Raw genomic sequence first — 245000 nt, forward strand, 5'->3', positions numbered from 1 at the left:
TGATGAAGCAGCTTGCTCAAATTTAAGAGATGGCACAAGTGACATTTTTCAAAGCAGGAACATCATTTATAAATGTCCAAGATGTGTTGAGACTGCAAATCCCAATGGTTCATGGGTCAGGCAATCATGGGGAAACATGACGGAACTAAGCATCATCATGGAAGAGATGAAGGTAAATGTACAATGACAGATGTCAGGTATTATGGATATGATAACTGCTCAATACACCAATATGTGTCAAGAAATTTTTGAGCTGAAAGAGAAACTTACGGAATACGAACAAGAGAATGTGACCAAGACCACATATGCAAGTAGGTTGAAATTAAAAAAATACTTTGGTCATAAAATCTACGGAGGAAAATACGAAGGCTTCAGAGATCAAGAAAACAATCATGAAGGAGATAACCACGGATGTTGAACAGGTCAAAACCTCTAAACAAGGCCACTTGGTAGTTAATTTTGCGGATAAAGCTGGGTTAGAAAAGGCTAAAAATGACTCGGAAGAGGTCAAGAATGACATTAAGGTAGAAGTGGATAAAAAGGGAATCATGGGAAAAGTGTGGAATTTTGATTATGTTAAATCTTAGTGCTGCTTTCGATACTGTTGTGCACGAGTACTTACTTGACGACTTAAAGTCCATTAGAGTGACTGAGGAAGCACTGGAATTTTTGCGAAGCTAAGGAAGACTATTGTAGAAGTTTCTGGAAACCGATCCAGTGAGAGAATTCTTATGAAAGGTGTACCACAGGGTAGTGTTCTGGGCCCTATCTTGTTCAACATATATACTATCGAGCTATCACACATCTTGAAAAAACAAAAAGTGGGCTTTAAACTATATGCAGATGATACTCAGTTCTACCTTTCAATTTCAACAACACAAGATACAAAGAAGAAAATTGATGAGATAATGACTGAAATAAAAACATGGATGCAGAGGAAAAAGCTTAAATTAAATGATGATAAAACAGAATGTATGTTTTTTGGCACAAAGGTGGCTTTGAAGAATTACCAGTTATTTCAAAGTATAAAAATTGGTGACGCTGATGTTAGGATTGTGCCTGTTGTGAAAATTTGGGTGTACTGATAGATTGTAATTTGTCAATGAGGGATCAAATAGTGAACACAGTGGAAGTGTGTAACTATCACCTGAGAAACATAGCATTTATTAGAAAATATCTAACAGAGGGCAGTACAAAAATTTTAGTGATGAGTCACGTAATATCAAGGCTTGATTATTGCAATTCTCTGTACTATAAATTGCCCAATACACTACTAAGAAAGCTTCAAAATGTACAAAACCGGGCGGCTAGACTGATAAAAGGCATTAAATTTCGGGAGAGAATAACTCCTGCACTGATCGACCTACATTAGTTACCTGTTAAGGCTAGAATTGAATTTAAGATTTGTTTGTTGACTCAAAGCACTTACAAGAGATAAGCCTAAATATCTCCGTGATTGGTTGGTCCCCTACCCTGAAGCTACTAGCGCTGCTGTAAGAGTTAGACATGCTAATGACCCATATAGACTATTCGAAATTAGTGTGAATCATGCAATAGGAGGAAGAACGTTTTGTTATGCTGCACCGAGACTCTTCAACGACCTTCCACTTGATGTCAAGAATAGCAAAAATACGGCAGCTTTCAAGAAAAACCTGAAGACTTATCTCTTTGGAAAGTGTTATAATAGTGATCTGAAAACTATTAAGCCTGAATACAAATGCTAGCGAATAACTGAAAAGATACAGAGCAAAATATTAACTGGAAAGAAATTATTTTTCACACACCAAGGCCCGCCTGAACAGACTCTTAGTGTCTGATGCAGGGCGAGAAATAAACCCCTAAAAGTAACAGTAAAGTAAGTATTAAAGAAAGGCGCCAATGTTACAAGGATGTTAGTCCTCTTACATATGTTTATGCATTGACACGTGTTAATTACGATTGCTGCTTTCCAGATAGTAAAACGTCATTATTTAAACTTAAAATGTCAGTACAGTATTGCCACTTTCTTGTGTGTGCGATAGACAGTTTCAGACATACTAAACGTATAACTCTGTCTGTTTATGCTATTATGAGAAAAAAGACGCATGTTTACTAATTCTACATGTGAATTGTGAAGTGGGGTCAAGGAAGATTAAAATGAGAGATATGGACGATTTATCAGCAGGATACAACAATCTCCAGTTGGAGATCCATTCTCGTCTTCTTTCTATAGCTTTAGAATTGATAAGATATAAGAATTGCGCAAGAGTATGGCGCGATCAATTCATAATATAGTTCAATATTGAATTTGCTAGGACAAAACAAAGCTACAGCCAACGAACAAAAACATGGGGATTTAGTGCATATATGCAGTTTACATTTTCGTTTGTTGTTTAACTTTAGAACAGCTTTTCACTGGAAGTTTCATAATCGAAACATCTTACATCATTGCTTAGATAACACATTGCCCTTTGATAACGTCTATATTGAACCATTGTTACTTCATTGTTTCTTTGTGTTATTCATTTGTTATTCTCGTTGCTAACTTTTGCTGGATGAGAGCCAATGGCCGTTTAAGATTTACTCCATATTCGTATGAGACATTTTGAATTATCCTGAAACATAAAAGAGGACGTCTGTGTAATATACTAGTGGTTAATAGCAGGTTCAATATGAACTGTAAGTAGTCCAGAATTATTCCAATTGAAAAGGGGGTATTTAGTCTGATGTAAATAAAAGACAATGGATTTTTCAAGTCTGCCGTGTAATGTTCTGTGTCACAGATTCGCTCCGAATGAATAGCATGTCTAATAATGTAATTGTGTAATATATCAATATGTTTGATGAAAGTTTAATAAAATTACAGGATTCTGTCGGTATGAAAATAATTGAATTTATATGCCATGTTCAACCATAATACTCTCTCTCTCTCTCTCTCTCTCTCTCTCTCTCTCTCTCTCTCTCTCTCTCTCTCTCTCTCTCTCTCTCTCTCTCAATTCATAAATCATGAAGATTGAAATTTTGACCTTTAATGCAACTACTTTACAAAGTCTGTTGGATTTCGCTAGTCATTGTGAAATTATAAACCCGTGGATCAAATCACAAATAACTTGGTATAGCCGTAGTCTCTCTCTCTCTCTCTCTCTCTCTCTCTCTCTCTCTCTCTCTGTATATATATATATATATATATATATATATATATATATATATATATATATATATATATATATATATATATATATATGTGTGTGTGTGTGTGTGTGTGTGTGTGTGTGTGGTGTGTCTGCCTGTCTGAGAGAGAGAGAGAGAGAGAGAGAGAGAGAGAGAGAGAGAGAGAGAGAGAGAGAGAGAGAGGTAATAATGTTCAAAAGATATGTACAGTACTGAAATATATGGAAGTTTGGAGAATAAATTTAAGCTTTAGCGAGTCATAATTATCTCTTGTAACATTTTTGCGTTTCAAATAAAGAAAAACTCTGTAAGCCTAAGCCTATACAGCTATGATGTAATGAAACCTTACAAGTGACCAGTGGGAAGGAGATAACGAAATTACCTGGCAGACGACACTTCACAGTTGCAAGTATGTAAGAAATATTTGATAGTTGGTCTTATCGCCATCTTTAAAAAGTAAAACGTTTTTTGAGATATTTTGACTTAATCTCTGATATATCGCACTCAAAATTGTGTTAAATTTATAATGTAGTTTTTTTTACTAAATATATATATTAGATTGTGAATAACTAAATATTACTTAATGCAAACATTCTTTCTCTGGTACTCTAGAGACTACAAAGGTCGAACTTCTTGAATTTGAGATCAAGACAAGTGTCATCAACATCAACATCCCTGTCAAAAATCAAAACTCAACCAGCGGACGTTTGATCCAGTTGACGGATTTAACTCAAGATGTCGGAAAATATCTTCTTGTTTGTCCCCAATCTCATTGGTAAATCACATGAATGAAATGCGTAAAAACATTTGATTGTTATTAAAGCTTAGGCTATAGGCCTGGGCAGGTAGTCTTGTCCAAACTTCCTACCTTAGAAGATGATGACTTAGTTTAGGTTACGCTTAGAGCCCATTTCATAATAGTATGATACTTTAATGCCGTGATAAGAACCTGAACCTTATATTTTCCCACTGGTTATCATGTTTATGTATCCCTCAGACAGTTATTTTAGGTTAAAAATCCTGGTTTGTTATATTGCCAAGTTATGTATGTAGAGCACCTGTGGATGATCCCATAAAAAACTTTGTATATTAGTGGCTAGTTCCTCATGCGTTGATTTAAAAGATGGGCATCAACTAACCTAAACTTTCCCCCCTAACCTAACCTACAAGCAGTATGCTTACCTACATACCTTACAGGTTGTTGCAACCCCCGTTCCACAGGCATATTCCAAGATAGACATACTAATACATACAAGTGGCTGCTATCATACATACACCCAAAATATTCCTCTTTGGATGTTTTAACCCAAAAGTGAGGGCTTTACATTGCACACATATTGTAGACCTAACACATATCAAAATTGGTAGCTGACATGTGTTCAGAGGAAGCTTGGTTTATGTGTGGAGATAAATTTTAAAAGTGGTGGAAACAGGGATATATCGTAATCTAACGATACCTACCTAACCTAACGCATGGTGCTGGTTCTCATTTTGGAGCCTTTGTATAACAGTTGCCAGTTCCTTCCGCGTGGATTAAAAATGGACGTCGACTAACCTAAACTTTCCCCCCTAACCTAACCTACAACCCGTGTCCTTACCTTCATACCTAACGGGGTTGCCTACGGCACTGCCGTATTTTAAGTTAGCCATAATAATACATACAGGTGGCTGCTGTCATACATACACCCCCTCATTTTTACATACCTGGTCCACCCAACTACAAGGTACTACTTAGTAAATCCTAAGTAAAATTGTACAGTATGTAATTCACATGAACCCTAAATACTTTCATAAATAGAATGTATGTACCCAAAGCACTGATTAGATACATTGCACCAGTTCAGTAATTGAAGTGAATGTTATGACTATAAATCACCTGAATAGATAAAAATCCCTTTGAATATATTTTGAACACACATGACTGGTATAAATCTAGTACTTGAGAAGACAGTAAAATATTACTGAAGTATGAAAACTTTTGAAACTTTACGTTATAAAATTTTAATTGGTATAAAGCAATAGATATTGATTATGGTGTAGCAAAAACTGAGAAGGTAAAAAAACGCATGCACAGTTATTCAACATTTTCTTCCCAATATTGAAAAATACTGTACAGTAGTTTGAAATACTACAGCACTGTACTGTTCACACTTTTGCCACTTTTCACATGAGTTATTCACTTATTCCTTTTTTTTCAATATTAATCTTACCCGATGATCATGTAGCTGTCAACTCCGTTGCCCGACAGAAATCTACGGTCGGGATACGCCAGCGATCGCTATACAGGTGGGGGTGTACACAACAGCGCCATCTGTGAGTAGGTACTCAAGTACTTCTTGTCAACAAGAACTCAATTTTTCCTCTGTCGTGCCGCCGGCAAGACCTACTTGGATACGCTGTTGATTCTGGAGTTGTTGTTCACGATTTGGTGATGTATTCACTCTAGAGTTTAGCCTTCGCTATTCAGGAAGCTTTATCATTAGCTTAGCAAGCTTTTGGAATTAATTTGGATTAATTGTTAACGAACTTTGCTAGATTTTGGAATTCCCCCTTGACTACTTCTACAATTCAAGATGTCTGACCAGTCTCAAGTCCCTAAGTACAGGAAGTGTAGCGTTAGGGCTTGTTCTAGGCGTCTTCCGAAGGCCTCCATAGATCCCCACACCGTTTGTTCCAATTGTAGGGGTAAATCCTGTCAATTGGAAGATCGATGTGGGGAATGCGCTGGGCTTTCGGAATTCGATTTTAACGAATTCCTTAAAAATGCACGTAGGTTAGATAAGGAGAGAATCAGGAGGAGTTCTTCTCGCTCTGTGGATTTTTCCTCTCCCCATGCCCCTCAACCTTTTCCTTCCCCTGTAGTGGTGACTCCCGAACCTGCTACTAGTGCTCAGCCATCCATGGCGGATATGATGCGTGCCATTCAGGCTCTCGGTGACAGAGTGGAGTCATTGGCTAATGACCGTAATCAGCTTTTGGCAGATGTCAAAGAGCTGAAAGCGAAAAGTGCAGTGGGAAGTGTTATCAGTGCTAGTGATGTGAAAAGTGTCAGTGTCAGTGTTGCGCATGAGGGTACATCTGTGCGTGCCAGTCGTCCTCCCAGTCCGGGACCTCTTGCAAGCTCCCAAGCCCAGGGGAGAAGCAATGTCGAAGGACCAAAGGGTTCGGCAGGCCTTGATCAGCGCACGGATGTATCCTCAGTGGTTGCGGACGTATCTGTCAGAGATCGTCCCATCCACAAACAGACGAATGAGCCCTTCCATTCCTCGTCTGTGGAAGAAGTTTCCAGGAGGAAACGATGGACCAAGGTTTCACGACCGCTCAAGCGTAAGGTCCCTTCCGAGCGAGTCCAACGGCCCAGGTGTAGCCACTGGGTCAGTTCGGACTCGCCGCAGTCTTCCGATGACTGCACACCTCCCAAGAGAGGTAGAGTGGTTCCACAACAGGCTACTGCTCCGTCTGTTGCTGCTCCAACCACGGTAGACCCTAAGTGGTCCATGCTGCAGACTATGCAGTCTCAGCTTGCTGCATTCATGCAGGAGTATCATGCTGAGAAGGTTGACACTGCTCCTGTTAACCTACAACCCTCCGAGGTTGTGCGCTCAGCAGATACTGCGGCTGCCTGCTCCCACACTCCACCTGTGAGAGCTCCACCACCGATGCGCAGTCCACCCTGCCAGACGCATGTTCTTGCCGCACCATCCGTTGACATGCGTGAGCTACCGCATCAGCAGTGGGAAGGTGCTGTAGAGCTGCCGGGTTCTGACACTATGCGGCATGCTCCGCTACCCATGCGGCATGCTCCGCATCCCATACAGCATGCTCCGCAACCCACCGCAACCCCTCCCACGCACCAGCACTCTGCTTTTGTTGTTGCCAGCTCGCAGACTGACCAGCAGCGGCATGATGTTGGATCCGCAGCAGCTACGCATGCACCCGTACTGCCGGATTCAGCCGTTCAGCTTTCTGCTCTGCCTTTGCCACTTCCTACTCAGCTTTCGGATGATGGAGTATCAGATGACGAAGCTGCACATTTGGATGAACCGCACTCCGACTTTGAAGGGCCCAAGTCTACGCCTCCCTCCTAAGACTTTCGTAAAGTCCTTGCCTTGTTCAGGGACTTGTATCCTGAACAGTTTGTGTCTGCAACCCCTCGTTCTCCTCCCTCCGAGTTTGCTCTGGGCATGCAGTCTGCTGCTCCTGCCTTCACCAAGCTTGTTCTCGCACGCTCATCCAAGAGAGCTTTGAGGGTTATGGGAGAGTGGTTGCAGTCCAAGAAGCAACTGGGAAAGACTGCTTTCATCTTTCCTCCTACCAAGCTTGCTTCCAAGTCGAGCGTCTGGTATGCCACGGGAGAGGAACCCGGCTTGGGAGTTCCTGCCTCTGCCCAGGGCGACTTCTCAAGTCTGGTTGACTCTCCCCGCAGGCTGGCTATGAGACGATCGAAGACATCTTTGCTCCTTCTTATCGGCTGGTATCACTCCTTGCCAGAAGTCAGAGTTGTTGTTTGCTCCTCTCTCCAAGTGTCTGTTTCCGGAGGAGCTGATCAAGGGGATGGCTGCCTCCCTTATCCAGAAGGATACCCATGATCTTATGGCATCTTCCGCACGTAAGGCTAAAACCTTACCTTCCGTGCCTAGACCCTTCCGCCCTGCAGCAGTAGACACACCTGCTACTAGGTTCATCCCGCCCTTTCGTGGCAGAACCTCCAGCAGAGGAGGTACCCGTGCCGACAGTCACCGTGGCAAATCCAAGAAGGGTTCCAAGTCCGCAAAAGGCAAGTTCTGACTGCCTTCCTCTCCAGACAGCAGTGGGAGCCAGACTCAAGACCTTCTGGCAAGCTTGGGAGAGCAGAGGTGCAGACGCTCAGTCTGTGAAGTGGCTAAGAGAGGGGTACAGAATTCCGTTCTGCCGCAGTCCCCCTCTAGCTACATCTCCCATCAACCTCTCCCAACTACAAGGAGAAGGACAAGAGGCTAGCGTTGCAACAAGAGGTGTCGCTCTTGCTACAAAAGGAAGCGGTGGTCATAGTCCGGGATCATCAATCCCCAGGCTTCTACAACCGTCTCTTCCTGGTAGCGAAGAAGACAGGAGGTTGGAGACCGGTGCTGGACGTCAGTGCTCTCAATGCTTTTGTCACCAAGCAGACGTTCACGATGGAGACGACGAAGTCGGTCCTAGCAGCGGTCAGGAAGGAGGACTGGATGGTCTCGTTAGACCTGAAAGACGCGTACTTTCACGTCCCCATCCATCCAGACTCCCAACCTTTCCTAAGGTTCGTCTTTGGAAAGGTTGTGTACCAGTTCCAAGCCCTGTGCTTTGGCCTAAGCACGGCACCTCTTGTGTTTACCAGACTGATGAGGAATATTGCCAAATTCCTTCACTTGGCAGACATCAGAGCCTCCCTCTATTAGGACGACTGGCTTTTAAGAGCTCCAACAAGTCGTCGCTGTCTGGAGAATCTCAGATGGACTATGGATCTGACCAAGGAATTGGGCCTCCTGGTCAATATAGAGAAGTCCCAGCTCGTCCCATCCCAGACCATTGTCTATCTAGGTATGGAGATTCAGAGTCGAGCTTTTCGGGCTTTTCCGTCGGCCCCAAGGATCAATCAAGCCCTAGAATGCATCCAGAGCATGCTGAGAAGGAACCGATGTTCGGTCAGGCAGTGGATGAGTCTAACAGGGACACTATCATCGCTGGCCCAGTTCATCGAGTTAGGGAGACTCCACCTCCGCCCCCTTCAGTATCATCTAGCTGCTCACTGGAGAAAGGACATGACGCTAGAGGCGGTCTCAGTGCCTGTTTCCGAAGAGATGAGGTCTATGCTAACGTGGTGGAAGAACAGCATTCTTCTCAAGGAAGGTCTGCCATTAGCTGTTCAGACCCCCGACCACCGTCTCTTCTCGGACGCATCGGACACGGGCTGGGGTGCGACACTGGACGGACAGGAATGCTCGGGCACGTGGAATCAGGAGCAAAGGACACTTCACATCAATTGCAAGGAGTTGTTGGCAGTTCATCTGGCCTTGATAAACTTCAAGTCCCTCCAGCTAAACAAGGTGGTGGAGGTGAACTCCGACAACACCACAGCCTTGGCTTACATCTCCAAGCAAGGAGGGACTCATTCGAGGAAGTTGTTCGAGATCGCAAGGGACCTCCTCATTTGGTCAAAAGATCGAAAGCTTTCGCTGGTAACGAGGTTCATTCAGGGCGATATGAATGTCATGGCAGATCGCCTCAGCCGGAAGGGTCAGGTCATCCCCACAGAGTGGACCCTTCACAAGAATGTTTGCAGCAGACTATGGGCCCTGTGGGGTCAGCCCACCATAGATCTATTCGCTACCTCGATGACCAAGAGGCTCCCGATGTATCGTTCTCCGATTCCAGACCCAGCAGCAGTTCACGTGGATGCCTTTCTGCTGGATTGGTCCCATCTCGACCTGTATGCGTTCCCGCCATTCAAGATTGTCAACAGGGTACTTCAGAAGTTCGCCTCGCACGAAGGGACACGGTTGACGTTGGTTGCTCCCCTCTAGCCCGCGAGAGAATGGTTCACCGAGGTACTGCAATGGCTAGTGGACGTTCCCAGGACTCTTCCTCTAAGAGTGGACCTTCTGCGTCAACCTCACGTAAAGAAGGTACACCCAAACCTCCACGCTCTTCGTCTGACTGCCTTCAGACTATCGAAAGACTCTCAAGAGCTAGAGGCTTTTCGAAGGAGGCAGCCAGAGCGATTGCCAGAGCAAGGAGGACATCCACTCTCAGAGTCTATCAGTCTAAATGGGAAGTCTTCCGAAGCTGGTGCAAGGCAAATGCAGTTTCCTCAACCAGTACCACTGTAACCCAGATTGCTGACTTCCTGTTACATCTAAGGAACGTAAGATCCCTTTCAGCTCCTACGATCAAGGGTTACAGGAGTATGTTGGCAGCGGTCTTCCGCCACAGAGGTTTGGATCTTTCCACCAACAAAGATCTACAGGACCTCCTTAGGTCTTTTGAGACCTCAAAGGAACGTCGGTTGTCCACACCAGGCTGGAACCTAGACGTGGTTTTAAGGTTCCTAATGTCATCAAGATTTGAACCGCTCCAATCAGCCTCTTTTAAGGACCTCACATTAAAAACTCTTTTCCTCGTCTGCTTAGCAACAGCTAAAAGAGTCAGTGAGATCCACGCCTTCAGCAGGAACATAGGTTTTACATCTGAAACGGCTACATGTTCCTTGCAGCTCGGTTTTTTGGCTAAAAACGAGCTTCCTTCCCGTCCTTGGCCTAAGTCGTTCGAGATCCCAAGCCTGTCCAACTTGGTGGGGAACGAACTAGAGAGAGTACTTTGCCCAGTAAGAGCTCTTAAGTACTGTTTAAGACGGTCAAAGCCATTACGAGGACAATCAGAAGCTTTATGGTGTTCTATCAAGAAGCCTTCTCTACCGATGTCTAAGAACGCAGTTTCTTACTACATCAGGCTTCTGATTAGAGAGGCACATTCTCATCTGAAGGAAGAAGACCTTGCTTTGCTGAAGGTAAGGACACATGAAGTTAGAGCTGTCGCTACTTCAGTGGCCTTCAAACAGAACCGTTCTCTGCAGAGTGTTATGGATGCAACCTATTGGAGAAGCAAGTCAGTGTTCGCATCATTCTATCTCAAAGATGTCCAGTCTCTTTACGAGAACTGCTACACCCTGGGACCATTCGTAGCAGCGAGTGCAGTAGTAGGTGAGGGCTCAGCCACTACATTCCCATAATCCCATAACCTTTTTAATCTTTCTCTTGAATACTTTTTATTGTTGTTTTTTGGGTTGTACGGAAGGCTAAGAAGCCTTCCGCATCCTGGTTGATTTGGCGGGTGGTCAAATTCTTTCTTGAGAAGCGCCTAGGTTAGAGGTTGTGATGAGGTCCTTTAGTATGGGTTGCAGCCCTTTATACTTCAGCACCTAGGAGTCGTTCAGCATCCTAAGAGGACCGCTAGGCTCAGTAAGGAAGACGTACTTAAAAAAGGCAGAGTAATAGTTCAAGTCGACTTCCTTACCAGGTACTTATTTATTTTATGTTTGTTATTTTGAATAACTGCTAAAATGAAATACGGGATACTTAGCTTCTTTGTTAACATGTATGCTGGTCTCCACCCACCACCCTGGGTGTGAATCAGCTACATGATCATCGGGTAAGATTAATATTGAAAAATGTTATTTTCAATATTAATCTTACCCGATAATCATGTAGCTGTCAACTCTGTTGCCGACAGAAATCTACGGTCGGGATACGCCAGCGATCGCTATACAGGTGGGGGTGAACACCACAGCGCCATCTGTGGTCAGGTACTCCAGTACTTCTTGTCAACACCACCTCAATTTTTCCTCTGTCGTGCCTCCGGCTAGACCTACATGGATACGCTGTTGATTCTGGAGTTATTGCTCACGATTTGGTGATGTATTTGCTCTAGAGTTTAGCCTTCGCTATTCAGGAAGCTATATCATTAGCTTAGCAAGTTTTTGGAATTAATTTGATTTAATTTTTGATTTAATTTTGGTACGAAGAGAGTATGAACTCTCTTTCACTTTTAAATGGCCGACCCTTCCCTTAGCGGAAGTGTTGGTGTCGAAGAGAGTATAGACTCTTAATTTTGCTTAACAAAGTTATAGATTTATTTTATATCTCTCCGCCTTTTATAGGCCTCTTTGATTAACTTCCTTTTATTATAAACTTATTAAAATTAATTTTTATATTTGTTTATATTCGACCTTTCCTAATAGTAGGCGGTCTTTTCTTGGAACCGAAGTTAATTAACATTGAGCCCGTCATTTAGTTTTTACCTGTTAACATATTATGCTATTTTAATGTTTTTGAAAGAATTTCTTTGATAGTCTTGTACTGTTTTCAAAGTTGAACTAACGTTTTGTTTTGTCTCTGCAGTTGTTGACGTTCAGAACGTTCAACTTGCGCTCTATCGTTACGATAGAGAGAGAGTCTATCACGGTGTCACGTTGCAGTAAGAGTAAACCGATTCTAGCGTTTTGTTCATTCTTTCTTAGCTTAAATGGTTTTAATTCTAATAAAGGAACTTTTTATTTGGGAAATCTTTCAGTTTTTATCCTTTAACAATAATATGTTTTAACGATATATATATTGGGCTCTTCTCTCAGGTGCTAAGTCAAAAGAGAGAGAGAGAGAGATAGAGACGGAGGGAGAGAGAGGAGGATAAACGTTTCGTTCAAGCGGATAACGTTGTTATCGTTTTTGCTCTTCTCCCTAGTCTCTTTAGGGGAAGAAGGTAAACGTTTCTAGAGTTTTATTCTTGTTCTCAGGCTTTATGCGGTGAGAGATTTTAAACGTAGTTTATTTGATCTAGTGTTTAGTCTCTTTTCCAGCCACTGAATTATTTATCTTTCATTATGTTTTTCTGTTACATTGTAATACTGTTTTCGCAATTACTAACTTTTAATGAAGGATAGAATTGCGTGTTTCAGGTACAAACCACTTAAAGTTTCGAGTTCAGTGAAATAAGTGCAAACAGAAAATCAAAAGTGATAAAGTGATAAGCGCAAAGTGTTACAGTGTTGCGTTCGAGGGTTCGTCTGTTCGTGCCAGTTGTTCGCCTAGTCTGGGACCTCTTACAAGCTCCCAAGCCCAGGGGAGAAGTAATGTCGAAGGACTTATGGGTTCAGCAGGCCTTGATCGACGAACAGACGTTTCCCTCCGTGGTTTCGGGTGTTACCAACTCACGTAGCCGACGTGATCACCCCACCCACACAAAGACGAGAGAGCCCTTTTATTCCTCGTCTGCGGAAGAGGTTTCTCGCAGAAACCATGGACCAAATCTTGCAGCTTTTAAGTGCAAGTCGGTCCCTTCCGCGCAAGTCCAACTCCTAGGTGGTGCCATTAGCACTGGGTCAGTTCGGACTTGCTGCAGTACGACAACTGCACACCTCCCAGAGAGGCAAGGTGGTATCGCAACAGACAGTAACTCCGTCTGTTGCCGCACCAGCTGTTTTAGACCCTCAGTTTCAACGGACAGTAGCTCCGTTTGTTGTTGTCTTTCTTAAACTCTAGTGGTCTATGCTGCTGACAATGCAGTCTCAGCTTGCGGTGTTGATGCAGGAGTTTCAGGCAGAGAAGGTTAGCACACCTCCTCCTGCGAGCGCTCATGAGGCAGCCGCCTCAACTCCACCTCTGCGCAGTCCACCCTGCCAGACGTATGATGTTGAGGTTCCTCAACCTACCTCCACGCGTGAGCTGCCGCATTGGGAGTTGCCAGATACCAGCGCTGTGCAGCAACCTCCACTTTCCTTGAGGCAGGAGCCTCTTGCTATGCGGCAACCTCCTCAACACTTGAGGCAGGAGCCTTATGCTTTGCAGCAACCTCCTCTACCCTTGAGGCAGGAGCTTCATGTGTTGCGACAACCTCCTCCATCCTCGAGGCAGCAACCTCTTGCGTTGCGGCAACCTCCACCATCCTTGAGGCAGCAACCTCAACTCTTGCGGCAGCCACCTCCACTCTTGAGGCAAGAACCTCAACTCTTGAGGCAAGAGCCTCAACTCTTGAGGAACCTCATGCTATGAGGCAGCCGCCTCAACGCATGCAGCAACCGCATTCTTCACAGCATGAGCCTCTCTCTGCGCAGCTACCTCCTCAACCCTTGAGGCAGACGCAACTCTTGAGGCAGGAACCTCTCAGGAGCCTCATGCTATGCGGCATCCTCCTCAAACCATGAGGCAGGAGCCTCATGCTATGCGGCATCCTCCTCAACCCATGAGGCAGGAGCCTCATGCTATGCGACATCCTCCTCTACCCATGAGGCAGCCTCATGCTATGCGGCATCCTCCTCAACCCATGAGGCAGGAGTCTCATGCTATGAGGAGCCTCATGCTATGCGGCATCCTCCTCAAACCATGAGGCAGGAGCCTCATGCTATGCGGCAACCGCCTCAACCCATGAGGCAGGAGCCTCATACTATGCGGCATCCTCCTCAACGCATGCGGCATAAGCCTCATCCCTTGCAGCTTGAGCCTCATCCCATGCAGCATGAGTCTCATACCATGCAGCATGAGCCTCATCCCATGCAGCATGAGCCTCATCCCATGCAGCATAAGCCGCACGCCATGCAACATGCTCTGCTTACCTTACAGCATGCTCTACATACAGCATGCTCTGCATACAGCATGCTCTGCATACCTTACCGCATGCTTCTCAGTCACACATCTTTGGTTGTTGCCAACTCACTAGACTGTCAAGCAGTTTCATAACGTTGCCTTCTAGTCTGCTGCTTTTGCACCAGTGAAACCCTCACTGAGAGAACTTAGCTTTTCTCGGATATGGTTCCTGTAGATGAGAAAGTGCTATTCTCCCTCCTTCTGATTTTCCCTTGAGGACTCTGTCATTTGGAGAGGAGCCTTTAGCTGCTTAGCCTCCTATGGACTTTTATTTAAGCATAGCATGCTTCCAGGGAGGGTAATGGTTCCACTTCAGTCGCTAACCCCGTCTGTTACCACACCTGCTCCCATAGACCTTGAGCTGTGTTGCAAGACATGCAGTCCAAGCTTAGTCCTTGTTAGAGGATTTTTTGTTTAAGGAGTCAGTGTGTCACTGGGAAGACGTTCAACAACCAGCAGAAGTGACTTGTTGTGACGCAGTGCGGCAACCTCAGCAACCCGATAAGGAGTTGTCTGTACGACCCAGACAGTCTAGACAGCTTCGGGTTGTCACTGTACTTCCTCGCTTCCCCATGGTTGACAGTTCACAGACTGTGCAGCAGTACCATGATCTTGTGTCCGGCTCCGTCAGACGACTAGCTTTTAAGAGCTCCCACAAGTCGTCGCTGTCTGGAGATTCTCAGATGGACTATGGATCTGACCAAGGAACTGGGCCTCCTGGTCAATTTTGAGGAGTCCCAGCTCGTCCCATCCCAGACCATTGTCTACCTGGGTATGGATCTTCAGAGTCGAGCTTTTCGGGCTTTTCCGTCGGCCCCAAAGATATACTAAGCCCTAGATTGCATCCAGAGCATGCTGAGAAGGAACCGATGCTCAGTCAGGTAGTGGATGAGTCTAACAGGGACACTTTCATCGCTGGCCCTGTTCATCGAGTTAGGGAGACCCCACCTCCCCCCCTTCAGTATCATCTAGCGGCTCACTGGATAAAGGACATGACGCTAGAGACGATCTCAGTTCCTGTTTCCGAAGAGAGGAGGTCTACTCTCACGTGGTGAAAGAACAGCTTTCTTCTCAAGGAAGTCTACCTTTGGCTGTTCAGAAACCCGACCCCCGTCTCTTCTCTGACGCATCAGACACGGGCTGGGGTGCGACTTTGGACGGACAGGAATGCTCGGGAACATGGAATCAGGAGCTAAGGACACTTCACATCTATTGCAAGGAGCTGTTGGCGGTTCATCTGGCCTTGATAAACTTCAAGTCCCTCCAGCTTAACAAGGTGGTGGAGGTGGACTCTGACAACACCACAGCCTTGGCTTACATCTCCAAGCAGGGAGGGACTCATTCGTGGAAGTTGTTCTAGATCGCAAGGGACCTCCTCATCTGGTTAAAAGATCGAAAGCTCACGCTGGTAACGAGGTTCATTCAGGGCGATATGAATGTCATGGCAGATCGCCTTAGCCGGAAGGGTCAGGTCATCCCCACAGAGTGGACCCTTCACAAGAATGTTTGCAGCAGACTTTGGGCCCTGTGGGGTCAGCCAACCATAGATCTGTTCGCTACCTCGATAACCTAGAGGCTCCCGTTGTATTGTTCTCCGATTCCAGACCCAGCAGCAGTTCACGTGGATGCTTTTCTGCTGGATTGGTCCCATCTCGACCTGTATGCATTCCCGCCGTTCAAGATTGTCAACAGGGTACTTCAGAAGTTCGCCTCTCGCAAAGGGACACGGCTGACGTTGGTTGGCTCCGCTCTGGCCCGCGAGAGAATGGTTCATAGAGGTACTGCAATGGCTGGTCGACATTCCCAGGACTCTTCCTCTAGGAGTGGACCTTCTACGTCTACCTCACGTAAAGAAGGTACATCCAAACCTCCACGCTCTTCGTCTGACTGCCTTCAGACTTTCGAAAGACTCTCAAGAGCTAGGGGCTTTTCGAAGGAGGCAGCCAGAGCGATTGCCAGAGCAAGGAGGACATCCACTCTCAGAGTCTATCAGTCTAAAGGGGAAGTCTTCCGAAGCTGGTACAAGGCCAATGCAGTTTCCTCATCCAGTACCACTGTAACCCAGATTGCTGACTTCCTGTTACATCTAAGGAACGTAAGATCCCTTTAAGCTCCTACGATTAAGGGTTACAGAAGTATGTTGGCAGCGGTTTTCCGCCACAGAGGCTTGGATCTTTCCACCAACAAAGATCTACAGGACCTCCTTAGGTCTTTTAAGACCTCAAAGGAACGTCGGTTGTCCACTCCAGGCTGGAATCTAGACGTGGTCCTAAGGTTCCTTATGTCATCAAGATTTGAACCTCTCCAATCAGCCTCTTTTAAGGACCTCACATTAAAAACACTTTTCCTCGTGTGCTTGACAACAGCTAAAAGAGTAAGTGAGATCCACGCCTTCAGCAGGAACATAGTTTTCACATCTGAAACGGCTACATGTTCCTTGCAGCTCGGTTTTTTGCTAAAACGAGCTTCCTTCACGTCCTTGGCCTAAGTCGTTCGAGATCCCAAGCCTGTCCAACTTGGTGGGGGACGAACTGGAGAGAGTACTTTGCCCAGTTAGAGCTCTTAGGTACTATCTAAAAAGGTCATAACCTTTACGAGGACAATCAGAAGCCTTATGGTGTGCTATCAAGAAGCCTTCTCTTCCAAGGTCTAAGAACTCAGTTTCTTACCTATTCAGGCTCCTGATTAGGGAAGCACATTCTCATCTGAAGGAAGAAGACCTTGCTTTGCTGAAGGTAAGGACACATGAAGTGAGAGCTGTGGCTACTTCAGTGGCCCTCAAACAGAACCGTTCTCTGCAGAGTGTTATGGATGCAACCTATTGGAGAAGCAAGTCAGTGTTCGCATCATTCTATCTCAAAGATGTCCAGTCTCTTTACGAGAACTGCTACACCCTGGGACCATTCGTAGCAACGAATGCAGTAGTAGGCGGGGGCTCAGCCACTACATTCCCATAATCCCATAACCTTTTTAACCTTTCTCTTGAATACTTTTTATGGGTTGTACGGTCGGCTAAGAAGCCTTCCACATCCTTGTTGATTTGGCGGGTGGTCAATTCTTTCTTGAGAAGCGCCGAGGTTAAAGGTTGTGATGAGGTCCATTAGTATGGGTTGCAGCCCTTTATACTTCAGCACCTAAGAGTCGTTCAGCATCCTAAGAGGACCGCTACGCTCAGTAAGAAAGACGTACTTAATAAAGGCAGAGTAATGGTTCAAGTCGTCTTCCTTACCAGGTACTTATTTATTTTATGTTATTTTTGAATAACTAATAAAATAAAATACGGGATACTTAGCTTCTTTGTTAACATGTATGCTGGTCTCCACCCACCACCCTGGGTGTGAATCAGCTACATGATTATCGGGTAAGATTAATATTGAAAAATGTTATTTTCATTAGTAAAATAAATTTTTGAATATACTTACCCGATAATCATGATTTAATTGACCCACCCTTCCTCCCCATAGAGAACCAGTGGACCGAGGAAAAAATTGAGGTGGTGTTGACAAGAAGTACTGGAGTACCTGACCACAGATGGCGCTGTGGTGTTCACCCCCACCTGTATAGCGATCGCTGGCGTATCCCGACCGTAGATTTCTGTCGGCAACAGAGTTGACAGCTACATGATTATCGGGTAAGTATATTCAAAAATTTATTTTACTAATGAAAATAACATTTTTCATTAGTAAAATAAATTTTTGAATATACAGTACTTACCCGATGATCATGAATTTAAGGACCCGCCCTTCCTCCCCATAGAGAACCAGTGGACCGAGGAGAAAATTGAGTTCTTGTTGACAAGAAGTACTTGAGTACCTACTCACAGATGGCGCTGTTGTGTACACCCCCACCTGTATAGCGATCGCTGGCGTATCCCGACCGTAGATTTCTGTCGGGCAACGGAGTTGACAGCTACATGATCATCGGGTAAGTATATTCAAAAATTTATTTTACTAATGAAAATAACATAATTCCAAACAAAGCATGCTTAAATGGCTCTCCCTCTATCACCCATTTAGTGAATTTCATGTGGTAAAAAGTTTGATTATTGTACGTATTTGTTCCGTAACTGGAATACAAATCTACGCTATTTATTAGGGGTTATTACTTGCCCCGCTAGTTAGCGGGGTAAGGGGTGGTAGCTTGCTACTGCTCCCGCTCACACACCTGTGATTTAGCCCACTTTGCTTTTGGCTTGGATGGTGAACGGTTATTGCCGTTCTCCATCTTCACCTATTTTGGACTACCATTACTGTAATTTCTTTTGTTTGTGCTTTCTCTTTGTTAGTGTGTGTGTATTGACTCTTGCCTACCATGCGAACCTGCCCTGGACTTGAGGGCCGGCCCTGTGATACCTTCATGTCGACTGTGGACACCAATCATCACAGCCTTTGTCCCGCCTGCAGAGGTCAACGGTGTGATAGAGATAACAATGGTAGGGATTGTCGGGATTGGTCTGTCTCCCAGTGGGAAAAGTTTGGGCGTCGGCGGAAGAAGTCAAAACGGCCTATTTCTCTTTCAAAGATTTCTTTGAAAGGGAAAATACCCAAGGCTTCTTCTTTTGCTTCCTGACCTTCTTCCGAAGCTCCTACTCGATCAGCTTCTTCCGAGAGACTGTCGAGTAGTAGCTTAGGTCCTTTAATTGTTGGTGAACCCCGGTCCTCAAGAGATGGTATTGCTTCCTTTAGCGAAGCAGCCCAACCTCTCCCCCTGGGTGAGGCCATGTGTCTTTCTCCTTTTGTTCTTGTGTGGTCGTCCTTGGGGCTTCCGGGTCCGCCCTCCAAGGACTCCTTGCTGCAGCTCATCATCCATGGGGCTAGTTTGCAGCTTTCGTTGACTTCGTAGGTGGATCCTTTGTCGTTCATCGACGTAGTGGTGTCTGAGGCATCCTCTGTTGCTGCTGCTGCTGACGCCTCTACCTCTTCGGCGTCTTCTGCTGCTGTACACCCCTGCCTCTTCAGACTCTTCAGCTGTTGCTGTTGACTGTGCTTCCCCCATTCCTACTCACCAGCTCTCTCCGGTTTGCCAGAACTCTCCTGCACAGCACTTTCCTGCGCGCTCTTGCGCACTTGTGCAAGAGTCAAAAAGAACTGAAAGGCAAACTTTTGGATCGGTCACCATCACCCTATTCCCCTCCCCGCAAATGCATTACAGTGCGCCCGCCAGGAAAAAGAGTAAGAGGTTCCACAGAAGGGCTCAAGATTCCGAAGATTCCATCTTCAAAGGAGGACCCACCGCAACCATCGGTCGAGACTCCTCACAGGGACTCTTTAATCCCTTTCTCTTCAGGAGCTCTCTCGGACAGTGCCACTGTCAGCAAACAGCCTTGGTTCAGTGCCATGGTCATAGCAGTTGTACAGGCCTTCGGACCTGCATTATCATCTCGCTCTTCAGAGACCTCACAACATCTGACGGCTCCAGCAGATTTCCGGCAAAGAACCTTGGCCGCTTCACCTTTAAAGGGGAAAAGAATAGTCTCGGACGTATTAAATCCCCTAGGGTGAAACTGATTCCTGTTAGGCCTTCGAGGCCTGTCTCTCCTGACTTGCCCTCTGGACGCTCTCCTGCCTTACGTCTGCCAAGGGAATCTCGAGAGGTTCGAATTTCCTCCCTTCCACCTTCGGAGGAAAATTCTCCTTGCACATGGAGTCCTCCACCACCAGCGGAAGTCAAGAAGGCCAACTCCATCCGGCCTTTGAGGTTTGAAACCTATCTCCATCCTGGGAAGGAATCAAAGAACTCCAAGACTCTTCCAAAGTCCTCTTCAAGGACCTCCAGGCCTTCAGGAACTACCAGTCACTCTAGGAATGTTCACGACCCAACTTGAGAGGAGCTGTCTGGGGTAGAAAAAGGAAACTTCGCTGCCAGTCCCACTTCAGAGGGGGAGCAGAAAGAGTCAGGTCATACCTTCTTGCAAGTCCTGACTCTCATCAGGGTACTCAACGGGTTTACCAACCCGTAGATACTACCTCGAGAGGGTAAAGACACGGTCTTAGATCATGTTTTTGGCACTCAGAAGCTCTTTTAAGACCAGTACAACCTTGCATTGGTTTCAAATGCTAAAGAGTACCCTGGCAAAGATCACCCAACAGCTCTCCAAGCACTCCTCCTTTCAACGTTCCGGCTCTACCGCCAAGCTTCTCCACCTCCTCGCGTCCAGCAGAGGAGGTATTTTGAAATTTTGGACGGGCTTCGTCCTGCTCTATCACTCCACTATTCTCTGGAAGAGCTCACCAAGGGAGTCCCTCTTGAGATGCTCTCCAACCATCAGGTCACCTTCTCGGCAGTGAGATCCTCAACCTGGAAAAGGTCACAAAGTATGCCATGCAGGCAACTTCATGGCTTGATCTTTAGTTGGGGACCCTGGAAATCCTGATGCAAACCAAGGATTTCTCCAAGGAATGTACCAGGAAAGCTATGGAAACTAATTCTCTCAGGCACTCGCACCATCGAGTTTCACTCCCATCAAGTCTCGAACTTATGGATGAACACCATCCTGAAACGTCTGGATGCTGTGTCTGAGAGATTCCATCAGCAGGTCCAAAATGCCAAGATCGCTAGGCATAGGAACTCCTCTCTAGAGGGATCCTCTCTTTTTGAGCCAAGGGATGTGGATCATACTGCTGAGAGATGGAGGATGTCCCACCAGGACTCCCTCCTCCATAAGGCTTTGACATCCAAGCCCTATCAATCACCAGCTTCTCAGCAGTCTCGTCTGGCTAAGACCTCAACGAACAAGACCGCAGCGAAGACAGTGGTGTCTAAGAAGCCCTTTCCGACCAAGGACAGGAAAGGCACTAAGTCCTCCAGGTGAGGAAAATTTCCTAGAAGGATCGGCCGAGGCCGCACACGCTAGGAGAGGCATTCTCCTCGCTTGTCCACCAGGCGGGGGGATGCATACAAAGTTACTGGGACAGGTGGAAGCAACTCGGGGCCGAGCCCTAGATAATCTCTGTGATTTGTTCAGGGTATCGTGTCCCGTTCACAACATCTCTCCCTCCCCTGATCAGGAATCCAGTATCAATAGACTCCTTTGTGATGGGATCAGCAAAGGGGCAAGTCTTCCGGGCAGAAATCCAGACCCTGTAGAAGAAGGGTGCTCTCCAAGAGGTCCTCGACGAGTCCCCAGGCTTCTTCAGTTGACTCTTTCTTGTGAAAAAGGCATCTGGAGGATGGAGACCCATCATCGTCCTCTTAGCTCTGAACAAGTTTGTCAAACAAACTCCATTCAGCATAGAGACAGCAGACACAGTCAGACAAGTGGTAAGATCACGGGACTCTATGTGCATACTGGACCTAAAGGACGCTTATTTCCAGATCCCAATCCATCCGTGTTCAAGGAAGTACCTAAGATTTAGCCTAGACAGTAGGAAATACCAGTTCAAGGTGTTATGCTTCTGTCTTTCCACAGCACCTCAGGTCTTCACCAGAGTGTTCCCCTAGGGTCATCTTGGGCACACAGGATTGGCATCCGTCTCCTCCGTTATCTGGATGACTGGCTAATCCTAGCGGACTCGGTATCAACCCTTCTTCAACACTGAGACAAACTTCTGAGGTTTTGCTAAGATCTGGGGATCATGGTAAACCTCGAGAAGTCCTCCCTGCTTCCTACACAGAGACTGATATACCTAGGCATGATATTAGACACCAATCTCCACAAAGCCTTCCCATCAGACGTAGCTACGTCTTCTCTGGCCCTTCTAGTTCCCAACGGTCGCCTCAGAATTTGATCTCTCCAGTGGCGACTCAAGTCCCGGTGAAATCAGGCTTTCGTCTCTCCGGACATCGTGATCCTCATGGGATCAGCTTAAGAGACAGACCTCGAAGGGTGGGTGTCAGACGAGACTACGAAAGGGAGTGAATCTTCTCGTCCTCCCACCCAGATTTGATTCTGTTCTCAGACTCTTCAAAAAAAAAAAAAGAAAAAAAAGGTGGGTCCTCATGTGCTGCACCACACGACCTCAGGCCCCTGGTCAGAGTCAGAAGAGTACCTCCACATAAATCTCTTAGAGATGAAGGCCGTCTTTCTGGCCCTTCAACAGTTCCACCAGTCCCTGGCGGGCCACTCGGTGGTGGTGATGAGCGACAACACCACAGTAGTGGCTTACATCAACAAACAAGGAGGTACCTTTTCGCAGCCCCTATCCCATCTAGCAGTAGAGATATTGAGATGGGCCGATATTCATTCGCTACCACTATCAGCACGCTTCATTCCAGGCAAAAAGAATGTGCTCGCTAACAATCTGAGCAGATAATGAGTACTGAGTGGTCTTTGGATCATCTAGTAGCCAGCAAAGTCCTGACTTTGTGGGGTTCTCCGACTGTGGATCTCTACAACGGCCCTGAACTTCAGGCTCCTGTTGTACTGCTCCCCAGTCCCAGACCACAAGGCTCTCTAGCAAGATGCATTCCAACAACACTAGGACAACATCGACGTTTATGCCTTTCCCTCGTTCTGCCTGATGAGGAGGGTACTCAACAAGGCTAGAGCATCGGTCAACCTCTCAATGACTCATAGCTCCGCTATGGCATCATGCGGAATGGTTTCCGGACCTTCTGCAACTCCTGACGGAGTCTCCAAGAGAACTCCCTCCACGACACGATCTACTCAAACTACCACATGCCAACATTTTCCACAAAGCCGTAGCTTTGCTACAGCTTCAGGCCTGGAGACTATCCAGCATCTCTCAGTCAGAGAGGATTTTCTTAAAGTTGTGAGCAGGATGTCTGGATACCTGCAGAAATCATCAGCAGCAGTCTACCAGGCAAAGTGGAAAGTCTTCTGTGGTTAGTGTTGTGGAAGGGTTATCTCTCCTCTCGATGCCACTATTCCAGTAATAGCGGGGTTCCTTGTGTATTTGCGTTAGAAATTACGCTTTTCAGTCATGGCGGTTAAAGGCTATCGCTCAGCCTTAAGCCTCGCTCTTAGACTCAACAGAATGGACATTACCTCATCGCTAGAACTTTCCTTACTCACACAAAGTTACGAACTTACCTGTCCTCAGTCTGAAGTGAGACCTCCTTCATGGAACGTGGATTGAGTTCTCAGGTCTCTAAAGAGACCTCCCTAGAAACCATTACGCCAGGCAACATATCACCACCTCACTTGGAAGACGATGTTCCTACTAGCTTTGGCTTCGGCCAAGCGAGTCAGTGAACTTCGTGGTTTCTAATACAACAACGTCCATTCAAGGGGATGGGGAGAGGTAACGTTCGGCTTCATCCCGGAGTTTGTAGCCAAGACTCAGAATCCGGGTGTAGCGGATCCCCAATTCTACTCTTTCCTGATTTTGAGTCTCTGCTCTGTAACTGATGACCCTGATCATCTCTTAACTCTGCCCAGTGAGGAGTTTGAAGCTGTATCTCAAGAGAACAGCCATAGACCTTTCCCATGTGCCTGCACTTTTCATCAGCAGAGGGAGGAACAAGAGGAGGGTCACTAGAAACACCATCTCTGCTTGGATTCACAAGGTCATAGAACATGCCCTAAATCCAGACCCTCCTCCTTCATGTCTCCCCAGAGCTCATGATGTCAGGGGCATAGCTATATCCCTGGCATTTAAGAGAAACTACTCAGTGATGCAGGTTCTACTGGCTGGGGTGTGGAAACGTCAGAATATGTTCACAGCCCACTACCTGCAAGACGAGACCCACAGTGGGCTCAATACATTCTCTATCGGCCCTGTGGTGGCTGCACAACAGCTGGTATTCCTCAAGCTCTTTATTGTACAAGTAACAGAAGGTTGAGGTCACTGTTACCCGGTTTTATTATGCGTGAATGAAAAGGTACGACTGGCTCTTATTCTTTTCTTCATCCTCCCCTCTCTTGGGGAAAGCAGCATCCTTGGTTTTCTGCACAAGCTGACATAGAGGTTCTGATCTTCCTGCATGGGTGAGCATTTTTCTCTCCACCCTGCAGAAGTCCCTGGATGTGGTTCCTTCAATGCCACAACCTCCGATTGCTCCAGTTAAGCGACCCCCAAGGATTGCTTTGGAATCCTTGTCGAATTCGTCCATTGGGATTCTAGATCCTAGAAGGAGATCAACGTCGGACAAGGCTCACAGATCACCTCCATCCCAATCACGTGCCGAGGGTCATCAATCATCTGAATCTTGCATGGACAACCTACCCTTTACCTCAGTGAAGGCAAGGGAAACCTTGACTAAGAGGCAGAAGAGAAGGATGAGAGGCATAACCCCACCTCACGCCGACATCATCCACCCTAGGATAAGTAGGGACATAGGCTTGCCCAGGGAGATAACTGTCCATCCCTTCAATCCACAAGAAATTGAGGTATTGCCTCCAGTCCAGCGTCCAATTTCCTTACCTCCTTCAGAGGAAGAGCCTTCAGCTCCTGCTGCCAAAGCTTCGTCGGGTGCCTCGAAAACCTCGCAAGTTCCCCCTTCTAAGACCGCAAAGGAACGTCCTATGTGTAGGGAGTCAAAAGACACCGAGATGAAACCCAAGAACTCTGCGGCAAGGGAAGCTCGTATGGCTGAGGCATAGAGAGGGCCCCCTGTGGTGGGTCCCTCAAATGACACTGTTGACGAACCTGACCTACCCTAGGCTCTGGACAAGAGCTTGGAGTTGGACGACCCTTTGAATACTGATGATAAGAATCTTCCAAAGGCGGCTAGTCCGAACTACCACTCTGAGCAAGAGAGACGTGAGTTGGAGCACACCTTTTGGCAGGTCCTTTCTTGTATGAGGGCCATTAATAGGCTTTCTACCTCATGGTTCCACCACCTAGGAAGGAAAGGACATGGTTCTCAATGAAATATTTGAGACCCAGAAGCCTTCCAGGTCCAGTGCAGCTTTGCCCTGGTCTAAAGGCTTGACAGCCGCCAAAAGGAAAGCTATCGCTCAGATAGCCGGAACTTCTAGTTCCTTGAGGTTAGGTTCCTCCTTCCTGTCACTTTTACCTCCTTTTGTCTTACAAAAGAAGTGCTATGAGATCGAAGGGGAACCTCATTCCACCATGTCCCTCAACCCTTCAGTAGAGTCCTTAACGAAGGGTCTTCCAACTCAAAGCCTCCCTCTCCGCAGTTGGGCTCCTTAGTATAGAGAGAGGCACGAAGTATGCCATGCATGCTGCTTCGTGGCTTGATCTATGGCTAGGATCCTTGGGCTTCATGGTCTGCTTCCACGATCTCTCAAAGGAGTCAGCCAGGAAGACTTGGGAGTCTTTCCTGTTGTTGGGTACCCAAAGTCTTGAGTTCCTGTTGCACCATGTTGTCAACTTGTGGGCAAATGCTTTACTCAAAAGAAGGGATACCGTCATCAGGAAATTCCGCAAACAAGTGCCGAAGGTGGAAGTCTCCCGGTTGAGGAACTCGGCCCTTAAGCGTTCTCTCTTTGTCCCAGAGGAGATAGAGAGGGGTGCTGAACGATGGAGGAAATCATCATACGATTCTCTCCTCCATAGGGTCATGACAACGAGGCCCTATGGTAGACCTTCCTAGTCATCTCATACTCAGCAAGCATCTTCATCTTCTTCCCCTTCAGCTTCTAGATCCTCAGGTCCTGAAAAGGTGTCTAAGCAGCCCTTTCCATCCAAAGGCCAGAAATGGACAAAGTCCTTCAGAGGAAAGAAGGGAAGTGGCCGAGGTGGTCTCACCCACTAGGAATGGCATTCCTCTTCATCTACCACCTGTGGGAGGATACCTACAGCACCTCTGGCAGAGGTGGCAGCTTCACATGGCAGAACCTTGGATGGTCAAAGTGATCGCTCTACGGTATAGTGTCCCGTTCATTCAGTCTCTCCCTCCTATGACTCGGGATCCAATACATCTAAGCTTTTATGCGAAGGGATCCACAAAGAAGTTGGCCCTCAGGGCTGGAGTCCAGACCATGCTGCAGAAGGGCGCTCTCCAAGAGGTTGCGTACGGGTCCCAAGCTTCTACAGTCAAATTTTTCTGGTGGAAAAGGTGACTGGAGGCTCGAGACCAGCCATCGATCTTTCTCCTGTAAACAGATTTGTGCACAGACTCAGTTCAGAATGGAGACGGCAGACACGGTCATTCAAGCGATTCGTCCAAGGGACTTAGTGTGCACATTGGATCTGAAGTATCTAAAGTTCATACTCAAGGAAAAGATATACCAGTTCAAGGTTCTATGCTTCGGTCTTGCGACAGCTCCTCAGGTATTCACCAGAGTGTTTGCCCTAGTGTCATCTCAGGCTCACAGGAACGGTATCCGTCTCCTCAGATATCTGGACGACTGGCTAATCCTGGCAGACTCGGAAACAACCCGTCTTCGTCACCGAGACATGCATCTCGAGTTGTATCAGAATCTGTGGATCCTGATAAATCATGAGAAGTCATTACTGCAACCTTCCCAAAGGCTGGTATACCTCGGTATGATAATCGACACCGTCCAAGAGGAAGTCTTTCCATCAGAGGAAAGAGTACACAGTCTTGAGAGAAGTGGTGGCACCCTTCCTCAGAAAAGAAGTCCTTCCGGCTTCTCGTTGGTTGAGTCTGCTAGGTCATCTAACTTCTCTCATCCGTCTAGTTCCAAACGGCCGCCTCAGGATAAGATCCCTGCAATGGTACCTGAAGTCCGTGTGGAACCAACACTCCGATCCTCCGGACACTTGAGTTCCTATAACTCAGGACCAAGTGACGATTTGAATTGGTGGATGACAGACGAAAACCTTCGACGGGTCCAGAATCATCTCGTCCTTCCTCCGGATTTGATGCTCTTCACAGATGCATCAAAAGAATGGTGGGGGGCTCACCTGCTGCACCATACGATCTCCGGCCTTTGGTCAGAGTCAGAAAGGTATCAGCACACAAATCTTCTAAAGATGAGAGCAGCCTACCTAACTCTTCATTAGTTCCAACCAGTGCTGGCAGGTCACTCTGTGGTGTTGATAAGCAACAACACCACAATAATGGCTTACATAAACAAACTGGGCGGTACCTTTTCGCAGCATCTATGCCATCTTGCAGTAAAGGTCCTCAGATGGTCAGAACATTCGGTGTCTCTTATCAGCTCGCTTCATTCCCGGCAAGAGGAATGTGCTCGCGGACAGTCTTGAGTTGAGCAACTCAGATAGTAGTCTCCAAATGATCTTTGATTCGTCAAATAGCCAACAAAGTCCTGACTTTGTGGGGTTCCGCGACTGTAGATCTGTTCGCAACATCTTTGGAAAGCAAACTTCCACTTTACTGTTCTCCAGTCCCAGACCCTCAGGCTCTATGGCAGGATGCATTCCATCAACGATGGGACAACATCGACGTGTACGCCTTTCCCCCGTTTTGTCTGATGAGAAGACTGCCCAACAAGACAGAGCATCCAAAGATCTAAAGATGACCCTTGTAGCTCTGCTATGGCATCACGCAGAGTGGTTTCCGGACCTCCCGCAACTTCTAGTACATCTACCACGAGAGCTTCCTCCATGACCAGATCTACACAAACAACCACATGCGAACATCTTTCACAGAACCGTGAAGCGAATCTTTCACAGAATCATGCAGTCACTTTGACTTCACGCCTGGAGACTATCCAGCGTGTCCTCTCTCAGAAGGACTTCTCACGACAAGTTGAGGAGAGAATGTTCAGTTACTTGGGTAAGTCCTCAGCCTGAGGACCCTGGGAATCCTGGTACGGAACAAGGATTTTTCCAAAGAAAGTACCAGGAAGGCTATGGAAACCTTCCTCCTCTCAGGCACTCGCACTATCGAGTTTCTTGCCCACCAAGTCTCAAACTTGTGTGTAAATACCATCTTGAACCAAGGACAGGAAAGGCACAAAGTTCTCCAGGGGAGGAATATATCCTAGAGGGAGCGGCCACGGCCGTAAACGCAGGATAGGCCTTCCCCCCGCTTGTCCACCAGTGGGGGATGCCTGCAAAGTTGCTGGAACAGGTGGAAGCAACTCGGGGCCGATCCCTAGACAGTCTCTCTGATTCGTTCAGCGTATCGCGTCCCGTTCACGTCATCTCTCCCTCCCCTGATCAGGAATCCAGTGTTGTTAGACTCCTTTGCAATGGGATCAGCAAAGGGGCTAGCCCTCCTGGCAGAAGTCCAGACCATGTTGAAGAAGGGTGCTCTCCAGAAGGTCCTCAGCAAGTCCCTAGGCTTCTTCTGTTGACTCTTTCTTGTGAAAGAGGCGTCTGGAGGCTGGAGACCAGTCATCGACCTCTCGGCTCTGAATGAGTTTGTCAAGCAAACTTCATTCATCATGTAGACGGCAGACACAGTCAGACAAGCGGTAAGACTACAGGACTTCATGTGCACACTGGATCTAAAGGACGCTTACTTCCAGATCCCAATCCATCCGACTTCAAGGAAGTACTTAAGATTCAGCCTAGACAATAGGAAATACCAGTTGAAGGTACTGTGCTTCGGTCTTTCCACAGCACCCCAAGTATTCACCAGAGTGTTCGCCCTAGTGTCATTTTGGGCACATAGGATTAGCATCTGTCTTCTCCGTTATCTGGACGACTGGCTATTCTTAGCAGACTCTGTGTCAATCCGTCTACAACACCTAGACAAACTTCTCAGGTTTTGCCAAGATCTGGGGATCATGGTAAACCTTGAGAAGTCCTCCCTGCATCCCACACAAAGTTTGGTATACCTAGGCATGATTATAGACACCAATCTCCAAAAAGCCTTCCCATTAGACGACAAGATAATGAGAGTGAGAAAGGTCGCAAGTCCCTTTCTCAGACGAGAAGAACTTCCAGCCCAGATGTGGCTACGTCTCCTCGGGCACCTATCATCTCTGGCCCATTTAGTTCCCAACAACCACCTCAGGATTCAATCTCTCCAGTGGCGACTCAAGTTCCGGTGGAATCAAGCCTTCGACTCCCCTGACACCCTGATCCCCATAGGACCAACGGAAGAGACAGACCTCGAATGGTGGATGTCAGACGAGAATCTGCGAAAGGGCATAGATTTTCTCATCCTTACCCCCAGATTTTATGCTGTTCTTAGACTTCAAAAAAAAAAGGGGGGGGGGGCACATGCTGCACCACACGACCTCAGGCCTATGGTCAGAGTCAGAAAAATACCTCCACATAAATCTCCTAGAGATGAAGGCTGTCTTTCTAGCTCTTCAACCATTCTATCAGTTCCTGGCGGGACACTCGGTGGTGATGAGCGACAACATCATGGAAGTGGCTTACATCAACAAGCAAGGAGGTACTTTTTCACAGCCCCTATCCCATCTAGCAGTAGTGATACTGAGATGGACCGAGATTCACTCGATACCATTATCGGCACACTTCATTCCAGGCAAAAGGAATGTGCTCGCCGACAACCTGAGCAGAGCATCTCAGATAATGTCGACTGAATGGTCTTTGGATCACCTAGTAGCCAACAAAGTCCTGACTTAGTGGGGTTCTCTGACTGTGGATCTCGTCACAATAGCCCTGAACTTCAGGCTCCCGTTGTACTGTTCCCCAGTCCCAGACCCTAAGGCTCTCTGGCAAGCTGTATTCAACAACGGTGGGACAGCATTGACGTCTATGCCTTTCCTCCGCTCTGTCTGATGAGAGGGTGCTTAACAAGGCCAGAACATCGGTCAACCTCTTAATGACTTTCCTAGCTCTGCTCTGGCATCATGCGGAATGGTTCCGGACCTTTTGCAAATCCTGACGGGGTCTCCAAGAGAATTCCCTCCCTGTGAACCTTTACGCCAGGCAACAGATCGCCAGCTGACTTGGAAGACGGTGTTCTTGGTGGCTTTGCCTTCGTCCAAATGCGTCTGTGACCTTTATGGTCTCTCATATGACATCGCCAATTCAAGAGGATGGGGAGAGGTAATGTTCCGCTTCGTCCCTGAGTTTTTTGCTAAGACTCAAAATCCGGGAGTGGCGGATTCCTGATTCAACTCCTAGATTTCGAGTCTCCACTCTGTAACAGACGATCCTGATCATCTCTTACTCTGTCCAGTGATAAGTTTGAGGCTTTACCTCAAAAGAACAGCTGCAGCTCGTCCTTGTGTGCCTTCACTTTTCATCAGCACAGGGAGGAACAAGAGGAGGGTCACCAAGAATACCATCTCTGGTTTTGTAGGGTCATAGACCATGCCCTGAATCCAGACCCTCCTCCTTCACGTTGTCCCGGAGCTCACGATGTCAGGGGCATAGATACGTCCCTGGCCTTCAAAAGAAACTTTTCAGTGACACAGGTTCTACAGGCTGGGGTGTGGAAACATCAAAATTCGTTCACAGCCCACTACCTGCAAGACGTGACCCACAGGAGGCTCGATACATTCTCTATTGGCCCTGTGGTGGCTGCACAGCAGCTCGTATAATACCTCAAGCTCCTTATTAGACAAGTAGCAGAAGGTTGAGGGAACTGTTACCTTGTTATAGTCCGAGTGAATGAAAAGGTACGACTGGCTCTTATTTTTTTCTTCATCCTCCCCTCTCTTGGGGAAAGCAGCAGCCTGAGTTTTCCGCACAGGCTGACCTCAAACCACTTCAGGTAAACTATGCTTCCTTGTGTATTATTACTATTATTATTATTACCTGCCAAGCAACATCCCCAATTGGGAAAGCAGGATGCTACAAGCCCTGGGGCTCCAACAGGGAAAATAGCCCAATTTGGAAAGGAAACAAGGAAAAATAAAATTTTTAAGAAGAGTAACAACAACAACAAAAATATCTCCTTTATAAACTAAAAAACTTTAACAAAACAAGTGGAAGAGAAATAAGATAGAAAAGTGTGCTCGAGTGTACCCTCAAGCAAGAAACTCTAACTCAAGACGATGGAAGACCGTAGTACAGAGGGTATGGCATTACCTAAGACTAGAGAACAATGAGTGGATTTTGGAGTGTCCTTTGCCTAGAAGAACTGCTTACCATAACTAAAGACTCTCTTCTACCCCACCCAAGAGGAAAGTGGCCACTGAACAATTACAGAGAAGAAGAATTGTTTTGTAATCTCGGTGTTGTCAGATGTATGAGGACAGAGGAGAATAATATGTAAAGAATAGGCCAGACTTTTCAGTGTATATTTAGGCAAAGGAAAAATTAACTGTAACCAGAAAGAAGGATCCAATGTAGCACTGTCTGGCCAGTCAAAGGATCCCATAACTCTTTAGCGATAGTATTTCAACGGTGGCTAAGTATTATGTCAATACTGTTGCATCCCCATACCCTGGTGAGGTGGTATTTGGAAAATTCTTGGTTACAACAGTTTTTCTTACAAAGACTCAACATAACTTTTACCTTGACAGTCACACTGCTTATCTCAACACACAACTTGTGTAGCCCGCAGACCTTGCGTAGTAAGGTTTAGTGAAGTGTAGGGACTCCTTATTTTTGGTACCTACCTATTCAAAATAAAGCCAGTTTGGCAGGGATGTCCACTCTCTTAATTGGTGGGTCACCCTTAATAAATAGAGTAGGTTTGTATTCCAGTTACGGAACAAATGAAAAATTTGGAGATAATTTGTAATTTTCCTAACGATACAGACCTTTAGCTATTTATAGAAACATACCCACCTACCCTATCCCCCTTGAAGTCCTACCTCCAAGCAAAGTGAGGTCAATCACAAGTTTGTGAGTGGGAGGGATAGCGAACTACCCCCTCCCCCCCTGCTAAGTAGCGGAATAGGTAGTCAACCCTTGCTAAATTTTAATGGCTCGTCTTTTCAGCTTCACCAAAAGTAATACCCCTAATGAGTAGCTAAAGGTTTGTATTGTTAGGACGAGTACAAAATATCTCCGAATTTGTCATTTGTTCCGTAACCGAAATACAAACCACGCTATTTACAAAGGGTATTACTTTTAGCGTAGCTGAAATGGCGAGCCATTAGAATTTAACGAGGGTGTATTACCCCCGCGCTAGTTAGCGGGGGGGTAGGGGAGTGGTAGCTAGCTACCCCTCCTCCCCCTCACACACAGGTGAATACTCACTTTAACTTTTGGCTCGGACTGTGACAGACGTCTCTGTCTTGGTCCTCGCTTGGCAGCCATTGTTTGTTTTGTCTTTACTTAATCGCTTACTTTTCATTTACTCAATATATATGTAAACATGTTTTCATGTTTGTATATATATTTGAGTATAGAAATAAGTAAGTTTCCTTTTCAGATGTGTGTGTGTAGTGTACGATATCTACGTGGAGGCCTCGGCAGTTAGGCCACCACGGCGTATTTTATGGGTGGCGATCGAGTTTGACTTATGTCTTTCTCTCTCTCTCTCTCTTGAGGTCGTTCACCCTTTTACTACGTGTTACTACGCCCTTGTAGCCTAGCTTCCTTTCCGTGTGGGGGGTTGCTACGCTGTACGTTTGTATCAATTAGTTATGAATCTAATTGTAGTTGTTTTTTGTTTTTCAGCTTGTAGAACGATTCCTTTCGGGGTTTTCGTTCTTTCTTTAGTGTTCATTCATTTTTAAATTACATAATTACATAGTTACATAATTATAATTGTTATAATTCTGTTTTGGTTACAGCTCTCCTTCCGCGAGTGTAAGTGGTTGTGAGGGCACGTGCCTGTTGTGTAATTCTTGTTCCTTTCCCTCGGGATTCCTCTTCGGAGCCTTCCCGGGGGAATGAATGTGTACTAATATTATTTGTTTTATTTTTTTACAGTTACCGATCTAGTTCGTTTCTGTAATATAGCAACGGTGTGAGCTGTCTGGTGGAGACCTGGGGATTTGGCTGTTGCTGCCTCCCCCCTTGTATTTTCGTCAGGGGCGTGTCTCCTTCTACTGGTAGTACTCCCGTGTCGACGGACAGCTCTCCAGTTCATTTTAGAACAGTCAGGAGGCTTGCCTCCTTGGGTGGATAACTTTCCTTCCGAGGGAAGTTTTTCCTGTCCAGGCTTGAGTTTTTCCCCTTTTGGGGGGTTCTTCTCTTGCCTTTTTTTCGTGCGACTATGCTCTTGGTGCTGAGCGGTCGCACCTGCAGTTTCGCTCAAGGGGCTGGGCAACTGCAGGAGCTCCTCTTCGGAGGATTGCTCCTTTTAGGTCACTGGCTGACCAGTCTCTTCCACGAAGTGTTTCTCTTTCGTTCGCGAGAGAGTACACTCATAGAGACTCCTCTTCGGAGGTTTCTTCTGTTGCTGTTGGCCTCCCTCGCCGTAAGGCCCACCGTCCGCCTCGTCGTAAGGGCCTCTCATCTCCCTATAAGGGTGCTTGAGGCGCCTTTTGGATCTCCGTTTGCAGCCTACAACTCCTTTTTCTCGATCTTCCGCCTTGGTGCAGATGGACAGCAGTCTGATCTCGTCTTCCGACGGGCAACGGTCTTCCCGACGGACAACGGTCTGCCCGACAGACAGCGGTCTTCCGACGGACATCAGTCTCCCGGCGGACAACGATCCCTTCGGGGCAAAGGGTTGCCCCCACGGGGGTTCTTCCCTTGCGTGTCAGGGTTTTCCTGCGCGCCCTTCTGCTCATCAGCGCTCTCCTGTTCGTCAGCGCTTTCAAGATGATCTTCCCTGCGGTTCCTGTTGGTTCCTGTTACGCGCCCTGTGCGCCCACGTTCGCCCTCACGATCTAGAACTTCGGTTCAGGTCGGGGTCAAGGACTTCTTCTTTGCGCAGGCTTCCACGCGTAGCCTTCTGCTCGTCAGCGATCATCAGCTCGTCAGCGATCATCAGCTCACCAGCGATCATCAGCTCGTCAGCGATCATCAGCCCGCCAGCGATCTCCGGATCGCCCACGTGTGTTACAGCCGGCACGCCAACGTTCTCCAACACTTCTGAAGGAACATGGTTCGCCAGCTACTAGCTCACCTGCGCATGCTGATCGCCATCGCGCGACCCTCAACTGCGGATGCTGATCGCCATCGCGCGACCCTCAACTGCGGATGCTGAACGCCATCGCGCGACCCTCAACTGCGGATGCTGATCGCCATCGCGCGACCCTCAACTGCGGATGCTGATCGCCATCGCGCGACCCTCAACTGCGGATGCTGATCGCCATCGCGCGACCCTCAACTGCGGATGCTGATCGCCATCGCGCGACCCTCAACTGCGGATGCTGATCGCCATCGCGCGACCCTCAACTGCGGATGCTGATCGCCATCGCGCGACCCTCAACTGCGGATGCTGATCGCCATCGCGCTACCCTCAACTGCGGATGCTGATCGCCATCGCGCGACCCTCAACGGCGGATGCTGATCGCCATCGCGCGACCCTCACCTGCGGATGCTGATCGCCATCGCGCGACCCTCAACTGCGGATGCTGATCGCCATCGCACGACCCTCAACTGCGGATGCTGATCGCCATCGCGCGACCGCACACCTGCGCATGCTGATCACCATCGCTCAACCCTGCGCATGCTGATCACCATCGCGCGACCCTCAACTGCGTATGCTGTTCACCATCACGCGATCGCCCACCTGCAGATGCTGTTCGCCATCGCGCGACCGCCAACCTGCGCATGCTGATCGCCATCGCGCGACCCTGGCATGCTGATCACCATCACGCGACCCTGCGCATACTGATCACCATCGCGCGACCCTGCGCATGCTGATCACTGCTCGCGATCGCTCACCTTCGCATACTGCTCGCCATCGCACGATCGCTCACCTGCGCATACTGCTCGACCATCGCGTCGGCATATCACAACGCGCCATCGCCAACCTGCGCGTTAGCGCTCACCAGCTCACCACCGATCGCTTGTTAATCCATATCGCCAGCAGTCCTCCTCGCCCACGCGGCAGCGCGTTTCCTCGCCATCGCGCTAACGCTTGCGTTCGCCACCTCGGACTCGCTCTCATCCACCTGCCCACCCTCACGACCGCTCGCCTGCGCGCCCGCGCGACCGCTCGCCTGCGCGCCCGCGCGACCGCTCGCCCGCGCGACCGCTCGCCCGCGCGACCGCTCGCCCGCGCGACCGCTCGCCCGCGCGACCGCTCGCCCGCGCGACCGCTCGCCCGCGCGACCGCTCGCCCGCGCGACCGCTCGCCCGCGCGACCGCTCGCCCGCGCGACCGCTCGCCCGCGCGACCGCTCGCCCGCGCGACCGCTCGCCCGCGCGACCGCTCGCCCGCGCGACCGCTCGCCCGCGCGCCCGCTCGCCCGCGCGACCGCGCGACCACTCGCCCACGTGCCTGCACGTCTACGCTCATGCTCTCCAATGTTCGCCCACGCGCGAACCAACGGTTTTTTCCATCGCACAGACGGATGGTGTTCCGTCGCGCGAACCTACAGTGTTTCTTCGCACAAATGTCGGCTTATTTCTTGCAGTATCCATTGCTCGTCTATGGGTTATCGCCCACCGACCACCAGGAATTCCCGTCACGCGAGCTCCAGGGCAATTGCGACCACGATTCCCAATGGGGTTTTCGCAGCATGACCAGCCTGGCGAGTTCTTCTGGAGCGTATTTCCAGAACACTGTCTCACCCCGTAAACACAGAGCATGGCACTTGCAGAATAGGAGAAACTTAAGGGAGATCTGAGCAACACTCCTCTATTCCTGAACCTGGGTTAGCCCTTCCCCGTCATTCCCTGGAAGGATTTTTGGCGGGGGGGGCTTTCCGTTCGAGATTTCTCCATCGGACAAGGGGTGACTGCTTACCTCTTCCTCTGGGAGCTTACCAGGTTCTTTCCCTCCTCGGTTACGGCCCGAGGTTTGGTTCAAGGAAGCTACAGGAAGATCAAGGGTACTTTCCTCCTCTCGAGCTCAGGCACCTTGGCCTTTCGTCGTTAAGTATCTAACTTGCGGACAAGCTCGATGTTATACCATCTGGACGCGCTGACTGAGGGCTTCCTTCGGGTGTCTCATCTGTGGAGGTCGACGACCTCAGACACCCTTCCATCCTTGAGAAGAGTTTGTTTGTGCCCAAGGACAGAGACTTAGACAGCTGCTGTGCGGAGTAAATCGACTTCCGGTTTCACTCCTCCAAGGCGCTTTCTTCCAGACTCTGCAGGGCTCCAGCGCCTTTTCTTTCAACCACGTCGGCCTAAGTTATCGGCTACGACAACTGGGACAAGGTGTCCAATTGCAGTTTTCTCCTGTCAGGAACAGATGGCACGGGAGACTCCCCCGGGGGGGCATAGTCCTAAAAGGAGTTCACGAACTCTAGGATTGCAGGTTTTTCGCTGGGAGGATGCTTAAGGTTACTCATCCGAATGACAGCTTCCCGATGCCCATTCCCGCATATTCTCTGTGAGTAGCCAAGGATATCGCGCCTGCCGTCTCTGTCAGCGAATTCAGTGTCTCTGAACCTCTATGCCATAGCATCAGCAGAGTTGCCCGGTTGGGCAGAATGATCCATACCTTAGGCGAAGGTCTTCCTTAGGATCATCGACGGCTTCACCCCCGGCCCCCTCAGTCGATCCTTTCTTGTAAGGAAGGATCTGAGAGGGGATGTCCATAGTCGACCTCTCAGCCCCGATCAAGTTTGTCGAACAAACTTCGGCCAGCAGAATCGATCAGACTGGTAACGAGGCGACAGGACTCCTTAAAAACCCTGGATCGGAAGGACGGGTACTTTCAGTTTCCATTCCATCCATCTTCCAGGGTGCTCGTCGAATTCAGCCTAGACTGCAAGTATTCCTGCTTATGATGCAGTGTGGCTATCCCGCCGTGGCATAGCAGGTTTGTTTCCCCAGAGAACTCTCCCTGCCTTCCTCTTGGCCGCTCAGGGGCAGGCTTCCGCCTCCTCTGCTGTTTGGAGGGCTGGTCAACTCCTGTAGGCTCGGGTTTCGACCTTCTTCAGCGCCGGGACAAGCTTCCGGATGCTTACCATGAGTGTGGGCTCATGGTATTTTGCTTGGAGCCTTCTCTTCCTCTGCCTCAACATCTGGAGTATCTGGCCATGATATTGAGTCAACCGCCTTACCACATTGGAAACCCCGCTTCTCGTCCATCCAGCGAGGTTAAGCAACGTCGGTACTTGGATGGGTGACCACCTGGGGACGCCAGATTCTGTTACCACATCCTCCGAGCCTTCCTTTCGGTTGACTGTGGCAAGACTGAGGAGAGTCGCAGTACCTGTTCTCAGTCAAGCAGAGCTTTCAGCCCTACCTTGAAACGTTTCCTAGTTCTTCTTTCCTCATTGACCCGTCTATAGTCCGAACGGTCGCCTCAGGATAAGTTCCATGTGGGGCGATCCAAGTTCCGGTGGCTTCAGGCAATGTTTAACCGGACTCCCTGGTCCTATGGGACCAGCGGAACTATTAGACCTGCAATGGGTGTTGACCTATGGAGCCTCTTGATGGTAGTGGATATTCTCGTCCTTTCCCCACATTCTTGATGCGGTTCTCGGACTCGTCAAAGGAAAGGGGGGGGCATGTTCCGGTCCAGGCCTATGGTCAAGACCTGAAGGATACCTCTCCATCATTCAGGCAGGCTTAGGGGCCTTAGTCTGGCCCCTCTTCAGATCCTACAGCTACTGCCGAGTCTCCCCGTTGCGCGTCGACTTCATTCTAACCAGCAGGGGACGCATTTTCACACCTTCACATCTTGCAGTAGAGATACCGGGATGATTGAGATTCTCTCAATACCACCATCGGCTCTCTCATTCCAGGCAGGGGAATGTTTCTCTCAGACTATCCGAGCAGAGCCTCATAGAGAGAGTGTACCTAGGGGTCTTTGACCTTGGGTAACCAGCAAGTGCTGGTCTGGGGGACCTGATCGCGACAGCTTGGAACCTCAAGCTTCCGCTAGTCTTCCCCTCAGTCTCAGACCCCGAGACACTGGCAAGATGCATTCCGGTGATGGTGGGACAACTTCGACGCCTGCGTCTTCCCTCCTTTTTGTCTGCGGACAATGGGCCTCAACAAGACCAGGTTGTCTGTCAACCTTTCAATGGGAGAGCTCCACTGGGACTACGCGCAGAACGGTTTCTGGACCCTCTGCTTCCCCTGACGGATCTCCCGGGAGAGCTTCTCCCACGGCGCAGACTACTCAAGCAACCACACTGCGACATCTCTCCCGAACCGGGACGTCGCTTCGGCTTCATGCCTGGAGACACTACGCTTCCTCCTCTAGAAGAGACAACCCGCTACAGTCGCGGTACGGAGGTCGCGTCATCTGCGATAGTCATCCACAGGGGTCTCCCAGGCAAAGTGAAGAGTCTAAGGTGGTTGGTGCCGTGGGAGATATACCTCTTCCCTTGAGGCCTCTTCTCCAGCAATAACAGTCTTATTGCCTTTCGGCGGGAGGAAACTCCTTTCCGCTCTCGGCAATGAAGCCTGTCGCTCAGCCTTTCCCTGACCTTCAGGCTTAAAGGAATAACTTTTTCCTGCCCGCTGGATCTATCCTCGCTCATGCGAAGCTACGATCGTCCCTGCCCTAGTCGGAGGAAGACCTCCAACTTGGAGCATGGCTCGGACTTTTAGTCCTTTAAGAGATCTTCTCAAGACCCTTTTACGACAGGCCTCGGATTGTATTCCGCCTTGGGTCTTCTGCTCACTCTGGCCACGGCCAGTGTGTAAGCAATCTTCTTGGTCTCTTACTACTCCCCCCTTTCTAAGGAAGAGGGGAAGGCAACATTCAGGCTCGCTCCTGAGTTGTTGGCTAGACTCAGAATCTGAGGGTCCCGGCCCTTCGGTCCGATTCATTCAAGATTTCGAGTCTCCATTCTGTGTCTGATGTCCCAAGACCTTCTCTTTCTTGCCAGTAAGGAATCGAGAGGTTAGCGCTGGGAACAGCTGCAGTTTGTCCTCAGTTGCAGCCGATTCGGGAACACAAGGAGGACATGGGGGGAGAGTCACCAGTATACCTCTTCAGCCCGGACTCAAGGACATTCATCTCGTCCTGTCTTCAGACCCTCCCCCGTCACGTCGCCCTACAGCACGATGTTGGATACATCGCAACGTCCCTCGCCTTCGAGTAATACTACTCTGTGACGCAGGTGCTACAAGCTGGAGTCTGGAAGCGTCTGATGACCTTCGCAGCCCGCTTCCTGCAGGGCGTGACCCACAGGAGTCTCGATACGTTTTCTATCGCTCTGTGGTGGCTACACAACAGCTGGTCTAACCTCAGGCTCCCTTTTGGACAGGTAGCAGAAGGTTGAGGGCATTGTTATCAGGTTTTAGTCTGCATGAACGAAAGAAGTATGTCTGGCCCTTACTTCTTTCTTCATCATCCCCTCTACGGGGAAGCAGCATCCTGGTCTCTGCATAGCTGACCTCGAACCTCTGCAGGTAAACCATGCTTCCTTGTGTTCCGAGTATTGAGTCAATACTGTCGCGTCCCCCATACCCTGACGAGGTGGTATTGGGAACGTCCTAACCCAGAGTTCCTTCTGGAACTCCAGGTCAACTGCCTAGGACGAGTCACACTTCTTCCTTCACACACAAGCTTACGTAGGCCACATGGTTCCTTGCGGAGCAAGGAACTTGTGAGGTGCAGGGACTCCTTTTCTCGAGTGCGACTCACTCGGATTCTGAGTCCCCGGGTAAAGCCAAAGCCAGTATGGCTGGGGACTTTCCACCCTTCCTAAGGGATAAGTCACACTTTGTAAATAGCGTGGTTTGTATTTCGGTTACGGAACAAATGACAAATTCGAAGATAATTTGTATTTTTCCTAACCATACAAACCTTAGCTATTTACACATATTTGCCCGCCAGCCCTGTCCCCCAAGACAAGTCCTACCTCTAAGTGAAAGTGAGTATTCACCTGTGTGTGAGGGGGAGGAGGGGTAGCTAGCTACCACTCCCCTACCCCCCCGCTAACTAGCGCGGGGGTAATACACCCTCGTTAAATTCTAATGGCTCGCCATTTCAGCTACGCTAAAAGTAATACCCTTTGTAAATAGCTAAGGTTTGTATGGTTAGGAAAAATACAAATTATCTTCGAATTTGTCATTTTTAGCTGTTGCTCCTACGTAAAGTGCTACAGGTTTGTATAGCTAGGAAAAACTATAAATTATTTCCAAAATTGTAATATATGAGGTACTGCAAATGACTTATTATAAAATTCCTTGAAAATTTCATTGTTCCGTAACTGAAATACAAACCACGCTATTTACATGGGGTAATTACTTCAGCGTAGCTGAAATGACGAGCCATAAGAATTTTAACGAGGGTTTACTACCCCTCCGCTAGTTAGAGGGGGGGGTAGGGAGGGGTAGCTTGCCGGGCCGCCCTTGTGGTACCTTTATGTCGGCCTTGGACACCGATCCTCACTCCTTATGCCCTCAGTGTAGGGGCCAACGGTGTGATAGGTCTAACGTATGTATCGAGTGTAGGGAGTGGTCTACCTCCCAGTGGGAGAGGTTTGCCCGGCGATGCAAGAAGAAGGCTAAAAGGGATATTTCTCCTTCAGAGGCTCCTTTGAAGAGAGAAAATCCCAAGACTACTTCTTCCATAGCCCTTTCCTCCTCCGAAGCTCCCACTCGAGCGGTCTCTCCCGAGAGACCGGCGAGTGGTAGCGTAGACCGCATTGCTGTTGACCGATCCCGGGGTGCGGGAGAGTTGTTGTAACGGAGGCATCGAGTGGTTCTGCTCAAACTCCTGTGCCTGTTGTTGCTGAGGTAACTGAAGGCTTAGGTTCCCCCTCCGAACATCCTTCGAGGGAGGAACTAAGTCCTACGGTCTCTTCTGCCGGTGATTCTCCCTCCCGGGGGAGTTCACTAACAGAGACTCCTCTGCGGAGGCCCTACGAAGGTCAGAGTTCTGATCCAACGGCCTCTCGTGGGCGTATAAGGCGGAATGCTCGTCCTCCCCTTCGCCGTAGAGGCCTTCCTTCTCCTCACAAGGGAGTTAGGAGGCGCCTCTTCGGCTCGTCATCCCCGCAGTCCTCTGCGGAGGAGACAACTCACCGATCACCGTTCCTGCCAGCTACCACCTTAGACCTCTCTAGGGATCGTTCGCAATCCCCGTCGGAGGATGGTCATCCTTCGGGACTTTGTATCCAGTCACCCTCCAGACATGCTGTCCTGCCATCTCCTTTCAAGGAGGATGCGCGCTACGTGCCATCTAAACCTGTCATTGCGCAGGCACCGGTCCCTTCGGGGCAAAAGGGCAATGAGCGCAAAACTGCGCATCATACCCTTGCGCGCCAGGTTATACCTGCGCGCCCTCCTGCTGTTGCCGCTGATCCTGATTTAGCGCCACGGCGCTCACCTGCGCGCGTGCGCGCAAATATTCCAGTTAAACGCCAGGGTTCCCCTGTGCGCCCACAACCATCGGCGCGCCCACGCCCATCAGCTGTTCCTGAGATAGCGCTCCCGCGCCCACCTGCGCACACGCGCTCGCCTGCGCACACGCGCCCGGCAGTTCCTGACAAACGCGCGGTCCAAGAGGCACCTAAGTTAGCGCACAGGCGCTCACAGGTGTCTCTAGACGACAAACGCGCTGTCCAAGAAGCACCTAAGTTAGCGCACAGGCGCTCACAGGTATCTCTAGACCCCCAACACTCTTATACTACTAAGGGTGATGCGCGCCAACCTCGCGCGGTTCCTGTTATAGCGCAAACGCGCTCGCCAACACACCAGCGCGCTTCTACATCACAGCGCGCAGTTCAGGAGGTTCCCAAGATAGCGCACGGGCGCTCACGGGTTCCCCTGGACTCTCTGCTACCGGCGCTATATAAAAACTGCGCACAATGTTCCAGTAGCACGCGAGGTTCCAGCTGCGCGCTCAGTTCCAGTCGCGCGCGACGCGCGCCCATCCCAACAGCGCACATCTACACTGTCAGTTCCTGCTGCGCGCCCTGCGCGCCCATCGCAACAACGCACACCTGTGCGCCCACATCCTGATGCGCGCCATGCGCGCCCACGATCCCCTGCGCGCCCGGCTATCTCACGATCGCCTAAGGCAGCTGCACAACCTGCACACCTCTCGCCAACATGCGAACTCGCCCTCGCGCTATCGCCAGGCGGCGCAATCGCGCCCACGCCCGGTCATGACAGACACGCGCCAGCATGCTACCGCGCACTCGCGCTCATCAGTAGCCCATCAGCCCACTGCGCGCCCTCGCATCCAGCATTCTACCCCTCCTCATAAGATAGCACCTGTGCGCCAAACGCCCTCGCCATCTACTACGCGCGCCTGCGCCCTCAACCTCGCACACCCACGACCACACTCACGCGCGAGCGTGAATATCCTGCTGCGCATGATTCATTTACGCGCGATCCAGATCAGGGCTTTTCACGCGATCACCAGCGTGATCGGCGCAACGATCGCCAACGCGATCATGCCTGAGTTTCATCAGGGGTACTGGCGGACAGGTCAACATCGCACTCCCCTCCCCGCAAGCGCAGAACAACGTGCTCGCCGGAGGAGGGGAGGTTTCCGGACAGGTCTAAGGATCTTTCTTCTTCCTTCATTGCAGATTCTCAACAGGCGAACCTTCATGAGTCGACTCCTCCAAGGGATCGAACGATCCCCTTCCCTCCAGAGGGAGTATCTGACAGCGCGACTGTCAGCCAGCAGCCCTGGTTTGGTACCATTGTCAGAGCGCTTATGCAGGCAATGAAACCTGTGCTTTCTGACTTGGGTCACAAATCAGTGGCAACTTCCTCCTCCCTGAAGAGGTAGAGAGGAGTCCCAGACGTGGTAACTTCTCCAAGGACTATCCTGTCCCCTCGCAAGTCCTTACGTAAGGCTCCTACCCCACCTCAGACTTTCTCTCCCTCCTCTGCGGATGAGTATTACCCATCCTCAGGAGAGCCGGAGGATCCAGTCCGTTCCCCCATCGCACCAATGGGGGAAACTCCGCTGCTTCCTGAGAAGTCCCCTCGTGTAGAGGTGGTGAAGGCCTTACATCCTTCATTGCTGGAGCCCTGCATCCCTCCTAGGAGGAAGCAGAAGGACTCGAAGACTGTTTCCAAGTCTTCCGCAAGGACCCGACAGGAACTAGATAGACTTTTGGAGAACGTCCGCGAGTCTCCCCAGGAAGAGCCTCCGGGAACGGGAGACTTCGCTGCCAGTCTGTCAGGAGGAGAGTACAGGAGTCAGAACATGCGTTCTGGCAAGTCCTGACCCTCATGAGGAACCTCAATGGGATCCCAGACCCAGAGATTCCTCCTCGTGAAGGGAAGGATACGGTCCTGGACCGAATCTACGGCACCCAGAAACCCTCTAGGGCCAGTGCAGCTTTGCCCTGGTCTCAGGGGATGAAGAGTGCCAGAGACAAGGTCGAGGGCCAGCTCTCTGAGCTTGCCTCCTCCAATAGATCCAGTGCCGGTAACAAGCTCCTCCCTCCTCCTCGAGTACATCAGAGGGGAGGTACTTTGAAATCCTAGAGGAGACTTGTTTGAGTCTTCCAGTACACCATTCGGTGGAAGAACTCACTGGGGGAGTCCCTCTTGAGAGACTCTCCAACTGGCAAGTGTCCTATTCCGCAACTGAGATCCTAAGCCAGGAGAAAGTTGCGAAGTGTGCCATGCAGGCAACTTCGTGGCTTGACATCTGGCTGGGATCTCTGGGCATCCTGGTACGTTCTGAGGACCTGTCCAAAGAAAGTACCAGGAAGGCACTGGAGACATTCTTACTCTCAGGCACGCGAACCATCAAGTTTCTGGCCCATCAAGTCTCGAGCTTGTGGGCCAACACGATTCTCAAGCGTCGGGACGCAGTGGCTGAAAGGTTCCACCAGAAGGTCCCCAGTTCTGATGTTAGCAGGCTCAGACACTCTTCCGTTCTCGGTAAGAGCTTGTTTGAGCCACAGGACGTGGAGCTAGCTTCTGAGAGGTGTAGGAAGTCCAATCAAGATTCCCTCATCCACAAGGCCCTGACATCAAGGCCTTACAAACCTCCAGCAGCTCAGCAACCCCGTCCAGCTAAGGACACTAGGAAGACAACGACAGCGAAGCAGAAGGTGTCTAAGCCCTTTCCTGCCAAGGGCAGAAGGGGCAAGAAGTCCTCCAGGGGAGGAGGCAAGAATCCTAGAGGGAACGGCCGAGGCCGTAAACGCTAGGATTGGCAGTCCCCCTGCATGTCCACCAGTGGGGGGATGCCTACAAAGTTGCGCGACAAGGTGGCAGCAACTCGGGGCAGATACCTGGACGATTTCCGTAATCGGTCAGGGTCATCTCATGTCTACCTCCCCTGACAGCGAATCCAGTGTCATTGAGGTCCCTTACCATAGGATCGGTAAAGGGACAGGCCCTCCGGGCAGAAGTCCAGACCATGTTGAAGAAAGACGCTCTCCAATAGGTTGTGGACGGGTCCCCAGGCTTCTACAGTCGACTCTTTCTTGTGAGAAAGGCGTCTGGAGGCTGGAGACCAGTCATCGACCTCTCGACACTGAACAGGTTTGTCAAACAGACTCCGTTCAGTATGGAGACGGCAGACACGGTCAGGCTTGCAGTGAGACCACAAGACTTCATGTGCACACTGGACCTGAAGGACGCGTACTTCCAGATCCCAGTCCACCCGTCTTCAAGGAAGTACTTAAGATTTTGCCTAGATGACAAGATCTACCAGTTCAAGGTGCTGTGCTTCGGTCTCTCCACAGCACCCCAAGTGTTCACCAAGGTGTTCACCCTGATTTCATCATGGGCTCACAGGACCGGCATCCGTCTCCTCTGTTATCTGGACGACTGGCTAATCCTAGCAGACTCGAAGGCAACCCTTCTTCGCCACCGAGACAAGCTTCTCGAACTTTGCCAAGATCTAGGGATCATGGTAAACCTTGAGAATTCCTCTCTGCAGCCCTCTCAGAAACTGGTATACCTAGGCATGGTCATAGACACCAATCTCCACAAAGCCTTCCCATCAGACGACAGGATAGCAAGGCTGAGGAAGGTCGCGAGACCTTTCCTCACACGAGAAAAACTTCCAGCCCAAACGTGGTTACGTCTCCTCGGCCATTTCTCCTCCCTGGCCCGTCTGGTTCTCAACAGTCGCCTCAGAATGAGATCTCTCCAGTGGCGACTCAAGTCGCGGTGGAATCAAGGACACGATTCCCCGGACACCCTGATCCTTATGGGACAACCGGAACAGACGGATCTCCAGTGGTGGGTGGCAGACGAGAACCTACGAAAGGGAGTGGATCTTTTCGTCCTCCCCCCGGACTTGATGTTGTTTTCGGACGCATCAAAGAAAGGGTGGGGGGCCCACATCCTGAACCACAGGACCTCAGGCCTGTGGTCAGAATCAGAAAAGTACCTTCACATAAACCTGCTAGAAATGAAGGCCGTGTTCCTGGCACTTCAGAAGTTCCACCAAGTCCTGGCGGGCCACTCTGGGGTAGTGATGAGCGACAACACCACAGTGGTGGCTTATATCAACAAACAGGGAGGTACCTTTTCAACCCAGCTATCCCATCTTGCAGTAGAGATACTGAGATGGTCCGAAGTCCACTCGATCACACTAGCAGCTCGCTTCATTCCGGGCAAAAGGAATGTGCTCGCCGACAGTCTGAGCAGAGCGACACAGATAGTGAGTACCAGGTGGTCTTTGGATCCTCATGTAGCCAACAAAGTCCTGACTTTGTGGGGTTCCCCGACTGTGGACCTGTTCGCTACAGCGCTGAACTACAAGCTCCCGCTGTACTGCTCCCGCTGTACTGCTCCCCAGTCCCGGATCCCAAGGCTCTCTGGCAAGATGCCTTCCAACAATGGTGGGACAACATCGATGTGTACGCCTTTCCCCCGTTCTGTCTGATGAGGAGAGTACTCAACAAGACCAGAATATCGGTCAACCTTTCAATGACCCTCATAGCTCTGCTATGGCATCACGCAGAATGGTTTCCGGACCTTCTGCAACTCCTTACGGAGCCTCCAAGGGAACTCCCTCCACGTCATGAGCTACTCAAACAACCACATGCCAACATCTTCCACAAAGCCGTAGCTTCGCTTCGACTTCACGCCTGGAGACTTTCCAGCATCTCCTCAAAGAGAGAGGATTTTTGCAACAAGTTGCGAACAGGATGTCTGGACACCTGCGCAAGTCATCCGCAGGGGTCTATCAGGCGAAGTGGCTTCTGTGGTTGGTGTCATGGAAGGGGTATCTCTCCACTCGATGCCACTATTCCGGCAATAGCGGAGTTCCTCGTGTATTTGCGGGAGGAAATGCGCCTTTCAGTCTCGGCAGTGAAAGGCTATCGCTCAGCCTTAAGTCTTGCCTTCAGGCTCAAAGGAATGGACATTTCTTCCTCGCTGAAACTTTCTCTTCTCATACGAAGCTATGAACTTACCTGCCCTTACCTTAACCCCCCTCCTTGGAACGTGGTTCAAGTTCTCAGGTCTCTAAAGAGACCTCCTTACGAACCACTACGCCAGGCTTCAGATCGCCACCTTACTTGGAAAACGGTGTTCCTGCTAGCTTTGGCCTCGGCCAAGCGAGTCTGCGAACTACATGGTCTCTCATACAACATCGCCCATTCAAGGGGATGGGGGAAGTAACGTTCAGGTTCGTCCCTGAGTTTGTTGCCAAGACTCAGAACCTGGGAGTGCCGGACCCTCGGTTCGACTCTCTCCAGGTTTTGAGTCTCCATTCTGTAACAGATGACCCAGACCATCTCCTACTTTGCCCAGTAAGGAGTCTGAGGTTGTATCTTCAGAGAACAGCTGCAGTTCGTCCCCAGGTTCAAGCCTTGTTTGTGAGCACTGGGAAAACGAAGAGAAGGGTCACCAGGAATACCATCTCAGCCTGGATTCGCAAGGTAATACACCTGGCCTTGAATCCTGACCCTTCTCCGTCACGTCGCCCTAGAGCGCATGATGTCAGGGGCATAGCTACGTCCCTGGCCTTCAAGAAGAATTATTCAGTGACGCAGGTCCTGCAAGCTGGGGTGTGGAAGCGTCAGACCACCTTCACAGCCCACTACCTGCAAGACGTGACCCACAGGAGGCTCGATACGTTTTCTATCGGCCCTGTGGTGGCTGCACAACAGCTGGTCTAAACCTCAGGCTCCTTAATGGACAAGTAGCAGAAGGTTGATGGCATTGTTACCCGGTTTTAGTCTGCATGAATGAAAAGGTATGTCTGGCCCTTATTCTTTTCTTCATCCTCTCCTCCCTTGGAGAGAGCAGCATCCTGGGTTCTCACAGCTGACCTCAAACCCCTGCAGGTAAACCATGCTTCCTTGTGTTCCTAGTATTAAGTGTAATACTGTCATGTCCCCATACCCTGACAATGTGGTATTGGGAGAGTCCTAGCCTAAATTTCCATCTGAGGAACTCCAGGTCAACTTCCTGGGACGAGTCACTTTTTACCTTCGCGCACACCTTACGTAGGCTGCAGCAGTTTCACAGCTGCTAGCAGAGGAGCAGGGATTCCCTATTGTCTGAGTACGTAAACACTCGAATATGGAATCCCCGGGCAAGCCAAAGCCAGTATGGCAGGGACTTACCACCCTTCCTAAGGGTTAAGTCACCCCATGTAAATAGCGTGGTTTGTATTTCAGTTACGGAACAAATGACAAATTCGTAGATAATTTGTATTTTTCCTAACTATACAAACCTTAGCTATTTACACATATTTGCCCGCCAGCCCTGTCCCCCGGGATAAGTCCTACCTCTAAGTAAAGTGAAGCACTCACTGTGTGTGTGAGGGGGGAGGGGTAGCAAGCTACCCCCCCCCCCCCCCGCTAACTAGCGGAGGGGTAGTAAACCCTCGTTAAAATTCTTATAGCTCGTCATTTCAGCTACGCCGAAGTACTTACCCCATGTAAATAGCTAAGGTTTGTATAGTTAGGAAAATACAAATTATCTACGAATTTGTCATTTTTATAAGTTGTCAGAAGTTTTGACTAATGTGCAGTACATACTAGGTTACTAAGAAAGATGATACAGTAATTCAAATTATTGCGTCATGTTGTTTGAGAGTCATGAGAGGTTATGATAATTCAAGCTATGATACAGTCACATTTATTTTAGATGGAACCTTCAAACTAATAAATTTTAATATTGAAATTTGTTTTTTGTAGACATGCTCACTAGTAATCCATTATCCAAGATATATCAAGTATGACTGACTGACTTCATAATTTTCAGGGTATGGTCGAATCATACTGGCAATTATATCCTTCTACTATATGCCTACAAGTCCTGGCTTAGCAGCCGGAAGTTATATTCTCTCAGGGTTTTTAGATGCCTTTGATGGACATGCTGCAAGGATGCTGAATCAAGGTTGGTTAATACTGTACTTCTTTATTACTGCATTTCTCACTGCAAATTAGAGATTATGTATTGAAATATCCAAAGTTTAAAATGTGGTATTCTCTTGAAGCTGAAACTAGATGTAGTGATTTCTTGTGATCTTTCCTATGGTAGTATTTTTTGACCCTTTAGAAAGATGAAGATTGTGGTAATGATTATTGGGATAATGTATTCTCTGACTGTATCCTGTGGTAATGCTATAAATATGTCTTATGAATACTGTTGTTTATGAACCTGGTGTAAAAAGATCAGATTAAAAGAACTGCCATTCACAGCACTAGTGTTGAGACAGTCGAAATAAGGATCAGCAAAGGAAGCCTAGCTGTTGCTCTTTTTCCTTGATGTTTTCTACTGTATTCCTCAAACTATGTTGTTCCTACACAAATACAAACCATTCGCTCTTTACTATGAATATATTGTTCCAGCACAAGTGGAAAGATAGCCATAAACTTTCTACGCAAGGTAAACAACCCATTGCTAGTTAGCAGGTGGTAGACCAACCACACCACTCACACACTCAGCTAGCCTGTTTATCTACTTATGCTTTTGGCTCGGTAGAAAGCAGACATGCCATCTCTCTCCCTTAAAACCATATTTAAAGATTGGCTATAAACTCACTTTGTTTCCATTTTTAGGTGTGATTGGTCTTATTCAGGACCTCTTAAGATGAGGGTTTATCCTGGCATCGAAGGGAGCTCTAGCAGCACCTTCATGTCAGTGGAGGAAATGAATCCTCGCTCCCTTTGCCGTGGGTGAAAACGACACTCATGCACTTAGGCATCTCTTTGCACAGAATTTCAGAAGTGGCCATCCCCCGAGTGGGAGCAGTGCAGTAGGCGAGGGAAAAAGAAGTCTAAAAGGAATTCTTCTCCCTTGGGGTTGTCTTCAAGGTAGAAGTCGCGACTAATTACTCAGGCGTCTCTTCCACCCCTCTCACTCTGCTCTTTTGGTCTCATACGGAGAACGAAGAAGTAAGAGTGATGATCCTTTGACCCATTGACAGCTCCCGGGTATGGAGGACCCTATTGCTTCCCCTAGCAAAGCGCTAGCGCCCATCACTAAAGGAATATCTCTTTCGTTTGGCACTATGCATCAAATTTGCCCTTCCTTGGGGATTTCGAGTTCCCCCTCTTAAGGAACAGCTGTTCGAGGTACATGTACTGAAGTTAAAGGCACAGGAGGAGCGCACATCTGCTTCCACAGGGGTTGTCCACAGCCTTCCGCCCCCAGAGCCTCCAGAATCGTACTTCACAAATTCTCACCCACCTAAGGATGATTTACTGATAGTTTCCTCAAAGTCCCAGCCAGTCTGGTTGATCATAGTCAGCTAGCTGAGCTAGCTTAGCATGCTGGCTGCACATGGCAACCTGAGCTTGCTAAGTGCACGAGTTCCCTCTGTAAGAGAAACACGCTTTTCCTCCACCCTGCAAAAAAAGTTGCCCTTCTTGCCGACCCAATAGGGCTTCCTCTCCTAATAAGCAAGCATTAGACCTGTCTGTAAATGCCCAAATTAATAATGTAATAAAAACTGCTGTTTATCATCTAAGAAATATTGCGTTTATAAAAAAGTACTTGGACAAAAATTCTGTAAAGAAACTTGTGATAAACTGTTTTCTTACCAGGATTGACTACTGCAACTCTGTTGACTACAATTTACCAAAAGTGCAACTTAAGAAATTACAAAACATAATAAACAGAGGAGCAAGACTGATAGAAGGTGTCCCACCTAGAGAAAGGATCACACCTATACTAATCGATTTACACTGGCTGCTGATTAAAGCGAGAATTTAATTTAAAATATGTACAATAATCCACCAAGTTATCAGAACCGGGCATCCAAAATACTTAAAGAGAATTGCTACATATTGCGCAGCCAACAAATCGTGTCGACACGAGAATAGTTACAGATGGATTCAAACTATTGAAACCTAGATGTATGTTTACTGTAGGCTCCAGAGCCTTTAAATATGCGGCCCCAAGACTATATAATAAGCTCCCACGAAACATTCGAGTGATTGAAGACCTTAAGGCTTTCAAGAGGAAACTGAAGACTCTTATTTCATGAGTCTTTTGACTGTGATGATTTAACAGTAAATGAACAATACACGATATGAAACGTTAAATACTAGGAACGAACAAGGGAAAACGACAGTGGAGGTCCTGTAGAGAGTGGGGTTCCCCTGCTGTATGGGACCGGAATAGCAGCCATCAAAGTAAAGTAAAGTACTGTAGACTCGAATATGCCTTACTCCAGCTATTTGAAGCACCCAGTTGGTGATGCCTGCAGTCGTCGCCTCTCGCCATTGTGCCCCCTAGGCACAACGAGCCTCGACGAATCTCGTGAGATGTAACCCTTCAGGGTTCTTACATCAGGCCTCTACTCCCTACGGAATTGAGCCAGCTTGTTCTGACATTCACGAGCGATGACAGCACGCATTCGCAGACAAACCACCTCTACCTTTCTCGTTTCCATCCAAACGTGCGAGGGAGGGTTGGACAATGTTTAGTTTAAGTAAGAGGAGTACTTTATGCTCCAATAACCTTACCTGGTCAAGTCACAGTTCTTAGGTTTTGACTCATTTGCCACAATTGCCAGCCAGTTGAGTTTTAAGACTTTCAACCACCTATCAGTGAGTCTCCATAGTAAAGAGATAGTGGTTTGCATTTGTGTAGGAACAAATGACAAATTTGGAAGAAATATATATTTTTCCTAACTATAAAAACCTGAGCTCTTTACTGATACTTGGCCTGCCATCACTTGTCCCCCTAGAAAGTCCTGCCATCATCAAAATTGGATATTCAGTCTAGTCTAGTGTGCAAGCAGGGTGGTTGGTTTACCCATGCTAACTAGTGGTGGATTGTTTCGTCATCGTCATCGTTATCATCCTCATCCTCATCTCCTCCTATGCCTATTGACGCAAATTGCTTCGGTTTGATTTTGCTAGTCATCTCTATCTTGAAAGCGCCGCTATGGCATCATGCAAAATGATTTCCGGACCTTCTGCAACTCCTGACGGAGTCTCCAAAAGAACTCCCTCCACGACATGATCTACTCAAACAACCACAGGCCAACATTTTCCACAAAGCCGTAGCTTCGCTACAACTTTACGCTTGGAGACCATCTAGCATCTCCTAACTCAGAGAGGATTTTCACAACAAGTTGCGGGCAGGATGTCTGGATACCCGTGGAAATCATCAGCAGCAGTCTACGAGGCAAAGTGAAAAGTCTTCTGTGGTTGGTGTCGTGGAAGGGGTATCTCTCCTCTCGATGCCACTAGTCCAGTAATAGCGGAGTTCCTTGAGTATTTGCGTGAAGAAATGCGCCTTTCAGTCTCGGCGGTTAAAGGTTATCTCCCTCGCCCTTAGACTCAACAGAATGGACATTTCCTCATCGCTAGAACTTTCCTTACTCATACTGAGTTATGAACTTCCTGCCCTCAGTCGGAATTGAGACCTCCCCTATGGAACGTGGTTCGAGAGCTCAGGTCTCTAAAGAGACCTCCCTATGAACCATTACGTCAGGCAATGGATCACGACCTCACTTGGAAGATGGTGTTCCTACAAGCTTTAGCTTCGGCCGAGCGAGTCAGTGAACTTTTTGGTCTCTCGTACGACATCGCCCATTCAATGGGATGGTTAGAGGTAACGTTCGGCTTCGTCCCTGAGTTAGTAGCCAAGACTCAGAATCTGGGAGTGGCGGATCCCCAATTCAACTCCTTCCGGATTTCGAGTCTCCGCCCTATAACTGATGACCCTGATCATCTCTTTCTCTGACCAGTGAGGAGTTTGAGGCTGTTCCTCAAGAGAACAGCCGCAACCCATCTCCGTGTGCCTGTACTTTTCATCAGCACGGGGGAACAAGAGCAGGGTCACTATAAACTCCATCTCTGCTTGGATTTGCAAGGTCATAGACCATGCCCTGAAAATGGACCCTCCTCCTTCACGTCACCCCAGGGCTCACAATGTCTGGGGCATGAGTCGCCCCTAATAAATAACGTAGGTATGTATTCCAGTTAGGGATTTGTAGATAAATTATATTTTTCTTAACAATACAAACCTTTAGCTATTTATACAAACTTACTTGCCAGCCCTATCCCCCTTGAAGTCCTACCCACAAGCAAGGTAAGCTAAATCACAGGTGTGTGAGCGGGAACAGTAGCAAGCTACCCCCCAACCCCCGCTAACTAGCGGAATGGGTAGTTAACCCTCATTAAAATTTTAATGGGTGGTCCTTTCAGTTTTGCTGAAAGTGATACCCGTAATAAATAGCTAAAGGTTTGTTCCGTTAGGAAACATACAAATTATCTACGAATTTCACACATTTTACTTAACCTAGCCATTGCTGGTTTGCTTTCTTCAATCTTTCATTAAACTCCAATTCTAAAGACCCTGTATGAGTAATCATAGTTCCCAAATATTTAAATGACTCCTCCTCATTAATCCTTTCTCCTTCCAATGATTGTTTATGTAGCATAAAAAGTTTATGGGTAGTTTTGCAGCTATGCCTGAACAATATATCCATAGCATAGAGCTCAGGTTTGTATAGTAAGGAAAAATTAAAAATACATTTGTTCCGTAACTGAAATACAAACCGCGCTATTTAATATGGGTAATTACTTTCGGCGTAGCTGAAAGGACGAGCCATTAGAATTTTAACGAGGGTTTACTACCCCACTGCTAGTTAGCGGGGGGTAGGGAGGGTAGCTTGCTACCCTCCCCCCTCACACACCTGTGTGCTAAGTTCACTTTCCTATCGGCTCGGGTGCTAGTCGTATGTGTCCGCTGTCACCCTCGCCTACACGACAGCCATTATTAATCTTTGTTTTTGCTTTTTCTTTTTCTAGAGTGTTGTGAAGTTGGCCTCTACGATGCGGAAGTGTCCTGGGTTGCCTGACCGCCCTTGTGGGACCTTCATGTCGGCAATAGACACCGACCCACACACCTTATGCCCTTATTGTAGGGGGCAATGGTGTGATAGTGGTAATTTATGTATTGAATGTAGGGAGTGGTCTACCTCCCAGTGGGAGAGGTTTTCCCGGCGCCGGAAGAAGAAGTCCAAACGGAATATTTCTCCTTCAAAGGTTTCTTTGAAGAAGGAAAATCCTAAGGACACTTCTTCCGTGGCCCAAACCTCCTCCGAAGCTCCCACTCGATCGGTTTCTCTTGAGAGGCCGTCGAGTGGTAGCGTAGGCCGTATTGTTGTTGACCGATCTCGGGGTTTGGGAGAGGGAGTTGCTTCCCATAGCGAGGCAGCTCCTCCTCCTCCCCCGGGGGAGGATTTAATTGTTTCTCCTAATGTAAATGTGAGTAATAATGATCTTTTACAGCTTTGGGCTTCATTGGGGCTTCAGGGCTCGCCCTCCAAGGAAGCCCTGTTTGACATGATCAGGTTGGGAGCAGCTGTCAAACAGTCACCAACGGTAGCAGAGGTTGACCCTCTGTCTATCGTCGAGGCTGTTGTGGCAGAGGCTTCCAATGAGAGTGTTCAAACCTCTGCTCCTGCTGTAGCTGAAGGCTTAGCTCCCCCCTCCGAACACCCTTCGAGGGAGGAACTAAGTCCAACGGTCTCTCCTGCAGGTGATTCTCCCCCTCGGGGAAGTTCACTGACAGCCTCTTCAGAGGACTGCCGATGGTTTGCCTGCTGCTCCCAGAGGACGTACAAGACGTAAGGCTCGCCTTCCTCTTCGTCACCGAGGTCTACCTTTTCCTCCCAAGGGTGTTAGGAGGCACCTCATCGGGTCTTCATCCTCGCAGTCCGCCGCAGAGGAACCTCGTCCTTCAGCGACCGTTCTTGCTACTTCTTTGGACTTGGACCTCTCCGCAGATCGTTCGCGATCTCCTTCTCCTGCCAGACCTGCTGACCTGCCATCGCCCTTCCTGGCTGCAGATGCGCTGTGGGCGCCCTCCCATCCTGTTATTCAACGGGCACCGGTCCCTTCGGGGCAGAAGGGGCTTTCACACATTATGCGTAAGTCCCTTAAGCGCCAGGTATCCCCTGTGCGCCAACGTTCTCCTGCGCGCAAGCGCTCGCCAGTTGCAGACACGTCTCGCTGTAGCGGGATGTAAACAAACACAACCCCCCCACACCCTTGATCACTCCTCTTTCTCAATATCCCACAATACAAACTTTCCCCTGACTCTACTTCAAACTGGACTCTTGGACAGAAGGAAAATGAAAACAAAACATAACCTTAACACTATATTCTTAAAAGTAAACGCAATCATAAACCAAAAAAAAACACTTATCACGAATCATAAACAATATTAAATATAAAACCGTAACACCATTCAAATAAAAAAACCCTAACAACTTAAAATTACTACACCCAAAACCAATATTTGTTTATGAGTGGAACTCTTTATCCACACACACGTGACACACCAAAACCAATATTTGTTTATGTGTGGACGTCGTTGTCCACACAAGGGCCAACAGTCCTTTTATGGCCCAACCCCACAACTCGGTTACAACGCCACAATATGGCAACACTTGACACTCAGTCAATACAAAAATGTTTTAATTGATTTAGTCCGTGAGCGTAATCATCATCATCATCATCATCCTCATCGGTATCATCATCATCAACAGCAATCAGAAGTAAATTCGGTCCGGGTCGTCAACAAATAAATCAATCTGAGCAGTCCTATCAAGTTCTGTTATAGGCCAAGTCGTCAACAACAAATTTACATTCAAGAAAACCTCTCCAAAGGAGGAATCGCGGCCTGCCAAAAAAAATAAAAAACACTTATGAACACTCCTAACTAACAACTATCGCACTATAATCAAAGATAAACAATAAACTTTCTATCATTCACGAACGCGCCTAACAAAAATGAATAAAAACAGTACTTACTCAGAACATAAAAACACTAATCAGCCGGCTTCCGAAGAACAAAAAAATGCAGAACCGACTCCTTCTATCGTTCGAGATCCAATGCTTTCGCCCAAGACATTCATCACCACCCTATCCTAGCTAAAAAGGTAAACAAACAACCTCAAATATACCAACAATCTTTCCAACTTCAAACAATCATTCGCTAATTACCCTTTTTCTTCGGCGCGCACCGCGGACACACAAAACACGCACACACAAACGCACATACACACATACTCTCTCGCGCACGCGCGATCTAACAAAATTAAAGCAAATGAAATTCTCTCTCTCTCTCTCTCTCTCTGACAAAACTAAAGCAAATAAACACTTTCTTTCTTTCTCTCTCTCTCTCTCTCACAAAACTAAGCAAATAAACACTTTCTTTCTTTCTCTCTCTCTCTCTCTCTCACAAAACTAAGCAAATAAACACTTTCTTTCTCTTGCGGTTTGACAAAACTTAAGTAAATAAACACCCACACTCACTCACTCACTCTCTCTCTCTCTCTCTCTCTCTCTCTCTCTCTCTCTCTCTCTCTCTCTCTCTCTCTCTCTCTCTCTCTAATGACAAAGCTAAAGCAAATAAAATGTCTCGATTTAACAATACTAAAACAACTCTCTCTCTCTCTCTCTCTCTCTCTCTCTCTCTCTCTCTCTCTCTCTCTCTCTCTCTCTCTCTCTCTCTCTCTCTCTCTCTCTCGATTTGGCAAAACAAAAATAAATTAAAATAAAATTAATCCTCCACATCGCCAACGCTCACCTGCACGCCCACGATCTCCTGCTCGCCCGGCGGTTCCAGAGACAACGCGCCAACGCTCACCTGCACGCCCACAATCTCCTCCTCCCCAGCGCACCACTGCGCGCCCTCAGCCTGATGGGCGCCATGCACGCCCACGGTCTCCTGCTCGTCAGCGCTCTCCTGTTCGTCAGCGATCTCCTGTGCGCCAGCGCTCTCCTGCTCGCCAGCGCTCTCCTGCTCGTCAGTGCTCTCCTGCTCGTCAGCGCTTTCCTGCTCGCCAGCGCTCGCCTGCGCTCCATCGTTTGCCTTCTCGCCCACGATCTTCGGATCTGGGCTCCAGAGGGAAGACTTCTCCACCGCACCACCGATCGTCGACGTGCCACCAGATCTCGCCTGCTCGCCATCCCTCGCCTACGCGCCATCACCCGCAGTCTCCATCGCGCGCCCACTGCTAGAACTACGGTTCCAGATGAGCGCCCTCCTGTGCGCCCGCGCGCTAGGGATATTTCCCCTGCGCGCGCACGCCCAACGGCTTCGCCTTTACGGGCCCTTCGGGATCCTGTGGCTACACACCGTCTGAGGTCTCCGGAATGCGCACCTGCGCGCCAACGCGCCCCTTCACCTGTTCGCCAACGCGCCCCTTCACCTGCGCGCCAACGCGCCCCTTCACCTGCGCGTCCACGAGCTCCTTCTCCTGCGCGCCATCGCTCGCCAACGCGCGCCCTCTCCCACGCGTTAACGCATGCCTGCGCGCCAACGCGCACCCTCGCTTGCACGCCATCGCTCGCCTGCGCGCCATCACTCGCCCGCTCGCCATCGCTCGCCCGCGCCATCGCCCCCGCGCGCGTGAGCGATCGCCCGCACCCGATCCAGGCAATAACCTATCGCGCGAACGCCACGTCGATGCCCAGCGCGATTCACAGCGCGTCCCCACACGAGAGGCTGCAGGACAACGCGCGGTCAGGTCATCCTCATCGCGTTCCCCTCCCCCGTAAGCACAGGACAGCGTGCTCAACGGAGGGAGGGAAATCTCCGGACAGGTCCAGGAACGTTTCTTCCACAGCTTCTTTTCAGGCAGACCCTGTTGTAGTTTCCACTCCTAGGGATCTTACGATCCCCTTCCCTCCAGAGGGTGTGTCTGACAGCGCTGATGTCAGTCGGCAGGCCTGGTTTGGGTCCTTGATCAGTGCGGTTACGCAGGCTTTCAAGCCCGCTTTCTCTGAACTAGGCCTCAAATCAGCGGCAATCTCGGCCCCCCTGAAGAGGAAGAGAGGAGTGGACGACGTAGTAACTTCTCCTAGGGCGAAACTGGCTCCTCGGAAATCTTTTAGGGAGGCTCCCTCCCCTGTGGACGAGGATTTCCCGTCCTCAGGGATTCACGTGAAGTGAGGCGTTCTCCCATCGCACCAATGGGAGAAACCCCACCTCGCACTGAGAAGTCTTCCCGGGTGGAGGTGGAGAAGAGCCTCCCACCATCTTTGTTGGAATCCTGTATCTCTCCCAGGAGGGAGTCGAAGGACTCCAAGACAATTCCGAAATCATCTTCGAGGATCAGACCAGAGCCAGCCAAGCCCGCAGAGAACGTCCACGAGTCCCCCCAAGAGGAGCCTTCGGGGACTGGAGACCTTGCTGCTAGTCCATCAGGAGGAGAGCCGCAAGAGTCGGAACATGCCTTCTGGCAAGTTCTGACTCTGATGAGGAGCCTCAACGGATTCGAGGATCCAGAGATTCCTCCTCGAGAGGGCAAGGACACGGTTCTGGACCGAGTCTTTGGTACCCAGAAGCCCCCTAAAGCCAGCGCGGCTTTGCCTTGGTCCCAGGGGGTTAAGAGTGCCAGAGATAAGGTCGAGAGCCAGCTCTCCGAGCTTGCCTCCTCCAGCCGTTCCAGTGCCGGAAACAACCTCCTCCCACCTCCTCGTGTCCACCAGAGGAGGTACTTCGAGATCATGGAGGAGTCTTGTTTAGCTCTTCCCCTTCACCACTCGGTGGAAGAGCTCTCCAGGGGAGTCCCTCTTGAGAGAGACTTCAACCGGCCAGTGTCGTTCTCGGCCTCGGAGATCCTCAGCCAGGAGAAGGTAGCGAAGTGTGCCATGCAGGCAACTTCGTGGCTGGATATCTGGCTAGGGTCTCTTGGCATCCTGATACGATCCGAGGACTTGTCTAAGGAGAGTACCAGGAAGGCCTTGGAGACTTTCCTTCTTTCAGGCACTCGTACCATCGAGTTTCTAGCCCACCAAGTCTCGAACTTGTGGGCTAATTCTATCCTGAAACGCGAGATGCTGTGTCTGAAAGATTTAACACAAAGTTCCCCAGCACCGAGGTCAGTAGGCTCAGACATTCCTCCCTTTTGGGGGGTAGTCGGTTTGAGCCGAAAGATGTAGAGCAGGCGGCTGAGAGGTGGAGGAAGTCCAACCAGGACTCCCTCCTCCATAGGGCTTTAACATCAAAGCCCTATAAACCTCCAGCACCTCAACAACCTCGGCCTACAAAGACGACGAAACCGGCAGTAGCAGCAAAGGCAACAGTGTCGAAGCAGCCCTTTCCTGTCAAAGACAATAAAGGCAAAAAGTCATCCAGGGGAGGGAAAAATCCTAGGGGGAGTGGCCGAGGCCGCTAACGCTAGGATTGGCAGTCCCCCTGCATGTCCACCAGCGGGGGGATGCCTTCAAAGTTGCGCAGACAGGTGGCAGCAACTCGGGGCCGATTCCTGGACGATCTCCGTGATCAGTCAAGGATATCGCGTCCCGTTCATAACATCTCTACCTCCCCTGACAGCGAATCCAGTGTCGTTGAGCTCTCTTGCCATGGGATCGGCAAGGGGGCAAGCCCTTCGGGCAGAAGTCGAGACCATGTTGAAGAAGGGCGCCATCCAAGAGGTCGTCGACGGGTCCCCAGTCTTCTTCAGTCGACTCTCTCTTGTAAAGAAGGCGTCTGGAGGCTGGAGACCAGTCATCGACCTCTCAGCTCTGAACAGGTTTGTCAAGCAGACCCCGTTCAGCATGGAGACCGCAGACACGGTCAGACTCGCAGTGAGACCGCGAGACTTCATGTGTACACTGGATCTGAAGGACGCGTACTTCCAGATCCCAATCCATCCGTCTTCAAGGAAGTACTTAAGATTCAGCCTAGACAACAAAATCTACTAGTTCAAGGTGCTGTGTTTCGGTCTCTCCACAGCACCTCAGGTTTTCACCGGAGTGTTCACCCTGATATCTTCGTGGGCACACAGGATCAGCATCCGTCTCCTCCGTTATCTGGACGACTGGCTGATCCTAGCAGACTCGGAGTCAACCCTTCTTCGACACCGAGACAAAATTCTGGGAATTTGCCAAGATCTAGGGATCATGGTAAATCTCGAGTAGTGTTCTCTGCTTCCTACCCAAAGACTGGTATATCTAGGCATGATATTGGACACCAATCTCCACAAAGCCTTCCCATCAGACGACAGGATAGCAAGGCTGAGGAAGGTCGCAAGTCCTTTCCTCAGATGAGACGAACTCCCAGCCCAATCGTGGTTATGTCTCCTCGGCCATCTCTCATCCTTGGCCCGTCTAGTTCTCAACGGTCGTCTCAGAATGAGATCTCTGCAATGGCGACTCAAGTCTCGGTGGAGTCAAGGACACGAATCCCCGTTCAGTATGGAGACTGCAGACACGGTCAGACTCGCAGTGAGACCGCGAGACTTCATGTGTACACTGGCTCTGAAGGACGCGTACTTCCAGATCCCAATCCATCCGTCTTCAAGGAAGTACTTAAGATTCAGCCTAGACAACAAGATCTACCAGTTCAAGGTGCTGTGTTTCGGTCTCTCCACAGCACCTCAGGTTTTCACCAGAGTGTTCACCCTGATATCTTCGTGGGCACACAGGATCAGCATCCGTCTCCTCCGTTATCTGGACGACTGGCTGATCCTAGCAGACTCGGAGTCAACCCTTCTTCGACACCGAGACAAAATTCTGGGAATTTGCCAAGATCTAGGGATCATGGTAAATCTCGAGTAGTGTTCTCTGCTTCCTACCCAAAGACTGGTATATCTAGGCATGATACTGGACACCAATCTCCACAAACCTTCCCATCAGACGACAGGATAGCAAGGCTGAGGAAGGTCGCAAGTCCTTTCCTCAGATGAGACGAACTCCCAGCCCAATCGTGGTTATGTCTCCTCGGCCATCTCTCATCCTTGGCCCGTCTAGTTCCCAACGGTCGTCTCAGAATGAGATCTCTGCAATGGCGACTCAAGTCTCGGTGGAGTCAAGGACACGATTCCCCGTTCAGTATGGAGACTGCAGACACGGTCAGACTCGCAGTGAGACCGCGAGACTTCATGTGTACACTGGCTCTGAAGGACGCGTACTTCCAGATCCCAATCCATCCGTCTTCAAGGAAGTACTTAAGATTCAGCCTAGACAACAAGATCTACCAGTTCAAGGTGCTGTGTTTCGGTCTCTCCACAGCACCTCAGGTTTTCACCAGAGTGTTCACCCTGATATCTTCGTGGGCACACAGGATCAGCATCCGTCTCCTCCGTTATCTGGACGACTGGCTGATCCTAGCAGACTCGGAGTCAACCCTTCTTCAACACCGAGACAAAATTCTGGGAATTTGCCAAGATCTAGGGATCATGGTAAATCTCGAGTAGTGTTCTCTGCTTCCTACCCAAAGACTGGTATATCTAGGCATGATACTGGACACCAATCTCCACAAACCTTCCCATCAGACGACAGGATAGCAAGGCTGAGGAAGGTCGCAAGTCCTTTCCTCAGATGAGACGAACTCCCAGCCTAATCGTGGTTATGTCTCCTCGGCCATCTCTCATCCTTGGCCCGTCTAGTTCCCAACGGTCGTCTCAGAATGAGATCTCTGCAATGGCGACTCAAGTCTCGGTGGAGTCAAGGACACGATTCCCCGTTCAGTATGGAGACTGCAGACACGGTCAGACTCGCAGTGAGACCGCGAGACTTCATGTGTACACTGGCTCTGAAGGACGCGTACTTCCAGATCCCAATCCATCCGTCTTCAAGGAAGTACTTAAGATTCAGCCTAGACAACAAGATCTACCAGTTCAAGGTGCTGTGTTTCGGTCTCTCCACAGCACCTCAGGTTTTCACCAGAGTGTTCACCCTGATATCTTCGTGGGCACACAGGATCAGCATCCGTCTCCTCCGTTATCTGGACGACTGGCTGATCCTAGCAGACTCGGAGTCAACCCTTCTTCGACACCGAGACAAAATTCTGGGAATTTGCCAAGATCTAGGGATCATGGTAAATCTCGAGTAGTGTTCTCTGCTTCCTACCCAAAGACTGGTATATCTAGGCATGATACTGGACACCAATCTCCACAAACCTTCCCATCAGACGACAGGATAGCAAGGCTGAGGAAGGTCGCAAGTCCTTTCCTCAGATGAGACGAACTCCCAGCCCAATCGTGGTTATGTCTCCTCGGCCATCTCTCATCCTTGGCCCGTCTAGTTCCCAACGGTCGTCTCAGAATGAGATCTCTGCAATGGCGACTCAAGTCTCGGTGGAGTCAAGGACACGATTCCCCGTTCAGTATGGAGACTGCAGACACGGTCAGACTCGCAGTGAGACCGCGAGACTTCATGTGTACACTGGCTCTGAAGGACGCATACTTCCAGATCCCAATCCATCCGTCTTCAAGGAAGTACTTAAGATTCAGCCTAGACAACAAGATCTACCAGTTCAAGGTGCTGTGTTTCGGTCTCTCCACAGCACCTCAGGTTTTCACCAGAGTGTTCACCCTGATATCTTCGTGGGCACACAGGATCAGCATCCGTCTCCTCCGTTATCTGGACGACTGGCTGATCCTAGCAGACTCGGAGTCAACCCTTCTTCGACACCGAGACAAAATTCTGGGAATTTGCCAAGATCTAGGGATCATGGTAAATCTCGAGTAGTGTTCTCTGCTTCCTACCCAAAGACTGGTATATCTAGGCATGATACTGGACACCAATCTCCACAAAGCCTTCCCATCAGACGACAGGATAGCAAGGCTGAGGAAGGTCTCAAGTCCTTTCCTCAGACGAGACGAACTCCCAGCCCTGTCGTGGTTACGTCTCCTCGGCCATCTCTCATCTTTGGCCCGTCTAGTTCCCAACGGTCGTCTCAGAATGAGATCTCTGCAATGGCGACTCAAGTCTCGGTGGAGTCAAGGACACGATTCCCCGGACGTCCTGGTCCCTATGGGTTTCGCGGGACGGACGGACCTTCACTGGTGGGTGGCAGACGAGAACCTACGAAAGGGAGTGGATCTTCTCGTCCTCCCCCAGGATTTGATGCTGTTTTCGGACGCCTCAAAGATAGGGTGGAGGGCCCACGTTCTGAACCACAGGACCTCAGGCCTGTCGTCAGAATCAGAAAAGTGTCTCCATATAAATCTGCTAGAAATGAAGGCCGTATTTCTGGCCCTTCAACAGTTCCAACAGCACCTGGAGGGTCACTCTGTGGTGGTGATGAGCAACAACACCACAGTAGTGGCTTACATCAACAAGTAGGGAGGTACCTTTTCAACCCAGCTATCCCATCTTGCAGTAGAGATACTGAGATGGACCGAAGTCCACTCGATTCCACTATCGGCTCGCTTCATTCCAGGCAAGAGGAATGTGCTCGCCGACAGTCTGAGCAGAGCGTCTCAGATAGTGAGTACCGAGTGGTCTTTGGATCGTCAAGTAGCCAACAAAGTCCTGGCTTTGTGGGGTTCCCCGACTGTGGATCTGTTCGCGACAGCGTTGAACTTCAAACTGCCGCTGTACTGCTCCCCAGTCCCGGATCCCAAGGCTCTCTGGCAAGATGCTTTCCAACAACGGTGGGACAACATCGACGTATACGCCTTTCCCCCGTTCTGTCTGATGAGAAGGGTACTCAACAAGACCAGAATATCGGTCAATCTCTCGATGACCCTCATAGCTCCGCTGTGGCATCACGCGGAATGGTTTCCAGACCTTCTGCAACTCCTTACGGAGCCTCCGAGAGAACTCCCTCCGCGACACGAGCTACTCAAACAACCACACGCCAACATCTTTCACAAAGCCGTAGCTTCGCTTCGGACGCCTGGAGACTATCCAGCATCTCCTCGCAGAGAGAGGATTTTCGCAACAAGTTGCGTAAAGGATGTCTGGATACCTGCGAAAGTCATCCGCAGGGGTCTACCAGGCAAAGTTGAGAGTTTTCTGTGGTTGGTGTTGTGGAAGGGGTATCTCTCCTCTCGATGCCATTATTCCAGCAATAGCGGAGTTCTTTGTGTACTTGCGAGAAGAAATGCGCCTTTCAGTCTCGGCAGTGAAAGGCTATCGCTCAGCCTTAAGTCTAGCCTTCAGGCTCAAAGGAATGGACATTTCTTCTTCGCTGGAACTTTCCCTACTCATACGTAGTTATGAACTTACCTGCCCTCAGTCAGAAGTGAGACCTCCTCCATGGAACGTGGTTTGAGTTCTCAGGTCTCTTAAGAGACCTCCCTACGAACCATTATGCCAGGCTTCAGATCGCCACCTGACTTGGGAGACAGTGTTCCTACTAGCTTTGGTGTTAGCCAAGCGAGTTAGTGAACTTCATGGTCTCTCGTATGACATCGCCCATTCAAGGGGATGGGGGGAGGTAATGTTCAGCTTCGTCCCTGAGTTTATTGCTAAGACTCAGAATCCAGGAGTGCCGGACCCTCGGTTCGACTCCTTCCGGATTTCGAGTCTTTGTTCCGTAACAGATGACCCAGACCATCTCCTACTGTGCCCAGTAAGGAGTCTGAGGCTATATCTGAAAAGAACAGCTGCAGTTCATCCCCAAGTGCAGGCATTGTTTGTTAGCACTGGGAGGTCGAAGAGGAGGGTTACCAAGAACACCATCTCAGCATGGATTCGAAATACAATCCATCTGTCCCTGAATCCTGACCCTCCTCCGTCATTTTGCCCTAGAGCTCATGAGGTCAGGGGTGTAGCTACGTCCCTGGCCTTCTAAAAGAACTCAGTGACGCAGGTTCTACAAGCAGGGGTATGGAAGCGTCAAACGACCTTCACAGCCCACTACCTGCAAGACGTGACCCACAGGAGGCTCGATACGTTCTCTATCGGCCCTGTGGTGGCTGCACGATAGCTGGTTTAGACCTCAGGCTCCTTAATGGACAAGTAGCAGAGGGTTGAGGGCATTGTTACCTGGTTTTGGTCTGCATGAAAGAAAAGGTATGTCTGGCCCTTATTCTTTTCTTCATCCTTCCCTCTCTTGGGAAAAGCAGCATCCTGGGTTCTCTGCACAGCTGACCTCAAACCACTGCAGGTAAACCATGTTCCCTTGTGTTCCTAGTATTAAGTTATTACTGTCACGTTCCCATACCCTGACGAGGTGGTATTGGGAGAGTCCTAGCCTAAAGTTTCCATCTAAAGAACTTCAGGTCAACTTCCTAGGACAAGTCACACATAATCCTTCACACACAGCTTATGTAGGCCGCAGCCCTTGCATAGCAAGGTGCGAGCGAGGTGCAGGGACTCTTTATTGTTGAGTGCTGACACACTCAGATAATGAGTCCCCGGGCAAAAGCCAAAAGCCAGTATGGCTGGGACTTTTACCACCCTTCCTAAGGGTTGAGTCACCTATATTAAATAGCGTGGTTTGTATTTCAGTTACGGAACAAATGACAAATTCGGAGATAATTTGTATTTTTCCTAACTATACAAACCTTAGCTATTTAATCAAACTTGCCCGCCAGCCCTGTCCCCCGTGAAGTCCTACCTCTGAGCAAAGTGAACTTAGCACACAGGTGTGTGAGGGGGGAGGGTAGCAAACTAACTAGCGGTGGGGTAGTAAACCCTCGTTAAAATTCTAATGGCTCGTCCTTTCAGCTACGCCGAAAGTAATTACCCATATTAAATAGCTAAGGTTTGTATAGTTAGGAAAAATACAATTTTAAATATTTAACTTAGCCGGTGAATATATAATAGCTGCTGCTCAGCGGCTCGACAGAAAACACACTCAAAAACTCGCGAGCGATCGCTATGAAGGTTGCGGGTGTGCCCACCAGCGCCAACTATCGGCCAGATACCACTCTTGCATGTAAACAAACCCTTCAATTCTTCTCTGTCGACCTTGACGACAAGACGTATCAATACTCGCTGTATAACCTGGAGTTTTCTCAACATATTTGGTGAAGTACTTCATTTTGGTTTGAGCTTTCGCAGTGCAGGTGTTTTTCCTCAACTTAAACTCTTGAACTCTTTATTGGACAGATTTAATTGTTGATGACTTGGATTGTTTTTTGGACTTTCTTTGACTAATTCAAAATGGCTGACGCTTCACAAGCCCCTAGATTTCGTAAGTGTAATGCTAGGGACTGTAATAGGCGTCTTCCAAAGGCCTCTCTCGATCCACATACTGTGTGTTCCAATTGTCGGGGTAAAACCTGTCAATTGGGAGATCGGTGTGAGGAATGCGTGGGCCTTTCGGAATTCGATTGGCTCGAATACGATAAGTATGCACGTAGGCTAGAGAGAGATAGGGTAAGGAGGAGTTCCTCTAGGTCAGTAGATTTTTCCTCTCCACATGCCCCTGACCCTAATCCTTCCCCTGTAGTGGTTGTACCTAACCCCCCTTCTGGCACTCAGGAACCATCTATGCAAGACATGTTACGTGCTCTTCATGCCTTGGGTGAAAGAGTTGAAGCGTTAGCAACTGATCGTAATCAACTCATGGCTGACGTTAAGGAGCTTAAGTGTCAGAGTGCCACAGCGGAAAATAGTGGGAAAGTGATTAGTGCGCAAAGTGTTGTGAACAGTGTTGCGACCGAGGGTTCGTCTGTTCGTGCCTGTCGTTCACCTAGTCCGAGACCTCTTGCAAGCTCCCAAGCCCAGGGGAGAAGTAATGTCGTACGACTTATGGGTTCGAGAGGCCTTGATCAGCGAACAGACGTTCCCTCTATGGTATCAGGCGTATCTCACCAAGATCGCCCCTACCATAAGACGAGAGAGCCCATTTTCTCCTCGTCATCCGAAGGCTTTTCGCATAAGAAACCGTGGAGCAAGGTTTCTAGGCCCCTTAAGCGAAAGTCGGTCCCTTCAGGACAGGTCCAGCGTCCTGGATGTAGTCATTGGGACAGTTCTGACCCGTTGCAGTCATCGGATGACTGCTCGCCGCCTAAGCAGCAACGTTACACAGGCTCAGAGAGTCTTGGTGTAGGCAAGGTTGTGCCGTCTCAGACGTTAACTCCGTCGTTTACCGCACCCATTCCCGTGGACCCTAAATGGGTTATATTGCAGAACATGCAGACTAAGCTCGCCTCCCTTATGGAAGACTATTCTGCCGATAAGGTTCCCGTTGAGCCTAGCCGTTTATCTCATCGAGATCCTGGCCTTCAGCCACCCAAACGAACCTTTGTGCGTCCTGTTGACGTTGGCGTAGCTAAGTCACGTCAGTCACGATATGTAGAGCCTCACTCGATGCGGTCACGTGTTGATTTTCAGCCGCATTTGGACGTTAGGCCACTTCCTAATGCTCCTGTTGACGTTCAGGACGTTCGCCAACCAGCGGAGTTGACTTGTTTTGACGCTGAGCGTCAACTACCGCAGTCTAGAGTTGTTTTGACTGCTCAGACTAGGCAGTCAAAACAGTCTCGTGTGGACGCCGAGCGTCCTCCCGCACCTGTTGTTGTTGACAGTTCACAGACTGTTAAGCAGTTACATGACGTTGCGTCCTGGTCCGCTACTAATGCACCAGTGCGTGTGGACGCTGCGTGTCAAGCATTGCCAACCCCTTTGCTTGTTTCTCAGCAGTTGTCAGATGAGGATCCTTCAGATGAGGACGTTGCTGACCCTCAGCATGATGATCATCCTTCGGATGTAGACGAACCCAGAACAGTTCCTCCATCAATGGACTTTAAGAAAGTCATGTTAATTTTTAAGGAGTTGTTTCCCGATCACTTCGTCGCTGTTGCTCCTCGTTCGCCGCCGTCTGAGTTTGTTCTAGGCGTTCCTGCTAACATGCCAGCCTTTACAAAACTTGTGCTCTCTCGCTCTTCCAAGAGAGCTTTACGGCTTTTAGGCGACTGGTTGGAAACCAAGAGGAGTTTGGGGAAGACGGCCTTTGCCTTCCCTCCGTCTAAACTCTCGTCTAGATCGAGCGTCTGGTATGCCATGGGAGAAGTTCTCGGCTTGGGAGTCCCTGCCTCTGCCCAGGGCGACTTCTCAAGCCTTGTAGACTCTCCCCGCCGCCTAGCCATGAGACGCTCGAAGATTAGTTGGTCCTCCTCGGATCTTGACCATCTGCTGAAAGGCATTTACAGAGCCTTTGAAGTTTTCAACTTCCTTGACTGGTGTTTGGGAGCCTTAAGTAGGAAAATCTCATCGGCTGATAGAGATGTCTCCTTACTGATTATGTCCTGTATGGATAAAGCCATCCGCGATGGTTCCAATGAGCTCTCCTCCTCTTTTACGTCGGGAGTCCTAAAGAAGCGAGAGTCCCTTTGCTCTTTTCTGTCGGCAGGAGTTACTCCCTGTCAGAGATCTGAACTGCTCTTTGCTCCCTTATCAAAGTTTTTGTTCCCGCAACAATTGGTTAAGGACATAGCTTCTTCACTCGTGCAGAAGGACACCCATGACTTGGTGGCGTCCTCGGCTCGCAAAGGGACTCCTTCGACATCCTTTTCTGATAGACCTAGGATAGACACTCCGGCGTCCAGATTTATTCCGCCCTTTCGTGGCAGAGCTCCCAGCAGGGGAAGTACTCGTGCCGATGGAAAGAGAGGAAAGAAGAGAGGAGCCAAGTCCTCACGTGGCAGAGTCTGACTGCCCGCAGCCTCAGACAGCAGTAGGAGCCAGACTGAAGAACTTCTGGCAAGCCTGGGAGAAGAGGGGCGCAGACCAACAATCTGTGAGGTTGCTCAGAGAGGGGTACAAAATTCCATTTGTACGCAAACCTCCTCTAGCGACTTCCCCCATCGACCTCTCTCCCAGGTACCGAGAGGAGTCAAAGAGACAAGCCCTGAACCTAGAAGTGTCTCTTTTGCTAGAGAAGGGAGCGGTGGTGAAAGTCTCGGACCTTCAATCACCGGGGTTTTACAACCGTCTCTTCCTAGTACCGAAGAAGACAGGAGGTTGGAGACCGGTGCTAGACGTCAGTGCACTCAACGTCTTTGTTACAAAGACAAAGTTCACCATGGAGACCACGAAATCAGTCTTAGCAGCGGTCAGAAAGGGAGACTGGATGGTCTCTCTCGATCTAAGAGACGCATACTTCCACATCCCCATACACCCAGATTCCCAACCGTTTCTGAGGTTTGTTTTCAACAATGTGGTATACCAGTTTCGGGCCCTGTGCTTTGGCCTAAGTCCTGCTCCTCTCGTGTTTACGAGGCTTATGAGGAATGTAGCAAAATTCCTCCATTTATCGGGAATCCGAGCCTCCCTATACTTGGACGACTGGCTTCTCAGAGCCTCGTCCAGTCATCGCTGTCTGCAGGATCTTCATTGGACATTGGATCTGACCAAGGAATTGGGACTTTTGGTCAACATAGAAAAGTCCCAGCTGATTCCATCCCAAACTATACTGTATTTAGGGATGGAGATTCGCAGTCCAGTTTTTCGGGCTTTTCCGTCTGCCCCCCGAATAGAGCAAGCCCTGCTCAAAGTCCAACTGATGTTGAAGAGAGAACGATGCTCAGTCAGGAATTGGATGAGTCTAGTAGGAACTCTATCATCCCTGGAGCAGTTTGTCTCGCTAGGAAGGCTACACCTTCGACCTCTCCAGTTCCATCTAGCCTTTCACTGGAAAAAGGACAAGACGTTAGAGACGGTCTCAATCCCGATCTCCGAACCAGTAAAGGCATGCCTGAATTGGTGGAACGACAATATCAGTCTGAGAGAGGGACTTTCCTTAGCAGTTCAGAACCCAAACCACGTACTATTCTCAGACGCGTCGGATTTGGGTTGGGGTGCGACCCTGGACGGTCGGGAATGCTCAGGTCTGTGGACCTCAAGTCAGAGGAGCATGCACATCAACGGCAAGGGGCTTTTGGCAGTCCACCTGGCCTTGATGAACTTCGAGAGTCTCCTTCGAAACAAAGTGGTAGAGATCAACTCCGACAATACCACAGCCTTGGCATACATTTCCAAGCAAGGAGGCACCCACTCCCTGACACTGTACGAGATCGCAAGGGACCTGCTCATTTGGTCAAGAGATCGAGGCATCTCCCTGTTAACGAGGTTTATCCAGGGCGACTTGAACGTCTTAGCAGACTGCCTCAGTCGGAGGGGTCAAGTAATTCCTACGGAATGGACCCTCCACAAGGACGTGTGCAAGAGTCTTTGGGCGACTTGGGGTCAACCCACCATAGACCTCTTTGCAACCTCGATGACCAAGAGACTTCCAATCTATTGCTCTCCAGTCCCAGACCCAGCAGCAATACACATAGACGCATTTCTTCTAGATTGGTCTCATCTGGACCTTTATGCATTCCCACCATTCAAGATTGTCAACAAGGTACTGCAGAAGTTCGCCTCTCACGAAGGGACAAGGTTGACGTTAGTTGCTCCCCTCTGGCCCGCGAGAGAATGGTTCACCGAGGTACTTCGATGGCTGGTAGACTTTCCAAGGAGTCTTCCTCTAAGAGTAGATCTGTTACGTCAGCCCCACGTAAAGAATGTACACCAAAGCCTCCCCGCTCTTCGTCTGACTGCCTTCAGACTATCGAAAGACTCTCTAGAGCTCGAGGTTTTTCGAAGGAGGCAGCCAGTGCGATTGCAAGAGCGAGGAGAACTTCTACCATTAGAGTATACCAGTCGAAGTGGGAAGTCTTCCGAGACTGGTGCAAGTCAGCATCTGTATCCTCGTCCAGTACCTCTGTAGCCCAAATCGCTGATTTTCTCTTACACCTGAGAAAAGTTCGCTCCCTTTCAGCTACCACGATCAAGGGCTACAGGAGTATGTTGGCTTCGGTCTTTCGGCATAGAGGCTTAGATCTTTCCAACAATAAAGATCTACAAGATCTCCTTAAGTCTTTTGAAACCTCTAAGGAACGTCGTTTGGCTACTCCTGGATGGAACTTAGACGTGGTCCTAAGGTTCCTCATGTCAGACAGGTTTGAGCCATTACATTCAGCCTCCCTGAAGGATCTCACTCTTAAGACTCTTTTCCTGGTGTGCTTGGCCTCGGCTAAAAGAGTCAGTGAACTTCATGCATTCAGTAAGAACATCGGCTTTTCTACAGAAAAAGCCACTTGTTCTCTTCAACTTGGTTTCCTGGCCAAAAATGAACTGCCTTCTCGTCCTTGGCCTAAATCTTTTGATATTCCTTGTTTATCAGAGATCGTAGGCAACGAACTGGAAAGAGTGTTATGTCCTGTTAGAGCTCTTAAGTTCTATTTAGCTCGTACTAAGCCATTACGAGGTAAATCTGAGGCGTTATGGTGTTCAGTTAAGAAACCATCCTTGCCTATGTCAAAGAATGCTTTGTCATATTTTATCAGATTTTTAATACGAGAAGCTCATTCCCACTTGAATGAGGAAGACCGATCTTTGCTTAAGGTTAAGACGCACGAAATTAGAGCTATAGCAACCTCCGTGGCCTTCAAGCAAAATAGATCTCTGCAAAGTATCATGGACGCGACTTTTTGGAGAAGCAAGTCAGTGTTCGCGTCATTTTACTTGAAAGATGTCCAGACTCTTTACGAGGACTGCTACACACTGGGTCCATTCGTTGCAGCGAGTGCAGTAGTGGGTGAGGGTTCTACCACTACACTTCCCTAATTCCAATATCCTTTTTAATCTGTCTCTTGAAATGTTTTTAATATTGTTTTTTTATGGGTTGTACGGAAGGCTAAGAAGCCTTTCGCATCCTGGTTGATTTGGCGGGTGGTCAAAGTCATTTCTTGAGAGCGCCCAGATTAGGGGTTTGATGAGGTCCTGTTAGTATGGGTTGCAACCCTTCATACTTCAGCTCCTGGGAGTCCTTCAGCATCCTAAGAGGATCGCTGGGCTTCGTGAGGAAGACAGACTTACAAGGCAGAGTAATCGTCTAAGTCAACTTCCTTACCAGGTACCTATATATATTTTGGTTTTGTTATATTGATAACTGTCAAAAACTCTTAGCTTATACGCTGTAAACTTAATTAACTCTGGTCTCTACCCACCGCCTTGGGTGTGAATCAGCTATTATATATTCACCGGCTAAGTTAAATATTTAAAAATGATATTTTAATTATAAAATAAATTTTTGAATATACTTACCCGGTGAATATATAAATTAAAGGCCCTCCCTTCCTCCCCAATAGAGACGCAGCGGGACGAGAAGAATTGAAGGGTTTGTTTACATGCAAGAGTGGTATCTGGCCGATAGTTGGCGCTGGTGGGCACACCCGCAACCTTCATAGCGATCACTCGCGAGTTTTTGAGTGTGTTTTCTGTCGAGCCGCTGAGCAGCAGCTATTATATATTCACCGGGTAAGTATATTCAAAAATTTATTTTATAATTAAAATATCATATTATCTCCGAATTTGTCATCTTTTTATTGTTCTACTTGTTAGTATTCCATACAAAATATCTCTTCCTTTGCACTTGGTGTAAGGAATAGCAAGTCTTTCTATCTTTATTCAAACAAGATTCAACAATCAGCTATTGAAGTATGGGAAATTAATATAAAGAGAAACATAGTTAAAATACATTTCATTTTAGCTGTGGTCACTTTTCAATGTTATTCATGTACCCATGACAGTAATAAAAGGAAAATTTGAATTAATAATGGATGGGAACAAACAGGAATGGTTTAAAACATATGTTATGCAAATGATAAGGCTCTCATTAATATGTGCATCTCTACAGTATATATTTATAGCTTCTTAAAGCTCGCTACTCTTTGAAGGTCAGATTTCTTTTCATTTACCGATGGTATATTCAGAGCTGAATGTTGTGCTAAAGATTTTTTTATACGAAACCAAAAAGAAAATATTTTCAGATTCAAGTTTTCATCTGGTTGAAAAAAAACAAATATTCCATAAATTTGAATACTGTTGTTCAATACAGTATTTTGTTATTTGCTAGTTGTACTTTTTATTGACAATAATTTTTTTTTACCTTTTAAAGGTTCAGTTTTTTCTTTAAGATTAAAACTTTTTTTTAAGTAAACAATTAATTTGTCAGGATTTCAGACCAAAAACTTTTAGAACATCTATTTGTTTGATATTTCAGGTGTGAATTTATTTCATAATTTCTATTCCACTCTTAGTGCTTAATTTTTTTATTTTTTGTAGGTACCAAATTTGGTGCTATGTTGGACCAACTGACTGATCGATGTGGAACGATGTGTTTATTAGTAACACTGGGCCATTTTTACCCAAAATACATGTTTCTATTCCAAATGTCAATGGCTATTGACATATCTTGCCACTGGCTGCATCTGCATACGTAAGTATTATCTTAGTTAAATTGCACTGCGTATGAATGCTATTTTTCCATTTCAAAACTTAGTAGGTTAAAATCATATTTTATTCCGACACAAATACAAACCTTCATTCTTTACTAAAATATACACTAGGCTTCAGTACAAGCTGGATTTAGCCTTAAAACTTTAAACGCAAAGTGTCACCCACCCTCCACGAATTAGCGGGGTCTAGACCAACCTCCCCGTTCACACACTCACCCAGTGAGTTCTCTTCACTTTTGTTTTGACTATGGTCGAGTGCAGATGTATGGTCTCTCTCTTTCAGGTACATCATTCCTATTTGACCAGCTGTAATAACTTTTTAAAACTTCCCTTTTCTTTTCAGGAGTGCTTGGTTATTGAGGACTGCTAAAGTGGAGGTTTGTCCTGGCATATCAGGCTGCCCTTACAGTATGTTTATTTCAGTGATGAAGATAGATCCTTACCAGCTTTGCCCTTCATGCAGACAACACTCTAGCACTGATTGTCAGAAGTGGTCATCCTCCCAGTGAACAGTAGATGTGGGAAGAAGTCTGAAAGTGATTCTTCACCTTCAATTTCATCCTCGAAGTCGAAGAAGTCCCAACTTCTCTCTCCTGCGTCTTGTACTCTCTTCCTATTTAGCTTCATCTTGAGGCCCATCAGATAAGCGTGATGATCGTTTGACCCCCAGGACAACCTTCGTGTCTAGAAGACCCCGCTGCTTCCCCTAGTGAAACTGACCCCACCCAGCTGCTGGTGTGGAATTACCTTCCAGTCGGTCTCGTGCCTCCAGTGGATACTCCCTCTGCAATTCCTCATCTATCTGAGGAATTGCAGGCGGGTTTTTTTCTGAGTTCCCTCCTAGTTTGCTCACCCCCCAGAATCCTCTCTGCAAGCTGGTTCTCTTCAGGGTTCCAGCTTGGCACGTTCACCATTACAAACCTCATACCTACGAGGATGGATGATGCTCTTGTCAATGCGAAAGGGCTTCCTCCCTTGAATGGTCTCCCCTTCGAGTGCCTGGTAAGCAGGTGTGATTTGTCACCACCTTGCACTAGCAATCCAGAGCTAGGCTCTTCAGAACATTCTGGTGTTTATTTCCAATGACTTTCACCTTGCCGCTCAGGCATCACAAGTCTGCAAGTCTTGCAAGCGCACTGTCCTCTGGGCCCACGCCTCCGGCATCTTATCTTTAATGGGTAGTGCCAATTTGGTCTGGAGATCATTTGCAGCAATAGCAAACCTTCCCCACCAAACCAACCTTACCTTGCTTGACACCATCCAAGCAGGCACATCCACACCTGGGGATGCGCAAGGCACAGGTGACTTCCAAACCATTGGCAAGTGCTCTTGCTGGGGTTTGCACACCTGCTCTTGGAGCTCAGGATCGGGAGCGAACAGGTCGTGATCTAATCACAGACCACGCTCGTGTCAGGTCTACCCTCGCAAAATGTTGCCAAATGTTTCTGCCACTGATTATAATCAGTTCCTTTTCCTTGGGCGCAGTGGTGCGCACTCTTACTCGTTCGTCAGGAGAAGTGTGGTCTCACAACCAGCGCATACATGAACGTCACTCAATATCACCAGCATTTTCGCCTTTCCCCTTGTTCACGAGGGACACGCCACAATTTCAGGAACTCATTAAGGTCGTCACACAGGCTACGACTGTCGGGCTCTCCAGGGAGCTCTAGTCCCCCTTTAGATCCCAGCGTAAGAGCATGACTACCAGCATTTGTGCTCCAACGCGTCCTCCAGTCTCAGCGGTTTCCTCATCTCCAGGTCATGTGTCAAAGTGTCAAGGTATCAGTGATACCTGTGCTCAAAGGCTGGCCTAATCCCAAAACAAATGGATGTAATGCAGCAAATTTGGTTCCCACAAACTCGGAGGAGCAGCAGTTTTTGGAACCCAAGTCCCTACTGCAGGTAGGGAGTTTTACAAGTCTGAAGTAAAGAGACAATTCATGAAAAAGATTATAATGGTAAATAAGTTAATTATTAATGGCAATACTGAAAAAAATTAATCAATCAAAAATATGCAAAAACAATTTTTTTTAAAGTAATTTGCATTTTCCCCATTGTTTGTTTATATCTACAGCTAGAGTGTGTGTGTCACAGATTGTGTAGCTGCAGCATCTGTTTTATGAACATGAGAGGGGAGGACCCTCTCATGTTCATAAAACAGATGCTGCAGCTACACATATGACCTGGTTAGGATGGGGCAAAACTTTATATAGAAAATAAGCCAAGAATTTTACCTCATTGGTGGTGTAGAACTAAAGTTAAAATAACTTTGGATACAATTTTGGAAATGCACCATTTAATATAAAAACAGACACATAAAGACACAGTGGGTATGGAGGTGGAGCGAGCTTGCAGAAAGAAGGCAAGCCATTAATCTGTGAAGATGAGGCACCAGTCAAGGAATCCATTTAAAACCAGGTTCCCTCTCATATCAATCATTTTTTTCTGTGTTGAGTATAATTAAGATACAAATAGTGAGAATAGATGAAAAATAATAAGTTGAATCCATATAGTTAAGATGAAACCCAGTAGAACATTAATGACATTTGGTATTATTCATTCTAAATTACCAGATTGAAAAATAGTAAATCATTTTATAGATTCCATAGCTACCCCCATGGCCTCTACTACCCATTACCATGGGTGTATTATTTTGAAGAAACTTACAAAATTTGTGAAATTTCTGCATTGTTCATTCTTTGAATGAAAAGTTTTTACTAAAATAAAAATAAGAATTTTATCCATGACATATGTAGAACCCTTTCCTCTTGCTGGAAAGAGTGGTTGTTAAATAGAGCAGTGTAAACGTTCCCTTTCAAGCCCCCCCCCCCCCCAACCATGATTTCTTGTTCATTCTTTCGTTGCAGTCTCGACAACTGTACAGTATTTACTTTGTTGTGAAATTCTTGGTTATGTGATGAAATTTTTGGTTGTTATTTAGCTATCAACAGCTTATGTCAAAACCCCTTTTATTGCCTGAAAATGTAATTGTTAAGCTCTATATGCTATTTGTTCCTTCACAAATAAAAAGCTTAATTTTTACTTAGGATATAAGTTTCAGTGTTGAGCTGGTTTAGCCATAAAAACTTTCACGTAAGGTATCAACGACCCTCCTCCAGTTAGCGGGGCTAATGGTGTTACACCAACCATCTTGCTCACACTAACCCAGTGACTATTCTTCAGTTTTGTTTTGGCTACAGTCAAGTGCAGACATTCTTGTCTCTCTCTCTTCCAGAATTCCTATGTAAATGATTGTACAGTATCAACTTTAAATATTTTTCTTTCTCAAGTATAATTGGTTTTGAGGATTGGAATTATGCGGGTTTGTCCTAGTGTATTGGGCCACTCTTGTGGTACCTTTATATCATCAATGGAGACCGATCCTCACCAACTTTGCTTTTTGTGCAGAGGACAATCCTGCATGCAAGCTTCCCTCTGCGCTAAGTGTAAGCGGGTATGTGACTCATCACCACCTCATACTAGCTTCCTGGAGCTGGGCTCTTCGGAACCTTCTTATGATCCTTCTGGAGTTCTGCCAATTTGGTCAAGAGATGTTTTGTGGCAGCAACAAACGTTTCCTAACAAACTAACCTTACCTTGCTTGTCACTACTCAAGCACGCACCTTATTTTGAGGACATGCGCAAGGTTCAGGTTACTTGTGAACCTTCTGCAAGAGCTCCTGCGAGTGTTAGCATGCCAATTTTCGCAGCTCAGGCTTGCAAACAAACTGTTCTTGATACTGTGGCAGACGTGAACGTGTCAGGTTCGCCCTTACAAAACATTGAAGAACGTTTCTGCCACTGATTATGTTTAGTTCTCTTCCCCTTCGGCACGCTCTGCTTCGGTGGCACGTATATGATCAGCTGTTCGTTCCCCAGAGAAAGCATGGTCTCATAACCAGTGGATGCACTTCACTCGCTGATATGACCTTTGTTGGCAGGGCCCCCATTTGCAAGGGACTTGCTGTGGTTCCAAGAACTTGTGAAACATGTCACAAACACAGGATAAATTGTTAGGGCCCGTAACTATCCCTTTGTCGGGTTCTCCAGGGAGCACTAGTGCCCCTTTAGATCCTAGGCACAGGAGCATGATGACCACCTTGCATGCTCCAACTCTTCCTCAGTCTGTTGTACTTTTAATTGGTCTTAAAGCCACCTATTTCTGGGAAGTCACCTAATCACTTCAAGGTATCAAAGATACCTAGACTCAAAACCTAGCCATTCTAAGCTGGATCCTCTGTGGGAAAAACTGAGAATTATCTCAGTAAAGGTGACTAAGAAACAGAGAGAAACAGAGATAGGGACAGGTTATGCCTTGTCTGGCGGATACCCTTCATCTGAGAACAAACAGGGGGTTCGAATAGTCCACAGTGCATCCATCGCTCCTCCACAGGAGTCCATTGTTGCTCCCGTTGGACCTCCGCAGACTTCACAGTAGCTTGCAGCGGCTCCTCAGAAAGGGGCTCTAGTGTTCTAGCCTCGGAAGCAAAAGGATTTGAACTCTTTTCGGAAGAACTTAGCATGGAAGATTGTTGTTGACCCTGCTCTACAGAAGAAAATTCAGGATGTGGTGGTGGCCTTGTCATTGCTTGCAACTCAATCTCCTGCTAGGGTACATGTTGATGACTGTGACCCAACCCAGGCTCCGAAATTGGATGACTCTTTGGATTTGGAATCTTGACGACTCAGATGGTGTGTTGCCTCTGCCAGCCAGCCCTAAAGCTAGCTACCAACCAAGGGTAGTCAGACTATTCCTTTATGCAGGTTCTGTCCTGCATCAGGAAAATTAATGGACTCAGGGAACCCACATACTCCCCTAAAAGGGACACGGTTTAGTACTTTTTCTGCCATCCCCCATGACTCAGTAAGACCAGGCTATATTATACAGGTCTAAGATGCCATCAGGCTCCATTAAAAAGGTCCTTTCCCAGATAGCAGATAGAAAAGACCTTAAGGGCGAGCAACTCTTCTCATTTACTTCCTCTGCCTTTCGTCAGGCAGAAAAAAATATTAAAACATACTCAACGATGATCCTTCTTTGCCTCTAGATCTGGCAGTGTTAGCCTTGGCTCAGGGCATGACAGCTGAGAAATTGGTGGGACAAAAAATGATGTTTTATATTATTATTAATAGCTAAGCTACAACCCTAGTTGAAAAAGCAGGATGCATTAAAACCAAGAGCTCCAAGAGGGAAAAATAGCCCAGTGATGAAAGGAAATAAATAACTTACAAGAGAAGTAATGAACAATTAAAAGGATACTTGTCAGCTTGTTCAATATAAAATCATATCCTGCAAATTTTAACTTTTGAAGTTCCACCAATTCAACTACCTGATTAGGAAAATCATTCCACAATTTGGTTACAGCTGGAATAAAAGTTCAATAATAATGCTAAGAAATGACTCACCCACTCTCAACTGTTTGAGTTTGAAAACAAGGGCCTCGTGATCAGCACAGTCAAAGGCAGCACTAAAATCAAGGCCAATCATACGAACTTCCCGACCACAATCAAGGGATTTCTGTACAGCATTGGAGATTGTAAGAACAGCATCTCATGCTCCGAGGCCTTTATGAAAACCAAATTGCAAACTAGGGAACAGATGATTACCTTGAGCAAACCTATTAAGACGTTTTGCTAAAAGACGTTCAAAAACTTTAGATAATATAGGAGTTATAGAAATTGGGCAGTAATCAGTTGGACTTGAGCTACCACAAACACATTTACATAGTGGAGTAACATTACCAATTCTCCAACAAGTACTAAAAGCTCCTCTTCTTGCTAACTTGTGTAAAATAACAGATAACTTTGGAGCTAAGAAATCTGCAGTCTTTATAAAAAAACAAAGGAAAAATACCTTTTTGGTCTATACCTCAATAAGCATCAAGGTCCATCAACAGAGCTTTAATTTCACGAGATCGAAAAGCTAAACCAGTTAGTTTAGCATCAGGAAAACAGGAATGACGAAGTTTGAGTTTCTCATTACTGTGCTTGCTGTCCAACACATTGGCCAAAAATGTTGCCTTCTCCTTTGGACAATGAGCGACAGACCCATCTGGTTTACGTAAAAGAGGAACTGTTGCATCTACCCCAAATAGTGTAGATTTAAGGGTAGTCCACCAATTATGTTCCTGAGTTGTACCAGAAAGGGTTTATTTTATGGTTAGATTGTATCCCTTTTCAGTTGAAGCATAAACTCTCTGAGCAAAAGCTCTAAGCTGAGTATAGTTATTCCAGGTCAAATCTGATCTGTTACTCTTCCAAAGATGATAGGCCTCCTGCTTCTCCAAATAAGCACATCTGCAGTCATCAATGAACCATGGTTTGTACTTCACTCGGTACCTTAGCACACAAGAAAGGATACACCTATCAATCATGTTGATTAGATTCTCCTTCAAAGGGACAACAGGATCAACATTTTATACAATTGTGACCAATTCAAGCCCAAAAGATCATGCAAAATCCTATTCCAGTCTGCTTGAGATTTTTAAAAATCTTACATGAGTATGACAGGCTGTTCAGTCTTCACTACTAATGAAATCAAGGCATGATCAAATGTCAACAAGAACTGTTGGCTTTAATCAACAACAACAACAACAACAGATGTCCCTACTGGAGAACCAACCTTACTTGTTATAACGCCAGGGAAGTTAGTGTATACGAGGTCCAGGCAGTTACCAGACCTGTGAGTAGCTTCACTTATTATTTGTACACAGCCTGATTTAGAGGCAAAGTCTAAAGCTCTTAAGCCATGGCGATCAATAGAAGAAACAGAACTTAACCACTCCCTATGGTGAGTATTGAAATCCCCAACAAAGATAAAAGACGCCTTTCTATCATCTTCTTGTATCTTAGCCATAATGTTAAGAAGACAATCGAAGATAGAATCATCCATGTCTGGATTCCGGTAGATCGGACACAAATAGTTGTTATGCCTGCCACAAACTTTTATTACTTGAATCTCATGACATCCACATTCATAGCAGGACTTATGAGAAACAGGGTACTCAGACCTAATATGCACCACCATTCCCCTGGCCCTAGGGATGGCATCACGTTTCAACATATATTGGCTTTTTAAAACCAGTTCTAAGGAGCTCAGATGAGTGCTTCATATTAGAAACCAAAGTTTCTGAGCACAAAAGAATATCATACTGTCTGGACGCAGCTGTAAGGTCTTGAATATTTGCATGAAGACCACAATTATTGCAATACAGTTGACAAGATTGACAAAATCTAGGACGTACTGGTCCCATATTTCGCTCAATGTCTCCAGATAGCATAAGAATTAATGGCATTAAAAAGGAGACATCATACTTAAAAACTAAATTAATAAGAATGATAATAAAACAATATGTACAGAAATATAAATAAAGTGATTGATCAAACCCATATTATAGAAAAAAAAAGTCAGAAAAACTGGTCAACATGGAGGAGCCGATACACCATGCAAGGCTAAAAACCTTCCAGGATAGCCACTTTAACTGAAGGGAGGACAGTAAGGAGGGGTTTGAGAAGAAATAGAATCAGATAAGGAAAAGGCAACCTCTTGATAAACCATCAGTCATCCATGGCCCTTCTAGTAAGCCTGCCCAACACACCATTTCCAAAAAAAATAAAAAGAGGAAGAAAAAATTAAGATAGAATAGTGTGCTCAAGTGTACCCTCAAGCAAGAGAACTCTAACCCAAGACAGTGGAAGACCATGGTACAGAGGCTATGGCACTACTCAAGACTAGAGAACATTGATTTGATTTTGGAGTTCCCTTCTCTTAAAAGAGCTGCTTACCATAGCTAAAGAGTCTCTCCTACCCTTACCAAGAGGAAAGTAGCCACTGAACAATTACAGTATAGTAATTAGCCCCTTGAGCGAAGAAGAAGTGTTTGGTAATTTTAGTGTTGTCAGGTGTATGAGGAAAGACAAGAATGTGTAAAGAATAGGCCAAACTATTCAGTGTATGTTTAGGCAAAGAAAAAATGAGCCGTAACCAGAGAGAGGGGTCCATTGCATTATTGTCTGGCTAGTCAAAGGATCCAATAACTCTCAAGCGGAAGTATCTAAACGGGTGGCTGATGCCTTGGCCAACCTACTACCGGTATCTACTATTAGAATTAACTACATACCTATTATTAAAAACAAGGATGGTAATGTCCAGAAAGATGTGAATGCAAAGGGTGGTCAGAATTATGGAAAATCTTTTGCAACATTCTTAATGAACTAATTAATGACGGGTGCCAGAGATTAATATCTAGATCAGGAATAAGAAATTTAGACAGTAAGTTCCTGTCCAACAAATTAGGATAAGATTCAACAGGTGAACAGTACTCGATACAGGGCAGAATAAAAGAATTAAAACACTTTTTCAGAATAGATTGATTGTTAAAAATCTTGAAAGCCTTTCTCAATAAGCTACAGTCACAGCCAACATAGAGAGAATTGGAAAGGCAACTCTACAAGCCTCTTCATGGATAGACTACTGGTCAGGGTCTGTTGATATTCTGACAGACAATAAGGATTTGTTGGACCCTAATAAGAATGTCCTGCTTTCCCTGGCCTAGAGCCTTGCTCATAACACAGTCAACCAATGGGCTAACTAAATCTTGAAAATGCATGATATTATTTCAAGATTCCAGAGGCGGATGTCAAAGGGAGAGGCTCTTCGCCTTTGCAATTCGTCGGTTGCTTGGTCTTCTCTTTTCATTACAGAGGACATCGACGCAGTCGCGTAGTGATGGAGGAAAGCAAGTCAAGACTCTCATCTCCATATAGCTGTAACATCTTGTCCCTTTCTTCGGTTTCAGCTGCGCCTAAAACATCACCTTTGCATAGACTGCCACATAAGACGATGAATGAGGCTTCTCAGTGATCCAGTGGCATGGTAAGAAGGCATGTGGAAGAGGAAGGAAATCTGGAAAACTAAGAGACATTCCTCCTGCAGCATCACCCTTGGCCGGGAGACCTGAGACACAGGTGGCAGAGATGGGAGTTCCATAGTGCTTATACCTTGGATGGTCAAAATCCTCCAGGCAGGGTATTATGTTCTGTTCACCAGCTCTCACCCTCCTGTGACACATCATCCAATGCGGTCATGATTCCCAGTGATGAGGTATAATTATCCCTAAAATCCCAAACTAACCCCTAGTAAAGTTAATCAGATGATTTCTGGAAATCTATTGCTTACTTTGGTCTCTTCTAACCTAACTGCCGTTCTAGTTTCCAGGTGTCAATTCTCATTCAAGGTCAAGTCCTTTTTATGCCAGTACTGTAGTCTCATTAAGGTACCTTTTGAAAATACTAATTTCATTACTGTATTACAGACTGCAATTAAAACCAAAGCAATCACGTAAAATATTTTGTATTGTGTCATTGTTCTTGTATTTTTTTATAGGTCTGTTATGGCTGGTCAAGCAAGTCACAAGAGTGAAGCGGCCAACTGCAATGCCCTTCTGCGATTTTATTACACATCTCGGCCAATGCTGTTTTTCATGTGTTCAGGGAATGAGCTCTTCTACGCTTCACTTTACCTCCTTCACTTCACTGAAGGCCCCATCATTGCTGGAATGGGATTATGGCGAGCAATGGCCTACGGCCTTCTTCCAGTTGGTATTTTCAAATCTTTCTTAGCTCTCATGCAAGGATATTACGCTGCTCTGAGTCTTGGTGCTATTGATGTTCAAGAACGCAAGGAAGCCGCCGCTAAGAAGGAGTGAACATGCAGTAATTCTCAGATAATTAGTATTTTCTTTTTGGCCTTAATTTTTATAAATTTAAGATGTTTCTTTTCTTTCTAAGATTTATTTTTCAAATTCCTCCTGCTAGTACTTTATGGTTTACATATTAGGGGGTTGACTGAGTAATAAAATAGGTTTACTTGAAACTACATTGTGGGTTTAGAAACTTAATTTTAATCACAATGATTGAATAACAAACTGTAGCATTTTTGTTTTGATCAGATGATTTAATTAACTTAGAGAATAGAAAGTCGGAAACTCATATAATTTACAATAACTGTAATGCATCAAAAGTACACATTAATCATGTGATACAGTGATGTAATAGAAAATACATTATTTTAGGAGTGAGTGCTTTTCCAGTAAATATTACTAGATTAAAGTAATCCAGCTATTGTTATATTTCATTCTTGGTTCTCTAAGAATCATAGTAAATGCTACGCATTACAATCATTGCTGTGTATTTTTGTGGAATATGACTTTGGTAGAACCATCTTCGTATGTCATGTATAGTTAGTGTGGAATTATGACTTTGGTAGAACCATCTTAATATGTATGTATTGCTTGTGTCTTTAACTGTTGAATGAATAAATTACTGTAAAAAGTAAAAAATTATAACGAAGTAAAACCAGCTGGCTTGGAATGAGGGCATTTTATTTGAGAACGATAAGTAAAAGGGTTGTCATATAGTGTTAGCATACTACAGTACAGTAGTCTGTTGAAGGGGTTGTAGTTAGTAATAACCATATGATTTGTAAACTTGTTTTTGGTGTGAACATTTTTAGGTGCATTTTTAAAATACTTAACTTACTGTTTGTTATACTGATAATTTTTTGTACCTTTCATTCCATATTAGATATGTTTGCATGAGTATGGGGTTTAATAATAGAAAGAAGTTGAGAAGTATTGAAAGAAAGTTGAGAAATATTAAAAGAGGGTAGAAAGCACAAGGTTTTGAAAGCTTACAACTAATGGAAATTTAGTATGGAAGTTGATAAGGTATCCTATCTGAAATTGAGTTGCAACAACATAGATTACTGTATGAAAGTCTTTCAATATTTGCCATCTTTGGAGAAGGCATTGACAGCACTTGTTACTGAAGGTTCTTCATATCTCTGAATTAGTGAAACATAATAATCAGTAGCGCAGAACTAAATTGATAGCAATGGATGGAAATGTTTGGTATTAAATGCTGTATTCTAATCTATGCTACTGTACATGGAAAATGGTAATTTGTTTAGTGGCAGCTGAAATTATTTATTGATTGTGGGAGTGAATTTGGAACAGCTTCCTTCTTCGAGACTTTGCAACGTTTCAGCCAAATCCCAGGCACGATGCCAAAAAGGCTGATTTGTACCAATTATGTGCTTTGAGATGAAGCTTGCTTTTGGAATTTTTGTAAAATTAGTCGGTCTAGTTGCATGAGGTTAATGTTTGTAAAAGAAAAGTTTAGTTTCAGATCTTGGCATGGGAATCAAAACCACGTGAATTATTGTCTTATGAGAACAGAAAATCAAATTTCTGGCCAGTCAAAGAGGATCCAAAGATAAATGCCCCCCTGTTATTTATATTAGTTATAATGATTACTATTAAAATAATGAGCTTTACAACCTCTGTTACTTTCTTTTTCATTGAAAGGTTTAAAGGTTGCTCATGAAAGGCAGAGGCAAGGGACAGGACAGTTTCCTAAAGACTGACCATTTACACACATCATCAGCATCCAAGCCCCCCTCTCCATTAGGCTAGGGCTAGACAATGGCTGCTGATGACTTCCCCAAACCCCTATCCTTATGTCACAAGTTAGGTGAAGTAGCAGGCGCTACTAGAAACTATCGAGCTTCAGCAGGTCTCGAACCCCCGTCTAACAGATTTTTAGGCAGGGACGATTTCAGAAGGCTACCACAACATGTTAGAATGCCTAACACAATTAAAGATTTGATAGTTGATATTGAAATGAAAAAAAAAAAAAAAAAAATAATGGTATTACTCTACATTTTATTTTGGTCAAAAGTATATTGTAAATTTGAAAGTACAGTATTGTACATGTAAGGAGGATGAATGTTTTTGGTACTTCTGTTAGCCATTGCTATTACTGTACTACGTTTTATAAATCATTGTGTTAGATTATACAGTACTGGTAACCCAAATTCGTTAAATCATAATTGGTAATGGAAGTAATATACAGTATTTCGTGTTTTCTCATCTTAGGTTTCATAAGTTTTGAGATTTACATTTCATGGAAGATAATTTTATATAATAAATTACGGGCATTTCTGTTATATTCTAAGATCAAAGAAAACAAATATCCTTCTGTATTTATTTTAGTGTTTGTTTATGTATATGGTAATGTATTGTGCATATATTTGTTGTTGAGGACAAAAGAATGGTTTTGTGTGTATACCATGTGAATTTTTTCCAATAACTTACGTTGATGAACAACAAAGTGCTGACCAAATATAATTTGCATACTTATCACACAAAGAATTGTGAGCAACAGTTATAAGTATACTGTTTTCAAATCAGTCTCGTATTCTATTATTTTTCAGTTTAGTCCTTAGTTGAGTGTAGACTGAAGTAGTTATTATATATATGAAGTATCATATTGTAGAGCAAAGAGTCGGAGAACTTTGGCCCTTAATATATTTCTGAAATGATGGTAAGTGTGAAGTAGAAGTCCTTAATTGTAGTTTTAGTTAAACATAGTTGCAGATTAGCTGCTGGCTACATTACTAGGAATTGTTGATGTGACCATCCATTGTTTGGTGCCTATTAGCCATTGGTACCTCACCTTAGAAATAAAGATACAGTAGATTGACCATTAGTTCAGATAATATACAGATCAGCCTAAAGAAAATTTTTCTGTAGCACTGCCAGGTTTTATGATATGATGAAATGGAAAACAAGTTTTGCAAGTTCACTCTAAAGATAGTGTTGGTATGTGAATTAAATTTTCTTATGAAGAGACTTGGCTGAACCACCGTAGATTGGCATTATTGTATTGTACTGTAATTAATATAATTTGTTTAGAAAGTAACATTTACATTAGTATCACTTACATTTTTGGGAGTAATCTATAAAATTAAGAGTGTCTGTATCACTCAGTCTCTGTAGCTTGATTTAGTTTAGTAATGGTTTAGATTAATTTGTTCCATTTTACAATAATTTACACCTGATTTGCTTGGCATCTTTGCCATAGTCTCAGAAGAGCTTGTTATTGCCGTAATAGAAAATTAATTATTTTTCTATGACTAAAATTTCAAGAGAAATACAAATATAGATTTCTCAGTGGCTTAGATATTTTCATATATGGTTGAATTGTGTGCTAAGTAAGGTGCCACTATGATTAAAACTACAACTTCAACAGTTGCTTCTAGTCAAGTAATTTCAATATGTTAGCCTTTGTGCCAAAGAGAATTTCATTGAAATTAATCCTATGGGAACTATCTGAAAACTCATATTGGCTATCGTCACAACAGGGTAAGTGAACCATGTTATTGTATGGGGTCTTCAGCTATCTGGTTTGTTTAAATTAGATGATGATTTATGTTGAATATTTTGGTACAGATTATGTTTGCATTAGGTTTATGAATTGGAATCAAGTAGAAGTGAACCGTATATAACTATTAAACCATCATTGTTTTGTTTGGTTTTATGCAATATGGAGAATGTGAATTTTATGTTTTTCTTAATCTGCCATTCCGTAATATTAATACAGTAGTAATGTACTTACACTTATGCTTTACCTCACTCTTATTGTAATGACCTATGACCCTGTGAATACACATGAACTGAAAGCTATTCTCTTCTTTTTCTTTTACCTGGTGTAATATATCACTTTTGTTTTCTTAGGTTGTTTCGGCTGCTAGCATCTTACAAATTACAGTAATACCTCCCAAATACTGCATCAAATGAATTTGTTTATCCTTGCCATGATTATGAGGATTTTGCAAGAGTTAATTTTGTATTTTGACATTTGGTGAGTATGAATTTCTGTTGTAGTTAGATATCTGGATTAGATTTAATTGGTTTTTAGATAACTGTAAATGAAAGCCAAATATTTTTTAAGGTGCTGTTGACTCCTTGTTTACAGCTTCAAATATTGAATGGTGATATCAAAAGTAATTACCGAATCTAGAAAGACCCATCCTCAGAAGCATTTTCTAACTTTGTTATTCATTTTAAGTGATTTCATTAATATTAATATATTTGAGTTAGAGGTCTCTATATTGTTAATTGTGGTGAGCAATTTCTTACTTCATGTCAGTGAAACAAATGTAAACAAAACACAGTATCAAATTTCATTAGCTGATTCATTCTCTCTCTCTCTCTCTCTCTCTCTCTCTCTCTCTCTGAGGTTCCATACAATACATACCTATAGCAGAGGAAACCAAAGTCTTTGTTTTCCTTAAAAAGTGTTAATTAAATACAACACAAAAAATTATACCCTGCTTACATCCATTTTCAATTGTAGCTTAAATCACAGCATTTGATTTTGTCAGCTGACCATTATTTTTAGGAAACAACAATCACATTTTAGAAAATCATGATTGTTTGAAATAGTTGTACTTTATTAAAAAAAATTGTAAATATATATATATTCTCTCTCTCTCTCTCTCTCTCTCTCTCTCTCTCTCTCTCTCTCTCTCTCTCTCTCTCTCTCTCTCTCTCTCTCTCTGTGTGTGTGTGTTTTCTTAATTTCGTCAGCTGATCTCTAGTTTTGGCCAAAATTATAACGTACTGTAAGATGTCTAAAGTAATCCTGGTTTTCCAATATTAACTGACATTCATTTAATAATTTGTTTACATTTCTATTATCAGTTTAAGGTATATTTTAACAATTGCAATTACCAATTGTTTTAATTTTGGTTTTGTCATCTGATTTCAAGGTGACAATGGTATCTACAGTACAGTATGCTTACAAATAATTTCCTAACTTTGAAGTATTATTAGTTGATATTTAACTCTTGAAATTTCACCGTATGGCTTGTGTTCTTTGGCGATTTTTAATACGGTGATGTGCATTACAAGTCAAAACTGCTTTCTTTAAGCTTGGACGGCATATCATTCATGAAGAAACTGCAGTGCTTAATGTGACTTCCTCCAACCTAGACTGGATTACTGTGGCAGGAACAATACCCAACATGACCCCCCTCTATCCTGCCTTGGACTTCTTTGGCGGCTGTGCCTGAGGGGACCCCCTCCTCTCTAGCCCAGACTACTGGGCCAAAACCAGTGTCTGACATGACCCTTCCACCCTGGCTGGGACTGCTGTGGCAGCAGTGCCTGACATGACCCCCTCCTCTCTAGCCTGTACTACTGTGGCAGAAGCAATGCCTGACATGACCGCTCCACCTTGGTCTGGACTACCGTGCCTGATGTTACACCCTCCTCTTTAGTCTGGACTACTGGCGCAGAAGCAGTGCCTGACATGACCCTTCCACCCTGGCATGGACTACTGTGGCAGCAGTGCCTGATGTTACCCCCTCCTCTCTAGCCCAGACTACTGAGGCAGAAGCAGTTCTTGAAGGCCACTCCACCCTGGCCTGGACTGCTGGGCAGCAGTGTCTGACGTTACCCCCTCCTCTCCAGTCTTAACTACTGTTGCAGAAGCACTACCTTACCCCCGACTATTGTGGCAGTAGTAGTCCCTGACGTGACCCCCTCCTCTCTAGCCCGGACTACTGTGGCAGAAGCAGTGCTAGACATGACCCCCTCTACCCTGCCCCAGAGGCTATAGAGGTTGTACAGCAAGATGAAAGTAGGTAAAAAAGTTAAAAAGTGAATAGAATACAGCTGAAAATTTATAAAAACAAACATTTTATATTTAAAAATCAATGCACCAAATTGAGAAACGAGTATATGTGACTATAGTACTCATTAAATTTGAAGGAATATGAAAGAATTTCTCCCCTGGCAAGATTTATTGAAAAAGTACACATTAGGATGAATGTCAACACTATGAAACTTTCTCTGTATCATATACGCAAGTGATTTCTGCAGTAAAATTCTGTATATCATAAAAGGACAATGTTATACTGTGATGCCTAAAGCTAAACTATAAATATACTGATACAATATTACCACATCCTTAAGCATAATAATTAAGATTTGCTTTTTTCTTGGCTTGAACCTCCATTATAGCATCCATGAAGTCTTCATGCGTCACCGTCGTTGCCTGTCTTCGCAAAGCAATCATACCCTGGAGAAAAGGTTTCTATAATTAGACAATTTGCTTTTAAATTCTGCATATATCCTCTTTCCAATGAATTAAAATGCATAGCACTTTCTAAACAACCTAGAATAATAATCGAGACAAATTTTGACATTCATGTAAATTAAATCTCATAAGATTATAGAAATTATGCTATGAAACTTACGGCTTCAACACACACAGCCTTGCACTGTGCTCCGTTAAAGTCATCTGTAGATCTAGCCAACTCTTCAAAGTTTACACAAGATGAAATGTTCATTTTTCTAGAATGGATTTGCATGATACGTGCACGAGCTTCCTCATTAGGGTGGGGGAACTCAATTTTTCTATCCAATCGACCAGATCGCAACAATGCAGGATCAAGAATATCTACACGATTAGTAGCAGCAATGACCTGCAAATAAAAATTCATAACTATCCATGTACATTGTATGTAACCAATTCCATCATAATACAGTATTTGAAAAGTTTTAATAAAGTTTTCCCACACCCAATAAAGTTTACATTCAATTATTCATTAAATTTTACTTAGAATAGTGATCTTACAAGCACAGTAAAAACAATCTTGACCTATAGCTGGATTAAAAACTTTTATGTGAAAGAAATTCAGTGGAATAGCTAATATAACTGTTGGATAATTGAGACTTAAGATTCAAATTTAGATGGCTCATATTTAAAAACTTCTCGCTCAGGAATTGAGTGTGTTGGTAACCTAAATGAACTTTCAAATTAATAGCCTCTGATGAGAAATAAAAAAAAAGATTAAAAATAACACAAATTTCAAACCTTTATATCAGTTGTTGAAGAAAATCCATCCAACTGGTTCAAGAGCTCTAACATTGTACGTTGTACCTCACGATCTCCAGCTTTTTCACTGTCAAAACGCTTTGTACCTATAAGAAAATATCATTGAAATTATAATCATTACGGCATAAAAAGAAGGAAAGGCACGAGAGCACAAATAGGAAGACATGAATGCATCAAGGGAATTTCCTTTATTTCTAATGGGAAAATTGTTTTAGTTTAAGGGTACATTGGTTTGCGAGCTTGCTCCCAAAACAGATTTAACTCGCAAACCAAAGTACTATCGAACAATGTAAAATCCATGGAGAAACTCCAAGAAATGTATGGTAACCATCGAGCAAAATCCATTTTGGCTACAGTTAGTGTGAAAAATCCGACTCTCAACATAAGACATCCCACACGACAAAACCTGTAAGTAATTTTTCTGGTGATGATGAAGTAACATTTAGAAGGAAAGAAGTACAGAATACTGTATATGAATGGAACATTTACAGAAAACTTCCCACGATTTGCTACAACGTTAATGCACATATTTTAAGTAAATTATTACAGAATTTGTAAAGTGACCAGAGGAGATTCTGATAACAGTGAAAGCTAATTCAAACTGTAAAAGAAGAGGGTACTCAACTTAGACAGCGAAGAGGAAGCCATCATACATGGAAAAACTCCAAAAAAAGCTGAAATAAGCGCATCGAAAAAACTTTGTACAAAGTAGGATCGCTGCGAAGAAAGGAATGACGTCATCAGAGACGTACAGCAACATGAGGGGAGAGGTTATGTAATGGCTCCTCACCTATCCTTCTCCCTAGATTCCTAGACTGGATTAAGTCTGTTAGGGGTACAGATATCTATAGTTATCTACGGATACATCCCTGATTATACACAATATCTTAGGATAGTCGTTCCGGGGGTTAGAACCCTGTGATACCTGACGGTAATTCTCTTGTAATATCACTTGCAGAAATATTATACAGTAGGAAGCTGCCGGGAGGACCTTCTATCAGGACGACATGGCTATCTCGCCCAAAAATAGTTTTTTTCCTACGTCAAAATCCGTTTAAATGAAGCTGGTAAGTAATGTCACCCACAGACTGGTTGGCAATATTAACCAAGAAATGTAGCCTAAAAGACTTGTAACTGATATAGCCAATGTTGCCTATGAGATTGACAGTAAATGAAGTCTGGAATAAGATCTCCAGTTAATTTGTAATTTTTTTATATACTGTATGTAAAATGCTCGGAAAGCACCAAAAATTATGGTTGTCTCGTCTTAGTTACCGTACTGACAGAATCATATAGAAATGTTCTTGTCCATCAATGACCAGTAAGTATACAGTAGATGGCCACCGCTCAACAGTAAGACTGAATGTGTTGTTATGAAAATATCTTTGATCTACAATCATAAAATTTTTTTGATGATAAACATCAGTAGCCTCATAACTCTTTGAGTGTGATACCATATAAGGGGGTCTGAGCTGCCAGTGAGAACTGTAAGCAGCACACTAAGCAAAGTGTCCTTTCAGCCCCTAGCAGCACTCTCCTTATAGGATTTTACTATACTGCCACTTCCTCCTCCTTTTCACCTTGATTATCAAATCTTATAGCTTTTGCAACTATGATGTTTCCCACTAGAAGGTACTATATGGAACTGAGAGAAGTATCAAGGCTGCCACTAATAACAAATCATATAGGATCACAAAGGCTTAGGTGGGCAGGTCACATTGCAAGAATGCCAACAATAGCTTGATTAGAGGACTGGAAATAGGCAGACCAGCGGGGAGAAGACCTGTGGACACTACACATTATATGGTTTGATAATATTAAGACAGACTTAAAGCAACTCGGAGTGGAGAATCCAGCAGAATGGCGTACGTTGGCTCTGGATCATAGGCGGTGGAGTCATCAAAGGATCATGATGATCAGTCAGCAGTGGAGTAAGTGAGTGTGATGTTTCCCACCAGTTGCACATGAGCACTGAATGGCCAACCGTTGGCTCAAATTCATAAATCCAATTCAATCCTAAAGAGTGATAAGTCATTCATGAAATCAGGGCCACATGGAGCCAGAAAAGCCATTCAGCACCAATGTGCAGTGAGAAAAATTTTTTAGTTTCAATAAAAAGTAGAAAACTAAGAGATGTTGGACAGCAAAATGAAAGAGGAGCAGAAGAATGAAGAAACAGTAAAAAGCAAAAATTGGGGTAAGCTAAGGGTAACAAAATGATGCTGCAATGAACCTTCATTATTGTCTGCAGAGCAATCTGTGAGGTGCACAGGCAGGTCTAACCCCTTTAGGGATTGGGTCAAGAGTGATAGGACACTAAATCCCATTCTCATTTAACTCAACAAGAAACCTGACGTCATTATAGAGGTTTGAAAAAGTTGGAGATATCTCTATGTACAGGATCTACAGTACATATTTTATAAAAATTATTAATAACATAATTCAAGTTAAAGTGTTAAAGAGTCAGTGAGCCCTTGCAATTTGCTCACTTATCTAACTGTTAAAATGATTAGAAGGTACAGTGCCTGTAACTCAATAAGGAAGGTAAAGTGTGTAAGTCAATAAGTACTTGCATGTATAATAATTTCAATATCTCACAAAAAAAAAACTACAGTATGAAAAACTAAGTAGAAACAAAAACAGGGTTTAGGATACAATAACAAATTTATAAAGGTATAAACCTAAGAAAGAGTATATGCAAGCATCATGGATAAGATTGCAGCTACACAGTAGACAGCCACAATAAAAAAAAAATGGCAGAGCAAGAATAAGAGCTGGATAACAGTACCAAATAGTCAGTATTATCTGAACGCAGGGCTGTGATTCTTTCATTATTATATGAATTGCTGTGGGGTTTCATTATTATACGAATTGCTGTGGGGTAACTGCATAAGGCAATTAACTTTTCTACAAGGGTAAGAAAACAGTAATATTTCTTGTTTCAATATGCAAAAATACCATTGGAAATAGTCATAAGCAGTTGAGAGAAATGGGAAAGATCTCTAATAATCAACTGAAACAACAAAAATACTACTACGTACCTATAGCATCAAGTTCATCAATGAAAATGATGGCAGGAGCTTTCTCCTTAGCCAAGGCAAAAGCATCTCTCACTAACTTTGCTCCATCACCAATGAACATTTGTACTAATTGTGGACCCGCTAACTTCAAGAAAGTGGATTTTGTCTGTGCTGCACATGCTCTTGCTAAGAGTGTTTTTCCTGTACCAGGAGGTCCATATAAAAGGACTCCCTTAGGAGGCTGAATTCCTGAAAAGAATAGCATAACAATTATTAAAGCAAAATTCACCCTTAACATTTTCACTTTCACTAATGAAAATAATATCACTGCATAAAATCTAGTTTTACCCTTAAAAATATGAAATCTAGGCTAAAGATCATATACCATTACCAAACACAGGATCATATGGGTTCTTAAAGTTTTGAATGTAAAGCTATTTTTATGCAGTATAATGAAAGGTGTGCAAAAAAAAAAAAAAAAAAAAAAAAAGGCTTTAAGAACGATTCAATACCTAAGTTTTCAAAACGTTCCTTGTGAGTCACGGGTAAAACCACAGCTTCTATTAATTCCTGGATCTGCTTGTCCAAGCCACCAATATCACTGTACTGCTCAGTTGGCCTTTCGTCTACTTCCATAGCTTTCACTCTGGAATCATACTCGGCAGGCAGTGTCTCAAGGATCAGGTAAGAATCTTTGTTTACTCCAACAAGATCACCGGGTTTTAAAGTCTCGGCATCCACAAGACCAATGACGGGCAAAAAGTAAGTCTGGCGTGTAGAGGTTTTGATTACAGCACACTTTCCCTTACGCTGAGAATCCAAATCAACATTTGCACCATCTTCCTCTCCATACTCATTTGGATCAACATCCAATATCTGGAAAGAAGGCAAGCCTTAAGCAGAAATAAAAGGCAATGGGTTTTCATAATCCAAGATCCTTCCCATAAATGAAATGTCTGACCAATAAAGATGTGTTGATGTTGCAGATATAAAAACTACTGTGATACATATAATGTACCAAGTCAATACAACATCTCATCCAGGGATGAAGAGTAAAAATTAATTAATTGAGTTTTACTTTAATTTGGATAAAGAAAACACACTAACACACAAAAGTATAGGTAAGGTTCTCAAGGCACTGTAAATGGTCATTCCCCCTGAGCCTTATTATACCAGTACTGTACTTTGAGTTTCAATTCCTTTGTAGACATTCTAATACAAAATAACAAGAAAATTCTACTCTATCAACACTTTACTGAAATTTTCCATGAATCCTCAACATGTACAGTATTAAACACCTAGATGATAATGACACTACTGATAACTGATTTAATTATTTTTCACATAAAGCAAGAGAAACAGGCAGAATTTACCTCAATGACATTGGAAACAAGATATGGCAAAGTCTTATTAACTTTGATCTTTTCTGTGTTTTCCCTTATTTTGTCCCGCTGGTTCTGAATTTCATGGGATATTCTTGTCAGCTCTAGACGCATGATACGAATTTCATTTTCAAGCAGCCTTGTTCTTGAAACAATATCATCTGGGGACATCGCTCCAACTTCCCGCATTGCAGGCTGAGAATAAAGGGGGAAAAAAATACAATAAACAAATTCTTCTATTAATACTACAAGTTTTTAAAACAATTTGTATTTTTCCTAGATACTGTATACAAACCTTAGTCATTTATATGGGTTTAATCCTGTCATTTTCTTACGATCAGAAAAGAAAAAGTGCCTAACTGGCAACCGTATACTGTATGCTTACCAGTCATCTCTCCATGTTCACTTTCTGCGAAGTGGATGAGGCATGACATTTGGATAAATGACTCCGGTTTATATAGCTAGGGAAAATGCAAATTATTTTAAAAGTTTTTACTTTATTTCTACGAAAATACAAACTTCCGAGTCATTTATATGGGGAGTCTTCCTTAGGTAGGAAGAAGTCTACATTGTAGACGAGTATTTATCTGGCTCTTGATTTACGATAGACAATAAGATAAATATGTATGACATTTAAAACCAGCTCGTAAAGAGGAAAGGTCAATATTATGTCAGCCTCAAATTACAAGTTGAATGACCAAACAAGAGTAAGTATTTTGGTATGAACAATTTCTTTGACATAATAAAATGTTTGTACCATAAATATTTTGCCACAAACAAAAGTGTTTGATTATTTTTACCTGCATAAGGGTTACTTTAGCGAAGTTACTCCCAATTGAAGGAAAGATGAAGGAAGTAAGTGAAGAAAAGCATTCATTCTAATTTCACACCCCTTATGCAAGGAATAACTAACAATGTGACAATAGATTAGTTGTCCTGCAAGTTTCTGGTCTAGATTACAGTACCTGTTGCACAGGTCCCATAGAAAAAGTATCCAGTGATCTATGGGTAGAGTCCTCTAAGTAGTGGGCTGTGAAGGTACTAGCCTGTCTCTTCCAAACACCTGCACTAAAACTTGAGCCATTGAGAGGTTCTTGCAGAATACTAAGGTTGCAGCAAGACCGCGGATATCATGATCTCTGCTCTAAGGGCGGGGGGGGGGGGGGGGGGGGCTTGTGGCACTTCCCCTGAGGACTTAATAGGCTCTAAGGATAACTTCACGCAACCAAAAGGAGATCGTGTTCTTTGAGCCCTTCTTTTTGGTGTCTTGTGCGTAAGAACAGATTGGAAATTTTCAGCCGACAAGGAGCAGTTCTGTTGATATCTTTGGACCACTCTTACAGAACAAAGTTACAGATCATCCGGATCATCAGTTACCTAGTTAATAGTAAAGATAGTAAGAGTCAAATCTGGTATCATTAATGGTCGGGTTCCAAGTCTTTGCCAGGAAGTCTGGAACTTAGGAAAAATATAGCATTTTCCACCCTAGGAGCGCGATGTTAGGTAAGATGAGCCATGCAGTTTGCTCACTTTTTGCTGAAGCCAGGGTTAAGAGGAGGACTGTCTTTAAGGACACATCTTGGTCTACAGTGAGATTATAAGACCTTTATCATACTCCAAGATGTGAGTAAGTTCCCGAGGTGGGCAGGTCTGTTCAAAACTTCTGATAAGAGCTGACAATTCCCACAAGGAAAATGGTTAATTCACTTCACCTTAAAGACTTGACTCACACCTGAGCAATAGCCTTTAACTGCTGTGACTAAGAGACACTAAGACACCAACCATAGAAAGTTGACCACTTCACCTGATAGACCGCTGCTAAAACTTCTGGAGTTTTCCTGAAAGCTGCCTCATAGTTGGTCTTGAAAAGCCTCTCTTTTGGAGGAGATGTAGGATAACCGCCAACCATGAAGAGACAGGCAGTGGCTGTGCCGTGGAACTTTTTATGTGGTGGGATAGACTGTCCGTTACATTAAGAGATTTCTGTTTTTTTGCCCTTGAGAGAGGAAGAAGTAGGAGGAGATCTCTCTTAACCTTCTAACATGCACGATACTTTCCCACTGAGTGGGAAGCCATTCCCTACAAATACCACATAGTGAATTAAGAACACTGCTTACCACAGCAGTTCGAGCAATAAGGGTGGGAATCTACCTTGACCCTGCTCATGAAGGTTTTCCATAGGCAACCTATAAGGCCAGGACAAGTCTGCATACTACCTGAAACACCACTCATATTCACAATGCACACTGAAAGAGAGAGAGCACTAAAAAAGGATAGGGCATAGAGTCGTGATTGTACCCTGGGAGAAACGCCTTTGATGGCAACCAGAATAAGAGTGAACATAGTTGGACAGCACTGCTTACAGTGTGGAGAGATGACTGCCAACCATATATGGTTGCCAATTATGTACTTTCTGGGCTCGAACCTGTGCCGCCCAGTGAATAAGCTCCATTTAGCACTTATTCTTAGGTAATTTACTGCTAAATATACCAGAGAAAAAATGTAAAGGAGTGCTAGGTTAACTAGCTCGCTCACCTATTGGTGTCGGTATAAAATTGGGCGTATAATCCAGAGGTCCCGCACTATTTAGATTCATCCACGACAGAAACCCCAATAGAGGAGAGCCGTTCAACCTCACTCGGTACTACTAACAATGCATCCGCTCAGAACCCAACTCCTTTTAGCACGTCTTGTGTGTAACCCGCTTTTTTTTTGTGCTCTCGTTTTTCCACTTATTTTCTTTGGATTATGGCTTCTTCGTCGGTTTCCCTGGAGACACCGTCTAAGTTAAGTACCAAGCTGTGTTTTGCTGTGTTTTGAGCAACCTAGATCGTTTAATATTTGAATTATAGGAGTTTATTCTCTTCGTTCATACCGATCTTGCTTGATTCCATTTACAGTTGGTACTCCTGTTTTGAGAGCTTTTAGTTTCACTCGCGGTGTTACTATATGTATTATTTTTATTATTAAATTTTATTTGTTATTATGGATATTCATTATTTAGCGTTTAGAACCCTCGTGGTTCAATTTTTGGCCCGATATCATTTACGTATCGTTATGGCTGCCGACCTTCGTGCTAGGCGGCAATGTTATTTTTTAAGCCATCAGGTGTGTCTTTTGTGATTTAATTATTATGTTGCATGCCTTGCCCAAAAATTTTTATGTGTTTATTTTATATTATCAGCGCTATTACTATTATAATGAATATTGTGCTATTACTCCGTTTGATCTGTCTGGTTGGGGATCGTCAGTTGGTAGCCCTGCTGCTCCGTATCACGTGATCCTCCCCCATGCTCCCCCTCTCGCTAGGTGGGCGGCTAGGCTTCTCTCCCCCCCTCCCCTAGGGGACCGTTGCCTTCCCTCCTTGTAGAGGGGGTAGTTCAGTGTTTATGAACTTTGTCCTCCGGGTGTCCCGGCGGGTTCGGCTCTGTCTAGTCTGGTTGGCCACCGGTCAACAGAGTTGGATCCCGGTGCACCCTATTTTATATTCACTTATCACACTGGTTTATGTTATATGAAACCCTCTGGGTTCGGTTGGCGGTTCTTATCTACAGTTCCGCCCCCCTATTAATTTATAACAGTTCCTATGATGATTATATGACAGATCACTACCCCGGAGTTCCTATACGAATTGGTTTTGGATACTTTTATTTCCCGGCCCGGGGCTTAGCCTCGCCCCGGGAAATCAGACACCATGTGTCTTAATTTTTTGTTGTTGCATCCTTTTTTATACTCCCGGCTCGACCGGAATGGATGGCTATACTTTAGTCTTAAGCTAGACTTATGTTTAGGCCGGGTCCTCCGGACCCGCCCCTACTTAAGAATATTACAGTTAAGCCCTAATCTTGTGTTAGGCTTATGTTAGGCCCGGGTCCTCCGGACCCGCCCCTACTTAAGAGAATTACAGTTTCTCATATACTATTCTTTTTATAGATGGTGCATTGTCAGACGACGGCCTGTGCAGCGGTTCTACATCAGCCCTGCGGCCATACCGTCTGTCGGTCTCACGCCCTCTGCGGAGTGCAGCTGGAGGATGTCGTGGTATGGCACCCGGCTAACTGTGTGGTCTGTTTTGACCTCGTTACCACCCTTGGATCTGACTCGGTGAGTCCCGTTGGCTATGTTGCCTTCTTATTTATCTTACCTTTTTTGGCATACATACACTATTTAGTAAGATATCTATGGTCTTGAAGGACCACTGGGAGCCTCCCCTTTTTAATTCCCACTATTATTTCAGGCATCCCCGGAGCAAAAGTCTGCGGCTCGGGCCACACTGAAAGTGTGGGTTGGTGGTTTTGCCCGGAACGTGAAGTCCAAGCGGCCGTACGTCCTCTCCGAGGACTACTGTTCCTTGATTTACCCCAACGCCAAGTCTTCAGCCGCTGTGGCTAGGCATGTTGCAGCTCCCATCATTGCCCACATTGATGCCACCATAGCGGGGTTTATTGATCCAGAGCAGGATCCGTCGGACGCCCCCGGAGATCTAGAAGACAATGTTGCCTCCATGAACCTTGACGTGGAACCCATGTTACTGGATGATCCAGATACAGGTAGGGTGGTAAGTGAGGCAGGTGTTTCCGGCGCTGAGATTCCTATCCTCAGCCCCTCTCTTTCTTCTTCATCTGATCGCTCTTCCTTTCATGGTTTTTCTGGGGACCGTGATTCGTCCCAACGATCACACCCGGTTCCCCCCAAGAATAAGTCTAGAACCTTACCTAAAGTTCGTAAGCCTCATAAGGCTTCTCATGGTTCTAAACAGAATACAAACCTGTCATCTAAGGCTTCTGGCTCCTCCTCTAAGTCTCGCGACCCGGGAGTTCATTCCGCCACACCTGCTGCTAGCCCGGGCCTTTCCGAATCAGCCATGCTTCGCATCGTGTCGGAAATGCAGGCTAAGTTGGTATCAGAGATGCAGTCTAAGATGGACACGATGTTCTTTAACATCGGTCAGAGACTTGGGGCATTAGAGCAAGGTGCTCCGGAGCGAGTCCAAAGCTCTCTCATCCCGGATGCCTCTAAGCTCCCGCCGTTTGCCAAAAACAACCCTTGGCGTATGGCTCTTCATTCCCCGTTCTCAGACGGAATGTTAACTTTGGAGGGTCTTGGCACTCGTCCCCTAGAGGACTTTGAATTCTTTCCTCCTGGTCTGGCATTTCCATTTCATGGTTATGCCAGGCTTACCGAGGAAGCTTTGGTTCGGTTAGACAAGGTCCCCAAGGAGACAGTCATCTTCCCAAAAGAGCAAGCCCAATCTGTGTGGGCCAGATTCCTGAATGACATCGGCTGCACCAACACTATGTTGACGCCTTATAAGAGCTCCTTCACAATGTTCCTAATGGACAAAAACACCGTGACTCCATGTGTCAATAAGGTAGCAGAGCTTGCCTTCCAATATGCTCTGGAGGAGAAGCCCTTGCCTCCCATCCGAGAGGTGGATCCAATCTCCCTCCTTCTTCCTTCAGGCATTGAGTGTTGGGACAACGTCCATACCACATTTACCTCTGGAAAGCTAGCAGCAGACTGTGCTTCAGTAATGTTTAGTGAGCGGCTTCCCCGTCTCCCGGAATCCCTCATTAAACAGGAGTATGATTCCCGCCTACGCGTTGGCCGTACTCTGAACCTGGCCACTTCCACGGAGTCGATAGCCTTGACTTACGATACGGAGAGTATTTTTAAATCTCTCAACAAGGCTACGTTGCAGTCATTATACTATGACCTGTATGACTTCGCTACTGCTAAACGCAGGTGTCGCAAACATGTCCTGGCAGAGGCGACTATTAGGCATGAACCTAATAAGCTGATCCGGTCCTCCTGTTGGGGTTCAAACCTCTTCCCTGAGGACCTTGTAGAGGAAGTCTTGGCGGAGGCCACTAGAGTCAACCAGAGCCTTAAAGCCCGTTGGGGTTTGACTCCTAAACGTAAATCTGACCCTGCAAATTACCAAGCCCGGGGTAGGAAGAAGCTCCGTCCATATACCTCCACCCAGTTCAGGCAACAGCAGAGTGGTTCGTCCATTTTCCGGCTGCCTCTTCCCCCATCTCCTGTTGCCCCGGCACAGCCTTCCACCTCTCAGGCTCCTTCGGACGACTATGTCACCGTTCTGCTTCCTAAGAGCCAGCTTTCTGGTGCCTCCGCCACTTCTCCTGCCTTTAACCAGTCGTATGAGGCTCATAGCTCTTCCCAGAGTTATGGTAGAGGTAGAGGCTACCACCGTGGTTCTAACCAGAACAAAGGCAGGGGAAGAGCCTTTCGCAGAGGAAAGAACTTCCGAGGCGGACGTGGAGGCAACTCCTCAAACCAATACTGAGGTGCAGCAGGTAGGGGGGAGGCTCTATGCCTTCCGCAACAAATGGAGATTCAGTCCCTGGGCGTTCAGTATCATCTCCAAGGGACTGGGGTGGAGTTGGATTCAAGGACCTCCTCCTCCGAACAAATTTCGTCAACATTCCACTCCGGACCTGGTCGAATTTGTCCAGGATCTTTTACAAAAGAACGCCATACAAGAAACGAAACACCTGAAGTTTCAAGGTCGGCTGTTCAGTGTCCCGAAGAAGGATTCAGACAAGAGAAGAGTGATTCTAGACCTATCCCTTCTCAACTTGTCCATTCAATGCGACAAGTTTCGAATGCTTACCGTCTCGCAGGTGCGGACCTTACTTCCCCGTGGGGCCGTCACCACCTCTATCGATCTTACAGACGCCTATTATCACGTCCCGATAGCGAGACACTTCCGTCCGTACCTAGGCTTTCGCTTAGGGGACAAAAGTTACTCCTTCAAGGTGATGCCTTTCGGGCTCATCATCGCCCCAAGGATCTTCACAAAGTTAGCAGAAGTCGCTGTTCAGGAACTCAGGAATCAAGGGATTCAAGTAGTAGCCTATCTGGACGACTGGCTCATTTGGTCAGACACCTCCCAAAATTGCCTAAAAGCCACTCACAAAGTCATCCATTATCTTCAATCTCTAGGCTTCCAGATCAACTTCAAGAAGTCCCGTCTTCTTCCAAAATCGAAGTTCCAATGGCTCGGCCTGCAATGGGATCTTATATCTCATACTCTGTGTCTTCCCAGACCCAAGAGGTTAGAGATTGCAAGGAACACCAAACGCTTTCTCAAAGACAAAGTAAGTTCCAGACGACTCCAAGAGAGGATTCTGGGGTCCCTTCAGTTTGCCTCAGTGACGGATCTTCTTCTGAAGGCAAAATTGAAAGATATCAATCGTGTCTGGCGTTCGAGGGCGAACCGGAAGCTCCGGGACAGGAAAGTCCGCCTTCCTCCCATTCTACGGGAAAGACTTCTTCCTTGGACAAGAGCAAACAGTCTGTCAAAGTCAGTTCCCCTTCGATTTCCGCCTCCGAAATTAATCATTCACACGGACGCATCCTTATCAGGTTGGGGCGGCTATTCTCAGCTCAAGAAAGTTCAAGGTCTTTGGACTCCCTTGTTCCGCCAATTTCACATCAATGTGCTAGAGGCCATGGCAGTTCTTCTAACCCTGAAACGTCTCGCTCTTCCCAAGAAACAACACCTTCGTCTGGTCCTCGACAGCGAAGTGGTGGTCCGCTGCCTCAACAGAGGCGGGTCAAAGTCAGGGCCTCTGAACCATGTTCTAGTAGCCATATTCTCCCTAGCAGCCTTGAACCGTTGGCATCTTTCAGCTGTCCACCTGGCGGGAGTCCGGAATGTAGTGGCAGACGCCCTGTCCCGGACCTCCCCTCTAGAATCGGAATGGTCACTCGATCTAAAGTCATTTCGGTGGATTCTCTCTCAGGTTCCCGGTCTCCAAGTGGACCTCTTCGCCACGGAATCCAACCACAAATTGAGAGTATATGTGGCTCCCAATCTAGACCCTCAGGCTTACGCCACAGACGCCATGTCACAGAATTGGGACACCTGGGAAAAGATTTATCTCTTTCCCCCGGTGAATCTTTTGCTGAAAGTTCTAGACAAACTGAGATCCTTCAAGGGACAAGTAGCCTTGGTCGCACCCAACTGGCCCAAGAGCAACTGGTATCCTCTCCTGCGAGAGTTGAGACTATACCCTCACCCGATACCCAATCCGGTTCTGTCTCAGATAGTACAAACACGCGTTGTGTACGCTTTCTCAAACATTCAGAGCGCCCTAACTTTATGGGCTTTATGAAGTTTGCGGCTATGCATGGTGCCAATATTGATCCTCAAAACACCTTGTTCCTAGAATCGGATAAACGGGATTCCACCATCCGCCAGTATGACTCTGCAGTTAAAAAGTTGGCAAAATTTTTAATAGACTCAGACGTGAACTGTATGAACTTGAACCTTACAGTCACTTTCTTTAGATCTTTATTAGAATCAGGTCTGGCAGCCAATACTATCACCACTATTAAATCGGCTCTGAAAAAGATCTTCCTAGTGGGTTTTAACATAGACTTAACCGACTCTTTGTTAGCTTCAATTCCGAAAGCTTGTGCCAGACTGAAACCGGTTACTCGTCCTACCCCGGTGACCTGGTTCCTTAATGACGTACTCAAATTGGCTTCTGATACCATTAACAGTTCTTGTGATTACATTCCCCTTCTCAGGAAAACACTTTTCCTGGTGAGCTTGGCTTCCGGGGCAAGAATTTCTGAATTGGCAGCCTTGTCGAGAGACCCGGGTCATATTGACTTCCTGCCTTCGGGAGAGGTCCTTCTTTCTCCTAACAAATTCTTTTTGGCTAAGAACGAAGACCCTCAAAACAGATGGTCCTCCTGGAAAATTGTTCCCCTCACGCAAGATCCGTCTCTGTGCCCTGTTACTACTCTTAGGTCTTATTTATCCCGGACCTCCTCTAACTCCTCGGGGCCTCGATTCGTTAGAGAACAAGGCGGTACCATTACTATTAAAGGGATCAGGCAACAAATTTTGTATTTTATTAAACAAGCTAACCCTGACTCTTTTCCTCTTGCACATGATATCAGGGCGGTTGCTACCTCGGTGAACTTCTTTCACCACATGAATTTTACAGACCTTTCCAGGTATACAGGGTGGAAATCACCGTCAGTGTTCAAGAAACACTACCTTAAACATTTGGAAGCCCTAAAATTTTCTACAGTAGCCGCAGGGAGCGTAGTTACTCCCAGGTAACTCATAGGTTAATGCCTTGTCTCTTTATCTCTCCCTCTTACCTGCCTCATTTATACCCTATTGTATTCGTTGGTCTCGCACCTGAATACTGTTATTATATTTGTAAATTTTTATTCTCCTGAGTATCTGTATATATTATCACTCACGGCATTATTATACCTACCTTATTGGATTTATGTTCATATTTAAGATACCCTTATAATTGTTTTTTGGTACTCATCTCTGATTAAAAGCATCCTGTATTTCCCTTACGCTTATGTTTTTTCCTTTATTTTGCAAGTTTGGTGACATTTTCTCTTGTATAGATTCACTGGGCGGCACAGGTTCGAGCCCAGAAAAGGGATTTTGACGTAGGAAAAATCTATTTCTGGGCGAAGGACCTGTGCCGCCCAGTGAACCCTCCCAGCTCCTCTCCCTTGGAGTCCCCAAACTTTGGGTGCTAAGGAGTTGGGTTCTGAGCGGATGCATTGTTAGTAGTACCGAGTGAGGTTGAACGGCTCTCCTCTATTGGGGTTTCTGTCGTGGATGAATCTAAATAGTGCGGGACCTCTGGATTATACGCCCAATTTTATACCGACACCAATAGGTGAGCGAGCTAGTTAACCTAGCACTCCTTTACATTTTTTCTCTGGTATATTTAGCAGTAAATTACCTAAGAATAAGTGCTAAATGGAGCTTATTCACTGGGCGGCACAGGTCCTTCGCCCAGAAATAGATTTTTCCTACGTCAAAATCCCTTTTTTCTTTTCTGGTTATAGCAAATAGACTTTGGAGTATACAGTACCTATAAACTGTAGGAATAAACAGATCTTTCAAAGATAAAGCTTATAAATTACAATAAAAATACCCAAAAAGTTTACTTTTAACATAGTGTATACACATTATAGACATGAGTTTTTATCGTTAACTAATATATGCACTGTACATTAAATTACTCATCAACCATACATGTAGTTAAACTCAATACAGGTGTATTGTATACATCTTTACAACATTTCTGGAATTAACTTTCTGTATTTCCCATTTAAATTCATGACATTCTGTTGACTTAATTCTCTCAGTTTTCATTTTTTATTGAACCACAGTATCAAAATACTATTGAAATAAATGCACATTAGTTATGAACAATAGTTGATTTTCTGATTGGCTAGTAACTTTGTTAGGTAACTAGTCCGGTTGTCTGGTAGAAAAAAAAATTATGAATTTCTATGCCTATACAGTATATATTTTAATCATGGGTTTTTAGAGTTTTTCAAGAAATTCGTCAGTAATATGTTATTTTTATTAATAAAATAAATTTTTGAATATACTTACCCGATAATCATGTAGCTGTCAACTCCGTTGCCCGACAGAATTCTATGGAGGGATACGCCAGCTATCACAATACTAGAAGGGGGTGTACTTACCAGCGCCACCTGTGGCCAGGTACTCAATCATTTGTTGTTGACACCTCCTCAATTATTCCTCGGTCCACTGGTTCTCTCTGGGGAGGAAAGGGAGGGTCGATTAAATCATGATTATCGGGTAAGTATATTCAAAAATCTATTTTATTAATAAAAATAACATTTTTCAATATTAAACTTACCCGATAATCATGTAGCTGATTCACACCCAGGGAGGTGGGTGAAAACCAGTGTACATGATTAAAGGATAGCTAAGTATCCCAAATTTCATATAACAGTTATCTCAAATAACAATGAAATAATAAGTACCTGGTAAGGAAGTCGAATAGAACCGTTACTCTGCCTTTTATTTAAAGTTCGTCTTCCTTACTGAGCGCAGCGTTCCTCTTGGAGGCTGAATCAACCCAAAGGTGCCAAAGTACAAGGGGTTGCAACCCTACTAAAGGACCTCTACCAAACCTTTAACCCAGGCGCTTCTCAAGAATGAATAGACCACCCGCCAAATCCAAGGATGCGGAAGGCTTCTTAGCCTACCGTAACAACCATAAAAACAACAATAAAAGTATTCAAGAGAAAGGTTAAAAAGGTTATGGGATTAAGGGAATGTAGTGGCTGAGCCCTCACCTACTACTGCACTCGCTGCCACGAATGGTCCCAGGGTGTAGCAGTTCTCGTAAAGAGACTGGACATCTTTCAGATAAAATGATGCAAACACTGACTTGCTCCTCCAATAGGTTGCATCCATAATGCTCTGCAGAGAACGGTTTTTATTAAAGGCCAACGAAGTAGCTACAGCTCTTACTTCGTGGGTCCTTACCTTCAGCAATGCAAGGTCTTCCTCCTTTAAGTGAGAATGTGCTTCTCTGATCAGAAGCCTTATATAGTACGAAAGCCCATTCTTGGACATGGGTCTCGAGGGTTTCTTGATGGCACACCATAAGGCTTCTGACTGTCCTCGAATAGGTTTAGACCTCTTCAGATAATATTTGAGAGCTCTGACAGGGCAAAGAACTCTCTCTAGTTCGTTACCTACCATGTTGGAGAGGCTAGGTATTTCGAACGATCTAGGCCAAGGACGTGAAGGAAGCTCGTTCTTTGCTAGGAATCCAAGCTGAAAAGAACATGTAGCTGATTCGGTTGTGAAACCAATGTTCTTGCTGAAGGCATGAACCTCACTGACTCTCTTAGCTGTTGCAAGGCAAACGAGAAAAGCAGTCTTGAGGGTAAGATCCTTGAAGGAAGCTGACTGGAGAGGTTCGAACCTAGATGTCATAAGGAACCTTAAGACTACGTCTAGATTCCAGCCTGGAGTGGAAAGACGACGTTCTTTAGACGTCTCAAAAGACTTGAGAATGTCTTGAAGGTCCTTGTTGGAAGACAGGTCCAAACCCCTGTGGCGGAGGACTGAGGCCAACATGCTCCTATACCCTTTAATCGTAGATGTTGAAAGGGATCTCTCATTCCTAAGATGAAGAAGGAAGTCAGCTATTTGGATCACAGAGGTATTGGTAGAGGATATTGAATTGGCTCTACACCAGCTTCGGAAGACCTCCCACTTAGACTGGTAGACTCTACGAGTGGAAATTCTTCTAGCTCTGGCAATCGCACTGGCTGCCTCCTTCGAAAAGCCTCTAGCTCTAGCGAATCTTTCGACAGTCTGAAGGCAGTCAGTCGAAGAGCGTGGAGGTTTGGGTGCAACCTGTCTACGTGTGGTTGACGTAGAAGGTCCACTCTTAGAGGTAGAGTCCTGGGGAAGTCGACTAGCCATTGAAGTACCTCTGTGTACCATTCTCTTGCAGGCCAAAGGGGAGCAACCAGCGTCAGCCGTGTCCCTTCGTGCGAGACGAATTTCTGCAGAACTTTGTTTATAATCTTGAACGGAGGGAATGCGTACAGGTCGAGATGGGACCAGTTCAGAAGAAAAGCATCTACATGAACCGCTGCAGGGTCTGGAACAGGGGAACAATAAAGCGGAAGTCTCTTGGTGATGGAGGTGGCAAACAGGTCTATGGTAGGTTGACCCCACAAGGTCCAAAGTCTGTTGCACACACTCTTGTGGAGGGTCCATTCCGTGGGAATGACCTGATTCCTTCTGCTGAGGCGATCCGCTGAAACATTCATATCGCCCTGGATGAACCTCGTGACCAGTGTGAGGTTTAGACCTCTTGACCAAATGAGGAGGTCCCTTGCGATCTCGTAAAGGCTCCTCGAATGGGTCCCTCCTTGCTTGGAGATGTAAGCCAAGGCTGTGGTGTTGTCTGAATTCACCTCCACCACTTTGCCTAGCAGGAGGGACTTGAAGTTCAACAGGGCAAGATGAACTGCTAACAGTTCCTTGCAGTTGATGTGGAGTAAAGCTTGTTCCTTGTTCCATACTCCTGAGCATTCCCGTCCGTCCAAGGTCGCACCCCAGCCCGAGTCCGATGCATCCGAGAAGAGATGAAGATGGGGGGTCTGGATGGCCAATGATAGACCCTCCTTGAGAAGAAGATTGTGCTTCCACCACCGGAGAGTGGTCTTCATCTCTTGGTTGATAGGGATAGAGACTGCTTCTAGAGTCGAGCCCTTGTCCCAATGAGCTGCAAGATGGAATTGAAGAGGGCGGAGGTGGAGTCTCCCTAGCTCGACAAACAGGGCCAGAGATGAGAGGGTCCCTGTGAGACTCATCCACTGTCTCACTGAGCAATTGCTCCTCTTCAGCATGCTCATGATGCACTCTAGGGCTTGGTTTATCCTGGGGGCCGATGGAAAAGCCCGAAAATCCCGACTCTGAATCTCCATTCCCAGGTACACAATGGATTGGGAGGGAATGAGTTGAGATTTCTCTATATTGACTAATAGACCTAGGTCTCTGATTAGATCTAAAGTCCAAGAGAGGTTCTCCAGACAACGACGACTCGTGGAGGCTCTCAACAGCCAGTCGTCTAGGTAGAGGGAGGCTCTGATGTTCGATAAGTGCAGGAATTTCGCTACATTCCTCATCAGATGAGTAAAGACCATAGGAGCTGTGCTTAGGCCAAAACACAGGGCTTGGAACTGATAGACAACCTTTCCGAAAACGAATCTCAGGAAAGGTTGGGAGTCTGGATGAATAGGAACGTGAAAGTATGCATCTTTCAAGTCCAACGAGACCATCCAGTCCTCCTGTCTGACCGCTGCTAAGACCGACTTGGTCGTCTCCATTGTGAACGTCTGCTTGGTGACATACTCGTTGAGAGAGCTGACGTCCAGCACCGGTCTCCAACCTCCTGTCTTTTTGGCCACAAGAAAGAGACGGTTGTAGAAGCCCGGGGATTGATGGTCCCGGACTATAACCACTGCCTTCTTCTGCACAAGTAGCGACACCTCCTGTTGCAATGCTAGCCTCTTGTCCTCTTCTTTGTAGTTGGGAGAGAGGTTGATGGGCGATGTGGTCAGAGGCGGTTTGAGGCAGAATGGAATCCTGTAACCGTACCTCAGCCAACTGACAGACTGTGCGTCTGCACCTCTCTTCTCCCAGGCTTGCCAGAAGATCTTGAGCCTGGCTCCTACTGTTGTCTGGAGAATCTGAGAGTCAGTGCTTTCCCTTAGATGTCCTGGGTCCTTTCCTAGACTTGCCCCTTTGAGAGTCTGGACGGGAGCTTCCTCGGCTGGGGGCTCTACCACGAAAGGGCGGTATGAACCTAGTGGCCGGGGTATCAGCCACTGGAGAGCGATAAGTCTTGGGGACAGAGGTGGTAACCTTAGACTTACGAGCCGATGAGGCTACAAGATCGTGCGTGTCCTTCTGTATCAGGGCAGCCGACAAGTCCTTAACTAGCTCCTCGGGAAAGAGGAACTTTGAGAGTGGAGCAAAAAGGAGCTGTGACCGCTGGCACGGTGTAATGCTGGCTGAGAGGAAGGTACACAGTTGTTCCCTTTTCTTCAACACCCCTGATACAAATAACGACGCTAGCTCACCCGATCCATCCCTGATAGCCTTATCCATGCAGGACATAATTAGCATGGCAGAGTCTTTGTCCGCAGGAGATGTTTTCTTGCTGAGGGCTCCCAGGCACCAGTCGAGAAAGTTGAACATTTCGAAAGCTCTGAACAACCCTTTCAGAAGATGATCCAGGTCTGAGAAGGTCCAACAAACCTTCGAGCGTCTCATCGCAGTCCTCCTAGGCGAGTCCACCAGACTTGAGAAGTCAGCCTGGGCAGAGGCAGGAACTCCCAAGCCTGGTGCTTCCCCTGTGGCATACCAAACGCAACCTTTCGATGCGAGCTTCGTTGGAGGGAACATGAAGGAAGTCTTGCCCAGGTGTTGTTTAGACTGAAGCCACTCCCCTAAGGTCCTTAAGGCCCTCTTGGAGGATCTAGCTAGGACAAGCTTAGTATAGCTCGACTTAGCTTGTTGTACGCCTAGCGAAAACTCAGATGGAGGAGAGCGGGGAACAGCAGAGACGAAGTGGTCAGGGTAAAGCTCCCTGAGTAGAGCCAAGACCTTTCTAAAATCAACAGACAATGGAGAAAGCTTAGACTCCTCCACGTCTGATGAGGGATCAAGATGTGCCTCCTCATCATCCGACACTTCATCAGCAGAAGGTAGCGAAGCAAAAGGACCAGAATGCTGAACCGCAGAGTCAGAACGGGTAGGAACAACAACAGAGGTTTCCTCAACTTGAGGGAAAACCTGAGGTTCAGACTGCATAGGCTGAACAACAGTCGGAGCAGAAGGCAGGTGCAAGGGTGAAGGAGGTTGACTCCTAGTAAGAGTTGCACCCAAGGATTGCACCAGCTGAGCGGAGGACGGAGGCGGAGTAGTCCGTTCCTGTTCCTGAGAGATGAGTGGAGCATGAGAAGGTTGAGGCTGCGCAGAACAAGGTAAAGTTCTAGCAAGCTGAGGCTCCTGAGGCGCAAGTCCATGGTGTAGATGAGCTTGCCTAGATGAGGGTTGAACTCGGTGCAGCGCTGGTTGAGCAGACAGACTCACGGAGGGGAGAGGTTGTTGTACCCCAACCGAGAGTTGCACCACTGGTGGAGCAGCAAGGGGAGGAGGAGGAAGAGTGTAACTCTCCTGATCCCAAAGCAAGGGTTGCCTTAAAGAAGGCTGAGGCTGAACAACACTGTGAACAGCAAACTCCGAAAGTGGTTCAACATCGTACGCCTGGCAGATGGTGCTGCGACCAGGCGGAGCAGGTGCAGGCTGGGCGAGCACAGGCGGAGCAGGTGCAGGCTGGGCGAGCACAGGTGCAGCGAGAACAGGTGGAGGGAGTGCAGGCGGTGCAACACTCTCAGCCCGACACTCACGCATCAAGTCCGAAAGCTGAACTTGCATGGACTGAAGCAGGGTCCACTTGGGGTCGGCAGAAACGATAACAGACTGAGGTAAAGTCACAGTCGGGGTCTGTATAGGCAGAACCTTACTCCTCTTGGGCGGAGTACAGTCGACCGATGACAGAGGCGAGTCGGAGCTGAGCCAATGACTACAACCTGGCTGAGCACTCGCTGACTGAACTCTACGTTTAAGCGGTCTCGAGACCTGAGACCAACGTTTCTTCCCTGCATGAAGATCAGCGGACGAGAAGACGGGCTCAATCGTCTGCAGGTGGGAGTGACGGTCTAAGGAAGACACGCCCGCAACCACCGAGGATAATTCTGTGCGCCTAACAAGGCCTGTCGAACCCTTAAGCCCTTCGACATTGCTTCTCCCCTGGGCATGGGAGCTTGCAAGAGGTCCCGGACTGGGAGGACGACTGGCTCGCACAGAAAAATCCTCACGCACCACACTGGCACCACTAGCACTTGGCACTGCACAGACACTAGCACTCGTCACAGCACTGGCACTATTTCCACCCACTGCACTCTTGACCTTCAGTTCTTTAACCTCGGCCATCAGAGACTTATGGTCACTTACCACTGATTCTACTTTATCTCCTAAAGCCTGAATAGCACGCAAAACAGTTGACATATCAGGCGGAGGGCACACAGTAGGTTCGGGGGTAGCCACTACAGGGGTAGGAAAAGGTAGGGGATCATGAGGTGAGGAAAACATAGAAGAGTGAGAAGAACTTCTCCTAACTCTAGTTCTCTCTAACTTGGATGAATATTTTAAAAGACGTACAAAATCCAATTCCGAAAGTCCGGCGCACTCCTCACACCGATTTTCTAATAGACAGGGCCTGTCCCTACAGTCAGAACAAGCGGTGTGAGGATCTACCGAGACCTTTGGAATACGCCTATTGCAAGACCTACATCGTCTATGGGAGGGAGCTTGCGAAACGTCAGACATCTTGTTTCAAAGAGTAAGTCAAAGGGTGATCCAAAAACAAGCAAAAATTCATTAACCGTTAATCAAAGTTTATATAAAAGCTAACTAGCTAATATAAAAAGGATTCCAGTATGCGACAGCCGTTAATCTAAGAGAATACTTCACCAAATATCCATGAATAAACTCGAAGACCATGAGCGTATCCCAGAACGTCTAGCCGGAAGCACGACAGAGGAATAATTGAGGAGGTGTCAACAACAAATGATTGAGTACCTGGCCACAGGTGGCGCTGGTAAGTACACCCCCTTCTAGTATTGTGATAGCTGGCGTATCCCTCCATAGAATTCTGTCGGGCAACGGAGTTGACAGCTACATGATTATCGGGTAAGTTTAATATTGAAAAATGCTTTGCCAGTTCGTTTTAAATCTAAAATCCTCCGACCAGTCATGACTGACATACAGTATATACCTGAGGATTGTAAACTGACCGACTATGATGCGAAAACCTTCCTTATACATATTTCAGAAACTTTGAGATTTTAACATAACCAGAGTGTTCGTTCAAGACAAGTGGTGTTCAAAATATTTTAAGGGTATTATTATAGAACTACACTAGAAAAACTTTACTATTGAAAAATTGGTTTATATATAGAAAATCTCCCATTTTCTTCGTAAATAACCTTTATTTCCGTCGCAGTGGGAACCGAGGTTTTGGGAGGGGGAAAATTTACTGGTGAATTGATAAACAATGGTAAAACTACAGTAACCTCTTCCCCTGAAATATTAAATTCACTCTTTTGTTTACATTTCAGAAGTAGGACATTTCTGCTCTCATTTGTGCATAGCTTCTTGAGCGATTACGAGTTTATACCTCTTGCGCACAAGCCCTCCTACTTGTTGTGCGATGACGAGTTTATACTTCCTGCGCACCTACTATACTTCCTTCCCCTACCATATGTCGAAGTTTACCAAATGTATGTATGCGCGAGTGTGACGCAGGCAGTTCTGTAACACAACTCGTTTTCTTGGGACAATGCTTCAGTTCCTTTGTAACTGTTACGTGTCAGGTATGCATTATGGAACCCAACATAAAGTGTAATGGCTGGTCTTTTGGCTATTTCGATGCCATAGCCAAGTTTCACGGTACTCCTGGTGTAGCGAATAATTTTTTATAAGCTCATTCTGTTATCCCTCCAAGGTTAAAGTGTCCCAAGTGCAACTCTAACTTAGCTTTTAGGGAAGACCAGCACATTTTCTACTGCAAAACTTCTGTAAAGATTCCCGAGACAAAAATGATATGTAAGTGTTAATCATAAAGTAAAGAATAATTTGCGATTTACTTTATCATATTGTAAGGCTTTATTTATGATTTACTTTATCATAATATAACGATTTATTTGTGATTTCTTTTAGTTTGTGATCTGGGAAGGGGCGGCTGGAGGCTTGCTAGGTCTGAGCTGAGAAGGGGACAAGGGTCCTTGGGGCTTGCCCCAGCTAAGTCTGTGAGCTGGGCACTACTAGGTTAGGGTAGGTGGGTTTGTTAGGTTCTGTGGCCTTTAACAAATCTCAAAAGTAATAACTAATCATGTTTCGTTCTGTTTTCACACACCCAAAGTCCAAGGTCCCCACCTGCGTCCGTCGGGAAGGGTGGGGTCCATAACGATAGAACGGCTTATTTGCAGTGGAAATAAAAGTAAAATTCATTGAAAGCAAACAATTCACACTAGGAAAAGCTGTTTTTCCTATAAGAAATGTTGTCTTATAGTTTTACTGTTTTAAGACTTAGTTTACAATCATATAGACATTATAGGTAGCAGAAACCATTTGCAGGAGTGATATAAATAATAGATAATTGTGATACTCTATTAGTGACCCACATGGCTCGCGTTAGCAGATTGGGCGATTATTTTGCCGGACAAAACTTTGGTGACCGAACTACCTACACACTATACTTGGTATACTTGGTCGAATTTAGAGGGTCTTCCTCACAGCTGTGGTGGTTCACCGCTGACACCAGTCCGTGAGTCCTTCTTCATGAGGGTGATCTGGTCCGGCACAGAGTTTTTGGCTGCCCTGCAGCACGCTGTGTAGCCTGGCACAGGAGGCTCATCTGGCAGCGTCTGCAGGAAGGTGTAGAGTGCTTTCTTGAATTTGGCGACCGAGCAGCCTATGGTGTGTCTGACATTTCTAGGCAGTGTACTGAACAATCTGGGGCCGTTGTGGGTGAAGCTGGAGGCAAGGAGGGTTTTTATCATCTCTGGTGTCCTGGAGGAGAGGCTTTGTCTTGCACATGAGCGCCCAGAACGCTCATTTTCACGTGCCCTCAGTAAGTAAGGGGTAGGGTCAGGCACCTGCCTCTCCAAGATTTTTCAGGCGCTGCCAATAGTGGAGCTCCCTCATTCCTTTAATTGATCTTGTGAAACTCCTCTGGACTGACTCTAGCTCCTGTATGTCCCCCTGTTTATGGGGAGACCACAGCTGGCTGCAGTAGTCAAGGATTGGCTGTATGAGGGTCTTCCACAGTGTCAGCATGACCTCCTGCTCCCTTGAATGGAAGGTATGCAGAACCCAGCCAACCATGCGCCTGGCCCTAGTGGCGGTGTCCTTGATGTGCTACTGGAAGGTGGCATCATTGTCCATGAGGACGCCAAGGCACTTGACTGCATTGCTGGGTGGGATTGGCTGCTGTGTTTTTGTCAGTAACTCGGAGTGGATGAGTTCAGTATTGGGCCCCAGTCTCATTATTTCAAATTTATCCTCATTGAATTGCATGTTGTTTGTGTCAGCCCAGTGGAAGACCCTCTGGATGTTTGCCTGCAGCTGGACAACATCCTCAGACGCACTGATCCTGTGGCTTAGGGTAGTGTCGTCAGCAAAGGAGGACAGAAAGGAGCCTGTGACTGTCTTTTCAATGTCGGCCATCAGGACCAGGAAGAGTAGGGGGCCAAGAACAGAGCCTTGGGGGACTCCGCTGATGACTTTCTCAGGCTGTCACTTGTGGCCGTCAACAGCTACTGCCTGAGTCCTGTTGGTAAGGAAGCTGTGCAGCCACAAACCCAACTTCCCTGCTATCCCCATGGCCCTCAGCTTGTGGAGAAGGATGCCGTGGTCCACTCGGTCGAAGGCCTTAGCAAAGTCTAAGTAGACCACGTCTACATTTTTGCCTTCAGCAAGGCCCTGGAGCAGCCACTCATAGTGGGCCAAGAAGTTGGAGAGACAAGACCTTCCTTTACGAAAGCCATGCTGAGAGTTACTCATCAAGCTGTTTTCCTCAAGGTGGCTAATGATCTTGTTTCTTAATATTTTCTCAAATACTTTGATGAGGTGGGAGGTGAGGGCCACTGGCCTGTAGTTTTTGTCTTGGCTTCTATCTCCCCCTTTGTGGATTGGGGAGATGATGGCCTATTTTAATATTGATGGTATAATGCCAGTGTCCAGGGAGCAGCACCAGATTTTGTAGAGAGGGAGCACCAGAGCTTCCTTGCATCTTAGTAAAAGGATGGATGGCACACCATCTGGTCCAGCAGCAGAGTTAATTTTTAGTTCACTGATGGCTTCCTGTACATCAGTTATGGTGAAAGGGATGTTCACGAGAGTCAAGGGATGTTCACGAGAGTCAAGTGATGTTGGGTGTGCACCTTAAAGAACTCAGCAGGTTCGAGAACAATCTTGGCAGGTGTAGGTTGCGAGAAGACTCTGGTATACTGCTGGGAGAGAATCTGGCATGTTTCCTCAGGGGTGTTTGACATCATCCCATTTCCTGCCTGAAGTGGTCCAACCTTGACTTGCGTTTTGGAAAATTTCTTGCAGTACTTAAAGAAAAATTTAGGGTTGGTCTTGATGTTTCACACTGCCTGCGTTTCTTCCCAGTCACGTTGCTTCTCGTGTGAATCCTTGAGTTCATTTTCTATATGTGAGATCTTAGCTTGCAGCGAGTTTTTCCGGGTGTCACTCTTTGTTATTTGCATTTGTCTATTTAAGTTCGCCCATCGCCTCATAAGCACTTTTCTGTCCCTTGGTATGTGGCTTCTTCTGGTGGCTGGCAGTTTTCTTGTTGGCACATTACCTTCACAGGCCCTGAGGATGGTTTTTAGAAAGTCATTCAGCATTACCTCAGGGTTGCCAACATGGAGTTCTGACTCCCAGTCAGTGCACTGTAGTTGGGCATTTAGGAGATCCCAATTCACTTGGCTGCTGAAGAAGTGTAGTTTGGAGAAGGGGTTCTTCTCTGTTGGTGTAGCCATTTCTGGGGAATGTGATTTGTTGTAAGTAGTGTGTATCTTGAGGAGATTATGGTCAGAGAAGATGGTCCTTTCAGCTGAGACGTAGTTAATTGCATCATTGTTATTGGTGAAAAACAGGTCAAGTACCCAATTGGTCCAGAAAAGATGAATTGGGGTGTATGTATGATAGCGGCCACCTGTATGTATTACCATGTTTAACTTGGAACACAGCAGTGTAAGGGGGTTAAAGCGCCCCCCCCCCCCCTCCCCCCTTTAAGTAAGTAGGTAAGGACACGACTTGTAGGTTAGGTTAAGGGGGGAGTTTAGATTAGTTGATGTTCCTTTTAAATGAATGGGTGAGGAACTGGCCGCTGATATACAAAGGCTCCGCTAAATTCATTTAAGGTGGTAAAAGATTTTTTTTGTACTACAATAAAGTAAAACCTATTGAATAATAATTACCACCGATACAGGCTAGATGAAGTGATGTTGCTCAGTGCCCCTATATAATAATAATAATAATAATGTTTATTGGACAAAAAATATTTACATACAAAGGTTTACAAAAAGAAAAAAAAGACTCGGTCCAAGCCCATGTGGAGCAGAGCTCTTCGGGCAATGATACAACTAAAATAATATCATCAATTAAGTAAAAATAAAAAATAAATATGGATATAGATATACAAAATGTACACATACATATACATAATCATATGTATACAAATAGATACATATAAATGAGATTCTTAGCCTAAAGACAAATGGAAATGCATATTTATATGATAAAGAAGGATGGTATATGAAAGCTAATGGTATATACAGTACATTGAAAAACTGTAGATATTAAGCAAAAAACTCAGTAAAAGAATTAGTTTTACAAATAAAAATATTCTAAACAATGAAACATGTTATTTTGATAATAAAATAAATTTTTGAATATACTTACCCGGTGATTATATAGCTGCAACTCTGTTGCTCGACAGACAACTCTACGGTAAAAACTCGCCAGCGATCGCTACACAGGTTGCGGGTGTGCCCAACAGCGCCATCTGTCGTCCAGATACCCAGTACTCAATGTAAACAAAGACTCAATTTTCTCCTCGTCCCACTGCGTCTCTATTGGGGAGGAAGGGAGGGTCATTTAATTTATAATCACCGGGTAAGTATATTCAAAAATTTATTTTATTATCAAAATAACATTTTTCAATATTTAACTTAGCCGGTGATTATATAGCTGATTCACACCCAGGGGGGTGGGTAGAGACCAGCAATATATGTTTACACTTTTATGAGCTAAGAGTTTTTATTTCATTTTAGAAGTTATCAAAATAACAAAAACAAAATAAATAGGTACCTGGTAAGGAAGTCGACTTGAACAATTACTCTGCCTTTTAAGTACGTCTTCCTTACGGAGCCTCGCGATCCTCTTAGGATGCTGATCGACCCCTAGGATCTGAAGTATCAAGGGTTGCAACCCATACAACAGGACCTCATCAAAACCCCTAATCTAGGCGCTCTCAAGAAATGACTTTGACCACCCGCCAAATCAACCAGGATGCGAAAGGCTTCTTAGCCTTCCGGACAACCCATAAAAAACAACATTTCAAGAGACAGATTAAAAGGATAAGGAATTAGGGAATTGTAGTGGTTGAGCCCTCACCCACTACTGCACTCGCTGCTACGAATGGTCCCAGTGTGTAGCAGTTCTTGTAAAGAGACTGGACATCTTTCAAGTAAAATGACGCGAACACTGACTTGCTTCTCCAATAGGTTGCGTCCATTATACTTTGCAGAGATATATTTTGCTTAAAGGCCACGGAAGTTGTTACAGCTCTAACTTCGTGCGTCTTCACCTTAAGCAAAGTTCGGTCTTCCTCACTCAGATGTGAATGAGCTTCTCGTATTAACAATCTGATAAAGTCTGACCAAGCATTCTTTGACATAGGCAAGGATGGTTTCTTAACTGAACACCATAAAGCTTCAGATTGGCCTTGTAAAGGTTTAGTACGCTTTAAATAGAACTTAAGAGCTCTAACAGGGCATAAGAATCTTTCTAGTTCATTGCCTACGATCTCCGATAAGCTGGGGATATCGAAAGATTTAGGCCAAGGCCGAGAAGGCAGCTCATTTTTGGCTAGAAAACCAAGTTGTAGCGAACAAGTGGCTTTTTCTGACGAAAATCCGATGTTCTTGCTGAAGGCATAAATCTCACTGACTCTTTTAGCCGAGGCTAAGCATACCAGGAAAAGAGTCTTAAGAGTGAGATCTTTCAGGGAGGCTGATTGTAACGGCTCCAACCTGTCTGACATGAAGAATCTTAGTACCACGTCTAAATTCCATCCAGGGGTAGCCAAACGACGCTCCTTGGTGGTCTCAAAAGACTTAAGGAGGTCTTGCAGATCTTTATGTTTGGAAAGATCTAAGCCTCTATGCCGGAAGACCGATGCCAACATGCTTCTGTAGCCATTGATGTGGGAGCTGAAAGGGATCGTCCTTTTCTCAGGTATAAGAGAAAAACAGCTATTTGAGCTACAGAGGTACTGGTCGAGGATACAGAAACTGACTTGCACCAGTCTCGGAAGACTTCCCACTTCGATTGGTAGACTCTAATGGAAGACGCTCTCCTTGCTCTAGCAATCGCACTGGCTGCTTCCTTCGAAAAGCCTCTAGCTCTCGAGAGTCTTTCGATAGTCTGAAGGCAGTCAGACGAAGAGCGTGGAGGCTTTGGAGTACCTTCTTTACGTGTGGCTGACGTAGAAGGTCTACCCTTAGAGGAAGACTACTGGGAACGTCTACTAACCATCGAAGTATCTCGGTGAACCATTCTCTCGCGGGCCAGAGGGAAGCAACTAACGTCAACCTTGTCCCTTCGTGAGAGGCGAACTTCTGCAGTACCTTGTTGACAATCTTGAACGGTGGGAATGCGTAGAGATCCAGATGTGACCAATCTAGGAGGAAAGCATCTATATGTATTGCTGCTGGGTCCGGGACTGGAGAGCAATAGATTGGAAGCCTCTTGGTCAGCGAGGTTGCAAAGAGATCTATGGATGGTTTTACCCCAAGTGGCCCAAAGTCTCTTGCACACATCCTTGTGGAGGGTCCATTCGGTTGGAATTACTTGCCCTTTCCGACTGAGACAATCTGCTATGACGTTCAAGTCGCCTTGGATGAACCTCGTTACTAGGGAGATGTCTTAACCTTTTGACCAGATGAGCAGGTCCCTGCGATCTCGTACAACGTCAGTGAGTGGGTACCTCCTTGTTTGGAGATGTACGCCAAGGCCGTGGTGATGTCCGAGTTAACTTCCACCACTTTGCCTCGAAGGAGACACTTGAAGCTTTTCAAGGCCAGATGTACTGCCAACAGCTCCTTGCAGTTGATATGCATGCTCCTCTGACTCGAGTTCCACAGTCCTGAGCATTCCCGACCGTCTAGTGTCGCGCCCCAGCCCACGTCCGATGCGTCCGAGAAGAGAACGTGGTTGGGAGTCTGAACAGCCAGGGGAAGACCCTCTCTTAGGTTGATATTGTCCTTCCACCAAGTCAGACAAGACTTTATCTTTTCGGAAACCGGGATCGAGACCGCTTCTAGCGACTTGTCCTTTTTCCAGTGAAAAGCTAGATGGTATTGAAGAGGACGGAGGTGTAGTCTTCCTAGTGACACAAAATGTTCCACGGATGACAGCGTCCCTACCAGACTCATCCACAGCCCGACTGAGCAGCGTTCCTTCTTCAGCATCTTCTGGATGGATAGCAGGGCTTGATCTATTCTGGGGGCTGATCGTCTTGTTGTTCAGCAACGTCCTCATCAGAGGGTTCCTCATCCGAAAACTGATGAGGAAACGGCAACGGAGTGGGCAACGTCTGGCTCGCTGAGTCCGGTCGCACTGGTGCATGCGTGACGGAGCCAGACACAACATCATGGAACTGCTGCACAGTCTGTGAACTGTCAACAACCATGGGTGCGCGAGGAAGCACAGCGTCAACCCGAGACTGTCTAGACCGTCTGGGTTGTGCAGTCAACACCCTACCGGGTTGCTGAGGTTGACGCACTGCGTCAAAACAAGTCACCTCTACTGGTTGTTGAACGTCCTGAACGTCAACAACCACCTCCGAGCGTCGCTTAACGTCAACGTGCGGCTGGCAACCCACACTGGGTCGCATCGGTGGAGGAACCACCTCAACTGGCAGACGCGAGTAGGTTACCTCAGCGTCAACAGGGCGCACAACCGACCGGTTGGAAGGTTGTTGGCCAGAAGGTTCGGTAGCAACCTTCTCCGCATTAAAGTCCTCTATCAAGGACGCAAGCTTGGACTGCATGTCTTGCAGCAAAGCCCATTTAGGGTCTACGGGAGCAGGTGCGGCAACAGACGGGGTTAGCGACTGAGGAGGTACCGCTTACCATCCCTGAAAGCCTTGTTATGCATGACATAATTGTACAGCAAAACTTCAAAGGCTCGAAAACAGCTGTGAGGTTGACCTGTAAAAAACTTGGAGCGTCTCCTGGCCAGGCGCCAGGGAGAGTCTACGAGAATTGAGAAGTCTATCTGGGCAGAGGCATGAACTCCCAAGCCGAGAACTTCTCTCGTGTCATATCAGACTCTCGCTCTATAAACCAGTTTAAAAGAAGGGAAAGCAAAGGCTGTATCCCCCAAACTCCTCCTGGTGAAAAACCAGTCGCCTAGCCAACGTAAAGCTCTCTAGGAGAGCGAGAGAGCACTAGCTTAAAAACAACGGTTTCGAAGTAGCTAGGCCTAGTGTAAGCTCTGACGTTTAGGCGAACGAGGAGCAGCAGTTACAAAAAGATCCGGACAAAGATCCTTAAAAAAATCATCATGATTTAATTAAAGTCCATAGGGGGCTAAGCAGCTTTAGGCTCCTCTCCATCTGACAGAGTCCTCAAGGGAATATCAGTAGGAGGGGGAACAGCAACTTCCTCATCTACAGGAACCTTGTCCGATAAAAACTGAGTCTCAAGCAAGGAAGAGACCTACCGTGGTGGCAATGCTTTACAAGCAGAGTCCACACTCACTGGTGCATTAGTAGCGGACCAGAACGCAACGTCATGTAACTGCTTGACAGTCTGTGAACTGTCAACAACTGAACTGTCAACCACAACAGGTGCGTGAGGACGCACAGCGTCCACTCGAGACTGCTTTGACTGCCTAGACTGAGCAGTCAAAACAACTCTAGAATGCGGAGGTTGACGCACAACGTCAAAACAAGTCAACTCCGATTGTTAGTGAACGTCTTGAACGTCAACAGGAGCATCAGCAAGTGGCCTAACGTCCAAATGCGGCTGAAAAACCACACGAGACCGCATCGAGTGTGGTTCTCAACAACCTGACTGACGTGACTAAGCTACGCCAACGTCAACAGTAAGCACAAAGGAACGTTAGGTTGGCTGAAAGCCAGGATATCGATGAGATAAACGGCTAGACTCAACGGACTAATCGGCAGAATAGTCTTCCATAAGGGAGGCAAGCATATACTGCATGTCTTGCCATACAACCCATTAAGGATCAACACAAATGGTTGTTGTAAGAGACGAGGGTAACGTCTGTGACCGCAACACTTTGCCAACAAAAAAAGACTCTCAAAGTCTGTGTTACGCTTTTGTAAGGCGGCGAGCAGTTATCCGATGACTGCATAGGGTCAGAGCTGTCCTAATGGTTGTAATCAGGACGCTGGACCTGTCCTGAAAGGACTGACTTTCGCTTAAGGGCTACGAAACCTTGTGACAGGTTTCTTATGCGAAAAGCCTTCGGATGACGAGGAGAAACAACGTCTCTCTCGTCTTATGGTAGGGGAGATCTTGGTAAGATACACCCGATACCATAGAGGGAAAACGTCTGTTCGTTGATCAAGGCCTCTCGAACCCATAAGTCGTTTGACATTACTTCTCCCCTGGGCTTGGGAGCATGCAAGAGGTCCCGGATTAGGTGAACGACAGGCACGAACAGACGAACCCTCGGACGCAACACTGTAACACTTTGCGCATATCACTTTATCACTTCGATTTTCTGTTTTGCACTTATTTCACTGAAATCGAAACTTTTACTGATTTCTACCTGAAACACGCAATTCTACCCTTCATTAAAAGGTAGTAATTGCGAAATCAGTCGTATAATGCAAGCTCATTAATACCAGCAAAAAACAGAAAACATATTTTAAGATAAAAAAATCAGTGGCTGGGAAAGAGACTAAACACTAGTTCATATAACTACGTTTTCAATCTCTCACCGCACATAGCCTGGGGACGAGAATAAAAAAAACTAAAAACGTTTCATCCTTCCTCCCCGTACAGCGACTAGGGACGAGAGTAACTCGAGAACAACGTTACCCGCTTGAACGGAACGTTTTCTCTCCTCTCTCTCCCTCCGTCTCTATCTCTCTCTCTCTTTCTCTCTTGATTTCGCACCTAAGAGAAGAGCCCAATTATATTTCGTCAAAAAAAAACATGTTATTTGACTAAAGGAAAAAACTGAAAGGTTTTTCAAATAAAAAGTTCCTTTAAAATAGAATTTAAAACATTTAAGCTAAGAAAGAATGAACAAAACGTCAGAATCGATTTACTCTTACTGCAAAGTGAAACCGTGATACACTCTCTCTCTATCGTAACGATAGAGCGCATGTTGAACGTCCTGAACGTCAACAACTGCGTAGCATAAATAAACTAAACGTTAGTTCATCTTTGAAAACAGTACGAAGACTATCAAAGAAATTCTTTCATAAAATATTACATTTAAAAAGTTTTAAATCCTTAGCTCTTTAAAAGCTAATTACGATATAAAGGGCTCAACGTTGATTAACTTCGGTTTCCAAGTTAGGACCGCCTACTCTCAGGAAAGGTCGCAAATAAACAAAACATTAAAATTTATTTTTATATGTTTATAATAAATGGAAAGTTAATCGAAGAGGCCTAATAAAGGCGGAGAGATATAAAATATATAGAGGAAAATCTATAACGTGATAAGATAATTACTAAAAGCCTAAACACACTTCCGTCTAAGGGAAGGGTCGGCCATTTAAAAGTGAAAGAAAGTCCATACTCTCTTTGTCACCATAATTAAATCTATCCAAAACGAGTTCAAGATTTAAGATGAAGATAAAACACCTGCATAGCGAAAGCTCAAAACTAGAATAAAGTACTTCACCAATTAGTTGTGAAAAAACTCAGCAACAGCGAGTAAGTACGTCTTGTCGATAGCTCGACAGAGAGAAAATTGAGTCTTTGTTTACATTGAGTACTGGGTATCTGGACGACAGATGGCGCTGTTGGGCACACCCGCAACCTGTGTAGCGATCGCTGGCGAGTTTTTACCGTAGAGTTGTCTGTCGAGCAACAGAGTTGCAGCTATATAATCACCGGCTAAGTTAAATATTGAAAAATACTTGCGTTTTGGTTAGGTAGGCAAGTATAAATATTTATTAATAAAGCTTAATACCCAGATAACAGGAGATTTGTATATGATTTCCTAAAAGATCGAACACTAAGCAGTGCCTTTAGATAAGCGGGCAGAGTATTCCAAAGTTTAATACGTTGGTATAGATACGATTGCTCGCATCTATTAATACATATGAAAGGAAGAGTTAAGTTTGAATTTCTTGTTCCATATGGATGAACTGATTGTTCCTGAATTATTTTTCGTCTTAAATCTGGAAATTTGTTCAAAATAAGTGTTTGGAACATCATATTCATTAAGGAGAGCTTATAAGTGTCTTCCAGCTTCAATATCGAGAGAGACCGGAAGAGTAGCGATGTATGAGCTAAGTAATCACTGGAGCTTATGATTCTTACCAGTCTTTTTTGAATTACAATTAATGGTTGCAAGACATTTCTACTACTACTCCCCCACGCCGTATTGCAGTAATTTAGGTGAGGAGATACTAACGAGTGATACAATTGTTTTATAATATATAAGGGGAAATACTCTTTTAATCTATATATGATACCCATTACTTTGGCAATTTTATTAACCGTCATATTTACATGCTCACAGAAAGTTAGTTTATTATCAAGAATTATCCCTAAAAATTTACCACTGGACTTCTGATCCAGAGTGTGATTTCCTATAGCAACCCTTATGTTATCCGGAACTCTACGTAGAGAAAAGATTATGAAGTATGTCTTTCTTTCATTTAAGGTTAACTTATTTGCTAGTAGCCAGTTTTTTACATGAGTTAAATCAGCAGTTAGTGTATCACAGAGGGAGTAGATATTTTTATGTCTAAAATGAAGCTTAGTGTCATCGGCAAAGAGTATGGAGCTTAACCTACCTACTGATCGAGGTAGATTATTGATAAAGGCGAGGACTCTTCCACTAAAATTGACACAAATTACACCAAATCATACACAGCTGCCTCTGCATTTAGCATATTTCCTAGATAAGAAAAGGGAGTAATGTTATCTATACCATAGGAAAACTATTAGTACGTTCTCGGTTCCTAAATCACGAAAGTCGGCTAGGATAAGGAAAGCCAATCTTATGGTGCCGTAAAACAATTAACCTAGAACTATAACCGAAAATGCACGGATTTCCTGGACATTGAGAGCTTACGTCATCGTCTTGGAGCATGGGATCTTCCTCTAAGTTCGACATTTTTCACAGATGGCTTAAGACGAAACACAATAACGAGTGGCCGATGAACTTTCTGATTCAGTGTGACTTGTTTACAACTCAGGTCCGAATTGGGAAGTCGAAGGTCAAACCATCATTCAGACTCAAAGGGGCTACGAAAACAAACATATTGATTTATATATATTCTTATTATGTGAAGGAATTTATCTTTTTTAACATATTTTGATACAAATTTAAACTAAACATAGGAATATATATAAAAGAAATAGAAAAAAAAGTGCACGAGCACCTGAGGTGCCGTTTCAAAGGGAACTTATGAACTAATAAACCCTCGACCTTAAAGAGTCATAAAGAAAAGACTGATTAATTTGGGAAAGGAAAACAATGAGTTCAAGAGAAGAATTAAACTTCAGGAGAGCTTTGTAGTCTCATACATACTGTACGAGAAGAGAAACAAAAAGAGGAAGGTTTAAGAATAATCAAGGGAGTACAGGAGATCAAAGCAAATGGAGGTGTGAACACCACAGCCTTCTGGGAATTCAAGAAGAAAGTTAATAAAAGAAAAAAAAACACCAGCAACAGTACATCCATCAGAGGAAAGGATGGAGAAATAAAGGAAGTTGAAGAAATTGACAGAAATTCATATGACCAATTCTACAGAGATTTATGTAATCTAGATAATCCCCAGAGTGAAAAAGAAGACTTGTCAGAAGAAATGAACATTTTTTCTTTTTAAATGGCTGTCAAAAAGCGACAGAGAGATCCAGCAAATAAGAATAAATAACTTATCAAGAAGAAGAAACCATCGTTAAAAGTCTGATAGACAAGTACACAATGGCAGGCAAGGATTTAACAATGTTATAATTAAAATGATGGAAAAGGAAATAACAGAAAGTCTGACGTTGGTCTTAGCAGAAATAGATGAAAACATGGGTGGGTAGAATATGGATACTCTCTATCCACAAAAAAGGAAATAAAATGGAATTAGAAAATAAGGAAAATATTCATCACAAGCATTATTAGCAAGAGACATGAGAAAATAAGGATGGAAAATGTAAGAACGGATTCAAGGAAGAGATGAGTAGATTCCGGTGTGGAGGCATCCGATCTCCTGCTAACACTGAGTACTGTCATCATAATCATCTCCTCCTATGCCCATTGACGCAAAGGGCCTCGGTTAAATTTCGCCAGTCGTCTCTATTTTGAGCTTTTAATTCAATACCTCTCCATTCATCATCTCCAACTTCGCGCTTCATAGTCCTTAGCCATGTAGGCCTGGGTCTTGCAACTCTTATAGTGCCTTGTGGAGCCCAGCTAAATGTTTGGTGAACTAATATCTCTTGGGAAGTGCGAAGAGCATGTACAAACCATCTCTATCTACCCCTCATCATGATCTCATCCACATATGGCACTCGAGTAATTTCTCCTAGAGTTTCATTTCTAATCCTGTCTTTTCATTCAAGTCCCAATATCCTTCTGAGAGCTTTGTTCTCAAATCAACTAAATCTATTGGAGATTGTTTCATTGTCATACCATGACTCATGTCCATAGAGTAACACCAATCTCACTAAACTGGTATATAGTCTGATTTTTATTTGTAATTTCAGGCGATTTGATTTCCAAATTTTTTTAAACCTAGCCATCGTCTGATTTTCTTTTTTTTTTCAATCTTTCACTAAACTCCAATTCTAAAGACCCTGTATTGGAGATCACATTTCCTAAATACTTAAATGATTTTACCACATTAATCATTTCTCCTTCCAATGACAATCGACTATAATGCCCTTTTGGGAGGATCAACATATGTATGGTTTTGTGATGCATATATAGGGTGACCATACGTCCCCCTTTAAGGGGGACAGTCCCCCATTTTGACTCCTTGTTCCCCTAAAAATCACTCTGTGTGGGACGCCTTAATGTCCCCCTTCCAGCCATATGTCTCACATTTGTCCCCCAATTGCCACTGCATATGTGTTTAGTTATATGAATTGATGATTTCTTTATTTTTTTTTACCAAATTTCTAAGGTTCACTTTTCTGCCTCATACAGTGCAGCAGCATAGCTTATGCTCCGATTTCTTTATACAAACGAAAGAAGAAGGGAACAAAGTTGCAGTTTTTTGACAATCCATTTTCAGAGGTTTGACTTTATTCTATACACGGTCAGAGTACAATTGAGTCCCAAAAATTTGTATGATGGAAGTTTCTTGTATCTTAAAAGACTTGAAAATGAAACTAACAGAACGAAAAAGAGAACTGTTCATCCCAATTATAATCACCAAGATGCTCCGAAATTTGGAGAGGAGTGGGAATAATGTTGAAGATTTTAAAACTGCAGTCCTTTTATGAAACAGTGGAATACTTAGATCAGTGGACTAAGCCATTTGATGAAGTGAAAAATTTTGATTGGGTCCTTCTTCCGAGTAATTCAATATGTTGGTCTTAGGTTCAGGATGCAGTGAACTTTATTCAAGGGATAAGACCTTATTTAGAAATAGATGATAATGAACTTTTTGACGAAATTACATATGTGAAAAATTTCTTGACAGATGAAAAGATGCAACAGTGGAAAGTAAGTGATATCGAGGTGGATAGAAAATGGGTAGATGTTTTCAGCCACTTTGATAATAAAAGCACTCCTTTCAGAAACATAACAAAGGTTATTGAATTTTGTCTAAGTCTACCTGGTTCCAATGATCTTACAGAGAAAGTGGTCTCCCTAATGAACAACTTGTGGACATCAGGAAAAAAGCCAGTTACAAGTATCTACGCTGAAGTCTGCACTAAGTGAAATGTAACTTCGAATTGAATTGCAGTGAATTTCATGATTACCTTGACACTCGCCCATCACTCCTAAAGAAACTCAAATCAAGCCAAAAATACACCAAAAAATTATATAATATTTTGTTTCTTCTTTTTATGTAATGTGTACAATTTTCCTTAAGAATTGAAGAATAATTTTCTGTTTAAAATGTAAGCAATAATTTTTGAATAAAAACATTGTAATTAATAGCCCTTCTAAATTATCATAGTTTGTTATTGAATGTACTTAGTTAAGATAAGATAAATCTAGTAATGCACTAAAGAATGATATAATTTTTTGTCTCTGTGTGTGACTATCTTTACAATTTTAACTAATCGAATAAATAACATTTCTTTTAAAATGTCAGTAGTAATGTCTGAATAAAAACACAGTAATTAAAAGACCATTTATCAGAGCCTGTTGTTGAGAATACCTATATATTAAACTTCTGTATTTATGCCATGATGACTCAATATGAGTGCAAATTCACATGAGATTTATACTTCTGTCCCCCTTTGGCTATTCAAATAAATGGTCACCCTATGCATATACAGTAAGTGCTTCGATAAGCTAGACTTGAAGGATTGCATTAAAGAAATGGGGGGGGGGGGAATGATAGGATGGAAGAAAGCATTGATAGTTAAAAAAGAAAAGATAATGATAAAGGTAGAGCAGCCATCAAGTGTCCAGCAGGTACAACAAGAAACAGAGATTGAATGAAAAGTAAGACAAGGAACTATATAAGGACCCAAACTATGCAATATCGTGACTGACAAAGTGAATAGTATTAGTAGAAAGAAATATTACGTTGATAAAGAAACAAGGAATAGAATGTACCATAAGTAATTGTCATAGCTTGGAATCGTAAAGAAGTTCACCATCAACACCAACCCCAAAAAGTCGAGTTGAAGAATATAAGTATCTGGGTGAATGGTAAGCAGAAAAGGGAAATAAAGAATTGAGTATCAGTAGAAAAAAAAGACGCGTATATGACCCAAGAAATAAGAACATTTTGAGCTATGAGAAAAGCAGGAAAAATGGTATTGGAAGTGAGAAAGAAAATATATGAAACAGTAGTAGTACCAACAATATTTGCTAATGTGGAGACCTGGAGTGAAATAAGAGATAAAGGTATGAAAGATCTGGAAAACCTTCAATATAGGATAATAAGGAATATGTATGAACAACCTGCAAGTACTCCATATTGGAGCATCCTTGCAGAAACAAGAATATGGCCGGTGTCTTGCAGAATAGAATACAAAAAATTAATGCTCTTCTATAACATCATAAAAAACTCAGATAAAAGAAGACTAATAATAAGAATAATTATGGGAAGTTCATAGAAGAAATCTGTAGTAAATATGGGATGGAAGTTAAAGAAATTGGAAGTTGGGGGAAAATGACCCTGAAAAAAAAAATCAAGAAAAGAATTATGGAAAAAAACAGAAGAAAATATTGAAGAATAAAAGAAATTGATGAAAATTTAAGATTTATGAAAGGAAATGCCATACAGCCTTATATCACAGAAATTGATCTGGATAAGGCAACCCTTATAAAGAAGACAAGATTAAATATGCTCAATTTAAAAGCAAATATCAGGGGAAAATATGCAGATGATTGTGTGACCTGTGTAAAGATAAAGAATATACTTCTGAACATTTATTTCCATGCCCAAAATTAGGACAGTTAATGAAACTAGACATAAGTATAGGTATGTTGCAAAATGCTAGCAGGGATCTGGTTGCATTTAAAAGTAGGGCAATGCACATGAAAGAAGAATTTAAAAAGTTCAAACTGACCACAATAGGTTGCCAAAACTAAATATAGTAAGGTTTGTTAAATATAAATGTAGCAATTGACTGTAATGCTTACATGATAGGACCAACATACATATGACTTTGTGATACATACAAATGCTTCGATAAATTCAATTACCCTCTTTTTCAACATATATACTTAAGCTTTCAAGAAGAAACTTTCTTGTTCTCTAATTGCTTTGATAGTGTGGATTTGTCAATAAACACGCAATATACTGTGTGATACGTGAAATACCTAATAGCATTATACAATAAACTGATCGTGTAGGTCCAGTAGGTTACTCTGTGATAGGACCAGCAAAAGCAAGCGGCCCTTAAAGTAAAGTACGTAAGTAGTCATTTGTTTATAGTGCCTGTCAATGAGTAGGGATTTTTTTTTTATCTCTTTGCATAAAAATGCACTTATCTATCCATGTATTACAATTTTTTATGCATTTATATTTGACAGAAATAAAATTTGTTGTGTGACGTAAATAAAAATGCAGTCTTAATTGGTATTGTCGACAGAAAAACTTCATTTTCTTGAAGTAACATTTTCAATGCATCATTGTTCATAAAGGTCATATTATCAATAAGAATTTCCTGTTGATATATGATACATTAATTTCTAGTGAAACTGGAATTCACTATAAGAAATTGACGAGTACTGGCGACTTTGTCATTTTTATCAGTATGACTAATGGGGGCTGAAGCATAATATATTATGTATTAATACTTGTTGGAGACTGGTAGTGGCTTGCTACACTTGCATTGTTTGTATTTGCGTTGACGGCTGTTCTGTTTTCTGTATGATGTAATCATTGCCTGTTTTTTGTCCAATTAAGAGCTTACAAATATTTCTGCACAAGTTACCGGTTGTCGTTTAATAAGAGTTATTTTTTTAATATATTTCGAAATTTGGTGTAAATTCATCTATTACAGTAAACGATTATGTTGAAAATGCTTTTCGTTTATTATATAGCTATTGTTGATCATATGAATGAGTAAAAAAAAAAAAATCCTTGAAACAATGACCAACTTGATTTGCTCGTTCATGTACTGCTTGTCAGAACAAAGGAACAATGAAGTAATGTTTATTTGCAAACTATCTGAGGGATGTGGTATAAATGCCAGGTACTTACGATACTTTTGGAGTGTACAGAACATCCGTGTACCATTTGCCAGAACAGAGGAGTAGTGAGATTATGTCTATTTGCGAGTAGAGCGACCGACAGCAGAGCAAAAACTATCTGGTTTTCTTGACTCGGGGCTGCAGCGTTGAAAGAGCCCGTGCATGGCCGCAAGGTAGTAGGTTGGCCAGGGCAGCAGCCACCCATTGAGATACTACCGCTGGAGATTGATTGATTGATTTGAGGTTTTCTGGCATCCTAGCATCCAAGGTCATTGACGGCGAATACCGCTAGAGAGTGATGGGGGTCATTTGACTGACCAGACAGTACTACATTGGATCCTTCTCTCTGATCACGGTTCATTTTCCCTTTGCCTACACACACGCAGAATAATCTGGCCTATTCTTTACGTATTCTCCTCTGTCCGCATACACCTGGCAACACTGAGATTACCAAACAGTTCTTCTTCACCCAAGGGATTACTGCACTGTAATTGTTCAGTGTCCACTTTCCTCTTGGTAAGGGTAGAAGAAACTCTTAAGCTATGGTAAGCAGCTCTTCTAGGAGTAGAACACTTCAAAATCAAACCATTGTTCTCTAGTCATGAGTAATGCCATAGCCTCTGTGCCATGATCTTCCACTGTCTTGGTTTAGAGGGTTAGAGTTGTCTTGCTTGAGGGTACACTCGGGCACACTATTCTATCTTATTTCTCTTCCTCTTGTTTTGTTAAAGTCTTTATAGTTCTATAGGAGATATTTATTTTAATGTTACTGTTCTTGAAATATTTTATTTTCATTTCTTTCCTTTCCTCACCGGGCTATTTTCCCTGTTAGAGTCCCTGGGCTTGTAGTATCCTGCTTTTCCAACTAGGGTTGTAGCTTAGCAATTAATAATGATATTGATGAAAATAAAAGGGCCAAGCAATTTACAAGCAAGAAAGGTTATTTTGTGTTTATTATGCCTTTCTGACCATTACTATTGCTGCAATTCAGTCAGCTTTGGTGTTTCCTTACTGAAATCCCCGGTTTTCCACTGGGATCCCCAATAATTATTTTCATAAGGGAAGATGAAAACTCATGAAAGGGTGCTTTCCAAAATATTCATGGTCAGAAAAGGATAAAACACAGGAAAGCGAATAGGAAAAATATATGCTGCATGTATTTGGCTAGAAATAAAAACTACGTTAAATATATACTTTATATACGTACTTTAGTTTGTATTTTAGGATATAGGAAAATTGCTGTAAAGTAATTAGTCTATGGCAATATAGGCAGGTATTTCTGTGTTTAATGTTTCTCTGTAGTTATTTATAATTTTGTTTTGCCTTTCTCAATAAAAAGCGATAGGCCACTGAGGTAGTAGACTGGTCAGGGCACAAGCCATCCATTTATATACTACCACTAAAGCGTTATTGGGTTCTTTGACTGGTAAGACAGTACTTCATTGGATCCCTCTCTCTGGTTACTGTCCATTTTCCTTCGCCTACACATACACCTAATATTCTGACCCATTCTTTCCCCGTTCTCCTCTGTCCCCATACACCTGACAACACTGAGATTACCATACAATTCTTGTTCGCTCAATAGTTTAACTATTGCCTTGTAATTGTTCAGTAGCTACTTTCCTCTTGGTAAGGGTAGAAGAGACTGGACTATTTAGCTATGATAAGGAGCTTTTCTAGGAGAATGACACTCCGAAATCAAACTATTGTTCTCTAATCTTGGGTAGTGTATTAGCCTCTATACCATGGCCTTCCACTGTCTTTGGGTAAATTTCTCTTACTTGAGGGTACACTTAGGCACACTATTGTATCTTATTTCTCTTCCTCTTGTTTTTAAAGTTTTTATATGAAAGATCTATTTTAATGTTGTTACTGTTCTTAAAATATTTTGTTGATTACTTCTCTTGTAGTTTATTCATTTCTTTTCCTCACTGGGATATTTTCTTTGTTGCAGCCCCTTGGCTTATAGCTAATATCCTGTTTTTCTAACTATGTTGTAGCTTAGCTAATAATAATAATAATAATAATAATCCTGAGTAGTGCCATAGCCTCTATACCATGGTCTTTCACTGTCTTGGGAGTAGAGTCTATTGTTTGAGGGTATAAAGCCCCCTGACACTTGCACTCATTTGTGGCACGCATTGTCACGCCTTTTGTCGTGAACTGGAGTGAACAATGCGGGAACTGGCGTGAACGTGTCGTGAACGGTGCGTGGCATGCGTGCCATGCGTGGCGAGAATTTTGAAATGTTCAAAATTTGTGGCACGCATTGTCACGACAAAATTGGCGTGAACTAGTCGTGAACGATGCGCGAACTGGAGTGAACGCGTCGTGAACAGTGCGGGACGATGCGGGAGGATGCGTGCCAGTGCGTGGTAATTAAATCAATGGATTTATCCCTACTTCCTCATAATCATCAAAGAAAAAATCTGTATAATGACAATATATTCTTTTACCTCTCCCCTTTCCTTATTTAATTGAGAGAGAGAGAGAGAGAGAGAGAGAGAGAGAGAGAGAGAGAGAGAGAGAGAGAGAGAGAGAGAGAGAGAGAGATTATTGATTTTATAGCACAAAAAGAGGACAGAAGTTCTTTAATCCCTTCATGAGCAGGTGTAATACTTGAGAGAAAGAGATATATTTTCTTCATTTTGCTTGTGGTTTATTGAATGTGTATACACACAAACATATATATATATATATATATATATATATATATATATATATATATATATATATATATATATATATATATAAACAAACAGGAAAAGTTACAAAACTGAAAAAAAAGTTTACAACTGCCATTTAAATAAGGGCGACTAAAGAAATTTACCCCGGCGAGAGACTTCAATGCTCACAGGGCACCTAACCAACCTAATATCTTTAGAGATGATATCTTTTCTGCCTCAGTTTCAATGATATTAGTTCACAAACGATACAACAAAACTAATGAATGGAATAGTCATCTTTCAATTAAATTCTAAGATAATGTAAAGTGGGTTCCAAATATCTGATCAGCATATAACTGCCATAAAATATTATTTTTTCAGTAAATTATAAAGCTTAAAAATGATTCAAACCAGTTAATTACCTATAATAATAATTAAATAATAAAATATATACTAAATAGAAGTATAATTGTTACAAATATCTATAAAGATAACCCACACATTAATACAGGGGATATTAATCAAAGATTAGCACAAGAATACGCTTTTGATAAAAATCATGTAGGAAGCCCCGTCTTTATATATGATGTGGCCAAGTCGTGAACTGGAGTGAACGATGCGGAATGATGTGGAAAGATGCGGAAAGATGAGTGAACGTGTTGTGAACTTGTCGTGAACTAGTTGTGCTAATTCGTGCCATGTCGTGAAAGTGGCACGCACTGGCACACATTTTGCGTGCCAGTGCGTGCCAGAAATGCGTGCAAGTGTCAGGGGGGCTTTATTTCTCTTCCTCTTGTTTTTAAAGTTTTTATAGTTCTTTTATGAAAGATTTATTCCAATGTCACCGTTCTTAAAATGTTTTATTTTAATTGTTCAATACCTTTCTTGAAGTTCATATTATATTTCCTTATTGTTTTTCCTCTCTGGATTATTTTCCTTGTTGGATCCGTTGGGCTTATATCGTCCTGTTTTTTCAACTAGAGTTGTAGCTTAACTAGTAGTAGTAGTAGTAGTAGTAGTAGTAGTAGTAGTAGTAGTAGTAGTTCTAATAATAATAATAATAATAATAATAATAATAATAATAATAATGTACGACGCACTTTTGAGAATCCTTACTAGAATAGTCTTGACCACGGTAATGTAACTTAAGACTGTAAAATACGCTGAATATTGATTTTACAGCAAATTTTTTTTTTATAATTATGTTAACTATATCATGGCTGTATCACGTTGGTAATTCTAAATGTAAATACATAAAAAATAAAAGAAATCACGAGACATTATCGGGAGACAATATCAAACATAGGTAGAGTAAATTTTGACTTTGTAAGGTGGAAATTTTAGAAGCTACCGAACAACACGTGGAAATGTGCTTTTGTTTACGCCTTTAGGTCGAGCTAGTTCACTACCTCTTGTATACTCTCGTGTTATAAAATTATAACTGGAAATTATTTAGGAATTACCACGTTTCAAACGCATTCAGCGAGTCTTATCTTTTGTTAATTTGTGGCGAGTGTCGTCTCATAAATTTAGATAAATATGGATGACGACCAAATGGAATTCGACGAGAATACCAACGAGGAGGAGAACCTTTTCGAGCATGGTGATGACAATGATTTTGAGTGTGACTTCTCAGCTTATGAATTCTTCCACGAAGGGAGCACTGGTAAGTATATTCCTCTGTCATAAGTCTTAAGTTTTGACAGGTTACTTTAATTTTAACCACATGAGTCATCGCCCCTTGTGTTTGTAATGTGCTTACAACCATATAGCAAACTCTGGGTGTATGTATGATGACAGCCAACTAAGAATACATTATAACTTTCTAAACAGTCTTTATTCTATACAAGTTTCCGATAAAGTTGAAAATAAGGTGGCCGTTATCGTACATACACCTTTACACGGCGTGTAGGTTAGGTTAGGTGGGAAAGTTGTCACAAGGCTTGGGTTAATTTCACAATAATAATTGATAGGTGGTGAATTAGATGATTGTTACATCGTAAGAGGATTTATTGTTAATTTTCACAACAAAAATGAGCATAAATCTTCTTTAAAGCGAGCGAAATAGAACTTTTAATCTTGATATTACATAACAGAAGAATTATAAGTTTTTCGCTGGCTCTTAAACGATTTCATCGGTCAAATACAATGGAATTATTCTAACTAATACAGTAATTACACACAGGGAGAGTCGACACTTAGGGAGACATTTATATGACCACGAATTATTACTAAAAGAAATCGTTGGATGTGTAAGGACGTATGGACGTCCGCCATGGGTGAGGTAGGCTTACCTTAGCAGGTGGGCCTAGTGAGGGTTGCCCACTCACGAGAAGGATTCAAACTTAACTGCCTTTGACTCACATAATCGGGGCGTTCTTATTTCCCCTACATTGCTGGGGGGTTTGAGGGCTTGTCTCACATAAGGGTAGCAGTGGCGGGTGATGTAACCGCACCCAACTGGTTGTCACTCTGTGTCCCCTCTCCCTGGTGTACCTGTTGACATGGAAACAGATTCAGTACACGTGTGCTTGGGTCATCAAATACCCAGCAATAATGAAAGCGGCTTGAACTGCTTCCCACAAAACCCATGGATCAGGGAGACAATATCATAGCTCAGCAATATCCGCCCTACTTCCTGCGCATTTACTTTACGTGTGTAGCCATTGTTTAAAAGCATCAATTTGTCTTTGAAAAAGTTTTGGTTAGTTGGTGCCCCTTCACTACGATTGCTGGAGGAACTGGCCTCTGATATACAAATGCTCCACCAAATTATGGTTTATTGTTTTTTAGGTAATAACCGGAATACCACACTTTCAAAGGGGAACAAAAGAATACCACCTAACCTAACCTAAGAGCTGTATCCTCACCTACTTGCGACCCCTCTTAAACTGCTATATTTTTAGCTTACCCAAAGACTACGTCTTAACTCTTCAACCCTGTGTTTGCTACCTAATTGCTTTCACTCCTGTCTTTTTTTCTATGAGAAATACCTGTTTTTAGTAGAAAATGTTGTCCCATCTGTAACTATTATACTAGTATTGTGACTTCGGTCCTGGACTTCTCTGCGGATCGCTAGCGATCCCCATCGGTGGATGCTCGCCCTTACAAAGGTCACATCCCAGTTCCTGACCATCCACCCTTCAGACCTGCCGACCTTCCATCACTGTTCCTGTCCCCGGTAAAGCCTCTTGAGGCTCTACCAAAGTGCGTAGCTGCGCACCATCACCCTGCGGTCGCCAACCTATAGGACCTCAGCGCTCACCAGCAGCTCGTCATCAACAGACTGCGCGTCGGCGTGCCCCTTCACCTGCTCGCCCTCATAAACGGCAGCAACATCATGCGCCTACGCGCCAACGCTCTCCTGCACAGCCTGCGCTCACGCGCCCAGGGTCGCCCACGCACCAGTGGCCTCCAGTGCGCCTACGATCTCCTGTGCGCCTACGATCTCCTGCGCGCCAACACTCGCCTACACGCCAACACCCACCTACGCGCCAGCGCTCTCCTGTACGTCAGCATTCACCTGAACGTCAACGAGTTCTTGCACGCCAGCACTCACCGACGCTCCATCACTCCTGCGCGCATGCGGCATCACACGCCTATGCGCGTGCAACCAACACGCGCAATCGAGGGCTCACCTGTGCGCCAGCGCTCTCCTACGCGCCAGGTCTCTCCAGCGTGCACATGCCCGCACGCACGCGTCAACACTCGCCAGCGCTTTCCTGCACGCCAGGTCTCCCGCTTGCACGCACCAGGACATGCACACGCGCCAACACTCGCCAGCATGCCACCAGTCGCCTCCTCCTATAGCTCTGGACTCGCGACACAGAACCATGGCTTCCTCTACCCCTTTGAAGAGGAAATTTCCGACGCGGTCACTTCCTCGAGGGTGAAGCCGACTCCGAGCAGACCATCAAGGCTAGTCCCTCCAGTATTTCCCCAGGGATACTCTCCCCTCCTGTCTGATGAAGAGGGTAATCAACCCCCTCCTTCACCATGGGAATCGCGTGAGGAGAGGCCCTCCTCCATTCCACCGTTGGAGAAAACCTCCCTTCATGCGGAAAGTTCCCCTCAGTCAGAGATCAGGAGGGACACAACACACAGGCCTTCGATGTTGAGTCTTACCTCCTTCCTCGGAAGGAGTCCAAAGACTCCAAGACTCTGCTAAAGTCCTCTGCCAGTACTACAAGAACAGAGACAGTCAGCCACTCGAGGAATGTCTGCGACTCGCCCCAAGAAGAGCTCTTGGGGATAGAAGATGGAGACTTTGCTGTAAGTCCAACATCAGGAGAGAGCAACAAGAGTCAGAACATGCATTCTTGCAGGTTCTGACTCTGATGAGGGTTCTCAACGGGTTTCCCGACCCAGAGATACCCCCTCGAGAGGGCAAGGACACGGTTTTAGACAGCGTCTTCGGCACTCAGAAACCCTCAAAGACCAGTGCAGCCCTGCCCTGGTCTCAAGGGGTAAAGAGTACCAGGGACAAGATCGCCCAGCAGCTCTACGAGTTTGCCTCCTCCAACTGTGCTGGCTCTACGAACAAGCTCCTCCCACCTCCTCGTGTACAACAGAGGAGGTACTTTGAGATCCTGGAGGAGCCCGGTTCAGCTCTTCCAATTCACCACTCTCTGGAAATGCTAACCAGAGGAATCCCTCTTGAGAGAGACTCCAGCCGGCAGTTCCCGTAGTCGGCGGCCAAAGTCCTTAACCAGGTAAAGGTCACTAAGTATGCGATGCAAGCTACTTCGTGGCTTGACATCTGGTTAGGGACCTTGGGAATCCTGGTACGATCCGAGGATTTCTCCAAGGAGCGTATCAGGAAGGCAATGGAGACCTTTCTCCTCTCAGGCACTCGTACCACCAGTGGGGGGATGCTTACAAAGTTGCTCAGGCAGGTGGAAGCAACTCGGGGCTGATTCCTCGACAATCTCCCTCCCCTGACCAGGAATCCAGTGGCTAGTCCTAGCAGACTCGGTGTCAAACCTTCTTCAACACCGAGACAAACTTCTGAGACTTTGCCAAGATCTGGGGGTCATGGTAAATCTCGAGAAGTCATCCCTGCTTCCTACACAGAGACTGGTATACCTAAGCATGATATTAGACACCAATATCCACAAAGCCTTCCCATCAGACGACAGGATAACAAGGCTGAGAAAGGTCGCAAGACATTTTCTCAGACGAGAAGAACTTCCACCCCAAACGTGGTTACATCTCCTCAGTCACCTTTCATCACTTGCCCGTTTAGTTCCCAGTGGTCGCCTCATGATGAGATCCCTCCAGTGGCGACTCAGTCCCGGTGGAATCAGACTCGCGATTCCCCGGACACTTGGATCCCTATTGGATCAGCGGAACTGATGGACCTCCAGTGGTGGGTGGCAGACGAGAACTACGAAAGGGAGTGGATCCTCTCATCTTCCCCCCGAATTTGATGCTGTTCTCAGACGCTTCAAAAAATGGTGGGGGGCCCACGTGCTGCACCACACAACCTCAGGCCTCTGGTCAGAGTCAAAAAAGTACCTCCACATAAATCTCCTAGAGATGAAGGCCATCTTTATGGCCCTTCAACAGTTCCTGGCAGTCCACTCAGTGGTGGTGATGAGCGACAACACCACAGTAGTGGCTTACATCAACAAGCAAGGAGGTACTTTTTGGCAGCACCTATCCTATCTAGCAGTAGAGATACTGAGATGGGCCGAAATACACTCGATACCACTTTCAGCACGCTTCATTCCGGGCAAAAGGAATGTGCTCGCCGGCAACCTGAGCAGAGCATCTCAGATAGTGAGTACCGAGTGGTCTTTGGATCATCTAGTAGCCAACAAAGTCCTGACTTTGTGGGGGTTCTCCGACTGTGGACCTCTTCGCAACGGCCCTGAACTTCAGGCTCCCGCTGTACTGTTCCCCAGTCCCACACCCCAAGGCTCTCTGGCAAGATGCATTTCAACAACGGTGGGACAACATCGACGTTTACGCTCTCCCCCCGTTCTGTCTGATGAGGAGGGTACTCAAAAAGGCCAGAACAACGGTGAATCTTTCAATGACCCTCATAGCTCCGCTATGGCATCACGCAGAATGGTTTCTGGACCTTCTGCAACTCCTAACGGAGCCCCCAAGAGAACTCCCTCCACGACACAATCTACTCAAACAACCACATGCCAACATATTCCACAAAGCCTTAGCTTTGCTATGACTTCATGCCTGGAGACTATCCAGCATCTCCTCTCTCAGAGAGGATTTTCGCAACAAGTTGCGTCCAGGGTATCTGGATACCTGCGAAAGTCATTAGCAGTAGTCTACCAGGCAAAGTGGAAAGTCTTCTGTGGTTGGTGTCGTGGAAGGGGTATCTCTCCTATCGATGCCACTATTCCAGCAATAGCGGAGTGCCTCGTGTATTTGCATGAAGAAATGCGCCTGTCAGTCTTGGCAGTAAAAGGCTATCCCTCAGCCTTAAGCCTCGCCTTTAGACTGGAAGGAAAGGACATTTCTTCATCGCTAGAACTTTCCTTACTCATACGGAGTTATAAACTGTCCTCAGTCAGAAGTGAGACCTCCCCCATGGAACGTGGTTTGAGTTCTCAGGTCTCTTAAGAGACCTCCCTATGAACCATTACGCCCGGCAACTGATCGCCACCTCACTTGGAAGACGGTGTTCCTGCTAGATTTGTCTTTGGCCAAACAAGTCAGTGAACTTCATGGTCTCTCATACGACATCGCCCATTCAAGGGGATGGGGAGAGGTAACGTTCAGCTTCGTCCCTGAGTTTATTGCTTAGACTCAGAACCTGGGAGTAGCGGATCCACAATTCAACTCCTGGATTTCTAGTCTCTGTTTTGTAACAGATGACCCACCATCTCTTACTATGACCAGTGAGGAGTTTGAGGTTGTATCTTAAGAGAACAGCCGCAGCCCATCCCCGTGTGCCTGCACTATTTGTCAGCACAGGAAGGACCAAGAGGAGGGTCACCAAGAACACCATTTCAGCATGGATTCGCAAGGTCATAGACCATGCATTGTATCCAGACTCTCCTTCATGTCGCCCCAAAGCTCATGATGACTGGGGCGTAGCTATGTCCCTGGCATTCAAGAAAAACTTCTCAGTGACGCAGGTTCTTCAAACTGGGGTGTGGAATCGTCAGACCACATTCACATCCCACTACCTGCAAGATGTGACCCACAGGAGATTCGATACGTTCTCTATCGGTCCTGTGGTGGCTGCACAACAGCTGGTTTAAAACATCAAGCTCTTTATTGGACAAGTAGCAGAAGGTTGTGGGCATTGTTACCCGGTTTTAGTTTGCGTGAATGAAAAGAATCAACTGGCTCTTATTCTTTTCTTCATCCTCCCCTCTCTTGGGGAAAGCAGCATCCTGGGTTCTCTGGACAGCTGACCTCAAACCACTGCAGGTAAACCATGCTCCCTTGTGTACCTAGTATTAAAACTAATACTGTTGCGTCCCCATACCCTGGCGAGGTGGTATTGGGAAAGTCCTGGTTACACAGTCTTTCCTTCTAAAGAACTCTGAATAACTTTACCTGGACGGTCACACTTTTATATACTGTACCTCAATAGAAAGCTTTGCGTAGCAAGGTTTTAGCGAGGTGCAGGGACTCCTTATTTTTGAGTACTGACACTCAGATAAGGAGCCCCCGTGTAAAGGCAAAAAGCCAGATTGGCAGGGACGTACACCCTACCTAATGGGTGAGTCTCCCCTATTAAATAGCGTGGTTTGTATTCCAGTTATGGAACAAATGAAAAATTTGTAGATAATTATTTGTATTTTTCATAACCATACAAACCTTTGCTATTTAAACAAACTTGCTCGCCAGTCCTATCCCCCTTGAAGTCCTACCTCCAAGCATAGTGAGCTAAATCACAGGTGTATGTGGGGGGGGGGGTGTAGCAAGCTACTCTCCCCTACCCCTGCTAACTAGCGGAATGGGTAGTTAACCCTCGCTAGATTTTAATGGCTCGTCATTTCAGCTACGCTGAAAGTAATACCCCTATTACATAGCTAAGGTTTGTATAGTTAGGAAAAATACATTTTAAATATTAAGCTTAGCTGGTGAATATATAATAGCTGACGTCTCGGACGGCTCGACAGAAACCCAAAAACTCGCGAGCGATCGCCATGAAGGTTGCGGGTGTGCCCACCAGCGCCGACTATCGGCCAGATACCACATATACTTGTAAACAGCTCCAGTTCTTCTCTGTCGGTCTTATCGACAAGTTGATTCCGCTCGCTGTTGACCTTGAGTTTTCGTCATTTTTGGTGAAGTACTTTATTTTGGTTGTTTTGAGCTTTCGCTGTGACGGGTGTTTTTTCTTCAATTGAAACTCTTGAACCCTTTTTTGGCTAGTGTTTATTGTTGATGACTTTGGATTTGTTTTGGATTTTTCTCTGATTGTTCAATATGGCTGACCCTTCTCCTATCCCTGGACCTAAATTTCGCAAATGTAATGCTAGGGATTGTAACAAACGTCTTCCCAAAGCCTCTCTCGACCCACATACCGTTTGTTCTAATTGCCGGGGTAAAACCTGTCAATTAGGAGATCGGTGTGATGAGTGCGTGGTCTTGTCGGAATTCGACTGGCTTGAATTTGATAAATATTCTCGTAAGCTGGAGAGAGATAGGGTGAGGAGAAGCTCCTTTAGGTCATTGGAATTTTCCTCCTCCCATGCCCCTGAACCTAATCCTTCCCCTGTAGTAGTTGTTCCTGAACCCTCTACTAGCACTCAGGACTGTAACCAACTCATGTCAGATGTGAAGTTATTAAAGTGTCAGAGTGGCAAATCAGAAAATCGTAGTGACAAAGTGATAAGTGCGCAAAGTGTTCTTAGTGTTGCGACCGAGGGTTCGTCTGTTCGTGCTTGTCGCTCCCCTAGTCCGAGACCTCTTTCAGGCTCCCCTGCACCAGGGAGAATTAATGTCGTAGGACTTAAGGGGACGAGAGGCTTTAACCAACGTACAGACGTTCCCTCTTTGGTATCGGGCGTTTCTCGTCAAGATCGCCCTTACCATAAGACGAGCGAGGCTGTGTTCTCCTCGTCATCCGAAGGCTTTTCGCAAAAGAAACCTTGGAGCAAGGTTTCTAGACCCTTGAAGCGGAAGTCAGTCCCTTCAGGACAGGTCCAGCGTCCTGGCTGTAGCCATTGGGACAGCTCTGACCCTTTGCAGTCGTCGGAAGACTGTTCGCCTATTAAACGTAAGCGTAACACGGGCTCCGAGAGTCTCGGTAAAGGCAATGTTTTGCCGGCACAGACGTTACCGTCGTCTCGGCCCGTCCCGACTCCCGTTGATCCTAAATGGGTTGTCCTGCAGGATATGCAGACTAAGCTTGCCTCCCTTATGGAGGAGTATAACGTTGAGCAGGTTCACGATGATCCTTCGCTTTTGCATCGCCGTTATGCTGATCGAGACTCTGGCCGTCAGCCGCCCAAACGAGCTTTTACTCGTCCTTTTGACGTTAGCACTTTGAAACGTGATGTCGGTAGTTTGTCACGTCAGTCACGTGACATGGATCCTCACTCGCTGCAGTCCCGTGTTGACTTTCAGCCGCTGCCGCAGCCTCGTGTTGACGTTCAGCCGCTGCCGCAGTCTCGTGTTGACGTTCAGGACGTTCGCCAACCAGCTCAGTTGCCTCGACTTGACGTTGAGTGTCAAGCACCGCAGTCAAAGGTTGTTTTGACTGCTCAGTCTAGGCAGTCAATGCAGTTCCGACGTGACGTCGAGCGTCCATCAACTTCTGTTGTTGTTGTTGGTCAGTCACAAGGTTTTCAGTCCTTTCAGCAGCGGCATGACGTCGCTTCCTCGACTGCTACTGCTGCTCCTTTGCTTGTGGACATTGCCTGTCAAGCATTGCCGCCGCGTCAGGTCTCTCCTTTTCATGAGACTCGACAATTGTCGGACGAGGTTCCTTCAGATGAGGAAGTTGATGATCCTCCGCCTACTGATATTCCTTTGGGCAGTTTGTCAGACGGAGAAGAGCCTAAAGCTGCTCAGCCTTCTATGGACTTTAAGAAAATCATGTTGATTTTTAAGGATCTTTTTCCAGACCATTTTGTATCTTCTGCTCCTCGTTCGCCTCCGTCAGAGTTTGCGCTAGGCCTAGCTGCTTCGAAGCCTTCGTTTACTAAGCTAGTGCTCTCTCGCTCTTCTAAGAGGGCTTTACGTTTGCTAGGCGACTGGTTGATCACCAGGAGGAGTTTGGGGAAGACTGCCTTTGCTTTCCCTCCTTTTAAACTGGCTTCTAGAGCGAGCGTCTGGTATGACACGGGAGAAGTTCTCGGCTTGGGAGTTCCTGCCTCTGCCCAGGGAGACTTCTCAAGCCTAGTAGACTCTACCCGTCGCCTGGCCATGAGACGCTCTAAAGTTTATTGGTCCTCCTCTGACCTTGACCATCTCCTTAAAGGGGTTTACAGGGCCTTCGAAGTTTTTAACTTCTTAGATTGGTCACTAGGAGCCTTAAGCAGGAAGATCTCGTCGGCCGACCAGGATGTTTCCGTGCTTATTATGTCCTGCATGGACAAAGCCATCCGTGATGGCTCCAATGAGCTCGCCGCTACCTTTACGGCTGGAGTCCTGAAGAAGAGGGAGACTCTTTGCTCGTTCCTTTCGGCAGGAGTAACTCCCTGTCAAAGGTCGGAGCTCCTCTTTGCCCCGTTGTCATCTGCCTTGTTTCCTCAGCAGTTGATCAAGGATATTGCGGCTTCGCTGGTGCAGAAGGATACCCACGACCTGATGGCTACGTCTGCTCGTAAGGGTGCTCCTTCATCGTCTTATGTCGTAAGACCCAAGATCGATACCCCAGCAACGAGGTTTATCCCGCCCTTTCGTGGCAGAGCCCCCAGTAGGGGAGGCGCTCGTGCCGACAGTAAGAGAGGCAAGAGGAGAGGATCCAAGTCCTCCCGTGGCAGAGTCTGACTGCCCACGTCCTCAGACAGCGGTAGGGGCCAGACTGAACAACTTCTGGCAGGCCTGGGAGAAGAGGGGTGCAGACCGAGAGTCTGTGTTGTTGCTCAAGGAGGGGTACAAAATACCTTTTGTACGCAGACCTCCTCTAGTAACAGTTCCTTTAGACCTCTCTCCCAGGTATCGAGAGGAGTCAAGGAGACAAGCTCTACATCAGCAGGTTTCTCAGTTGCCAGAGAAGGGAGCGGTGGTGAAAGTCTCGGACCTTCAACCGTCTCTTCCTAGTCCCAAAGCATACAGGAGGTTGGAGGCCAGTGCTGGACGTCAGTGCGCTCAACGTTTTCGTTGTAAAAACAAAATTTACGATGGAGACCACGAAGTCCGTCCTAGCAGCGGTCAGAGAGGGAGACTGGATGGTCTCTCTCGACCTGCAGGATGCGTACTTCCACATTCCTATACACCCGGATTCTTAACCGTATCTGAGGTTTGTTTACAGGAATGTGGTGTACCAGTTCCGAGCACTGTGCTTCGGCCTCAGCCCTGCTCCTCTCGTGTTTACGAGGCTCATGAGGAATGTGGCAAAATTCCTTCATTTATCGGGAATTCGAGCCTCCCTGTACCTGGACGACTGGCTTCTCAGAGCGTCGTCCCGTCATCGCTGTCTGCAGGACCTTTAATGGACGTTAGCTCTTGCAAAGGAGTTGGGACTGTTGGTGAACTTAGAAAAGTCTCAACTGAATCCCTCCCAGACGATTCTCTATTTGGGGATGGAGATTCGCAGTCTAGTTTTTCGGGCTTTTCCGTCTGCCACCAGGATAGAGCAAGCCCTGCTCAAAGTCCGCCTCATGCTGAAAAAAGACCGTTGCTCAGTGAGAAGTTGGATGATCCTCCTAGGGACTCTGTCATCCCTGGAACAATTTATCTCACTAGGGAGACTTCACCTTCGCCCTCTCCAGTTCCATCTAGACTCCCATTGGAACAAGGGCAAGACTTTGGAAGCTGTGTCAATCCCGATCTCCGAGCCAGTAAAAACGTGCCTGAGCTGGTGGGACAGCAACATAAGTCGGCGAGAGGGTCTGTCCCTGGCTGTCAAGAACCCAAACCACGTGTTGTTCTCAGACGCGTCGGATTTGGGTTGGGGAGCGACTCTGGACGGTCTGGAATGTTCGGGTCTTTGGACGTTGGATCAGAGGAGCCTGCACATAAACTGCAAGGAGCTGTTGGCTGTTCACTTGGCCTTGACGAGTTTCGAGAGTCTTCTACGAAACAAAGTGGTAGAAGTCAATTCGGACAACACCACAGCCTTGGCGTACATCTCCAAGCAAGGAGGCACTCACTCCCACACACTGTTCGTCATCGCAAGGGACCTCCTCATCTGGTCAAGAGATCGAGGCATCTCACTGTTGACAAGATTCATCCAGGGGGACTTGAACGTCTTGGCGGACTGTCTCTGTCGGAGAGGTCAGGTGATCCCCACAGAATGGACCCTCCACAAGGACGTGTGCAAGAGTCTTTGGATGACTTGGGGCCAACCCACCATAGACCTCTTTGCCACCTCGTTGACCAAAAGGCTCCCGACCTATTGCTCTCCAGATCCAGAGGCGGCCCACATAGATGCTTTCCTGCTGGACTGGTCTCACCTGGACGCGTACGCATTCCCGCCGTTCAAGATCATCAACAAGGTACTGCAGAAGTTCGCCTCTCACGAAGGGACAAGGTTGACGTTGGTTGCTCCCCTCTGGCCCGCGAGAGAGTGGTTCACAGAGGTACTTCAATGGCTGGTAGATGTTCCAAGGAGTCTGCCTTTAAGGATGGATCTCTTACGACAGCCCCTCGTAAGGAGTCTTCATCAAAGCCTCCCCGCGCTTCGTCTGACTGCCTTCAGACTATCGAAAGACTCAAGAGCTCGAGGATTTTCGAAGGAGGCAGCCAGAGCGATTGCGAGAGCTAGGAGAGCATCTACCATCAAGGTCTACCAGTCGAAGTGGGAAGTCTTTAGAGACTGGTGCAAGTCATCATCCATTTCCTCTTCCAGTACCTCTGTAGCCCAAATTGCAGACTTTCTCCTGCATCTGAGAAATGTTCGCTCCCTCTTTGCTCCCACTATTAAGGGCTACAGGAGCATGTTGGCTTCTGTGTTCAGACATAGAGGCTTAGATCTGTCCAATAATAAAGATCTCCTTAAGTCCTTCGAGACCTCTAAGGAGCGTCGTATGGCAACTCCTGGGTGGAACTTAGACGTGGTCCTAAGGTTCCTAATGTCCGACAGGTTTGAGCCATTACATTCAGCCTCCCTGAAGGATCTCACCCTCAAGACGCTTTTTTTGGTGTGCTTGGCTTCGGCTAAAAGGGTCAGTGAGATCCATGCCTTTATTAAAAACATCGGCTTTTCTACAGATAAAGCCACATGTTTGCTTCAGCTTGGTTTCTTGGCCAAAAATGAACTGCCTTCCCGTCCTTGGCCTAAATCTTTTGATATACCTTGCCTATCAGAGATCGTAGGCAACGAGGTTGAAAGAGTACTGTGCCCAGTTAGAGCGCTTGAGTTTTATTTAGCTCGTACCAGATCTTTACGAGGTGGATCTGAGGCCTTATGGTGCTCCGTTAAGAAGCCCTCATTGCCTATGTCTAAAAATGCTTTATCGTATTTTATTAGATTTTTAATCCGAGAGGCTCATTCTCACTTAAGTGAAAAAGATCGTTGTTTACTTAAGGTCAAGACGCACGAAGTAAGAGCGATAGCAACTTCCGTGGCTTTTAAGCAAAACAGATCTCTGCGAAGTATTATGGACGCGACCTTTTGGAGGAGCAAGTCGGTGTTCGCTTCATTTTACTTAAAAGACGTCCAGACTCTTTATGAGGACTGCTACACACTGGGTCCATTCGTTGCAGCGAGTGCAGTAGTGGGTGAGGGTTCTACCACTACATTCCCTTAATCCCAATATCCTTTTAATCTTCTCTTGAAATGTTTTTAATCTTGTCTTGGGTTGTACGGAAGGCTGAGAAGCCTTTCGCATCCTTTTTGATTTGGTGGGTGGTCAAATGTCGTTTCTTGAGAGCGCCCAGATTAAGGGTTTTGATGAGGTCCTGTTGTATGGGTGGTCGCCCTGGATATAACAGCTCCTGGGAGTCTTTCAGCATCCTTAGAGGATGGCTGGGCTTCGTGAGGAAAGCGGACTAATAAGGCAGAGTAATCGTCAGAGTCAGCTTCCTTACCAGGTACCTATATTTAATTGGGTTTTGTTATGATATAATTGTCAAAAAATCTAAGCATATACGCCTTTATTGTATTAATACTGGTCTCTACCCACCACCATGAGTGTGAATCAGCTATTATATATTCACCGGCTAAGTTTAATATTTAAAAATGATATTTTGATTATAAAATAAATTTTTGAATATACTTACCCGGTGAATATATAAATTAAAGGCCCTCCCTTCCTCCCCGATAGAGACCCAGCGGAATGAGAAGAACTGGAGCTGTTTACAAGTATATGCGGTATCTGGCCGATAGTCGGCGCTGGTGGGCACACCCGCAACCTTCATGGCGATCGCTCGCGAGTTTTTGGATTTCTGTCGAGCCGTCCGAGACGTCAGCTATTATATATTCACCGGGTAAGTATATTCAAAAATTTATTTTATAATCAAAATATCATAATTATCAATGAATTCGTCATATTCTTTCTCTGTTACAGGTGTATGTGGCTTTCTGAGTATTGGGCAATATGAGTTTGTCCAAGCTTTGCATTTATGTCCAAGGAAGAGACAGATCCTCATCGCCTTTGCCCTGCGTGCCAACAACACTCGTGCACGCAGGCTTTTCCTTATGGAGTACTACAAATACTCCACAGCGATTCCCCACCTACGCCTTTAGACCCAGCGGTATCAGCATTTGCATACAACTTGGCCTTGGACAAGTTGGTGGCACAGCATGTGACGTTCTCGGCTGGAATAGATGCAAACACGTATGAGGTTGCAGAGGCCTCTTTGGAAGTCTCTTCATGGATTGACTAGTGGTCTGGCTCGTTTGGTTATCTGATTGGCAATAAGGATTTGGCTGATCCAGTCAAAACAAAAAAATATTAACACCTTGCTTTTTGGGATGAGAGCTGTTAAGTTTCTTGCTCGCAACGTAGCCAACCAGTGGACAAACGAGACCCTAAAATGTTGAGACTCCATAATTCCAAGGTTCGTAGGGCAGCTGGTGAAGAGAGAAACGCCAAAGCTGCATAACTCTTCAATGGAGGGTCTTTCCTTGTCTAACTCGTAAGTTATTGACACAGTTGCGGAGCACTGGAAGAGGGTGAGTCACAATTCCCTCCTCCACATGTTGCTGTCATCTTGCCCCTCCCTTGTACCATCTGCTGTGAGGGTGTCCTCCTTCCACAGACAGGCTCATAGAAGAGGTTAAAGGATGTGAGGCAGTCCAATGCCAATTAGGCAAGGTCTTTCTGTTGCAAGACAGAATAGAGAGACTAAAAGGAGTAGAACGTCCCTTCTTGAAGCAAGACTCGCTACAAGCACACCGTTGGCTACACTTATTAGGGCACCTGATTTCCTTGGAATGCCTTTTCTCTTCAAGGTTATATCCACATTTGATCTCTCCAGTGGCAACTGAAATCTTACTGGTCCCAACACAGGGATCTGCTGACTTTCGAGTCCCGGTGGTTCTCGAGCAAAAGAGACACGATTTGGTATCACTCGATACCAGCTTACTCATGGGGAGTAGACCATCTCTGTCTCCCCTGGAATTGATGCTCTTCACGTATGAATAAAAAGAAGGGTGGCGGCTCGCCTATTGCAACATGATCTCCGGACTGTGATCCGAATCCCATCGGCAGTGCCACAGACCTGAAAATGAGAGAAGCCTATCGCTGATTATGGATTATTCTCCCTTGCCTACACATACACCGAATAGTCTGGCCTATTGTTTCCACATCCTCTGTCCTCATACACCGGACAACACTGAGAATACCAAACAGTTCTTCGCTTAAGGGGTAAACAACTGCACTAAAATCGTTCGGTGGCTACTTTCCTCTTGGTAAGGGTAAAAAAAACTTTAGCTATGGTAAGCAGCTCTTCTAGGAGACGGACACTCGAAAATCAAACCATTGTTCTCTAATCTTTGGTAATGTCTTAGCCTCTATACTATGGTCTTCCACTGTATTAGGTTAGAGCTATCTTGCTTGGGGCTACACTCGGGGATACTATCCTATCTTATTTCTCTCTCTAAATTTTTTAATTTTTTTATAGTATATAAATTGAAAGATCTAATTTAATATTGTTACTGTTTTTGAAATATTTTATTTTAATTGTTCATTTATTCTTTTATAATTTATTTTCTTATTTCCTTTCCTCAGTGGGCTATTTTTCTCTGTTGAAGCCCTTGGGATTATAGTATCCGGCTTAGCTAGTAATAATGATAACACGGTGGTAGTGGCGTATCTAAACATCCTAGGGGGTAATTTTTCTCTGTATCTTTGCCATCTATCTGTAGAAATCCTAAGATTGACAGAAGACAACTCTATCGCCCTATCAGCCCGTTTCATTCCGGGCAAGAAAAACATCCTTGCCAATAGCTGTCTTCGAGTGGTCTTTGCTTCCTCGGATAGCCAACAAAGTCTGACTTTTTGGGGTTCTCCAACTATAGATTTGTTCGTGGCGTCATTTGAATTGGAAGATTTTGGTGTACTGCTCGCCAGTATCAATTCTCATGTAGGTCTTCGAAATGCCTTCCAACATCCGTGGGACAACCTGGACGTCAATGAGTTCCCCATCTTTATTTTTTATTTTTTATTATTTTTTTTTTTGAATGGTTCCCAGACCATCTACATCTGCTTAAAGAGATACCGAGGGAGATTTCTCTCCTTCCCGATCTCCTCAGACAACCTCACGCAGTGATGTTGCTTCCCTACGACTTCACACATGGAGGTTATCCAGCATCTCGCACAGAGAGGCTTTTTGCCGGTAGTGGCGAAATGGATATCTATTGCTGTCTATCAGGTGAAATGGGTTATATTCTGTGGTTTTTGTTGTGGAAGGAATATCACTCCTCTTATGGTCACTAACCCTGTGATAGTGGAGTTCCTACTGTACATAACAAGGAAAAACTCTGCTTGGTCTTGGTGGTTAAAGGTTGCCACTGCATATTCTTTAGATTGGAGTTGACATTTCCTCCTTGATGGAATTGTCTCTCCTCATACAGAGTTTTGAGCTAACTTGCCCTCAGTCGGAAGTTAGACCACTTCCCTGGAATGTAGTACATGTACTACCCTCTACATCAGTGCTCAATTTGTGATTTCACCCTTAAAACAAGTTTGTTCCGTAACCGAAATACAAACCACGCTATTTACAAAGGGTATTACTTTTAGCGTAGCTGAAATGGCGAGCCATTAGAATTTAACGAGGGTGTATTACCCCCGCGCTAGTTAGCGGGGGGGTAGGGGAGTGGTAGCTAGCTACCCCTCCTCCCCCTCACACACAGGTGAATACTCATTTTAACTTTTGGCTCGGACTGTGACAGACGTCTCTGTCTTGGTCCTCGCTTGGCAGCCATTGTCTGTTTTGTCTTTACTTAATCGCTTACTTTTCATTTACTCAATATATATGTAAACATGTTTTCATGTTTGTATATATATTTGAGTATAGAAATAAGTAAGTTTCCTTTTCAGATGTGTGTGTGTAGTGTACGATATCTACGTGGAGGCCTCGGCAGTTAGGCCACTACGGCGTATTTTATGGGTGGCGATCGAGTTTGACTTATGTCTTTCTCTCTCTCTCTCTCTTGAGGTCGTTCACCCTTTTACTACGTGTTACTACGCCCTTGTAGCCTAGCTTCCTTTCCGTGTGGGGGGTTGCTACGCCGTACGTTTGTATCAATTAGTTATGAATCTAATTGTAGTTGTTTTTTGTTTTTCAGCTTGTAGAACGATTCCTTTCGGGGTTTTCGTTCTTTCTTTAGTGTTCATTCATTTTTAAATTACATAATTACATCGTTACATAATTATAATTGTTATAATTCTGTTTTGGTTACAGCTCTCCTTCCGCGAGTGTAAGTGGTTGTGAGGGCACGTGCCTGTTGTGTAATTCTTGTTCCTTTCCCTCGGGATTCCTCTTCGGAGCCTTCCCGGGGAATGAATGTGTACTAATATTATTTGTTTTATTTTATTTTTTTTTTTTACAGTTACCGATCTAGTTCGTTTCTGTAATATAGCAACGGTGTGAGCTGTCTGGTGGAGTCCTGGGGATTCGGCTGTTGCTGCCTCCCCCCTTGTATTTTCGTCAGGGGCGTGTCTCCTTCTACTGGTAGTACTCCCGTGTCGACGGACAGCTCTCCAGTTCATTTTAGAACAGTCAGGAGGCTTGCCTCCTTGGGCGGATAACTTTCCTTCCGAGGGAAGTTTTTCCTGTCCAGGCTTGAGTTTTTCCCCTTTTGGGGGGTTCTTCTCTTGCCCTTTTTTTTCGTGCGACTATGCTCTTGGTGCTGAGCGGTCGCACCTGCAGTTTCGCTCAAGGGGCTGGGCAACTGCAGGAGCTCCTCTTCGGAGGATTGCTCCTTTTAGGTCACTGGCTGACCAGTCTCTTCCACGAAGTGTTTCTCTTTCGTTCGCGAGAGAGTACACTCATAGAGACTCCTCTTCGGAGGTTTCTTCTGTTGCTGTTGCTGTTGCTGTTGGCCTCCCTCGCCGTAAGGCCCACCGTCCGCCTCGTCGTAAGGGCCTCTCATCTCCCTATAAGGGTGCTTGAGGCGCCTTTTGGATCTCCGTTTGCAGCCTACAACTCCTTTTTCTCGATCTTCCGCCTTGGTGCAGATGGACAGCAGTCTGATCTCGTCTTCCGACGGGCAACGGTCTTCCCGACGGACAACGGTCTGCCCGACGGACAGCGGTCTTCCGACGGACATCAGTCTCCCGGCGGACAACGATCCCTTCGGGGCAAAGGGTTGCCCCCACGGGGGTTCTTCCCTTGCGTGTCAGGGTTTCCCTGCGTGCCCTTCTGCTCATCAGCGCTCTCCTGTTCGTCAGCGCTTTCAAGATGATCTTCCCTGCGGTTCCTGTTGGTTCCTGTTACGCGCCCACGTTCGCCCTCGCGATCTAGAACTTCGGTTCAGGTCGGGGTCAAGGACTCTTCTTCTTTGCGCAGGCTTCCACGCGTAGCCTTCTGCTCGTCAGCGATCATCAGCTCGTCAGCGATCATCAGCTCACCAGCGATCATCAGCTCGTCAGCGATCATCAGCCCGCCAGCGATCATCAGCTCGTCAGCGATCATCAGCTCGTCAGCGATCATCAGCCCGCCAGCGATCATCAGCTCGCCAGCGATCTCCGGATCGCCCACGTGTGTTACAGCCGGCACGCCAACGTTCTCCAACACTTCTGAAGGAACATGGTTCGCCAGCTACTAGCTCACCTGCGCATGCTGATCACCATCGCGCGACCCTCAACTGCGGATGCTGATCGCCATCGCGCGACCCTCAACTACGGATGCTGATCGCCATCGCACAACCCTCAACTGCGGATGCTGATCGCCATCGCGCGACCCTCAACTGCGGATGCTGATCGCCATCGCGCGACCCTCAACTGCGGATGCTGATCACCATCGCGCTACCCTCAACTGCGGATGCTGATCGCCATCGCGCGACCCTCAACGGCGGATGCTGATCGCCATCACGCGACCCTCACCTGCAGATGCTGATCGCCATCGCGCAACCCTCAACTGCGGATGCTGATCGCCATCGCACGACCCTCAACTGCGGATGCTGATCGCCATCGCGCGACCGCACACCTGCGGATGCTGATCACCATCGCTCAACCCTCAACTGCGTATGCTGTTCGCCATCCCGCGTTCGCCCACCTGCAGATGCTGTTCGCCATCGCGCGCCCGCCAACCTGCGCATGCTGATCGCCATCGCGCGACCCTGGCATGCTGATCACCATCACGCGACCCTGCGCATACTGATCACCATCGCGCGACCCTGCGCATGCTGATCACTGCTCGCGATCGCTCACCTTCGCATACTGCTCGCCATCGCACGATCGCTCACCTGCACATACTGCTCGACCATCGCGTCGGCATATCACAACGCACCACCGATCGCTTGTTGATCCATATCGCCAGCAGTCCTCCTCGCCCACGCGGCAGCGCGTTTCCTCACCATCGCGCTAACGCTTGCGTTCGCCGCCTCGGACTCGCTCTCATCCACCTGCCCACCCTCACGACCGCTCGCCTGCCCACCCTCACGACCGCTCGCCTGCGCGCCCGCGCGACCGCTCGCCCGTGCAACCGCGCGACCGCTCGCCCGACGCCCACGTGCCTGCACGTCTACGCTCATGCTCTCCAATGTTCGCCCACGCGCGAACCAACGGTTTTTTTCCATCGCGCAGACGGATGGTGTTCCGTCGCGCGAACCTACAGTGTTTCTTCGCACAAATGTCGGCTTATTTCTTGCAGTATCCATTGCTCGTCTATGGGTTTTCGCCCGCCGACCACCAGGAATTCCCGTCGCGCGAGCTCCAGGGCAATTGCGACCACGATTCCCAATGGGGTTTTCGCAGCATGACCAGCCTGGCGAGTTCTTCTGGAGCGTATTTCCAGAACACTGTCTCACCCCGTAAACACAGAGCATGGCACTTGCAGAATAGGAGAAACTTAAGGGAGATCTGAGCAACACTCCTCTATTCCTGAACCTGGGTTAGCCCTTCCCCGTCATTCCCTGGAAGGATTTTTGGCGGGGGGGGGGGGGGGGGGGGGGGGGGGCTTTCCGTTCGAGATTTCTCTATCGGACAAGGGGTGACTGCTTACCTCTTCCTCTGGGAGCTTACCAGGTTCTTTCCCTCCTCGGTTACGGCCCGAGGTTTGGTTCAAGGAAGCTACAGGAAGATCAAGGGTACTTTCCTCCTCTCGAGCTCAGGCACCTTGGCCTTTCGTCGTTAAGTATCTAACTTGCGGACAAGCTCGATGTTGTACCATCTGGACGCGCTGACTGAGGGCTTCCTTCGGGTGTCTCATCTGTGGAGGTCGACGACCTCAGACACCCTTCCATCCTTGAGAAGAGTTTGTTTGTGCCCAAGGACAGAGACTTAGACAGCTGCTGTGCGGAGTAAATCGACTTCCGGTTTCACTCCTCCAAGGCGCTTTCTTCCAGACTCTGCAGGGCTCCAGCGCCTTTTCTTTCAACCACGTCGGCCTAAGTTATCGGCTACGACAACTGGGACTAGGTGTCCAATTGCAGTTTTCTCCTGTCAGGAACAGATGGCACGGGAGACTCCCCCGGGGGGGCATACAGTAGTCCTAAAAGGAGTTCACGAACTCTAGGATTGCAGGTTTTTCGCTGGGAGGATGCTTAAGGTTACTCATCCGAATGACAGCTTCCCGATGCCCATTCCCGCATATTCTCTGTGAATAGCCAAGGATATCGCGCCTGCCGTCTCTGTCAGCGAATTCAGTGTCTCTGAACCTCTATGCCATAGCGTCAGCAGAGTTGCCCGGTTGGGCAGAATGATCCATATCTTAAGCGAAGGTCTTCCTTAGGATCATCGACGGCTTCACCCCCGGCCCCCTCAGTCGATCCTTTCTTGTAAGGAAGGATCTGAGAAGGGATGTCCATAGTCGACCTCTCAGCCCCGATCAAGTTTGTCGAACAAACTTCGGCCAGCAGAATCGATCAGACTGGTAACGAGGCGACAGGACTCCTTAAAAACCCTGGATCGGAAGGACGGGTACTTTCAGTTTCCATTCCATCCGTCTTCCAGGGTGCTCGTCGAATTCAGCCTAGACTGCAAGTATTCCTGCTTATGATGCAGTGTGGCTATCCCGCCGTGGCATAGCAGGTTTGTTTCCCCAGAGAACTCTCCCTGCCTTCCTCTTGGCCGCTCAGGGGCAGGCTTCCGCCTCCTCTGCTGTTTGGAGGGCTGGTCAACTCCTGTAGGCTCGGGTTTCGACCTTCTTCAGCGCCGGGACAAGCTTCCGGATGCTTACCATGAGTGTGGGCTCATGGTATTTTGCTTGGAGCCTTCTCTTCCTCTGCCTCAACATCTGGAGTATCTGGCCATGATATTGAGTCAACCGCCTTACCACATTGGAAACCCCGCTTCTCGTCCATCCAGCGAGGTTAAGCAACGTCGGTACTTGGATGAGTGACCACCTGGGGACGCCAGATTCTGTTACCACATCCTCCGAGCCTTCCTTTCGGTTGACTGTGGCAAGACTGAGGAGAGTCGCAGTACCTGTTCTCTGTCAAGCAGAGCTTTCAGCCCTACCTTGAAACGTTTCCTAGTTCTTCTTTCCTCATTGACCCGTCTATAGTCCGAACGTTCGCCTCAGGATAAGTTCCATGTGGGGCGATCCAAGTTCCGGTGGCTTCAGGCAATGTTTAACCGGACTCCCTGGCCCTATGGGACCAGCGGAACTATTAGACCTGCAATGGGTGTTGACCTATGGAGCCTCTTGATGGTAGTGGATATTCTCGTCCTTTCCCCACATTCTTGATGCGGTTCTCGGACTCGTCAAAGAAAAGAGGGGGGGCATGTTCCGGTCCAGACCTATGGTCAAGACCTGAAGGATACCTCTCCATCATTCAGGCAGGCTTAGGGGCCTTAGTCTGGCCCCTCTTCAGATCCTACAGCTACTGCCGAGTCTCCCCGTTGCGCGTCGACTTCATTCTAACCAGCAGGGGACGCATTTTCAACCTTCACATCTTGCAGTAGAGATACCGGGATGATTGAGATTCTCTCAATACCACCATCGGCTCTCTCTTTCCAGGCAGGGGAATGTTTCTCTCAGACTATCCGAGCAGAGCCTCATAGAGAGAGTGTACCTAGGGGTCTTTGACCTTGGGTAACCAGCAAGTGCTGGTCTGGGGGACCTGATCGTGACAGCTTGGAACCTCAAGCTTCCGCTAGTCTTCCCCCCAGTCTCAGACCCCGAGACACTGGCAAGATGCATTCCGGTGATGGTGGGACAACTTCGACGCCTGCGTCTTCCCTCCTTTTTGTCTGAGGACAATGGGCCTCAACAAGACCAGGTTGTCTGTCAACCTTTCAATGGGAGAGCTCCACTGGGACTACGCGCAGAACTGTTTCTGGACCCTCTGCTTCCCCTGACGGATCTCCCGGGAGAGCTTCTCCCACGGCGCAGACTACTCAAGCAACCACACTGCGACATCTCTCCCGAACCGGGACGTCGCTTCGGCTTCATGCCTGGAGACACTATGCTTCCTCCTCTAGAAGAGACAACCCGCTACAGTCGCGGTACGGAGGTCGCGTCATCTGCGATAGTCATCCACAGGGGTCTCCCAGGCAAAGTGAAGAGTCTAAGGTGGTTGGTGCCGTGGGAGATATACCTCTTCCCTTGAGGCCTCTTCTCCAGCAATAACAGTCTTATTGCCTTTCGGCGGGAGGAAACTCCTTTCCGCTCTCGGCAATGAAGCCTGTCGCTCAGCCTTTCCCTGACCTTCAGGCTTAAAGGAATAACTTTTTCCTGCCCGCTGGATCTATCCTCGCTCATGCGAAGCTACGATCGTCCCTGCCCTAGTCGGAGGAAGACCTCCAACTTGGAGCATGGCTCGGACTTTTTGTCCTTTAAGAGATCTTCTCAAGACTCTTTTACGACAGGCCTCGGATTGTATTCCGCCTTGGGTCTTCTGCTCACTCTGGCCACGGCCAGTGTGTAAGCAATCTTCTTGGTCTCTTACTACTCCCCCCTTTCTAAGGAAGAGGGGAAGGCAACATTCAGGCTCGCTCCTGAGTTGTTGGCTAGACTCAGAATCTGAGGGTCCCGGCCCTTCGGTCCGATTCATTCAAGATTTCGAGTCTCCATTCTGTGTCTGATGTCCCAAGACCTTCTCTTTCTTGCCAGTAAGGAATCGAGAGGTTAGCGCTGGGAACAGCTGCAGTTTGTCCTCAGTTGCAGCCGATTTGGGAACACAAGGAGGACATGGGGGGAGAGTCACCAGTATACCTCTTAAGCCCAGACTCAAGGACATTCATCTCGACCTGTCTTCAGACCCTCCCCCGTCACGTCGCCCTACAGCACGATGTTGGATACATCGCAACGTCCCTCGCCTTCGAGTAATACTACTCTGTGACGCAGGTGCTACAAGCTGGAGTCTGGAAGCGTCTGATGACCTTCGCAGCCCGCTTCCTGCAGGGCGTGACCCACAGGAGTCTCGATACGTTTTCTATCGCTCTGTGGTGGCTACACAACAGCTGGTCTAACCTCAGGCTCCCTTTTGGACAGGTAGCAGAAGGTTGAGGGCATTGTTATCAGGTTTTAGTCTGCATGAACGAAAGAAGTATGTCTGGCCCTTACTTCTTTCTTCATCATCCCCTCTACGGGGAAGCAGCATCCTGGTCTCTGCATAGCTGACCTCGAACCTCCGCAGGTAAACCATGCTTCCTTGTGTTCCGAGTATTGAGTCAATACTGTCGCGTCCCCCATACCCTGACGAGGTGGTATTGGGAACGTCCTAACCCAGAGTTCCTTCTGGAACTCCAGGTCAACTGCCTAGGACGAGTCACACTTCTTCCTTCACACACAAGCTTACGTAGGCCACATGGTTCCTTGCGGAGCAAGGAACTTGTGAGGTGCAGGGACTCCTTTTCTCGAGTGCGACTCACTCGGATTCTGAGTCCCAGGTAAAGCCAAAGCCAGTATGGCTGGGGACTTTCCACCCTACCTAATGGGTAAGTCACCCTTTGTAAATAGCGTGGTTTGTATTTCGGTTACGGAACAAATGACAAATTCGAAGATAATTTGTATTTTTCCTAACCATACAAACCTTAGCTCTTTACACATATTTGCCCGCCAGCCCTGTCCCCCAAGACAAGTCCTACCTCTAAGTGAAAGTGAGTATTCACCTGTGTGTGAGGGGGAGGAGGGGTAGCTAGCTACCACTCCCCTACCCCCCCGCTAACTAGCGCGGGGGTAATACACCCTCGTTAAATTCTAATGGCTCGCCATTTCAGCTACGCTAAAAGTAATACCCTTTGTAAATAGCTAAGGTTTGTATGGTTAGGAAAAATACAAATTATCTTCGAATTTGTCATTTTCATCCTCGCCCTGTCCTTAGCCAAGGGGGTCTGCGAATTACATGGTCTTTCCTATGACTTAGCCCATTCAAGGGTAGGGGCAGGTAATGCTCAACTACGTCCCTGGGTGTGTTGCTAAGACTCGGAGTCCGGCTTTAGTGGACCCTAGGTTCAGGACCTTCCGGATTTTGAGTCTTTACCATGTAACTGATGAACCTGATCAACTGTTACTATGTCTGAGAGAGTGCTGAATCGCTATCCGGAGCTCGCCTGCATATCAAAGGACTCCTTGTTAGCATGGGCAGAGTCAAAAGGAGTGTCACAATGAACACGATCTGTGCATGGATTCGACAGGCGATAAAACGACCATTGAATCCTGACTCCGCAAAGAGATTGTAGACCTAGAGCTCATGATGTTAGGGGCATCGGTACATTCCAAGCATTTAAAAGAAACTTCGTTGTATTGCAGGTTCTACAAGCCTGTGTTCGGAAACATAGGACCTTGTTTACAGGATACTACCTGCAAAATCTAACCCACAGAAACCTGGATACATTCTCTATAGGTCCTCTGGTGGGAGCACAACAAGTGGTGTAAGCCACCTCAGCTCCCTTACAAGACAAGTAGCAAATGGTCGGGGGCAGAAGTTTCTTGGTGTTAGTCTGGGATGAATGGATAGAGTGACTGGCCTTTTCTTCCATCATTTTCCCATGTTGGGGGCAAGTACAGTATCTGGAGGACTCTCTAAGCTGGCCTACTTCCAACTGCATGTAATACTCATTTTTCTTGTATAGCCTGAAATATGTGATATATTTTGTAATGCCCAGTTATCACTGCGAGGGGATCCAGACAATGTCTAGGTCAAGTGAGGGGAGTGCTTCACTGATAATTTTACCAGTCAAGTCATAGTGCCTAAAGTTTCCACACACTTTCTCCACTGTTGCCCAGGCCATCAGCCTTCGTGCATGACATTCTAAGAGTTTGTGAGATAACAAGGGTGCCACTCATGCTCGCACGTGCTCAGAGTTGCACCACAGGTCAAGTTCCCAGGCAGTTGGGGGTGGAGTCTCCTTAGTAAAGAGAAAATAGTTTGTACAGTATTTGTGGTGGAACAAAGGACAAATTTGAAAGTAATTAGTATTTTTCCTAACCATACAAAACTGAAGTCTTTACTCATACTTGATCTGCCATTATCTATCCCCCCTAGAAAGGCTTCCCAGCATCAAAAGTAGCTATACAGTCAAGCATTTACCTTGCAGTAAAAGTTTATGGCTCATTTTCCAGCAAGCCAAACCAGTATATCCATAATAAAGAACTTAAGGTTTGTATGATTAGGAAATATACAAATTACTGTACTTCCAAAATTTGTCATATTTCTCTTATACAGTAGTTGGTATTTCCTTATTGGGCTACTTTCCATTTTGGAGACCTTGGTTTTGTAACATCCTGTTGTTTCAAAAAGGTTTGTAGCTTAGCTTGTAATAATACTGTAATCATAATTATGAAGTGGCAACTGGGATTCACATAAAGGTATGCAGACTATTGAGAACTTGGTAGTGTAATTCAATATAACTGAATTCTGTTGACAGCAGCTCCTTTTAGTACATATTGTTGGTACTTTTGCTTTATAAATGCTCTCTTTATTTTATGCTTTTAAAATCATTATGTAATTTTAGGTACATTTTAAAGTCTCTCATCAATACTGTTCATGTTTTACAGGTGCACCATGTCTGAGTTTCGACATCATTAAAGATGGTTTAGGGGACAGAAGAACATGTGACAACCCTGTGACCTGCTATTTCATCGCTGGTACTCAAACTAGTTCTGCTCACGTTAACAATCTAATTCTCATGAAGGTTTGTAGGGTTGCTTTTTATAATTTTAGTGCAGAAATTCTTTGAATTGTTTGGTCTTCCAAGACTTTTTCACTGTAATTCTTTTTCATTGGGGATATTGGAGCCATTAATAAGAGCTATTTGTTCTTACTCAAATACAAACCATTGCCCTTTAAACAGGAGTATGATTTTGGTGAAGCTGGAAGTTCTGTTCAAACTTTTAATGAGGTGGTTGAATTTTCTTGAAGATGAAGGTTAAACCCCGCCCACCTGGCAGTCAGGAATGTTGTCACTTTGCTTTTGGTTGCAATATAGTACAGACGTACTTCTTGCTGTATCATCTGGTTGTTGAATTTTTTTTACTTTCTCCTTTAGATAAAAGAGTACTATTTGTGCGTCCATCAGGAAGGATGACTTTGTTGTTCCTAGTACCTATCTATCAGTCAGACAGAAAGTAACCCCACTTCATCCTTGATGGTGTCTTGTACCCCTCCAAGTTTTCACTGTAATGTTCACACTGGTCTCAGCTTGGGCCCATTCAAACAGGAATTGCTTGCCATAAAGTTTCCATGATAAGTTGCTTCAGGATCGGATCAAATATCTTTTACAGCAATCTAGGGATCATGATCAGTATGCGAAAGTCAAGTCTCGCTCCCAAGGGACGAATGGAGTACCTGGAAATGCTGATGGATAAGGCAGTAGCAAAAGTCTTTTCCATCATATGATCTCATGAACATACTCATAAATTAGCACAAATGTTCCTGATAGTTTAATAACTTTGAGCTCGGCAATGGCACCGTCTTTTACGACACCTCTTGTCGTTGGCTGGAGGAGCTTTTACTTCACAGGAATCTCAACCAGAGATCACTTCAGTGGTCAGCTGCCATCTACTTCTTGCACCATCTAGGATTAGTGGAACAAGAGATGATAGACGATATATGATGGTGGCTGGACAATGATAACCCCATTGGTGGAGTTCCTTTCGACACGATATATGATGGTGGCTGGACAATGATAACCCCATTGGTGGAGTTCCTTTCGACTCTTTCTCTGGAAATGCTGCTGTTCACATATAGGGTAACTCAGTAGTTACCTGCGTCAACAAGCAAGAAGGAATCATCGCTGTCCCTCTGCGAGATGGCGAAGCAGGCACAGTACTTGGACGATTGAAGATGCAGTAGAGCTGTTAGCAAAGTACATTCCAAGCAAAAGGAATGTATTAGCTGACTGTCTCAGCTGTCAAGGGCAGGTAGAAGGATCAGAGTGGTCGCTATATCCCTGTGTAGCAGAAAGGCTTCTTGCACAATGGGGGCTCCCCAACCATCGACTTGTTTGCCACCCACTTGAACAAGCAGGTTTCAGTGTTCAGTTCTCCAGTTCCACACTGGTCACTTGCAATGGAGGACATCTTCCAATATTCCCGGGAGACAATGGATACATACGTCATTTGTCCCTTCTGCATATGTTTATTCTTTTCTTGATTTACAGGGCTGACTTGTCTGCAGTACTTGAAAATTATGGAGTGAAATACTGTATAAGCTATTTGCTGATGACACTGAATTCTATATATCACTGACTAACATATTTGATGCTAAAAGATAACCTAGTGCTATCATATCGGTCATTAAACAGTGGATGAACTCACGGCAATTGAAACTGAATGAGGGCAAGACAAAGTGTTTGTTTGTTGGCCGTGGAATGGACTTTGAAAGATTAAATATGCAAACACTGAGAGTGAATAATATAGGTTTGTTCCAACATGGAGTACTTACCTCAAACTACTTTCTCAGGAGTATCTGGGATCTCCTCCCAACCGACCAGAATTTTGTGTAGTTTACCCTACTCCTGTTTTCTATGTGGGGTAACCTCTGGCGGTGTGATACGCACCCAGAGACGACCCGGGGTCAGAGAGCATGCTCGCTCAGGTCTCGATCTCCAGTAAGTTTCTGGTCGCGTCGCGGATAACATCCCGAAGCTCTCTCTCTTACCCAGTGCGACCCTTTGTGTCTCACGTGGTCCCTTTGTGCTCTTCCTTATCCTTTTCCCTCTGTGTCCTGTGTCTCGCGGTGTCTTACTAGTGCGTTATGGAGCATCCCCGTCGTTGCCCTGGGCCTATGGCCGGTAAATCGTGTGGCGCCTTCCTCTCTAAGCCTGAAGTTGACCCGCACTCCTTGTGTTCTTCGTGTAGGGGCAGTGTGTGTTTCCCTACAGCCACGTGTCTGGAGTGCGAGTCCTGGAACGAGGTGCAGTGGGTGCGCTACGGCACCAAGAAGAAGACCTCTAGACGTTCACCTAGGAAACCGAGCGTCGCTTCGCCTCTTGCTTCGCCCGGCGTTTCTTCGGACAGAGTCTCTCTGCCGCCTTCCCCTACCCAGTGTAGGGGTCGAGGTAAGTCTGTTGCGGGGAAGAGGTCTGTGGCCCTTCCCCAGGAGTCTGATTTACCTGACAGTGGGATTGTGTCTTTGATCCAGGCAAGTAGGGGCCTGAGGGAGGGACGGGAGTGTGTTCGGGGGACGGAGCCCTGGTGAAAGCAGGGCCCGTCTCATCGGACGATCCTATGTGGGGTAAAACTGCTGCAGTCTCTTCTCCCACCTCTTGGGCAGGTTTTTCAGGTGCGTCAGCAGCCGAGGGTGCTGCCGAGAAGGAAGACTCGCCGCCGTCAGACCCCCTCGCGTGGGCGCCTCCGAAGACGCCCTTCAGATCTCCCCTGAGGATGGAAGAGGAGTTTGAGACCTGGTTCCCCAGTGAGGAGCTCCCCCACTCGACCTCCAGCGCCTTCAGCTACGTTCCCATCCGTCTTTCTTTAGCCTTCGTTGCCGACCGAACACCATGTGGATCCACCAGCAACGAGGCGCGACCCAGGCCCTTTAGCGAGGTCCTACAGGTCTTCGGGCTCCTCGGTTGAGGCCTACTCCTACTCATCGGAAGACGGAGCCCCGAGGGACCATAGGAGACGGCGAGATAGGTCCCGCAGGAGACGGTCTTGCTCACGTTCCCGTTCTAGATCCCGCCACGTGGGTAGGCGCTCTAGATCCCCCAGGAGGAAGTACTGTATAGGAGAAATGACTCGCCGGAGGAAGAATGATTGCGGGTCGCCATCCATCGTAGCCAACTCCTGGGGGCTCAGCAGTCCCGAGCACCTCGGGATGGCTCCCTAGATCCCGCTCACCAGTACGATTTGTCTCCAGCAGCAGGTTTGATCGACGGAGGGAGTCTTCTCTTCAGGCCCCAAGGGATAGGCATAAGTCCGCGAAGGTTCCGACTCCATCCGCCCAGCGAAGAGAGTCGCCCCTTCGGTCTGGCAGCCGCGTCCCGGCCTCAAAATCTACGACGAATCGTCCAGAACGAGAGAGACTCCTTCCCTCGACGGGCAAGCCCGCTGACCCCTGGTCCGCCGGAAGAAGAGAAAAATCCAGGACGAAGGCCTCCGTCCCAGCGGCGATGCCCGTCCTATTCTCTGAAACGCAGAGACTGGACCACTCCAGGAAGATGCCTCCTCCCCGTACGGCTCCCCCCGTCGGAGGTCCCCCGTCGTGAGCACTGGAGCGCCCAACGGAGAATGTAGAGGACGGTGTAGAAGGTTCGGCAGCGGAAGTTTCGGCCTACGGGAGGGTGATAGGCCTCATTAGGCATCACCACAGGCTGGATGAACCTGAGCCCTCTACTGACGAAGTCCGGCTGTCGAGCCTCAGCAGGCTGGTGGATGCGCCTGTCCAATAGAGGCCCTCGCTAGCCCTCCCTTTGGCTAGGGATGTCAGGCTGGGTATGGCGCACGTTGACAAGATCGTGGCCAACCACGCGGAAGCTCCCAAGAGCCAGAGTGCCTCTAAACTTCTCCAGGGCCTGAAGACGCAGAGCCGGTTCTACCTTCCCGAAGGACACCGCGTGGGTCCCTGTTCGGTGGAGCCAGCAGACGCCATCCTGGGACAAGGAGCGGCAGAGGAGAGGGCTAGCACTGCCCCTGTTTGTTTCTCCCCTGCGGAAACGTCCATGATGGAGGAGCTGGCCAAGGACCTGGTGCACGTGTCATCGTGGCTGGATTGGTGGGCCTCCACGCTGGTAGGGTTCCAATCCTCGCACGACTTCGCAATCCCGGAGAGTCAGGCCTTGCTGAAGGAGCTTATTAGCTCGGGAGGTAAGGCCCTGAAGTTCCTCTCCTATCAATCCATAGCGCAGGCTGCCAATTGGATACTGCGCAAGAGGGACACTGTGCTCAGCAAACTCGTACGGAGGCTCCCTGACAGAGAAGCGAGGTCCCTGAGGAGCCTACCACTGTGGGACGACTCGGTGTTCCCCCTGAAGGCGGTGGAGGAGACGGTAAAGAGGGTCAGGAAGCTAAAGGACGGGGGAGAACCCAGACCCCCTCCAGCGAGAAGACCTGCCCATAGAAGGACACCCTCCGACGTCCCTCTCCCTCCTCGCGCCTCACCTAGCCAGCCCAGGAGAGATGCCCCTACTACGTCCTGGCAGCAGCCTCCGCAGCCCTCCCGTAGAGGAACGCCGGCTGCGCAGTCAGCCTTCAGGACTTCCTATTCGGCCGGCAGAAGAGGTCGTTCAGGCTGCGCCTATTGAAGGAGATAGGGAGAGAGGCCCCCTACTCCTGCCGAAGCCTCAGGTGGGGGGATGCCTCAAACACTCTTGGCAAGCATGGCGAGACCACGGATCGGATCCGTGGACCGTAACAGTTCTGAAAGAAGAGTACAGGTTGCCCTTCCTGGCGGACCCCCACCTCTGATACCAGATCTGTAGGCGGAATGGTTGGCACCGAAGGATCCCTTGACAAGGACGGCCCTACAAGAAGAGGTCTCTACGATGCTGGCGAAAGGGGCTATAGAACCAGTCAAGAACCCGGGTCCAGGGTTCTACAGCAGACTCTTCCTGGTGGAGAAAGCGACAGGGGGCTGGAGACCAGTCATAGATCTCTCAGCCCTCAACAGGTTCGTGTGCAAGACCGACTTCAAGATGGACACTCCGAAGTCGGTCCTAGCGGCCTTGAGGGAGGGAGACTTCATGATGTCCATAGACCTCAAGGACGCATACTTCCAGATCCCTGTTCACCTCTCCAGCAGGAAGTACCTAAGGGTAAAATGGGGTACCCAAACGTTGCAGTTCAAGACCCTCTGCTTCGGTCTGTCCACAGCCCCTCAGGTCTTCACAAGGGTCTTCGCAACAGTCTCAGCCTGGGCATACGAACAGGGTATCCGCCTGATTCGGTACCTGGACGACTGGTTGTTGCTTTCAGCCTCCGGGGAAGTACTGAGGGAGCAAGGTGCGAAGCTCCTGGAGTTCTGCAATGTCCTGGGTATCATCATCAACCTGGAGAAGTCCCAACTGATACCCTCCACCAGAATGACCTACCTCGGGATGGTCCTAGACTCCCGGTTGGCGAGAGCCTTACCTCCGCGGAGAGACTGGACAACTTGGACCAGATCCTACGGCCCTTCCTGTCGGACCAGCCCAGGAGAGCCAAGGACTGGCAGAGACTGATAGGCCACCTCGTGTCGTTAGAGAAGCTAGTCCCACAGGGGAGACTCAAACTCAGGGGAGTACAATGGAACCTGAAGGAGACCTGGAACCAGAGAGACTGCCCGCACAAGGGTGTCCTGATGTCCCTGGAGACGAAGAAAGTCCTAGAGTGGTGGCACGACAGATTGAACACCCTCAAGGGGATGCCCTTCGCAGCCGACCGTCCGGAGATGCTCCTGTTCACGGACGCATCCAAGGAGGGTTGGGGTGCTCATCTCCTCGACAGCACAGCAAGAGGAAGATGGTTAGCCGAAGAGAAGAACCTGCACATAAATGTGCTAGAAATGGTGGCAGTGCGAAGAGCGTGCCTAGAGTTCGTTCATCTGCTCCGGGGAAACACCGTGGCACTGATGTGCGACAACGCCACGGTGGTGGCCTACATAAGAAGCAAGGAGGACTGAAATCAATGGAGCTGTGCGACCTCACGATGGAGTTACTAGAATGGGCCGAAATGGAGCAGATCAAGATCTCTGCCAGATTCATCCCAGGGAAGAGAAATGTCCTGGCCGACGGTCTCGGCAGAATGGGTCAAGTGGTAGGGTCCGAGTGGTCCTTGCACCCGGAAGTGGCCAAGACTCTCATTCAGAAGTGGGGCTCGCCAGTGATAGACCTTTTCGCCACGAGACTGAATGCACAGCTCCCCGTGTTTTGTTCTCCTGTGCCAGCCAGATCCGGGGGCGGCGTTCGGGGACACCTTCCAACACCCTTGGGACAACCTCGACGTTTACGCCTTCCCTCCTTTCGGAATGCTCAGGAAAGTCCTCATCAGGGTGAGGCGAGCGTACAACCTGTGGATGACTTTGTTAGCGCCCTGGTGGCCGGAGAAAGAGTGGTTTGCGGATCTAAAGGAACTGGCGTGCCTTCCACCTTGGCCCCTTCCGGACAGACCAGACCTTCTCCGGCAACCTCACTTCCAAAGGTTCCACAAAAACCCTCGGTCCCTCTGCCTTCACGCGTGGAGGTTATCGAGCGTCTCCTGAGGAAGGAAGGGTATTCAGCGAAGACGGCAACAAGGATGTCAGGATACCTGAGACATTCGTCAGCCGCAGTATACCAGGCAAAATGGGCTACCTTCACGAAGTGATGCGTCTCGAAGAACATCAAGCCATGGCAGGTCTCCATCCCGGAGATAGCTGACTTTCTAGTCTATCTCAGGGACGAGGTGAACATGTCCATCCCAGCCATTAAAGGAGTCCGGGGTGCCCTGGGACAAGTCTTCCTCCTGAAGGGCATCGACCTGAATACCTACAGACACATCTCGATGCTCATCAAGAGCTTCGAGCAATCGTGCCCCCCTCAGGCCATTGGGGTGCCCCAGTGGGACGTGGCTAAAGTTCTGAAGATGCTGTCAGAACCTCCCTTCGAACCTCTAAAGGTCATCTTGGACAGAGAGCTCACCCTCAAGACAGTTTTTCTGTTAGCGATGGCATCAGCAAAATGGGTAGGGGAGATTCATGGACTGTCTTACGATGTGTCACACTCGAAGGGTTGGCGTGAAGTTACCTTCAGATTCGTACCATCCTTCGTGGCCAAGACCCAGAATCCAGCAGTCTGGGACCCCAAGTTTGAAGGATTCTCGGTGCCGGCAATCCCTCATTCGGACAACTCGAGGGACTTGCTTCTGTGCCCTGTCAGAGCGGTACGGAAGTACTTGGAGAGGACAGCCAGACTTCGACCCGAAATCAAGAGTCTGTTCGTCTCCTCAGGATTAGTAAAGAAGCCAATCTCCAAGAATACGATCTCCTTCTGGCTACGGCAGGTGATCATGAGAGCCTACAGTAGTGCAGGAGTTCCTCTTCTGGGGAAGTCTAGACCACACGACATCAGAGGGCTTATTACTTCGTCGGCCTTTGAGAAGAACATTGCAGTCGGCCAAATCCTGAGGGCAGGTACATGGGCTAGTCAGTCAACCTTCACAGCTCACTACTTGAAGGAGTGTTCGAGGAGATCCCTGGATGGATTCTCTCTCGGTCCCGTCATTTCCGCGCTTCAAAAGATTTAAAGGTGTAGCCCCAGGGAAACCACGGGCAGTAAGTTCAAGAGACACAGTTCCTTCCTTACCCCCTCTTTTCCCCTATTACCTTCCGTGAAATGACCCTAAAATCCTTTAACTGCCATAGGGTACATCGTCAGTGAATGAATACGTCTCCAAGGATTTTTACAGGGGTTCACGAACCTGTCGAGTGTGTGGGCTTTAGTTATCCATGCCTTTTTATTACTCATCCAGTAGATGGGCAGCAAGGCTTTGTTTTTGTTTTTCAAAGTCCGAGGATTCATGGATTTGTAAATTAAGGCGGTCTTGGGCATGAAGCCCGTGGCATTCCCACACATAAGGAGAGTAACGCGATCTTTGTGGGCCTTGAACCCTGGCTTCTTCACTTTGTCCTTATAAAGGAACGTCCGGGACGGCATCCTCTTCCAGAAGAGGCCAGTTTCATCCATATTGAACACCTGCTCCGGGAGATAGCCACCTTCTTTAATTAATTTCGGGAACTTGTCCTCGACGTAACGAAGAGCTGTCTCTTGATCTGCCGAGGCCAAACCTCCTTTTGAATTTCTTGAACCAGCCCTTGCTGGCAACAAAACCACGTTTTTCTTGTGGGGCAGGATCATCATCTTCGTCGTCATCATCACCTTCGTCATCTTCGTTAGATTTTCATTCTGGAACTAGGCTATCATACAGGGTTTTGGCTTTGGCTCAAATCATGTTGGTATTGAGACTAACTTTCTTTTTCCGACAGTCCGATATCCACATTGATAATGCATTCTCCATTGAGGCAGTTTTACATATTTTCATTTAATCTTTTTTTATGTAGCAAACCGTCGATTTATTCACTCCGTAAATGTGGGCAACAGTCGCATAGTTACTGCCTGCCTTAAACATGTCCAATAATTTCACTTTCTCGTTCACCATCATTTTTCTCCTCTTGGGTTCACTAGAGGATGTAGAGGGTAGAGGACATTTAGGAGCCATTTTCAAGGGTGTCACAAGCACTATTTTACACTAAAAAGCACAAGAAAACAGCTAAAAGTTCCTGCTTTTATGTTTACAATTTCTGTTTTATTTTGAAAGATATCTAAAGTGTCAAGAGTCGCTCTTAAGGGTGCTACGGGTCAAAGTGGCTGCTCATTGGCTAGTAACTGTCAGCACCTCGTTATAAATTTTAACTGCCGATTTTATACTTTGCTGAAATCATACTCCCATTGACTGTCAAGTTTGTATAGAAAGGAAAAATACAAATTACTCTTTTGATTTTTTGTTTATTCATAGATTTTTATAATTTACAAAATCAACGTTGCACATACTTTATGATATATTGATGCTATCGGTTGCTTTTCAGATGAGAAATTTACACAAAATTAAAAAAACTCCAGTTGATGATGACTCTGAAGAGGACAGCGAACTAGAGGACGATGAAGATGAAGGAAACCAAGGGCAACCTATCATTGCATCTTCTTTCACAAAGCATGAGGGTTGTGTGAACAGAATTCGGGTGAGTACCTTATGTTCCCAACAATTATTTTTGCGAATTTAGTCTTTATTCATGATTATATAAGGACTATTCATGTTTGTTCTTACACGAATGCAAACCATTTGCTCTTTAGTATGGATATGTTTTCACCACAGCTAGAACAACTCACGAACTTTTAACGCGAGGTGTCAACAACCCTCCGCTAGTAAGCAGGGCTAGCGTGTGATAGACCGGTCACCCCGCTAAAACACTCACCGACCGTGTTACGTCACTCTTATTTGGCTCGGTAGAGTGAAAACATGCTGTCTCGATCTACCATTAACCTTAATGAATTTACCTGTCAGTAAACTTAACTGTCTATTCTATCTCTCTTAAAGGTATCAGGCTTGCTGGGGATTAAGACAATGCCGGTTTGTCCAAGCATTGCTGACTACCCTTGTCCCTCATTTAGACAGATCCTCACCTCCTTTGTCCATGCGAGGAGACAACACTCCTATACGCTGGCTTCTCCTTGTGACGAGTGTCTGGAGTGGCCATCCTCTCAGTGGGAGCAATATAGTAGGCGATGGAAAAGGAAACTTATTATTATTGTTATTACTAGCTAAGCTACAACCGTAGTTGGAAAAGCAGGATGCTATAAGCCCAAGGGCTGCTACAGGGGAAATAGCACAGTGAGGAAAGGAAATAGATAAATAGACTATATGAGAAGTAATGAACAATTGAAATAAAGTATTTGAAGGACAGTAACAATATTGAAACATCATTCATATATAAACTATAAAAAGACTTATGTCAGCCTATTCAACATATATAAACATTTGCTGCAAGTTTGAACTTTTCAAGTTCTATGGATTCAACTACCCAATATAGGTAGTAGGTTGGCCAGGGCATCAGCCACCCGTTGAGATACTACTGCTAGAGAGTTATGTGGTCCTTTGACTGGCCAGACAGTACTGCATCGGATCCTCTCTAGTTACGGTTCACTTTCCCTTTGTCTACACATACACTGAATAGTCTGGGCTATTCATTACAGATTCTCCTCTATCTTCATTCACCTGACAACACTGAGATTACCAAACAATTCTTCTTCACCCAAGGGGTTAACTACTGCACTGTAATTGTCCAGTGGCCACTTTCCTCTTGGTAAGGATAGAAGAGACTTTAGCTATGGTAAGCAGCTCTTCTAGGAGAAGGACACTCCAAAATCAAACCATTGTTCTCTAGTCTTGGGTAGTGCCATAGCCTGTGTACCATTGTCTTCCACTGTCTTGGGTTAGAGGGTTAGATTTATCTTGCTTGAGGGTACACTCGGGCACACTATTCTATCTTATTTCTCTTTCTCCTGTTTTGTTAAAGTCGTTATAGTTCTATAGGAGATATTTATTTTAATGTTACTGTTCTTGAAATATTTTTTCATTTTTTTCCCTTTCCTCATTGGGCTATTTTCCCTGTTGGAGTCCCTGGGCTTATAGTATCCTGCTTTTCCAACTAGGGTTGTAGCTTGGCAATTAAAAATGATATTAATAAAAATAAAAGGGCCAGGCAATTTACAAGCAAGCAAGGTTATCTTGTGTTTATTGTGCCTTTCTGACCATTACTATTGCTGCAATTCAGTCAGCTTTGGTGTTTCCTTACTGAAATCCCTGGTTTTCCACTGGGATCCCCAATAATTATTTTCATAGGGGAAGATGAAAACTCATGAAAGGGTGCTTTCCAAAATATTCATGGTCAGAGAAGGATAAAACACAGGAAAGCAAATAGGAAAAATATATGCTGCATGAATTTGGCTAGAAATAAAAACTACGTTAAATACCTGTATACAGTATACTTTATATATGTACCGTAGTTTGTATTTTAGGATATAGGAAAATTTCTGTAAAGTAATTAGTCTATGGCAATATAGGTAGGTATTTCTGTGTGTAAAGGATGGTCAGAATTATGAAAAATCTTATGCAATATGCATGCAAACTAAAGGTAGTTGTCGACTTACGACTTCGACTTTACGACCGATTTTTTCATTGTGATGATGTTATAAGTATGTTGGAAATAGTACACAATGAGGACATATATTTTCTTGCATAAAAATGAACTGATTTATCATGGTAAGTTAGTATTTTGTTTTATTGGTAATATACTGTATCCATATTCGGTAAAAAATACATTAAGAAACGTTCTAATGTCTGTTGACTTCATATCATCTCTGGCGACGTCCTATTTCCGGAGGAAAGCGAGGAGGCATCGAGTGATTTCCTTCCAATAGGCTAATGATTAGTATTAGTATTAGTATTATTATCATCCAAATATTAAGTAACAATACAAAGTTTTTTGGGGGTCTGTACCGGTTGTTAAGAGTACTTCTTAGAATAAATTCAACTCTGCTCTAGTTTTATTTCATATCTGATAATAGATCACTATTTATGTAATAAAAGTATACTACTTTGAAGTACTGTAATAGGACAAATATTACCTTACAAATATATTTTCTTTTACATTGCAAAAATTAAACTTTTGCTTGGTATGTTAGTATTTTTTATTTCTTGCAAGAATTAAGAAAAGGTTTTTACATATTTCGCATATCATTCTTTGTCGAGTTCATGTCACATGTCTTGTGACGTCATATTTCTGGCAGATGTGCTGGCAAACTGAATAATTTCATTTGGGTGTGATAGAGTTGATAGGGAAGCGGTGTTTGAGGCAGCCTGAGGAAGGGCAGTGAATGGGGGAGTGAAGGTAAAAAAATGGAAGAGAAAAAGAGGGCATTTGAAGAATGGCTGCAGATTAATAGTGTAGAGAAGTATGAAAGATATAGAGAGAAAAATGAGGAAGTAAAGCGCAAGGTAACTGAGGCAAAGAGGGCAGTCAGGGATTGGGTTGTTCATATAAAGAGAATAAGAAGTTTTGAAAAGAAGTGAAGAGAGTAAGGAAGGCTGGCTCGAGAAGTGAAGAGACAGTAAAAGATGGAAATGGAAGGTTATTAAAAGGAGAGGAGCCAAGGAAAAGGTGGGCGGAATATTTTGAAAGTTTACGGGATGTTGAGGATAATAGATAGGGAGGCAGATATAATTGCAGTTGCAGGTGTTGAGGTGCCAGTGATGGGAGATGAGAATAAGAGAGAGATTACAAGATAGTGAGGAGAGCACTAGATGAGAGCTGAGATGTTGAAGGAAGGAGGTGTGACTGTACTTTAAGGTTAGTGAGATTGTTTAATATGTGTTCTATGTTGTCAGTGGTACCAGTGCATGTATTGTACCACCATATGTTGAGTGGGTTGGAAAAGCGTATGGTAGAGTACTGATTAATAGGATTAAGGATAAAAAAGAGAATGCAATCTTACAAGGACAGGGTGGTTTTAGAAGAGGCAGGGGATGTATGAATCAGATTTTTACATTTAGTCAGATAGGCGAGAAATATTTAGCAAAAGGTAAGGAGGTGCATGTTGCGTTTATGGTTCTGGAGAAAGCATATGATAGAGTTGATAGGGAAGCAATGTGGAATGTGATGAGGTTTTACGGAATTGGTAGAAAGTTGTTCCAAGTAGTGAAAATTTCTATGAAGGTAATAAAGTGTGTGTTAGGATAGGAAATGAAGTGAGCGATTGGTTTCCGGTGAGAGTGGGGCTGAGACAGGGATGTGTGATGTCGCCGTGGTTGTTCAACTTGTATGTTGATGGAGTGGTGAGAGTGTTGAATGCTCGCATGCTTGGACGAGGATTAAAACTGGTAGACGAGAATGATCATGAATGGGAGGTAAATCAGTTGTTGTTTGCGGATGATACTGTACTGTACTGGTTGCAGACTCGGAAGAGAAGCTTGGCCGATTAGTGACATAATTTGGAAGGGTATGTGAGAGAAGGAAGTCGAGAGTTAATGTGGGTAAGAGTAAGGTTATGAGATGTACGAGAAGGGAAGGTGGTGCGAGGTTGAATGTCATGTTGAATGGAGAATTACTTGAGGAGGTGGATCAGTTTAAGTACTTGGGGTCTGTTGTTGCAGCAAATGGTGGAGTGGAAGCAGATGTACGTCAGAGTGAATGAAAGATGCAAAGTTTTAGGGGCTGTGAAAGGAGTGGTAAGGAATAGAGTGTTGGGCATGAATGTAGAAAGAGTTCTGTATGAGAAAGTGATTGTACCAACTGTGATGTGTGGATCGGAGTTGTGGGGAATGAAAGTGATGGAATGACAAATGGAATCTGTTTGAGATGAAGTGTCTGAGGAGTGTGGCTGGTGTATCTTGAGTAGATAGGGTTAGGAACAAAGTAGTGAGGGTGAGAATGGGTGTAAGAAATGAATTAGCAGCTAGAGTGGATATGAATGTGTTGAGGCGGTTTGGCCATGTTGAGAGAATGGAAAATGTCTGTCTGCTAAAGAAGGTGATGAATGCAAGAATTGATGGGAGAAGTACAAGAGGAAGACCAATTTTTGGGTGGATGGATGGAGTGAAGAAAGCTCTGGGTGAAAGGAGGATAGATGTGAGAGAGGCAAGAAGCGTGCTAGAAATAGGAGTGAATGGCAGGCGATTGTAACGCAGTTCCGGTAGGCCCTGCTGCTTCCTCTGGTGCCTTAGATGACCGCGGAGGTAGCAGCAGTAGGGGATTCAGCGTTATAGTGCCTAAGGAGGCAAGCCCTCCAACCCAATGTGATGTGGCTCCTCCCGCCGCGGATTCCCATCCTTCCCGCAGGCCAGCTAAGCTTGTAAGGCCCTTGCTGATGGAGGAACTCCGGCCTCAGTGCATGGAACCTAAGGATTTGTTCACAATTCCAAAATCCTCAGCCAGACTTCCCCCACCTCTGCCTGAGAGGCAAAATGAAGCAAGCACATCCATGGAAGTTGCCCTGTCCCCGTCTTATCCTGACGACGACTTGGGCCCACTCCGAGCTATAATGTGAGAGCTCGGAATTAGAAGGGTAAAGCGATCTCGAGGACTACGCTTTGCCAGCTGCAGCTAGCCCTAGGCTAACGGAGGATGAACAGGAGTCCGAACATGCCTTCTGGCAGGTGCTCTCCTTCACTCGCTTCATCAATGAGCTGCTAGATCCATCGGTAGCCCCTCTTGATGGTAAGGATACATTCTTGGACCAGTTTTATGGCATCCAGAGACCCCCGAAGGCCAATGCAGCTCTGGCCAGGTCAAAGGGGTTGAGGAGTGCCAAACAGAAGACAGTGTCCCAGGCAACTGGTTCTTCTTCCCTCCGTGCCAGTTCATCCTCCAAGTTCCTTTCTTCTCCGTATGTGTTTCACAGGAGGTATTACGAAATCCTCAGTGAGTCTCCCTACTCTACCTCTCGACCACTCCATAGAGACACTCTCAAGGTGTACACTGTTTGAAAAGCTCACGGGACTGCCTGTCTTGTTCTCGGACTCAGAGATACTCAACCAGGAGAAAGTCACTAAGTATGCCATGCAGGCTACTTCATGGCTCGACTTCTGGTTGGGTTCCTTAGAACAACTAATCCGGTCTCAGGACTGTTTCGGGAGTCCACCAAGAAGTCTATGGAGAGTTTCTTATTGTCTGGTACTCAGGCCATCAAGTTCCTCACCTGTCGAGTGGTGAACCTCTGGGCCAACACCATCTTGAAGAGGAGGGATGGCGTCATAGGAAGATTCCATAGGCAACTCCCTCAGGCTAATGTGGCGAGACTCAGGAACGCTCCTTTCGAAGTTAGCTCTCTTTTTAATCCCAAGGATGTCAAGTGGGTGGCATAGAGGTGGAAGAAGTCCAGCCAGGACTCCCTTATTTAGATGGTCTTGACAGCCAGGCCTTACACTTGTCAACCACAGAGGAAACCAGCTCCTAAACCACAGGCAAAATGGGCTAGAGATCTAAAACAGCAGGGTCAAAAGGGGTCTAAGCAGGCCTTTATAGGCAAAAAGCCCTTTCGTGGAGGCAAAGAGAAGAGGGGTTCCGGCCGAGGCCAATCCTACTAGGACGGGCAAACCTCCCATAAGACCACCTGTGTGGGGATGCATGCAGAGGTGGCTTCATTATGGGAGCGACCCTTGGACAATCGAGGTGATTCGTTCAGATTATCGCATGCCGTTCACTCTCTCTCCCTCCACTGACTCTAGTGCCTCTTCCATCGAACTCCTATGCGAAGGGATCCGCACAGGAGTTTGCCCTCCTGGCAGAATTAAAGACCACGTTGGAAAAGGGCGTTCTCCAAGAGGTCCTCTACGGGTCCCTAGGCTTCTACAGTCGACTCTTTCTTGTGAAAAAGGTGTCAGGAGACTGGAGAGCAGTCATCGACCTCTCGGCTCTGAACAGGTTTGTCAAACAGACCCCTATTCAGAATCGAGACGGCCGACGCGGTCAGACAAGCAATAAGACCGCAGGACTAAATGTGCACTCTAGATCTTAAGGATACATACTTCCAGATCCCAATCTATCCATTTTTCAGGAAGTATATAAGATTCATGCTAGACCAGAAGCATTACCAGTTCAAGGTGCCGTGTTTTGGTCTTTCCACAGCACTCCAGGTCGTCACGAGTGTTCATCCTAGCGTCATCTTGGGCTCATAGAGTTGACATCCATCTCCTAAGATACTTGAACGACTGGTTGCTTCTGGTAGACGATAGATAATTACCGGAAAATGTGTCAATCCACATAAATATTCCCCTATTTCCCTGATAGTTGTGAACACGACAGACGACAAGGTTTATTTTTTTTATATCATTCCTTATTTTCTCAATTATCATATCTGCTAAATAGTTTCATTTTCATGTCTTAGGATATACAGGTATTCCATATTGGTGATATCCATTCTTTTTGTGAGTTGAAATTAGCCTACTAATATTATTTCCATGTATTGACATCTATGCACTATTTGACATGTAAGAGGGAACTGTATATTACCAAGCACCTGAAATATCAAAACCCAGAATTATTCAGTTTCATAGTCTGAAGTAAGGTATGGCAAGAAAAGAATGAATAAATGTATACACATACCGGTATCTCTCTCTCTCTCTCTCTCTCTCTCTCTCTCTCTCTCTCTCTCTCTCTCTCTCTCTCAGCTTTACCGTATTGTTATTTAGAGTTAAATAGTACTGTATTCCAAAAAATTAATCTAAAATCACTTCAGAAAATTAATCAAAGAAATTTTTTGCTTAAGAGGAAAATAGAATAAAGCAAACTTCAAAAATTTATTATGTTAACACCAGTAAAATAACTAAACATAGAAATGTATGTTATCATAGAGTAAGTGTGCATATATATCCAATGGTGAAAAATCTCATATGCAGCTTCTGAGGGGGGATCTGCTGCCTTGAAGTGAAGGGGGTTAAGTAGATTGTCACCTGCTTTAGTATAGGTAGGGCTGTAAGAGGTTACTAGGTAATATATACTGTATCTTTGTGTCATACTGTTCACAATAATGAAAGTTCATTGCACCGTTCCTTGTGCCTGCAGCATCATCGAGTTTTACCTTAAAATTTCCACCTTAGCCTGTATTTTCTTCCTACTTGTATGCCTAACTTCATCACTATTACCCTCTTCCATTCCACTTTATAGTATACGAAAGGGGCTCACCCTTTGTGAATCCAAAACTTCCTATCAGGAGTCTCGTTAAACAAATTTTTGATAGTAACTGGGCTAGGCTCCAGCTAGAATATGTTTCCTACCTCTTGATTATTATTTGTTAGTTTGTAAGCACTTTTTGTGGTGTCAATGCATGTTATTTACACTTGTGCTTATTTACATAATTCATGATTTGCAGTCTAAAAAAAGAAATTTTATTTACTTTCTCACATTGACTCGGTAATTGTTTTCTTTAGTCCACAGTTTTGAACGGTAACCATGTTTGCGCTTCATGGTCAGAACTTGGAAGAGTACATATTTGGGATATGAAGAGAATGATGAAAATAGTTGATGAAGATCCTGATGACGGCGTTCAGACAGACACTGAAGGAATTGATCAGCAACCTTTATTCACCTTTAAAGGCCATTGCACAGAAGGGTTTGCCTTAGATTGGAGCACTGCCATGCCAGGTATGATTCGTATTTGGATGAAACAATGAGGATGAAAATCAATAATAAAATTTTATTTCAAAGTATTATATCTTAAATGCAGTTTGTCCGTAACTGGAATACAAACCATACTATTTAATAGGGTTATTACTTTTGGCGATGTCTCAAAGGATGTAGATACAGGAGAGGGGGTTCCCAGCCCTCTCGTCCCGTCCCTTTTAGTCGCCTCTTACGACATGCAGGGATAACGTTGGCGCTTCTGTATTCTAATTGTTTTTATGCCCCCGCGGCCACAGTGGGCACGTAGGGAGGAACGTAGAGAGTAGAGGTCCCCTTTTTGTTTTTGTTTCATTTGTTGATGTTGGCTACCCCCCAAAATTGGGGGAAGTGCCTTGGCATATGTATGTATGATGATGTATTACTTTTGGCGTAGCTGAAATGACGAGCCATTAAAATTTAGCGATGGTTAACTACCCACACCGCTAGTTAGTGGGGATAGGGGAGGATAGCTTGCTACCGCTCCCCCTCACACACCTGTGATTGAGGTCACTTTGCTTTCGGCTCGGATGGTGAACGGACGTTGCCGCTCTTCATCCTCACCTTATTTGGCAGCCATTTTTTTTTTTTCTTTTCTAGTGTGTGGTTGGGGAAGTTGATTTCTGCTACCAATCATACCTGCCCTGGACTCTCTGGCCTCCCTTGTGGAGCATTTATGTCAGCGGTGGAGACAGATCCTCGTACCCTTTGTCCTGTGCAGAGGTCAACGGTGTGATAGTGTAAATAAGTGTAATGAGTGTAGGGAGTGGTCTTCCTCCCAGTGGGAGAGGTTTGGGCGACGGCGTAAGAAGTCTAAGCGGGATATTTCTCCTTTGAAGGTTCCTTCGAAGAGGAAAACCCAAGGCCTCTTTTTCCGTCTCCCGACCCTCCTCTGAAGGTCCTACTTGTTCGGCCTCTTACGAGAGACCGTCGAGTAGTAGCGTAGACCAAGTTAATGTCGGCCAAGCCCGGTCCTCGAGATATGGTGTTGCTTCCCCTAGCTAAGCGGCCCCACCTCTCCCCCCCGGGTGAGGTCTTGTCACTAACCTCTTTGTTGCAGGTTTGGTCGTCCTTGGGGCTCTCGGGTCCGCTCTCCAAGGACGCTTTGCTGCAGATCATCTGTAACGGTGCTTCTGTTCAGCAGTTATCGTCACCGTCAGTGGTAGATCCTCTGGCCCTCGTCAACGTTGTAGTGTCAAAGGTGTCAACCTTGATGTCATCCGACTCCTCTGCCCCTCCAGACTCTCCAGCGGTTGCTGCCGACTTAGTTTCCCCCATTCCTGAACATCCTTCGAGGGGGAAACTAAGTCCAACGTCTGTCTCTACTGCGAGTGTTTCTTTCCCTCGGGGGAGTTCACTCATAGAGACTCCTCTTCGAAGGACTGCTGCGGCGCACGGTCAGCTTGCTGATCCAACAACCCCTAGAGGGCGCCTTCGTTAGAAAGCTCGCCATCCACTTCGCCTTAGAGGTCTCCCTTCACCACCGGTGAAGAGGCGCTTGTTTGGTTCGTCTGCTTCGTCGTTGCAGCCGTCACCTGCAGAGGAGCCTCTGCTGCAGTCATCTGACCTTCGACCTTCGACCGTCACTGCACCTGTTACTAGTCCTGTGACTTCGGTCCTGGACCTCTCTGCGGATCGTTAGCGATCCCCATCGAAGGATGCTCGCCCTTACAAAGGGCATATCCCAGATCCTGACCATCCACCCTTAAGACCTGCCGACCTTCCATCACCGTTCTTGTTCCTGGTAAAGCCTCTTGAGGCTCTACCAAAGTGCGCAGCTGCGCGCCATCGCCCTACAGCTCGCCAACCTACAGGACATCAGCGCTCACCAGTAGTTCGTCATCACTAGACTGCGTGTCAGCGTTCTACAACACTTCGGTGCGCCCCTTCATCTGCTCGCCCTCATAGACGGCAGCTACATCATGCGCCTATGCGCCAACACACTTGCACGTCCTGCGCCCACACGCCCAGGGTCGCCCACATGCCCAGGGTCACCCACACACCAGCGCCCTCCTGCGCGCCCACAATCTCCTGCTCTCCTGCATGTCAGCTATCTCCTACGCCCCCACAATCTCCTACGCGCCAGCGCTCTCCCGCCCGCCAACACTTGCCTACATGCCAGCACTCTCCTGCGTGCCAGCATTCTCCTGCTTGCCAGCGCACTCCTTCGTGCCAAATCTCTCCTGTGCACCAGCGCGTCAGCACTCACCGACGCGCCATCACTCTCCTGCACGCACACGGCATCACACACCTACGTGCGTGCAACCAACGCGCAATTCAGCGCTCACGTGCGCGCCAGCGCTCTTCTAAACATCCGCGCTCTCCTACGCGCCAGGTCTCCAGCTCGCCCGGTAATTGCCCGTATGCGCGCACCAACACTCGCCAGCACCAACTTTCGCCTGCGTGCTCTCGCCAATACTCTCCCGCGCGGCCGCCAATATTCTCCCGCACGCACCAACAGGCTCGGGCGCAGGAACTACACCCGGCTACGTCACCGTCGCCTCATTCCCCTCCCCACAAACGCATTTCAGCGCGCCCTTCGGGAAAAGGGAAACAGGCACTAGCAGAGGGGTTCAGGATCCCTAAACTGCCTTCTTCTAAGGCGGACCCACCTATTACGGTGACTCCTCGTAGGGAACCTTTGGTCCCTTTCCCTTCAGGGGATCTGTCTGACAGTGCTTCAGTCTGTCAGTAGCCTTGGTTCAGTGCCCTAGTCAGAGCTGTAACACAGGCATTCAATCCTGCCCTGTCCGGCTCTGGACTCGCGACACGGAACCATGGCTTCCTCTACCCCATTGAAGAGGAAAAGAGTTTCAGACGCAGTCCCTTCCCCGAGGGAGAAACGGACTCTGAGCAGACCATCAAGGCTAGTCCCTCCAGTATCTCCCCAGGGATACTCTCCCATCCTGTCCGATGAGGAGGGTACTCAACCCCCTCCTTCACCAAGGAAGGAGATGCCCTTTTCCATTCCACCGTTGGAGGAAACCTTCCTTCACGCGGAGAATTCCCCACAGTCAGAGAATAGGAGGGACACAACATCCAGGCCTTTGATATTGGAGTCTTACCCCCTTCCTCGGAAGGAGCCCAAAGACTCCAAGACTCTGCCAAAGTCCTCTGCCAGGACTACAAGAACGGAGACAGCCAGCCACTCGAGGAATGTTCGCGACCCACCCCAAGAAGAGCTGTTGGGGATGGAAGATGGAGACTTCGCTGCAAGTCCAACATCAGGAGGAGAGCAACAAGAGTCATAGCATGCATTCTGGCAGGTCCTGACTCTTATAAGGGTTCTCAGTGGGTTTTCTGACCCAGAGATACTCCCTCGAGAGGACGAGGACACGGTCTTAGACCGCGTCTTCGGCACTCAGAAACCCTCTAAGACCAGTGCAGCCCTGCCCTGGTCTCAGGGGTTGAAGAGTGCCAGGGATAAGATCGCCCAACAGCTCTCCGACTTTGTCTCTTACAACTGTGCCGGCTCTACGAACAAGCTCCTCCCACCTCCTCGTGTACAACAGAGGAGGTACTTTGAGATCCTGGAGAAGTACAGTTCAGCTCTTCCACTTCACCACTTTGGAAGAACTAACCAGGGGAATCTCTCATGAGAGACTCTCCAGCCGGCAGTTCCCGTAGTCGGCGGCCTGAGTCCTTAACCAGGAAAAGGTCACTAAGTATGCGATGCAAGCTACTTCATGGCTGGATATCTGGTTAGGGACCTTGGGAATCCTGGTACGATCCGAGGATTTCTCCAAGGAGCCTGCCAGGAAGGCAATGGAGACCTTTTTCCTCTCAGGCACTCGCACGATCGAGTTTCTTGCCCACCAAGTTTTGAACTTGTGGGCAAACACCATCTTAAAACGTCGAGATGCGGTGTCTAAGAGGTTCCACCAACAGGTCCCCAGCTTCGAGATGAATAGGCTCTGACATACCTCTCTAGAGGGAGCCCACCTGTTTGAGCCTAAGGACATGGAACTTGCTGCTGAGAGGTGGAGGAAGTCTCATCAAGACTCCCTCCTCCGTAGGGCTTTAACATCAAAGCCCTATAAACCTCCATAACCTCAGCAGTCCCGTCCAACCAAGACCATGACGACGAAATCAGCAGCGAAGACAGTAGTGTCTAATAAGCCTTTTACTGTCAAGGACAGGAAAGGCAAAAAGTCCTCCAGGGGAGGAAGGAATTTTAGAGGGAGCAGCCGAGGCAGCAAACGCTAGGGTAGGCACTCCCCCTGCGTCTCCACCAGTCGGGGATGCCTACAAAGTTGCTCAGATAGGTGGAAGCAACTCGGGGCTAATTCCTGGACAATCTCCGTGATTTGTCTAGGATAACGCGGCCCGTTCATAACATCTCTCCCTCCCCTGACCAGGAATCCAGTGTCAATAGACTCCCTTGCCATGGGATCGGCTAGGGGGCAGGCCCTTCGGGCAGAAATCCAGACCCTGTTGAAGAAGGGCGCTCTTCAAGAAGTCCTTGACGGGTCCCCAGGTTTCTTCAGTCGACTCATTCTTGTAAGAAAGGTGTCTGGAGGCTGGAGACCAGTCATCGACCTCTCAGCCCTGAACAAGTTTGTCAAACAAACTCCGTTCAGCATGGAGACCGCAGACACGGTCAGACTAGCGGTAAGACCTTAGGACTTCATGTGTACACTGGACCTAAAGAACGCGTACTTCCAGATCCAGTCCATCCGTCATGTGTACACTGGACCTAAAGTACGCGTACTTCCAGATTCCAGTCCATCCGTCTTCAAGGAAGTACTAGTCAACAGAAAGTACCAGTTCAAGATGTTGAGCTTTGGTCTTTCCGCAGCACCTAAAGTTTTCACCAGAGTGTTTGCCCAAGTGTTATCTTGGGCACACAGGATTGGCAGCCTTCTCCTCCGCTATCTGGACGACTGGTTAATCCTAGCAGACTCGGTGTCAACCCTTCTTCAATATTGAGATAAACTTCTGAGACTTTGCCAAGATCTGAGGATCATGGTAAATCTCGAGAAGTCATCCCTGCTTCCTACACAGAGACTGGTATACTTAGGCATGATAATAGACACCAATCTCCAAAAAGCCTTCCCATCAGACGACAGGATAACAAGGCTGAGAAAGGTCTCAAGATCTTTTCTCAGACGAGAAGAACTTCCAGCCCAAACGTGGTTACGTTTCCCCGGTCTCCTTTCATCACTGGCCCGTCTAGTTCCCAATGGTCCCCTCAGGATGAGATCCCTCCAGTCCCGGTGGAATCAGACTCGCTATTCCCCGGATATCCGGATCCCCATGGGATCAGTGGAACTGACGGACCTCGAGTGGTGGGTGGCAGACGAGAACCTACGAAAGGGAGTGGATCTTCTTGTCCTCCCCCCGGATTTGATGCTGTTCTCAGACGCTTCAAAAAAAAGGGTGGTGGGGGGGCACTTTCTGCACCACACGACCTCAGGCCTTTTGTCAGAGTCAGAAGAATACCTCCACATAAATCTCCTAGAGATGAAGGCCGTCTTTCTGGCCCTTCAACAGTTCCAACAGTTCCTGGCGGGTCACTCAGTGGTGGTGATGAGCGACACTACCACAGCAGTGGCTTGCATCAACAAGCAAGGAGGTACTTTTTCGCAGCACCTATCCCATCTAGCAGTAGAGATACCGAGATGGGCCGAGATCCACTCGATACAACAATCGGCACACTTCATTCCAGGCAAAAGGAATGTGCTGGCCGACAACCTGAGCAGAGCATCTCATATAGTGAGTTCCGAGTGGTCTTTGGATCATTTAGTAGCCAGCAAAGTCCTGACTTTGTGGGGTTTTCCGACAGTTGACCTCTTCGCAACGGCCCCTGAACTTCAGGCTCCAGCTGTATTGTTCTCCAGTCCCAGACTCCAAGGCTCTCTGGCAAGATGCATTCCAACAACGGTGGGACAACATTGACGTATACGCCTTTCCCCCGTTCTGTCTGATGAGGAGGGTACTCAACAAGGCCAGAACATCGGTCAATCTTTCAATGAATTGGTCATAATTATATAGTTGTGTAGATCCTGTTGTTCGTTTGAATGAGAATATAGTCAACATAATTGAAAGGCGTATCCCTTCTCGTGTGCTAAGGTACCGAGTGAAGGACAAACCATGGTTCAATGATGATTGTAGACGTGCTTATTTGGAGAAGCAGAAGGCCTATCATCTTTGGAAGGGTAACAGATCAGATTTGACCTGGAATAACTATACTCAGCTTCGAGCTTTTGCTCAGAGAGTTTATGCCTCAACTAAAAAGGAGTACAATTTAACCATAAAAGAAACCCTTTCTTGTACAACTCAGGAACATAAATGGTGGTCTACCCTTAAATCTGCACTTTTTGGTGTAGATGCAACAGTTCCTCCTTTACTTAAGGGGACCGTCCGCCATGTTTTTTCTAATGATCCAAATTACACCATTTCTATATATGTTTTAGACATTTATAATACCTTCATCATATAAAAATTTCAAGTCATTTGATCAAAAACTTTTGGATTTATTAGCAAAAATCATGATTAAAAAAAAAAATTTAGGTACATTTTTCCCCACTACTATAATACCAATTGTATTGAAACTTATATCATAAAAACTACTCTATCAACCGAATAATTCTGTCAGACAGAATTTTGATTTTCCTTTCTGTTTTTTTTTTATGAATTTTTATTTTTTTTTCCTCGTCTAGACGGAAAATAATCGTGAAAAAAAATATAAAAAGAAAATAAAAATTTTGTCTGACAGAATTGTGGGATTTTTATTCTTCTTTTCAATGATATCTTTCTCTCTAATATCGAGCAACAAATAAGTGAGAAAAATATACCTAAGTGTGAATAAGTATGTTTTTGAGTTATGAGCCCCCAAAGACTTGCAACAAATTTTCGCTTCTTTTCTTAAAGAAATCAAGATAATATTATTATGATAACTTTTATTGTTTATCCTTACATCGTCGTCGTCGGCGCCCACTCGTGTCCGAGTATTGGGTTCTGTCGTTAGTCATCAGCCTCCTATCTGTGGGGTGGGTGCTTATGCCTGATGTGGCTGTTAAGTCCTAGTCTGTGGTGGAAGAGTCGCGGACAGTGTTCACAAGGGAGGGTAGGTGGTGGGCGGGGCTGTTCTAATCGCTCTCTCCTTCTTCTCCTCCTAGCCTCCTCATTTTGTCTCCTCCTCTCCTCGAAGTCCACGGTGCCATGGTGTACTGTACTCCTCCAGGTTTTCCTGTCCCTGGCTGTTTCTTCCCATGAGGAAGGATCAATGTCAGTTAGAGCCAGGGTGCGCTTTAGTTGATCTTTATAGCGCATTTTCGGGGCTCCTCGTGGTCTGGTGCCCTGGGTCAGTTCTCCGTAGAATATTTTCTTTGGGAGCCTAGATGGATCCATCCTATGCACGTGTCCTATCCAGCGGAGGCGGTGGTGGATGATGGTGGCCTCCACGCTGGTCAGCGAGGCACGTTCTAAGACTTCAATGTTGGTGGTGTGGCTCTCCCAGGGGATTTTCAAGATCTGCCTCAGTTTCATTTGTTGGAAGCGTTCTAGGATTTTAATATCGTGTCTATATAGCGTCCATGTTTCACATGCATACAGGAGTGTGGAGAGGACTACTGCCCTGAACACCATTATTTTGGTGGTCATTGTCAGCGCGTGGTTGTTAAATACGCGGCACTTGAGTCGGCCAAAGGCGGAGTGGGCTGCCCTGATCCTGTTCTCCACGTCTTTTTTGCTTGTGGGAGCTGATGTTACGATGCTCCCTAGGTAGGAGAACTGGTCCACCTGTTCTAACGGTTGGTCATTCACTGTGGTATTGAAGTTGGGGAGCATCAGTCCTGGTGGATGTTGGACGAGAGTCTTGGTTTTGTCTGAGTTGACTTGCATCCCAAAACGTTCGTAGGCAGAGTTGTATGCATCAGCTAACAACTGCAGGTCCTCTGCCGTCTGACCTGGGGTGGCATTGTCGTCAGCATACTGCAGTTCTCGCACTGCACACAAGGTGGTCTTGGTTCTGGCGCGGAGTCTAGCGAGGTTGAAAGCGCCTCCATCCATGCGGAAACGTAGGTCGACTGAGGGTGTGTCTGGGGGAATCTCGTTGAGCATTGCTGCGGTGTATAGCGAGAAACACGTCGGGGCCAGAACACAGCCCTGCTTCAGGCCGCCGTTGATGGGGAATGGGTCTGAAAGAGAGTTCTGGTGGCAGACTCTCCCAACCATTCCGTCATGGAGGGCACGCACCAGCTTGACAAAATCGGGTGGGCAGCCATATCTTTTGAGGACAGCCCACATGGCAGGTCGAGGTACTTTGTCGAAGGCCTTTTTCAAATCCCAGAAGATGAACATTATGGGCTGTTGTTGTTCGAGACTCTTCTCTTGTAGTTGTCGCGCACAGAAGATCATATCTATGGTCCCGCGGGAAGGTCGAAAGCCGCACTGGGACTCTGGCAGGACGTCTTCTGCGAGAATAAGGAGGCGGTCAAGGAGAATCCGAGCGAAAATCTTACTCGCGATGCTTAGTAGTGATATTCCCCGGTAGTTGTTACAGTTCTCCCTGTCTCCCTTCTTGAAGATGGTAATGATGTTTGCATCGCGGAAGTCACTGGGGGGGGTTCTTGGTCTCCCATATTTTCAGTATAAGGAGCATTAAACGGTTCCTCAAGCCGGGGCCACCGTGAGTGAGGAGCTCCAACGGGATGTTGTCTGGCCCTGGGGCTTTGCCGGGCTTCATGCGCTGCAGGGCCTTGTTGAAGTCATGGATGGAGGGTGGTAGTGCCATCCAGTGACGGACGGGATGCTGCGGGGTCATTCGCAGGAGATCGTCTGGGGTGTCTGCTTGGTCATTGAGGAGGTTCTCAAAGTGAGACCTCCACCTGGCCAGGATGCCCTCGCTGTCGGTGATGGTCGTGGCCCCATCCGCGTCCTTCAGGCTGCCCACTGATGACCGTGTGGGACCGAATATTTCTTTTGTTGCTGCATAGAAGCTGCGCAGGTCACGTTGGTCAGCGAAACTCTGTATTTCTGCAGCTTTTCTTTGCCACCAGGTGTTCTGGGCTTCACGGATACCTCTTTGGCAACCAGCTTCAGCTACCTTGTCAGCACATTTGTTAGCTGCTGTTGGTTGGTTTTCCAAAGTCAGGCGTGCTTGTCGTTTGGTTTCAATGAGAAGAGAGATGGTAGCATCATTCTCATCAAACCAATCCTGCCGTTTCTTGGTGGTGTAGCCTAGTGTTTCCTCCGCGGCACAGGCCATGGCGTTTCTGAGGGTGGTCCAGTGGTGCTCGACAGTGGCCTGACCCACAGGGTCTGCGAGGTATTGTTCGCAGGCCTCCTTGTAGTTCTGTGCCACCTGTGGGTTGCGGAGCTTACTACAATCAAAGCGTTGGTGTGGTACGCTGTCAGGTGCCCTTCTGGGTGGTCGTAGGGTCGTCACGGAGAGTCGGGAGATGAGGAGTCTGTGGTCCGTCCAGCAGTCGTCCGCTCCGGGCATGGATCGGGTGATGCAGACGTCTCCTCGGTCTCTGGCTCTGGTCAGGACGTAGTCCAGGGTGTGCCAGTGTTTAGACCGTGGGTGTCTCCATGTGGTCTTTTGTTGCTTTGGTAACTGGAAGATGGTGTTGGTTACCACAAGTTGGTGTTCTGTACACAGACCCAGTAGGAGTTGGCCATTGGCGTTGCAATTTCCAATGCCATGGCGGCCGATGATTCCCTCCCACAGGCGATGGTCTTTGCCTACTCGGGCATTAAAGTCGCTAAGCACAACGAGCTTGTCATTGGCGGGCACTGCCTGGATGGTGCGGTCGAGCTGGGTGTAGAAGGCAGCTTTGTTATCATCGGTTGAGGTCATAGTTGGGGCGTAGACAGAGATCAGGGTGAGATGTCTGTCCCGCGTGATGGGGATGCGGACAGTCATCAGGCACTCGCTGATGGCCTTGGGAGCGAGGTTGTGCTGCTGCACTAGCTGGGAACGGATGGCGAAGCCGACACCGTGGATGCGAGGCTCCTCTAGGGCCTTGCCTTGCCAGAAGATGGTGTAGCCTGTTCCAGCTTCCCTGATGTTGCCCTCTTCGGGTAGTCTGGTCTCACTAAGAGCCGCCACATCAACATTGAAGCGGGCTAGCTCCTTGCAGACGAGGGCTGTACGTCGTTCCGGGCGGTTGGTGTTCGTCACGTCTTGGAGGGTGCGGATGTTCCACGCACCTAAGGTTAATATTTTTTTCTTGTTATTTCGACCGCATTAGTGGGATGTCCGCCAGCCGCGGTGAGCTGACCAGACGGGTTTGCCGTGTCCGATGTTTACCCCACCTTTTCTAGGGGCCTCCCCATGTGGGGTGGGCTGCGGTGTCCTCAATAGGCCAGCCCAGTCACGGGTCCAGCTGCCGAACTCTGGTGTCACGGCACCGTCACCAGAGAGCGACTGAATCTCAGACTCGCCGCCTGAGTGCAGTCGTGGGCTAAGGGCTTCCAGCTATCCAGGCCTGCCCCCTTCACCCATGGTGCTGTCGCCTCAGGACTTGCTGGTGGTGATGATGATGATGGTGAGAAAGAGATGAAGAAGGGTGGAGGAAACGACAGAATGCCAGTAGCAAGGTATATTGTTTTGGGTGGTCGTGGCTTTGCAACGGCCACGCACACACACTTGGCCAACATCATTTTCACCGCGGCTCAAGACATATGAGACAGGCGGCTTCTCCGATGTTGGTTGCATCGGGCTGCCGGGTTCTTGTTATGTCAAGGCCCGCCTTGTTGCCTGCCCGACAGGCATTGCCCTCTTCCGCCGGCGCTGGGAAGCTCCGCCGTTGGGGTCTTGTTTGGTTTGATTTTGGAGTTTTTCTTCTCCTAGCCTTTGCCTATCTTAAAATAAAGGAGAAGGCCTATAGGGGTCCAGTCTTGGTCTGGTCTCTCAGAACTGGCCTTAGCGGTATGGTTGAGCCTGCCAGGGTGGATAAACTACCCCACCGCCATTGCCCAGCCCATCATTGGGACACTCAAGCCCCTCTACTGCAGCAAAGTGCTGGACCATCAGAGGGGATCCTTACATAAATGCACCCTAAACGAGGTATTTGAACCCTCAGTTTACTATTCCTATGTTACGAGTTGCCAGCAATCTCTCATTGTTGCCAGTGTTTTAGTTAGCAGGTTTCAGTTTTGTACTCTTATTCACGTTTCCCTCTTTCTTGGTTCTTTTTTCTTGTTGTCCACTTACTTTTTGTTCTTTCTATCACCTTATGTAACATTGGCATTGCTACAAAGTTCCAGAGGACGTTGTGAAAGCACAATCTACATACGAACTTCAAGTAAATAAACACATGCATTATAATTTCTATATGTCTTTGGAAACTTTACTGATGTTCTCGTAGCTGGTAGTTTTCATTTAGCTACCCTCTACCAATGCCTTTCATTTCTGCCAGAAGTACGATATATCGAGACATAAGAGTAAGAGAGAGTGAGAGTGTGTGTGTGTGTGTGTGTTGAACATTGGTATTATAGAATTTGTATAAATGGCAGTTTTAAATAATTCGAGAGAGAGAGAGAGAGATAACTACGATTCTGTCAAACTCAATCATGCAGACGACAGTAAGGATGACGTCATAATTTAAAGACCGCTGTATCATCATTGTTTGGAAAAATGATAGACTATTTGTTCTTTTTATGACCTTAGGTAACATTGGCATTACTATAAAGTTCCCGAGGAGAGAGAGAGAGAGAGAGAGAGAGAGAGAGAGAGAGAGAGAGAGAGAGAGAGAGAGAGAGTGAGAGAGAGAGAGAGAGTGAGAGTGAGAGAGTGTGTGTGTGTGTGTGTGTGTGTACAATTCTGTCAAACTCAGTCAGGTAGACGATGCAGTAAGGATGACGTCATCATTTAAGTACATTGACCATGCAAAAAAGTTAACCTATTTGGACAGAGTTTAGAAATAGACCACAGAGAGAGAGAGAGAGAGAGAGAGAGAGAGAGAGAGAGAGAGAGAGAGAGAGAGAGAGAGAGAGAGAGAGTCTCTCTCTCTACAATTCTGTCAAACTCAGTCAGGTAGACGATGCAGTAAGGATGACGTCATCATTTAAAGACCGCTATATCTTCATTGTTTGGAAAAATGATTGACTTTGTTCTTTTTGTGACCTTGGGTAACATTGGCCTTGCTATAAAGTTCCCGAGGATGTTGTGAAAACAATTTACATATGAACTTCAAGTAAACAAATGCATGCATTATAACTTCTGTAAGTGTTTGGAAACTCTGACTTCTGTTCTCTTAGGAGTAGATTTCGTTCAACTACGCTCTACCAATGCCTTCCATTTCTGCCAGACGTACGATAGATCGAAACCTAAGTGAAAAATCACTATAGATATGCAAAAATAACACACAAAGACGATTTTGTCAAACTCAGTTATGCAGATGACACAGTAAGGATGACGTCATCGTTTAAAGACCGCCATATCTTCGTTATTTGTAAAAATAATTGGCTGAAACTTCTGGGAAGCATGTACGATATGTTTGTGCTTACATAGAAGCAATAAAACGATTTTTGATTTCTGAAAGTTATGTCAAAACCCCATGGCAGACGGTCCCCTTAAACCAGATGGCTCGGTCACTCACTGTCCAAAGGAAAAGGCAGCGCTTTTGGCTCCAAAGTTATCTGTTATTTTGCGCAAGTTGGCAAGAAGAAGAGCTTTTAGCACTAGTTGGAGAATTGGTAATGTTACTCCGCTATGTGAATGTGTTTGTGGTAGCTGAAGTCCCACTGATTATTGCCCAATTTCCATAACTCCCATATCATCTAAAGTTTTTGAGTGTCTTCTGGCAAAACGTCTTAATAGGTTTGCTGAAGGTAATCGTCTACTCCCTAGTTTGCAATTTGGTTTTCGTAAAGGCCTTGGAGCATGTGATACCCTTCTTACAATCTCCAATGCTGTACAGAAATCCCTTGATTGTGGTCAGGAAGTTCGTACGATTGGCCTTGATTTTAGTGCTGCCTTTGACTGTGTTAATCATGAGGCCCTTGTTTTCAAACTGAAACAGTTGGGAGTGGGTGGGTCATTTCTTAGTATTATTATTGATTTTTTAAGTAATAGATCTCAAAGAGTTGTTGATGGGCACCATAGTGAGTATAGGAATGTGATATCCGGTGTTCCACAGGGTAGTGTTCTTGGCCCATTACTTTTCATACTATATACACATGACTTGTGGTTTGGCCTAGAAAACAAGCTTGTTGCATATACTGATGATGCTACTCTCTTTGCATCAATTCCATCCCCTGAATGTAGATCTGGGGTTGGTGAATCCCTTAATAGAGATTTAGCTAAAATTAGTGCATGGTGCAAATTATGGGGTATGAAGTTGAATCCTAACAAAACTCAAAGTATGATTGTAAGTAGGTCAAGGACGGTGGCTCCTCAACATCCGGATCTCAGTATTGATAACGTATCTTTGAATTTGTATGACTTTTAAATTAGGTGTGATTCTTGACAGCAAATTTACTTTTGAGAAACACATTAGGTCTGTGTCTTCTTCAATTGCACAAAACATTGACTTATTGAGAAAGTCTTACAAGATTTTCGGTGATCAATCTATTCTGAAGAAGTGTTTTAATTCTTTCATTCTACCTTGTTTTGAGTATTGTTCTCCTGTCTGGTGTTCAGCTGCTGATTCTCATCTTAATTTGTTGGACAGAAACTTACGGTCTATTAAATTTCTTATTCCTGATCTAGATATTAATCTTAGGCACCGTAGTTCAATTAGTTCATTATGCATGTTGCATAAGATTTTTCATAACTCTGACCATCCTTTACATTCAGATCTCCCTGGACAATTCTATCCTGTTCGCAATACTAGGCAGGCAGTTAATTCTAATAGCCAGGCCTTCTCCATCATGAGGCTCAATACTACACAATATTCTAGAGGTTTTATTCCAGCTGTTAACAAGTTGTGGAATGATCTTCCTAATCGGGTAGTTGAATCAGTAGAACTCCAAAAGTTCAAAGTTGGAGCAAATGTTTTTATGTTGACCAGGGTGACCTGAGTCTTATTGTTTATATATGACATATCTGTTTTGACGTTAATAGTTTGACATATCTGTTTTGATGCTGTTACTGTTTTTAGAATGATATATTGTAAATTTATTCTCATCATTTATTTATTTCCTTATTTCCTTTCCTCACTGGGCTATTTTTCCCTATTGGAGCCCTTGGGCTTATAGCATCTTGCTTTTCCAACTAGGGTTGTAGCTTGGCTAGTAATAATAATAATAATAATGATAATGATATCATCATCTTGTATCTTAGCGGTAAGAAAACAGTTTAAGATAGAATCATTCTTGTCTTCATATTGTAAAGGACACAATATGCTTGGAACAAGTAACCGATTTTCTAAATAACTTCTTTTTTTAGCCATACAAACAGGATTCCCTTAAAGTTAAACTTCCCATCTCAGCCACCAGTCTTAGTCCTAAGATTGAGTTAAGAATTTAAGAGTCTTTTACCCGAGAGTGGGCAAGGCTGCTCGCTCTCACTCATCACCACCTGTTAACTACTTTGAGAATTTCAACGGCCTTTCCAGCTCCTTTAAAGACATTCGCTAATTTGACTCCTTCACTGTGAGGCAGCACAGCTGCTCTCATTAGCTACATACGAAATTTGTCACCATCGGATAAACATGCTCACTTTATGATAACCTACATTTCCATGTTTGTTTTACTGCTGATTACAGAATAAATTTTTATGAATAGAACTTACCTGGCAGTTATATATACATAGCTAATAATCTCTATTTCGGCAGAATTTTTCTAAACGTGGCAACCGCCTTGTGGTGGTTGGGTGGTTACACGCGTTAAAGGGTGGTAGGAGGAATCATTCCCGTTTTCTGTTCTTCAGTTCATCTCTGCCGGCCGGATCGACAACACGTTGGTTCCTCATTAAGAGTTTTTCTTCGCTTTCCCTGTATCGGTGTACCAGTCTGCTATTTGGTGAAGTACTCTGATTTGGGGTTTTGGCAATCGTGTTTTTGTTCTTTCTTTCCTTTTTGCTGTTTTCATTAAGAGTGAAAAAAGTCATTACCGTATCTGTGCGAATGAGGAATGTAAGGTAAGACTACCGAAAATGGCGGTAGACTCTCACACCGTGTGTTTGAATTGTAGGGGTTTTGTTTGTGCCCTTAATAATAGGTGCGGGGAATGTAAAGTTTTGGATGAAAAGGATTGGTTGATTATGAAGCGCTATGTGCGTAAACTAGAGCTCAATAGAGTTAGGAGAGCTTCTAGGTCTAAGTCTAAGTCTGTTAGTGGTAAGGAAGACGAACTTAGTGTAGATTTATCTTTTGAACCTATAATTGATTCCTCTTTGGAAGTTGATCCTTCCCTTGAGTTAGTAACTCCTGCACCTCCTACAGGATCCGTATCTGCGGATGACCCTCGGTACGCTAGCTTGGCTGCTGAGTTGAAGGCCATTAAAGAACAACTGGAGGCCTTTAAAGGTAAGGATAGTGAAAGTGCTTGTGTTAGTGCAGTGGAGGTGGCGACTGACCGAACCTGTCATTACCCTAGGCCTAGACCTCTACTAAGCTCCCAGGACCAAGGGAGAAGGTACATCGACAACCGAAAGGGGGTGAGAGGTACGTACCTTCGGTCAGCCGTCGCCTCAAACAGCCCTGTTGCCGATTTCCAGGCTGTTCTTGACCGTTACGGAAAAGACGTGTCGGATGTGTTAATTTCTTCTCCGAATTCGCCCAGACGTAAATGGAAGTTTGAAGCGTCAAGACCTACTAAGAGGAGATGGAACCGCGACGAACTGTCTCGTTCTTTCTCTCCCGGTTCTAGCAGTTACGAACCTTGTCCGTCGGAGGATGATTTCGACTCCGTGCCTGTGAAAAGGGCGAAGCCTAAGCCTACTGCTGAAGATCCTCCCCCTTCTACGAGTGTTATTCGTCAACCTCCCCTTCGGGGCCGCAAGACCCAGCTGATGTTGCTAAATCCTTTATGTCTGTCATGCAGGAACAACTTTTTACGTTAGTGCAAGCATTTTGCCGCCCTCACGCACAGTCTGATAGACGTAAAGACGACTCGTTACCTATTAAGAAGTCTGCTTCTAAGAGAGAACGGAGTTCTTCTCTAAAGAAAACTTCTCCCTCTCTGCGCCAGGATGACGAATATGTGCTTTCACAAGGCGATACTTCTTCTCGATACCAGGACGATACGGTTTCTCGTTCTCGATACCGGGATGATACTATCTCGAACGATACTGCTTCTCGTTCTCGATGCCAGGACGATACCGCCTCCCGTTCACGATACCAGCACGATACCTCCTCTCGTTCGCTTCGCCACGACGATACCGCCTCTCGTTCACTACGCCAGGACGATACCGCCTCTCGTTCACGACGCCACGACGATACCGCCCCTAGTTCTCGACACCTATATGATACCGCCTCTCGTTCACGACGCCATGACGATACCGCCTCTCGTTCACGACGCCATGACGATACCGCCTCTCGTTCTCGACGCCAGGACGATACCGCCTCTCGCTCTCGGCACCAGAACGATACTGCCTCTCGTTCTCGGCTCCAGGGCGATACCAGCCAGCCTCTTCGGGACGATACTGCCTCTCGTTCCAAGGATTCTTCTAGCGCTGGGCTCCAGGATGCAACCCATCTTTCGCAGGACGATTCCTTTGATTTGCCATTGTCGGATTCTAAGGAACCTCCTTCTCGTTCGAAGGATGTTGCAGATGTGGATCAGGACCTCGAGGAGGTTTCTGATGACGATGATAAACCTGCCGACGCTGCTGGAGATTACAAAGTTCTCTCTCGCTCCCTTCTTGAACTTTTTGGAGAGGAATTCCAACCTGCTGCCCCTCAATCTCCTCAATCCCAATTTAACAGAAAGAAGGCCAAGAAACAGTCGGCCTTCATCAAGATGAAACTGTCTATTTCCGCAAAGAAGGCTCTTGCAAAGATTGATGACTGGATGAAGGAGCGGAGACAAGCAGTTAAGACTTCCTTCTCGTTTCCACCTGCTCGTCTTGCTTCAAAAGCGGGTATGTGGTATGAAACTGGGGAACCTTTGGGTCTGGGAGTGCCTTCCTCCTCCAAGGGTGACTTCTCTGGCTTAGTGGACTCTGCTAGAAGGCATGCTCTCAACTCAGCCAAGGTCATGTGGTCGATGTCGGAGCTGGATCATCTCGTCAAAGGTATTTTTAGAGCCTTTGAGGTTTTTAGTTTTCTAGACTGGTCGCTAGGGACTGGCAAGGAAAACTGACCAGATGGAAGGAACTAGGGACCTTAGCAGTATTATCTCCTGTATGGACAAGGCCCTCAGAGATGGGGCGAATGAGTTGGCTGCGCTGTTCTCAGCTGGGATCCTAAAGAAGAGAGCCCTGCTTTGCTCTTTTACTTCAAGGTCTGTTACCATTGCGCAGAAGTCTGAGCTTCTTTACGCCCCCCTGTCTCAACATCTTTTTCCCGAGTCCCTGGTTAGAGACATTACGCTTTCTCTGGCTCAAAAAGCCACCCAAGACCTTTTATCTCGTTCTGCTCGTAAGCCCTTGGCAGCCACTCCTTCTTCTTCGAAACGCGAGGAAAAGAAATTCCAGCAGCCCTTTCGGGGCAGGACTACTTCTTCAAGACCAGATTTTAGAGGAAGAAGGCAAGAATCAGGACCAAGATCTACCAGGGGTTTGTTCAGACCTCGCTCCAGAAAATGAAGTTCGTCTCCTCCAGACAGTAGGCGCAAGACTGTCAGGTTTTTGGCAGTCTTTGAAGAGGAGAGGGGCGGACACCTGGTCCCTCTCAGTCATCAAGGAAGGATACAAGATCCCCTTTCTGAAGAAACCTCCTCTCGCAGATGCTCCGCTGGCCTTAGTAGCCCGGTACACAGATCCGGGGAAACAGAAGGCCCTAATAGACTTAGTCGACCAAATGCTAGACAAGGGAGCGATAGAACCGGTTCGGGATCTATCCTCCCCAGGCTTTTACAATCGCCTGTTTCTAGACCCCAAGAACTCGGGCGGATGGAGACCCGTCCTGGATGTCAGCTCTCTCAACGTCTTTGTGGAGAAGACAAAGTTCTCCATGGAGACGACTCAGTCGGTGCTGGCATCAGTACGTCCAGGGGATTGGATGGTGTCCCTCGACTTGCAGGACGCGTATTTCCATGTCCCCATCCATTCGACTTCAAGGAAGTACCTGAGATTTGTAATGCAGGGCAAGTGCTTCCAATTCAGAGCTCTTTGCTTCGGTCTCAGCACGGCTCCTCAAGTCTTCACCAGGATAATGGCGAATGTGTCAGGCTGGCTGCATCAGGAGGGGATAAGGATATCCTTCTATCTGGACGATTGGCTGATTTGTTCACGATCGAGGGAGAAATGTCTGGAGGATTTACGGAAGACTTTTATGATGGCTCAAGATCTAGGCCTGGTCATCAACAGGGAGAAGTCTCAGATCAAGCCGAATCAGACTATTCTCTATTTGGGGATAGTTCTGAATTCAGTTCTTTTTCGGGCTTCTCCCTCACAGGAAAGACGGACCAAGTGTCTCGTAAAAGTCAGAACTTTCCTGGACAAGAAGAGGTGCTCAGCGAAGGAGTGGATGAGTTTGCTGGGGACTCTATCCTCCCTCAAACAGTTTGTCTCTCTGGGGAGACCCCATCTAAGGCCTCTTCAGCACTTTCTTTCGAAAACGTGGAACAGAAAGATGCAGGAAGACTCCTTTTCCTTCCCCATTCCAACAGAAGTCAAGAATCTTCTGAAGTGGTGGCTGGATCCAGCCTTGTTAGGGGAAGGGATCTCCTTACACAAGAAGAACCCAGACCTAGTGTTGTTTTCAGACGCATCAGAGTCAGGTTGGGGGGCAACACTAGGAAGCAAGGAGGTCTCAGGCTATTGGGAAGGAAATCAGCTGGAATGGCATATCAACAACAACGAGCTGATGGCCATTTTTCTGGGGCTAAAGGCCTTCAAAGACTTGGTGTCTGGGAAGATTGTGGAGGTCAACTCAGACAACACCACAGCTCTTGCTTACATCAGGAAGCAAGGGGGGACTCACTATCTGTCTCTGTTCGAGACAGCAGGGGAGCTCCTTCTTTGGGCGAAGGAGAACAAGATAGGTCTGCTGACGAGGTTTGTTCAGGGACAGAGAAATGTGAGGGCGGACATGCTCAGCAGGGAAGGGCAGGTCCTTCCCACAGAATGGACCCTCAACCAACAGGTCTGTCAGAGTCTCTGGAGGCTGTGGGGGAGACCCCTCATCGATCTTTTCGCCTCCAACTTATCCAAGAGGATCCCCAACTATTGCTCCCTGGTTCCGGACAAGGAGGCAATAGCAGTAGACACCTTTTTGATGGATTGGACGGGGATGGACACATATGCCTTTCCCCCGTTCAAGATCATCAATCTGGTAGTCAGGAAATTCACTCTCCTGGATTCGGGACGAATGATCCTGATAGCGCCTTTCTGGCCGATGAGGGAATGGTTCACGGAGGTGGTGGACTTGTTGATGGACTTTCCAAGAAGCCTCCCTGCAAGTCCAAAGCTGCTCAGACAACCCCACTTCGAGAGGTATCATCAAAACCCCCTCGCTCTCAATCTGACTGCCTTCAGACTATCGAGAAGCTCGTCAGATCGAGAGGATTTTCAGCGCAAGCTGCAAAAGCTATCGCCAGAGCGAGGAGGGTCTCTTCTCAGAGGGTCTACCAGTCCAAGTGGGAGACTTTTAGGGCTTGGTTTAGGAAGCACAAGATTTCCTCATCCACTACCTCTGTGAGCCAGATTGCAGATTTCTTGTTGTACCTCAGGCAGGACACTGAGCTGGCTGTGTCCACAATCAAGGGGTACAAAAGTATGCTCTCTTCCGTCTGTCGGCATAGAGGCTTGGACTTGTCTCGCGATAAGGACTTACATGATCTCTTGAAGTCTTTTGAGACAACCAAGCAGGTCCAGTTAAAGACCCCTTCTTGGAACCTTGATGTGGTTCTTAAATTTCTGTGCAGATTTGAGCCCATCTCACAGGCTCCCCTTAGGGAGGTTACGAAGAAAACCCTCTTCCTTCCTTTTGGCCTTAGCAACAGCTAAGAGAGTCAGTGAAGTCCATGCAATTGAAAAGCAGGTAGGCTTCAATCTGAATGGGGCAGTTTGTGCCTTAAGATTAGACTTCCTCGCTAAGAACGAGAACCCTTCTAAGCCCTGGCCAAGGACCTTTGAGGTTCCTAACTCGACTAACCTAGTGGGTCAAGAGCAAGAGAGGCTCCTCTGTCCAGTACGAGCCCTCAAGGCCTACTTGTCGCGCACGAAAAATGTGAGAGGCTCTTCTAGCTCCCTGTGGTGTTCTGTGAAAGATCCTCAGAAGCCCCTTGTCAAGAACGCTTTGTCTTTTTTCCTGAGGGAAGTTATAAGAGAAGCGCATCTCTTGTGTGAGGAGGAACACTTCGGACTTTTAAAAGTGCAGGCTCACGAAGTGAGAGCCATTGCGACCTCGCTTGCTTACCGCAAGAACAGGTCGGTCAGACAAATTATGGATGCGACATTCTGGAGGAGCAACTCTGTGTTCGCCTCTCAGTACCTCAGAGAGGTGAGAGTGGATTATGAGAAATGCTATACCTTGGGCCCATACGTAGCTACGGCTTCTGTATTAGGCAAAGGAGTTACTACCTCCCCTCAACCTTAGTTTTGTATACTTGTGCGTAGGTTAGTGTTTTTATTGGTTGTCTGAGGACTTCGACTTGTGTACAGTCACCTCAGTCTAGTTAGATAATTTTTATCTACTTTGCAAAAGTTAGGTGGTTGGTTTGGTAAGGTTGCAGTTTTTATATTGGGCAATAGGTAGTCCTGAAGTCTAGTCAGATTGTTGGTCTCACCCCGTTGACACACTCGATTGAGTGTTTTCAGCACTGCAGGTCACATCCTGGCCGACACTCCTAAGGGAAAGCGACTCAAGAGGCAGGAACCTTTGAAGTTAGCTACCTTAGCAGGTAAGGAATCAGGGTGTTTTTTTTTATCCTACAACTTTTTTGGTTGTTTCCCCAAGGATGTTTACTGTCTATCACCCTCCTCCAAGTGTGTTAATCAGCTATGTATATATAACTGCCAGGTAAGTTCTATTCATAAAAATGGAGTTTTTATGATGAAACAAAGTTTTATGAATACTTGCCTGGCAGTTATATATTCATTCGAAGGCCCACCCACCTCCCCTCAGGAGACAGGTCAGGCATAGATGAACTGAAGAACAGGAAACGGGAATGATTCCTCCTACCACCCTTTAACGGGTGTAACTACCCAACCACCACAAGGCGGTTGCAACGTTTAGAAAAATTCTGCTGAAATAGAGATTATTAGCTATGTATATATAACTGCCAGGTAAGTACTGTATTCATAAAACTTTGTTTTATCATAAAAACTCCATTTTTCAAGAATTTGCTTTATATCCTGTTGTATTTCACTCTAAACAACTAAAATATTTTTTCCATTCATTGTGAAGTTATTATATTATAGAATAATTTTCCAAAAATTTGTTTTATTAAATTTTCGTTAGATACTGTAATTTTGTGTAAAAAATCTTTATATTAATTGAATTGACTGTTATCCGTAATAATTCCACAATGAATAGCAGTCAAAAGATATAAAAAACTACTCGTCAGTAATGATGGACTTTACATTATACAGAAATATAATGAAAATATTAATTTCTTTCCTTTGACACAAGAAGTATTTTATGAGGTATGGTAAAGCACTGTCATTTTGTAAAAAAAAAAAAAAAAAACCTTTATATTTATTGAAGTGGCTGTTATTCCATAATAATTCCATGATAAATAGTCCGTGAAAGGTGTAAAACTACTCGTCAGTGATAACGGACTTTACATCACACAGAAATGTAATGAATATATCCATTTGTTTCCTTTGACGCAAGAAGTATTCTGTAATGTATAATTTATAAGGTATACGATAAACCAATAAAAAACTGATAGCGAAAGAAACATACAGTACTGTATTTCTGCCCCAGAGAGAGAGAAAGATTATTATTATTATTATTATTATTATTATTATTATTATTATTTGTTAAGCTACAACCATAGTTGGAAAAGCAGGATGCTATAAGCCCAAGGGCTCCAACAGAGAAAATAGCCCAGTGAGGAAAGGAATTAAGAAAATGAACAAGACAAGTTTAAGAACAATAACAGCATTAAAATAGATCTCATATGTAAACTATCAAAACTTCAAAATAACAAGAGGAAGAGAAAGGAAATAGAATAGTGTGCCCGAATGTACCGTCAAGCAAGACGTAATATAGTTTCAGTTCATTAGACATAAGGTTAGTTTGTCCTTCTGTCATTCCACCTTGCATGTGACTCACTATAGACTGGATACTTCTTGTTTTCGGTATTTCATAGGCTTTTAAATAGAGACTGCGCATGTAAGAACATAGATGGAAATGATGATAGTAGGCTAAGTTATACTCATGAATACAATGAACAATACTAATATGAAATATATAAGACATAAGATGATATTATTTTGTAGAAATGGTAGATGAGAATAAAGGAATAAAATAAGAAAAACAAACCTTGTGTATCAACAAGTTGCATTACTGGTAAAACTTTATGGTGATGTGAGTGGAGTCAGAGGTGGAGAACCGATGATGGTTGAAGAACCCTACGTAGTACTTTCTGTATGATTTGAACATATAGAAATATATAAATTAAGCATTACATAATCATAAATAAGGACTAGAATTGCAATTATTTCGGTTGGTGGTAGGGTGAGATGTAAGGATCTGTGAGGTAGTGGTGAGATTCACAATGTTAAAATAAAATCAGACTAAAATAGCTCTTACACAATATTTGCAAGTGACGTATTCGGACGTCATCTTCTGTATCCCTAAGTATGTCTTGACAGCAACGATGTCATCGTAGCAAAGCGGTTAAAGGACTTAGTATGTATAGCTGGAAAAAATACAAATTATATACTTTTAAATTTTTTATCTATTTTAATAACCTGTTCTTTGTGATAATTAAGTAAACTTTTATAGGTACGCTTGCCACGGGAGACTGTGAAAAATTTATATATCTATGGAAACCTAAAGATGATACGTGGACTGTGGGAGATAAGCCTTATGAGGGTCACACCGCATCAGTTGAAGATATACAGTGGTCACCAAATGAGGCTCATGTGTTTGCAACCTGTTCCGTTGATAAAAGGTACGGTAATTTTTTTTATTTTTAATTTTCTTTTAAATTAATTATTTGGGTCACCTTATGCAGAGGCAAAAGAAGAATTAGCATTGTTATTGCTAATAATTTTGACATTATCTATGTGAAATAGAAATGCTTTATAAGTATATCTTTTTTACATTTTAGATTAGTTCGAAAAGCAGTTCTTCTGAAAAAAAAAAAAAACTGTAAACCGGTAATTTTCAGCAGCAGTTTTATTTTTGCGGTAAGAGTTTTAATGCAAAAATAAAACTACCACGAATACTTCAAGGACCAACTTACCCACAAAAAATACTAGACAACTAAAGAACCATAACCATCACAGATGATAACTTAGTCAAAGTAATCTGATTATGCAGAAGATACACATTTACAAATTAGTATTTTACTAGAACATATTTGAATAAAAGATGTAACATTAAAATTCAAAACATACAAATGTGCAGATGTTAAACAAAACCCAAATCATATCGGTAAAAGTACGAATGTCACTTACCAAAAGCCCAGGTTGTGAATCTCCTCTGGTGAGCATGCACGCTAAGTTTGCTCAGCCCGAGGATTCTTGCAATCCTTAACCTTGTGAGCTTACCGACCTCGACGGCGGACACTCGCAGATGGTAGGGGTCGTCCTCTCTCAAGTGTTCTCCCCCTTAAGCTGCTCGCAAGTGTGTGCGTGACTCATCACTTCCACACATCAGGTCTTCGGAGGTAGGTTCTTTAAGCCTTCCTGTGAACACACCCGAAGCCAAAGACATATCCCACCTTGATACTCTGTTATCACGAGTCAGTTTCGTGTTTGTGCACCCCTCTGGACTCGCAACTCATGCATTAACTCCCTGGGATCTGCTGGATCGGTTAGAAAGTGTATTGCAACACCTGTAAGCACTTCCCCTAAACCAGTCACGCCTTGCTCGCTACAATCCAAGTATGCTTGTTGTTGCAAGGAGGAACACGAGACAGGCACTTTGTGAGCCTTTAGAGAGAGCTCTACTGAGCATCATGTACTAGGATGTGCCACATCTCACAAACTTTTGACGAACGTTCCTGCACCTACAAGTACTTCTGTTGTACTAGTCCAAGAGTTAAGGGTTTTTTATTCATATTTTCAAGGCCAAACAGTTTGTAAGTTTTTCAGAACCAGCATTTTATGACAAAAATCTGCTTTGGGATTTTTCAGAAAATGCATTTTAAGTACAGTAGGGTCCTGAAATATGGGCTTTTGAATTTTGTGTTTCCCCATTACTGCGGTCGCTAGTTCTCAAAAATAAATTCTTTCTATCTGCGAAGCTATTCAAAGTCTGCGAGTCACGTGGCCCATAACGTATCGAATCTATTGTTTTTTCAAGTATTGGTAGGCTCGCGTAGGCCTAGGGTTGTAACTAATAATAAATGGAACGAAACCATATTTACCTTTCATTTTTATTGGTAGAATTTCATAATGAAAAGCCTATTTGAGAAAAATTTCCGTCAACAATGAAATCAACTCTTCTCTATGCGAGTCCAGCTGACAAAATATAAACATCCAGTTGTGGTTATGTTGTCAGTAACCTTTATTTGTTCCGTAACCGAAATACAAACCACGCTATTTACAGAGGGGGGGTGGGTTTACCTTTTAGCGCAGCTGAAATGACGAGCCAATAGTTTTAACGAGGGTTAATTACCCCCGCGCTAGTTAGCGGGGGGTGGGGAAGGGTAGCTTGCTACCCCTCCCCCCTCCACACACCGGTGACTTGCTTCACTTAACTTTTGGCTCGGCGGTGATCAGACGTGTCTGCTCATCGCCCTCGTGACAGCCTTTAATTTTCTGCTTTTTCTTTTCAGCGTGTGTGTTGGTTGGAAGTTGACCTTCAGTTATTTCTTTACAATGCGTACATGCCCTGGAGTTGCCGGTCGTCCTTGTGGGACTTTCATGTCGGACGTAAATACGGATCCGCACACCCTCTGCCCTCAATGTCGGGGCCGACGGTGTGACCAGGAGAACATGTGCCGTGAGTGCAGGGAGTTGTCTGCCTCCCAGTGGGAGAGGTTTGGCCGTCGGCGTAAGAAGAAGTCCAAGAGAGACCGTTCTCCTCCGGGGTTAGCCTTGAAGGAGGAAGGTTCTCGGGACTCTTCTTCCGCCGCCCAAACCTCCTCCGAAGCTCCCCCTCGTCCGCCTCCTAAGGAGAGTCGGCCGAGTGGGAGCGCAGGCCCTTGTTCTGTTTCCCGACCTTCGGTGGGGGGAGAGGGCGTCGCCTCCCATAGCGAGGCGGTTCCCCCTCCTCCTCCGGGGGAGGTTATTGATAATGCCTTATCCAGTGATGATCTTTTACAGATTTGGTCGTCCCTGGGGCTTAAGGGCTTGCCCTCCAGGGTCGCTCTTATTGACCTTGTCTCGTTGGGGGCCGCTGTTAAGCAGTCGCCGGTGGTAGCAGAGGTAGACCCTCTGTCTATTGTCGACGTCGTGGTGACAGAGGCCTCCGACGTGGCTGGGCCTTCCGCCGCAGGTGCTGTTGCGGGTGATGGTGCTAAAGGCTCTCCTCCTCCTTCCGTACATCCTTCGAAGGGGAAGTGAGTCCTTCAGTCTCGGCTGCTGCTCAGCTTCCTTCTGAGGGAAGTGCTTTAATGGAGACTCCCCTTCGGAGGTCCGATGGTCCCGACGATCTTCCCCGAGGCCGCCTCCGCCGTAAGGCTCACCGTCCGCTACGCCACAAGGGCCTCCCTTCCCCTTACAGGGGGACTAAGAGGCGCCTTTTTGGGTCTTCATCCTCCGGGGGGGACTCTCCTCGTCAGCCTCAACCTACAGCTCCGCCCTCCTTGAACCTCTCTGCAGACCGCTCACCATCTCCTGCCAGATCTTCGCCTTCTGGTGAACTCGTCACCCGACGGGCAACGGTCCCTTCGGGGCTAAGGGATCCTTCCCTTACGCGAGCAGTGCTAGCGCACAAGCGCTCTCCTGATCTTCAGCACTCTCCTGCTCGCCGACGCTCACCTGCTCGTCGGCTCTCTCCTGATGTTCGCCCCCCTCGCCAGCGCTCTCCTGCTCGTCAGCTCTCTTCCGAGCGTCAGCGCTCATTTGAGGACCATCGCCCTGCGGTCTCTGACCACCCTTTAGTTCCTGCTGAACTCCCTGCTCACAATCTGCCTGGTCCTGTGGCTACGCAACATCGTGCTGCGCGTGTCAAAATCACATGTTCGCCAACGCGCCAGCGATCTCCCAGTTCCTGCTCGTGAACGCGCCGCGCCACCTGTCCTTTCACATGACACGCGTCGACCTTCTGCTCGCCTGCGATCTCCAGCTCGCCAGCGATCACCTACGCGCCAGCGATTACCTCCTCGCCAGCGTTCACCAGCTTGCCAGCACGCACAGGCGGTTTTAGTATCGCCTATTCAACAGCGACAGCTAGCGCGCCAACGTTCTCCAACGCTCCTGAAGGAACATGGTTTGCCAGCTTCTAGCTCGCCATCGCGCGATCGCCCGCCTGCGCATGCTGCTCGCCATTGCACGATCGCCCTCCTGCGCATGCTGCTCGCCATCGCTCGCCCCTGCACGATCGCCCTCCTGCGGATGCTGATCACCATCGCACCCCATCACGCGATCGGCCACCTGCGCATGCTGCTCGCCATCGCTCGCCCCTGCACGATCGCCCTCCTGCGCATGCTGATCACCATCGCACCCCATCACGCGATCATTCACCTGCGCATGCTGCTCGCCATCGCTTACCATTACGCGGTCATTCACCTGCGCATGCTGCTCACCATCGCACGCCAGTGCGTCGACATGCCACATCGCGCCATCGCCAACTTGAGCGACTGCACTCACCAGCTCGTCATCGATCGCCTGTGGATCTACATCGCCAGCGATCTTCCTCACCTACGCGGCAGCGCGTTCCCTCGCTGTCGCGCCAACGCTTGCGTTCGTCGCCTCGGACACGCGTTCATTTACCTGCCCGCCCTCGCGCCCACTCGCCTGCGTGACCGCTCACCTGTGCACCCGCGCGACCGCTCGCCTGTGCGCCCGCGCGATCATCCACCTGCGCTCCCGCGCGACCACTCGCCTTCGCACGACCATTCGCCTTCGCGCGACCATTCGCCTTCGCGCGACCATTCGCCTTCGCGCGACCATTCGCCTTCGCGCGACCATTCGCCCTCGCGGGACCATCGTTCGCGGTGAATTCCGCAGCCGGTGGTAGCAGCAGGAACGCGTGCTCCTTGACGGCACTCGGGATCACCTCCATCCAAACACAGGTTGGTAGTGCAGGACGAGGAGAGGTTAGTACAGCATTCTTCCCCACCTTTTCAGGCAGATACTGTCGTGTCCACTCCAAAGGATCGCCCGATCCCTTTCCCTTTAGCGAGGATTTCGGACTCTGTGTCCTTGGAGCAGCAGACTTGGTTTGGTCCTCTGGCACGGGCGTTAGTGAGGGTTATGAAACCAGCACTCGCCGGCCAGGGTAACAAACCAACGGCTGTCTCTCCTACGCTGAAGAGAAAGAGAGGAGTGGACTTCGTGGTGACTTCCCCCAGGGCGAAGTTGGTTCCCAAGAGGTCGGTCGCGAAGGTCTCTTCTCCTGCACGAGTACTCTCTCCTTCTCCCGTGGACGAGGCCTTTCCGTCCTCAGGTGAGTCCAGTGGGGCGGTAGTCTTCCCCTCGGCACCAGGGGGGAGACTTCGCTTCAGGCAGGAGAATCGTCTCGTGAGGAAGGGGCCCCTCGAACCTCGTTGTTGGGATCCTGTATCCCTCCCAGGAGGGAATCCAAGGATTCCAAGACCGTCCCTAAATCCTCTGCAAGGATTCGTCAGGAACCCACGACTACCCAGGGGAATGTCCACATATCACCCCAGGAAGAGATTCCTGGGGCAGGAGACTTAGCTGCCAGCCCGCAGGGAGGAGAACAGCAAGAATCCGAACATGCCTTCTGGCAGGTCCTAAGCCTGATAAGGCAACTTAACAGGCTTACGGATCCAGTCATCGCCCCCCGTGAAGGCAAAGACACGATTCTGGAAGAAGTGTTTGACGTTCGGAAAGCCCCTAAGACCAGTGCAGCTCTGCCCTGGTCTCGGGGGCTGAAGAGTGCCAGGGCTAGGGCAAACGCTCAGCTCGCACTTCTTGCCTCCTCCAGTCGTTCCACTGCCGGGAACAAGCTCATCCCTCCTCCTCGCCTCCAGCAGAGGAGGTATTTCGAGATCCTGGGTGAGCACAACCTCGCTCTTCCTCTCCATCACTCTGTGGAGGAGCTGGCGAAGGGAGTTCCCCTTGAGAAACTCTCTGCCCGGCAGGTGTCGTTCTCGGCGGCAGAGATCCTTAACCACGAGAAGGTCGCTAAGTGTGCCATGCAGGCCACTTCGTGGCTGGACTTCTGGCTAGGATCTCTGGGCATCCTATTGCGATCGGAGGACTTGTCCAAGGAGACCAATAGGAAGGCTCAAGAGACCTTCTTGCTCTCGGGCACCCGCTCCATCGAGTTTTTGGCGCACCAGGTTACCACCCTGTGGGCCAACTCGGTGTTGAAGCGTCGCGATGCTGTGTCCGAGAGATTCCATCCGAAGGTCCCCGCCGTAGATGTGTGTAGGCTCCGACATGCTTCCCTTCTGGGGGAGAGCCTGTTTGAGCCTCAAGACATGGAGCGAACGGCTGAGAGGTGGAGGAAATCCAGCACGGATTCCCTCCTCCACAGGGCCCTTACAACTCGGCCCTATAAGCCTCCAGCCCCGCCACAACAGCAGCAACAGCCTCGTAAGGCTCCCAAACAGGCACCGGCAGCTAAGAAAGTGGTGTCTAAGCCCCAGCCCTTTCCAGCCAAGGTCAAGAGGGGCGGTAAGTCCTCCAGGGGAGGCAAGACTCCTAGGGGTGGCAGTCCCCCTGCATGTCCACCTGTGGGGGGATGCCTTCAGCGTTGCGTCCGCAGGTGACAGCAACACGGGGCCGATGCTTGGACGGTCTCTGTGATCGGCCAAGGTTATCGCGTCCCGTTCACAACATCTCAACCTCTCCTGACAGCGAATCCAGTGTCGTTGAGCTCCTATGCCACGGGATCGGCAAAGGGGCTGGCCCTTCAGGCCAAAGCCGAGACCATGCTCGAGAAGGGTGCTCTCCAGGAGGTCGTGGACGGCTCCCCAGGCTTCTTCAGTCGACTCTTTCTTGTAGAGAAGGCTACTGGAGGCTGGAGACTCGTCATCGATCTCTCAGCTCTGAACAGGTTTGTCAAACAAACCCGGTTCAGCATGGAGACAGAAGACACGGTCAGACTTGCGGTGAGACCACAAGACTTCATGTGTACACTGGATCTAAAGGACGCGTACTTCCAGATCCCAATCCATCCGTCTTCCAGGAAGTACCTGAGATTCTGCCTAGACAACAAGATCTACCAGTTCAAGGTGCTGTGTTTCGGTCTCTCCACAGCTCCTCAGGTGTTCACCAGTGTGTTCACCCTGATTTCATCTTGGGCGCACAGGAACGGCATTCGTCTCCTTCGTTACCTGGACGATTGGCTGATCCTAGCAGACTCGGAGTCGACCCTTCTTCGGCACCGAGACAGGCATCTGGATCTTTGCCAGGATCTGGGGATTGTGGTAAACCTCGAGAAGTCCTCTCTGCAGCCGTCCTAACAACTGGTTTATCTAGGCATGCTAATAGACACCAATCTCCACAAAGCCTTTCCATCAGACGACCGGATAGCAAGGCTGAGGAGGGTGGCGGAACCCTTCCTCAGGCGAAAAGAACTCCCCGCCCAATCGTGGTTGCGTCTCTTAGGCCACCTATCCTCCCTGGCCCGTCTGGTTCCAAACAGCCGCCTCAGGATGAGATCCCTTCAATGGCGGCTCAAGTCCCGGTGGAATCAAGGATCCGATTCCCCGGACATTCTGATCCCAATGGGGTCTCTGGAACAGACAGACTTGCGGTGGTGGCTGGCCGACAAGAACCTGCGGAAGGGAGTGAGTCTTCTCGTCCTCCCCCCGGAATTGACTCTGTTTTCGGACGCGTCAAAAGAAGGGTGGGGGGCGCACGTTCTGAACCAGAGGGCCTCAGGCCTTTGGTCAGAATCAGAAAAGTGCCTACACATCAACCTGCTAGAATTGAAGGCCGTCTTTCTGGCTCTTCAGCAGTTCCAACGGTCCCTGGCGGGTCACTCCGTGGTGGTGATGAGCGACAACACCACGGTAGTGGCTTATATCAACAAGCAGGGAGGCACTTTTTCGCAACAGCTATCCCATCTTGCAGTAGAGACTCTGAGGTGGACCAAAACCCACTCGATAACACTATCAGCTCGCTTCATTCCTGGCAAGAGGAATGTGCTCGCCGACAGTCTGAGCAGGGCTTCGCAGATAGTGAGTACCGAGTGGTCTTTGGATCCTCAGATAGCCAACAAAGTCCTGACTTTGTGGGGTTCCCCGACTGTGGACTTGTTCGCGACAGCCTTGAACTTCAAGCTGCCCCTATACTGCTCACCAGTCCCGGACCCCAAGGCACTCTGGCAAGATGCTTTCCAGCAACGGTGGGACAACATCGACGTGTACGCCTTCCCACCATTCTGTCTGATGAGAAGGGTGCTCAACAGGACCAGACTATCGGTCAACTGTTCCATGACTCTGGTAGCTCCGCTATGGCATCACGCGGAATGGTTTCCGGACCTTCTGCAACTCCTGACGGAACTCCCAAGGGAGCTTCCTCCACGACACGAGCTTCTCAGACAACCCCACTCCGGCGTCCCTCACAGGGCCGTAGCTTCGCTTCGGCTTCACGCCTGGAGACTATCCAGCGTCTCCTCGCGGAGAGAGGCTTTTCGCAACAGGTTGCGGAGAGAATGTCTCGGCACCTGCGAAGGTCCTCTGAGGGAGTCTACCAAGCAAAGTGGAGAGTCTTTTGTGGTTGGTGTCGTGGAAGGGGTATCTCTCCACTCGATGCCACTATTCCAGCAATAGCGGACTTCCTCGTGTATCTGCGAGAAGAAATGCGCCTTTCTGTCTCGGCAGTGAAAGGCTATCGCTCAGCCTTAAGCTTGGCCTTCAGATTGAAGGGCGTGGATATTTCTTCATCGCTAGAACTCTCTCTACTCATACGTAGCTATGAGCTTACCTGCCCCCAGTCGGAAGTGAGACCCCCTCCTTGGAATGTGGTTCGAGTCCTCAGGTTTCTTAAGAGACCTCCCTTCGAGCCATTACGCCAGGCCTCCGATCGCCACCTGTCTTGGAGGACGGCTTTCCTACTCGCCTTGGCTTCGGCCAAGCGAGTTAGTGAACTTCATGGTCTCTCGTACGACATCGCCCATTCAAGGGGATGGGGGGAGGTAACGTTCAGGTTCGTCCCTGAGTTTGTGGCCAAGACTCAGAATCCTGGAGTGCCGGATCCTCGGTTCGACTCTTTCAGGATCGCGAGTCTCCGTTCTGTAACAAACGACCCAGACCAGCTGCTACTATGTCCAGTGAGGTGTCTGAGGCACTACTTGAAGAGAACGGCTGCAGTGTGTCCTCATGTGCGAGCTTTGTTTGTGAGCACAGGCAGGACAAAGAGGAGGGTCACCAGGAACACCATCTCAGCTTGGATTCGAAGGGTTACCCACCATGCCCTGAATCCTGACCCTCCTCCGTCACGTCGCCCTCGGGCCCACGATGTCAGGGGTGTTGCTACATCCCTGGCCTTCAAGAGAAACTTCTCTGTGACGCAGGTACTTCAAGCTGGGGTCTGGAAGCGTCAAACGACCTTCACAGCCCACTACCTGCAAGACGTGACCCACAGGAGCCTCGATACGTTTTCTAGCGGCCCTGTGGTGGCTGCACAACAGCTGGTCTAACCTCAGGCTCCTTTTTGGACAAGTAGCAGTAGGTTGAGGGCGTTGTTACCCGGTCTTAGTCTGCGTGAATGAAAGAGTATGTCTGACCCTTACTTCTTTCTTCATTCTCCCCTCTCTTGGGGAAGCAGCATCCTGGTCCTCGCATAGCTGACCTCGACCTTTGCAGGTAACCCATGCTTCTTTGTGCTCCTAGTATTAAGCTTAATACTGTTGCGTCTCCCATACCCTGACGAGGTGGTATGGGGAACGTCCTATCCTAGAATTGCTATCTGAAGGTCTCAAGGTCAACTTCATAGGACGAGTCACACTCTCCTCCTCACACTGCTTATGTAGGCCATTCGTTCCTAGCGATGCTAGGAACTTGTGAGGTACAGGGGCTCCCTCTCTCTAGTGCTGCTCACTGAGGGATCGAGCCCCCGGGCAAGCCGAAGTCAGTAAGGCTGGGGACTTTCCACCCTTCCTAAGGGGTAAGTCACCCTCTGTAAATAGCGTGGTTTGTATTTCGGTTACGGAACAAATGACAAATTCGAAGATAATTTGTATTTTTCCTAACCATACAAACCTTAGCTATTTACACATATGTGCCCGCCATCCCTGACCCCCAAGTCAAGTCTTACCTCTAAGTGAAGTGAAGCAAGTCACCGGTGTGTGGAGGGGGGAGGGGTAGCAAGCTACCCTTCCCCACCCCCCGCTAACTAGCGCGGGGGTAATTAACCCTCGTTAAAACTATTGGCTCGTCATTTCAGCTGCGCTAAAAGGTAACCCCCCCCCCTCTGTAAATAGCTAAGGTTTGTATGGTTAGGAAAAATACAAATTATCTTCAAATTTGTCATGTTTCTCTTCTCTAACCTATCAATAATTTTAATTGTGTTAATGTCTAGTAATAACATTTAGATTAGCATCCTGATTTTCCATTAAAAATCCATCATGATTCAAATTATCCTCATTTCCTCTAGTCTCGCACAATCTGTCACATCGAACGTTATAGTGGTGACATTGTTCTATAACTTTTAATTAACAATTACTCTTTAAGTATGTTCTTTGTTTTTGCTGGTGGTTCCATAATTAATGTGGGTATAAATTGATAGAAAGTTAAACTTATAACTGATTTTAGTAAAAATATTTTGGAAATGAAATATACAATTATTCTTTGTATTAGGTTGAAGTTATCATACTGTCGTTAGCGGTAGTTTCTTATTGTTGACTAAACGAAAACAAAATGGTTTAGCTGTTTTGCGACATGTGTAGGAATTTTTATGGGTACGGTAAGTAAAATATATTTGTAATATTACTTAAAACTTGGATGTGTAAATGCATTTGTTTGTTCGTTATGATTGGTGAAAAAACATAAACAAACGAATGTTTTTGTTTTAGGCGGTGTGTTTAGGAAAAACATGATGTAAAATTTCCATCATTTCATTTATTTGGAAGTTCTAAGAAAAAGTAATTGAAAAAATATTAGTCATAACACAATAATTACATAATCAATACTTGGTGAAGCTGAAACTAGCCATAAGGCGTTTTAACGAAGTTTAACTACCCCACCGCTAGTTAGCGGGGGAATAGTCAGCTACCCAGTTCACACGCACATACTTGTGTTCTATCATCACTTTTTACTTTTAGCTCGGTGTGAGTAGATGTTTGTCTCTTTCCGCCCAATGTTTTCAACTTACAGGTGTGAGTTGCTGTTTAAGAGACAGAGTAGTGCAGCATTTCCTCGAGGGTGGAAATATTTTTCGTACGATATCTTCCCACTTTGACGCCGGGCAACCTGTAGGATGGAGACCTCCCCCGCTGGCTCGGTCCTCCTTTGAAGGGGAGTCGTTCACCGTTCTTAAAGAAAGTGTTCCTCACTTCCTGCAAGTTCTTCAGCAGGAACCTTGTTTCCTGTGCTTCTTGGAGTAAACCTTTCCCATTTACGGGTTAGGTTTTTCTCTTGAGTGGTTTCTTCTTCAGCGCTGACAATGACGCACATCCTCGTTCTGCAATGAAAGCCTGTGGAAGGAGTGCGAAGTCTGAAGCGTATTCCTGTGCCTCTGGGGGGGACACCTTTCCTGTCCACGGGTTAGGTTTTCTCTTGGTTTTTCTCCAGAGTTGACGACAACACACTCCCTTGTTCTGTGATGGCAGCTGATGGAGGAAGTGCAAAGATTGAATCATGTTCCTGTTCAAGTAGCTGCTCCTGCCCTGTCACTGCCTTCATCGCCTGCAGCAGTTCCTGATCATTGGGCTGACGACAGCGATCTCCCTCTTTCTGAGCTTGCTCAGCTAGTGGAGGAATTACAAAGTGGCAAAGTCCAAAGTTTTCCTGCTACTCATGGTGGACACCTTTCCCGTACGAGGATTCGGTCCTCCCGGATTAGTTTTCGCTATACGGGATTAAGAGAGGGATAAGAATTCTTTCATGCCTATTCCTAATCCCTCGGAGTGTAGCCCACCAGAGCATGAAGATGATGTTGCTTCTTGCTGTCCAGTCTTTCCCTGCTGACTCGTCTTGCCCAGTAGAGTCATCTCGCTTAGAAGACTTGTGGGTAGAATCACCAACAGCCAGCGGTGAGTCTCGTTGCCTCAACTCCTGGGGTGGTAATTTTCCACTTCATACAATCCTCACTGCAAGAAAGTGAACTGCTCTTCCCAGCGAGAGACTCCTTCCTCTCTTACTCGTCATCCACAAAAGAGCTTTAGCGCTATTGCTTAAACGTTCGCTTTTCGAGTCTCCGAGCAAATCTCCTCATCCAGACGACTTGCTAGACTGTTTGAAGCAAAAGCGAGCGCTACCTCCTCAACACTAGCTCTCACGTCCCCCATAGCACTCATTTGGTTCACTCTCAGTGGCAGCAGTACACATAACTTCAACCTGTAGTTTCTTTGGTTTGAGCTACCTTGGTAGCTCTTACCTCGACATACAGTTGAGGGAGTTAATCACACACTCCCTTCTTGGTACATAACCCAGCACTCTCCATCTGGAACTTGTTGTTTTATTCACACAAGTTCATTGGATAGGATTCCCTATGCAATAAAAATTTTTCCATTTGAGCTTCGGCTCTCGACACAGCTCAGGTCATGCAGATGTTTAAAGGGCCCGTGCATGCGGATGTGCAAACTTTTTCATCAGCTTGCCATTTCTCATCAGCATTCATGAACGTTGATCAGACCACTACTACTACTACTGTGCGTTATCGACTAGGTCGCCTCCTTTACTCAGTGTGTTTAATCTTTTGGTCACTTGTTTTGGTATTTGGTTAGCCCAAGTCGACATGTTCATTTGGATGACAAGATCTACGTTAGTCACACATGCGCTCTCGTCCAAACACCACCAGACCTCACCAGGCAGGTAGAACACTTCTACATAGCGATTGCAGCAATAGCAGTCTTCCGATTACTCGCTCCTGCTTCTCCCCTGTGAATCGGAACAGGACTCGAAGGAAAATTAATCTTTCTGGATTATTTTCTCCAACTTCTTTCCACAAGTTAAAGAGCTTGTCAGATGATTTCAGGGTTTCAGATTCTGATTCCCTGTGATCTTCTTGTTCTTTCATGCCTGCATTGGGCAAGTCTTGTAAGACATAACCCTTTGGAGGTTATTCCTTTTCATCACATAATTTTCCAGGGGATTAAATTAGGTCATGCTTACATTACGGACTATAGCAAACATAGATTCGAGGAATCCTCTCCCCTTACACCCTGTTATCGTTGGCCCAGGCTCACTCAGGACTTGCGCAAGCTACTTCAACCCTCCATCTTCAGGACTCTCCTCGAGGAAGGATATATTTTGGCCAACCCACAGCATGACCTTGGTCTCCTTCATCAGCACTCTGACGATGATGCTCTCCCTCAACCTGAGTTCGCTGTACCAGCGGTAGGAATACAAGGTCAAGCATTGACTGGATGTCTTCTACAGGGGTAAACGCATTTGAGTTTGAACTACTCGTCTCTGAATCAACCAACATGTCTCGTCCAACCACAGGACTCATTAAGTCCCTGGACTGAATCCTTTTGATGGATCACGCAGGACCCCTCGCCAAACTCCCGCTGGAGGATTGGGGATCGACTTCTATGGATCTCTGGCTCGTGAACAGGTGATCCAAGTTGAATGAAGGACTTTCTCTTATAAGGGTTACGCGAACACGAGTCATTTGTTGAACCCCTTTGATTGACTGAGGTTAACTACAGGGGCTGAGAATCCGCAGCTCAGCTATAAAGAGCATGCACATCTTCATATCCCATCCACCTGTTTAAGTGCAATGGCGGGTTTCTCTACAATCTACGTGAATCCGATTACCCATACAGACATCCGTACTCAGGCGTTATGTCATTGTTGCATGACTATGTGATTCATTAAAGAATCTCCTAGTTTCTATAGTCATTTTTCTTGTAGAAGTCTCCAGTATTCAACTTCTCCTGGAACAAGTTTGTTCAACAAACTCTGTTCAGCACAGAAACAGCAGCAGACATAGTCAAGCATGCAGTAAGGACACAGGACTTCTTGTGTACGCTTGATCCTTAGGACGTATACTCCCAGATTCCAGTACAGTACATCCATCATCAAGGAAGTATTCTAAGGATCATATAGGTAATACCAGTTGAAGGTGCAGTGCTTCAGTTTTTCGACAGCACCTCAAGTTGTCACAAGATTTTTTTTTACCCTAGTGTCATCCTGATCTTACAGGATCAGCATCTATCTCCTAAGACTCCGGGACAACTGGTTGATCCTAGCCAATTCAGTGGCTTCCCTTCTTCAACATCGATACAAACTCCTCGAATTTGCCGCGTTCTGAGGATTGTGGTAAATCTTGAGAAGTAATCCCTGCTTCTTTATTGGAGATGGGTATTCCTATATCAGCCTGCAGAAAGTCTTCCCTCAGACGACGGGAACTAAAGGCAGAAGAAGGTGGCAAGTCTCTTCCTTCAACGAGATGTGTTCCCAACCAGCAGTGATTACATCTCATTGGTCTCCATTTGACTCTGGTGTGTAGTCTGCAACGGACTCCTACAAATCCAATCTCTTCAGTGGTAGCCAGAATTTAAGTGATTGAGTACAAGGAATCTCTGAATACTTTGTGCAGAAAATTAACCTGAGGTGGCAGATGTCAGACGAGAATTTCCGCCGAGGAGTCGCCCTCCTTGTCCCCTCAACAGAATTGATGTTCCTTTCAGATGCATCAAAAGGGGGTGGGCCCCACATGATGCACCACACAGCCACCGGGCTATGGTCAGAGTCCGAAAGATAACGTCACATGAATCTCCTAGAGATGAGAGCTGCCTTCCTAGCCCTATAGCAGTTCCTCGCGGGTCACTCGATTGTATTGACGAGTAACAACACCGCAGTAGTGGCTTACCTAGAACAAACAGGGCGGTATCATTTTGTAGCACCTTTGCCATCTAGCAATGTGAATGCTACAAAGAAATGTGCTCGCTGACATCTAAGCAGAGCGACTCAGATAGTGGCCTCCAAGTGAGCTTTGAATCATCCAATAGACAACAAAGTCCTAACTTTGTGGGGTTCCCCGACATGGAGCTGTTTGCTACGTCCCTGAACCATGGGCTCCCACTCTATTGTTCACTAGTCCCTGATCCCCAGGTCCTATGGCAAGATGCATTCCAGCAACGGTGGGACAATACTGAAGTTTACCCCCCCCCCCCCTCTATGGCATCATGCCGATTGGTTTTTCGACCTGCTGACGGAAGTCCTGAGAGAACTCCCTCCACGACATGATCTTTTCACACAGCCACAGGATCCCTATGTCTTCAATGCCGGAAGCTATCTCCTTACATGGAGAGGCCTTTCACAGCATATTGCGAGTAGGATAATCCGGATACTTCTGAAAATCTTCAACTACCGTTTACCAGGCTAAGTAGACTTACTTCGGTGGTTGGTGTTGTGGATAGGGTATCACTCCCCATGATGCCACGTTTCACCAATTGCGGAGTCCCTTGGATACCTTCGGGAGGGAAACTCCTCACGGTCTTAGTAGTGAAAGACTATGGCTCGGCTTTGAGCCTCGCTTTTAGGCTGAAGGAAGTTATCATTTCCTCTTCGTTTGTATTGTCTCTCCTCACATGAAGTTTCGAGCCTACCTGTCCTCAGTCGGAAGTTAGACCTCCTCCATGGAGCATGGATTGCGTCCTTCGGTCCCTGAAAGGTGCTCCCTACGATCCAGGATGCCAAGCATCTGATCTTCACCTGACTTTGAAGACGGTTTTCCCACTTTCCTTGGCTTTGGCCAAGAGAGTCAGCGAACTTCATCTCTCATTCAAGGCGATGGAGAAAGGTAATACACAAATTCGTTCCTAAGTGTCTTCAGACCTAAAACTCCGGCAGCAACGGATCCCAGATTGAAACCTTTCCGGATTGGGAGTCTTCGTGGCGTAACAAATGATCCAGATCAACCACTACTTTGCCAGGGATGATCTTGAGGTTCTACCTCAAGAGAACTATAGGAACACTCCTGAGTGGCAGCTCTATTTGTCAGGTCGGGCCTTGAATCCTGATCCTTCTCCTCAGCTGAGGAGACCTAGAGCTCATGACGTTAGGGACATGAGTATGTAACTAGCGTTTAAGAAGAGCTATTTTGTTGCAGGTCCAACAAGCGGGCGTGTGGAAGCTTCAAACGACCTATACCGCCCACTTCCTGCAAGACGTGAGCCATAGGAATACGGAGACGTTCTATGTTGGCCCTATAGTGGCTACACAATAAATGGTTTAAACACCTCAGGCTCCTTGATGGACAAGTAGTAGATGGTGGAGGGAAGAGTTTTCCCTGGGTTTAGTCTGGGATGGATGATAAGAATGACTGGCTCTCTTCTTTCATCTTCCCCTCTTTTGGGAAACAGCACCCATGGTGCTCAGCAAGCTGGTCTCTGCTGTCTGCAGGTAAAACCATTTCCCTCGTGTAACCTGGTATAAGATGTGTATACTTATTGCATCCCCATACCCCCAGCGAGGAAACGTCTGTGGTTGATTCAAAGATTCGTACGTGTCTGAGAATTTATACGTAAACTAGTCCCACTGCTATTTTCACACATTGCTCAGACTGCTAACTGTGGTTTGCACAGAATTTAGTGAGGTGTCAAGTTTTCTACCTGTTAATTATGGGAAAACCCCTGGTAAAAAACCAGCCAGTTGGTTCGGACTTCCACCCACCTAAAGGGTGAGTCTTCCCTAATAAACAGTGTAAGGATTGTATTCTGTTGTCGGAATAAATGACAAATTTGGAAGTAATTTGTATTTTTCCTAACCATACAAACCTGTAGCTCTTTATACATATAGGCCTGCCATGCCATCACTTATCCTGCCTGCAAGTAAAAGTGACGATAGAACACAGGTTTGTATGAGCAGAATAGCCGGTTACCCCGCTACCCCCCTACCGCTATCTCTAACACCCCCCCCCCCCCCCAACTAGGGGTGGTGTAGTTACACCTCTCTAAAATGTCTTACTACTAGTTTCAGATTTGCCGAAAGTATATCCCCAATAAAGAGCAGGTTTGTATGATTAGGAAAAATACAAATTACTTCCAAAATTGTCCTTTTTTTTTCTATAAAATACTGCATTGAATTTAATGTTAATTGTCATGAATGTCAATAACTATAATAGTTGAGAAAATAAAAAAAGGAAACAAGAAAAAATCTTGTCCGTATCATGTCTATCAGGGTTACAAATCTGATCAATGTTACCAATATTGATGAAATTTCATAATATCTGGAAAGTAAATGATGGTGGAATTTGAAATTTATAACAAAATAATGGAAGTTTTATAAGTATTGAGATATTTTCAGGTAATTATTTATAGTATGGAGATAATTTAGTGGAATTTTAGATTCCGGTATTATTTTGTAATGAAATTCGACCGTAACTTCACCTCTCGATGACTTGCATGGCCAGCGATGTGGGCGAGTGCCTGAGACGGGGGATATTTAACAACACGGCTATGTTTAACTTAAGGGAATGCTCCTCGTTTGATTTGATCATATATGTCAACATAAAACTACACTAGAATAGGCCTTAGGCTTATATGATCACATAAAAAGACTACAATCTTAAGTGTCTCAGTTGGTGGTGGGATGAGATGCAAGGATAGCTACGTCTCGGAGGGGTGTCGGTATGAGAGGAAGATGCCTCATTTAGAGAATGTCACCATTGGCTAAAAGGGGTTGTGTGATTGTAACATGGTAACAAAAACACACTAAAATAACCCTTAGACAATCAGGAGTAAATGATAGAATCTTAGGCTTTGTTGGTTGGCTGAAGAAAGGAGAGGCAAAAATCATGTGAATGAGAATTTTTAGTAAAATATACTTAGGTTTAGTTTATGGTCATGCAACATACACCCTTATATCTGGCATGTTTACCTACAGTGTATGCCATCATTATGAAGGTGTTAAAACTGTTGTACATTTAAAGTTTAGCAAAGAATTTTGATCCTTCAGGACACTTGAAAAAGTCAAAGCACAATGATACTTCACTATATTTATTTTCTTATTTTCAATAAAAACATTTGGGATGAAACCTTTTTTGTGGAAATATTTCATATACTGTACAGTACTTTTTTCATTGGCAGCATAAGGATATGGGATGATAGAGCTCCACAAAAAAAGGCCTGCATGATAACAGTTTCTGATGCTCATATTAGTGATGTCAATGTTATCCATTGGAACCGGAACGATCCATTCATAGTTTCTGGTGGTGATGATGGTTTTGTGAAAATCTGGGACTTAAGGCAAATCCAGGTAAAGTTGTAATGTCTGTTGATTTTCTGTAATTTCAAATCTAGTTGATAATATTGCTATTGTTTTGCATTATTTCATAACCTAGCTACATACCACTGTATCTTTAAATCTTTGTTCTCTTTCACTTCGTTTTTTTCTTTATTCTATTAAGCACTTTCATATTTCAGGGAAGTAATGCAGTGGCTAAACTTAAGCACCATACTGGACCAATAACAACTGTGGAATGGCATCCACAAGATCCATCTGTATTTGCCAGTGGAAGTGAAGACAATCAAATACTTCAATGGGATCTCTCAGTGGAACGAGACCCTGATGTAAAAGCAGAAGAGGATATGGTATGTATAATCCTCTACAACAGCCTTAATTGGTATTCATTTTATTGAGCTGATCATGATTATGGTTAATATTTCTCTAGGGTAACTTATTCTATTTTAATTCTATCACAGAGAGGGAGAATAAACCTCCGTTACTAGTAGTGCTTAAAGTTGGGCATGCATTGGCTCCTCGGATGAAAGGGTATGTTGGCCTAGTGCCAGGTGTCACCCCATGTATATGCCATCCGTAACTCTGTGCCTATCACCCTGACCCATGTGTCCAAGGAGCCCGTAAAACCGGCTGCTTCTGTCTGTCTGTAGTCAGGTTGCCCAGGGGACCAGCCACCCATTGAGATACTACTACTGTAATAGATTGTTATTGGGTGGCTAGATACTACATTGGATCCTTTTCTGGTTATGGCTCATTTTTCTTTGCCTACACATTCGCCAAAGTCTGACTTATTCTTTACACATTCTTCCCTTTCCTCATACACATGGCAACACTTATATAACTAAAAGAAATTCTTCACTCAAAGGGTCAACTACTGCATTGTAATTGTTCAGTGGCTGCTTTCCACTCAGTATGGGTAGAAGACTGTATGGTAAGAAGCTCTTTTACGAGGACACTCCATAAGTTAACCATTTTCTAGCCTTTGGTAATGCCATAGTCTCTGTATCATAATTTTATACTCTCTTGGGTTAGCGTTCTCTTGCTTGAGGGTACACTAACACACTTCTATCTGCCTCCTCATTTTCTTTCCTCACTGGGCTATTTATCCCTGATGGAGCCTTTGGGCTTGTATCATCCTGCTTTTTCAACTTGGGTTGTAGCTTAGCTAATTCATTAATCATTATAGTAATAATTTGTTGGATGCCCCTGTGAGTATACCTACCACCTCCTCTATGACAGTGTTCCCCAGTGTTGTGGTTGCTGTTGGAGTAACCTGTGTGGCTTTTCCTCTCGGGATGAATGCCGTAGTTGTTGGTTGCTCAGACCCTCTGCCTGCAGAGCCTCAGGTGAAGGTTGGAAAGAGGAAGAAATGTGTCCAGTCTTCTTGCTTGTCCTCTTCTTTGAATTTTTGGGGCTGGGTGGACAACACCCCTGAGGGGTTGCAACACACACATGCACTCTCTCTCCCTCTCTCTCTCTCTCTCTCTCTCTATCTCTCTGTGGTATGGGACCATGTGGGGGGGGGGGGGATGACCAGGAGTGTACAGCTCTGCACTTTCTGTTCCCCAAATCAGCTATAGGAAGAGTACGAGTTACTTCCTCCCCTCTTTGCCACACCCCAATCAGCTATAGGAAGAGTACAAGTTACTTCTTCCTTCTCTCCCATGATTGGTGGCACAGATTCTTCCCATGTAGTTGTCAGCTGTTGGGGGCCTTCTTCAGCCCTTGATTATGTTGCTGGTTCTGTCCTTGGAACAGAGTGATCATATTGGTGAGTTATTGGATCTCCTGAACAACCTGCTTACCCTCAACCTTGGCTCAGTATGAAGGTACCTAGGATTTGTGTGCCCCTGGGATACCGCACCTAGGACTGGTGTCGATGGCGACCTTGACTCTGCCTGAAGGGAGAACCTCAGACATTGAACAGCACTATGGTGGCCCTCAAAGGTCAAGGCTTTTCCTGGTTCTGGCCTGGTCAGATCTGGCTAATTTGGCCCTGGATTGAGTTGACAACCAGATTTGTCGATTTGAGAACTCAAACTTTCAGCTTGTCAAACAAGATTCCCCTCCCCCCTACTAAGGTTAAAAAGGTTTTATGCTTCAGAACTTGCGCCCTCATCTCCTCAGGTTCAAACACCGATGCTTGCATAGACAAGGTAGAAGGCACGTCCTTCTGTCTTTGTGTTGGCAGTCATAAAATCATCTGCCATGGCATCCCTTCAGGCTTTCTCTTGGCTAAACCATTGATCAGGTGCAATAACGTACTTCAAGTCAGTGGAGCTATCAACCGTGGAGTTAAAAGAGTCTGGTGGGAGAGAAGACCTTCCTTGCACACCAGTCTGCAAACCATTGGACTAACTGGGGTATGAAGAGAAGGATTGCTTCTGTCTTCCACCTCTCAAAACAAGTTGGCCCAGAGGTAGCTCTGTTGCTTCAGAATTCATCAGTGATGCCAGCAACTTCTCTCCTTCTGAGGAGTCACCTGCAGGCAGTGGTGCGGAACTGCTTTACAGAATTACCTGATTCAGTGCATAGTCTTCAGGGCCTTTCAAAATGAGCTGCGGCAAAACTCTCGAGTTCAGCCATACCTATGGGATCGGTTACAAGGAAGGCCTCTCAGATTTTTCCAAGGCCTCAGTTATGACTGTCTGCAAGCTGTGCATGCATAGCTGTTTTGAGCCACCCAACCTGGTCCTCCTGGAAGGGGGTTGGGGGAGAATGCAGTCAGAGGGAAATGTTGATGGCAGCTTTCCCCCTCTCCTTCTGTTGAGAGTAAGGGGATGCTTGTTGTGTCTATGGTGGGGTCAATTATGGATTGAAGTGGAATTGATGCTAAAAATGCAGGAAGCAGGATTGAAAAAAAGAAACTTCAAAATAATTGAAATTGATACCAAAATATTGAGATGAATTGATGCTAAAATGCTGCGATGTAATATGAATGAATTGGTACATCCTTATATGTAAAACTAATCCTGTGTGTTATAAAGTAGACTTTTACATAACATCTCATTAACCCCTTTACTAATGCTTGAGAACCCCCTTCGATTCCCAGTATATCAACATTCACTTCAAGCCAATAATGATAATAATAATAGCAAAAATCATAATAATATAGGTAACTATCATCACTACCACTGTAATCGTCATCTGAGATAATTGGCAGATATTCAGACCCTAATTCAGAAGCACTATCATCACCTGTGCAACAACAAAAAATATGTGAAATAGGACAAAAAACAATAGAAAATCATTTAGAATTTGAATTCACAATAATTACTCACAAAACTGTGATAATCCTTCACGAATTACTGCCTGAGGAACATTGGCTAAATACAGTATTCAATAAAGCCCTCCCCATACCTTATATGAAGATGAAGTCACAACGTCTATCAGATATTTATTGGTGGAAATGAAAAGTGGGTGGAGGTCCAGTAACTCTGGTAAACAATATATTGCCTTAAACCCCTTCCAATGTATAAAAACGGCTTTGCTTGGTTAAGAACAAAAAATTACTTAGACTTGTACGTTCCTTCTCTTTCTTACTATATGGTAAAACATGTACACATATATGTAGCAGTGTTGAGGAGGTTAAGGATAAATAACAAGAGTTAAACCTCTAATTCTTGAGCATAACATGTTATGAATAAATATATCTTTATAGAGATAGAATTAGGCTATAGAGACTTGTCAATATTGAACATGTGACGTGTATGGATACTTTGAGTCGATGGAGGCTTTCCAACTAACTAGTTCTTAAATCCACATTACAAGCTGGATTGGTGCTATTACAATGAAGTCCAAGACATTCTGGTTAATAAACGCAATACAGCATGCAGTGTGACCTACATCTAATACACCTACCATGGATGCTTCAACTATCGAACTGCTACCAATCGAAAGGAACAAATTCTTTGCCTAGGCAAACCAGTCTTTTACACAAACAACAAACCATTGAAAACCAGGTTTCATTCTATCTCAGTCAACCATGTATACAAGATGACATTGAACCCCTTGGCTACTGGAAGACCAAGCAGAGTGAGTTTCCAATCTTAAATGTACTTGCAAAAAATACTTAGCCATTCCAGCTACATCAGCTTCTGTGGAAAGATTATTTTCTATTGCTTGAAAGCTTCTCACATCCATAATATGTACGTAGTTTAGGTAATGAGAGATTTGAATTTATGATGATATGTAACGCTAAATTAGTTAATCTCATGGAGAGACTAAAGTAAGAAGTAAAAGTACATCATGGCTGATTTTCTCTAAAAATGAAATAGAAAATATAACTAGGTCATATACAAACTTTGAATCCTTATAGTCAAAGTCGACACTTTTCCTGCAGGGGGCAGGAAGCCCTAAGCTAGTTCCAAGCTTGGTGGATATGACAAATAACGGTAATGTCATATATACGGATCTAGCAGACCATATAAGGAACTCATTCAAAGTAAAGGCACTTATACAAACTCACAGATATAGTACTTTCAAGTTAATTCTCTGGTTAGCTTCCATCAGGACGACATGGCCGAGCCCAAAAAACGGATTTTGAGCAAAGCGAAAAATCTATTTTTGGGTGAGATAGCCATGTCGTCCTGATTGACCCACCCTTCTTTCTTAAATGACCCCACCCGAAACTACTCTATCTGAGGCTATTTCAGCTTAAATGCAAGTTAGGAATGATGGCTTGTAGTAGTATGGAGAGGAGGTCCACCGGATACCTTGATAACGACTTCCCTTTCATTCGCCACTCTTCCCCCTCAAAGAGTTAAATCTATTCGGGGTGATGATTGCTATGTGTCGTAACTGAAAATACGCTACCTGATTTTATGCGGTATCCTTAAAGCTATATTAAGGATACAGTACTCGCGCCAGGAGTTAGAATTCTGGAGACCTATGGTTAATTCTCCGGGAGTACCACTGAAACCAATATCCCTTAGAAAGCTACCTAAAGGAACCTTCCATCAGGATGACATGGCCGAGCCCAAAAATCTATGTATGTATCTGGACGATTGGCTGATCCTGGCCTCTTCCATGGGGTAGTTGCCACTGGGTCAACTTCTCACCTCTTGTCATGATTTGGGAATTATGATAAATCGAGAGGTCAACTCTCATACCCAAGCACTACAGCAGCGAGAATCTTTCCGTCAGATGACTAAATTGCAAGCTCAAGGAGATAGAGCAACATTACCTTGCTGGAGACGCTCTTTCCTCACGGGTCCCTCTATCAGAGATCTCTTCATTGGTGTTCAAAGGGTCACTGATCATCCTCCAGGAATATCATTTTCCTTCCAGTTCTGTGGGACAGGAGGCTTGGGGCAACTTTACCTGTTGGCTAAACGAGGAAAACTTCACCTAGAAAGTACCAGTTCACTCTGCCTCTGGACATGCAACTCATCTTAGGATGGGTGGTGCACACACTTGAACAACCTGGTCATATTAGGGGTGGGGTCAGAAAAAAAAACCTGTACATCAACATCCTTGAAATACTCGCAGCATTTCTAGTGGTGCGAGGATTCCAGGTATGTTTGAGGAGGGACTCGGTAGTGTTAATTAGCAACAACACCCTCTCAGGGGCTTGTGTCAACAAGTAGGGGGCCATAGTCTCGTGTCCTCTGCAAGTTGACAAAGTGAATGTACATTTGGGCAGCGCATGCCACACAATGGATGTCAGGAAGGTACATTTCTGGTAAGGGGAATGTACTAGTAGACACAGTCAGTCAGTAGGTTGTATGGTCTAAGTGGTCCCTACATACCTTTGTAGTGGATGGGCTTCTTGCATTGTGGGGATCTCCGTGACGGTTAAATGGGTAGTTCCGCGTGTTTTGCTCCCCTCTTCCAGACCTATGCGTCATGTTTGAAGATGCCTTCCAACGCATGCCTTTCCTCTGTCTAGCCTGATCAGATCACTAATCATCAGTGTAGATTACTCTGGGAGTTAGGATGAACCTAATACCTCTCAGACTGAATGTTCATGAACATTAGGGACCTACTGATGCTCCTGATGTCATGTCATATCTTTTACTGTCGACAAGGGGGAAGGATCTGTCACAGATGATGACCTGCCTGATCCACAAGGTGGTGTACCTTGTCACCCTCTTCTTCACTGCCTGTGCTGACAAGCAAGTGCTTGATTCATGGGTGAGCTCCTCGAGTTTGTTTCTGTAGTGCCTCAGCCCTCTTACAAGACACAAAAGCAGCCGATCAGGATCATCGGTTTGGAATTTGAGGCTGTAAGTGAATTTGGGGATGAAGCTGAAAAGTACCAAAGAATATGGCAATGTCACAGGGGAGACCATGCATCTCACTAACCCCATAGTAGAGGTTAAAGTGAGAAGAAACTGATTTCCGAGTTTGATCGCTGTTTGAAGCTCGATGCAACTTGTAAGGGATCCTTTTTTAGAATGGACAATGTTACACGAACGTGGCTTCATTTCAAACTGAGGGCAAGCCTGTTCAAACTCCTCATGAGTATGGAGAGTTCTACCGAGGAGGAAATAGCAACCCCTTTCCAATTGAAGACTTGTGTTAAGATTGTCTCTCTCCGTCACTAACTCCATTAATATCACCGATATTCCCCACTTCTAAACTCTAATTAGAGCGAATTTTCTTCTTCCATATGTTAACAAGATGTTTAGATTGTCTTTTCCTCTTTGGCATGATGAAATTCTTGCCGAAAACAAGAAAAACAGACGTAAAAGCTAGCGAATGTCAGAGGTCAAACTCAAACTTGTATTTTCTCTGAGGTTTGTGCTAGCACTGAAGGGTGTAATGATCATAACTTCCTGTCTAATAACTCATGGAATCTATACAGATGCCATTGCTCACAATTTGTTTTATAATAAAATGTAATAATTATCAAAATTTATGATAACAGAAGAAATGCTGCATTTTCTTGTATGGATGAATTTTCAATATTAAACTTACCCGATAATCATGTAGCTGTCAACTCCGTTGCCCGACAGAATTCTACGGAAGGGATACGCCAGCGATCGCTATACAAGAGGGGGGTGTACTCACAAGCGCCACCTGTGGCCAGGTACTGCAGTACTTCTTGTTGACACCACTTCAATTTTTCCTCTGTCGTGCTTCCGGCAAGACGTTCATGGATACGCTTATAATTTTGGAGTCTTGTTCACGGTTTTTGGTGAAGTATTGCTCTAAGATTTCAGCTTTCGCTATTCAGGAAGTTTTATTATTAGCTTAGCTAACTTTTGGAATTAATTTGATTAATTATGGTGACGAAGAGAGTATGAACTCTCTTTCACCTTTAAATGGCCGACCCTTCCCTTAGACGGAAGTGTTGGTGTCTAAGAGAGTATAGACTCTCTTTCTTAATTTTGCTTAACAAAAGTTATAGATTTATTTTATATCTCTCCGCCTTTTATAGGCCTCTTCGATTAACTTCCTTTTATTATAAACTTATTAAAATTAATTTTTATATTTGTTTATATTCGACCTTTCCTAATAGTAAGCGGTCTTTTCTTGGTACCGAAGTTAATTAACATTGAGCCCGTCATTTCGGTTTTACCTGTTAACATATTATGCTATTTTAATGTTTTTGAAAGAATTTCTTTGATAGTCTCGTACTGTTTTCAAAGTTGAACTAACGTTTTGTTTTGTCTCTGCAGTTGTTGACGTTCAGAACGTTCAACTTGCGCTCTATCGTTACGATAGAGAGAGAATTTTCACGGTGTCACGTTGCAGTAAGAGTAACCGTGTCTAGCGTTTTGTTCATTCTTTCTTAACTTAATGGTTTTAATTCTAATAAAGGAACTTTTCATTTTGGGAAATATTTCAGTTTTTTCCTTTAACAATAATATGTTTTAACGATATATATGATTGGGCTCTTCTCTCAGGTTCTAAGTCAAGAGAGAGAGAGAGAGAGAGAGAGATAGAGACGGAGGGAGAAAGAGGAGGATAAACGTTTCGTTCAAGCGACTAACGTTGTTATCGTTTTTGCTCTTCTCCCTAGTCTCTTTAGGGGAAGAAGGTAAACGTTTCTAGAGTTTTTTCTTGTTCTCAAGCTTTATGCGGTGAGAGATTTTAAACGTAGTTTATTTGATCTAGTGTTTAGTCTCTTTCCAGCCACTGAATTATTTATCTTGCATTAGATTTTTCTGTTACATTGTAATTCTGTTTTCGCAATTACTAACTTTTGAGAAAGGATAGAATTGCGTGTTTCAGGTACAAACCACTTAAAGTTTCGAGTTCAGTGAAATAAGTGCAAACAGAAAATCAAAAGTGATAAGTGATTAGCGCAAAGTGTGTCAGTGTTGTGCGTGAGGGTACTTCTGTGCGTGCCAGTCGTCCTCCCAGTCCGGGACCTCTTGCAAGCTCCCAAGCCCAGGGGAGAAGCAATGTCGAAGGGCAAAAGGGTTCGGCAGGCCTTGATCGGCGCACAGAAGTATCCTCGGTGGTTGCGGGCGTGTCTTACAGAGACCGTCACTCCCACCCGCAGACGATTGAGCCCTTTTTTTTGCTCGTCTGCAGAAGAAATTTCGGGGAGAAAACGCTGGTCTCAGGTCTCAAGACCTCTTAAACGTAAAGTCCAGACCTATGCCAGACGTACGAAGTTAGAGTTCAACAACCCGGATGCAGTCTTTGGGTTAGCTCTGACTCTCCTCAGTCATCAGGTGACTGCACACCTCCTAAGAGAGGTAAGGCGATGCCTCAACAGACCTCATCTTCTATTAAAGCTTTGCCTCAACAGACCTTATCGTCTGTTGATCCCAAGACGACTTTGCTGCAGTCCATGCAGTCGCAGCTTGCGGTCTTAATGCGTGAGTTTCAGGCTGAGAAGGTTACAGGTGTGCAGCAACCTCCGCCTCCTCCTGCGAGAGCTCCGCCTCACCGCAGTCCAGTCTGCCAGGCGTACGAAGTTGAGGTTCCTCAGTCTACCTTACCGCGTTCTGAGTTGCCAGTTACCAGCGTTGTGCAGCAACCTTAACCTTCCTTAAGGCAACCTCAGCAATGGGAGCAGGAGTCTTATGCCTTACTTCCTCCGCTTCCGCTTGCGGTTCCACCAGCGAGGCAACAATCTCTTGAGGTACGACAACCTCTTCCATCAATGAGGCAGCCACCTCAGCACTCGCTGCAGCGACCTCAACCCTCCTCAAGGCAAGAGTCTCAACTCCTTAGGCTAGCACCTCAGGAACCTCAACTCGCGAGACAAGAACTGCGTTCTGCGCAGCCGCTACCTCAACTCTCGCAGCTCACACCTCAGGAACCTTAACTCGTTCCTCAGGAACCTGCTACTGCGCATCCGCAACCCTTACAGCAAGCGCAACTCTTGAGGCAGCAACCTCATGCTATGAGTCAGCCACCTCAACGCATGCATCTGCCACTTTTTCCTACAACTTGAGCTTCTTCCCATTCAACTTGGGAATAACAAATGACAATAATAACACCTCATTACTTTCATAACTTGCATTTGTAATCATATACATGTATGCCTACACAAACATTATGATAATGGAGGTTATTTGTATTACTTATATAAAAATATATATGTATTCCTTGCAATATATTTTTAACAATCGCAAAATATGGCAAAAATATCTTCTAAACAAAAATGAATCATGAGTTATGAATGTAAGGTAATATTATGTTGATATTAAACCCCATGCAAGCATGCATGAAGTAATGCAGTGTTGCCAACAGGGCGAGTTTCCCTTTCCTGAGGTGAAGTAGATTATAGTACATTTAGTGTAGCTTAATTCTACGATTATCATGCCGGCTATCAAATTCATCAACAAAACAGTCTAAATCAATTCCCTCGGCACGGGCACTTTCAATGGACGGTAATGCGATATTACTCACTCTAGCACTGGTCATGGAATTTCTGAGAAATGTTACACGCCATGCAACACGCTCTGCTTACCTTACAGCATGCTCTACATACAGCATGCTCTGCATACAGCATGCTCTGCATACAACATGCTCTGCATACCTTACCGCATGCTTCTCAGTCACACATCTTTGGTTGTTGCCAACTCACTAGACTGTCAAGCAGTTTCATAACGTTGCCTTCTAGTCTGCTGCTTTTGCACCAGTGAAACCCTCACTGAGAGAACTTAGCTTTTCTCGGATATGGTCCCTGTAGATGAGAAAGTGCTTTTCTCCCTCCTTCTGATATTCCCTTGAGGACTCTGTCATTTGGAGAGGTGCCTTTAGCTGCGTAGCCTCCTATGGACTTTTATTTAAGCATAACATGCTCCCAGGGAAGGTAATGGTTCCACTTCAGTCGCTAACCCCGTCTGTTACCACACCTGCTCCCATAGACCTTGAGCTGTGTTGCAAGACATGCAGTCCAAGCTTAGTCCTTGTTAGAGGATTTTTTTGTTTACGGAGTCAGTGTGTCACTGGGAAGACGTTCAACAACCAGCAGAAGTGACTTGTTGTGACGCAGTGCGGCAACCTCAGCAACCCGATAAGGAGTTGTCTGTACGACCCAGACAGTCTAGACAGCTTCGGGTTGTCACTGTACTTCCTCGCTTCCCCATGGTTGACAGTTCACAGACTGTGCAGCAGTACCATGATCTTGTGTCCGGCTCCGTCAGACGACTGGCTTTTAAGAGCTCCCTCAAGTCGTCGCTGTCTGGAGATTCTCAGATGGACTATGGATCTGACCAAGGAACTGGGCCTCCTGGTCAATTTTGAGGAGTCTCAGCTCGTCCCATCCCAGACCATTGTCTCCCTGGGTATGGATCTTCAGAGTCGAGCTTTTCGGGCTTTTCCGTCGGCCCCAAGGATCTTCCAAGCCCTAGAATGCATCCAGAGCATGCTGAGAAGGAACCGATGCTCAGTCAGGTAGTGGATGAGTCTAACAGGGACACTTTCATCGCTGGCCCTGTTCATCGTGTTAAGGAGACTCCACCTCCCCCCCTTCAGTATCATCTAGCTGCTCACTGGATAAAGGACATGACGCTAGAGACGGTCTCAGTTCCTGTTTCCGAAGAGAGGAGGTCTTCTCTCGCGTGGTGTAAGAACAGCTTTCTTCTCAAGGAAGTCTATCTTTGGCTGTTCAGAAACCCGACCGCCTTCTCCTCTCGGACGCATCAGACACGGGCTGGGGTGCGACTTTGGACGGACAGGAATGCTCGGGAACATGGAATCAGGAACAAAGGACACTTCACATCAATTGCAAGGAGTTGTTGGCGGTTCTTCTGGCCTTGATAAACTTCAAGTCCCTCCAGCTTAACAAAGTGGTGGAGGTGGACTCTGACAACACCACAGCCCTGGCTTACATCTTCAAGCAGGGAGGGACTCTTTCGTGAAGTTGTTCTAGATCGCAAGGGACCTCCTCATCTGGTCTAAAGATCGAAAGCTCACGCTGGTAACGAGGTTCATTCAGGGCGGTATGAATGTCATGGCAGATCACCTCAGCCGGAAGGGTCAGGTCATCCCCACAGAGTAGACCCTTCACAAGAATGTTTGCAGCAGACTTTGGGCCCTGTGGGGTCAGCCAACCATAGATCTGTTCGCTACCTCGATAACCTAGAGACTCCTGTTGTATTGTTCTCCGATTCCAGACCCAGCAGCAGTTCACGTGGATGCTTTTCTGCTGGATTGGTTCCATCTCGACCTGTATGCATTCCCGCCGTTCAAGATTGTCAACAGGGTACTTCAGAAGTTCTCCTCTCGCAAAGGGACACGGCTGACGTTGGTTGGCTCCGCTCTGGCCTGCGAGAGAATGGTTCTTAGAGGTACTGCAATGGCTGGTCGACATTCCCAGGACTCTTCATCTAGGAGTGAACCTTCTACGTCTACCTCACGTAAAGAAGGTACACCCAAACCTCCACGCTCTTCGTCTGACTGCCTTCAGACTTTCGAAAGACTCTCAAGAGCTAGGGGCTTTTCGAAGGAGGCAGCCAGAGCGATTGCCAAAGCAAGGAGAACATCCACTCTCAGAATCTATCAGTCTCAAGGGGAAGTCTTCCGTAGCTGGTACAAGACCAATGCAGTTTCCTCAACCAGTACCACTGTAACCCAGATTGCTGACTTCCTGTTATATCTAAGGAAAGTAAGGTCCCTTTCAGCTCCTACGATCAAGGGTTACAGAAGTATGTTGGCAGCGGTTTTCCGCCACAGAGGCTTGGATCTTTCCACCAACAAAGATCTACAGGACCTCCCTAGGTCTTTTGAGACCTCAAAGGAACGTCGGTTGTCCACTCCAGGCTGGAATCTAGACGTGGTCCTAAGGTTCCTTATGTCATCAAGATTTGAACCTCTCCAATCAGCCTCTTTTTAGGACCTCACATTAAAAACTCTTTTCCTCGTGTGCTTGACAACAGCTAAAAGAGTAAGTGAGATCCACACCTTCAGCAGGATCATTGTTTTCACATCTGAAACGGCTACATGTTCCTTGCAGCTCGGTTTTTGCTAAACGAGCTTCCTTCACGTCCTTGGCCTAAGTCGTTCGAGATCCCAAGCCTGTCCAACTTGGTGGGGAATGAACTGGAGAGAGTACTTTGCCCAGTTAGAGCTCTTAGGTACTATCTAAAAAGGTCTTAACCTTTACGAGGACAATCAGAAGCCTTATGGTGTGCTATCAAGAAACCTTCTTTTCCAAGTTCTAAGAACTCAGTTTCTTACTATTCAGGCTTCTGATTAGAGAAGCACATTCTCATCTGAAGGAAGAAGACCTTGCTTTGCTGAAGGTAAGGACACATGAAGTGAGAGCTGTGGCTACTTCAGTGGCCTTCAAACAGAGCCATTCTCTGCAGAGTGTTATGGATGCAACCTATTGGAGAAGCAAGTCAGTGTTCGCATCATTCTATCTCAAAGATGTCCAGTCTCTTTACGAGTACTGCTACACCCTGGGACCATTCGTAGCAACGAATGCAGTAGTAGGCGAGGGCTCAGCCACTACATTCCCATAATCCCATAACCTTTTAACCTTTCTCTTGAATACTTTTTATGGGTTGTACGGTCGGCTAAGAAGCCTTCCACATCCTTGTTGATTTGGCGGGTGGTCAATTCTTTCTTGAGAAGCGCCGAGGTTAAAGGTTGTGATGAGGTCCTTTAGTATGGGTTGCAGCCCTTGATACTTCAGCACCTTAGAGTTGTTCAGCCTCCTAAGAGGAACGCTGCGCTCAGTAAGGAAGACGAACTTATTTAAGGCAGAGTAATGGCTCAAGTCGACTTCCTTACCAGGTACTTGTAATTTCATTGTTATTTTGAATAACTGATAATATGAAATACGGGATACTTAGCTTCTTGATATACATGTACACTGGTTTTCACCCACCTCCCTGGGTGTGAATCAGCTACATGATTATCGGGTAAGTTTAATATTGAAAAATGTTATTTTCATTAGTAAAATAAATTTTTGAATATACTTACCCGATAATCATGATTTAATTGACCCACCCTTCCTCCCCATAGAACCAGTGGACCGAGGAAAAATTGAAGTGGTGTCAACAAGAAGTACTGCAGTACCTGGCCACAGGTGGCGCTTGTGAGTACACCCCCCTCTTGTATAGCGATCGCTGGCGTATCCCTTCCGTAGAATTCTGTCGGGCAACGGAGTTGACAGCTACATGATTATCGGGTAAGTATATTCAAAAATTTATTTTACTAATGAAAATAACATTTTTTTGGCTTATTGGGTTAGTTTTACTAATTAACTATGAAAGTAGGAGGAATTTGACAAAATATTTTGTATACGGATTCTCCATTGTCATACAAACTTTTTCAGGATTTTGGCTTTTCGTCCTATATCTCCATATATTAGCTTACCTGCTGGCCCCCTTAAGTCAAAGCTGAGCTTGCCACAAGCAATAAAATCTTGAGCCCACAGAATTGCAATCTGCCACAGGTGTGCAAGCCTGGTTTGTGATCTCTACCCAACTCGGAGCAGTCACAGCTGCATGATCCAGGTTTTCTGTAAGCCTGGATCGTGCTGCAATTTTGAAATGCATTGCGAGGTATTGAGAGATGACTTGTTCCAAGCAATAACCAGGTTAAAGGATTGCTTTCACCTTTGACACCGTGTTCAAGGCTAGCTGTGAGCTTAGATTGCATCACGAGGTGTTGAGAGGTCACTTGCTTGAAGCAAAAATCCTAGGTGAAAGGATAGCTTTCACTTGGGTGCAGAAATTCAGGCTAGTTTTAAGGTTGACTCCCATCGCAACCCTGAATTGCAAGACATTGAGAGATCTTTAGTACAAGCAAAAATCTCACGTGAAAAGAAAGGTGTCCCCCTTGTGCTGCAATCCTTGGTGACTGCGTGCTTGGATCGCATGGGAGCCTGGGTCAAAACCTCCCAGGTGAAAGGTTTCCTCTTTGGTACCATGATCCACGCTCGCTATGAGCTTGAATTGTGTTGCGAGGCAAGCATTAAGCAAACCTATTGGTGAAATTAAAACTCGCATTTGGCACCACAATTCAAGGTTGCTAAAAGCTTTTAACACGTCGTGAGGTGTTGAAAGATAGCTTGCATTTAAGCAAAAAGGTGAAAGGATAGTCTATCCTTTCATCTTTGGTGCCATCCACCATTGAGACAACTGTCAAGATTTCCTAGGAGCTCTGAAGAGCTAGAGTGCAAATGTGAGCTGCTTGGATAGGGAAACTGCCAGGCTAGGACTGCAGGTCGTAGTACGACTACGTCTGTCGGGTTTTATCTCCCAAGTGAAAGCAACCTCACTAGAGTGCCTGAGGCTGGCGAGACATAGCTTATAAAGCTTTTGATAGCTGACCACGTTAGATCGGTCTCAAAGCAACTGCTCCCGTGATACACGAGGCTGAAAGTGTTGAATCAACAGCGCTCGCTAGGACACTTATTGCTTGTATGTTGATACTGATGGGTCGGCATACACAGATAGAGCAGACATCTGCTCTAGAGGTTTTCTGATACCAAGACTGCAGGGAAGTTTAACTCCTAGGCGGTAAAGGTAAGGTAAGCCCGGGGGCGTCGGTTGTTCACCTTTAACTAATGTAAAGGGAGGGAGCCATGATGTGAATCAAGTCTCCCAATCTACGACAAAATCCCCGAAATGCTGATGCATCAATGGGAATAAACCCAAGAGTAAAAAGTTTCATTTGCTATAGCTAGTGTATGTGGAAGGAGACGCTCGTCTTTAACCTTGGCTAAGATCAAAGTGAATAAGGTATGAGAGAGGGGTTTTAGCATCTGCCTGCTACCACTGGTAACAACCGGAATGGTTGTTGACACCTTGCTAAAGAGTTTTATAGCCGCATGCTAGCTTGCTCCGACTTCATCTCCTAAGTAAAGAACAAAAGTTTATATTTGTCTTGAAACATATCTGATTTTCCTTTGATGACACAGTGAATTTTAGCTAAAATTTCTTTATACGTATTCAATATAACACGCTGCCAAAGACATATTAGTGCAGAAGCAGATCATCTTATCACCAGAGGTTTAATGGAAATTAAAGACTTTTTTTGCTAAAATATTTAAATGCAGCTTAATAAACTACCTCAACATATAAATGTTTCTTTTTTTCAGGACATTCCACAACAATTGTTATTTGAACATCAAGGACAAAAAAATGTCAAAGAACTTCACTGGCATCCCCAGATTCCTGGGGTGATAATATCTACAGCAGAATCAGGATTCCATGTGTTTAAGACTATTAGTTGCTGAGGCATTGATAGTTTGCTTGAGAGCAATATTGTTCATATAGAAGAAAATGGTAAGAAAAAAAAATCAGTAATATATGGTATTATATTACAAAGTTGTTTATTCTATATTAAAATTCTAAGTAAACTCTGTTATTGTTATCCAAATTAGTTATTAAGTATGCATTGGGAATTATGTTATTTTTCCAGACAGTACATTTCCATATTTTTCCCAGACTAAAGGCTCTTAAATATTTTACTCTACACTCAAGTTGATTTAGGATGCTGAATATTTTTGTGTACTGTATTTAACTTTAAATAGTTTTCCATCCATCTTGCTAGATCTATCTAACATGGCACTTTGCCCAGTTTTCGGGGGTAGCAAACATAAGAGAACAAAAGGGGATTTTTTTCTCTTTGGTTGGTACTGCTAGTGTGCCACAGCCCCCCCACCCCATCTTCCACCACAAACAAAAGCAGCTTATGGTGCAGACTCCCTAGGTAACCCGAGTTAGCAGCAGGGCCTATTTTGGACCTGCATCACAATAGCTCGCCTTCCATTTCTATTCATAGCACGCTCTTTCACCTCTCTCATATCTAATCTCCTGTCACCTAGGGCTTTCTTCACTCCATGCATCCACCCAAACCTTGGCCTTCCTCTTGCTCTTCTCCCATCAACTCCTGCATTCATCACCTTCTTCAGTAGGTCTTTTTTCATCCTCTCTACAAGCCCAAACCACCTTGACACATTCATATCCACTTTAGTAACTAATTATTTCCTTACACCCATTCTCACTCTTACTACTTCATTCCTTACTATCCAACTAGATACACCAACCATATTCATGACACTTCTCAAATTCAATTTCTATCTCAGTCACTTTTTATTCACCCCAACTCTGATACATGCATTACAGTTGGTACAATCACTTTCTCATACAAAACCCTATACTCATCCTTAACCCTCTATTTTTTACTATTCCCTTCACTGCCCCAACACTTTACATCCTTCATTCACTCTGATGTACATCTGCATCCCAACCCCACCATTTGCAGCAGCAACAAAACCAAAAAATTACAGTACTTAAACTGATATACTTCCGCAAGTACCAAATTACAGTACTTAAACTGATATACTTCCGCAAGTAACAGCATTCCACTAGACATTCAATCTAGCACCACCCTCGCTTCTTGTGCACCTCATAACCTTACTTTTACCCTCATTTGCTTGGAACTTCCTTCTCTTTCATACCCTTCCAAACTTAACTGCATTGCACAAAATACTATTGATTAAAATTGCGTTTTCATGCAAACCCATTAATCACAAGGTCATCACTGCATTTATTCTTTTTTTTTTTGGGGGGGGGGTGTTATACTGTACTGTATTTGACAAATTTCATTTCTGTCTTCAACCCCTGAAATTTGGTCATTTTGAAACAATGCTCCATAAATTCTAAATGATGAAAGTCATGAGACAACATGGGATCACTTGTTGTACAGTTAAGCTATAACCCTAGTTGGTAAAACAGAATGCTATATGCCCAAAGGCTCCAACAGGGAAAATAGCCCAGCGAGGAAAATAAACATCAAACATCTAAAGATCGGGATAGACGGTAAAATAAATGTCATATGTAAACTAGTATTTTAAGGAACACTACCAATCTCAAGTGCCTTGGATGTCATAGAAATAAAACTAAATACCACTTTAGAAAATAACATTTATTTCATCAAAATAATCTACATGATGATATTTACCCCAATCAGCCATATGGTATTGAACGACTGAGGCTTTACATGCGGGAACCTGAATCAGTGATCTCAGCGAGGCTAATGTTATGTACAGTAATCGCAAAACAGCCTGCCTGAGATACCATGTTTGTCCATTTAAAAAAGAATATTAGTATAGGCTGGGTTTTTATATCCACACATTTCATAAAATTCATGAAAACTACCTGCACAGAATATTCAAATGTTAATCCAATTAGTTTAGCTGAATTTACTACATTAAAATTCCAAAATCCATAATTCCCATACCCACAATACAAAAAACTCAAAACTGAATAGTAACTTAGGCAGACTTATTTGAGACTAATCCTTATTTGTCAGGCAAGTCATTCATACATAAGAGCAGTGTGTGCTTTAGTTCAGCTTTTAATATTTTTCTTTACTTAACCCGACCTAAATTAAATAAAAAATACTAAATTTATAAAACATTTTCCTGTATATGCAGTACAAGTTAAGCTTGTATAATTGAGAACAAGGTCAAAATTAATTTGACAGAAAAAAAATTCTCGTACTGCTAAACCACTATTTTTTATTCCCATTAGCAACAATTAAATTTCTTGTTACTTATAAACTCCCAACATCACTTCCACACCCTTCGGTCACATCATCCATTCATTAATAAATTGAGACTTGGGTTCCCACAGTTTGAAAAATTTAAATACATTACCTGCATTTTTTCATTGTATTTTGTCAACAGAATTCACATTCACATCATAGAGGAGTTGTCAAGGTAAAAAGACTTTTGTATTATGAAATACACTTAAGCACACATTTGTAAAATTTAAAAATGTTAAAAAAAAAAGCCCTCTTCACAACTGTAGGTTTCTAACCTACATACAAACAATGGTATGGCCGCATATACTATTGCTTGTGTTTTAATGGAATAAGACGGACCCAGACACTTCTAATATGGTTAGGAAACCGATGTGGAAGGCAGCACAATTTTTCTTTATCAGGTACTTCACTATGAGCAAGTGTGAAACTACAACTTATGTAAAAATATAATCCAAATTTCTATTCCATCTACCAACACAATTTTAGATTAACAAAAGAATTCATAACCAGATGCCTTCCACATATTTCTAACCCAGATATACCCCTAATTAATGCATTATAACAACAGATAACCCCTTAAATAAACTTTAGCAGAGGACCCGTACATAAACAGGGGTTATCGCTGTTGGTTTAACATTTGAATTTTGGTACCCTAATGTAAACTAAGTTTCATTTATAATTTTAAGGAGTATCTGTCTTATTAACTGTCTGGCTTGTCCAGTTTTTAACAAACCAATTATTTCAACTCATTCTCTTAACTGCAAAACTTTTGGCATTCTTCTTCAGCTAAAAGAAAAGGTATCACTTAAAATGCATTATATCATTTGGGCCTTGACAGACAAAATCTACTTTTCATTATATAAAGCTATAAAATAGAAAGCAGCAGCAAAACCATGCAATATTTTATCAAATTTAAAACATCCCACAAGCATAGGCAGTAATTTTCTTACAATTTTATTATTTTGCAATAGTAATAAAAGAATTTAGGCCAAAAATCTGACAATGTGTAATACTATATATTAACCCTCTGTTGATCCCGGCCCTGCCATGGCCCATGACAAAATCGTTGTCAGGAATGACGTTATATGTCAACCTACTTGTGTTGCCATTTTGTAGCATAACCAACACAGGTGTATAGTAAGAAACTGAAAATTGCATTAGAAAGCTGAACAAGTTTTTAATATTTGTAGCTATGTGAACAGATGACTTAAATGTTCGTCATCTATCTATTTCCTCAGGGGTAATCCAAATAAAATAATGCATTTTAATGTGGCTTCACCTGGAAGGCTTCTTCATATCCAGCTGCTTCTGATTCATTAGTATCACGGTCTTTCATTCTTCCTATTTGAATGTTATTTTATAATACACTGATAACAGAGGACTTGGGTAGTGGGTGCTCATCATAAGTGAGTGCTCGACTGAAGAGTCTAAGGCCATTTAAACTCGTCATGCAGTCAATTGGCACCTATGTTCAATACCCTCAAATATTTGTGGTGTGGCAGGAGTGGTTAAGTGACTATACATTTTTTTTACTTTTTATTTTTTTTCTTAAATGAAAGGCCACTATATGTTAGGGGGATATTATAATTATAAAAAATTTACGTATCAAAATTGATTCCCTTAGTGGGTACTCAATAAAAATCATGCTTAGACTTTTCATTACTTAACTGATTTGTAAACTGTAAAATTATAATCTAAGTAAAATATCAAAACTTCATAAGTTATTTGCTATAAAACATCTATACAATCAAAGTTCTTTACATGGTATTTGAATTAAAATTGTTGTAATGGTGCCAGTGTCCCGAAAAGATACCAAAAATTACAAACTGATTGCTGTAAGCTGAGACCCTAAGTGTGGACTGGAACTTATAGGAACTTTGATACACTCGGAGCCAGAGCTCGTTATCTTCATTGTCTTAAGCCACTCCACCTTGACCACAATAATGTTTTGTACTTTATAGTGCTGTTGTTACAGCAAAATCTCAACCAAAGGTAGGCTGCAGAATTTTAAAACTGGAGACTCCAGTAAAAGGGAAGCAATTAATACTGTCTACTTATTAAAAGAAAAAACGTATAAATAAATATGATACAGACAGGGGTCCACCATGCTTTCAATCTAAATATAGTAGACAATAAATACTGGAGTCCACCACTGTTTAAAAGTTTTCATGATGCACAGTATATTTCAATATTAAAAGATTATCTTCATAAATGGATTGTATTCTGACTACTCCTTGATTATATTTTTTTGAATGAATTCTAAAAAGGCACCCTGAAAAAAGTTATGGAAACCAGGTGCAACATTGTGATACAGTAAAACTGGTTCATGAAAGTTGTAATCGTAATCAGCCAGGCAGTTATTTGTGACAAGCTGAATGATATAATGTCCAAGATAAAAACAAACAAAATGTAATGAGCGAGACAAAATTAAGCACAGAATGTATAATGAATACAATAAGAATTATGATGCTGAAAGGATGTAATGATTCAGATAAAAAATATGTACAATTCTAAATCTACATCTGATAGCTTGCTATGACAGCATGCATATGAGTGATGCCAGTACTGAGGCAAAGTGAGATACAACTATGATGCAAATGATGGACTTATAGCTGCTGCTTAACTGCAGCTCATTTCAAAACTCAGACCATACTTCAGTATAGGCATAACAACTGTTTTCCTGAGATGAGAAATTTTAATTAACTGGTAAACATATGAGTTGTAGTTATTCTAGAGAGGTTTACTGTTAAGAGATTAAAAAAAAAAAATGCTGCGCTGGCTGGCTGGATACTGGGAGAGGGGTTTGCTTGTATCACTGACATATGAGATGAATTGATTATTGGACTGTAGAAGTGAAAGAAAAATAGGTCACCTTTCAACCTAAAGGGATACTATCATACATTCAATCCTTTCTTTACTAAGATAGAATAATGCTTATAAAACTCCCACACTAACTTAGGATGAATAAACATGCGGACCCATACAGACATGCAAACAACCTTTGTTACCCAGTATAAGAAAAACTTGGCAAAAAACTTCAAATCATATGCATTTGCATTATAAATATAACTATGTATATATAAACATTCAAGGGTGTAATGAATTTTATATATTGTATGTGTTATCAATGTCTTCCATCCATGAAATGAATAAATCATCTTGCCAATATTCTCTCATACATATCTGATTAGTTAGATTCAAATGCCAGCACAAACAATCTCAATAGTACATTAATAAACAAACATCCCTTGATATCAATTACCATCTTTTGAAGTTGCTCAATGGGGTGTCTTAATATTGAAATTATGCATTTACATTATCAAATATAACCACAATACATAACTGGATAATATTCAAGCTATCAATATCAAGTGGCTCTCATTTATACATGGTTCAATAATCAAACACCATTTTACTAATAAAAAATTACAAGACTACACAGCAATTTTGCTGGCATTTAGTTCAACTTTGTAGGATCCAAGGTTGCATTCAACCCTATTTACAGATTTATTTCATGAAGAAAAAAAGAAGGAACATGATATGAAAATTCATCTTCACTAAACCCTCTGGAATCCTATCATTAAAAGCTACATGGGGAAAGAGAAGGGGGAGGAAAAAGGGGCTACATAACAGTAAAACATCTGTCCGAGTTGCGTCAAAACTATTGTACGTTAAACCCTGAGAAAACCTATCAGAATGAGGCTCAGTTAAGTCACATACTGTCGCAACTGTTTACAGGAATGGGAGTGGGTGTCTACTGAGATTATCATCACTATGGAAAAACACTGCATCTACAGTAACTTCAGTTATGACTAATTTCAAGAATAGTTATAAAAAAAAAAATTCAGTGTCACCAACATGTATTAAAGGCATTATAGAAACAATCTAATATCAAAATATCCCTTTAACTAATTTATATGGACACTTACATTCCTTGTCATATTGCTAAACCTGGAAAAGTCTTAAATGTTTATAGGGTGAAAAATAGAGTACAGAATTGAGAATCAAAACTGCTGGTGATGTGATTGAAAAGGAAGCAAAGTGAAAAAGGTACGACATTAAAGTTAACATTTGAGTGCTGTGGGGATGAGGTCAGAACTGTCTAACGAACTGTCACAAGATGACTACATGACATCAAATGGAGATTTTCATTACAAGCAAAAGGGGGAAGAGAAACAATAGCTGCTGCCTGGACATATAGGACAGCTAGTTTACTACTAAGTAAAAATATATTTTTAGTAGAGAAGGCAGACCAACAAGCGAGTACTATAAAAAGTAGAAACGTTTACCGGCAAAATCTTAAAAAGGTGTAACTATAGAATATTAATGTTATGATCATTGCCAAGGTGAGGCTAGACGATTACAAGAGAAATGAAGATATGCAAAAGTGAGAAAGGATAACAAACAAGTACACCATTATATGCTTCAAGTTGGAAAGAGAACAAAAATAATGAAAGATTTAGATGAAAACCTTAACATAATAGCTCTGGATGAACAAATGACAGTTTAGATCTTCATTCACACAAATAACCATCAAAGAAAAAGCCAACATAAATAATTGAGGATGATGAAATGGGTTTTAGAATGGATGAGAATACAATTATTTAATTTAAATGTCAACTTGAAATTTTTTCTTCAGATAATACTACAGTGCAAGATAATCTAATGATAAAAGATAACGTGAAAGGAATTGTGCCTTCTCTCTTGTTATTTTGGGATATTTTCTTCATTTACATTCTAAACCAGATAAAATTATACTATACAACGTGATTCGGTGAATAACCGAGTATCCTCCTTTAATAAAAACTTTTGGGTCCAATTTATTCTTTAAACACAATGCCCACTATAATGGTGACGACACTGAAAGGTATTCCACAGCTTGACAGAATTATGAACAAAAAAATTGCTAAAAGTAATAAACCTTTTGGAGAAACTTGAGTATGTATATGATCTGGTATACATACTGTATATAATTAATAGTAAAATATCTATTGACTCTATAAAATGGGAAAAATAGTATAGCGTAACACAAGGAAATTGGTGGCAAAAATTGCAAAGGTCACTCCAAATGCCTTTGAGTATGAAATTACAATCTTAACCATACAGTACTGTACAATGAATGGTATCAATACAGTGAATTTCAAGTCTAAAAGTGTTATGAAAGGCAATGATAACTACATCCTTCGTTGGTATCCTCCATCTGAGGAGCTATTGAATGCAAGGAAAATAGTATCCAGATGATTATGTTGTTATCTGCAAAACTTAGATAATATACATAATAATGGTCTGCATTGAAAACTGTTCCAAATCCTTGAGTTGGCCATTAAATAAAAGTAAACAAGTGTTCCTTATTGGTAGTTGTTACTTACTACTAATTATGTTAGGTTCCTCATGTTCTTACTAGAGAAAGAAGCCTTTTAACAATGTCAATTAAAGAATAACAAGGTCATCTTTCTGGACAACCACTGTGTACAGTAGTTAAAATAATACTATAGATTGTGACAGGGGGTTAGTGACTTTTCATTTAATTTATAGGCAAGAATGGTAAGATAACACACTTTTGCCCTCATTTTTCCGTTTCCTAAAATGCCTCGATACCTCTACATTATTTTGCTTTGCATATTCAATAGAAATAAAAAATACAAAAAAGCAAAAATTAATGTAAGCAATGTGTATATGATTTACCAAAGTACTTCAAGTGGGATACTTAAGAATGAAGCTGACAATGATAATCTGTTTACTACACCTACTCGTAAAAATATTCATGAAAGCTTCAGTAAAGCTCATTAAGTGAAATTTAAAATGCAAAAGACACAAGCATTACCCTTGGAAACAAACAATAATTGGATTAAAAATATTCCAGTTATTTTCAAGTGTCTTTTAGCAATTGCAGCATTTTCACCTCGATATTACCACAATTTCTATGATGAACTCATTAAAAACACACCATAAATGTACTGTAAGATCTTAAAATTTATGAAAATTATAGCTACAACACTGGCAATTTTCTGCTCCACTCTCACTGGTACTTACTTTGCTGTTTTATTCAAGTAATTAAATTCCCTTTTCACAGTCACAAAGTAATTGGTAGTAAAGCAATGAGGCTTACTTTTCTTGATTATGTGACTGCTCAACTGTTAATAGTACCCAGCCCTTTGATAAGAAAGCTTAAATCAATTTAAACACCATCTTCCATAATCCTATACACTTACATCCTATATACTGTTACACACATTAATCTAACAAAATGTGACATGGGCAACCATTTCATCCACAGGGACTTTAGTTTCTTTTTGAATATTTGATGAAGTCCTAACTGATATACGGTTTGAAATTTGGGAAAAATCACTGCCCATTTCTTGTCACATTCATAATCAGGTACAGAGAAAAAGGTAAGCCAAAATTACATCATCACATCTAGATGAATATTATTGGACCAATCCCACTTAATGGAAAATAAAAAAGAAAAAAAAAGCGCCAAAAATGGAACACGCACTTGTCTTCTCACACAATCCAAATATTTCTATTAAATGAACTGCTCTATAATAAATAATGTAGCAAAAGTTAAATTTACCTAAAATGCCTTACTGAGATAATGACAGTAGGTCAGTAGTTGGATGGTACACTAATGAACATAAATGTTTTGGATTATGTTGCATTAAAAGTAAAATTCAGTTTTGGAGATTGTGTTTAACTCTCTATTGGAGTACTCCTATCAAATTTTGATATATACATCTGTTTGACTAAAATAGAAAAAAAAAACAATAATACTTGTGTTCCACCCTTGGGCTTTTTCACATTTTATCAATTTTCTCTCAAAACACTTGCTATCAGCTCTATTAAAAGCACATCATGATGATAGTCTACAAGCTGAACTAACTGTAAGTTCTGATTATCTACTCTTAAACTAGAGTAGACACTGTTGACACAGATTGCATCAAACAGTCAGACTTAAAGTAGCTGTGATGGTAAATACACTACTAAACTGAATTTGGCCTCCATTAATACAGCATATAATTCCAGGATAAAAGGATTCCCTTCGTACAAAGAAATACTCATAGGTACAATTTTTCAGCTAAATGGGACAACAGGTACTACAGTCAACTGCCACCTAATAAGATGCACCTTCAACAGAGCACAAAAGTTACCAGTCATGGACCTGAGTATACATTCAGAAAGCTTGTATGATCTCTGCAAGAGTTAAATATAAATTACAGATACAGTAGAAAAAATAATGATAGAGTGATTATTACAACAAAACTAACAATAATCAAGACATTACGGTAATGAGCAGTCAGATCATGGTAAAAAAAAAAAAAAAAAGTTTCACTAATCTGATTTGCAAGAAATAGTACAGCATTTGCACACATTAATGGGCTGTCCAAAGCAAAAGGCTGTTGCTTCCATGGTTTTTCCAGTTGGTCAAACAGCCTAAATGCAACACCACAATAGCCATTATTCCTATTCCTAGTGCTGGCATCTTTGACAGTACAGTACTAGATAAAGCTTGTAATAGCAGATCATTTTTCTTTTTGGGGAGATGGGATGGAATAGAAAAGTAGGGATCAGGAGGTGGTGTGTGTGCTACTCCAGGGTATGTTTATTAGACTAAAGTATGGCATATAAAAAAAATAAAACGTTTACCCGTATTAAATGGTGTAACTCATGACTACAGTGCAAGGTACTGGGGTGATAAAATGCAAACATCTAGATGGTAGTTTGGCATTCATAGGAACGAGATGGAGTAGCTGACCCTCCCCCTGGAGAAATATCTTGGAAGAAATTAATCTAAAAAATCTCCTTTGACTTCTATCTCATTAGAATGGACAACTGGAAAAGCCACGAGAAAACTTCATGCTCATTTACAGAGAGGAGGGTTAATCATAATATTTGTAATAACAAAAGTTAAGTTTCTGAGAATGGTTATGGCTATCTTGAATACCAAGTTTATTTTTATGTAGAAAAATTTCTTTATGGTAAACTGTAGACAAAACTCACAAATTGCTACTTACCTTTCTTTCAAAGCCAACTGAAACTGGGTAGCAAGAAAGCAAGCAGCAAATACTTAACACTATTTCTTCAACCACACCTCCTACCACAAAATGGTGGAGCAAACTCAAAAAATTGTATGAAATGGCAGCCACACATCATGTGGTCACAACGGGATGTAGGTGCCTATTCATTGTATTATCTTCAATTATTTTCCAATTCTTAATAATTTCCAAAGTCAAAGTTTTTACACCAATTATATATCCTAACACCCTTAATCAATACACCATGTAGCCAGTTAAACGCAACTGGTGGTGGGAGTTGGTGCATGTTGGAGTTTACTCTTTCGTGACCACAGAGGCGGCAGCCCATGGGACCGTCAGGCTGTCATTGGAGCCTGAGACGATGGAGTTGATGATCCTGAATGTGCTGACAAATCATAACCCGAATTTCGAGGAGCTCCGCCTTCTGGGCGCTTCTGGCGACGTGGATCTGTGAAAGTATATAATTGAATTATATAAAATATCTTCTTAAAAATATTTACCACTGACATCCATAAAAACTTATGCTGCACATAAAAAGGGTAGTCATATAAATTAAGTGACAATACAAGAACTGGAGTTAGAACCATGTATGTAAGTACATAATAATTCAACAGAGAAGAATTTGTCCTATCTATGTAACTCATATGGTATGAAAATAAAAGTGAAAATATAAATAGTGCAGAACATTATTAAAGATGAAGGACTGACTTTACACCAAATTCATAAATATACAGTACAGTTTGATATTACAGCAGGAGAATAACAATTCTGTATTGTATTATCATAAAAATGTAATACTGTATGGAACTTTATGAATACTTTCACACCACCTTATACTATACAGTACCTTGTTACCCCATGTGTAATGCACTAAGCAAAATTACAATGTGGTACTTTGAGTGTTCTTTATGCTAAGAGGAATAACAGAATTTTAATCACAAACTTTTAGTTCTATACTCTCTTTGTTCATACTGCTTCTTCTCCAGAAGCAGTTAATCAACGGTTACCCCAATCACACTATTGTTGACTCCCACACTGATAGAGGTGATATGCCAGTGTAGGAAAGAGACAGGGCAACAAAAAATTTAAAATATATAAACTGATAAAAATTATACTAAATTAATTTAGATTTAATGGAAAGCATCTCAAAATACAGTGCAAACATAGGACAAGATTGTTTTTCTAACAAAAACAAGATTTGAATTACAAATAAGATCTACCTTAATTGAGCTCAAAAATTTTAAAAGAACACAGCAACAGCACCCTCTGTAGGACATAGAGGCCAATAAAAGTCAAGATTCTTCAAGATAATGGCCACTGAATACAAAACTAATACAATATTGAAGAGAGATGCAGGTTCACTCCAACTTTGCGAGTAATTTTTGTGACTAAACCTTCAAAAAAAAAATGAAAGTGCATTTTTGGACAGAGGATAAATTGAAATTTTAATACCTCATAGGCAATTATGGCTTATCTGCAATGCCCATAGTTCAAAATATACAGAATGTCTCGTACTGAACTTAGGCAACCATTTCTAATAAGGGGAGGTGAATAAAAAAAAAGACAATTATGTTATGCTTCCAAAGCCCATTTCAAAGATAGTGCTTGCAGTTTATCTGTTAAATCTATAATTAAAAGTTTCACAAGATTCAAAATTGAACAATCATAATGTGTAAAACACCATCCCAATCCTGGAGCAGCAGGTGAAATTGAATTTCAAAGAACTGTACACAAAGAATGTTCCAACAACGTTTCAAGATTACTGAAGGGACCAACTTCACCCTCCAAAAATTTTCCAAAGAACAGTTCTACATTGCCGGTTGCCTCAAAATGATTAATAATGCCTGGGAAAGTCACCAAAAAACCCTCAATTATGCATATAGGAAACTGTGGATTAGAGATGGACAGGGACAAGCATGGCAAGCAGCTGATGACTGAGAAGCTGTTGGGGTTGCATAAGAAGCAGAACAAGAGGTAGTAGAGGACATTTTATCTGAGAAAGAAAAGAGAGACAAAACTCTTACTTTGAGTGAAATAAGATTTTGAAAATGTGTAAAATTTTGTAGAAACACATCACCCAGATAAGGCTTTGGTAGGGGATCAACAAATCTGGCAAAAGTTGACAGTATGAGTGTAAAAAGTGTAAAAAATACAGTCCTACACCCAAGCACCCAAGATATATTTTTCCCAAAGTCCCTAGGACATCTTTTGGGACACTTACTCAGTTGATCTTAAAAAAAAAAAAACCTTAGTGCTAAAAAAATATTTTTTTCTGTACAGCTATACCTCGACTTACGTCGTTTCGAGTTAAGTCTGTTTCGAATTTATGTCGGTTGTCAAAATTAATTTAGAAAAATAAAAATCCAGTTTTGAGTCATTTTGTTTGACTTTCCGTCTGTCCGCCACAAGTATTGAAATCTTAGTATCACTGGAATAGCATTAAAAGCACAAATCATGTTACTTTACTATAAATAACAATTAAAAGTATATAAAATCATTTAAAATGTATATATTCATCGTAAACGTTCACATAATTAACATAAATCCTAGCGAATGAACAATGAAAACAGCTGTGACTGTTTTTATTTTAATTCTCGGTCTTTATGAGCTTAACAGCGTCGCTGTCTATGATAGTTCAACCACTTGAAACATTAAGAGCACATAAAATCATATTGTACAATAAATAAGAATAAAGGCATATAAAATCATATGAAAATACATTTTTGTGTACTATTTTCTTAATTTCAATTGCAACTTAACAATCAATTACTTTTTTATTTATGGTTGTGAGCTGATCTCAAGACTACTGCGAATAACAAAGAATAATTTTTTTTGCTCATTCAATGTAAATAACTTATGCAAATTACATCAGCACCAATATCCTGTAAATATCGTTTTCATAAATTTTGTTCAAAATATCTCTCTCTCTCTCTCTCTCTCTCTCTCTCTCTCTCTCTCTCTCTCTCTCTCTCTCTCTCTCTCTCTCTCTCTCTCTCCCCCCTGCTTAAATATATGTTCTAGAATGGGATTAAAACTTATTCCTTGGAAAAAGAGAGGAGCACAGTTCAACGAAACTTTTGACTAGTTTATTAAAATGCTCATCGAGCAACAACAACAGACAAATCAGCTGCTGGCGCTGACGAATGAAAATCCGCAGCCATCTACGTAGGCTACGCAATGTAAACAAAAACATTGAATGTACATAATAATGTAACAACAAAGTTTATTTTATACTATTGAAAAATAATTATGACTTAAATTTGTTAACCTTACAAAATCTTTATTTCA

General features: G+C 45.4%; 4 protein-coding genes across 4 annotated transcripts in view; 2 read left to right on the forward strand and 2 right to left on the reverse strand.

The window, feature by feature from the left end:
* The first annotated feature begins 3438 nt into the window (after positions 1-3438).
* Positions 3439-85819, forward strand: Pis (phosphatidylinositol synthase). The gene is made up of 5 exons (XM_068362678.1): positions 3439-3559; positions 3763-3925; positions 48106-48240; positions 72120-72273; positions 81678-85819. The coding sequence occupies exons 2-5, from the start codon at positions 3886-3888 to the stop codon at positions 81997-81999; spliced, it is 651 nt and encodes a 216-aa protein (XP_068218779.1). The 5' UTR covers positions 3439-3559; positions 3763-3885; the 3' UTR covers positions 82000-85819.
* Positions 85820-87922: 2103 nt separating this feature from the next.
* On the reverse strand, positions 87923-123119 carry Rpt5 (26S proteasome regulatory subunit Rpt5). Its single transcript, XM_068362677.1, has 7 exons — positions 122962-123119; positions 93432-93635; positions 92571-92934; positions 92080-92307; positions 89018-89124; positions 88398-88625; positions 87923-88219 (listed from the first exon to the last, which is right to left on the reverse strand). Exons 1-7 carry the CDS (start codon positions 123001-123003, stop codon positions 88109-88111), a joined length of 1284 nt encoding a protein of 427 aa, XP_068218778.1. The 5' UTR covers positions 123004-123119; the 3' UTR covers positions 87923-88108.
* A 9610-nt stretch (positions 123120-132729) lies between these two features.
* On the forward strand, positions 132730-231487 carry l(2)09851 (WD repeat-containing protein 1 l(2)09851). Its single transcript, XM_068362680.1, has 8 exons — positions 132730-133044; positions 158031-158167; positions 167014-167166; positions 174912-175125; positions 198099-198267; positions 215607-215775; positions 215943-216110; positions 231227-231487. The coding sequence occupies exons 1-8, from the start codon at positions 132918-132920 to the stop codon at positions 231362-231364; spliced, it is 1275 nt and encodes a 424-aa protein (XP_068218781.1). The 5' UTR covers positions 132730-132917; the 3' UTR covers positions 231365-231487.
* A 268-nt stretch (positions 231488-231755) lies between these two features.
* Positions 231756-245000, reverse strand: part of LOC137631073 (transforming growth factor beta receptor type 3-like) — a 397216-nt gene continuing 383971 nt past the window's right edge. The window contains 1 exon segment of the mRNA XM_068362679.1: positions 231756-242160. Within this exon segment, the coding sequence (XP_068218780.1) occupies positions 242048-242160 (113 nt within the window). The 3' untranslated portion in view covers positions 231756-242047.

Source organism: Palaemon carinicauda, chromosome 39 (genome assembly GCF_036898095.1).
Source record: "Palaemon carinicauda isolate YSFRI2023 chromosome 39, ASM3689809v2, whole genome shotgun sequence".
NCBI classification, from domain to species: domain Eukaryota; kingdom Metazoa; phylum Arthropoda; class Malacostraca; order Decapoda; family Palaemonidae; genus Palaemon; species Palaemon carinicauda.

What these genes read in the sequence shown, in the direction of transcription:
- Pis (XM_068362678.1), top strand. Translation starts at nt 3,886, where the DNA reads ATGTCGGAAAATATCTTCTTGTTTGTCCCCAATCTCATTG. An exon ending in GTTTGTCCCCAATCTCATTG is followed by an intron (nt 3,926 to 48,105) that starts GTAAATCACATG and finishes CATAATTTTCAG; the next exon opens with GGTATGGTCGAATCATACTG. An exon ending in TGCAAGGATGCTGAATCAAG is followed by an intron (nt 48,241 to 72,119) that starts GTTGGTTAATAC and finishes TATTTTTTGTAG; the next exon opens with GTACCAAATTTGGTGCTATG.
- Rpt5 (XM_068362677.1), bottom strand. Translation starts at nt 123,003, where the DNA reads ATGTCGAACTTAGAGGAAGATCCCATGCTCCAAGACGATGAC. An exon ending in TGATGAACTTGATGCTATAG is followed by an intron (nt 89,125 to 92,079) that starts GTACGTAGTAGT and finishes ATTTTCTTATAG; the next exon opens with GTACAAAGCGTTTTGACAGT. An exon ending in AGGCTGTGTGTGTTGAAGCC is followed by an intron (nt 88,220 to 88,397) that starts GTAAGTTTCATA and finishes CCTTTTCTCCAG; the next exon opens with GGTATGATTGCTTTGCGAAG.